General features: G+C 44.6%; 4 protein-coding genes across 6 annotated transcripts; 2 read left to right on the forward strand and 2 right to left on the reverse strand.

The window, feature by feature from the left end:
* Positions 1-916: 916 nt before the first annotated feature.
* nr0b2 (nuclear receptor subfamily 0 group B member 2) lies at positions 917-2612 on the reverse strand (the record flags this gene model as incomplete). Its single annotated transcript, NM_001140650.2, is given in 2 exon segments — positions 917-1676; positions 2000-2612. Coding segments are annotated over 2 exon segments (771 nt in total). The 3' UTR covers positions 917-1434.
* Positions 2613-12510: 9898 nt separating this feature from the next.
* Positions 12511-187155, forward strand: LOC106583495 (zinc finger protein 407). Of its 2 annotated transcripts, none has more exons than XM_014167742.2 (9): positions 12511-12605; positions 15329-18962; positions 28528-28642; positions 95094-95168; positions 120396-120562; positions 126485-126568; positions 127939-128059; positions 133080-133258; positions 184824-187155. In XM_014167742.2, exons 2-9 carry the CDS (start codon positions 15410-15412, stop codon positions 185690-185692), a joined length of 5163 nt encoding a protein of 1720 aa, XP_014023217.2. In that variant the 5' UTR covers positions 12511-12605; positions 15329-15409; the 3' UTR covers positions 185693-187155. The 2 variants fall into 2 exon arrangements, with proteins under 2 accessions (XP_014023217.2, XP_014023225.2); XM_014167750.2 differs by having other exon boundaries at positions 12518-12601.
* A 34229-nt stretch (positions 187156-221384) lies between these two features.
* Positions 221385-225809, reverse strand: LOC106583516 (prostaglandin reductase 3). The gene is made up of 2 exons (XM_014167796.2): positions 225228-225809; positions 221385-222584 (listed from the first exon to the last, which is right to left on the reverse strand). The coding sequence occupies exons 1-2, from the start codon at positions 225509-225511 to the stop codon at positions 221657-221659; spliced, it is 1212 nt and encodes a 403-aa protein (XP_014023271.1). The 5' UTR covers positions 225512-225809; the 3' UTR covers positions 221385-221656.
* Positions 224921-262570, forward strand: LOC106583507 (teashirt homolog 1). 2 transcript variants are annotated; one of them, XM_014167782.2, is made up of 3 exons: positions 224921-225072; positions 226849-227403; positions 257791-262570. In XM_014167782.2, exons 2-3 carry the CDS (start codon positions 227364-227366, stop codon positions 261270-261272), a joined length of 3522 nt encoding a protein of 1173 aa, XP_014023257.2. In that variant the 5' UTR covers positions 224921-225072; positions 226849-227363; the 3' UTR covers positions 261273-262570. The 2 variants fall into 2 exon arrangements, with proteins under 2 accessions (XP_014023257.2, XP_014023248.2); XM_014167773.2 differs by lacking the exon at positions 224921-225072 and adding an exon at positions 226287-226696.
* The last annotated feature ends 25788 nt before the right edge of the window (positions 262571-288358 follow it).

Raw genomic sequence — 288358 nt, forward strand, 5'->3', positions numbered from 1 at the left:
GCATAAATAAACACTCTGTACTGTTTATTCAAAGAGCAGTAAGAGACTTATTTTTCGGTAACACTGTACTTAAATACAAAAAAGGTCAGAATAATTTTTTAAATATTTTATCACACATTTTCACCTTTATTTTTGTTGTTGTTGTGAAAAGTTGTTCACGTGTCCAGTCTACGGAAACTAAATTACAACCTAATGTTAGACGGTGACGCTCTACATATGTAGAGATTGTATTCTTTATTTAGATATATAGAACACTGTGACATTTCGTTCAAGCCCGACCTTGGCTTCATTAGACTGAAAATATTATTCCTCATATCTTATTGGTATGATAAGGGGAGCTTAGTGACTGTTATTGACTGTTGAGACAGTCTCTATGCAGTTCCGTTGAGGCTGTCTCTCGTTGCTTCGGTGAGCCACTCGTGAGAGGAGGGAGGCAGCAAGATGACGGTACAGGGCACCCAGCTGGTAAACCACCTTCCAAACTGCCCTCTGTACCGGTGAGGTAATACAGATAAAGCTTACTGTTCAAACACAATACGAATCAACAGGAACTGGAGCAGGAAGTTGTAAACTTGAGGAGTACTCTCACACTACTGTGATAACCTTGTCTATGTACATCACTGATGCTCCACTCATTCCCAATTCCCAACACAGATTCACTCTAACCTAATGGTTAGGGGGAAGAATGTGGGCTGTTGAATTCTACACATTTTTCCAGTGCTCTGCATATTAGTAGTTACTTTAGAAGAGATATGTTTAAATTGAGCTTGAAGAGCTCCTTGAATGGCAATGCCTGCTGTAATATAGACCTCTTGAACAAGGACGTTTAATCTACTTTGGCTTGGCTAATGCTGTTAGTATTCTTGCCTCACAAACCATATTCCAAATTGTAAAGACATAACACAGTAATTGTATAAAAATATATTTATAAAAAAATATTCTGGAGGCAGTCCCAGAAATGATTTACATTACTCATGCAAACGTTACACAAAACAAACAATGTATCTCAACAGTATTCTGCACAATATCCATGGTTTTAAGGAATGTGTATTGTAGACCATAGTGTAGCCTGTCTGATATAACCAGTAAAATGTCTGTTATAACTACCAGCCATTGTGACCTCAATTTTCTACCAAAAATGTTGCTAATATACAGTAAATGTTGCTCATTCATAGTTGGATGTAAACAATAGCAAACTGTTCTCATATTTTCGATAAAAAAAAATATTTTCCAATTTGGTCAGACATGAAAACCTAACAGGGATAGTGTTACTGTGAATAAAGAATATACATGTATTTTGTTTCCCCTTATGACGAGCACTTATTTGTCAATCTCTTCACCACATGACCAGACACTTCAACTAAGTCCTGGGGACTCAATATCCCTCACAGCGGGAAATGATATCAGGTCTCTGTACATCAGCTCTACAGTAAGCTACCTACTGAAGAGCATATCGACCAGGAAGTCCAGTAGATCTGCTTGGCCAATGACAGGACGGAAGAAGAGCTCGGTGATGAGGTTGGGTGTGATGGTCTTGAGCGTGGAGGCCGCGAGCAGGATGCCAGCGAAGCGGCCTAGGTCCGCGGGGTGGAGCGGTTGGACCACCTCCCTCAGAGCATGCTGAGCCTCCTGCTGTAAGTCCTCCACGAATTGAGCTGCCTTCAGGTCTTTCACATCTGTTGAGGAGGACAGAAATGTATCATGAGTGGACAAGCTATATTTTATGCAGTTGTTCAGTGCAGTACTTTTCAGTTGTATATGACATTGCAATTGATTTTTTGTAACCCTACTGATCAGCTGGATTCACTGAAGTTATTTTATGTTTTGTTGCGTTGAGTCGACATTGTGGACAAGCCCTTAACAAGTCTTATTTAAGGTTTGAATTCTGTATGTAGGGAGGTTTATTCGATTATCAAGCAGCGGTGGGGAGGTAAAATCCCTACCGAACAAGCACTTCCATTGACTGGTTGATATATTGAAGCTTTAAGGCAAACCTTACCTGGGTTAAATATCATGGTGCCCTTGAGGTATGCGTACTCCTTTGGACTTAAATCCAGACTCCAGAACTTTTTGAGGCATGACTTGAGTTTGTTCACACCAGTCAAGGTGGGCTGCTCTCTTTCCATCTCTGAGCTCTCTTGAGAATTCAAGAGGATTCTTTTCAGCATGCTATCGGCAGGGGTGTCGATGATGTCAAAGTTCATGCCTTCCTGGGCCAGACCCAAAATAAAGAGTGGCACCCAGCAACTTTGGAGGAGCGATAGTTGATCGTTCAGTGGGAGTTGGTTGAAAGCAGGTAAGTTCTTCATAAAGTGAATTGTTTTCACCAGTACTCCCGATGCCCCTTGGCAAATGTCTGCTGGACTTTTCAAGCACACTGTCCGTCGCATCTCACAGTTGCATCTACGAGGCATTAAGTTGTAGTTCAGGTTGTTGTGGCTTGACTTGTAATTTTCTCGATTGAGGATGTTGTAAAGGATAGCATTTGACTGCCTATCATAATCTGTACATTGACATACGTTATCCATTTTGATGAGATACAGAACAAACTCTCAAAAATAAAATGAAAAGCTGAAATACATTCAAATGCTCTTGTCCTACCAAGACAGGCTCTTGTTGAGGTTGTGTGTGGTGGTGCAGATGCCTTGCACCATGCTTCTATTTATAAGGCCAACCCACTGAGCTAAACTTGTGCACCTTGACCTGTCAATACTCCCTCGGTGAAAAACAAAGTGCCTCTAAAGAGCAGACAACTCGACTGACGGCGTCCCCTAAAGAGCAGATAAGGTTTTCTCAATGAAAACCAATGGAAAGACCATATCCATATTGGGCGGGGTGAGCCTAATCTGTGTGACTGTCATTACCCCAGGCTGTACCAAGCTACCAAGGACTGTGGGAGTACTCAACTGTATATAGCTCCGCTCATTGCCAGCTCACACCTACGTTGAACACGGGCCAATGTAAACAGGTAAGGGAGCACTGACCTGTCAGCTAAGTCCTTGAGCAATGTACCCAACCTTAACTTTTTATTTTACTAAGTTTAGTTCAGACTTACAAAGAGCTAAATATTCCTAAACCAATAGGCCTGCATAACCGAATGGATTTCTAGGATAAAAATGATGTTACATTACATCTTACATTGAACAAAAGCTTAAAATGTTGTTTTGTACAATGCCAGACGGAATTAGTGAAGGAAAATAATAGTGAAACATGTTGTAATTCAGTGTGGATTTGGTAGCTACAGCCCTTCTGCCCTAAACTCTGATCCCAGACATGTGTCCCCACCATATATTCCACACTGACTCAGAAGCCTGTCTCATCAATAATGTGTTTTCTGGGCAAATCTGGCCAGCAGACTTCTCGATACCCAGACCCAAATTAATACCAGACCCCGACCAAACCAATACACAACCTTTGGCGACACACACCAGGAACCAAACTCTCGAGACTGAAACCCAGACCAAGTGTATCGAGAACCTGACAAGCCCAAGACCAGTTCAAATGTGGAAAAACAAGATCCAGAACGAGACGCAGAGCAAGACCAATCTGAAGGCATCCCATCCAGCTTCCACAAAAAGCACGGTGCCCTGACTGTAACGGTTGTCGTCTGGAATGGAGGACCAAAACGCAGCAGGAATGTGGATGCTCGTCTTGTATTTATTTGAAAATAAAGTGAACACCAAAATAACAAAAAAAACGAAGAACTCACGAACAACAAAACAGTCTTGTCAGGCTCACACACGCAAAACAAGAAACAACCTCCCACAAATCACAAACAAACACACCCTAATATATAGGACTCTCAATCAAAGGCAACTAGACAACCCCTGCCTCCAATTGAGAGTCCACACCCCAATTAACTAAACATAGAAACAGACTAACTAGAAAGAACATAGAAAAAGACTAACATAGAGCAGTGACCAAAAAACCCGGAAATAATAAATCAAACACCCTACTACATAAACCATCACCTCGAAACACATAAACAAAATACCCTCTGCCACGTCCTGACCAAACTACAATAGCAAATAATCTTTATACTGGTCAGGACGTGACAGTACCCCCCTAAAGGTGCAGACCCCGGATGCACCTCATAAATAAAAAATAAAAAAATAAAAAAAAATCCCCCTAAACTAAAGGGAGGGAAGGGAGGGTGGCTGTGCTACCCCCCCCCGGATACTCTGGACCGCACACTCAAGACTGCACACTATTGCCGAACTCTCGAGGCTGGGCTGACGCACTGGAAGCCTGATGCGTGGTACTGGATGTGCCAGTCTGGGATCACGCACCTCAGGGCTAGTGCAGGGAGCGGGAACAGGCCCGAGTCGGACTGGGTTGATGCACTAGAAGCCTGATGCGTGGTGCTGGTACTGGAGGTATCAGCCTGGGAACACGCACCTCAGGGCTAGTGCAGGGAGCGGGAACAGGCCGAGTCGGACTGGGTTGACGCACTAGAAGCCTGATGCGTGGTGCTGGTACTGGAGGTATCAGCCTGGGAACACGCACCTCAGGGCTAGTGCGGGGAGCGGGAACAGGACGAGTCGGACTGGGCTGACGCACTGGACCGTAGAGGCGTACTGGCGGTCTCGAGCGCAGAACTGGCATCGCTCTAACTGGCTGGATGCCCACTTCCTCCTGGCAAAATGCAGGGCGCTGGTATTGCGCGTACCGGCCTAAAAATACTTGGCCTCGCCACAGTACACATTACCCTGAAGCACGGGACCTGTCCATTCACTGGTTGCCCAGAAAAGGTACGGGGATTTGGCCTGGGGCTCAAACCTCGCCCAGCCAAACTACCCATGTGCCCCCGCCAATTTTTTTTTTATTGGGGCTGCCTCTCGGGCTTAAACGCCAGTCGTGTTCCCCGGTAGCGTTCCCGGTCCTCACCAGACTTCCTCCATGGGCCCTCTCCGGCCAGAATCTGCTCCCACGTCCATTTCTCCCGCCAGTCCATATTGAATTCCCCTTGCTCCTTACTCCGCTGCTTTGTCCATTTGTGGTGGGAGGTTCTGTCACGGTTGGCGTCTGGAATGGAGGACCAAAACGCAGCAGGAATGTGGATGCTCATCTTGTATTTATTTGAAAATAAAGTGAACACCAAAATAACAAAAAAAAAACTAAGAACTCACGAACAACAAAACAGTCTTGTCATGCTCACACACGCAAAACAAGAAACAACCTCCCACAAATCACAAACAAACACACCCTAATATATAGGACTCTCAATCAAAGGCAACTAGACAACCCCTGCCTCCAATTGAGAGTCCACACCCCAATTAACTAAACATAGAAACAGACTAACTAGAAAGAACATAGAAATAGACTAACATAGAGCAGTGACCAAAAAACCCGGAAATAATAAATCAAACACCCTACTACATAAACCATCACCCCGAAACACATAAACAAAATACCCTCTGCCACGTCCTGACCAAACTACAATAGCAAATAATCTTTATACTGGTCAGGACATGACACTGACACGTTTGTGTCGCGTCACTACTTTTAGTCACATAACTCTGACAAGAGATATCTTGACCACATGAGTTGAGAGACAAACTATGATCTGGGACCATGAACTGAGATCCCGATCTAGACCTGAACATTGATGCTGGGACCCAGACCCAGTGAAAAGACCACAACCACACTTATCGTACGTGGCATTGTGTGATCTCAAGACCAAGACAACAAGATCCCGTCTCTGGTTTCAACTAACTCAACCACTTAAGGTATGTAAATATATTTAAAGAGCTTTGCAAAATAAAAAACAGAATTATTTGACTCTCTGAACTTAAATAATCAAGTGATCGATTTTATACATGTCATTGAAAAACTCCATGCCATGATTTAATTAATTAGTGAAAAAACACAAATGTGAAAAATTGGTGAATATGGTTTGTTATCTTTGTCGTGCCTAGCACAGAGGTCTGAACCAGATAAGCTGATTACTTTATTAGTCTGATAAATTAACAGTATGTGAGCATGTGTCATACAGTCCATTTGGAAATTATTCAGACCCCTTGAATATTTCCAAATTTTGTTACGTTACAGCCTTATTCTAAAATTGATTAAATTGTTTTTTCCTCATCAATCTACACACAATACCCCATAATGACAAAGCAAAAACAGATTTTTAGAAATGTTTGCATATGTATTAAAAATTCAAAACCCTTTACTCAGTACTTTGTTGAAGAATCTTTGGTAGCGATTACAGCCACAAGTTTTATTGGGTATGACACTACAAGCTTGGCACACCTGTATTTGGGGAGTTTCTCCTATTCTTCTCTGCAGATCCTCTCAAGCTCTGTCAGGTTGGACGGGGAGCGTCGCTGCACATCTATTTTCAGGTCTCTCCAGAGATGTTCGATCGGGTTGAAGTCCGGGCTTTGGCTGACCACTCAAGGACATTCAGAGACTTGTCCCAAAGCCACTCCTGCATTGTCTTGGCTATGTGCTTAGGGTTGTTGTCCTGTTGGAAGGTGAACCATTGCCCCAGTCTCAGGTCTTGAGCGCTCTGGAACAGGTTTCATAAAGGATCTCTCTGTACATTGCTCTGTTCATCTTTCCCTCGATCCTGACTAGTCTCCTTTTCCCTGCCGCTGAAAAACATTCCCACAACATGATGTTGCCACCACCGTGATTCACCGTAGGGATGGTGCCAGATTTCCACCCGACATGATGCAGTGCTTTAGTTCCAAACTTCTTCCATTTAAGAATGATGTCGGACACTGTGTTTTGTGGACCTTCAATGCTGACATTTTTTTGGTACCCTTCCCCAGATCTGTGCCTTGACACAATCCTGTCTCGGAGCTCATCGGACAATTCCTTCGACCTCATGGCTTGGTTTTTGCTCAGACATGCACTGTCAACTGTGGGACCTTATATAGACAGGTGTGTGCCTTTACAAATCATGTTCAATCAATTGAATTTACCACAGGTGGACTCCAATCAAGTTGTAGAAACAACTCAAGTAATATAAACGAAAAAGATGATGCACATGAGCTCAAATTTTGAGTCTCATAGAAAAGGGTCTGAACACTTATGTAAATAAGGTATTTCTGTTTTTTATTTTGAATAAATAAGCAACCATTTCTAAGAACCTTTTTTTCACTTTGTCATTATGGGGTATTGTGTGTAGGTAAAAAATGTAATCCATTTTAGAATAAGGCTGTAATGTAAAAAAAAAAAAATTAGGAAAAAGACAAGGGTTCTGAATACTTTCCAAATACACTGCATGTGTTTGGGTAAGGAGGCGTAGTAGGGGAACACTATTGCTTCAACCACAACACTATTGCTTCAATATCTTTTATACTTTTTATAATATTTTATCAAGCTAGAGTCTCTGATACATTGTTTCAACTGTCAAATACTGTTTCATAGCTATCAAAATATCTAAATCAGAGATTTCCTGCTGAAAGGAGTCAAGGTCAAGGTCATGAGCTGAACGACTGCAATAAAGAGATTGCAGGTACAGGTCGCCGATGGCATCACCAGTCCCCTGAATGCTTGCATGACTTCCACTTTTAGTCACATCATTCTGACATGAGATGGTACCCATTGGTGTATTTTGAGTAGTTTATCCTAACAGATGAAAAAACATCACCATGCTACGTCTGTGGGATATGAGGGTTATGAAGAACTATTCTACCGGTGTACTGTCGTCTCCTAGGGCTCTTTTGTAATGTATCTGTATTCTCACGGGCCTAACTAGCTAGTTTAACAAAAACATGGGGATATTTTACCAGATACATTCTCTACAGGGAAATAGTCAGACATGCAGGTCTCCACTTCCCAGGGCAAGCATCCAGGTATTGTAACTTGTGAGGCATGCTGGCAGTTGTAAATGCCTTTGATAAGGCTTGTTTTTTTATTGAGGTGAGGAGCAGTCTGAGACGGGCACGGAGGACAGACGCTTATCACCGCAGAGATAGTAAAAAATAAAAATAAATCAAACACTGTCCTTCATTCTGGAAGAATGTCGTAAGGGCTGCATTCTTCGATCTTTGGAGAACAAGACCCCTAAAGTGCTACATTTGCTCTGAGGCATATGACACAATGGCCATCGCTGTCACCTGCGGAATGTCCTTGCAACAAGTTGTTGACATGCTTCATTGCTCTCACACTGCTTTTAATACACCCCAGCCAATGTCTAACGCCTCTACTTTCAGCGTGTTACACTGTTTATACTGTGTTGGAAAAACAAACATCTGATAGTAACAGCAATCATTACTGGAACGTTTTCTAGTGAGGAAGTTTATTGCGCAGTTCAACCAAGAATTCAATTATGAACTTACTATACAACTGTAATTATCGTGGTATATTTCTTTGTCATATTCAATTTCCCCTGAACAATATCCCTTATTAAGCAAAGGGATAGATAGGAGAGATGCTGCAGGTTACTCTCTGCTACCAGGGTCATTGAGTTCTAGAGCGGGAAATACCATCCTGTCTGACTCTGTGTGTGATGGGCACAACTCTTATTGGCCTTGATCTACTGTGCATGTCACAAAGGTTCACATGAGTCAACGTTCGTATGGGCACCAGACCCGGTCGGTGACATCGCCTCCTCGTGACAGCATGTCGAACTCCCAACACGGCACGCTCTCTAGTTATCTGAAGGATCTTGTCCATGGACTTGGTGCGCCCTCAAACGTGTACAGTAGGCCAATATCAAATCAAATCACATTTTATTTGTCACATGCGCCAAATACAACAGGTGTAGACCTTACCAACAATACAGTTTTAAGACAATAGAGTTACTAAATAAAAATAAAAAAAGGAACACAATAAAATAACAATAATTAGGATATATACAGGGGGCACTGGTACCATATCAATGTAAACAGGAATCAACAGCAGTGTAAAAACAAAGGGGGGGGGGGGTTGGGCCTAGACTTGTCGCTCTGGTACCGCTTGCCGTGCCGTAGCAGAGAGAACTGTCTATGACTTGGGTAACTGGAGTCTTTTGGGCCTCCCTCTGACACCGCCTAGTGTCAGTATGTCTATTCGTAGATCATGACGCTTGCCAAAAGGATGTGATTTTCATTGCTTTACTGATTGGATGTCTACTCTTTTTTTTAGCTTTTTCTTATTTTCACTATTAATTCAGTTTTATGGGAAAATACAAATATTTGTTTTAATTCCTTAAGAGTTTGCTGTAGTTTTGGAGACTTATATGTTGCCACCATTTTATTTCTCCAACTCTATTTAAATTTGATCTGTATTCTAAACTCTTACTGAAGGGTTCTGAATTCAAAGTTGAGTGACCCTTGTGAAGAGCACATTTCATCAGCCCAATGATCTATACTTTTCAGGCTGAAGTGGATTTGTGTCACTTGGTGTCAGCACCCAGAAGCCACCTATATTTCTCATTTTATTGTCTCCAATTCCAAAATACTGCCATAAAAGCAGAGTTCAAGGCCAAGGAGAGGCCTTCCTCTTTGTCGTCTCCAGGTTGCTGAACTGTGATAACCTACAGGTATTCTACGATAGTTGTGTCTACAGCAAGACAGTAGTAACAAGGAACTCAGAAAGAGATTGATTTTCACTGCATTGCATGACATATGTTGTTACGTTTTATACAGAGCCTCCTTAAGGAAAATAAGGTTATGATTCATGGATTCAAATAACCTTATGGATTATTAGAAATATGCCAATCTGTAATAGTTGTTATTATTATACAGTAAGCAACCTGTTGTTTTAAAGTCTACGTTGGAGGGACAAAACCTGTAAAATATGACCATCTCATCAAGACTGCTCAGGGTTCTGGGTAGGGAATTTGGGTGCAGCATAAAAGCCTAAGTGGGGTCCTCTTCTCATCTCAATTTCTGCACTGATCTAAAACACCTGGACATTTGATCGCAAATCAGCTGGTGGCCCCTTCAGTATAAAGGAATGAGAAATGACGAGACGACACAACCCTGGTAGCAGTACTGCACACCATCCATACTGTATCTAATCCAGGCAAATACCTAAATGCAGATATTATGGGTTCTGTTATATTACATGTATTACTAACCATGGGAACATTTTAGCGCCCTCTAGTGTTATTCTAGGAGAAGCATGGTCAGCCTTTCAAGCAGTGTTTTTTAAAATTATTATTTGCAATGGGTTTACATCAAAATGTATATCAAGACGTCGTTGTTAAAAATCCATAACCATTTGCTACTTTCTACTTGCAATTATATCATGCTTCTTTGAGATAACTAATCAAAAGGACCAAAGAGCAAATGCTAGTTTGTTGCGTGAAATCTATTTATTGATGATGACCAGGCATCCTGCAAGGAAGACGGGCAGAGTTTCAGTCAGTGTCCAGCATAGCCAACCCTTCCTCTCTTAGTAAAGACAGCTAGGTACAAATGACTAATGAGCGTAATGAAAAAATGGAGATGGGGGCTGCGTTTCTAACCATCCATGTCATATAATGTTGACTGTGATGAATTAAGCAAAATTACTGGGAAAGTAAACGGTGTACTCAATGCACGGGCATCATTTATCATCTCCTGACCTGATAGACTACCGTATCAATTAAGGCACATGCATTAATCAATTTTCAAACTTCACCAACGAACAGGGATGTCACATGGCTACGGTGATTAATCACTGACCAATGTTAATTGATACATTGTGTGTCTGTCTGGAGTGATGCTCCCACTTGTGGGCTGTATACAATTGCCAATGAAACAGAGCAGTGGAATACAGGGACAGTGCAAAAGAAGTCTAGGGTCGAAGGTGAGTTACAGTGAGAAATAGTGCATGTTTGAGATCAACAACATTGCAGTCAGACCGTCCAGAATCACTGATCTACAAATCACCTTGCGTCCCAAATCTACTCACTATGAGATTGGGATTCTGCCTTCCTTGCCTTGCTGGAACTGAGCCCCTGATCACAGGTGTGATCATTTGATACCTGTTGTTGAGCATCTCAATTGTCTAAAAAGTAGGCTAGTTTCCTGTCTGCCATCTAATTTCTTTCATCTGCAATTATGTGTAAGAATGTAGGCCTACAAGTGAAAGCCTGGTTATCAGCCTCCATATTTCACCCAGGCTATCATGTCTTTGAGGGCCGATTTTCGAGCTCCCAGTTGTTTTGAATCTTGGTCAGTGCTATCTGTTATCCTTGGGATGTTCCCACCATAATGCCGCGTTCAAGTCCTAGTCGGAACTAGGAAACTCTGAAAAAGTTATACACGTGCTGCGTTCAACGAATCAGCAAGTCAGACATTTCTGAATTTCCTAGTTCCGACTAGCTTATGAACGCGGCATTAAACCCCAATCCATCATCTTTCCTTTTTTTTAATCGCAAAAAAACTCCAGGATAAATACAAGAGGTATACAAACAGACAATGATAACACATGCTAGGCTAGGGGGTACAACAAACTACAGATTATACAAAGATGAAAATATACAAACCTATTGATTGTTTTAACAGCTTTCTTATTAGAATAATGTAGAATGTTCTTACTGTACTGCTTGAATTCCTTATAGAAAAGAAGGAAGAGTGTTTTTTTATTCGTGAATTTACATTTATGAATATGACATTTTGCCATTAGCACAATTAGATTTGAGGTAAAATTGTTTTTCTTTATCCTTATTATAGTTAAGGAAACCGAGCAGCACATTCTCCCATAAAAAAAGAATATTAACAATTATAAAACTATCAATATCTTGCCATAATTTCTTTACATGTAGACAATGCCAAAATAAATGCTAAACTCTTTCTGGATGCTCAACACAAAAAGTACAGTGAATGTTAATGTATTATTTGAGTTTCTTCAGGTAATCATTTTCAGGGTAATACTTATGGATCATTCTGAAAGAGACCTCATTGACCTTGTTAACGAGCAGGTATTTGTGCGGTAATAACCATACTTTCCCCCAATATATATTATTGACAAATGTATTCCAGTAACTTGTGACATAAGGAATGGATACAATATCCCTTTGAAATAAAGCAGGTATAGATCTGTTGTTCTGAGTAAGCAAGGAGAAACATATTTTCCCTATTGGAGAGTCAACAGGATCAAGCGAGGGTAGGTCAAGAAGGTGAGGTCTGGTTACACCTCTAAACAACATGAGAGTTCCAGATGGAATAGCATCAAAGACTATGGCGAACTCTGTAGGTGTAGCCGGGATATTGTAAGGAGATAAAACAAATTACTCATAATTGAGTAACAATCCTTCAGCATTAAAAAGTTGACTCACAAGCAGGATATGATTATTAAACCAGTTCTTAAAAAATAAAGACTGGGTTCTGTACAAAATATCCTTATTGTTCCAAATTAAATACATATGCGGGAAAAATGGTTTATATATTAATGACCACGCTAAGAAGTATTGTCTATGAACAGCAGATACTTTTGTAGGAATCTTATCAATGTTATTGTTACAAAGTAACTTAAAATTGAAGCCACCAAACGGGAGAAGATATAATGACGGATGAAATTCCAAAATGAAGCGTCCATCATCTTTCTAAAGCGGAACTTTCCGAGTTGTCCTGAACACGGCATCAGCTTGCTAGAGTGACGTATGGTACGTGCTACGGTACGCCACTTGTGACCAAGGGGGAAAAGCGCGGACATTGAGAATACTGGGGAAATTGTAGGTAAGCTGTTAAAACTACCATCATATGGATTACTTAAATACGGTTCTGTAATTCCTAAAGCATTATGGATATTTACAATTTATGTACGGCAACTGTTTAGCTTACAAACACCTGTATTTCAAAGGTCGACATTAGCTTCCTTTTTGGGCCTCTGTGCTGCCGTCGTTTTTAGAGCATAAGAGCAAACAAGTCCCACCTCTATGCCGTTATCTGATAGGACTGGCTTCACGTAACTTAAATTACTGGCTCTTCTGTATTTTCATGAATATTTTGAACATATCGGAATTGGATTGATGGTTGACACAAATAGGAACCAGTCGAAATCAAAAAGCTACATCCAAACCGAGTTTGACGCTAATTTCCCAAAAGTCGATTATTACTTGATACCCTTGTTCTTAAATGATTAGAAATACGTTTGGAAGGATGACCCATAAATTGAGAAGTTTTGCCGCACCTAAGGTTACTTTAGCTAATTTTGGCAGCACTCTGGCATTGGTAGCAACTAGCCAGTGTGATAGCCGACCAGGAGTGTCGTCAAGTTAGCTGACGTTAGTCATTTTGCTGCCAATTTAGATGCAGACCGTCGACATTAACTATCTCGTACATGCATAACCACCAGACCAACCATGCTAGCTAGTTAGACCCGCGTGGCTGTAACTGGCTAACGCAAGCTAATGCTAAGCTAGTTAACTAAGGAGCTACTAGGTAGGAAAGCTGGACTCCCAGTTGCAAGAGCCTAGCTCTGCTTAACATTCCGCTGTCCAGGGTAACGTGGAGAAAGGGACTGAAAAACGAGTCTTCAGCAGGAAAATAAAGTTTGAATTCGTGTAGTAATATGTGAAATGTACCTGGTTGGCTGTCAAGTGATAAACACAGTTCGTCAGATAAATGTACTCCCTGACTGATTAAACATGCCCTTAATGATTCTACTTTAGTACGGTATTTACGGTATTTTCTCACTCCAGTAACCACCTGACTTTCGTCAAGTCTTTAAATTACACTGAACAAAAATATAAACACAATGTTAATTGCTGGTCCCATGTTTCATGAGTTGAAATAAAACATCCCAGAAATGTTCCATATGCACAAAAAGCTTATTTCTCTGAAATGTTGTGGACAGATATGTTTGTGTCCCTGTTGGTGAGCATTTTATCCTTAGTCAAGATAATCCATCCATTTGACAGGTGTGGCATATCACAAGCTGATTAAACAGCATGATCATTACATAGGCGCACCATGTGAAGGGGACAATAACAGGCCACTCTAAATTGAGCAGTTTTGTCACAAAACAATGCCACAGATGTCTCAAGTTGAGAGAGTGCAATTGGCATACTGACTTCAGGAATGTCCACCAGAGCTGTTGCCAAATAATTACATGTTAATTTCTCTACCATAAGCCACCTCCAACATTGTTTTAGAGAATTTGGTAGTATGTCCAACCGACGTCAACCGCAGACCATGTGTAACCACGCCAGCCCAGGTCCTCCACATCTGGTTTCTTCACCTGTGGAATTGGTGGGTGCAGAGGAGTATTTATGTCTGTAATATAGCTCTTTTTTGGGGAAAAACTAATTCTGATTGTCTGGGTCTGGCGCCCAGTGGGTGGGCCTATGCCCAACCATGGCTGCGGCTCTGCCCAGTCATGTGAAATCCATAGATTAGGGCCTAATTTATTTATTTCTATTCACTTATTTCCTTATATGAATTGTAACTCGGCAAAATCTTAGAAATTGTTGCATGTTGTGTTTATATTTTTGTTTAGTATTCATACCATGTAATCTCTCATCAATTTGGACACTATCTTGAGATAAATCAATACTTTGAAGACGTGTCCTGGCAAGGCATGCGAGAGGGTGGCTAGACTGGCTACTGGAACAGGTGAGAAGAGGTGCAGGTCAGGTTTAGTTAATTTCGATTTTTTTTTAAATAAATCATTGCCTACTTTTAAACCAAACTTGACCACGCATATAATTCATTTGACGTAGTATCTAAAATTTTGAGGAGAGTAGTCATACAATTTGATGGGGAACAAAAATGAGTTAATGTAATGTCAAGGTGGGGCGAAGTCCCATGTAATTGGGAATTATATTTTTGGCATCAGGTTGAAAAAGATATTGCATAGCAATGAGATTTTGATCAAAATTCACACAAGTGATTGGCACCACATCCAGAGAGATGGTGCCTAAATGTAGACTACAGTAGATATTTCACTCTCCCTTCTAGTGACCTATCTTAGCCGGCTAAGTTATTTTTAGGAGACTCGTCTGTGTCAACCATCAGCTGTACAAAGTCTATTGTAGAATGTTTATAAATTAGGTATCTTTTGAAGTTAAATAGATTTAAAAGGGAGAGGTAAATAGAATCTAGGCCTAATTAATTGTAACCTATTTCAATCTATGCTACTGACCACTCACTGTCTTTCCCTGGGGTTTAGCTTCTTTTTTTATCTAGATTTAGTTATTTGATCACATGCAAATATCCAACATCAACCACCTTATCATTGAACAGTTTCATTCTTAAAGCACTAGATGGCGACCGATAGCTACATTTGGCCTACTTCATTTTTATACATGCAGAATGATCTCTGAGTAGCCTACTCCAGCTATACAATTTGAAACACCGTTTTGTTATATGAAACAGTATTGTTATGTGATTATTATTTTGTTCAGCTAATTTCACAGTCAATTATATGAGGCTTGCCCATCTTAAATGTTACTTTACAGGAACAGGATCATAACTTCATTGATTGCTGGACCTGAGTCCAATTTCCTCTTCTCATGTAAAGGCATCAGGAGGTGTCTAACATGGACAGAGAATTAAGGTCAGGGAAGGAAATTAATGAGGACAAGGTGCCTCATCATGGTGACACAGGAAGTGTCTCCACAGAGGAAATGGAGAGTGGAGGAATTCCTTCCCTAGCAAAGAGGCCCAGACTTGATGATGTCACAGCTGACAGCACAGGAGAGATTGAGGAGGACACCGGCAGTGAGGTGGCTGATGGGAAGGAGTCAGACCAGCCCCCTCGAGCTGAGGTGAACATTACCCCGGAGACATGTTACGGCTGTGCCTGTCCCATCTGTGGCTTTGTGGCCAAAACTCCAACTTCCTTGAAGATTCACTCCAAGAGGAAGCACACCGGTAGAGGAAAGACCAGGGGTGTGAGCTCAGCTGAGGTACTTGTTGAAATAGATGGCGCCACAACCGGAGCAACAGCACGGAGTTCAAATTACAAGACAGGTGGAGACACTGAGGGGAAAGTGAGCAGCAGTGAGAGACAGCAGGATGCCACAGAGAGTCAAGGCACAGAGGCAGGAGGTTCTGAGGGGGAGGTGACTACAATAATAGCCAAAGAGGAAATTGCTGAGAAACAAGGGACAGGGAGAGATACTTTTGACAGGAAGGTGACTCCAATAGCTACGGAGGAGATTGCAGAGGAGGAGCAAGAAAAGAACCCCGGTAAGAAGATGGTAGGTAAACGGGGCCCCAAGCCAAAGACTATACATGCTTGCAGCTACTGTGGTCACGAGTTTAAGGACAAGCCGAGCCTAGATACACACATCAAGAGACGCCACACCAAGGAGATGAATCACTTCTGTGAATTCTGCTTGTACGCCTGTGTGGCAAAGTGCGACTACGAAAAGCACTGTCTTAGTAACAAGCACAACAAACGAGTCGCGGAAAGCAGGGAATCCTCTGGCCTCTCGTCACCCATGGACAAGAAGACAGCCGAACAGGCTCAAATCTTTGCCTCCACGACGACTCAGACCCGGGCGTCCAAGCGTGCGCTCGGTGCCAGGTTCCAGCTGCAGTGCGGGAGTTGCGAATTCAGGGTCAGCAACTCTGCTTTGCTGGAGAGCCACGCTCGGCTAAAGCACCATGGCGAGCATCGCTTCCTCTGTAACGTCTGCCACTACTACACCGCTACATCCGAGTGGATGGACACACATGTGTCCTCGGAGAGCCACCAGCGTGTGGCTGAGGAGAAAAACGCAGGGTCCTCCTTTGAGGACTGCGTTGAGAAGGTGAGCATAGATGCGGTCGGTGACGACATGCTAACAGATGACGTGGCAGTAGGGGTCATCGGACATGATGGAGAGCTGCACCCTGATGTTAATGAGGAAGCTGTTGAGGCTGCGAAAGCTGTGTTGGAGAACATGGAAGAGCACATGGATGAGAGAATCCCTCCCAAGAGGAGGAGAGGCAGACCAAAGGGGCCCGCTGCAACTACATGTGAATACTGTGGACTTCTCGCCTCCAATAGTACCAATCTAAACGTGCATATTCGTCGTAAGCACAGCCGGCAGTACAGCTACACGTGCAGGCTTTGTTCTTACAACTGTGTGACGAAAGGCGACATGGACCGCCACTGTGTCACAAAGAAGCACCTTAAACGCATGGATGATGCTAGCAGCGATGGCCAAGTGGACCTGGATACATCAGTGCAGCTTGTGAGTACAGAGTCAGCCTCTCAGGCCAGCGAGGGTGAGGCTTTACATCAGAATAGTCCAGTCAGTGGAGGGTCCAAAGGAGAGGGGGGGGCCACAGACAAAGAAGGGGAGCTGTCGCAAGACGACGACAAAGCACAAGTGAGCAGCCCGAAAAAGAGCAAGTACGACTTGGTCAACTCCTGCAGCCACTGCAAGTTCGTAGCTCATTCGATTCCCTCCCTTGACCTCCACGTGAAGAGGAGACACACCCGGGACTTTGAGTTTGTGTGCCTGGCGTGCAGCTACTATGCCGTCACGCGTCGAGAGATGTCTCGCCACGCCTCCACGGACAAGCATAAGCAGAAGAGTGAGGTCTACCTAGAGAACCTGGAGAGCTTTGTGGAGAAAGACCTGGCGCAGCCGGAGGAGGAGGCCACGGAGCTGGGTAACAGAGCTGACCCTGATGCTGACAACAATGCTCGCACTGAGGATCCTTCCCCCTCAGTGCCCCCTGACACAGACATGGAGCAGCCCACTAACACAGACACAACTACAGACCAGCCTAACATTATAGACACAGACCAACCCACAGACACAGATACAGACCAACCCACAGACCAGCCCAACAACATAGACACAGACCAGCCCAACAACACAGACACAGACCAGCCCCATATCATCGATGCAGAGCAACCCACAGACACAGATGCAGACCAACCTACAGACACAGACCAGCCCAACGACACAGACAAGGACCAGCCCCCTTGCACTGATACAGACCAACCCACTAACACAGATACAGACCAATCCAAAGACATAGACCAGCCCAACATCACTGACATAGACCAGCCCAACATCACAGACACAGACCAGACCCCTATCACCGATACAGAGCAACCCACAGACACAGCTACAGACCAGCCCACAGACACCGAGCATGTTACCACTAACCCCACACAGACTTCTGATGTTTTGAGCAACGAGCATGCAGCCCCAATAGTGGAAGGTAGTGGCACTGTTGTTGAGGAAATCACGGAGATCCAGGTGGCTGGTGAGGCGTCCGGTGGTGGCTCGGAACAAACCAGCAACGAAGCCCCAGGTACAATTGAGCCTCAGGAAGCACCAGCAGAAATCACCATAACACCACCAGAGGAAGGCCAGAAGGAAGGGGCTGAGCCCGAGGCGGAGCCAGAGCCAGTCTGTTCCGACGACGACATTGAGATGGCAGATGAGGAACCTGACATCTCTTCCCCAGAGAAACAGCTCACCAGGGCGCTGCCGTTCGACGCTTGCATCGTACCTCTCAAGTCCTTGACTGAAGCCGAGCTGGCTCTGCATGAAGAACGGATGGCTCACTCTGTTGAGGGCCACTCTGGCCCGGCTGTAAGTGGCCTGGCCGGGGCGGGCAGTTTTCAGAAGATCAAAAGAACCAAACATGTAGGGGTCTCAGGTCTGTCCAAGGGGTTAACTCCCAACCCCCGCATACGCTGCGAGGACTGTGGCTTCATGGCGGACGGCATGAGCGGCCTCAATGTGCACATCTCCATGAAGCACCCGTCCAAGGAGAAGCACTTCCACTGCATGCTGTGCGGCAAGTCCTTCTACACGGAGAGCAACCTGCACCAGCACCTGACCAGCGCCGCTCACCTGCGCAACGAGCAGGCCAGCATCGAGGAGCTTCCAGAGGGCGGTGCCACCTTCAAGTGCGTGAAGTGCACGGACCCGTTCGAGACGGAGCAGGAGCTGTTCGTGCACATCAAGGAGAAGCACGAGGAGCTGTTGCGCGAGGTCAACAAGTACGTCCTGGAGGACACGGAGCAGATCAACCGCGAACGCGAGGAGAACCAGGGCAGCGTGTGCAAGCACTGCGGCAAGGTGTGCAAGAGCAGCAACTCCATGGCCTTCCTGGCGCACATCCGCACACACACAGGTACGTTGTCTCCCAAAACACATATTTGAAAACCTTCACTGCTATTGTTTTTTTGAATGATACATACTTAGGTTTTTTTAATGAGTTATTATGTTGTCATTGATAACTGCATCGCTCATATTCATAGGTGTTATTATACAGTGTATACCCTACTTAGAATTTATCAGCAGTGTCAATCATTGCATGCGTTGGACATCAGGTTTTGAGATACTGGGGTCTAGCCTATATAGCGGTATCAGGGCCAGGCCAGGTATCAGAGGAGAGGCATGGTTCATGTAGTGGTGTGAGCTTAGGCAACGCGTTGGAGAAAAGGAGAAGGTAAAGACTGAGCTGCAGGAGGAGAGATGCTAATGGACCACGGATTAGGATTCCCTGTGCACCGCCTGGTCAAAGACATTTGCGACTCATAATTGATGTGTCCATTACCAAGACTCAGTTGTAATTATAGTCAATAAGTCTCTGTAAATGTGTTAAAGCTTAGGCTAAAAGCATTGGAGACCCAAAGAGAGGTGGGCTAATAATTTAAAATAATCAATGCAGGCGTATTCAAAGCCCTTAATTTCCCTTGTGTGTGTTTGTATGTGTAACTTTGTGTGTGTGTGTGTGTGTGTGTGTGTGTGTGTGTGTGTCAGCCTACATGGTGAGCTGATTATCCTCAATCCATTAAGATTTATCTTGTCATTTATAATGCAAATCAGGGTTCGGCTGGTCGGGTCTATGACTGGGGAATGTCCGGCGGGTTAAGAATAGAGGGCTCTCCATTACTCTTCCTTGACCATGTGTATTAATTGCTTTTAAAATCAACTTAATGTAGGAATGAGAAGTGAGGGCGCCATCAATAAATGCCCTTCTCTGCTTCCTCCGGTCCGGCCCCCTTTCAGCCCAAACTTTAATGGGATTTTAATTGGAGTACAGGCAGAGCTCTATGGTCGTTCTGGGTGGATTATGTGTCTGAGGTTGTGTGTGTGTGTGTCTGTGTCTCTCTCTGTGTGTGTGGAGTGACTGACTAATGGCCGAGGAGTGTTAAGATGTGTGGACCGTCTCGGAGAGTTGACGGAGAGGTTGCCAGTAGCAAAGTCAATGAGAGTGCTGCCACGACGCACTATGGTAGCCTGGTCATGTGGGTCAGAATACTCACATACTCAGGCTGCTGCTGCATTCTCTTAGTGTGTGCCCTCACCCATCACTGAGACGACATGATTAGGCCTACTTCTGTTTGTGATGACCTCTCAACTTCTAATATAGGGGAAGAGTCACCGTGGTCTCACCATTGCAAACTGGTTCAGGTTGGCAAATGGTTTGTTTTGCTGGGGTACGTCCTACTATTGATTGATTCCGCAAAATAAAAGCATACGAGCAGAGCAACTAACTGTCTTTACTTTGGCATTCCCCTCATGTCTCTATGGCTCAACAAAACCACACTTTGTGGTTACGTGGTATGGGGAGACATACTGTACAGTAAGACTGAATTGAAATTCTGTTTGTTGTACAGTCGAGTAGTCTCAAAGGACAGACAACGTGAATAAGAGAAGGATTATGAGGCCCAATGATCAACATTTTGATGTATCCTTTGTGTGGTATTTGTTGAATCTGTAATATCCGTTTATGAGCCTACTACAGCATTTCATGTTGCCATGTGAACAACGCCATTACCCTGGGTCCAGCTGAGGTAAAGTGTTACTTAAGCAAATGAAAACGGTGACACTTTAATCAAAGTCAAGGGCACATTTGGAGGTCTCGATCGAGGATTGTTGTTATTTTTTTAGGTGGCTTTTTCAATTGAATTATCTCTTTTATTTATGAGTTTGCACATTTTTTTTTGTTGCCTATTTGTAGAATGCACCTATTTCTTAGCATTTTGACAGCTTATGCTAGTTATTATTATTGCTAAGTTCCCTCATAACATTGAGTTATTCTCTATTTGTATGTGGTCATTTATCGTGTACACTTCTTCCAGTGCTGTGGAGCAGGACTGTGGGGTCCGCCAGTGTTTGGACTGGGAGCACGTCCAGATCGTTTTAATTAAACCAAGATTTTATTTACTTGATTAATCAGTGAAATCAGGAGATGGTGGGAGGCTGCACGCATATTTGTCAATTTGTCCCCTGAAAAAAAAGACTTCCATTTTGCCAATGAGGATGCAACTGGATTTGCATTTTGAGCTAAATTGGTCACTTTTTCACTTGAGAGAGCTGTCTGACCATCTGAGGCCTGTGGTGGGTTGAAGTAATGGGCACACACACATAATCACCCCCCCCCCACACACACACACACACACATAATCACCACACACACACACACACACACACATAATCACCACACACATACACACACACACATAAAAAAGTTTATCCTGGGGTGGTAGACACATATGGATATTATGTTCCCACGATATTTCATTGAATATTCAACACTGGAAAAATAAGATGTCCCTTTAAATATGTTTTAAAGCGGGGTTTGCCGTTTTCAAAGCGGTATTTCTGGATTTTGGCAACGATGCCCTTTATCTACTTCCCCAGAGTCTGATGAACTCGTGGATACCATGTTTATGTCTCAGTGTCCAGTATGAAGGAAGTTAGAGGTAGTTGTGCAAGCTAATGCTAACTAGCGTTAACGCAATGACTGGAAGTCTATGGGTATCTGCTAGCATTGCCAAAATCCTGAAGTATCCCTTTAACATTCTGAAAATAAGGCTAACAAGTAAGGCTTTAGATATGGAAGAGGTGAGGATGAGGGTGGATAGAGTGAGAGAGGGTTAAACATTGCGGGAGGGTTCTCAAGGAAATGAATTAGTCATTACCCATCTTATCTGGGATGTGAGGGAGCCACATTGTGGTTGGCAATATTAATTTAACATGACACTGCATTGATGGTCAATTTCAGTTTCATGGAGGCTGTTTAAGTGGAGTGGTGGTGTATTAATATGATGAGATGTGGGAAGGGAGGAATACTACATCTCTCTCCTCCTGCCATACTCACACAGCCATCTGGCCAGATCCTCTCCCTCTGCGCCTGTCTCTTGCTTCACCTCGGCTTGGGCGCGTGTCTGTGTGTGTATTTGTATGTTTGTTTTGGGTGCGCATCATAGGGGTGTGTGTGTCGAGGCTAAATGAAGAGGCCCGATTCACCGGCGCTCATGTGTTAACGCCCCTCCCTCGTCTGTTTGCAGGCCTTGTTAGCACGCGCTTGCCTTTCAATCTTCGTTACAAGCTTAAAATTCAACGTGTCGTACTTCCAGCTCGCGGCAAGTGAACCGTGTATGAACGAATTAGTAATCTACACAAAGTGCTTAATCAAATCAGCGGCTCCCCCTGAAATAAATATTGCAATGCGTCTTGGGATATTCACTGAGAGAGCGGATTGTAAAAAAAAAAAAATGCATAGCGATTATTTTATAGGAGGTTCCCAGTCAGATTGGTTTGTCATACTGGAGAACTGCTGCTCTAGTCTGTCTGCATGGGACCTGGCCCTAGTCTGTCTGCATGGGACCTGGCCCTAGTCTGTCTGCATGGGACCTGGCCCTAGTCTGTCTGCATGGGACCTGGCCCTAGTCTGTCTGCATGGGACCTGGCCCTAGTCTGTCTGCATGGGACCTGGCACTAGTCTGTGCGGCACCATCCACATGAATGGCCCTTACTTGTAGTTGCATACACATCTTGTGTATATTGTATCTACACAAAGAAATAACAATGGCTGGGGTTCAATTCATTTAGGAAAAATAGCACTGTTGTTGCAATCATGAATTGACTTATGCATAAATGTTATCACTAGTCAAACTGAAACAGCATTGGATTGTTATTTTGGGGCATATTTACAATGCTACAGTACTATTCGCGGCATGCTGCAGCGCTTGTTTGATTGAATAGGCCTTCCCCAGTCAGTGTGTTCTATTAGCCTAGGGTGTGGTGTCCCTTCTAGCCATCATGGGCGCTGACGATCCATAGCAGCCCCCTCTCTCGCTCTGCTGCTCTTAAATGACAAATGGCGGGCAGAGACTGTGCCCCTCTCTCAAATGCCAGCGCCACCCCACCCTCCCCATTTATTAATGACAATGATTAGAAGGAAACCTCCCTGCAAAGCCAGGCAGAGTGATTAGCGCTTTTAATGATGGAACGTGGTAGTGAGTGCACACAAAATTGATTTACGTATTCTGCCTGACCTTTGGTATCCAATTTATGCATCCAGAAGCAAAAGAAGGAAGAGTAGGTAAGAGAGATATGGAGAGAGTGACGGAAAAAGATAGAGAGGAGATTGAAGGAGAGAAAAGTCCATAATCCAAGATGGCGTAGCAGTCAGACGTCTTTGTCCTGTCGTGTCCCTTGTATATATCTTTTTACATTTTTTTAATCTCATATCTTTTTAACATATTTTCCTAAACCTCAACTTCTAAATACTCTCCTGCAACTCGCCTCACCCAATGTGGCGTGGATCTGTTATTTTTTTCTAAAGTATTTCTATTTACTTCGGATCTGGAATCCCTCAACTGAAGCTAGCCATCTAACTACCTACCAGCTATCAGTCAGCAAACTATTGCTAGCGGTCATCAGCTAACCTTTAGCTCGGAAAGCTCTTGCCAGTTCGAACAACGTGACTCAAACCAGAGCATAATGGACCTATTATTATTATTATTATTATTATTATTATTATTATTCATTTTTTTCCCCATATCCCCGGATTCCTACCGCAAACTCTGAACATTTTCATCTGGATCTTCGCAACTAGCTAACCGCAATCCCGGGTGACTACTCCTGGCTAGCATTTCCATCCCGAAGCAAGCACCAATTAGCCTGAAGCTAAACCGGCCAGGGCTCCTGTGCTACCACCGAAGCCCACTCCTGGGCTACAATATCCAGACCCCTTCTACTGCCGGTACGGGGCACGGAACCCCGCCGATCCTCTACGACTGGAATACCGACATAATCTGCCCGAGGATTCCAACAGGCCCCTCAGGCGCGACGTCCGCTGAAGGCCCATTCTGCTAACCGCGGCCTACTAGCTACCTAGAGCTACTTGGAACCCTACTAATTCCACGACTGGTCTATCGACGTCACCGCACGAAGAGGCAAAAACAGACTTACCCCCATCGCGACGTCCCCCAAAGGCTAACTTGCTAGCACCGGTCTGCTAACTGCTAGCTTGCTTGCCCCGGTCTGCTAACTGCTAGCTTGTTTAGCCCCGGCCTATTAACTGTTAGCTTGTAGCATCGGCCTGCTAACTGTCTGAATCGCCGTGTCCCCAGTCAGCCCAACCACTCACTGAACCCATATGTTCACTTGGCTACTCATGCCTCTCTCTAATATCAGTATGCCTCGTCCATTACTGTCCTGGTTAGTGATTACTGTCTTATTTCACTGTAGAGCCTCTAGCCCTGCTCAATATGCCTTAACCAACCATGTTGTTCCACCTCCTACATATGCGATGACATCACCTGGTTTAAACGTATCTAGAGACTATATCTCTCTCATCATTACTCAATGCCTAGGTTTACCTCCAATGTACTCACATCCTACCTTACCTTTGTCTGTACACTATGCCTTGAATCTATGCTATCGTGCCCAGAAACCTGCTCCTTTTACTCTCTGTTCCGAACGTGCTAGACGGCCAGTTGGTATAGCCTTTAGCCTTACCCTTATCCTACTTCTCCTCTGTTCCTCTGGTGATGTGGAGGTTAATCCAGGTCCTGCAGTGCCTAGCTCCACTCCCACTCCCCAGGGGCTCTCATTTGTTGACTTCTGTAACCATAAAAGCCTTGGTTTCATGCATGTTAACATTAGAAGCCTACTCCCTAAGTTTGTTTTACTCACAGTTTTAGCACACTCTGCCAACCTGGATGTCTTAGCCATGTCTGAATCCTGGCTTAGGAAAACCACCAAAAACCCTGAAATCTCCATCGCTAACTATAACATTTTCCGCCAAGATAGAACTGCCAAAGGGGTCGGAGTTGCAATCTACAGCAAAGATAGCCTGCAGAGTTCTGTATTACTATTCAAGTCTGTACCCAAACAATTTGAGCTTCTACTTCAAAAATTCACCTTTCCAGAAACAAGTCTCTCACTGTTGCCGCTTGCTATAGACCTCCCTCAGCCCCCAGCTGTGCCCTCGATACCATATGTGAATCGATTGCCCCCCCATCTATCTTCTGAGCTCGTGCTACTCTGTGACCTAAACTGGGACATGCTTAACACCCCGGCCATCCTACAATCTAAGCTAGATGCCCTCAATCTCACACAAATTATCAATGAACCTACCAGGTTTAACCCCAAATCCATAAACACGGGCACCCTCATAGATGTCATCCTAACTAACTCGCCCTCCAAATACACCTCTGCTGTTTTCAATCAAGATCTCAGCGATCACTGCCTCATTACCTGCATCCGTAATGGGTCTGTGACCAAACGACCACCCCTCATCACTGTCAAACGCTCCCTAAAACACTTCTGCGAGCAGGCCTTTCTAATCGACCTGGCCGGTGTATCCTGGAATGACATTGACCTCATCCCGTCAGTAGATGATGCCTGGCTATTCTTTAAAAGTGCCTTCCTCACCATCTTAAATAAGCATGCCCCACTCAAAAAAATAGAACTAGGAATAGATATAGTCCTTGGTTCACTCCAGACCTGTCTGCCCTTGACCAGCACAAAAACATCCTGTGGCGTTCTGCATTAGCATCAAATAGCCCCCGTGATATGCAACTTTTCAGGGAAGTTAGGAACAAATATACACTGGTAGTTAGAAAAGCTAAGGCTAGCTTTTTCAAACAGAAATTTGCATCCTGTAGTACTAACTCAAAAAAGTTCTGGGACACTGTAAAGTTCATGGAGAATAAGAGCACCTCCTCACAGCTGCCCACTGCTCTGAGGCTAGGAAACACTGTTACCACCGATAAATCCACTATAATTGAGAATTTCAATAAGCATTTCTCTACGGCTGGCCACGCTTTCCACCTGGCTACCCCTACCCCGGTCAACTGCCCGGCACCCTCCACAGCAACCCGCCAATGCCCCCACCATTTCACCTTCACCCAAATCCAGATAGCTGATGTTCTGAAAGAGCTGCAAAATCTGGACCCATACAAATCAGCCGGGCTAGACAATCTGGACCCTCTCTTTCGAAAATTATCTGCCGAAATTGTTGCAACCCCTATTACTAACCTGTTCAATCTGTCTTTCGTATCGTCTGAGCTTCCCAAAGATTGGAAAGCTGCCACAGTCATCCCCCTCTTCAAAGGGGGTGACACTCTAGACCCAAACTGCTACAGACCTATATCTATCCTACCCTGTCTTTCTAAGGTCTTCAAAAGCCAAGTTAACAAACAGATTACCGACCATTTCGAATCCCACCGTACCTTCTCCGCTATGCAATCTAGTTTCAGAGCTGGTCATGGGTGCACCTCAGCCATGCTCAACATCCTAAATGACATCATAATCGCCATCAATAAGAGACATTACTGTGCAGCCGTATTCATCGACCTGGCCAATGCTTTCGACTCTGTCAATCACCACATTCTTATTGGCAGACTCGACAGCCTTGGTTTCTCAAATGATCGCCTCGCCTGGTTTACCAACTACTTCTTTGATAGAGTTCAGTGTGTCAAATCGTAGGGCCTGTTGTCCGGACCTCTGGCAGTCTCTATGGGTGTGCCACAAAGTTCAATTCTCGGGCCGACTCTCTTCTTTGTATACATCAATGATGTTGCTCTTGCTGCTGGTGATTTTCTGATCCACCTCTACGCAGACGACACCATTCTGTATACTTCTGGCCCCTCTTTGGACACTGTGTTAACTAACCTCCAGACAAGCTTCAATGCCATACAACTCTCCTTCCGTGGCCTCCAACTGCTCTTAAACTCAAGTAAAACTAAATGCATGCTATTCAATCGATCACTGCCCGCACCTGCTCGCCTGTCCAGCATCACTACTCTGAACGGCTCTGACTTAGAATACGTGGACAACTACAAATACCTGGGTGTTTGGTTAGACTGTAAACTCTCCTTTCAGACTCACATTAAGCATCTCCAATCCAAAATTAAATCTAGAATCGGCTTCCTATATCGCAACAAAGCATCCTTCACGCATGCTGCCAAACATACCCTCATAAAACTGACCATCCTACTGATCCTCGACTTCGGTGATGTCATCTATAAAATAGCCTCCAACACTCTACTCAACAAACTGGATGCAGTCTATCACAGTGCCATCCGTTTTGTCACCAAAGCCCCATACACTACCCACCATTGCGACCTGTACGCTCTCGTTGGTTGGCCCTCGCTTCATACTCATCGCCAAACCCACTGGCTACAGGTTATCTACAAGTCTCTGCTAGGTAAAGCCCCGCCTTATCTCAGCTCACTGGTCACCATAGCAGCACCCACTCGTAGCACACGCTCCAGCAGGTATATCTCACTGGTCACCCCCAAAGCCAATTCCTCCTTTGGTCGTCTTTCCTTCCAGTTCTCTGCTGCCAATGACTGGAACAAACTGCAAAAATCACTAAAGCTGGAGACTCATATCTCCCTCACTAGCTTTAAGCACCAGCTGTCAGAGCAGCTCACAGATCACTGCACCTGTACATAGCCCATCTGTAAACAGCCCATCTATCTACCTACCTCATCCCCATACTGTATTTATATATTTATCTTGCTCCTTTGCACCCCAGTATCTCTACTTGCACATTCATCTTCTGCACATCTACCATTCCAGTGTGTAATTGCTATATTGTAATTACTTTGCCACCATGGCCTATTTGTTGCCTTAACTTACCTAATTTGCACTCACTGTATATAGACTTTTTGTTTTCTTTTCTTCTACTGTATTATTGACTGTATGTTTTGTTTATTCCATGTGTAACTCTGTGTTGTTGTATGTGTCGAACTGCTTTGCTTTATCTTGGCCAGGTCGCAGTTGCAAATGAGAACTTGTTCTCAACTAGCCTACCTGGTTAAATAAAGGTGAAAAAAATATATATATTTTCTCACTGTAGGAGCTTATGTTTTTTATACAGTATTAGTCAAAAGTTTGGACACACCTACTCATTCAAGGGTTTTTCTTTATTTTTTACTATTTTCTACATTGTGGAATAATAGTGAAAACATAAAAACTATGAAATAGCACATATGGAATCATGTAGTAACCCAAAAAAATGTTTTAGATTTTAGATTCTTCAAAGTAGCCACCCTTTGCCTTGATGACAGCTTTGCACACTTTTTGGCATTCTCTCAACCATCTTATTTCATAGTTTTAATGTATGTCTTGGACTCAGGCCGTCTGGTTGTTTTACAGTCAATCTTGGGCAGTAAAGTATTACAGTAGCTGTTAACAATATTCCAGATTTCAACAACCTGACTAACAACAAGAATTCACCACGTCGTCATTCACAGTGTCACCATCTCTGCAATTGTGCAAAGATCTTTCTGTTTGAATGTTATTAAAGAATGTCCCCCCCTGGCGTTATAGCTCATCTCTGTCTACAACCACTCCTTTATCTTTATTATACTGTTTTATAATCATTTATGTATTTTTTCCAATACATAAAGTAGGATAAATTGACTTCGTTTATTGTTCTGCAGGATCGAAGCCGTTCAAGTGCAAAATCTGCAGCTTTGCCACCGCCCAGCTGGGTGACGCCAGGAACCACGTGAAGAGACATCTGGGCATGAGAGAGTACAAGTGCCACATCTGTGGGTGAGTACCACAGTCAGAGACTAGTCACTGCCTTTTTAACTGGGGATGCCCGGGTTGTGTTCGTTAAGTTCCAAACGGAAGAAAAAAGGTCCGAAACGGCAAGGTACTATCTGAACTTAAGAAAGAAACGCTTGTTTTCCTTTTACGTTGCCACGGTCTTATTGGGTTTTTAAAACATTTTTTGCCATTTAGATTGGATCACAAGAAAAAGATCCTCTTGCTCGGCAAACCATTATTTCTTCTCTTATTGTGAGATGTTTCAATATAATCTGTCATATCTCACCATAGTCAACATTATAGCGCAACAGCTTAGGGCTAAGCCCATAAACTCAACGTAAAATGCTTCTGCATCTCTTTCCTACGGCCGCAGAAGCACTGCATTTAGGCCAAGTTCAGTTCAGTTCAGTTTCGTTCCTATGCTTGATCTTTCTACCATCTTACTGTGTTCAAATGGACACGTAGGAGTGTTTCTGTGTCACTTGGAAATGGACTAAATAGCAGGATCCTCGGCTTGTACCACGTTCTCTGCGGCTATGCGATACATAGACGAAGACGTGTAGTTATTCCGTCTCCCTCGACGCTTCGGTGTAAACGGTTTGTTTCAACGTGTTCCGTTTAGTTCGGTTGCTATGTTTTTTTTCTTTCTGCCACGGTCGAGTGGAATGAACGTTGTTTATTTGTCGCCGCCGTTCACAAACGTTTTACAGAAAGGCAAACAGATTTTGTTAAACACAGCTACCTCTAATGAGGGAAAAAGGCTCATGTTTCACAAGCCCTCCAGCTAAAGCCTTATCCCCAAGTGCTATGAATGTGTTTGGGCTTTGACCAAGAGAATATGGACACACACACACACACACACACACACACACACACACACACACACACACACACACACACAGACACAGAGAGAGAGAGAGAACGCAGTTCTCCAATGTGCCTGACTGCCTGTAAATGAGTGTACTAAATACAGCTTCTGGTTTCACAAATCATGCGGATGGAGGAGCTATCTCCTGCCTGAGCCAGACACTGGTGACAAATCGGCCCTGTGTGTGTGTGTGTGTGTGTGTGTGTGTGTGTGTGTGTGTGTGTGTGTGTGTGTGTGTGTGTGTGTGTGTGTGTGTGTGTGTGTGTGTGTGTGTGTGTGTGTGTGTGTGTGTGTGTGTGTGTGTGTGTGTGTGTGTGTGTGTGTGTGTGTGTGTGTGTGTGTGTGTGTGTGTGTGTGCGCGCGCGCGTACGCTACTGACTGATCACTGGGGCAACTTTCCTCTTGACTAAAGAGCAGCAAACAAAGAACAGACCAGAAACACCCTCATTAAGGCCAAAGTAACCACACTCTCTCTTCCTAAAGTATTCAGACGAGATAATATAGGCCTACGTATTGGTGGTTAGTCTGAATGCAGAGCTGTTGCTAATGGTTGTTCATGTCTCAGTTAATGCAATTTCCCTTTTTGGGGTTTGGGCTGACCTAGAAAGTGAGATTACAATGTAGGCTTGCCATTAGGCATTCTGTTACACACACTGGGTGAGGTGATATTTTGCGAAAACAAAACCCTCTTTATCTAATGAAATCGTTTCTCGTTATTACGATTTATCATCTTGATTACAATAGCTGAAGCGTTCGTTTAAGTTCACTCGACCGACGTTTCTGGCACTACAAAATTGAAATTCATACGTTTAGCAAAATGGGGGGGTTTTACACACAGAGATACAATTACTGGAACGTACAAAGCCCCTCAGACCATGGCAATTTGACTGGAACATTTATCAGTAATTCTATTTCTATGGTTTTACATGACTTCCCTGCTTTGCGAGACAAGCCAATGTAACGTTAACCAGTAGTCTGTTCATTCATTTCCCATTGCTGTCACAGAGCGAGCTCATCCTGCTCTCGTTAGAATGTTGAGGAGGAGCAGCAGCGTTGTTTAACTCAATCTAAACACGTGTGTGGTCTTTCTCCCTGCGCCATCGATTGGTGCTCCCGCCCGGTGAACTCTGTGGCTGCGAATATTACCCGCTTTTGACACTGTGCGCTAACGATTGAGACGCCCCCAAATGGATGTGGTGCCCCTCTACTGTCCACCTCACTTTAGCTGAGCCGAGAGCCGCGGAGGGCTGCTCGTCTCCGCAGAGGACTCTGGGAAGTTGTTCATAGTTAAAGATCATATTGTTGTGGCATTTAATTAACAAATGCAAATCAAGGCCAGGACAGATAGGCACCTCTGACCCAGCTGCCAATCAAATGTGAGAAGGCTGTGAGAGGGCTGTTCAGTATAGGTAGGCTGTGTTGTGTGTACACCATGCCTTTACACTCTCTCTCTCTCTCTCTCTCTCCCTTCTTTTAGCTAACAGTTACTCTGTCTTTTTTCTGTTTCGGTTCCTCTCTCTTTCGTTGTGTCTTTCTTGTCCTTCAGAGTGACACGTCTCTTAGCTGATATCCTCTGCTTTTTACAGCAAGCTTTTTAAAATTGTATTTATTTTGTACCCCCCTTTCTCCCCAATTTTGTGATATCCAATTGGTAGTTAGTCTTGTCCCATCGCTGCAACTCCCGTACGGACTCGGGAGAGGCGAAGGTCAAGAGTCATGCGTCCCCCGAAACACGACACTGCTTCTTGACACACTGCTCGCTTAACCCGGATGCCAGCCGCAACAATGTGTCGGAGGAAACACTGTACAACTGGCGACCAAGTCAGCGTGCACTGCGCCTAGCCCGCCATAAGGAGTCGCTAGAGCACGATGGTACAAGGACATCCCGGCCGGCCAAACCTTCCACTAACCCGGACGATGTTGGGCCAATTGTGCGCTGCCTCATGGGCCTCCCGGTCACGGCCGGCTGAGACACAGCCCGGGATCGAACTCGGGTCCGTAGTGACGCCTCAAACACTCTGATACAGTGCCTTAGACCGCTGCAACTTGCCATTTATGAAAGTGTTATTCAATGCATTTCTATGGGCTGTAGTAGTAAAGACCAAATTCAATATTTAAAAAAAAATAATTACATATATTTTTTGATACCTAAAGGCCCCCCCCCCCACACTGGCTTAGACTTTTAAGAATTAAAATACTGAATCTTGCAGCAATGACATCTCCTAACTGATTGATGTAGCCCGAAGCTGGCCATAAAAACATAACCTGCAAAACAGCAGAAAAACACAAATTGCCTCCCTAGCACATACAGTACGGCAAGATTCCTCATACTGTATTTAATTGGAAAAAAAGCCTTTAAAACACAAGGCTGTTTCTTGTCTTTTCTCTGTGTGTGGTGTGTGTCGGTCCACAGTGGGCCTAGGCCATTTAATGAGCACTCCCTTCCTCTCCTCCATCATGTTCTCTCCTCCCAAAAGACCCAGGTTTCAGCATTTCAGCATCCCTTACCCGTACCGCTTCCCCCCCATTGCCCCACCGCTCTCGCCTCACCCTCCCCAAAGATGCCGTGGCTGGCCAGTGCTGTTTGTACGTGTTAAATTATGCATCAGGAGTCTAAACGCTGTGAAGCATTGGTTTAATATCTGGGGGCCAAGTCGTTGGAAGTATTAACAACATCCTGGATGGTCCTCCCATTGGACCTGGTTCTATGATATCATATCGGCCAGACGGCCACTGTAGTTGGAACTATCTGTCAACTAGCTCTAGTTTAAACTTTAACGCTTTCTCTCTTCATCGCTCCAAAAAAGTTGTTCGTCTTTTCGGTATCTGAGAGGTCTTTTTCCCCCCTCTCCCTCTGTTGACTTAGTAGCCGAGTCTGGAGTGAGTATATTTAGTCATCGTTTCATGTTGGTGTCATGTGATTTGAATGGAACAGGATAGGGTTGGCTCGTGTCAGGCTTTTGTGTCTCCCCGTCTGTGAGTGTGTCTTCTGCTGGTCCCAGAATAGCCCCATCAGTTCAGATCCGCCTTCCCCTCCCTTCCCCAGCTCATCCTCTGTAATATGTCTTAATGCCCAGGCGTGTGTGTGTGTGTGTGTGTGTGTGTGTGTGTGTGTGTGTGTGTGTGTGTGTGTGTGTGTGTGTGTGTGTGTGTGTGTGTGTGTGTGTGTGTGTGTGTGTGTGTGTGTGCGCGCGCGCGAGTCCGGGCCTTGACAGGAGAGGAGCATCTTAGCGCTTTGCTTATCCAGAGAAAGCCGTCACTTAACTCAGCCCCTCCATTGTGTGTGTCCCCCCCCCGCACCACCACTCCCACCCCTCTTCCTCCCTGACGTGATACTCTTTAATCCTCAAACAGAATCTGGTTTTAACTCTGACTATTTTTCGGTGTTAATGGTTGGGATCCCGATGAGGAGGGTTACAATGTCACTCCCCCCTGATCTCTCCGCCGCCCCCCAAAATAATTGTACATCATCGCTTCATAACGTGTCAGAGGGGTGTTGGTGGCGTGCAATTAAAACCGGCGAATATAATACAGGAAATTACGGCCTGTCAGGTCGGTGAACAACACAGTCGGTATTTGAGTTACACTTAATCATCATGTGCATTAGCGACTTCATCGGATTTCCACTCTGGTGTGAAGCAGTCTCTCTCACTATTAAGGCTTTGAATTGTGTCTGAAAGTACAACACCCAGGCTATAGCTCTGTACTTATGTGAAGAGACGACATTTGAAAGCTCATTGCCTTAGTAAATTATATAGGTTCATGTGAACGAAAAGGATCACCCACCCATGTGCACGCGGAGCGAAATGGTATGCAAAAATACTGAATTAATTATCACACAACAGATGTAAACATTGAATATTTACTCCCAACAAGCCAGAAACCACGAGTTGCGGTATGTTTGCATAATTCATTTGCAACCGCTCTGAAAAAGTTCTAAATGAGCTTGTATCTTGATTGAATAGACATTTCTCCTCGCCTATACCAAACTCAGGATTTTTTGTGTGCTTTTTTAGGTCATGTTGTCCTTTTTTTATATGAGACATAATTCCTTCCCTCCCATCAGAAACACACATGGCATTTATCCACATTAAAAGAAGTATCACTGTTTACTGTTTTGCTACCCATCTTCCCTATCACGTCAGTTAGCGTGCACGATCCTTATCGACCAAAACAAACACATTTTGCTTTGATTCGCTTAACTTTATTTAGTGCGGCATTATCCGGAAATGAAATAAGTAGCGCTAAAGGTCATTTGGAAAAGAATGCAGAAAGGCTGGTCTAGAAAGGTTAAATATGTGACAGAGCTGTTTGGATGATAACGAGGAGGGGTCCGTCTGCTCGGCGAGCTCGGGGTTCTGTTTCTGACTTCACTGTGTGCGCCGCGATCGCTCTTTATGACCGGGACAGCTTTACAGCCCGTTAGCCCTCCATAACATGATAAAGCATGCCCTAATAGATTGGATGTGTTTAGTAGCCTTGGGCTGATGTTTGTAAAATTAATGTTTTCGCAGAAAGGAACACAAACACACAAACACACACACACACACACACACACACACACACACACACACACACACACACTAAAGCCACGACTGGGCAGTATCTTTAATAGTCGTATACAATATGCAACACAGTTTGTAAATATTTCACAGTCAGTTTGCGTTAGATTCTACAGTATATTCCACTGACCTATATGCTGGTATAAGGCATGCAGTTATTGAGGAAATATTCAATAATTTAATGAGCATCTTTTCCAATACTAGATGTATACTTCAAATTACACTTTGTGACAACTTTAGGTGTAAAGCGTTGTGTCAGACTCATATTTGTGAGTATGTTTTGGTATTGGCTGAATGGGCCCAACTGAGCATCTCTTTTGTATCCAGCAAACGTACCCTCTCTTTCTGAGCTTATCCATCCTATTAGGCCTACCTCTTAGTAAAATCCTCAGACACTTAACGGTCGAGGTCCTGCTTGCTCTTTAGTGGCCTCGAAATGTGGGCTGAGTGGCTTTAAAATCAAAACATTCCCCTTTAATCAAACAAAAACAAACAAACAAAGCCAGACGCGATAAATGGCAGGATCAGTGTTTTAGCTAAAGCAGCTAACTCAGCACATACACTCTGGAGGGCTGGCTTGGTCATCACATCAGCAAAAGAGGCTACATTGTCAGTTGCTGAGTTTGGATGGGCCTGTTGGAGTCAATTGGCCTTGCTACACTGTACCGTGTTGTACAATGAACACTTGCGTAGAAATCTCTAATGGGTTATGATTATGATAGAGATTTATGGAAGGGGTTTGTCTGATCGCAGCCTTGTTGTACGGTAAGCACAAAATGCTCCCCTCTGAAATGCCATGCTTTATTGGTTCACTTAGACATTTTGGAAAAGTCAGTTCAAGATATCCTTTAAATATCCAGACAATTCATGATTGTCGTTCTCTTCTGGCCTTCACTCTGAGTGAAAGGGAGACTTGGCTAGTTCCCAAAGGCTCAATGCCCTTGTGAGTATGTCGTCATCCCCCCCCGCGTGGTGCCTGTCTGGCACACGTCACTCCTAATCACGACACACAGGGACCTCCATCTCACCAGGAGAGACGAGTGGACGTGATGTCTCGATGTAGTTTTATACACAACAAAACACCTCCTATGGCGATGTCTGGGGTGAGAGAGAGAGAGAGAGAATGTAAGATAGATATCACCCGTGCATTGCTCTCTTTGTGTGTTGGTATCAGGGGATAGCAAATGGCACACAATAACACATGCCCTTAGGCATTATGGGGATGTCTGTAAGTTGAACGAAGGCGTGTTTAATTGCAACTCCATCAAAGATTTTAAATGCAGTTAATGCAAAGGAAGAACAAACATCTCTGCTGTGGCTCAGAATCAAATCTCCTAGTTTAAAAAGGAAGAAATCCCTTGTTCGAGAGATAAAAGCCAAGCAGTTGATTCCATTGAGCTAATCCTGTCGTAGGTAGATGTTGGAGTTGCACACCAACGGGGGGGAGAAGTTAATGAGTGATTAACAACAGCAATTAAAAGATGAGGAGGAGGGAGGGAGAGAGAGAGAGCGAGCGAGAGAGAGGGAGAGAGAACGGAGAGAGAAAAAAGTGTATAATTAAAATATCAGTCCCTCTCTTTGTCAAAAGTGCGTGTGTCATCCATTGTGCACTTATTAAAAGCCGGCAGGGGAAGGAGAGAACAGTGCTTAATTCCAGCACTCCTGAAGTGTCTGGTAATATGCCCGCGGATGGAAGCTGAGGAAGGCTGTAACTCATGTTTAAGTGTGCGGCCGTGTCATTGCAGGTTCACATTCATGCATTTCTATGTTGACACCCATTGGGGCAGGGGATATTTGGCAGTCAGGAGTAATTTAACTTAATTAATGGGATGCATATTTGATGGAGGAATAAAATATCCCGGCTCAGCAAAGTGGAAAAGGGGAAAGATTTAGTGGGAGTTAAAGGTGGAGGGGAGAGTAATTTGTGCATTCAGTTACTGCTGCTTGAGAGACGGAGAGACAGAGAGGGATTGGGGGGGGAGAATGAGGGCGGTGGGAGTGAGGGGAAAGAGGGCAAGAAGGAGATGGGTTGATAAAGATAGAGGGAGTGAGAGTCGGTAGGAGAGAGAGAGAGGAGGGGAGGATGAGCGGAAGTGTGAGAGATGGACGGCACTGTGTGGGTTGACACAAAGCTGAGTTGAAGTGTAGAGGGGAATGGGATGTCCCTCCATTGAGAGGGCAATCAGAGTGACAGCGTTTGAGTTAATTGATATCCGGAGCGAGCCCCCCTCTCAGTACAAGCAGGCACATTACGCTGGTTTGCAAACTTGTGTCGTAGCTGCTGGCTGCTGAGGGCCTTTTAAATATGCATGAGGGGGCTTTTAAAAGGGGGTTCAGTGATGCCGGAGAGCGGTTGGTCCCCCCACCATGCGCACGCACACATATATACCCACACACACACCATGGTGCCACCAGGTGAACCAGTGGCCCAGTGAAAAGCTTGTCATGCTGCTTTTAATCTCCCCTGACACTTTTTAATTGACTTCCTGTAGGTATAGATTATTTCATGGCGAGTTCACTGTGGAGATGTTTGATACCATCCAGGAGACATCTGGGATGCTGTTAGCTGGCTAGAGATGAGCCACCCATCCATTGCCTGTCTCTTCCTCTCCTCCCTATCTCTCTCTCTCTCCTTCTCACTGTCTCCCTATGTCTTTACCTTCTCTCTCCCTCTCGCGCTCTCTTTTTAAAATTATTTTTACAATTTATTTCACCTTTATTTAACCAGGTAGGCCAGTTGAGAACAAGTTCTCATTCACAACTGCGGCCTGGCAGTGCAACAAAAAGCAAAGCAGTGCAACAAAAACCAACACAGAGTTACACATGGGATAAACAAAAGTACAATAACACAATAGAAAAATCTATATACAGTGTGTGCAAATGGAGTAAGAAGGTAAGGCAATAAATTGGCCATAGTAGCGAAGTAACTACAATTTAGCAAATGAACACTGGAGTGATAGATGTGCAGATGATGATGTGCAAGTAGAAATACTGTTGTGCAAAAGAGCATAAAAGTAAATAAAAACAATATGGGGATGAGGTAGGTAGTTGGATGGGCTATGTACAGCTGCAGCGATCGGTAAACTGCTCAGATAGCTGATGCTTAAAGTTAGTGAGGGAGATATGTCTCCAACTTCAGCGATTTTTGCAATTCATTCCCAGTCATTGGCAGCAGAGAACTGTAATGAAAGGCGGGCAAAGGAGGTGTTGGCTTTGGGGATGACCAGTGAGATATACCTAGAGGAGCGAGTGCTACGGGTGGGTGTTATGGTGACCAGTGAACTGAGATAAGGCGGAGCTTTACCTAGCAAAGACTTATAGATGACCTGGAGCCAGTGGGTCTGGTGATGAATATGTAGCAAGGGCCAGCTGACGAGAGCATACAGGTCGCAGTGGTGGGTGGTACATGGGGCTTTGGTGACAACACGGATGGCACTGTGATAGATAGCATACAGTTTGCTGAGTAGAGTGTTGGAGGCTATTTTGTAAATGACATCGCCGAAGTCGAGGATCGGTAGGATAGTCAGTTTTACGAGGGTATGTTTGGCAGTGTGAGTGAAGGAGGCTTTGTTGCGAAATAGGAAGCCGATTCTAGATTTAATCTTGGATTGGAGATGCTTAATATGAGTCTGGAAGGAGAGTTTACAGTCTAGCCAGACACCTAGGTATTTGTAGTTGTCCACGTATTCTAAATCAGAACCGTCCAGAGTAGTGATGCTAGTCGGGTGGGCGGGTGCGGGCAGCTATTGGTTGAAGAGCATGCATTTCGTTTTACTAACGTTTAAGAGCAGTTGGAGGCCACGGAAGGAGTGTTGTATGGCATTGAAGTTTGTTTGGAGGTTTGTTAACACAGTGTCCAAAGAAGGACCAGATGTATACAGAATGGTGTCGTCTGCGTAGAGGTGGATCAAGGAATCACCCGCAGCAAGAGGGACATCATTGATAAATACAGAGAAAAGAGTCAGCTCGAGAATTGAACCCTGTGGTACCCCCACAGAGACTGCCAGAGGTCCGGACAACAGGCCCTCCGAGTTGACACACTGAACTCTGTCTGAGAAGTAGTTGGTTAACCAGGCGAGGCAGTCATTTGAGAAACCAAGGCAATTGAGTCTGCCAATGAGAATGCGGTGATTGACAGAGTCGAAAGCCTTGGCCAGGTCGATGACGACGGCTGCACAGTACTGTCTTTTATCGATGGTGGTTATGATGGCTTTTAGTACCTTGAGCGTGGCTGAGGTGCACCCGTGACCAGCTCGGAAACCGGATTGCACAGTGGAGAAGATAGGGTGGGATTCGAAATGGTCAGTGATCTGTTTGTTAACTTTGCTTTCGAAGTCTTTAGAAAGGCAGGTCAGGATGGATATAGGTCTGTAACAGTTTGGGTCTAGAGTGTCACCCCCTTAAAAGAGAGGGATGACCGGGACAGCTTTCCAATCTTTAGGGATCTCGGACGATATGAAAGAGAGGTTGAACAGACTAGTAATAGGGGTTGCAACAATGGCGGCGGATAATTTTAGAAAGAGAGGATCCAGATTGTCTAGCCCCGCTGATTTGTACGGGGTCCAGGTTTTGCAGCTCTTTCAGAACATCTGCTATCTGGATTTGGGTGAAGGAGAAGCTAGGGAGGCTTGGGCAAGTAGCTGCAGGGGGTGCGGAGCTGTTGGCCGGGGTTGGGGTAGCCAGGAGGAAGGCATGGCCAGCCGTAGAGAATTGCTCATTGAAATTCTCGATTATCGTGGATTTATCGGTGGTGACAGTGTTTCCTAGCCTCAGTGCAGTGGGCAGCTGGGAGGAGGTGCTCTTATTCTCCCTGGACTTTCATCATTCTCTCTCCTTTTCTCTCTCTCCTTCTCTCCCTCCATCTCTCCCTCCCTCTGTGATGGCCCAGACTTATTAAAATGGGTGAGAGACTAAATGCAATCACTCATTGCCGTCATCATAATTGAGCTGATGTACCTGCTCTGTGATGGCCCTATCCTGACAGGAGAGAGGAGTGGATGGGACGCGTGTGTGTGTGTGGAGCGCTTTGTGTCTGAGAGTAGTCCTGGTTAGGATGGGACAGAGTCTGATCCCCTCTCACTCTGTCACACACACTCTGGCCCCGCGTCTGTCACACTCGGGAACGGACCTCCGTTTTACTAAATCGACTCATCCTCCCTCACAGAAAGTACACTTGCAGTGTTTTTATTTGACTGGGGGAAGGTGAACTGTCTTGTCAGGAATCATAATGTCAGTTTGTTGTCTGTGAGGAGAGACCGACGTTCGGTGAGTCTGTCGTTATCGTGAGCCGGTCTGGTGCTTTGTTGACTAGCCATCTAATAGTCCCCACTGGGTACAAACTGGTTGCATCGTTGTTTTCACATCATTTCAACAACAAAAAATACATTTTGGGAATTTTTCAACTTAAATCCAATGACATGGTTCAAATGTATATCGATTTCACATTGAATTCACTTTATTGACAACTTCATCAAATGTAAATCAGAACTAGATGTTGAACTGACGTCTTTGCCCAGGTTTTGTGTCCTAACTTGAGGACCTTGCATGAAGTCAAGAGTTATGTGTGCTATTCTCAAGTTAGGATTCGGCTGGTATTGCTTAGGTGAGTGTGTGAATCAGGACTTAGCCTAGTTAGTTGGTCAGACAGTCCAGTAGACCACATTAGGCCCTAGTTCTCTTTAACATGAGCGTTTTCAGGAATTATTTAGGTCAGGAGTGTCAAACTCATTCCACGGAGGGCCGAGTGTCTGCGTTTAAAAAATGTTCCCTTTCAATTAAGACCTAGACAACCAGGTGAGGGGAGTTCCTAACTAATCGGTGACCGTAAATCATCAATCAAGTACAAGGGAGGAGCGAAAACCCGCAGAGGCTTGGCCCTCCGTGGAATGAGTTTGACACGTGCTTTAGGTCATATTTTACATTCAAGAAATCCAGCCGATCCTCAGTTTTGTTTGGCAATATCCACCATTTTCTTTGAAAAAGCCGTTAATATTCGATAATGATAAATGGGATCGATATTAGAAATGAGATTACACGCCAGCTCAAACAACCAATCAGAGATACATTTACTACACCAGCCAGGTCACCTGTGAAACAAGTCAGGATTGGACGTCTATCAATGTCTGAGGACGTTGAGATAGGACTTGGAAACTGGCCACTAGGGGCAGCTGTTACCTTCAGTAGGTTTCAGTTGTGGGTGGGCATAAGCATCTGCCTCTGATTCCAAAGGGTGCAAGTTCAAATCCAGTATTGGAAAGTTTTTTTAAATATATTTTTGTTTTAAGCCTATCCCAAACCTTAACCATTCAGAGTTAATGCCTAACCTTAACCATTCAGAGTTAATGCCTGAACTTAACCGTAAACACTTAGAAATTCGACGTTTGGAACAACTTTGAGACTGATGTTTGAGAAAAAGGAATTAACGTCTAATTCTGACCTGTGACTGTGAGAGCTGGTAGACTACACGACCATCTTAGCCCGGTGCTTTCTATTGTCCGCTTAATTGATTCATTAAAGTCTTAGATTTATTGTATTTCTACTGTACCTACAATAAATGATTGAAAGTCAATCGTAAACACGATCAGTAGACACCGTGGCCCTCGAGGCTAGTATCCCTGCCCCGCTCCTTATGGCGATTCCTTATCCATCTCTGACAGCAAAAATATTCTGCCATAAAACCTGGCAACGCCGTGCCTGACATAGAATGCCCTCCGTCACTTCCACCTCCCAGCTCTCCTTTAGCTCTCTCAACACACCCTCGGAGCCTGAAATCACCGGGCCTCCCTGCCAGCCTCGGCTCCCTGGACGGGTATATATGGCCCCCCAGGTAGCCTCACAGCCTCCGTCTTTTAAATACGAGGAAGTAATGGTGGGTGAGTGATGTTGTTTGTGTCCTTGACTGGGATCCTCTGTGAGCTATAGCTACAGCCCCCTCAATCCAGGTCCCTCAGAAGACCTAAGACCAGGAAAACTCCTCCAAGGCTTGTGGATGTGGATGCAGCAGTGCAATGTCTGTTTTTTTTCTACTGTGTGTGTATTTGTATAGCCTATGTGTCTGTGCTTGTATGCTTGTGTGCGTGATGTGTGTACTCTATGCACATCACTAATATCTCACACACATTGTTTTCCTATGTGCCTGTGTGTTTTGTGGTAAAGGCATCATCTAGTCCTATACATGCGCTTGCCTGCCTGTTGTCTGGCTTTATCCCCTCTAGCCTGAAGGCTGATGTGGGAGTTTAGCGGGTTGGAGGACCCTGGTCACTGAGAGGTTACAACAGGCTCTGTCTACAGCTCCCTCTAAAATCTCCCCATCATCACAACTGCCACCAGATTGCCCTCCGGCTCCTCACAAGGGGCGAGGGGGCTAAATTTGGGACATGGGGAAGTGTCAAGACTGTGAGGGTGCTGGTCAGCGACAGTGGCCGAGACGCACGTTCCCCCTCGGACATCCACAAGTGTCGGACCTGGTTGGCTTCTCCTAAGGGAGAGGCAGACACGGGTCAGTGGGAGGTGGCGCGTTCTGCCAGAGTTCCGCCACAGCGAGAGTCTGCTATACTGTCTTCCTCATTCCCTGCCGCGTTAACCCTTACCAAGCGGGCTACGGGCTGAACCCTGCAGCCGTCCGTGAAAACGCTGCCACATCGATTACCAGACCTGGAACGCAGCAGCACGGGGTTGGCGACGAGGGGGGATCACGCTCTCTGTGAAGAACTATTTATTTATTAATTCAGTTTATTCAGTCAACTAACATAGGTCAGTGTTACAGTGGAGCACTGATAACTATTTGTCTCATACGTTTACATTCCAAATGAAGTTCCACGTGGCCAAACTCCCTCATTTCACCAGCCCCCAATATTTATTTTCACCGACGATAAAAGACAGCATGTACAAAAACATTTCTTTGAGAGTTTTATGTTCTCAAATATCCTTTTCTTGGGAGTCAGTAGGAGAGAGAAAACTGTCGATGAGTTGTATGTAGTCTGTAATGGACAGTAGATGGCGCCATTTTACTTTTTAGAACGTCAAGAGAGCCTCTAATGTTATGTCTGAGTTGTGCTAAATGCATAATGTGTCATACGTGTAGGTTTTAAGGTATACATGTGATGTATCCTCTAACAGTTCAAGAAGTAGCCTATGTGTATCGGCTTGGTTTTGCTTCATTTTATGAATACTAAAATAGCGATCTATATTTGTTACATTTTAGCATTCAAGTGAAGTAAAATAGCTGTACAATTTAGCAGTACAATTAGTAGAAGTGTACAGTTGAATGGTTTACGTGCAAATGTATTTATATATATTTTATTTTTCACCAAAATTACGATACCATTTTATATCACGCCCACATGAAAATATCAGTATGCTTTCATACACAATTGAATTCAGCAAAAAAAACATCAACCAAGATAATGAAATGCAAATTGATATAAATAAATGCATTAAAAAACACGCATTAATACTTAACAGGGGGCCTAGTTTCAATATGGTACATTTTTCATGGACTCAATCCCTGGACTTTTCCGATCCACAGAAACAGAAGTGAGTGTAGGTGGAGAGAGCGGGAGAGAGGCTGGGCGCAGGCAGTGGTATCTGTCTCAGTCTGGGTGTCTCTCCTGGTACTGCTTTAAACTAGGACACGCTCCTCTACACTGGCGGACCTCAGGGGCCGATCAGCAGGTCTCAGGAGAGTCCCCCCACTAGAGCGCCGCGGCGGGCTGTCACGAGGGGGCTGACGTTGGGTGGGTGGTGGGGGGGTGGTGGGAGGCGACATACCGAGAGGGCAATTACAGCAAGGACAAAGACTACACAGTGATAAGTCCCCACAGGGGCACCCTAATGAAGAGAGCAGGTTAGCCAACTACAAGGAGTGGGGAAATGAGCATTGGTCAGTTGTGTGTGTGTGTGTGTGTGTGTGTGTGTGTGTGTGTGTAACCCTCCTGGGGATAATGTTTCTGAGGTCGTATTGTTACCATTCAGGCCTACCTCACTGACTGTTGCCTCCTTAACCTGATCAGTGCCCTATAATACAGGGAAGCCAAACACTGCCGGTGTTCAACTCAAAACCTGCTCATCGTTAGGGACTCATTTGACCATGACCGTAGCCAGGGGGAAAAAAAATCTCAATCCAAGATTTAAAAAAAACAGATACCATGGATTACATATGCCACTATATGTGGCTCATTGTCGCACCTTAAAATACATCCATTTTATGTGTGAACACATTTAATTAATGAGGATTTTATATTCATCTCTCCCTTAATAAAATCTAACAAGTCCTGTCTAAATGCTTGTGATCTAAATTATAAATGTAACACATTTTTTGTTGTTGTTGAATGCGATGAACAAATCAGTGGAAGAAAGTGAAGTGAATCATTTTCAGAGAGAGGCATTGCATCCTTTTCTTAGTTTCTTGGTCACTTTGCATTTCCAGCCTGTTTCTGATTTATGCTCCGATTCTGTTATCAGGGCAACAGATCCCAGATGCAGTAGAGAGAGATGCACTTGATACTGCTGTGTTTGCACACAGGTCTGTGATCAGATAAGCGAGCTGCTGGTGCAGTGCTTATTCAAATCAGTGCATGTTCAGAGTGAACAGGACCAGGTAAAAGAAGTAAGATACAATGTGATAACCTTTCCAGGAGAGGAGAAGAGAATAGTTTACAGTCTGATTCAGTGGGATTCACAGTGGGTGCATTGTGCAATACATGAACAGTTTTCACAGCCTCTAACAGATTTCTTCTCTTTAGATGTTTTAAAAACTTTTGCTGAGAAATACCACGTTGACCGTGGGGGGGGGGATGTCATGTTTTAGATGGTTGATATTGTTTGTTTTCCTGTATGGCATCACTGTCTGAGACATGCTGGGGATTTTTTATTATGCTTTGTAAATTGTTTATTCCTTACCATCCTTGTTAACCAGGTTTGGCTGGCTACTCCTTTCTCTCTTGTTGTGTGTGTGTGTGTGTGTGTGTGTGTGTGTGTGTGTGTGTGTGTGTGTGTGTGTGTGTGTGTGTGTGTGTGTGTGTGTGTGTGTGTGTGTGTGTGTGTGTGTGTGTGTGTGTGTGTGTTTGTATGTGGGCATGCATGTTGGCTTGCATCTGTATCACAACTGAAATTACACCTTAATACCTTAGCTAGGGTATTTTATCCATAATTGTTTTGCCATTTAGTTTTGTTATTGCCATTTAGTTTTGTTATTTTTTTACTGTGATGAAGACATGCATGATTTTGAAACATTGGTAAGTGTGAGCATGGAGAGCGGGAGAGAGTGGTAGGCCAGCATTCTCAGGGGCAGAGGGGGTTGAAACATATGTTGCGTGCACTCAGTGCAAGGCTCAGCAGTGATAGTTAAACATTAGGGTGAAGTGTACCCTCTAAGGGGCTGTGTGTTAATGTGTTGGGCTTGTTTTAAACTCAGCCACTGCGGTCCTCACCAGTTAAAACACAAATGCCCTATGTATAACACAGGGTCAAATGGTGCTGAATGGCACACATATTGTGGGTAGATTATACTAATACTACTAATGATGATGATAATAATAATAATTCATAATAGTGGTGGTGCAGTTTATGTTAATTTGTTTACCCATGCATTTTAATAACATAGTAATATTTATGCTGGCAGTATTAAATGTCAAATTATTGTAATTGGTTTAACACGTTAACAAATAAGGCTGTTTTGTCATGTTTTGTCTTAGGGGTATAAATACATAACTAGATGTACATAATGAATGTAAATATGTGTATATACACAGGACATCTTGACTACGAGAACGATGTGATATGGACATCCAGAAAGATGCCATATATTTTTTGTTTTATTTTAAAGGAATCGCTATAGATGCATATTGAAAATGCCAGCCAATACTGATATGTTCAAAATGTATCATCTATATACTGTATCATTTGGAGATGTATATTTATTCAATATCCTTTAATTAATGCAGAGGAGAGGAGCAATATGATATGTTGTTAATTCTATTGATAGCCTGTTTGCTGAAATATCTGACACCTCATAAATCTGCAATGTATAGTAGGCGATTGCAGTCTTTCGATAAATGATCTCTTCATTTATTTCTATGTCGACTGACACAGTATGCAGCCTCCAAACTGAAAATAATAAAATATACCCCCCTTTGCAACCGAACGCGACTCATCTAATATATTAGTCACCCGCGTTTGTACATGAGTGAGAAATGATTGTAAAAGGTTTCCACCGCGTAAAGGGGTGACAAAGGGCGGGGGCGTTGGACACGTTTAACGGCTGCTTCATGACGCTGATGGGCCAAAACTTTTACTAATCTGGACCATGATGGCTTTTTATAAGAGCACACAGCAACCATGAGAACTCTAATAAGCAGACGTGACGGAGAAAGTTGTATATTTACCGGTAAAAACAGAGGGGAAGGTGTTCTTGTTTTTTGAGCAGAGAGATGAATTTCAGGAATCTGAGATTGGATTTGTTCGTGAAAGAATGTCAGCATTAATCAAGGGGTTTCGGGACACGGTCGCACGGGTCCTTCTGCGGCAGACCATCCCTCGTCCTCTACCCGGTCTGTTTCTGGGTTTCTAGACTGGCAAACATGAGAAGTTGTCTTCATGCACATATGGTAACCGACTAGGCCTATATGTTTGGCCCATCAATGTCTGAGACCTCACTGCAATTAATATTATTTTTTGCCTTTTTCAGGACAATCCTGGTTTGAAAAAAATAAAAAGGAATGATGCTTTGAGGATATAATTAAAGATATCGTTCAAAGAACAACTTTTTGCATATTTGAATTATTACTGTCATTAAAACCACACAAAATATGGAAATATGATTGCCAGAAGCACATAAATCAATGATCAGCAAGGCCTCAGAGCCCAATAAATATGGGGAGTTAAATACTTTAAAATGCAAATCACGTCTCAAAATTTGCATATGGGTGAATTTAAAGGAAGTGTGCTTCCCAAGACCCTCTGAGGTAGAACAGGGTTGGTGGGAAATCAGGCAGTTATTTTTATTTTAAAGACTCATCCCTGGTCAAGTAGGATTGTTATAAATGATCGCTAGACGAAGTGGGTTGACAGACACGGCTGCATCCGCTTTTGTGGATCCAGAAAGTGCCTTAAGTGATCTGAATAATTAGCAGTTAATTATTCTTCATCCATCTAAATCAGAAAAGAACAGATTATGGGGGACAGAATTTATAATTTTTAGCCTGGCGTCCTGTCTTGTCCTAATGTGGTAAACTAAAGTGACTGTGAATAATACCTAGTGACCTTACAGTAATTACGCTTCGCCTAGCAATTTGGTTGCAGTTGCTAATTGAGGGTATTGATTCAGGGAGTTTCATATTAAAAATACATATGTTTTATGGCTGGGATTTTTTCCCCCACCTTGTCTTTAATGTATTATTCATTATTGTTATTTTTACAATAATTAGCACACAGGATGTGCAACACCAGAGGGTGAAGTGGTTTCTTTATCCTATCCCTCTGTTGTAGGCAGGTGCATTTGGCCAAACTTTGTGCTGAATCTCAAATATGGTTTGTTGTTAAACGTGTATGAGAGTCTCAAGGCAGATAAACATGGTAAATCATTTTTCATAAAGTTATAGTAAGATGATGATGATGATAATAGTAGTAATTGTAGATCAATTGATCAGATATAAATCTAATTTAACCGTATTTAATATGCAAGCGGGCTAATAGAAGTTTCCGTATCATGTACATGTATTTGTATCCACAGAGGCACCGACCAGTCCAGAAACATAAAAACCCCAGTGTTGTTGTCCCTAGGCCATTTAAAGACACACAGGCACCAGTGGATCAATGGACATGATGTCTCTTTGAGCATTAACACACGGGTTAGAGTGTTGGGTTAAAGACCTGCTGAGGAGCACCTCCGTGGGAAAAAATACAATGTTTTTTGTTTTTGTTTTATCTGTGGAGTCTGATGGGTAATTGGTTGGTCGTGAAGGCATCCCTTTACCCGTGCTCTGTGTGTGTGTGTGTGTGTGTGTGTGTGTGTGTGTGTGTGTGTGTGTGTGTGTGTGTGTGGGGGGTCTGTCACTGTGTGTTTGTTGGTGTCAGTGCTCTTCTTGTGGCGCCGCCAGGTATTGACCAGCAGTGAGGATGAAGTGGCTTACTCTGCTTTTGTATTTTTAGCATTTCTGTAGCAGAGATACACTAACAGCTTGCAGTTGCGTTGCATACTGCCCCGGATATCCCCGATTGAAACGGACAGTGCTTCTTGTCGTACAGACACTCGCCCTGCCTCGAATATGTAAACCCGATTTATCATTTATTCCCAGTTTAACTTCACACGTTGCTGAAGAGGACACTTACTTTGAGAAATGTTATAAGATAATGTGACTGTTCACTGATCTGATCTAGGCTCAGTTGAAAAGACACGGCTTTAGCTCTTTGCATGAGTTTTCCCTTCCATGTTTTGACGGAGTCCGACTCCTCTATTTTATTTCTGTCAGACCGATTTAGCTCGTAGTGGAATGCCAGGCTTGGCCCTACCCTTCCACAATGGACGGAGCCTGGTTGTGGGCATGTGTGTGTGATTGTGTTAAACATACCAGCACTCAATTAGACGTACCGGTTGTTGATGGGCCTCTCTGTTCTCTATGTTAAAGCCTGCTTGGATGCTTCAGAGCAAATCCATGGTGAAGGACTCAATGGCTGCCGTGTAATCCCATTTACTGTACAGCTAATGGCATAGGGCTGCACTGGAAGAGAACACTCCTTAGAGCGAAAAGGCTTCATTCGGGTTTAATTCAGACTGACCAGTTAGTCTGACCGCTTACACAGCACATATGCGTACTGTATGTGATGTCCAGCACCCCATGTGCAGACAGAGACGCACACATTGGCCAGAGTGGCCACACACAGGCCCGTGAAGCACTGTACGTTCAATCACCAAACCCACGTATCAGTGTAGGGTATATTTCTTTTCTTTTTTTATTTAACATTTATTTAACTGGGCAAGTCAGTTAAGAACCATTTCTTATTCACAATGACGGCCAACCAAAAGGCAGAAGGCCTCCTGCGGAGACGGGGGCCTGGGATTATAGATGTGCTTTGTCTAGGGAAACTTTGACGATGGCACATTAACGGAAACATTTTCTTTAGGATAAAAATGTATAGTAATTTTGACGAGGCAGGAAAAGCAATTTGGGAGTAAAAATTAAGTAACATTAAAACAGACCTCGCATTCTTGTCACCCACTCCAGCACACGTTTACCACGGTGTATGAAGTACAAAGGAGAGAGAGAGAGACCCATTTCAGACAGAATACGTGGTATATTTATTACCTGTAAAATAATATACGCCAATGTTTATATGAGCCCCTTTCAAACAGCCCCGTATTTACCACTTTATTGCTGGTATAACCCTTTTATAAATATCAGTGGGTAACTGGCAAATTGGTAGAGAATGGGTGGGGGGCATAGAGGTGTGGTCAAACCGTCGGGGCTGTTTGCATTTCAAATTAGAGAGGTGTTTAACAATGGTAGCAGAAAACCATTCACACAGACCTGTATTTTGGTTACAGGGTCTCATTTACAACTGCGACCTGGCCAAGATGAAGCAAAGCAGTGCGACAAAAACAACAACACAGAGTAACACATAAACAAACGTACGGTCAATAACACAATAGAAAAATCTATGTACAGTGTGTGCAAATGAGAAGAGTAGGGAGGTAGGCAATAAATAGGCCACAGAGACTAAATAATTACAATTAACATTAACACTGGAGTGATAGATGTGCAGATGATGATGTGCAGGTAGAGATACTGGGGTGCAAAAGAGCAAGAGGTAAGTAATACTATGGGGTAGTTGGGTGTGCTATTTACAGATTGGCTGTGTACAGGTACAGTGCTCTGACAGCTGATTCTTAAAGTTAGAGAGGGAGATATACGACTTCAGCTTCAGTGATTTTTGCAATTCGTTCCAGTCATTGGCAGCAGAGAACTGGAAGGAAAGGCAGTCAAAGGAAGTGTTGGCTTTGGGGATGACCAGTGCAATATACCTGCTGGAGCGCATGCTACAGGTGGGTGTTGCTGTGGTGACCAGTGAGCTGAGATAAGGCGGGGCTTTACCTAGCAGAGACTTATAGATGAGCTGGAGCCACACTTGGGCAAGTTGCTGCAGGGAGTGCTGAGATGTTGGCCTGGGTTATTGAAATGATCGTAGATTTATCGGTGGTGACAGTGTTTCCTTTCCTCAGTGCAGTGGGCAGCTGGGAGGAGGTGCTCTTATTCTCCATGGACTTTACAGTGTCCCAAAACTACAGGAAGAAAAATCTGCCTGAGTATTTCACGGGGGCTATTCGATGCTAATGCAGAACGCCACAGGATGTTTTTGTGCCAGTCAAGTCTGGGGTGAATCAAGGGCTGTATCTGTTCTTAGTTCTACATTTTCTGAATGGGGCATGCTTATTTAAGATGGTGAGGAAAGCCCTTTTGAAGAGTAACCAGGCATCCTCTACTGACGGGATGAGGTCAATATCCTTCCAGGATACCCGGGCCAGGTCCATTAGAAATGCCTGCTCGCTGAAGTGTTTTAGGGAGCGTTTGACAGTGATGAGGGGTGGTCGTTTGACTGCGGACCCATTACGCACGCAGGTAATGAGGCAGTGATCGCTGAGATCCTGGTTGAAGACAGCAGAGGTGTATTTAGAGGGAAGCTGGTCAGGATGATATCTAAGAGGGTGCCCATGGTTACGGATTTAGGGTTGTACCTGGTAGGTTCGTTGATAGGGTGGGACGCTTGCGTCCCACTAGTCAACAGCCAGTGGAATTGCGTGGCGCGAAATACAAATACCTCAAAAATGCTATAACTTCAATTTCTCAAACATATGACTATTTTACACCATTTTAACGACAAGACTCTCGTTAATCTAACCACATTGTCCAATTTCAAAAAGGCTTTACAGCGAAAGCAAAACATTAGATTATGTCAGGAGAGTACCCTGTCAAAAATAATCACACAGCCATTTTCAAAGCAAGCATATATGTCACAAAAACCAAAACCACAGCTAAATGCAGCACTAACGTTTGATCTTCATCAGATGACACTCCTAGGACATTATGTTATACAATACATGCATGTTTTGTTCAATCAAGTTCATATTTATATCAAAAACCAGCTTTTTACATTAGCATGTGATGTTCAGAACTAGCATACCCACCGAAAACTTCCGGTGAATTTACTAAATTACTCATGATAAACGTTCACAAAATACATAACAATTATTTTAAGAATTATAGATACAGAACTCCTTTTATGCAATCGCAGTGTCAGATTTTAAAATAGCTTTTCGGGGGAAAGCACATTTTGCAATATTCTGAGTACATAGCTCGGCCATCACGGCTAGCTATTTTGACACCCACCAAGTTTGGGGCTCACTAAACTCAGAATTACTATTAGAAAAATTGGATTACCTTTGCTGTTCTTCGTCAGAATGCACTCCCATGACTTCTACTTCAACAACAAATGTTGTTTTGGTTCCAAATAATCCATAGTTATATTCAAATAGCTCCGTTTTGTTCGTGCGTTCAGGTCACTATCCGAAGGGTGACGCGCGAGCGCATTTCGTGCCAAAAGCTTCAAAATATTCCATTACCGTACTTAGAAGCATGTCAAACGGTGTTTTAAATCAATTTTTATGCTATTTTTCTCGTAAAATAGCGATAATATTCCAACCGGCCAACGTTGTATTCATTCAAAGGCTGAAAGAAAAAAATTGAGTAGTCTCGTGAACACGCATCTCAGTCTCACTGTCCCCAGGCTGACCACTCACAAACTCTGCTGCTGTTCTTTGCCCAGAGACAGCAGACACCCCATTCCACTTTCTGGCGGCTTTAGAGAGCCAATGGAAGCCTTAGAAAATGTCACGTTACAGCAGAGATGCTGTATTTTCGATAGAGATGCAACAGAAGGAGAACAAATTGTCAGACAGGGCACTTCCTGTATGGAATCTTCTCAGGTTTTGGCCTGCCATATGAGTTCTGTTATATTCACAGACACAATTCAAACAGTTTTAGAAACGTTTGAGTGTTTTCTATCCAAATCGACTAATTATATGCATATTCTCGTTTCTGGGCAAGAGTAGAAACCAGTTTAAATCGGGTACGTTTTTTATCCGGCCGTGCAAATACTGCCCCCTAGCCCCAACAGGTTTTAACAGTAGAAGCTCGAATTGCTTGGGCACAGACCTGGATAGTATGACAGAACTCTGCAGGCTGTATCTGCAGTAGATTGCAACTCCGCCCCCTTTGGCAGTTCTATCTTGTCGAAAATGTTATAGTTAGGGATGGAAATGTCAGGATATTTGGTGGCTTTCCTAAGCCAGGATTCAGACACGGCTAGGACATCCGGGTTGGTGGAGTGTGCTAAAGCAGTGAATAATACAAACTTAGGGAGGAGGCTTCTAATGTTAACATCCATGAAACCAAGGCTTTTACGGTTACAGAAGTCAACAAATGAGAGAGTCTGGGAATGGGAGTGATGCTGCAGGCCTGGGTTAACCTCTACATCACCAGAGGAACAGAGGAGGAGTAGGATAAGGATACGGCTAAAGGCTATAAGAACTGGTTGTCTAATGCATTCGGAACAGAGAGTAAAAGGAGCAGGTTTCTAGGAGCGGAAGAATAGATTCAAGGCATAATGTACAGACAAGGGTATGGTCATACAGTGGAGGTAAGCCTAGGAGTTGAGTGACAATGAGAGAGGTTTTGTCTCTGGAGGCACCATTTAAGCCAGGTGAAGTCACAGCATGAGTGGGCGGTGGAACAAAAGGGCTAGCTAAGGCATGTTGAGCGGGGTTGGAGGCTCTACATTGAAATAAGACAATAATCACTAACCAAAACAGCAATAGACAAGGCATATTGACACTAGGGAGAGGCATGTTTAGCCGAATGATCATAGGGTCCAGTGAGTAGCTAGGTGAGCTGGAGACACGGTGATTCAGACAGCTAGCAGGCCGGGGCTAGCAAGCTAGCAGATGGGCCTCAGGGGGACGTCGCAACGGGAGAGCCTGTTGAAACCCCCTCGAACGGCTACGTCGGCAGACCAGTCGTGATGGATCGACGGGGCTCCGTGTCGGCAGCAAAGGGTCCTGGCCAATTGGCAAGAGGTATTGAAGCCCAGGAAATGTCTGATGGGTGGGTTTTATGTCTCCATGTTTTTGTTTTTTTTACCACCTACCCCTTTCAGATATACAACAAAGCAGGCAAAAAGAAGCAAGCATGGTACATGAGAGAGAGAGAGAGAGAGTTCCTAACCTCCTGCCAAATGTATGACCACATTAGAGACACATATTTCCCTCAGATCACACAGACCCACAAAGAATTTGAAAACAAATCAAACATTGATTAAATCAATCAGTGTGCCGTCACAGCAGCAAGATTTGCCATGAGAAAAGGGCAACCAGTGGAACAAAAACAACATTGTAAATACAACATATATTTACTCTTGTTTATTTCTATTCCCTTTACATACTTCAACTATTTGCACATTGTTACAACACCCTACATAGCCAATAATATAGCATTTGAAATGTCTATATTCTTATAAGACTTTTGTGAGCATAATGTTTACTAATGTTTCCCTTGTTTATTTCATTTTGTTTATTTCATTTTGTTTATTGTCTATTCCATTTGTTTTGGCAATGTAAACATATGTTTCCCATGCCAATAAAGCCCTTTTGAATTGAATTGAGTTGAGAGATAAAGACAGAGAGGGAGAGAGAGAGAGAGCAGGAGGACAAGAGAGAGAGAGCTGTGCTTTCGTCACTGGGTGATGTTTGGTGGTGGGCTGGTAATTAGGCGTCAGAACACTTAGGCCTAGAGTCTCGCGCAGCGCCCAATTCTCCCTGACGCCACCCGAGACGTGTGAGCTATTTTGCTCTGCAGTTCCTTCTGCTCGGCTGGTCATCTGTCTGCTCCAGGCCCCTTCAGCCAGTAGTGCAGCCTCTCGTCTGACCCAAGCCCTGGGGGGGGGGTCAATACTCAGACCCCTGCTTACTAACTGGACAGACAATAAAGATTAATAGATGTAAAGGAACATATATTTTACTAATTACTCCAATAATTAAAACTGTCTTTTGCGAGTGAAAAAAATCAGTACATGGTAAATTTTCCCAAATGGGTTTGGACACAGTGGACTAATCCTGTTTAGGCCTTGTTGCTCCCTTGTCATAAAATCATTTAAGAAAACAACATTAGCAAATGTTTTTTTTTTTTTTGGGGGTGCAGTTTGATCATATAGGCTCACTTAGTGCCAATGTGATCCATTGGAGTGCCCTATTCTGATTATTGGGCTAATAGCCTTCAAAATGATCATTAACTGGGGCTAAAGAGACATTTTGGTGAGATTTCACTTTATAACCAATTGTGAACTGAAGGGAAACAAATACATTGAAAGGCCGAATGAAGAAGTTTGAGTATAAAAAAAAATATTCAGAAGAACTAGGCCTAGTCGTTAATGTAATTGCACAAAGTGACAATTGGTCAAGGGAGGATGTGCGTGTGTGTATTATGTGTGGCTGCCTTATGAACAAATACAATAATCCTATACAACAAAAGGCTTTGGGAGTATGAGAGAGAGAGAGAGAGTGAGAGAGAGAGAGAGAGAGAGAGAGAGAGAGAGAGAGAGAGAGAGAGAGAGAGAGAGAGAGAGAGGAGTGAGAGAGTGAGAGAGGAGAGAGAGAGAGAGAGAGAGAGAGAGAGAGAGAGAGAGAGAGAGAGAGAGAGAGAGAGAGAGAGAGAGAGAGAGAGAGAGAGAGAGAGAGAGAGAGAGAGAGAGAGAGAGAGAGAGAGAGAGAGAGAGAGAGAGAGAGAGAGAGAGAGAGAGAGAGAGAGAGAGAGAGAGAGAGAGAGAGAGAGAGACTCTTTTATGTCCGAAGGCATGTTCACGTTCCACTAAAGAGTATTCTTCTTTTTCACAGGTAGGCAGTTTGGGGACTAGGCTCTGTACGGAAACAAGGCATAAGAAGAATCAAAGGATGCTCCCCCCCGTTAATAATGTAACAAATATTCTAATTTCTAAAAATATAACAACTTCATCCTTCCTGCTAATCTGAGCTATAATTTATTCCCACCCAGGGCCATATTAGTATGCTCGCCGGGGGCAAAGTGATTATGACAAGACCAAGTTCCCTCAAAACTTAGACACAACTCAAAAGAAAGAACGAGAAATAACGCGGTTAGTATTTGGTGAGAAGTATTTAGCGTTATTTTGTTTTGCACAGATGCGCGCACACACACAAGCATACAAGCATACACACACACTTGCACGTATGCTCACACATACGCGCACACACACACATGCACACACACACACACACACACACAGTACGCACAGTTGAAGTCGGAAGTTTACATACACCTCAGCCAAATACATTTAAACTCAGTTTTTCACAATACCTGACTTTTAATCCTAGTAAAAATTCCCTGTTTTAGGTCAGTTAGGATCACCACTTTATTTTAAGAATGTGAAATGTCAGAATAATAGTAGAGAGAATGATTTATTTCAGCTTTGATTTCTTTCATCACATTCCCAGTGGGTCAGAAGTTTACATACACTCAATTGGTATTTGGTAGCACTGCCTTTACATTTTTTAACTTGGGTCAAACGTTTCGAGTAGCCTTCCACAAGTTTCCCACAATAAGTTGGGTGAATTTTGGCCCATTCCTCCTGACAGAGCTGGTGTAACTGAGTCAGGTTTGTAGGCCTCCTTGCTTGCACACACTTTTTCAGTTCTGCCCACAAATTTTCTATAGGATTGAGGTCAGGGCTTTGTGATGGCCACTCGAATACCTTGACTTTGTTGGCCTTAAGCCATTTTGCCACAACTTTGGATGTATGCTTGGGGTCATTGTCCATTTGAAAGACCCATTTGCGACCAAGCTTTAACTTCCTGACTGATGTCTTGAGATGTTGCTTCAATATATACACATAATTTTCCTCCCTCATGAAGCAATCTATTTTGTGAAGTGCACCAGTCCCTCCTGCAGCAAAGCACCCCCACAACATGATGCTGCCACCCCCGTGCTTCACGGTTGGGATGGTGTTCTTCGGCTTGCAAGCGTTCCCCTTTTTCCTCCAAACATAACGATGGTCATTATGGCCAAACAGTTCTATTTTTGTTTCATCAGACCAGAGGACATGTCTCCAAAAAGTACAATCTTTGTCCCCATGTGCAGTTGCAAACCGTAGTCTGGCCTTTTTATGGTGGGTTTTGGAGCAGTGGCTTCTTCCTTGCTGAGCGGCCTTTCAGGTTATGTCGATATAGGACTCGTTTTACTGTGGATATAGATATTTTTGCACCTGTTTCCTCCAGCATCTTCACAAGGTCCTTTGCTGTTGTTCTGGGATGATTTGCACTTTTCGCACCAAAGTACGTTCATCTCTAGGAGACAGAACGCGTCTCCTTCCTGAGCGGTATGACGGCTGCGGGGTCCCATGGTGTTTATACTTGCGTACTATTGTTTGTACAGATGAACGTGGTACCTTCAGGCGTTTGGAAATTGCTCCCAAGGATGAACCAGACTTGTGTAGATCAACACATTTTTTTCTGAGGTCTTGGTTGATTTCTTTTGATTTTCCCATGATGTCAAGCAAAGAGGCACTCAGTTTGAAGATAGGCCTTGAAATACATCCACAGGTACACCTCCAATTGACTCAAATGATGTCAATTAGCCTATCGGAAGCTTCTAAAGCCATGACATCATTTTCTGGAATTTTCCATGCTGTTTAAAGGCACAGTCAATTTAGTGTATGTAAACTTCTGTCCCACTGGAATTGTGATACAGCGAATTATGCTAAGTGAAATAATCTGTCTGTAAAGAATTGTTGTAAAAATGACTTGTGTCATGCACAAAGTAGATGTCTTAACCGACTTGCCAGAACTATAGTTTGTTAACAAGAAATTTGTGGAGTGGTTGAAAAACGAGTTTTAATGACTCCAACCTAAGTGTATGCAAACACACTCACAAACACGCACACACTCATTAATAATTTGGTTAAATTGCAACTAGATTACTGTTTGTGTGTGTGTATGCATGTCCTGTCTCTGTGTGTTTCATTTCATAAAGGCACTTCTGTAAAAAGACTGTACCAACCATCTAATAGACACTTCATTATCGGCGCCGAGATAAGAAATACATTGTGTAGGATAATGATTGCAGTCATTGGTTCATTATATATCTGTCTGTTGTCAGAGAGCAGCTTGAATAAGTGTGTGTGCGCGCCCCTGTGTTTGTTTGTCATTTTACAAATGTATTTCCGCAAATTAATGTCTGTACCATCCGAGAAATCACACTCGATCATTTTCTAACCGTGACAAACGCTACATTTTGGATAATGACTACAATTTCATATATTGTTCCTTTATTCATGAACATGGGGTACGGATTCCCACGTAACAAGCCACAACGAACAGTGATCGTTACAGCAGTCACTTTGAATACCTGAGTATGGAATTTGTCTCACATGACAGTGACACATTTAACACATAGAAGACAGACAGTGGCTCACTCAAAGTGTATATTTACGTACAATATACGCATAGTCTTTACTTCAAGGCTTCGATGAATATTGGGACACCTTAATTATATCAGTCCGATGACATATAGGGATGTATGATGTGTGCTGCTGTGTGAATGTGGGAGACCTGCAGCATTAAGAGGGAGGGAGGACCCCTGTCTGAGTATTTTGGGCACTGGACTGAGTCGCAGCCTGTCACAGCCCATGTCACGCTCTCTCCTGATGAGCCCTCTAGTTTTGCAATCAACACTATTATTCCTATTCTCCGAATACCCGAAATGTACAGTATATATTTAATTTGTGGAAACATTGACAGTTTCGCTTGATTTACGGTGCGAGCCCAACTTTAATTAGTTGAAGAATGCATATTACCCCGTGTGCGACTTAATTAATAGCTAATTAATCAATTGTTTCAGTGTTTTCTTTGGAGGCACATTTCTGGTTGTCTGACACCCTCACTTGGATTTACTCCCGCGGTTATTTCAGTGTGAGGTCATGCTTTTCTTCCTGAGTGGCTGTGGAGTAGATCTGGGTTCAAATGGTATTTGAAACCATTTCAAATACTCTAGCTGGACTTGATTTAGCTTGCCTGGTGCAAAGGAAATCAGAAAATAGTTGCAAATGTGCACATTTTGCCCATCTGGCACTCCAGGTAGGCTAAAGCCAATGCCAAAATAGTTTGAAAGATTTACAATAGTATTTGAACCCTGCTGTAGAGATGAAGGTAGCCCGTATAGGGCCTCTGGTAAAGTAGGACTGTGATGCAAGCATCTCAGGTGAAAAAGACAAAGAAAGTCAAATTTTGTGTTTTTTTTTTAAATAACTTGGCATCATTATATGGAGCTGAAAATGTGTCAAAATTGGCACACTGATTTAATTGCAGACAGAGCAGTAGGTTTCAGTGCAGTACGTACTGGGTGTCTCGAGTTTGGATTTGGTGGGAAATATCGTTGAGGGATATTCGATATTAGCTGCTGGTGTAAATTATCGCAGCAGTAAAGGTACTATAAAATCCCCACTCTCTGTCAGGTCAAGTCATTACACTCTTTAACAGGCAGGCTGGTTGGACTGTATAGTGTGTGAGTGTGGGTGGATTTGGTTTCTGCACTGGGGCCGGCCTCTCCAGTTCTTCGACTGGGACCGTGTCTAAACACTGTCCAAACACACTGAGAGAGATCCCCACACTGCTTCCACACCCACCAGCCTCTCTCTCTCTCACACACACACACACACACACACAGACACACACACACAGACACACACACACAGACACACACACACACACACACACACACACACACACGCACAACATGGAGGCGAGAGGGTGAGAAACAAAACATGTAACCTATACCCCCCCAGCGTGGCATTAGACCGGGGTAAATGACGTGGGCTTACCGTATGCACTGACATAGTAAAGGGAAGTATTCATATCACCCCATGCAGCCATGGGAGAGGCAATTTGACAAGGTGGAACCTGATACTATGGTCATGGTCAGAAACGGTGAATAAATGTTTCAGTGTTGGACATTAGCTACTTTACCTCACGCCAGACTAAAGGTTTTTTTGTTCGCTAATGGACTATACACTATAGAGGGAAGACAAACTGTATCTTATAGGATTTTCCCATATGTTGTAAGAGCAGGTCCTTGAGGTCTGCTATGGAAATGATAGGGGATGGGTGCTGCTATAGAAATGATAAGGGAGGGCTGCTGCTATAGAAATGATAGGGGAGGGCTGCTGCTATAGAAATGATAGGGGAGGGCTGCTGCTATAGAAATGATAGGGGAGGGCTGCCGCTATAGACATGATAGGGGAGGGCTGCTGCTATGGAAATGATAGGGGAGGGCTGCCGCTGTAGAAATGATAGGGGAGGGCTGCTGCTATAGAAATGATAGGGTATGGGTGCTGCTATAGAAATGATAAGGGAGGGCTGCTGCTATAGAAATGATAGGGGAGGGCTGCCGCTGTAGAAATGATAGGGGAGGGCTGCTGCTATGGAAATGATAGGGGAGGGCTGCTGCTATAGAAATGATAGGGGAGGGCTGCCGCTATAGAAATGATAGGGTATGGGTGCTGCTATAGAAATGATAAGGGAGGGCTGCTGCTATAGAAATGATAGGGGAGGGCTGCTGCTATACAAATGATAGGGGAGGGCTGCTGCTATAGAAATGATAGGGGAGGGCTGCTGCTATAGAAATGATAGGGGAGGGCTGCCGCTATAGAAATGATAGGGGAGGGCTGCCGCTATAGACATGATAGGGGAGGGCTGTAGAAATGATAGGGGAGGGCTGCTGCTATAGAAATGATAGGGGAGGGCTGCTGCTGTAGAAATGATAGGGGAGGGCTGCTGCTGTAGAAATGATAGGGGAGGGCTGCTGCTGTAGAAATGATAAGGGAGGGCTGCTGCTATAGAAATGATAAGGGAGGGCTGTAGAAATGATAGGGGAGGGCTGCCGCTGTAGAAATGATAGGGGAGGGCTGCCGCTGTAGAAATGATAGGGGAGGGCTGCCGCTGTAGAAATGATAGGGGAGGGCTGCAGCTGTAGAAATGATAGGGGAGGGCTGCCGCTGTAGAAATGATAGGGGAGGGCTGCCGCTGTAGAAATGATAGGGGAGGGCTGCCGCTGTAGAAATGATAGGGGAGGGCTGCCGCTGTAGAAATGATAGGGGAGGGCTGCTGCTGTAGAAATGATAGGGGAGGGGTGCCGCTATAGAAATGATAAGGGATGGGTGCTGCTATAGAAATGATAGGGGAGGGCTGCTGCTATAGAAATGATAGGGGATGGGTGCTGCTATAGAAATGATAGGGGATGGGTGCTGCTATAGAAATGATAGGGGAGGGCTGCTGCTATAGAAATGATAGGGGAGGGCTGCTGCTATAGAAATGATAGGGGAGGGCTGCCGCTATAGAAATGATAGGGGATGGGTGCTGCTATAGAAATGATAGGGGATGGGTGCTGCTATAGAAATGATAAGGGAGGGCTGCTGCTATAGAAATGATAGGGGAGGGCTGCTGCTATAGTAATGATAGGGGAGGGCTGCCGCTATAGAAATGATAGGGGAGGGCTGCCGCTGTAGAAATGATAGGGGATGGGTGCTGCTATGGAAATGATAGGGGAGGGCTGCTGCTATGGAAATGATAGGGGAGGGCTGCTGCTGTAGAAATGATAGGGGATGGGTGCCGTTATAGAAATGATAGGGGAGGGCTGCTGCTATAGAAATGATAGGGGAGGGCTGCTGCTATAGTAATGATAGGGGAGGGCTGCTGCTATAGTAATGATAGGGGATGGGTGCCGCTATGGAAATGATAGGGGAGGGCTGCCGCTATAGAAATGATAGGGGAGGGCTGCTGCTATAGTAATGATAGGGGAGGGCTGCCGCTATAGTAATGATAGGGGATGGGTGCCGCTATGGAAATGATAGGGGAGGGCTGCCGCTATAGAAATGATAGGGGAGGGCTGCTGCTATAGTAATGATAGGGGAGGGCTGCCGCTATAGAAATGATAAGGGAGGGCTGCTGCTATAGTAATGATAGGGGATGGGTGCTGCTATAGAAATGATAGGGGATGGGTGCTGCTGTAGAAATGATAGGGGAGGGCTGCTGCTATAGTAATGATAGGGGATGGCTGCTGCTGTAGAAATGATAGGGGAGGGCTGCCGCTATAGAAATGATAAGGTATGGCTTAAATGATAGGTGCTATTGAGACAACAGTTATGGCTGTACTAGCCAGGAAGATGGCTACATTATGGATGACTGAAGGCCCCACATCACCAGCCCACCTCCATAACTAGCTCTCCTGACCATCTGCCTCTGACACCGGTAATGGTAAGCGTTTGAATCCATTAGAGGTGCTGTGAAAAAGGCCTGTTTGAGCGTGGTGCTGTCAGTCAGAGACGGGAAGGCGGGAGGAGGAAGCGGTGGGCAGGGGGGGGGAGAGAAGCGATGCGGGCCTGTCACAGCTGTCACTCAATGTGGATGAGAACTGTTTGCCTTAATGGATTCCTTCAGGCGGAAGGGCTTACGCGGCGGGCAGAAGTAAAATCGATGCGTTGTCATGAGCGAGTGAGGCATCATCAAACGGCCAGGTGGATAGGCAGGCAGGAAGCAGCGAGGCCCCACTCGGGTAGTTACGTCTATATCGCTCCACCACCACAACCGTGTGTGTGTGTGTGTGTGTGTGTGTGTGTGTGTGTGTGTGTGTGTGTGTGTGTGTGTGTGTGTGTGTGTGTGTGAGAAAGAGACAGACAGATGCTCTGCTCAGTTTTACACGCCCAGTGGGGCCTCTGCTGTGATTGTAAGCATGAAAGAGGGCTCTGAACCCCATCATCTCTGTTGCTTTTATTTGGCGGTCCTTTTGGAATCGGATAAATACAGTAGTACACGTACATGTGTTGGTACGCACGCTGGACGCAGGCACACACGCACACACACACACACACACAGACGCGCACATTTTGAACTGGTATTGGCGGACAAAATGAAAGACAAACGTCCTGTCACATCTGCCGAATTCTAGATTTCTAGGAATGCCTTTGCTTTCAATGTTGACACGGCAAGAAGACGAGATGATTCAGGCTTATACCTTAGGCCCCCCCATACCTGACTGAGATTACTTGGTCAACTTCACCCCTCTCACCTTCTCAGAACCACAGACAGGCAGGCAGACAGACAGACAAGTGGTATCATTAGCCTAGTTTTGCTGCCTTTTCATATCCCCGTTTAACACCGTTGGGGGCGGGCCTCCTTGGATACCAGGGGCACCCTCTGGACCCCTGACTGGCCCTGGAGGAGAGGGCAGGGGGATGAGTGACAGGTAGAGGTGCTGGAGATTGCTCCAAGCTGGGCTTCTGATACTGAGCAGGGCTGTAGTTGTCCAGCTCCCTCACTTTGCCCCTCTCTCTCTCTGGGCTCATTCAGCCAGAGGTTGCCCCTGTCACCGCTCCTGTCCTGGTTACTCTCTCCTCCCGTTGGAACTTTCCATTCATGGGATAATGATGTAGGTCTAGCTGGATCGAGGGAATTATTGACTTATGCTGGTTGTGTGTTAGATGTTTGTTCGTGTTAGATTATTATTCTTTAAAATCACTTTTTCATCCCAACGTTGGGTGAAATGTTGAAGCGATAGGCCCAAACCCGTTTAAATTCTTTTTGTCACAGCAGCAAGGGATGTCTTTCTTCTGACTGAAACATGAAAGAGTTTATGTTGATTAAATAGCGCTGTTTAAAGCTGGGAGGGACCCAAAATAGGTTTTGTCCTTTGGAAGATGGAAAGGAGTTTAAATAAATGCACCTGCCTTGGCTCCTCTTAATGGTGTGACCTCTGGGAGAGAGACTCACTGAAGCCCTCATTTTCTATGTAAATGTCTCCGCTTTTTGCTTGTAATTGTGCCCCAGTATCCTCTATGTCTGTCTCTGTCTCTGTCTGTCTCTCTTGCTCTCTCTCTCTCTCTCTCTCTCTCTCTCTCTCTTTCTTGCTCTCTCTCTCGTTCTTGCTTCCTCTTTCTCTTGCTTCCCCCTTTCTCCCTATCTGACCCCCTTCCTTCTTCTTCTTTCCCTTTTTCCTCTCTCTCGTCCATTGCTGATGGAACAGTTTGCACGTAAGCTTCTCTGTTACACGTTGTCATTTTAGAGTATGATCTGTACAACATGTGCAGGTATCTTTTGTATATCAAATTAAATTGTCTATATTTCATCCTTATCCTACAACTTGAAATTAAACCAAAAACATCTAGTTTTTACACCAACTACAGACCCTATTAGACTGCACACATACAACAATACAACAACCTGGGCCTATAGATATTAGATCCATAGGTCTAGTTTGTTGTTGGAGTGTGTGTCACGACGACCACACACACACACACGACGCGTCATCGGCAGTATTTATTTTATCTCGCTAATGTGGGTCACCCTGTATGGCGGCCATCAGCCAAGGCAACACTCAAATAACTCTGTCTGAGGCGTACCTTTGGCAATGATCTATGGGCCGCGGCGCTCGTCTGGGCTCCTAGTCTGAGAACGATCGCCATTGTCCCACTAGCAACCCTCTAACTCAACGCAGGAGAGCTTTGTCTGTGTTGAGCCAAACCAGACCCCCGTCTTAAAAAGAATCAAATGATTTCATCATGTTGGAAATGAAAAGACGTAATTACTTCTAATTACACCCCGTTTTTTTTCTCCCTCTCTCTCTCTCTTTTTGTATTCCCGAACTGGGGGGAGAATTCTTTTCCAGAGGTTTCGGAGATTGCTTCGAATCAGTACTTTTTGGAAAGTAGGAAACAATTTTCTGTTCAATTTGAAATTGAATAATTTGGGCTCTTGACAGCTTCTTGGGCTTTGATGTTTTCAGAGGAGTAGATATTGAAGTGGTGTGATGATACTGTAATGTTTTCTTAAACGTTCTACCTATCAGGGGCTGGGGACCGGTATGTCAGGAGATTTCACGTTGCATCGGAAAAATAAGGCACAACACATACCATTTGTTTGAGCGTGCATGTGTTTGTGTGTGGGCATGTATATGTATGTATAGCCTAAGTGTGTGTGTGTGTGTGTGTGTGTGTGTGTGTGTGTGTGTGTGTGTGTGTGTGTGTGTGTGTGTGTGTGTGTGTGTGTGTGTGTGTGTGTGTGTGTGTGTGTGTGTGTGTGTGTGTGTGCGTGCGTGCGTGTGTGCGTGTGTGTGTGTGCGAGCGTGTGTATGTCTCCACATCACACACGTGTGAGGCCTAAACCTAGCCACTCATTTTAATGACAAGCAACCACAGTGTGTTGTGTAGCCTCTCTTTGGGGATACGGGCCGTGTAGGATTACTCCCCCAATAACACGCCTCTGTGTCGGAGTGCTCCTGCTAATGGCCCACTATCACGGAAAAAATCATTAACTCCCTGTCAACTATTTACATGTACCTTTACCACACAAGTCTTGTCGTTTTAGGCGGCGTAACAATTTGCTAAACAAATCCACTCGCCATGTATCTATCAAGGGAAGACTGTGTGTGTGGGGAAAGAGGAGGTGGGAGGGTAGGGTGGCAGGAGGGTGGAGGGGGAGGAAAAAAAGTGAATATTTTCTCTGGCCCGGCGACAGAGCAGGGAAAACACGCTGGGGGTGCTGATGTGTAATAGAAGTGAGGCGGGTAAATATTAGTGGTGTCTTAGTGCTGGAGTGGCAGGGTTGGGGATGTGTCACGTTGGTAACAATGATTCGGGAGACAGGCGCAGGAATGCGTAATCGTTTTTTTAAATGATTCCCCAAATTATGGCGTGTCGTGTAAAGGCACGGGGACGAAGACCAAACAAACGTGTATCAAAAACACAGGGTTGAAACCCAAACAAAAGAGCGAGGACTACCTGTAATAAATACACACGCGCACAATGATTAACACACGGGACGAGACCCGTAATCATCTGGCAATCCACAAGGGCACGAAAGCCAACACACACAGTACAGGTACTCACACGCACCAACGGACATTGGAACAATAATGGTCAGCCCAATGTAAACCAAAGGGCACATATATACAAATACTAATCAGTGGGAATAGGGGCCAGGTGTGCGCAATGAAAGTTCCAGAGGGATCCAAGATCCGGGTGGGGGGGGTTGACATGCTGCGATGCCACACGAGACTGGCACTTGGGTGCTTCTTGCTCAAGACATACTGTATGAACCTCGTCATAATATAGTAGATGCTTAAACATACGCGTATGACTCTTGCTGTTCCGTCGGAGAAGAAGAGAGAAACAGGTTGAATAGAATTTCCATCACAGATTGCCACACTGTGTGAGAAAGAAGGTGGGTAGAGGTTGCTCCCCTTTAAATGTAAGACTGGCATGCTTACTGTTCACATTCCAGGCTGGCACCCCTCTGCTACACTGCCAACGTGGCAAACACAGAGTCCCACTACTAACAAACAAACTTACAAACACACCGTTAACACACGGGTGCGTTTATTCAGCGGGGTTATGTGCTGTTCAGGTTGATTGCCTTATTCAAGGGCACAGCAACACTGCACAGTGCGGCCCCACCCACACACACTTCCTCAGTCGTCCTAGCTACACTTGTATCATAGCACCTCCTCTTTATAAATATCTAATTTAACTGTACTGTATACAAGAATATGAATATGTACTGTATATATGAATAGTGGGTAAATAGTATTTTTTATTTTTCTTGGTTTCTCGCTTTCCTATATACTTTCCTATATACTCTCCAATATACTTTCCTATATACTCTCCAATATACTTTCCTATATACTCTCCAATATACTTTCATATATACTCTCCAATATACTTTCCTATATACTATTTTTTCATTAATTTTTTAATTTTTTATTTAATGTAATATCTTATGTTGTTCTTGTCTATTACTGTTCTGTACTTTGTCACGTATGTGTGTGTTTTATGTGGAGCCCAGGAAGAGTAGCTGCTGCACGTGCAGTAGCTAATGGGGATACTAATAAACTAAACTAGCTTGGCATGAGAACCTGTGGTTGTTTACTGAGCGTACGGTCATCTGCCAACATGAGAGAGAGAGAGAGAGAGAGAGAGAGAGAGAGAGAGAGAGAGAGAGAGAGAGAGAGAGAGAGAGAGAGAGAGAGAGAGAGAGAGAGAGAGAGAGAGAGAGAGAGAGAGAGAGAGAGAGAGAGAGAGAGAGAGAGAGAGAGAGAGAGAGAGAGAGAGAGAGAGAGAGAGAGAGAGAGAGAGAGAGAGAGAGAGAGAGAGAGAGAGAGAGAGAGAGAGAGAGAGAGAGAGAGAGAGAGAGAGAGAGAGAGAGAGAGAGAGAGAGAGAGAGAGAGAGAGAGAGAGAGAGAGAGAGAGAGAGAGAGAGAGAGAGAGAGAGAGAGAGAGAGAGAGAGAGAGAGAGAGGAAGGACCGACCGGCTGCCTGGCTGTTTGTCAGAGTGCACATCCTCTATGAGAGAAAGGAATGTGACATAGCGCTGGAGGAGGTTTCCAATTCCATTTCCTCCTCTTGTCTGTCCACATCAGACCCTGATGGATCTGCTGGTTCTTATTGTGCTTCGTTTTTGGTGCTGGGAGGGGGGCGACTGGTTCTGCGACACACGCACAAAATGATGCATCTGCCTTGATCATCTCCACTTTAAGCCACATGAACAGTTCCCGCCGGCGAGCGCATGCAGCAATCCCACAATTCGGCGGAATGCACTTCTTATATCCCGGGTTGTGTGTGCGCTGATGCCTTGTGCTGGCGTGTGTGTTTGTGTGTGTGTCTTTTTCTGTGGCAGCTTTTTTTAATAATGTTTTCTTGTGTCGAAAATATTTGGAATCATTCGATAATGGGGGGAACTGGCCCTTATTAGTTCCTTATCTGTCGCTAATTACCCATTTAAATCATCACACACTCATATATTAGCTGCTGATTAGTAATCAGCTAATATCATGAATATGCAATTTTTTAAGACTACTTGAAATGCTGAAATATGAATTCATTCATTATCGCCGTCTTGTATCCTGCAGTTAGTCTGCTCCTGATGATGTCGAGGTACACTACCAGTCAAAAGTTTCAGAACACCTACTCATTCAAGGGTTTTTCTTTATATTTACATTGTTAAATAATCGTGAAGACATCAAAACTATGAAATAACACATATGAAGTCATGTAGTAACCAAAAACATGTTAAACAAATCAAAATATATTTTAGATTTGAGATTTTTCAAATAGCCACACTTTGACTTGATAACAGCTCTGCACACTCTTGGCATTCTCTCAACCAGCTTCACCTGGAATACTTTTCCAACAGTCTTGAAGGAGTTCCCACATATGCTGAGGACTTGTTGGCTGCTTTTCCTTCACTCTGCGGTCCGACTCATCCCAAACCATCTCAATTTGGTTGAGGTCGGGGTGATTGTGGAGGCCAGGTCATCTGATGCAGCACTACATCACTCTCCTTCTTGGTAAAATAGCCCTTACACAGCCTAGAGGTGTGTTGGGTCATTGTCCTATTGAAAACAAATGATAGTCCCACTAAGCCCAAACTAGATGTGATGGCATATCGCTGCAGAATGCTGTGGTAGCCATGCTGGTTAAGTGTTCCTTGAATTCTAAATAAATCACAGACCGTGTCACCAGCAAAGCACCCCCCACATCATCCTCCATGCTTTACAGTGGAAAATGCACATGTGGAGATCATCCATTCACCCACACCGCGTCTCACAAAGACACGGCGGTTGGAACCAAAAATATCCAATTTGGACTCCAGACCAAAGGACAAATTTCCACCTGTCTAATGTCCGTTGCTTGTGTTTCTTGGCCCAAGCAAGTCTCTTCTTCTTATTGGTGTCCTTTAGTAGTGGTTTCTTTGCAGCAATTCAACCATGAAGCCCTGATTCACACTGTCTCCTTTGAACAGTTGATGTTGAGATGTGTCTGTTACTTGAACTCTGCGAAGCATTTATTTGGGCTGCAATTTCTGAGACTGGTAACTCTAATGAACTTATCCTCTGCAGCAGAGGTAACTCTGGGTCTTCCTTTACTGTGGAGGTCCTCACGAGAGCCAGTTTCATCATAGCGCTTGATGCTTTTTGTGACTGCACTTGAAGAAACTTTCAAAGTTCTTGGATGTTCCGTATTGACTGACCTTCACAACTTAAAGTAATGATGGACTGTCATTTCTCTTTGCTTATTTTAGCTGTTCTTGCCATAATATGGACTTGGTCTATTACAAAATAGGGCTATCTTCTGTATACCACCCCAACCTTGTCACAACACAACTGATTGGCTCAAACACATTAAGAAGGAAAGAAATGCCACAAATGTACTTTTAAGAAGGCACACCTGTTAATCGAAATGCATTCCAGGTGACTACCTCATGAAGCTGGTTGAGAGAATGCCAAGAGTGTGCAAAGCTGTCATCAAGGCAAAGGGTGGCTACTTTGAAGAATCTCAAATATAACATTTGTTTAACACCTTTTTGTTTACTACCTGGTTCCATATGTGTTACTTCATAGTTTTGATGTCTTCACTATTATTCTACATAGTAGAAAATAGTAAAAATAAAAAATAAACCTTGAATGAGAAGGTGTTCTAAAACTTTTGACCGGTAGTTAATGTGTGAGAGAGGATGTGCAGTGTGGCCTTGAACATTCAGCATGATATTCTGGAGCATCTACGGTACAGTGCAGTTGTTTGTGTTGGTTGCAGTGGGCCCAAGTTCAGAGAGCCTTGGCTCCACCCCTCCTTCATCCCTCTTTCATCCATCCCTCCATCCCCTTTGTTTTCCTTGCTGCTGTGTGTTTGTTCTGTTTTCCCCTCTCCTCAGTGTTGGTGGTGCCGGTGGGCAGCTGCCCTGTTGTGTACCGGCTGCTGGGAGCAGAGCATGTCACATCAGGTGTGTCAGCCGGCCTGTTAGCGAGGGGAGGAGGACCGGACCCCACCTCGGCCAATCAGCTGTCGGCACGCTGACCTTTCTCCGGTGCGCTGACCCTGATGGAGGTGAAGTGTGTGGCTGGTAGCAGTCAGGACTGGCACAGCGCGGGGAAAGGGGCGAGGTGGGCTCCACTGACCAGGGCTGGGGGGGGGTAGATTTCTCATCCAGGCACCAGTCACGCCCCCCCCCCCCCTTCTCCCCTCCGCTCACTCCAACCCCGACACCTCCCCAACCAACCACCAACCCTCACGAGCTGGAGAGTCATGACAGCTCTCTCAACCAGTTTGCGCCATGCTTGCTCCCTATCTCTCTCTCGTTCTCTCTCTCTCTCTCTCTCTCTCTCTCTGTGTCTCTCCAGCTTTCTCTGTCTGTCTCTCCCTGGGTCTCCTATTACAGAGACGGAGGCAGACTAATCACATGAAATCTTCCCAGACTGCGTGTGTTTAGATAGGAGCTACCTTTCACAGAGTGACCCGGCTCGTCTTCTTTTCTCGCTCGCCCGTTCTCCCTCCCGCCTCGAAGGTGCCTAGCAACAATCTATCCCCTCGGAAAGAAAACAAAAATCAGAGGACGCTCATTTCAGAAAATGTCTGAAATGCATTAATGAATATTTTAGCCATAAAAAGGGGCCACTCTCGGAGCCTCCATGAGACTCCATTTGCAAGGCTCAGTCCTCCAAAGCACTTTAAAGTCAAGTGATGGGGGTTAAGTTAATTATGCATATTTAGGAGAGCCTGTGTGTTTCGTGGCAGTGGCTGGGTTTGAGCAACTCTGGCTTTAATTAAACACAGGCTGCATGGAAGGAGAGACTGTCACACACACTTCAACAGCCACAGTCTCCCCACACATCCCATTGAAGGAGATGAAAGATCCTTAACACACTCCGTGTGTTTGTGGATAGCAAATAGCATTTTTTGGGATCGGAGAATGGGTGTGTGGATGCGTGCGTGTGTGTGTGTGTGTGTGTGTGTGTGTGTGTGTGTGTGTGTGTGTGTGTGTGTGTGTGTGTGTGTGTGTGTGTTTGGATAGGAATTAATAACAATCAAAATTAGAGAATGAAGCCCTATGTTGAATTTTAAGATGGAAATGACGTTTGAAAAGCCAACATATCTGGCTGCTAGAAAGGACCATGACACTAACTTCCCTGTTGCACAAGAGGAGAATGTTGGAGAACATCTTGGCAATAACATTGAGATGGCAAGACACCATATCTCATTGCCTAATTTAATGTAGATTTACTATTTCAAGACTCACTTTATGTTTCCCAATGTCCACAAATGCATCCAGATAATTTATCAGTCTACTTGATGTCCGTGCCCTTTCCATGGTACAGTAACATATTATTTTCTGTCCTCTACTACTCATTCAGCTGGTTCTAGACTTTTAAGCTTAAAATGCACACAACACGTACAACTATATTGCAAATGTTGGATTAAACAACTTTACTGTCCTCCTTAGCTTCGAAATACTTTTTCTTTTGTCTTGCCAGCTTAACTGACTCTCCCATGCCGCGGCTCCAAACCTAATTTTTCATTAGGCCATCATCCCATTATTTCATTTCCTGTGATAAAATGACAAAAGATTACTCACCAGAAAATACTAAATACAGAGCCGGCGCGATGGGATCTCCTCTCATATGTGATGTTGTGGGTACGGGCCGACGGCGTCATATTTCCTATTTTTCTTTCTGTTAAATACGGCTGTAATGTTGGAGTCAGATAGAGGCTGTACAGTATTACATCTAGAATGAGTCTGGGTGTCACAATCGGATATGACGCAGCCCACTGGTCAACAACCCTTCATTTTAGTTTGGGAAACCCTATTTTAAAAGGATGTGTGTGAAAAATGACTTTTCTGGTGACAGGAGTGTCAGGGAGGGTGGAAAGAAGAAGTTATTTGAGGTCTTAAAAGAGAGAGAGGCGAAGGAAGGAAAGCCTGAGAGGCGATGGCTAACTGTACAAATCTCTAGCGAGAGGAGAATTAAAAGAGCCGCTCGATATCTTTATCTAAGATGATTCATATTTTATATCCACACAACGCCTCCATTGGTCACATTTTTCACAACAGGATAATAGAAAATATAAAGATATGGCGATGAAATATGAGTTGGTTTTGGGAGGTAAGAAAGTAGAAAAGATGAGTTTGAGATTAGACTAGAGATATTGTATGAGTCCAACGGAGTCTTGGCATGATGTGAATGTTGTTTGGGAAAAGCTAGTTTGTTCTGCTTCTTTCCAGCGTGCGAAAGTGTAATTGCACACTCTCCCGTCCTGCTGTTCTCTCTCCCCTATCTCTCCTCCTGTGCCAGCGTGCATGGTGGCGGCTTTGACCAACCCACACAGCTACACTTACACCTGCCCACTCAAACCTTTGATTTGGATCGACCTGCCACAGCCTACACACTTTCACAAACATATGAAGAAGTGCCATCGCCATTGGAATATTCATGAATCCATTTTTTTGAAACGGAATATGATTTTTTAAATTTTATTAGTCAGGACCGAAAAGATTCTCTGAGTGGATGCTTGAGCGGACATGTTGTTTTTAGGATTTGTTCTCCAAACAATGTTGAAACAAAGTATTCTTTAGCATTTTAAGAGTTTTTCTCCTTCTCTCTTTGTTGAAGGCCACTATACCTGTAAATGCCAGTTCTGAGGAGGGAAGAAGAGAGTGCGAGAGAGAGAAAGTGTGAGAGAGACAGGGAGCAAGATAGTGAGAGAGAGACAGGGAGCAAGACAGAGAGATAGAAAGTGAGAGAGAGACAGGGAGCAAGAGAGAGAGAACAAGAGCGATAGAGAGAAAGTGAGAGAGAGACAGGGAGCAAGACAGAGAGAGAGAGCGAGAAAGTAAGACAGAACGAGAGAGACAGAAAGAGAGCGAGACAGAAAGAGCTCTTGCCAGGCATTAGCATGAACAGGTCCTGGGAGAACTGGTGGGTCAGTGGAAAGTATAGATGAAACCGTCTCCAGTTACCACTGGGCTTCCACTCTGTTTATCACCAGTAGCTCAGGGAATGTGTTAACTGGCTAAACTAACACAGCCATCACCATCACTGCAAGGCTATTTTTTTTTAATGAAAGCCTCTAAATGCTGTTTTTAAGACATTTTCCCTCCTCTCCTTTGAAAGTCTCTCTTCCACCTCTTAATTCTTTCTATTCCCTCTCCCTACCCTCTCTCTTCCTCAACCTCCTCCTCGTTTTCTTATTTAGTTAGCAACTCGAATCCCCTCTTATTATTATACCATTCTCTCTGGTGCAGAAGTGACATGGTTATTAGCGCCAGTCTTCAAGACTGTTTTTTTTTGCCCTGGACTGAGATACGTTGTGCAACTTTAACTGACGTCCCTGAAAGAAAATAAAAGTGCTTTGGAAGCCCAGGCTGAAACGGGCGTCTCCCTTTTCAAAGAATGACCATTTTGAAAACGGATTCCTGCAAACATGATTGTCACGACGCATTACGCATCAGCAGTTTATGTTCAAACGAAACCACTTTTTCCCCCTCTGCTTTTAGCATTGATTTCTTGTTCTGGTAGTGTGTGTGTGTGTGTGTGTGTGTGTGTGTGTGTCTGTGTGTGTGTGTGTGTGTTTTGGCCAGGCTAGTCTCTGAGGGCCTCTGTGAAGGTAGTTGAAAGACGTGCTGGTCTGTAAACCATCACCAAAGTGGATGAAAAAATTATCCATGAACCGATGATGATCAGGAGTAGTAATGGAGTTTGTTATCAGCTAATTGAAGTAATAATCCTAGATTTATTAGCAGAAGCAGTGAAATTAGCAGTACTTAGTAGTGGTGTCAGAATTAATGTCCCATTCTCCTGGTCGGGGACCGATGAAACCCGAGAGCAACTGTCTAGAATCAGAACGTAAACCATGGTTACCGAAAACACTGACACAATGAACGATCATCAAAAGAATCGTCTCAATCTCGTCCTTTCTGACAGAGCGTAATCTGTTCAAACAATAATCAGGGTTCAGCCACAGAATGCTAGACGCTTGCCCATGTGAAAACCCCTCTATTGTTTTTGTCATCACCGTGCGACGTTTCCCCCTCTCTCCACTCTACCCTCGGATGGCATCTGCTTTGCTTTAGACAGGCACCGAGTGATTCAGAGAGACTGACGCGGTCTACTTATCAGGCTTAATTTGCGTAAATGTTTCAGCCGCGTTTGTGTTCCTTCAGATCTGTCTCCGGGATCAAATTGGCGTTGCTATGTATTCAGTGGTTTTGTTTGGAAATAACAAAGCAAAATACGACGGGTTTGGACCAGTTGCGGAGGGCGAATGGTTTGTGACAGACATACGGCCTGTTGGTCGGACAGGTTTGGCAGAGGGAAAGGAGCGCGGTGCGTGTGTTGAATTTTTTGGACCGTACATTGTCATGATATAAAGAGGAAGTCGGTTTTTGCAATTTGAGTTCCCCTCTAAATATAGTCTCTTCTCTTTACTGTCTCTACTAGTCCTATTGTTTTCAACGACTCATTAAAGCCCAAGACAAGGCTGAGCTGTAGTGAAGGGTTGCGTGTTCTTACGATCTGTTAGTACTGCATAGCCCAAACATGATGTTCGACATGACAATGACCATTGTTGGCAATTTGGCAAGACAACACTTAACAGATCTGGGATCTGGCTTGTGTAGTCTGGCTTTAACTTTGGAATATTTTGTTAGTAAGTCTGGCTGGATGTTCCAATGTAAATCTACAAGGGATTTAAATCAACCAAGTGTTTCTACTGTGTAACTCTACAGTAGAGTAAAACCTAGGTTAGGTCCAGTGGCGTGTATTCATGAGTGCCAAGGGAAGCCAGACTTTCCATAAATAAATATATTTTTTACATTAAAATAATAATAATTTATCTTTCGTCTCTCTGTGTTTAATAATTTTCCTTCAATTCACAAGAGGCTGAATTGAATGTATCTCACAGGATAAAGCATCCGAGCGAGCGAAACAGCGCCCCTCTGTCTCTCTACGTGTAGACCATCTATCTGATGCTGTCTGGCCCAAACGACAAGTATGACATTGTAGCCAAACGACACGTAGGAAATTGTAGCCAAACGACACGTATGAAATTGTAGCCAAACGACAAGTATCTACGTGTAGGCCAGCAAGCATTTGGCCTTCCTTGATTAAAAAAAAGTATTAAAGAAAATGTGCCAATCAGCATGGAGCTAAACTGAGCGAGCTCAACTGTGAATGGTCCTGGCACACCAAAGAAAAGTGTTAAGGGAAGCCAGCTTGGATGTTGGCGTCACTCCTATTTGAGAGCATACGTCATTGACAGAAACAACTTGAATTGTTGCGTCTCGTTGGGATGTTGTTGTCCTCTGGTGGATAGCTAGCTAGCTAAAATTGGACCTTTCCTAAATTAGCCATGGAAAGAGAGAGCGATTTGGACTTGTTGTTTTACTTAATTCTCCGTACCGGCGTTTCTGATCCAACCGTTAATTCAGACATTGTTGTGCCCCTGACCTGAGAGGATGGAAGTTCAATATGTAGCTGGATGTAGAAGGCTAATGTTAACTAGCTAACGTTGCCCATGAATGGAAGTTAGGCTAGCGAGCAAGCATTTTAGCCAGGTAGCCTAGGACAACAAAACACACACACACACAGGCACACAAATCAGAACCATGGACAGCCACATCGTATTTAGCTTACGTTGGACTAAATAGTTTTTGGTATCTTTTAGTTGTCACTGTACTAGACTAAGCAGAGGTAATTTGATGATGTTGATGTTGAAATGGTGCTGGAATAGTGGAGGCAGCTCCTGTTTTCTTTGAGACTTGCGGTAACTCTCCGTGGTTCTAAATCAATAGTTGTTTAGTGATCCGAAAATGTGGGAAACATAAACTTGCTTGACTATGCTGTAGGTCATGTAATTGTCTGTTACATGCAATATGCTTTGTGGACTTCACCGGACAGACGTTGCTATTCCGGTTTTGTGCTATAACAAACTTGCGGTTGAATTTATTCTGCTACTGTGTCTTCTTATTGTCTCGGCCTTTATATCACGGTCACAAGGCATATGAACTAACAGGTTAAAGAGCAAACAACGCAATTATCACAACACATAGGTTGTAATATGGCTTAACATGAATGGATTATGAATGTCCTAATGTAGGTAGGCTAAGTCCTAATGTAGGTAGGCTAAGTCCTAATGTAGGTAGGCTAAGTCCTAATGTAGGTAGGCTAAGTCCTAATGTAGGTAGGCTATGTCCTAATGTAGGTAGGCTATGTCCTAATGTATGTAGGCTACCGTTCAAATAAGAGTTATCTGTTTTCTTCACATACAGTATTTTACCTACAGTCACTTTTTCTCCTGTCAGGCATTCGATGGATGTAAATTATATTTATTCTCGCTGCCTAAGTCTTTCACTCGTCTAATTACATGTGTTGTGTCATTATCGTCCGTCTTCATCAGTAATCACAGGGATGTGATTATTCCCTCACCGTCGCCATTTGATATCTCTCTGTTGACGAATGAAACGCGATAGCAGCTTTCCACATTGTGGCACGTAAACTGGGGCACGTTGTTTTGTTTTCAGGTGCTGTCAATTACCCAACAGCCACCGCTGTAGCGCTGCCTACCTGCCTGGTTGACTCGTCTCCGGGAGGTTGTACAATTTACATTCTGACCACGTTGTAGCAACTCCAGCCCACGGTTCTGCATATCCTCCAGTGTTTGTGATGGTTGGTTGTACCTGTGCCAGCGGGAGCATGGAGTAGGCATCAGAATTTTTGCATTTCCGTGGCTGAGCCCAGGGTCAGGTGCAACATCTGGTTGAGCGAGTGGTGTGTCTGTTTGCCTCCGATGCGGTCCTCTGTGTATACATGCATGCACGGACGCACACACACACACACAAAGGCCCACCTGTTGCTGTGTGCAAACGTGTGTGCATAAGCATAAACCACCACACACTCACACAAAAGCACTCCTCCTACACAGACAAACACACCTGCTGCTACTCCCGGCGAGTAGCTCTGACAATCAGGAGTGAAGGAAGCAAACGAAACAAACACTTTAATTTACATGAGGGTAGATCCCATTAGCCTTACTGTGTCAATGATAGAGTGAGGTGAGGTTTCACCGCAACAGCCGGTAATGAAAAGTGATAGAGAAGTGAAGAGATTGTCAGCCGAACCAGTCACAACTAATGGCAAGAGAGCTGTGCTGCGTGGCGGAGACCGTTCTTTGGCGTGTTAAAGACGCCTCTGGATTCCGGGTGCAAATACCACATATTTCAGTGTTGGAGACTATTCTGTTCTGTTGTGGTGATATAATGTGAAAAGGAGGACTGTGAGTTGTTTTAATGCGTGTTTTTAGACATAATGTTCTATTCCTCTCAAAGCGTTCTCTTAGACGAGACATGACAGGTCGACGTTTTTGTGGAAGAATGGGCATGCGTTTTCTTTTTGTGAGCAAGTAAAATAAATAAGTAAACAGTGTATGTTGGTTTATGTGTTTGTTGTTATGTGTTTGTTTGTCTGTGCATATTTGTGTAGTTTTGTACAAAGGTTTCTGTAGATGCTGTACACTGTACAGTATGCATGTGTGTGTGTGTGGGGGGGTGTTGCACTTCAAGCGTTGAGATTTCCTGGGGTGTGGTTCTGCGATTAACACTATCACACTCTTTAAATAGGGATCATGCTCCTTTAATTGGAATCAACCTCAGCCATGACATGCAGACATATTTCTGTATGTACATGTGTTTGTGTTTTTTTGATGTAGCCTAGCGTATTTGAGTGTGTGAGTGTGCGGTTTCTGTGCCCTGGCTCCAGGGGTCTGCTCCCTGTGTAAAGAGAGAGCGTCTCTCCACAACAGATCAATAAGGGAGAATGGTATTACTCCCACCCCTCCTCTCCACAGTGAGGGATTGTGGGTGATGACCGGCAGGCCTCACCAGCTCTGACACCAAGCCCTCGGAGACCCCTGTGGCCCGGGGAGTTTTGGTCGGGGGGGGGGGGCGGCTGAGGTGGGGGTCCGGTGACTGTCTTTCTCTCTTTCTGCTTCACCTCACTGGTGTGTGGTGTAACTGTAACTGTGTGTGCTGAGGGGTTGAGGTTAGTGTGTGTGTGGTGGGGGGGGGGGGTGAAGTTAGCAGCCCGTAGTTATTGGCATATTGTCAGACTCAGTGGAACCATAGACCACATTTAGTGTTTGGTCTGTTTCTGTGCTGCACAGTGCTCCCAGCATTGATTGAGTGTAATAAAGAGTACAGCCTTTGTGTTTGGCTTTGACCTTTTGTTGCATTTCCCCCCCCAGTGACCCAGGTGACCACCGTCCATCGACACCCTCACCACAAACGCGTCGTGGAATTATTATCGAAATATTAGGACCGTAGTGGTTACTTCCCTCCACTATAGGGGCACACGCAGTCCCTTCCTCAACTCTCTCCCCTTCTGCCTCATGTTCTGCTCTGCAGTAAATTGTCCGTAAGGGATCATGAGGATTTATGGTGCCAGATATGGTTATTTGATATGTATTTTTATACAATGGACACATTTTGCAGGCAGAGCCCTAAGTGGGAGCCTGTAGTCATTAGTGACTGTAAAAACATGGCAGTATTAGAATAGGGCTTCATGTTTCCTCACGACGACCAACGGAGCACCTTGGCAATTAAGGCGCCCACTCAGCAAAATATTTATATAAGATTTTATAGAATGTCTGTTCATCTGTTTCATTTAAAGGGCTGTGTGTTAAAAGACAGTGGAGGATTTCAGGCATTATTTCAGTAAACCTAGTTCCGAGTGACCGGTCTTCTCCCTGCGAGGGGATTGAAAGTGAAGTTGATTGAAGCTGTCATTCATTGCACATGTCGTTACTGGGTTGTTATAGTAGAGTTATTATGTTTTTCGGTGTATTTTCTCAGTCAAGTATAGTAGTATCTAATTACTTGGCACTCCCCAAGGTTCAGTTTTGAGGCCATTGGTTTTCACTGTTAAAGAGACACGGAGATTCGGGTTTGACATGCACACTGTGGGCTTTGCCATTTGTCCCAGTGTCTTCTATGGAGGAAAGTTGATTTAGTTTGTTGTTCGGATTGTGGTTGTGAAGAACTTCATAAATGTTGACTGATAGGTAAGAGTTAGGGCTATGTACATGTGGCCCACACTTCTGATTTGATGATATTTTCAGGCCATCTGAAGCCCAGGTTTTTCAGTCATACTTTGAGTCCCCAGACATGTTTTGCTCAATTTGTATTCATGTTGTTATTCATTTGTTAATAATAATTTGTTAGTAACACTCCCCTGTATATGTGTACACACACACACACACACACACACACATTTACGCTCAAAGTAGGCTAGAGGGTGAACACACACACATTTCAAGGTTGTTCTTTCAGACAGAGACAGGTCCAACTCCTTTTCAAATGACTAACATAATTGTCAATAAAATTGATATTTTTTTCCTCCCTCTCATATTTTCCATCCTTCCCTTTCCCCCCACCCCCCCCCCTCTTCCGCTCTCCCTCTGTCCTTCTCTTTTCATCTTAGCCTGATAAGTCTGCCCTCACTGCCAAGAGCGCCGAGTATCACTGCTCGCTACTTTTTTCTTCTTCTTCATGTTCTTCTCACAGTGCACTGAAGCCATGTCACAATTTCTCAGGGAGTTTTGATGCCTAGATGTCTCCTGTCCGGGGCAATCTCGTCTGGGCCCGAGTGCCGGCCCTATCCGATCTGAACTCTGCTGCCTAGCTGCGGGTCAGCCTTCACGGCCGATTAGTGTTGGAGCGCCACTTTGGTCACAAGTTGTCCGGAACGCTTATCGTGAAGATCAACAGCGATCAGTCTTGCCGCTCGCTCTGCTCCTCTCTCCTCCCCCCCTCCCTCTCCTGCTCTTTCTCTCTCTGAACCCTCTCTATCTCCTCCCACGTTCTCTAGTGCTGTCTCTCTCCCTTCGCCTCCTCTGTCTCCCCTCCTCCTCACCCTCTCCCTTTTTCCTATTTTTCCCTATTTTTCTCACATTCGACTATCTCTCCATCCTTCTCTCTCTCCATCCTTCTCGCTCTCCCCATCCTCTTTCTCCCTCTCTATCCCCTCTCCCCCCCTTTCCCTCTCCTCTCTCTCTCCTCCACCCTCTCCCTCTCTCTCCGTCTCTGTCTGTGTGTGCCGTCAGGGCTTGTCTGAGGTTTGTCGTGTTTGGCCTGTCAGAGGGGGTAGTGTCAGTAACGGGAGCGGCTGGTTCCTGTGACAGCGCCGGAGGGGCGACTAGTCCTAGCAGAGTGCAGCCGTCACCCCGTGACACGCTCAGTGTCACCGATCCCCCAGCCTGGTGACATGGCATCCCCCTAGTCCTCTGCTGGCCTTTTCTCCGTCTCCGGGTAGTCAGTCACTCGCCCATGCAGTCATTCAGTCCTTCACTAGCTTACACAGTCACTAACTCAGTCTCTGAGTCATTCACGAGTTCACACGCTAAGTCCGTCACTGAGTCACTCACTAAGTCACTCACTCGCTTTTGAGTGAACGTGGAGGGAGAGGAAGATGTGTTTTTTGCAGGATCAGAGCCATTGTTATGTGATGTAATCAGAATGGTTATTGAGTTAGCTATTAATGGAGAGGAGACAATCAAAGGTTTACAGACAGGAAACCAAAAACATGTTATTAAGTGGATCTAATGTCAAACTGAGCGACATGACTGAACGGATAGATATGTAGATATCTAGATAGATCGTAGATGAAAGCTGGCGTACTCTGCGGGACTAAATATGTGTGTAATTCAATCTGGCCTTGGCGAGTGCGCAGCAGTGACAAATAGATGCGGCGTCTGAAATCCCCCATCCAAGAGACGGTATCAGTTTTTGCTTTAATTACCAGCCCCAGTAATGTTTCCTATCCATAACTGTCAGCCCAGTAGAATGCTTCCTGGCAGAGGGGTGAGGGCCTTGTCTCCTCTCTCAGTGGGCCTCCTGTCTCCTCTTCCTCCCATCCGTCTATCCACCCTCCTTCCCTCCTCCCCTCTGCGCCGAGCGCATCTTTCATTTCAGTATTTCTGCATCAACTGGGAAAGTTCAAAGTCATGGTATGGTGGCATAACTTTCTTCCCTCCCTGCCGGTTCGCTCCTCCTGCCTCCCCGTCGACAGTGTTGGACCCCGCTGCCCTGACTGCCTGCTTCCTTGGTGATAGGGATGGTCTCTCTGTCTCTATGCCCCGGGTAGGGCCTCTCTGCAGCAGGGGAGATGGGGGGGACAGAGAGGGGACCTCAGTTGGAGAGTCACGCTAGGGTGCGGCGGCAGTGGCAGGACTCCCACCCAGCCACCCATCAGACCAACCCCAGCAGGGGGATTCAATCGTGGGCCAGGGGGGTGAGGTTGGGGGGGACAGGAGGAAATGTCTAGTCTGGATCTAAATCCCACCGACCGACTATCCGACCATCTATCCGTTCCTCAGAACGAGCGCAAATAAATAAAGTGTCCGACAAGTGTGTCCTACGCCATAAAGAGAAGGTGTGACAGGCAGCGTACGGTAATAGATTAGCCTAATTACAGTGTCTCAGAGTTCCAGGTGCCCACAGCGCGACGTCACGTACGCTAGCCACCCTCTCCACTCGCTGGTATATAAATGTAAAAGTCGCAGGAAAGCAAACGAAAAGGTCGTCCTCATTTGCATGTCAGCGGCTTCATTAGAATATGTGAATATGCTAAGGACGGGAGCGGACGCTTTGCATGTGCCGGTTGATTAATGGCTGGCGCATCACCGAACGGGCTGAGACCGCGCCTCCGTCACCCTCATTTGCATGTCATCCTTTATTTACTTATTTATTTATTTATTCATTTACTTCTGAGGACCCGGTGTAACATATTGCATTCTGTATGCCGGTGACTGAGGAGGACCTTTGCAATTTAAATGGGGCCCACTTCTTCTTAAGACCCCAACGCTGGGATTGGCTTTTTAAATGGCCATGGTGGCAGAGCTCACTGTTCCTCTCAAGGTTTTCTTCATCTCTTCAACTCAGTCAGAAATGTAAACAGGCTACTGTTGTTGTGCGGTGGTTAAAACAGACTTCTTTCTATCCATGTTGGACTTTATTAAGTAAGGTGACATTTAAACTACCCCAAGAGAATAGTGTTGTTTATTGTGCGCTGAGTCAAAGCTTAGACCTAGACTGCTAGCTAGCGAGATAGTAGCTACACCGCATCAGTGCTGTGAGTAGTGTGACGTGTAAATGTGCCTGAGACCGTTCAATTTAATGAGGGTGTTTTAGGCTGAGGGCACATTTCTAAACAGACACTTCACTCTGTTCTCTCTTGCGACTGTTAGGACGACACCAACAATAACCTAACAAAGCCTGTGTGTTTGTAAGGTGTGTTGGTTTGTGACTGAGTGAGTGGAGTGAGTGAGTGAGTGAGTGAGTGAGTGAGTGAGTGAGTGAGTGAGTGAGTGAGTGAGTGAGTGAGTGAGAGAGATAATGGGTACATGAATGTGTTTGGAAGTGTGAGGGTTCAAGCCTTGAGTGGGAGGCAGCATCCACTTCATAATATTGATGTATCGATATATTGTGCAGAATCATAAGCGATACTTCAACCTATAGAATCCCACTATTCTGTGAAAGAGAGGAGACATCTTTATACTTCTATAACTTGCGGTTAAAGATCGGAGAGTCATAATAGGAACACAACTTTCACCTTACAAATCTACACAAACTGTATGACCTCCATTGACTTTGCTATACAGACTTGACTTTCAATATGTGATAAGACTTTCTCTCACGGAATAAGTGCATATTTGATGAGTGCAATAGTTTATTTTCCTCTTCCAGGGAGTGACCTTAGCTGCCCTACAGCGCAGCGGTAATGAGAGTGGTAGCTAGCGTTACACACACACACACACACACACACACACACACACACACAGAGACACACAGAGACAGGCAGGCAGCTCAGCCAGCTCTGACATCAGTGCATTACCCTTCACTCAGGCCGGGGTAAACGTCAATATGGCCTTATGTTTTATGGATTATCTGCTTTAGGAAAGCTATTGTGAGAGAAACACAACTCTCTCTGTCATGTTCTTTCCATTCGTTTTAATGTGCAAGATCACTCTGAAACAACAAGGTTGACATTAGAGGGGCTTTTCTCTCTTTCAAGATCTCTTGACTCGTCCAAATTGAGTGTGGCGTGTTCATATCCTTTGATTCACCGAGAACTCTGATGGATTATTCCGTTGTAGAGCACTGTTTCGGTTTGGAACCTTTATTTGATTTGATATATTGTAGTAAATCTGCTCAGTGAAATCCACACGCCTCTGTTCTGTTCTTAAGGTGTGGTAAGAACAAAGCCTTCTGTGAAAATATATTTTTTTTTCCTCACTCACCGGGCTTCAGGAATTCTTCCATACCATCGGGGTTTAATTATTTATTTACCTCTCTCTGTTTTCTACGTTTAATTTGTTCTCTGAGGACTGGCAGATAGAGTGTACAACAGTAAACAGACTAAATAAGTCCATGTTTCTTGGTCTCATCAAGGGTTGTGTTTGTTTAAATCCCCGGGAGGGGGAGAGGGAGGTCTGGGTAAACGGATCTGAGTGCCAGACCCAGCCCTTGTTAGCCCCAGGCAGCCCTGGGTCATGTTCATCAGGCACCAAACGGGGGGGGGAGGAGAAGAGAACAGGGAGGAATTACATGGAATGAATGGTCCAATAAGAAACACTCATTTTTGTGTTGTTTTGCAAAGTGTTGTAAGTAGTTTCCCTAATGAACATGACCCTGTTATTCCCTCGCATCCCTGTTAACCCTGGTTTTGTAATCTGCTCACTGGGGCTAGGGAGGTGGTGTTCTCTCTCTCTCTCTCTCTCTCTCTCTCCCTCTTTCTCTCTCTCAAACTTTAACAAAGATTACCCCCATTCACTGCTCCTTATGGGACAGAGATTTAGAACTGCCTGCCTGACACTGAGCCAGTGTTCATAGGTGAATGGTCAGCACACATGGAAGTAAAATTCATCCACTCCAATCCATCTTTACATTTGAGAGCAGATGGATGGACGAGGAAAAGCAAGAGACACACACAAAATGTTGCAGTGGTATGAAATTCAGCTACACTAGCCTACGTGGACACACATGTTGATATAGCAATCCTATGTGTAGGTTTATGCACACCCTTGCGTCATAAAAAAAACAACAACACAAAACGTGGCTTTAAATAACATTCACAGGCTAACTCTCGAACGCTGAAAAAACACGCAATGCAAAATAGCGTTGTTGTTTTTCCTTCACCACCCTTCACCCCTTATACTGCACAGATACCTGCAGAGAGGCCAACGCAACATAAACCAACCAGCGTTACAAATGACGCTACATCATAGAAATTGTGCAGCAAGCTTTTTAAAAGGCCGACACGACCAGCGAGGCGTGGCGTAATTTATCCCTTCACGGCTGTTAGTGGCGCTGCTCGTGATTTATTTGGTATAAGAGAAGTTTTGTTTCGAAATATAATGAGCAGGACTCCTGCTTAACGATTTAACACGGACGGAGGAGAGGAAGGAAAGCCCATGTGTTTTTCATATCTCTAACGGCGCCGCGGTGAGGAAGAGAGAGACAATAAGGACGTGATGAAATGAGTAAGGGACGACTAACTGCCTTTAACAACCAGCCGTTTTGATACGTTTCTGCTTCTTGAAAATGGGGCTTGTATGTATTCTCATACGAGGGCGGAACTTTAGTGTGTTACTTATTATTAGGAAGTGGAGAGGCCGGTTCTCTCCTCTTATTATTAGGAAGTGGAGAGGCCTGTTCTCTCCTCTTATTATTAGGAAGTGGAGAGGCCTGTTCTCTCCTCTTATTATTAGGAAGTGGAGAGGCCTGTTCTCTTCTCTTATTATTAGGAAGTGGAGAGGCCTGTTCTCTCCTCTTATTATTAGGAAGTGGAGAGGCCTGTTCTCTCCTCTTATTATTAGGAAGTGGAGAGGCCTGTTCTCTTCTCTTATTATTAGGAAGTGGAGAGGCCTGTTCTCTTCTCTTATTCTTAGGAAGTGGAGAGGCCTGTTCTCTTCTCTTATTATTAGGAAGTGGAGAGGCCTGTTCTCTCCTCTTATTATTAGGAAGTGGAGAGGCCTGTTCTCTTCTCTTATTATTAGGAAGTGGAGAGGCCTGTTCTCTTCTCTTATTCTTAGGAAGTGGAGAGGCCTGTTCTCTCCTCTTATTCTTAGGAAGTAGAGAGGCCTGTTCTCTTCTCTTATTATTAGGAAGTGGAGAGGCCTGTTCTCTCGTCTTATTCTTAGGAAGTGGAGAGGCCTGTTCTCTCCTCTTATTATTAGGAAGTGGAGAGGCCTGTTCTCTCGTCTTATTCTTAGGAAGTGGAGAGGCCTGTTCTCTCCTCTTATTCTTAGGAAGTGGAGAGGCCTGTTCTCTCCTCTTATTATTAGGAAGTGGAGAGGCCTGTTCTCTCCTCTTATTATTAGGAAGTGGAGAGGCCTGTTCTCTCCTCTTATTATTAGGAAGTGGAGAGGCCTGTTCTCTCCTCTTATTATTAGGAAGTGGAGAGGCCTGTTCTCTCCTCTTATTATTAGGAAGTGGAGAGGCCTGTTCTCTCGTCTTATTATTAGGAAGTGGAGAGGCCTGTTCTCTTCTCTTATTATTAGGAAGTGGAGAGGCCTGTTCTCTTCTCTTATTATTAGGAAGTGGAGAGGCCTGTTCTCTCCTCTTATTATTAGGAAGTGGAGAGGCCTGTTCTCTCGTCTTATTCTTAGGAAGTGGAGAGGCCTGTTCTCTCCTCTTATTCTTAGGAAGTGGAGAGGCCTGTTCTCTCGTCTTATTATTAGGAAGTGGAGAGGCCTGTTCTCTCCTCTTATTATTAGGAAGTGGAGAGGCCTGTTCTCTCCTCTTATTCTTAGGAAGTGGAGAGGCCTGTTCTCTCCTCTTATTCTTAGGAAGTGGAGAGGCCTGTTCTCTCCTCTTATTATTAGGAAGTGGAGAGGCCTGTTCTCTCGTCTTATTATTAGGAAGTGGAGAGGCCTGTTCTCTCCTCTTATTATTAGGAAGTGGAGAGGCCTGTTCTCTTCTCTTATTATTAGGAAGTGGAGAGGCCTGTTCTCTCCTCTTATTATTAGGAAGTGGAGAGGCCTGTTCTCTTCTCTTATTATTAGGAAGTGGAGAGGCCTGTTCTCTCCTCTTATTATTAGGAAGTGGAGAGGCCTGTTCTCTCCTCTTATTATTAGGAAGTGGAGAGGCCTGTTCTCTTCTCTTATTATTAGGAAGTGGAGAGGCCTGTTCTCTCGTCTTATTCTTAGGAAGTGGAGAGGCCTGTTCTCTCGTCTTATTCTTAGGAAGTGGAGAGGCCTGTTCTCTCCTCTTATTCTTAGGAAGTGGAGAGGCCTGTTCTCTCCTCTTATTATTAGGAAGTAGAGAGGCCTGTTCTCTTCTCTTATTATTAGGAAGTGGAGAGGCCTGTTCTCTCCTCTTATTATTAGGAAGTGGAGAGGCCTGTTCTCTCCTCTTATTATTAGGAAGTGGAGAGGCCTGTTCTCTCCTCTTATTATTAGGAAGTGGAGAGGCCTGTTCTCTTCTCTTATTATTAGGAAGTGGAGAGGCCTGTTCTCTTCTCTTATTATTAGGAAGTGGAGAGGCCTGTTCTCTCCTCTTATTCTTAGGAAGTGGAGAGGCCTGTTCTCTTCTAGTATCAAACCCTAGCTTTTCTTTATTTTTCTTTTTGTAACGTATATTGTTCCTTCTGAATATAGGGAGTTTTAAAGGGACAATACCAGATCATTCAAACGTGAAACTGCCCTCGCAAGTTTTATAAGCTGCTCTTCAGATACCATGTATGAATAATGATCTTTTTATTTATTTATCTTGGAACCAAATACAATATATTCTCTTTCTTCCTCCTTGTTCAGCATTTTCAAGTTTCTCTTTCTTTTTCCTACTTACACATTAAATCGGTTAATTAGAATACATAATGATGTCGAATCGCATATTATGCAAACAGCGCTCCTACGACGCTCAGAGCCAGGGGCTCTTTAACGTTTAAACTGCCACTGGCAACATAACGAGGATATCAATAATAGATGATTTTATATCATATTGGCATTCTCTTAAAAAAGAAGCCAGATCAGAAAATCTGCTGTTGGCGGAAGAAGACAGGATTTTTTATTTTTTTTCTGTCGCCGAAATAGTTTCATCTCGCATTAGTGAGCTGTAGGGTCGTCTGCAGGTGGAACGTTTCTCCCCCTAAATGTTTCTTTAATGGAACGGTGTGCCGCGGAGCTGTGAGCTCTGTGGGGCGCTGCCACTGTCGATGAGGACGGCTGCTCAATCAATCCGTCAGGGCCCAATACCTGTCTCGGCAGCTGATCCGAAATGCAACACACACACACAGAGACACAGACAGACAAAGAGAGAGAGAGGGAGAGCTCTTTATGTAGGTTACCACAGAGACACACGCAAGTGCACTCGCGCTCTCTCTCTCTCGCACGCACGTAAGTATGCGCGCACACAAACACACACACACGCATTGTGCCATTTTAAATGAGAGGTGTCTGTTTTAGTGAACGTCTTGACGGGGATTGACCATCAAAGAATCATTTTAGTTCTTATTTGAAGTGTATTAAAATCATCTCGGAATAGATCAAGTACACCAGCAGTGGTGTAAAAAAAATCAATTCAGACATTTTATTTATTTATTTAATGGCTGATACATTATGGCATATTTCCATAGACGGATCTTTAAGAAGCCAGAGCAATATTGATGTGAAGTCACCCTTCCTCCCGTCAAACGAAGTGACAGCACTGCACTTCTTTTTCTCTCGCTCTCTCTCTCTTTATCTCTTTCACTCTCTTCCTCTTATTCCCTAGTTCCTTCTCTTCCTCCATCTCTCTCCCTCTCTCTCCGCAGAGGTATCCCACTGCCTTAAGATTTTCCTCCGTACTCTCCCGCTCTCCCTCCTATTTTTTTTGTCGATTTTGAGGGGCCTTTTCTCCCCATCAAGCGTACGGCTTCCATTAAACACCTAGACGAGCTATAGATCCCCAGTCACTAATCTGGGCTCATTCTTTGCAGAATGCCCCTTCTCCATCCTCCGTCTGTCTGTCTCCTGTGATTGCTCTCATGTCTCCTCACGTCTCGACACTCCACACTCCTGTCAGGGGATGTGTGGCAGGATCCTTTGTCAGTTTACCGGCCCGTCAAGCCGTCAGAGTTTAAACATGTCAACTTACCTGTGAGATGCGCTACAGGCCTTTTGCTATTTCCCCCCATCACTCTGTATTTATATGAAAAGGAAAAGATTATGTTTCCCCAGTAGGGTATAATTATAGAGTGAATGAGATATGCTGTGTAATGTGTGTGTGGCTATGGCTTTTGTTTATTTATTTTTGTATTGGTCATATAATGGAAGTCTCTTTGACCCATTGTTTCTGTGCAGAGATTAGCCTGGACAGGTGTTAGTGAGCTTTATGAATCTCCAATTTTTTCTGGTAATACACTTGTAATACACTTGACCCCAGTAACCGGTTTGTACTTAAAACGTTCTCCTTTCAGGCTGCAAAGTCTTTGATTAACTCCTTCACTTTATTTAATGGCGCAAAGGCAGATTTTTTGGGGGGGGGAGGGGGGGTGGAAATATGCGTACTTTCTTTATGAACCCCCTAACCTAATGTAGCAGGCGTAAAAAGAAAAGGAAACCCTAGTTAGGGTGTGGAAAGGGGAGTTGGAGAAAATGTGAAAGGAGGGAAAAGGGACGTGGAGAGGGGAGATAGAGGGAGGGAGATTAAAATAAAAAAAATGTATATATTTCACCTTTATTTAACCAGGTAGGCCAGTTGAGAACAAGTTCTCATTTACAACTGCGACCTGGCCAAGATAAAGCAAAGCAGTGCGACACAAACAACAACACAGAGTAACACATAAACAAACGTACGGTCAATAACACAATAAAAATCTATGTACAGTGTGTGCAAATGTAGAAGAGTAGGGAGGTAGACAATAAATAGGCCACAGAGACTAAATAATTACAATTAACATTAACACTGGAGTGATAGATGTGCAGATGATGATGTGCAAGTAGAGATACTGGGGTGCAAAAGAGCAAGAGGTAAGTAATACTATGGGGTAGTTGGGTGTGCTATTTACAGATTGGCTGTGTACAGGTACAGTGCTCTGACAGCTGATTCTTAAAGTTAGAGAGGGAGATATACGACTCCAGCTTCAGTGATTTTTGCAATTCGTTCCATTCATTGGTAGCAGAGAACTGGAAGGAAAGGCGGCCAAAGGAAGTGTTGGCTTTGGGGATGACCAGTGAAATATACCTGCTGGAGCGCGTGCTACGGATGGGTGTTGCTGTGGTGACCAGTGAGCTGAGATAAGGTGGGGCTTTACCTAGCGAAGACTTATAGATTACTTGGAGCCAGTGGGTTTGGCAACTAATATGTAGTGAGGGCCAGCCAATGAGAGCATTCAGGGCGCAGTGGTGGGTAGTATATGGGGCTTTGGTGACAAAACGGATGGCACTGTGATAGACTATATCCAGTTTGCTGATTAGAGTGTTGGAGGCTATTTTGTAAATGACATCGCCGAAGTCGAGGATCGGTAGGATAGTCAGTTTTACGAGGGTATGTTTGGCAGCATGAGTGAAGGAGGGTTTGTTGTGAAATAGGAAGCCGATTCTAGATCTAATTTTGGATTGGAGATGCTTAATGTGAGTCTGGAAGGAGAGTTTACAGTCTAACCAGACACCTAGGTATTTGTAGTTGTCCACATATTCTAAGTCAGAACTGTCCAGAGTAGTGATGCTAGTCGGGCGGGAGGGTGCGGGCAGCAATTGGATGACTTAGTTTTACTAGCATTTAAAGCAGTTGGAGGCCACAGAAGGAGTATTGTATGACGTTGAAGCTCGTTTGGAGGTTAGCACAGTGTCCAAAGAAGAGCCAGATGTATACAGAATGGTGTCGTCTGCGTAGAGGTGGATCAAGGAATCACAAGAGCGACATCATTGATATATACAGAGAAAAGAGTCAGCCCGAGAATTGAACCCTGTGGCACCCCCATAGAGACTGCCAGAGGTCTGGACAACAGGCCCACCGATTTGACACACTGAACTCTGAGAAGTAGTTGGTGAACCAGGCGAGGCAGTCATTTGAGAAACCAAGGCTATTGAGTCTGCCGATAAGAATGCGGTGATTGACAGAGTCGAAAGCCTTGGCCAGGTCGATGAAAACGGCTGCACAGTACTGTCTTTTATCAATGGCGGTTATGATATCGTTTAGGACCTTGAGCGTGGCTGAGGTGCACCCATGACGAGCTGGGAAACCAGATTGCATAGTGGAGAAAGTACGAAATGGTCGGTGATCTGTTTGTTAACTTGGCTTTCGAAGACCTTAGAAAGGCAGGGCAGGATGGATATAGGTCTATAACAGTTTGGCTCTAGATTGTCTCCCCCTTTGAAGAGGGGGATGACCGCGGCAGCTTTGCAATCTTTGGGGATCTCATACGATACGAAGGAGAGGTTGAATAGGCTAGTAATAGGGGTTGCAACAATTTTGGCGGATACTTTTAGAAAGAGAGGGTCCAGATTGTCTAGCCCAGCTGATTTGTAGGGATCCAGATTTTGCAGCTCTTTCAGAACATCAGCTGTCTGGATTTGGGTGAAGGAGGGGGTGCTGAGATGTTGAGAAATTCTCGATTATTGTAGATTTATCGGTGGTGACAGTGTTTTCTATCCTCAGTGCAATGAGCAGCTGGGAGGAGGTGCTCTTATTCTCCATGGACTTTACAGTGTCCCAAAACTTTTTGGAATTAGTGCTACAGGAAGCAAGTTTCTCTATGAAAAAGCTAGCCTTAGCTTTCCTAATGGACTAGGTATATTGGTTCCTGACTTCCCTGAAAAGTTGCATTTCACGGGGGCTATTCGATGCTAATGCAGAACGCCACAGGATGTTTTTGTGCTGGTCAAGGGCAGTCAAGTCTGGGATGAACCAAGGGTTATATCTGTTCTTAGTTCTACATTTTATGAATGGGGCATGCTTATTTAAGATGGTGAAGAAAGCACTTTTCAAGAGCAACCAGGCCTCCTATTCTGACAGGATGAGGTCAATATCCTTCCAGGATACCCAGACCAGGTCGATTAGAAAGGCCTGCTCGCTGAAATGTTTTAGGGAGCGTTTGACAGTGATGAGGGGTGGTCGTTTGACCACGGACCCATTACGCACGCAGGCAATGAGGCAGTGATCACTGAGATCCTGGTTGAAGACAGCAGAGGTGTATTTAGAGGGAAAGTTGGTCAGGATGATATCTAAGAGGGTACCCGTGGTTACAGATTTAGGGTTGTACCGGGTAGGTTCCTTGATAATTTGTGTGAGATTGAGGGCATCTAGCTTAGATTGTAGGATGGCCAGGGTATTAAGCATGTCCCAGTTTACGTCACTTAACAGTACAAACTCTGAAGATAGATGGGTGGCGATCAATTCACATATGGTGTCCAGGGCACAGCTGGGGGCTGAAGGGGGTCTATAACAAGTGGGAACAGTGAGAGACTTGTGTCTGGAAAGGTGGATTTTTAAAAGTAGAAGCTCAAATTGTTTTAGAACCGACCTGGATAGTATGACAGAACTCTGCAGGCTATCTCTGCAGTAGATTGCAACTCCGACCCCTTTGGCAGTTCTATCTTGTCAAAAAGTTTTATAGTTAGGGATGGAAATTTCAGGATTTTTGGTTGCCTTCCTAAGCCAGGATTCAGACACGGCTAGGACATCCGGGTTGGCGGAGTGTGCTAAAGCAGTGAATAAAACAAACTTATGGAGGCTTGTAATGTTGACATGCATGTAACCAAGGCTTTTATGGTTACAGAAGTCAACAAATGAGAGCGCCTGGGGAATGGGAGTGATACTGGGGGCTGCAGGGCCTGGGTTAACCTCCACATCACCAGAGGCACAGAGGAGGAGTAGGATAAGGTACGGCTAAAGGCTATAAAAACTGGTTGTCTAATGCATTCGGAACAGAGAGTAAAAGGAGCAGATTTCTGGGCACGGAAGAATAGATTCAAGGCGTAATGTACAGACAAGGATATGGTAGGATGTGAGTACAGTGGAGGTAAACCTAGGCATTGAGTGACGATGACAGAGGTTTTGTCTCTGGAGGCACCATTTAAGCCAGGTGAGGTCACCGCCTGTGTGGGGGGTGGAACAAAAGGGCTAGCTAAGGCATGTTGAGCAGGGCTGGAGGCTCTACAGTGAAATAAGACAATAATCACTAATCAAAACAGCAATAGACAAGGCATATTGACACTAGGGAGAGGCATGTGTAGCTGAGTGATCATAGGGTCCAGTGAGTAGCTAGGTGAGCTGGAGACACGGCGATTCAGACAGCTAGCGGGCCGGGTCTAGCCGATGGGCCTCTGGGGGACGTCGCAACTGGAAGAGCCTATTGAAGCCCCCTCGGACGGTTACGTAGGCCGACCAGTTGTGATGGATCGGCGGGGCTCCGTGTCATCAGTAAAGGGTCCAGGCCAATTGGCGAAAGAGGTATTGAAGCCCAGGAATTGCCTGATGGATCTCTTCGGCTAGCTGGGAGATGGGCCTAGCTCGAGGCTAGCTCCAGGCTAACTGCTGCTTGCTTCGGGACAGAGACGTTAGCCAGGAGTAGCCACTCGGATAACAGCTAGCTAGCTACGATGATCCGGTGTAAAGGTTCAGTAGGAATCCGGAGATGTGGCAGAGAAAAAGCAGTCCGATATGCCTTGGGTTGATATCGCGCTGTGCAGACTGACAGGAATTGACCGGGCTGAGGCTGGCTGATGTCCGAGTTAACGGTGATGTCCGCTAGCAGTGGCTAACTGACTACTAGCTAGTAGCTAGTTAGCTGGCTAGCTTCTGATGGGGGTTCCGGTTCTGAAGTAAAGAAAATAGCAGATCCATACCACATTGGGTGAGGCGGGTTGCAGGAGAGTATGTTCAGTCCGTAGATGGAAATTGAGATTAAACATTTAAAAAATACTGTATATACGAAATATATACGAAAGAAAACGATATATACACGGGACGGGACAAGACAAAACAGACGTCCGACTGCTCCGCCATCTTGGAACAGATGAAGAGAAGGTGGAAGGGGGAGATGGAGGGGAGGTAGAGGTAGAGGTCCTCAATCTGTCTGTCTCCTGTGATTGCTGTCACGTGTTGTCGCTCCACACTCCTGTCAGGGAATGTGTGGCAGGATCCTTTGACAGTTTACCCGACCGTCATGCCGTCAGAGTTTAAACATGTCAACTCACATTCCTATTTACCCCCATCACACTGTATTTGTATGAAAAAGGAAAGATCATGTTTACCCAAGTAGGGTATAATTATGGAAACAGAGTGAATGAGATATAATGTATGTGTGGCTATAGCTTTAGTGTAGCATTTGCATGGTTTATTTTGTATTGGCCATATAGTGGAAGTTTGTTTGACCCATTGTTTCTCGCTCTCTCTCTCTTTCTCTCCCTCGCTCTCTCTCTCTCTCTCTCTCACTCCCTCTCGCTCTCTCCTGGCACAGGGGCCTACTGTGAGGTTCTGGCTTCCTGGTACAGAGGACCTCACAGTTCATCTGAGTAATGGGGTGTGAAGAGGAGCTGAGGGGGAGATGGAGCGGGAAAGTAGGGTGTGGCAAGGGGGAGTTGGAGAGAAGGTGGAAGGGGGTAAAAGGATGTGGAGAGGGGAGATGGAGAGGGGAGATGGAGAGGGGAGATGGAGAGGGGAGGTGGAGAGGTCTAAGAAGTGAGGGTTAGGTGGGAGGGCGAAAAGGAGGCGTTATGTAGAGGTACCTGCCGCTAATGCTGGAGTCAGTGAGGGATGGCGGGCACTCCAGCTGTGACATTAAAACAGCAGGTGGACGGCATCGTTAGGACTGGCACACGAGGCAGGATGAGGCCCAGCGGCCCACTGTAGTAGCTCTGTCTCAGGCGGCTTCACCCCACCGTGAGAAATGATCCGTAGCTCCATATAGCTCCATAAGGAAACGCAGACCCCTCTAGAGCTCTCTCTCCTGGGCACGCTGCTTGGTTTGGTGAGGGTTGAGCGACTCACACACCTGGCACCTCTCTCATTCTGCCTAATGACTCCTTGGTCACCCTTACCATTTAGGAGAAAGACTTTAGTTTGACTCGAGTAACAAACAAAAAAATCCTCTCCGTTTTTATCGTGGTTCACCTTCCTGTACGTACCGTTGTCAAGGCCATCACACAGGTGACATTGATACTTATAATACAGTCAAATGACATGATTTCTGTTTCTGACACAGATGGCAGCAAAGTGGTATTATTTTTTGATGAATAGGCCCATGGCCCATATTCATAAAGCATCTCAGAGTGCTGATCTAGGATCAGTTTGGCCTTTTATATACAGTAATAATGAATGCGTTTATGGACACAGGACCTGATCCCAGATCACACTCCTACTATGAGACTCTTTATGAATACAGGCCTAGGTCTAACTCTACTAAGTAAAGCATGCCATGTGTGATGTGATAGACCTCTCGCTCTCTCTGTCTTTCTCTTTCTTTCTCCGTATCCCAGAATGCTTTGTATGTTCTGCACAGGATGTAGCCATTTTGCGCCTCACTGATGCCAGAGGCTTCTCCTTAGATCTCCCAACATCCCTTCCGGAATTGTAGATTGAGATTCCCGACCTGAACCATCCAGGAATACTGTTCGGCAAATGAAGTTGTTTGGATCCCATATTGACATGTTATCTCTTCATCTGGTGATGGAGGCAGGAGGAGGGAAGAGAAAGAAGTGTAACTTGGGTAATTGAGCCGTGTCAACGCCGCTTATCGGTAAAGCTGCGGCGCGTCACGGAGCTAACGAGGTGTGGCGCGGCGATTAGTCTAACGGGAGTGGAACGTGAAACTCCTCAATTTAAAAAAATTTATTTCTTATTTTTTAAATTGTATTATCTCCCTTTAAATTAAGAGCCTCCCTCGAGGCTAAAATAAGGCTTTAATAGTTAAATTAATCTGGGGAAATATTGATATGGATGAATGGCATGGTGGAATGTCCCCTTTGTTGCAAGAATGACGAAGGCAACAGTCGTTTGAGTAAAGGATGCACCCTCAAAGCTGTCGGAGGTAGATCCTAACCTGAGATGACCTATGGAGAACAGTGGATTAGAAACCTGTTTCAACAAATGGTTTTACTGTTTTACCACTTAGCCTTGCCCTTCATTTGAACCTGCCATTTGTGCGGCGCGTATACGCAAGCTTGTCTGTGACTTTCTATGTGTGTGTGTGTGTGTTCGTGTGTGTGTGCATGCGCGTTTGTGTCTGTCGTCTCACTTTAGCAGGCCATTGCCAGGTGCCTCCATCAGGCCTTGCCAGTCATGCCATCAGTGTTCGCTGCCATGCTCAGAATAAGCCAGTGGAAGAGATAATCATCAGAGTGAGCGATGCAAATCTCACAACATGCCAGTTTGATTTGTAACCCTCGCTATCAAAGAATGCTAATTAAAATCATATTTTTGCATGTCTTCATGTCTTTCATCCACATATGCAAATCGCCCCCATTGCCTTTCAGCACTCTGTAATTAGGTTTATGAAGGACAGCTGTAATCCATAATTAACAGAAATGTTTGCAAGCTCTCCCCCCCCATGCGGCAGTGACTTAAACAACCTAGAAAAAGCTAGAAAATGCTAACTTAATTAGCGTGTTTGTTTATTTATAGCTAGTTGAAGCAGTCAGTCAGTCAGTGAGTGCTGTGCCACTGCCACTGCCTCCAGTCACCCAGAGTGTCTCCCTCCCCTGTGTTTGATCTTGTCATTCTCCTTCGGTGGAGAGGAGGGTGGTTTAGTCACTCCCAGGCACCATTCTGGATGGATGGATGGAGAGATGGAGCTAGAGAGGAAAAAAAGAGGAGGGAGAGAATGATGATAACAAAACAAAACAGCGGAGCCTGTTTGAATATTTATATGGGGTGTTAGTTAGCATGGGCTGCCCTCGGGGGGGGGTGATGATGGATGTGGCTCTGGGGCGATGGTAGGAGAGCAGAAGGACGCGTGTGTGCGCGTGCGTGTGTGTGTCCAGTAGTGGGGGGAAGATGCCATTGTGATATGAATGAACGGTGAAATGATTAGGCTATACGCTCTTTACAACAAAATTACCAATAAAGAGAGTGGAAGTCAGAGAGGCAGATGGAGAGAGACTTTTTGAGAGAACGAGAAACAAACAAGCCGGGGGGGGGACCGAAAGTGAGAGAGCGAGAGAGATAAAAAGAGAGAAAGTCCAGGAGTCCACAGTGAAGACCGGTGTCTGCAGTAACACTCCAAACCACACAGCCGCTGGCTCAACTCTTTCTTTTTCTTTCTTTCATTCTCTCTCTCTCTTTACTTCTTTCTTGTTCCTCAGTAATGTCGTCTTAGATGTGGTCGTTGTCTGTCAGCAAGAACACTGTAATAGGATCTGATTACTGGTGAATTCAATGGCCAGAGGATGAAACGAGGCTGATCCCTGACTAGTTAGGCCTGTCATCCCACCATTAGGGCTTCACAAACTGTTTAGGGAATGGAACAAACTCAGGGCTTTGAACATGGTCAGGACATTGTGGCGGAGTCTTGAAATGACGTCCCAAATATTTCCCTGTGTGTGATATTGTGCGTTTCTGTCTGTGTGAGTGTGCGTTCGAGGGGGTATGAGTCCGTGTCACTGTAGATACACTCTCTACACACTCTATTTGATGTTGAACCACTGTAATGACAGGATATCCAAGGTCCTGTTCAGTAGGCACTCAACGGGAACAAAACAGGGAGTTACTACCAGACCAATAAGAAAGCACATTTTCTTTTTCCATTGCGAAGCGTTTGAATATATATATTTTTTTTACAGTGTGGCCTTATGAACACGGGTTAAACCCATTGCCTTAGTTAACCTGCTGCATCCTAGTGGCTTTGTCCTGACTACAGTTGCAAACTTTTCCCGAAATCCCAGTTGGACGATTCCCAGAATCAGGAAGGAATAAACAGGAAATATGGAATCCTCCAACCAGGATTTCTGGAAAGGCAGGGAATTTCTGGAAAGATTTACAACCCTAATCCTGGCCATTTATTGTAAAAAAATAAAATCTCTGTCCGCTCTGTCCGCTCCCCGGTTCACCCTTTCATTGACTGTGGTAAAGAGGCCCTCTTTGTTAACCCTTTGCCCCCTGTGTTCTCTCTCTGACCAGGTGGGCCTTTGTGATGAAGAAGCACCTGAGCACTCACCTGTTAGGGAAACATGGACTGGGCCAGCCCAAAGAGAGGTAAGACTGATTACTTTTGCCTCGCTTTGTCTCTCTCTGTATTTTCTCTCTCTCTCTCTCTCTCTCTCTCTCTCTCTCTCTCTCTCTCTCGCTCTCCCTCCCTTGCTCTCTCTCTGTCCCTCCCCCCTTGAACCCCTCTTTCTCTCTCCAGTATTTCTATCACACCCTCTTTGTCAATCTGTTCCTCCCTCTCTCTCCTCCCTCTTTCTTCTCTCCCTCTCTCTGTATGATTGGGAAGATGTGATGTCTCCATCTCTCTCCATGATGTTGCGTGTAAAACTTTCCCGGTGTGCCCCTGTCTGTCAGCGACGCGGCCCGGCTGTCAGTCCTCGTTGTGTGATGAAGACGAAGTTGCGAAGTCCCGGTGGCATGCGAGAATGAGACGTTAAACACCCCTCAACCTGTCAAACAGACCCGCTAAGAGAAACCAGACGTCTTCTTAAAAAAATAAATAAATTGGGCGTCATTTGAAAACCGCCTTTCAAATTGATACTTTTGACAATATGTCGTATTAGATATGACAAGTGGCTTGAGATATTAGCAAAGTAGGCGCGCCGTATGCTGCCCTGTAAATACACACTCATTATTGACTGGATTCAGACTGGCAGCTGCTCGTTGGGATTAGTTGGGAGAGTTGGAAGAGAGAGTCTCATATCCCACAACTATTTCACTTGTCTGCCTTATTCTCGTAAAGAGCACGTGACAAACTAAGGCGAAACAAAACTGTCCAGGGCGGAAATGTTTGTACCACATAGATGTTATATCAAGATGAATTGCCACATATTTTTGTCCGCTTGGCTTTTTCTTTGTTTTACGTAGTTTGAGGATGCTGGTTGGTAACGTGAGTGAAATCACAGTGGGGCTGGTCCGTGTATTGTGTCTGAATGACAGACCTCTGTGCCCTTGGCTCGGTATTAGAGGGCGACATTACAGCAAAGGTCGGCGAGAGCACGCCCGCAAATGCGCGCGCATGTGCGCAAACGCACCCGCTCACACGCCAGCGGCAGGCATGAATGGAGTGGCCTTGTGGTCTGTGTGTTATCTGACAGCGTTTACCTCAGAGTGTGTCTCTACCGAAAGCAACTAGAGTCACACTGCTGCCCCATAAAACATACCGCAGTGCCATACAACACCATTACATCACACGCAAACATACACACACAAACGTATGCACGTATGTGCACGTGAGCGAGGCAAGTGCATGTATGCATACAGATATTGGTGTTGTACCATTATTTTCTCTTGCTTTTCTCTATTAAACACACACACAGCGAGAGGCCATGAGGTTTGTTCTATTTAAACCTGTAAAACACTGTGTCATCATTTTTCTGACAGTCCTGGAGACAGAATTTATCTCATCATTAATTAACCATCATATTTCCAACACAGCAGTGCTTAATTAGCACAAGGTCATTGGGGAGGGCTTATTAAGTGGAACAAATTTGGGCGAGTAGAGAGAGAGAGAGAGAGAGAGAGAGAGAGAGAGAGATGAAAAGGGGAAAATATGGCGAACGTATGATGACAGTGCTGCCCAATGATTGATAACTGCACCGGTTTGAAAAGCCCAGACTTGGAGACTGGAGGGGTAGCTGGTGACGTGAGGGAGGGGACTGGAGTGGTAACTGGGGACCAGGAGGGAGGTAGGGGAAGGGACCGGGGGCTGGCGGGAGTGGGGGAGCCAATTGCAAACATATGCTGCCTGGCAGGCAGGGGGAGGCAGGGGAGAGATGGATTGCAGCAGGACAGTGTCAGAGAGGCTGTTTCATCACCATCTCCACAGCCCTATTCACCTGGTATTTTTAGAACACTGGGGAGATCTGTTAGTCAAAGGAAGAGAAGAGGAGGAGGAGGAGGGGTGAGACCTGACTAGCCGTAGTGCCCAGCTCCAGTTTGCTTGGTTTGTCTGGGCTCTGGAAAAACAGGTTATTTTGGGTGGGAGAAATGGGATGGGCAGTGGATCTGTGTGTGTGTGTGTGTGTGAGAGTGAGAACATCTGGGTCACGGTTTCATTCACCACTATTCTTCACTGTAAGGCACTGTGGGTAGTTTGGAGGTCTGCGTACTTCTGGCTGTGCATGTGTCTATTTACGTGTGAATATACAGTGGGTCTATAATTATTGGCACCCTTGATAAAGATGAGCAAAAAAGACTATTAAATAGATAATGCAAATACTGAGCTATAGGTAACTGCCAAAATAATGGAAACACTTGAGTAACTGAGGGTTACTGTGGTTCCTGAGTTAATTAAGCAATTAACATCCCATCATGCTCAGGGTCATGTATAAAAATGGCTAGAAGATGAGATCTCAGTGACTTTGAAAAAGGGGTCTGAAAGGAGCATTGGGGGTTTAAAGTGTGTGTCTCAGTCGCCAGATCTCAACCCAATTGAACACTTATGGTAGATTCTGGAGCGGCGCCTGAGACCAGTTTTTCACCACCATCAACAAAACACCAAATGGTGGAATTTCTGGTGGAAGAATGGTGTAGCATTCCTCTAATAGAGTTCCAGACACTTGTAGAATCAATGCCAAGGTGCACTGACACTGTTATGGCAGCGCAACCCCCATTAAGTCACTTGATATTAGTGTTTCCTTTATTTTGTCAGTTACCTATATATATTTTATACACAGCATTTTGGGGAACAATTCTATTATCTTGTAAATATAGTTTAACAAGTACAACAACAAAAAAAGCCTAAAAAAGAAAGTGGTCAAAATACCTGACACCCGTGTTTACTCCGCCACCCTCCCCTTGAGAGGATATTGGCACCGAACCTTTTTCTAGAATGTTTTATGAGATTGGAGAACACAGACCATTAGACCATTCCTCCATACAGAATCTTTCCAGGTCCTTGCTATCCTTCATCTGCTCTTCAATTCAAACTACAAAGTCCAGAGACTTTTTGTGGTGGATTTGTCCTTTTGACAGTCATACAGTGAGCTCCAAAAGTATTGGAACAGTGACACATTTAGTTGTTTTGGCTCTGTACTTCAGAACTTTGGATTTGAAATGATAAACTGACTATGAGGTTAAAGTGCAGACTGTCAGCTTTAATTTGAGGGTATTTTCATCCATATCGGGTCTGTTTAGAAATTACAGCACTTTTTGTACATTGTCCCCCCATTTTAGTGGACCAAAAGTCTTATGTCTGTTAAAGTAGTCAAAAGTTTAGTATTTGGTCCTATATTCCCAGTACGTAATGATGACATCAAGCTTGTGACTACAAACTTGTTGGCACCATTTGCTGTTTGGTGTGCAGATCTGGAATATATCATGTATATGTCACAGCGACACACACCGCCCTGTATCTCGGGAGTACTTGAGGAAGACCAAGAGGTACACCACCGCCAGGTAATATATAAATTACATGAGATGGTTGCAGGTCCCTGAGGAGAGATTTAATAAGCTCTGAACTATTTGTTAATATACTAAACCAAGGTTGGGTGTGTGGGGTTCTGTGCAATTGTCATTTTATACGTTACGCTAACTTTTGTGTAGCATTTGTGGCTCCAAACCAATACAAGATGTGTATTTTGTGTCCATATCATCATCAAGTGTCTAAAAGAATGTGTGTAGCTCGCTGAAGTGCGAAAAATGCTAATATCAGGAATATTGACTTGCATTGATTTTTGCCCACAAATGCGACAACATTAGCATTTGAAGACAGTGGCCAGCGATACAAAACCAAGGCATGGTTTGTTTTCTTACCTTCCCCATAGGCTGCTTACAGGGTAAGGAAACCAATAAGTCATTTTATCATTTGGGTGAACTATCCCTTCAATTTGACAAAGTGAAATTTGTGAGATAAATGAAGAAATAATAAAATATATTCCTACAATTCAATAGCTTGATGGAATAGGCCTAGGTCTATGTGCGTGTCAAATCAAATTTCATTGGTGATATACACATGTTTAGTAGATGTTAGTGCGGGTGTAGAGAAATGCTGGTGTGTGTGTGTGTGTGTGTGTGTGTGTGTTGCTGGTTTGAAAGATGTAAATGCACCTAAACCAACAATTTAATGAGGCAGACTTCTGCTGTAGTGATTGACGGCTGTGACCTCGCCTTCATTTAACGTAATTTTGAGCCATTTAAAAACAAAGTGTTCAAAGATGGCTGCCCTGTCTCAGGTATCCATGTTTTTTAGGCAATTGTAAAACTACCCCCCATTTTCACATTTACAATAATAAACAGTTTGAACTAATACACTCTTCACTCATTAAATGGGCGTGTTGACAGCCAAATGAGTCCAATTTATTTAACTGATAAAGTCGGTGAAAAGGTTTTCATAAGAACTATCAATGTGGGTCAATAACATTGTGAACAAAAAACTGACCATGACAGAGAACAACCATTACTTTTGCTGAGTAGGGCATCATCTCCACTTACTGTATTTTGCCAATAGGGCTGTCCCCGAATCACAATTTAAAAACATATATTTTTTTAATTATACTTTGTTTTTATCAATTTTTTTATTTTAATCAGATTTGTCCTTTAGATTCAACTAATCTGCAAATATGTAAAAAAAATAAAAATAAAAAATAACACTATGACTGATCAAAACTCTTATGGCTTTGTCCTGTCCCTCTGCAGCAGACACATTTGGGGGCTTTCTTGGCACTCTGGTATGTTGATAGACTTGTGCCCGTGGCTCGTGCTCCATGATAAAACGGGACAGTAGGGTAAGTTAAGCCAAAGGGGTACGTTGAGCCACCCTTGTTTCTAGGAAACCATACACAAAATGTATAATTTTACCAAATATTTAGGAAGAGGTCATCATTTCATGGAGTCTGTGAAGGAAGCAACCACAATGAAAAAGTGGTAAGCAAGTTAGGTCCAAAAAACACATTTATTGTGTTACAGGTTTCATGATGCTTGTATCTAAACCAAAGTAGATCATCTTAACATCAGTTGGGGTATCTAGAAGCTTCAATATGAGGTCCTAAACCTAGCATGAAAGTGCATCCTTGTAGCTGTGTGGGCCAATATAGACAAAATGTTTGCCTTGGGGTAAGTTGAGCCAAAGTCCATGGGGTAAATTGAGCCAACGGTTGAGCCAATGGCAAATCAAAGCGTTTTCTTCCCAGGTGTAATACAAGGCATTATCGCTGGGATATGAGGTAACAGAGTACAACGTTTTTTTAGGCGTTAAGCCTGTGTTTATAGATGCTTAAAATGAATAAAAGACAGAAAAGTGATTTTGTTTCATTGTGTTTGGGAAATAACATGGACATGGTTTTAAATAGAGGTAATATTTCATTCAGTACAGAAATTTGTAGGCAGCTTGATTTTACCCTGTCCAGTGGCTTAATTTACAACGGGGTAAGTTGTGCCAATAGATTGTTTGGGACAAGCTTTGTTTTCAAAACTGTAGTGTTTGCCTGAATTCTGATTTATTTTCAGGGCCTCTTGCCTCTGGCATAACAGCCTGAAATATATCTCGATATCTTTCTTAGAAAGAATACTATATTTCCCTTGACGGAGTGATGCTGAATGTAAAAAATGGCTCAACTTACCCCACTCTAATCAGCTACATGTGAGTAGAATCAGAGTAAAACTGATCAAATCCTAACTATTCAAATCTTTGGGGTCAGCCCTAGTAGCCAAGCCAATATCACATACAATACACACAACGCCAAGGAGAGAGGGAACAAATAATGAATTAGCCTAGCTAACATGAGGTATTAATACTGCATGATGGTTCAACAAAGACATGTATGTGCGTGTGTCCACAACCACACTCTACTATAGTGCTGCTCAGGTACAAGCAGCTTGTCTGTGCCAGAGGCCGTGGGTGGCAGAGCGGGCATCTGGCTTGGCAGCACCAGGTTCTGGGCTCACAGCCGTTTCCCAGTGTGCCGTACGGTGCGGCCATATTGCCCGGTCGCTGTGGACTGGGACGGGGCAGGCTGGACAGGGGCAGAGGGGGCGGAAGAGTCCTGCAGGGTACCAGCATGGTGGCAATGTGGACCACACAGTCCAAAGCCCTGCCACACTCACAGGGGTCCAATTACACTAGAGCGTGTGCGTGTGTGTGTGTGTGTGTGTGTGTGTGTGTGTTTACTCTGCAGAACGGTGCTGTAGAGAGAGGACGAGGTTAAGAGGGAAATATTGTGGCCCTTAATTATTTGGAATAAATCCATCCTATTAATAATGAATCCATCTCCCCCTCTCTCCCTTACCTTTCGGTATCAGCTCTGAGTTGTTGTTACCACCTAAGACTAATGGTGTCATGGTTAGGCCTGCACTGCTTACTGTACACAGACAATGGCCTGTCATATCAGAACAAGTATGATATGACAGTCACAGCAGGGCCATGTTCATTAGGCACCAAACGGAGGAAAGAAGACTGAAACAGGGAGGGACTACCTGGATTTGTCTAATACAAACACTAATTTTAGTTTTTTTGTAGTAACACTTTTCTACAACGTTTTCAGTTGAGCGCCCTAATGAACACAACCCAATCATATCCTATATTACGGCCATAGAGGCTGAATGCACAATGCAGATATTTGTGCATTTTAAAAGGCTTTGAACTGCAGCAACAGTCACTGCCACTGTGGTAGTCAGAGTCTCCTGTGGCTGGTGTGTAGTAGAGACCTTAGTGGCCCATTGCTCACCTTTGTGTTGCTGTGTGTTTGTTTGAACAGGCGCCAGTGGACACGGCCTCTGTTTACCCTACTCAATATTTCATGAGGGATGAATGGTCGGCGGCGAATGAGGGATCGCGTTAATATTGCTGTTGAAATTAAACGATAATTAGAAATGTGTTAGTCTAAAAGCCATTGCAGTCTATAAAAGTTTGATTACTGGAAAATTAGGTGCATTAAGTTTTTATGGGTTGGCCTGTGCGATCGCTGGAGAATGGTTTTATGCACTTGTCATGGGCATATGATGCAGGCTGGCGACGTGTGTCCCGTGTGGCTCAGTTGGTAGAGCATGGTGTTTGCAACGCCAGAGTTGTGGGTTCGATTCCCACGGGGGACCAGTACGGGGGGAAAAAATGTATGAAATGTATGCATTCACTACTGTAAGTCGCTCTGGATAAGAGCGTCTGCTAAATTACTAAAATGTAAAATGTGTGTGTGTGTGTGTGTGTGTGTGTGTGTGTGTGTGTGTGCACGCAGGGGTGAAAAGTACTTAAGTAAAAATACTTTCAAGTACTACTTAATTAAGTAGTTTTTTGGGGTATCTGTACTTTACTTTACTATTTATATTTTTGATTACTTTTACTTTTACTTCACTACATTCCTGAAGGAAATAATGTACTTTTTACTCCATACATTTTCCCTGACACCCAAAAGTACTCGTTACATTTTGAATGCTTAGCAGGAGAGGAAAACGTTCTAATTCACACACTTAAAGAGAAAATCCCTGGTCATCCCTACTGCATCTGATCTGGCAGACTCACTAAACACAAATGCTTTCTTTGTAAATTATTGTTCCCGTGGTTATACGTAAATTAAAAAAACAAGAAAATCGTGCTGACCGGTTTGCTTAATATAAGGAATTTGAAATGATTTACACTTTTACTTTTGACAATTAAGTATATTTTAACAATGACATTTACTTTGGACACTTAAGTATATTTAAAACCAAATATGTTTTTTACTTTTACTCAAGTAGTATTTTACTGGGTGACTTTCACTTTTACTTGAGTCATTTTCTATTAAGGTATCTTTACTTTTACTCAAGTATGACAATTGGGTACTTTTCCCACCACTGTGTACACGGCTGTGTTCTGAAAAGCTGAGGTCCTCATATGCAACAACTCTTCCGGTGACGTACTCATCTGAATATTGTTATCAGCCAGACAGACTAGTTGGCCTAACTACCAGCAGCAGTTTAGTCTAGGTATAAACTAGCTGTATTGGTGATGGTCTTCAGCTAGTACCCAGTCACAACAGCATGTCTTTGTGGAATGAGACCGCTGGTCTCAGAGTAGGAGTGTGGATCTAGGATCAGTTTACCTTTTAAATCCTAATGAATAAGACTACATGGACAAGGGGGACCTGATCCTAGATCAGCACTCATGATCTGAGAGACTTTATGAATATGGGCCTTGTTCCAATATCCACACTAGCACTTTGTATGAAGCAATGTAGAGCGTTGGGCCAGTAACACAAAGGTCGCTGTTTCTATTCCCCGGGCCGGTAAGGTGGAAAAATCTGCCGTTCTGCCCTTGAGCAAGGCAGTTAACCCCCAACAACAACTGCTCCCCGGGCGCCAATGACGTGGACATCGAACAAGGCATCCCCCCCCGCATCTCTCTGATTCAGAGGTGTTGGGTTAAATGCAGAAGACACATTTCGGTTGAATGCATTCAGTTGTACAACTGACTAGGTATTCCCCCTTCCCCCTAGTATAGACATTTGAACAGACCAGTAGTCGAGCTACTCTCTGCCAGACCTCCAGATCCATCCCCCAAGCCTCTAACTTTCAGTCTAGGAATGATGTCATCAACTAGCATTGGAACACAAGTCACATTACTCAAACCACGAGAGAAGAGAATGTGCTCAGCTCAGCCTCCATCTAATTTATGACAAGAGCACAAGTGGAAGAGCTAGCATTGTGTGGCTAATTGACGACAGGTCAGAGTTCCCTCCCTCACTGCGACTCCCTGCAACTCTATGTGGGCTACTTGTTTCTGCCTTTCTCAATTGAAACATCAGACTGTCACTGCAAGGAAGGGATGTTGCCAGGCCTCACTAATGAACCAATGAATCAATGAATTAGCTAAGCAGCGATTGAATTAATGCGAGCTGAACGGAGGAGCAGGAGCCGTGGACATATCCCGGAGAAGGTGATTAGCGTTGAAACAGATACAGACCCACACGAACCAGTCACGGCTGCCAATATCAGTTATTACAAGTTTCTCCAACTTTGGACGTTTTCCTCGTTTATTAGCGCAGTAATGGATTTCTCATCACTTTCTGATGTTGTATTGATGTTAAGATGTTTGTTTTTTTAATGCCAGTGTTGTGCCGAAAATCTCCCCCTGCCTGAATCCCCCCCTTCTAATTTCCTTCATTTTGTGGCTAGAGTCAAATACTTTCTGTGGCACACATCAGAGTCAAATACTTTCTAAATAACAAACTTCAAGTCAGGATAGGCAACCAAAATTAATAATTAATGTATGTGTGTTATATTAAACATATTGGCAACCAATAAACATTTCAGAACAACTATGGCTGAATTATTATCCTTACACTTTCTAAAATACTAGTCGAATAAGACATGGGAGAGATGACGAATTTTGGCAAAGAGATGTATTTATAGACTAATACAAATCAGTAGCAGATTTAGGTACGGGAGCCGCCCAGGGCGGCATCTTCCCGGGGGCGGCACGGAGTGCCCCCGGGTGCAGGCGGGCGCTGAAGGGGTGTTCGCCCAGGGCGCCATATTGAAAAAAATAACCAAACCGAAAACTGCAGACCAAAATTATTAATCAGTGAAATGTAGGCTAAACTGACAATGGAGTGAAGAGCAGAAATCTCAACTAGCAAGCAAGTCGCAGCAATGAAGACCGCGAAGGGGGGGGATTCTGGCAGGGGGGAGATTTTCGGCACAACACCGGTCCGCCCACACGGGCACATAGGAGGTACATATGAGCATGTGACACCTGTGTTCAGGCTGGTTAACCTTTAGTGAGAGACGGTGGTTAAGATCTTTCACCCAACGTTCATCATGCATGTGACTCTTCACTTTACAGTACCGTACATGGTGGGCGGATCGATTCAGCACGGTGGTCAGGTTTGCGTTGCCGGGTGTGCGTGTGTAGTGAGCTCAATACCGAGTGTGTGTAGGGTTGCGAGAGAGAGCATAATGTGTGGGTTGAGGAGGTCCAAGAATAGACATGTCATAATCAACTTTGCGGCGTACAGCGGGTGGTTTGTTCCGCCCGAGTATCAAATCATCTCCCCAAGTTTCGTTTTCCGAATCCCAAAACCCCATGAGCCGAAATGGTTCGAGAGAGAAAAAAGAACGAGAGGGTCTCCTTGATTATGTGACATCCTCCGGATTGCAGTTGTTTCCTCCATTACTTAGGGGGGGGGCTTCTCACTATTGAGATTGTCACTCTCAATTTGGGCTAACGGTAAGCATGCACGGGCCTCCTGGATATTCTCCCCCACACCCACCCAGAGTCCCCGCCTCCCCCACTCTGCCCTTCCCGCCACCGATCGCCGTGGTGACAGTTTGATTACATCATCAATCGTGGCTGTTAACAGTGGTTTTCCTGAGCACCTGGGCAGGCAGGATCACAGCTGGCTCTGGGCTACCGCTGTCCCCCTGACCCAACACTCTGTGAGTGTGCGTGCGCTAGTGCACCTCTCTCTTTCTGTGTGCGTGTGTGTTTCTCATTTCCATTGGCACAGGGGGATTTGAAATGACCCACAAGGTGCACTGCAGGATTTTATTGAGTGAACGCATATCTGACTGTGTTTGCTGCTGTTTCAGCTCAATACAAATGAGAAGTTATTAGACTTTGCTAGTTATTTTCTCCTGATATTGTTTAGTTGGGCTCTGCAGGTCAAGGTAGTAATCAATTCTATAATTGTATTACACTGGGTTTGAGAGAGTGTTTATTTTTGGGGCAGGGGGGTGGAGTTTGTGTATGTATGTGTTGTGTCTTTGTATTCATGTGTAAATGAGTGTAGAATTGTTATTGTGTGTGTGTGTGTGTGTGTGTGTGTGTGTGTGTGTCTCTCTCTCTGTGTGCCTGCCCAGAGTCTCGCTCACAACAGTGCATCGTTCACTGTCCTACAGATACATAGAGATACTGTATGTGACAGCAGGCTGTTGCTCTATGCCGAACAACACACCCTCACAGATACTTAGAGCGATGCATTACACACACACACACACACACACACACACACACACACACTATAAATCCAGGTACTTCCTCCCTCTATTTTCTTTTGCTGTGAAGTCAAATCCCTCATCTTCCCGCTAAAGCGCTGTAAATTTATAATGGGACAAAGTGAATGTCTCATTCCAATTCCTCAGCTATTACATGATTAAATAAATGTCCCGGGTCTTTTCACAAAGATTTTTTTTTTATGGCTAGGTGGCCACTCCCCCTCACACACCACTCCCTCCACGCCACACACACACACACACACACACACACACTGCCTACCTCTCACAGATGCAGAGGGTGCTCGTAATTGCGTTTAGGAGTCGTGGGTGAGGAACTAAAGTTCTGAATTAACGTGTAGCATCCGTTACTCTGTCTCACTTAGTGTACAGTCTCTGTCGTACTGCTAGAACAGTAACACTATGATTAGCGGTTAGGGAACTAGCTTGTGTGTCATATGATGTAAAGTCTTTAGCTGTAAGCTAGATGCACCGAGTGTTGAAATGATCATGTATCATTACAACAAGAAACTGGTTGAAATGCCACCATCACATAAAACTGGTTGAAATGCCACCATCACATAAAACTGGGTGAAATGCCACCATCACATAAAACTGGTTGAAATGACGTCATTATAAAAGACTGGTTGAAAATACGTCATTACAACTAGAAACCGGTCAAAATGATGTCATTACGAGGTCATTTTAATTAAGTATTTGCCCTTTGGGAAAACCTAGGGATTATGGTCCAGTGTTCTATCATTATGAAAGGTCATTGATCATTCTCAGAGAAGTGGTTTTGGATGTATGAAAAGTAGCACAAGAAAAGTAGAATGAGAATTATTGGTTATAGCTGATGCTGTTTTCTCTCTCTCTCTCTCTCTCTCTCTCTCTCTCTCTCTCTCTCGTGTCTCTCTCTCTCGTCTCTCTCTCTCTGTCTCTCTCTCTCTCTTGTCTCTCTCTGTCTCTCTCTCTCTCTCTCTCTCTCTCTGTGTCTCTCTCTGTCTGTCTCACTGTCACTCTCTCTCTCTCTGTCTTTCTCTGTCTCTCTCGCTGTCTCTGTCTCTCTCTGTCTCTGTCACTCTGTCTCTCTGTCTCTGTCACTTTGTCTCTCTCTCTCTGTCACTGTCTCTCTGCCTCTGTCACTCTGTCTCTGTCTCTCTGTCGCTCTCTCTGTCTCTCTGTCACCGTCTCTGTCTCTGTCTCTGTCACCGTCTCTGTCTCTGTCTCTCTCTCTCTCTCTCTCTGTCTCTGTCTCTGTCTCTCTCTCTCTGTCCCTCTCTGTCTCTCTGTCTCTCTGTCTCTCTCTGTCTCTCTGTCTCTCTCTCTCTGTCTCTCTCTCTCTCTCTCTCTCTGTCTCTCTCTGTCTCTCTGTCTCTCTCTCTCTCTCTCTCTCTCTCTCTCTCTCTCTCTCTCTCTGTCTCTGTCTCTGTCTCTGTCTCTCTGTCTCTGTCTCTGCGAAGAAAAAGGACCAACAAAAACAAGACGGAAAATAGCAATTATCTCCCTATTCCTGGACATTGCAGTAAACATGGATAATTGTGGATAGGCCTGGCCCCGGTAACGGTAACCGTTACAGCCACCGTACCACCACCACCTCACCCTCCCTCCTCAACAAGATTAATGAAACTTCCATTGCTTTTAATTAGCACAGCTGTGGTCATCAATTATAACCCCTTCTACCCCCCCACTCTCCCCAAATACAAATATTGTTATATTTGGCGGAAATTCTTGATTTATATTATTGTGGTAGCCGGCGGAGTGAGATGAATGGGCCCGCATCATGGCCGTTGGCAGGGAGATGAAGAGGGGGAGGAGATGGGGGGAGAGGAGGGAGGGTAATAAGATCAGCTGCAGGAGGAGAGTGTTGTATCGTGTGAGATGGAGGGAGAGTGAGAGCCGACTGATGCAGCGGAGTACATACACTGAATGGACAACACATTAGGAACACCTGCTCTTTCCATTTATTTATTTTATTTAACTGGGCAAGTCAGTTAAGAACAAATTATTATTTACAATGACGGCCTGCCAAAAGGTCTCCTGTGGGGATGGGGCCTGGGATTAAAAATACAAATCAATTAAATAAAAATATAGAACAAAACACACACGACAAAAGAGACAACACAACACTACATAAAGAGAGATCTAAGACGACAACACAGCATGGCAGCAACACATGACAACAACATGGTAGCAGCACAACATGGTACAAAAATTGCTGGGCACAAACAGCACAAAGGGCAAGAAGGTAGAGACCATGATACATCACGCAAAGCAGCCACAACTGTCAGTAAGAGTGTCCATGACAGACTGACCAGGTGAATCCAGGTGAACGCGATGATCCTTTATTGATGTCACCTGTTAAATCCACTTCAATCAGTGTAAATGAAGGGGAAGAGACAGGTTAAAGAAGGATTTTATAGCCTTGACACTTGAGACATGGATTTGTGTGACTAAATATTTAAGTGCCTTTGAACGGGGTATGGTAGTAGGTGCCAGGTGCACTGGCTTGACTGTGTCAAGAACTGCAACGCTGCTGGGTTTTTCACGCTCAACAGTTTCCGTATCAAGAGTGGTCAGCAGCCAAAGGACATCCAGACTAGAGGTCGACCGATTAATCGGAATGGCCGATTTCAAGTTTTCATAACAATCGGTAATCGGTATTTTTGGCCACCGATTTGCCGATTTAAAATAAAAAAAATAAAAAATATAAAATAAAATAAAATAAAATTTTTAAATGTACGTTTTGAATTTTTTATTATTTATTTATTTTATTATTTTATTATTGTATTTTTTAAATTATAAAAAAAAAATTATAACTATTTTTAACTAGGCAAGTCAGTTAATGACGCCCTACGAATGGTGGGTTAACTGCCTTGTTCAGGGGCAGAACGACAGATTTGTACCTTGTCAGCTTGGGGATTCAATCTTGCAACCTTACGGTTAACTAGTCCAACGCTCTAACCACCTGCTTTACATTGCACTCCACGAGGAGCCTGCCTGTTACGTGAATGCAGTAAGAAGCCAAGGTAAGTTGCTAGCTAGCATTAAACTTATCTTATAAAAAACAATCAATCAATCATAATCGCTAGTTAACTACACATGGTTGATGATATTACTAGTTTATCTAGCCTGTCCTGCGTTGCATATAATCGATGCGGTGCGCATTCGCGAAAAAGGACTGTCATTGCTCCAACTTGTACCTAACCATAAACATCAATGTCTTTCTTAAAATCAATACACAAGTATATATTTTTAAACCTCCATATTTAGTTAATATTGCCTGCTAACATGAATTTCTTTTAACTAGGGAAAATGTGTCACCTCTGCAACAGAGTCAGGGTATATGCAGCAGTTTAGGCCGCCTGGCTCGTTGCGAACTGTGTGAATACTATTTCTTCCTAACAAAGACAGCCAACTTCGCCTAACGGGGGATGATTTAACAAAAGCGCAATTGCGAAGAAAGCACAATCGTTGCACGACTGTACCTAACCATAAACATCAATGCCTTTCTTAAAATCAGTACACAGAAGTATATATTTTTAAACCTGCATATTTAGCTAAAAGAAATCCAGGTTAGCAGGCAATACTAACCAGGTGAAATTGTGTCACTTCTCTTCTGTTCATTGCACGCAGAGTCAGGGTATATGCAACAGTTTGGGCCGCCTGGCTCGTTGCGAACTAATTAGCCTGAATTTTACGTACTTATGACATAACATTGAAGGTTGTGCAATGTAACAGGAATATTTAGACTTATGGATGACACCCGTTAGATAAAATACGGAACGGTTCCGTATTTCACTGAAAGAATAAACGTGATAGTTTCCGGATTCGACCATATTAATGACCTAAGGCTCGTGTTTCTGTGTGTTATTATGTTATAATTAAGTCTATGATTTGATAGAGCAGTCTGACTGCGCGATGGTAGGCACCAGCAGGCTCGTAAGCATTCATTCAAACAGCACTTTCGTGCGTTTTGCCAGCAGCCCTCCGCAATGCATTGCGCTGTTTATGACTTCAAGCCTGTCAACTCCCAAGATTAGGCTGGTGTAACCGATGTGAAATGGCTAGCTAGTTAGAGGGTGCGCGCTAATAGCGTTTCAAACGTCATTCGCTCTGAGACTTGGGAGTGGTTGTTCCCCTTGCTCTACATGGGTAACGCTGCTTCGAGGGTGGCTGTTGTCGATGTGTTCCTGGTTTGAGCCCAGGTAGGAGCGAGGAGAGGGACGGAAGCTATACTGTTACACTGGCAATACTAAAGTGCCTATAAGAACATCCAATAGTCAAAGGTATATGAAATACAAATCGTATAGAGAGAAATAGTCCTATAATTCCTATAATAACTACAACCTAAAACTTCTTACCTGGAAATATTGAAGACTCATGTTAAAAGGAACCACCAGCTTTCATATGTTCTGAGCAAGGAACTTAAATGTTAGCTTTCTTACATGGCACATAATGCACTTTTACTTTCTTCTCCAACACTTTGTTTTTGCATTATTTAAACCAAATTGAACATGTTTCATTATTTATTTGAGGCTAAATTGATTTTATTGATGTATTATATTAAGTTAAAATAAGTGTTCATTCAGTATTGTTGTAATTGTCATTATTACAAATACATTGCTTAAAAAAACGGCCGATTAATATGCATCGGCTTTTTTGGCCCTCCAATAATCGGTATCGGCGTTGAAAAATCATAATCGTTCGACCTCTAAACCAGAGAACTTGACACAACTGTGGGAAGCATTGTAATGAACATGGGTCAGCATCTCTGTGGAACGCTTTTGACACCTTGTAGAGTGCATGCTCCGACGAATTGAGGCTGTTCTGAGGCCAAAAGGGGGTGCAGCTCAATATTAGGAAGGTGTTCCTAAAGTTTTGTCCACTCAGCGTAGAAGTGTGTATGTGTTTCGTCAGTGTCTTACATCAAGAGTGGCTTGAGTGTACACTACTTTTGAGTGTCAGCCATAATACAAACGATTTGTGTAAATCATTTACCCAAATCATCAACTACGATTGCCAACTGAAATTGTCAGTAACATATGCGAAAGATCCACCGCAAATAAAGCAACGCATTTGGATCATATCTAAGCCCTCATTGGGCTAGTTAGCTGAATGATTAATTGACGTATACGGACTTCCTTATCTGCTCAGCATCAACTTATGCGTTCCCCATCTCTCTGTACAGTGTGCTGTACATTCTCCTCAGTCCTATCCATCCCTTGCCGACTTAGTTTTCCCTTGCCAGTTCAGTAAAACCCTAAATACAGTCCCTTACCATGGGAACGACTGAAGCTGGGGCTCCCTGGCTTTCTGTCTCTCAGGCTGCGTCACAAAACCGTATCCCGTTCCTATAGCACTGCTTTTGACCAGAGCTGTGTGGGCCCTGGTCAAAATTAGTGCACTAATGTGGGGAATAGGGTGCGGTTTGGGACACGAGCCTTTGTCTCTGTGCTGTGCTGCCCTGGTGTGTGGCGTTCAGCTTAGCACAGCTGGCCCGTCCCTGTGTTAACGAATGGAGAAACGGGCCAGTGGAGCCGCGGCTTTGCTAACCCGGGCCAGCTACAGGCAGAAAGAAAAACACGCGTCACCGTGTATCTATCCACCGCTCTCCCAGTTTCCATTTCAAATGGAACTTTATGACTCTGGCATTTTTCCTTCTTCTCTCCTCTTCCCCAGGCTTGCTCTTTCCCCCCGCCGTGTCCGTTGCATCCGATTGGAGTCAGCAAGCGTGATGTGTTAGCACAGGGAGTTTCTGTGCACGTTGAGCTGTAGACAGAGATAGAATCTCTCCAACGTCATACTGGTTCTCTCGCTCTCTGACAACGGTGCTATGGAATGGTGGTATCTCTGTATTTCTGACGCTCTCTTCTTCAGAGTATTGGTGAAATGTGTTCTAGTGATTGATGGGGAGGCAGGGAGATGGGCTCTGTTCTTCAACCTGGCTGTTTGTGGTGGAAGTGTGTGTGTTGGGTTTGTCCACCAGCCACCAGCCACCATTTGCCCTCTTGACTCCAGTGTGAGATCTGGGATGGGAAGATATTTCATGAGCGCACGCACGCACACACACACACGCACGCCCCACACACGCTCCACACACACGCCCCACGCCCCTACATCCACCAACCCACAGAATGCAGTGCAGAAATAATGTTTTAAATGCAATCATTGTCAGGCCCAAACAATGTCATTTATCAAGGGAGCGTTTTGGACTGTATAATAAGTTTCACATTATTAATACCATTTTTCATCCTCTGTCAGGCCTGTCTGATTTATGGCGTGCGTGTGATCTAAGGTGATCATTGAATTAGAATTCCAGTAATAAGAGCGGGAGGAGAGAGAGAGAGAGAGAGAGAGAGAGAGAGAGAAAGAAGACCAGGTCTTTACTTCTGCACACACACACACACACACACACACACACACACAGCCAACCCTCCCAACCTGTTATGCTTTTGCTGTTTTGCCACGAAGCAAATTTGCTAAACAACTGTTGGGGGGGGGGGCCCTTGTTAATTAGATAAGGGATAAAGCTCATTATTTAAAATGATATTGAGCCAAAAGTAAATATGGGTGGCCCCGTTAGAGGGCTCATAATGAGCCAGGATGGGGATGGGCCTTCGGTACAGCAGAACACAATGATTTACAGCTGGATGCTCTTTGATGTATAGACTTTACCTTTTTATTAAGTGAGTGTCGTCACGGTCCCCGGCTCACTCATTTCCCTCTGTGTGTAATCAAAATCCATAGCCAGACCCCCCCCCCCACCACCACCCCCCACCAACCTCCCGGCTCCTACAGCCTTCCCAGATTCCATATCCAGGAAATCTCGTCTTTTTATGCAAAACAAGGGTCTAGGTTATATGTTCAGTTGACGAAAAAAAAAAAAAAAAAATAGAAACACAAATTCCTTTCAGATAATTCGAGGGGCAATAAAGAAAGTAGTCGATCATTTCTTTAATATTGGATCGAGGGTCTAACGGTAACAAGTCAATCTTTGTGCGTTATTAGCCGCTCTCTCTCTCTCTCGTTCTATTGCATTAGCTTGTCTGTCTGGGGTGTGTGATCTCTGTCATACATCATCCTCTTTGATTTCTGTCAGAGAGTGACTTTCTCTTCAGGCTGTAATCAGGTTGTGGAGTCTACCTCTGGTTAAAGACTCGAACACTTCAAACAGGAAGGGAGCAGGCAGCGGCATTCCTAAATGGCAGCCTAATCCCCATGTAGTGCACTACTTTTGACCAAGGGCCAATATGGATCTGGTCAAAAGTGGTGCACTGTGTAGGGTTTAGGGTGCCGTTCTGGGACACACCCAGTGTTGCCGTGTTGCTACCGTTGTTGACTCCAGCCCACGGGATGCTCTTTAACGCTACCTCTCTCCCTCTCTCCGTAGCATTACCAGGGGGATTTACGACGGAGTTTCACTGTTTTCCTTAAAAGATAATTACATTCATCGTCCCGTTTCTCTTGCTTTCCTTCCTCCTTCTGTGTACCTGAGAGCCGGCACAATCGCGGCGGGAAAACATCAATATTTTGCCGGCACTACTGCTGGCAGGTGAGCTTAATGAAATTCTAGGAGTGTAATTTTGATTTACGAGCCGCTAATGTGGCCTGATATTAGAGAGAAACAGCACGGATACGGCTGCCTTGTGCTGTATTGAAGGGCTATCTGACGCCCCTATAAAGAGCATTGTGTCTTTAAGGCTTTTGGCTGAGTTATTGTCGCCGATATTCATATCCATAGTAATTCTTCGCCGCGACGCAATTTAGTACCGGCAATATATAAATACGGAGATAATAGTTCATTTGGGTGGGGATCCTCAGATTGCAGAGGCTTTAAATAGCAAAAAGTTTGGACTAGGAAGCATCTGGAGGCTTTTTTAAGTGCTGCTGATGGGTACTGAGGGAGGCCTCTGACCTCATGTCGTCACACAAATCAGGAGTAGGGTGGCTTTTCTGTCTTGTTGGTTACCGGCCAAGGATGCCAGTGGGTTGCATTTTCGGCGCTTGATTTGTGATTTTGTGATGAAATGTTTTGAGTTATGGTCCGGTTTTCATTAAAGTCATCACAGCCATAAATGTATTGAATCTGGAAAGACCCCCCCCCACACACACGCGCGTACGTACGCATTTATCTTTCAAACATCTCTTTTCAATCCTTTCTTTGTTCTTTGCTGGATCTCAAGTTGTATGGTCAGCTGTGTGTGAGTGTGTGTGTGTGTGTGTGTGTGTGCGCACTGAGCTATGGCTCATAATAAAAACAGGCAATAACAGGGACACCTCACTGGGACTTAGCCTTTTCTCTCCCCCCCCCCCACCCACACAGCCCTCCTTCCCCCTAAGTTATGGGCTGAATAACCACGGAACAATATTAAGATAACATTTCCTGATTGTTTGCCGGGCAACGAGGCTCCTTCACCTCGCTTTCATCACGTCCACCATGTTCATTAAATTGACAATTTGTATTTGCCCCATAGCGGGAGAAACAGGAGCTGAACTGATGCCTCTTTCATTCATTATTTCATTATCTTTTCTTCCCCCTTTCGGGATTGAAGGTAAATATAAATCCGCAGTAGCATCTCTGTGGTGCTGGGGTCTTGTTTGTATTGCAGCCATACTGTGTGTGTGTGTTGTGTGTGTACGTATGTATGCACTAGCCCTCTCTCTCTCTCTCTCTCTCTCTCTCTCTCTCTCTCTCTCTCTCTCTCTCTCTCTCTCTCAGAGGAGGCCTTATGACGTTAACATGTGGAATACAAAAGAAATCGTTCCTGTGGACTTTTCACACATCGTTATGGTACTCAAGACTCCTGCCCCCCCCCCCCCCCCGATATCAAGCTGCCTCACGCTACGGAAACAGGAGATAGACTCCTGCTCCTATGAGTCAAACCAGCTCGTACAAGCCAAGGGTCACGCCGGGCTACTTACTTAACACCGCTGTGGTACGAGGTGTGTCCACTGAAGGCGTTGCAGTGGTCGACATGCAGAACACCCACCTAGCCACAGTGTTGGGAGGTAGATGACTGCTCATTTGAATGGGAAACAAGCTCCGTCCAGCCAGCTGATTTGATTACCTTCAAAGCCCATTGGACCATAGACTGCTACAGTCTTGGAAAGCATGTGCAGGGCACGAGAGTGATGGTGTCTAGTCTTGCTATCGTTCAACCTGGGAACGAGCTTGTCGTCAGTTGACTTTGTGTACACTAATGGAAAATAACGGAACCAGGGCTCTGTACTCAGGAAAGTCACCTAAAGGAATCTAATATCTTCCTTTTTTCTTTTTTTTCTTTTTTTTTTAAACAAACACTCCCTTTAATTTGGTTTCAATCGACTCCCGCAGAAGAAATCTTCTGGCCTCATGCATGCACACACACACACACACGTTTTGACCCCAGTCGGCTGAGTTTAAAGTTATCCTCTGTCTTCGACTCGTAATGTCTGGGACAGCTCAAGGCCAAATTACTTAATCTTCATTTTGCTAATTTAGTCTGGATTTAAGCTGCCGGGCTGACGAAGTGCAGAGTGATTTAGTCTGTAAACAGAGAGAGAGAGAGAGAGACTGAAAGACAGAGAGAAAGCTAGAGAGAAAAAGACAGGGAGAGAAATAGAGAGAGAACGAGACAAACTGAGAAAGAGAGAGAAAAAGAGAGAGCGAAGGAGAGAGGCCTGCCAGTTGATGATCCACACTGAGCGCTGTCATGTTTCTCCCTCTAGGTTATCTTTCGCCGCCACACACACACTTATTTTCCACGTGAAAATCCTCTCCTGACAGTTGCATATCAGATGGACTCTCTCTCTCTTCCCTCCCCATCCCCCCTTCACTAAATAAACCACAGTCTTCATTTTGAAGTTGTCTGTTTGTGTCAGTTTGGCTGGAAGGGAGAGTTGGCCTCTCTCTCCCTCTGAAGTGTGAGAATATGGCAGAGAGTTTTTTGGTCAACCTAACGTGAGGGAAAGGGAGGGACCTCTGGAGCGGTCTCCACAGTACTTCACAGCATCTTGACTTATTTAGGAAAGATATGACTGGTCAGTTTTGTGCCACACGTGTCCTGTTGTGTCTAATAAGTCAAATAGGGTTAGTGGAAGTAAGTTACTGAACACACACACACACACACACACACACACACACACACACACACACACACACACACTCCTATCCCAGTGACCACCTTGCCACATGGGGGCGGTAGTGCAGAGAGGCTTCACATGGGCTTCCTTTGCCATCAGTGGAAGTGTATCCTGCAAGATCCGCACAATGTATGTGTGAGAAGTATGGTGATGAATGACAGTATAGGAATGAAGACGGGAGCTTACAGGGAAGAGGCCCACCTGGCTATTTGAATAAATCTGCATGGGATGCCAATCATTTAGCTGCTTCAGGATCAGAGGAAAGGGAGGGAGGGAGGGAGGGATTGTGTGTGTGTGTGTGTGTGTGTGTGTGTGTGTGTGTGTGTGTGTGTGTGTGTGTGTGTGTGTGTGTGTGTGTGTGTGTGGACAAGAATAGTAAACCAAAAAAATGTTGACCAGCTATTGTTAAGTGTTAAGGTTAGGAGCTAGGGTTAGTTTTAGGGTTAGAAGCTAGGGTTAGTTTTAGGGTTAGGAGATAGGGTTAATTTTAGGGTTAGGAGCTAGGGTTCATTTTAGGGTTAGGAGCTAGGGTTAATTTTAGGGTTTGAATGAGTGTTAAGGTTAGAATTTAGGGTTAGGAGCTAGGTTTAGTTTTAGGGTTAGGAGCTAGGGTTAGTTTTAGGGTTAGGAGCTAGGTTTAGTTTTAGGGTTAGGAGCTAGGGTTAGTTTTAGGGTTAGGAGCTAGGGTTAGTTTTAGGGTTAGGAGCTAGGGTTAGTTTTAGGGTTAGTTTTAGGGTTTGAATGAGTGTTAAGGTTAGAATTTAGGGTTAGGAGCTAGGGTTAGTTTTAGGGTTAGGAGCTAGGGTTAGTTTTAGGGTTAGGAGCTAGGGTTAGTTTTAGGGTTTGAATGAGTATTAAGGTTAGAATTTAGGGTTAGTTTTAGGGTTAGGAGCTAGGGTTAGGAGCTAGGGTTAGTTTTAGGGTTAGGAGCTAGGGTTAGTTTTAGGGTTAGGAGCTAGGGTTAGGGTTAGGGTTAGGAGCTAGGGTTAGTTTTAGGGTTTGGGCTCCTGAGTGGCGGAAGCGGTCTAAGGCACTGCATCTCAGTGCAAGAGGCATCACTACAGTCCCCGGTTCGAATCCAGGCTGCATCACATCTGGCTGTGATTGGGAGTCCCGTAGGGCGGCGCACAATTAACCCAGCGTCATCCAGGTTTGGCCGGAGTAGGCCGTCATTGTAAATAAGAATTTGTTCTTAACTGACTTGCCTAGTTAAATAAATACAATAAAATAGGGTTAAGGGCTAGGGTTAAGGTTAGGTTTTCGGGTTAAGATTAGGGGTTAAAGAAAATAGTATTTTGAATGGGACTGACTTGTGTGTCCCCACAAAGTTAGTTGTACAATACTGTGTGTGTGTGTGTGTGTGTGTGTGTGTGTGTGTGTGTGTGTGTGTGTGTGTGTGTGTGTGTGTGTGTGAATACCAACACACTCCTTGTCATCGTGTGTGTGTGAATACCAACACACTCCTTGTCATCATGTGTAATTGAGATCTAGAGTGCCTGTTAACTTCCTACAAGTGGAAACCTGATGAACAGCAACCACAACAAAAATAAATACAACTCTAATTATATCTAACAAATAGGAGAAAGGTCTCCTGTTTCTTACCCCTCTCTCGTCCTCTTTTCCTCTTCATCTCTCCCTCTCATCCTCTTTTCATCTCTCTCTCTCTCTCTCTCTCTCTCTCTCTCTCTCTCTCTCTCTCTCTCTCTCTCTCTCTCTCTCTCTCTCTCTCTCTCTCTCTCTCTCGCTCTCTCTCTCCCTCTCTCGCTCTCTCTCTCCCTCTCTCTCTCTCTCTCTCTCTCTCTCTCTCTCTCTCTCTCTCTCTCTCTCTCTCTCTCTCTCTCTCCCTCTGTCTCTCCCTCTGTCTCTGGCCTGCTTTGCCTCGCTCTTGACTGTTTAGAGGTGGTAGGCTCTATGCATATGCATAGGGGCTAGACTGTGGATCGTGATGACAAGATCAAAGAGCTCCATCTGATCTGGTGAAAACAGACGCAATACCTCCTCTCATCCATACAAAACCCCCACTGATCAGTCTACTGCAAACACCATTCCTCCTCAACTCAGCCTCGCACACGTACGCACTCACACACACAGAGAGAAAGAGGCAGGCAGAAAAAGAGGCCCATGTTAAGGCCTAGCGCTGAAACTGCGCCCCGCGGTAAACAACGGCCCCGTTGAGCTCATAAAACGGGAGTATTGTGCATAATGTTACACAGTAAAAGACAGCATTTCTTCACTCATCTTTTTTTACCTCTCCCACGGCGGGGGACTGGCTGTTCCAGGAATACTAGAGAGAGAGAGGGAAGGAGAAACAGACATGGACATATATTTATCGCCAGGATAAGGTCTTTGGCAAATCACGGCATGGAGCGAATGAATGGGAGGATTTTGAAGATGCCTGCGAGATTAGGCCAAGGTGATATAGCCACTTTTTTTAGAATATGTGTTTGAGTGCTCGTGGTAAAGGATGTTGAAGCTGCCGTTTCCTAAGACTGGGATGATAGTGGGACGTGACAAGCGTATCTGTGTGCGAGATAGATTCATCACCCTTTGAATGTAGAATGATATACACTACCGTTCAAACGTTTGGGGTCACTTAGAAATGTCCGTTTTTGTAAGAAAAGCAAATGTTTTTGTCCATTAAAATAACAGCAAATTCATCAGAAATACAGTGTAAACATTGTTAATGTTGTAAATTGCTATTGTAGCTGGAAACGTCTGATTTTTAATGGAATATCTACATAGGCGTACAGAGGCCCATTATCAGCAACCATCACTCCTGTGTTCCATCCAATGGCACGTTGTGTTAGCTAATCCAAGTGTATCATTTTAAAAGGCTAATTGATCATTAGAAAACCCATTTCTAAGTGACCCCAAACTTTTGAACGGTAGTGTATAAGTCAAGCATGTGTGTGTCCCTGTCTCTCTCTCTTCTCTCTCTCTTACTCCCCACTCTCTTTCTGTCTCCACCTCTCTGTCCATCTCCCTCTCTCTCTCTCCCTCACTCCTGACACTCTCTGTCACACTCTCCATTCTCTCTCCCTCTCCTTCTCCCCCTTTCTATCATTCTACCCCTCCTTCTCCCCCCCCCTCTCTCCACAAGGAAAACATATGAGTTTGAATTATTGATTTGGACACATGCTCCACGTTGCTAGAAGTCATTATTTGTTCAGGTGAGTGTCAACATGGCGTGCTATGAAACAGATACCAGAGGCATTAAACAACACAATCAAACCTTAAAGACGCCCTCCTCGCTAAAATAACACGCTCTCACGAGTCTCGGCACAAGACAAATGCTCCTGAAAATCTGACTTCGCTTGTTTGTGGCGCACACATTTTTCATTCTCCAGCTAGGGAAAATTCTAGTGGCGGCCTGAAGATGAATTTGTCCGGGTGGGGTTCTATTGTCTTAACTAATGCGTGTTGCTTGTAGCTTAATTAAACAGCTATGAATCTGGGACTGAGCACCCTCGCTCTAACCTGGAAGTATCTAGGCCTGTATAATGCGCCGTTGGCCTCTGTGGAGAAGAGCTCTTTCCCATCGACTGTGTTTCATGTCATCGCACAAAGACTGGCACAAAGGGAGGAGGAACAGAGGGAAAGAGAGATGCAAGGGAGAGATGGTTAGTGAGAAAGGGAAACAGGGTTTTAAGAGATGGACATGAAGAAAGATGAGGAATAACGGAGAAGAGGAGCTAGAGGGATAATGCCAGGTAGGAGGTAAAGTCTGATCTAGCTTTTCATTTAGCCTACAGTATTCCTGTTGGCCCTGACTAAGTGGTGGGAGACCCCTGTACAGGGCAACTCTATTCTCCCCACTTGCCCGTTTTGTGTGTGTGTGTGTGTGAGCGCTGTGTGTGTGTGTGTGTGTGTGTGTGTGTGAGTGCGCGCTGTATGCATGCGCGTGTGTGTGTTTGGACTGTAACAGAATTTCTCCAGTCCTCTGGGCCCTGGCGCAAAGCAGAGAATAAATGGTGGAGGTGGCAGGCCTGGACAGAAAAATCAATGCCTGCTTATACAGACATGACACGCCAGGAGCCCCAGCAATCTCTGTGTGTGTGTGTGTGTGTGTGTGTGTGTGTGTGTGTGTGTGTGTGTGTGTGTGTGTGTGTGTGTGTGTGTGTGTGTTCTCCTACTTCCTCCCTTCCCTACCTTACAGACTTGGGTTTCTACCTTTTACCTCAGCTTTGGGACTAAATAACACTCTCTTCTTTTTTTTCCCTCCCTCCCTCCCTCCCTCCTTCGCAGGAAGTTTGAGTGTGATCTGTGCGACCGGTCGTTCAGTGAGAAGTGGGCTCTGAATAACCACATGAAGCTGCATACGGGGGACAAGCCCCATAAGTGTGCCTGGCCATCCTGCCACTACGCCTTCCTCACCCTGTCTGCCATGAAAGACCACTACAGGACACACACAGGTGAGATGCAACACCCACACACACACACACACATTGTCTACTGTACTGTACTGTACTGTAAACACACACACCTCATGTCACCTATACACAAACCAATACCAATATTTACAGTGAATTACTTCATGTCCATACAGGTGAGACACACCTTCAGGATGTCTACCTACAGTACGTACATATACTGAGAGTAGGAATCAGTCAGAAATTAACAAAGTGCCTGTTTGGTGTGTCCAGACTGTTTGCCTTAGGTGTCAGTCAGTCCGTCAGTCAACCTACTTCTTGACTCCCTTTTAAAGTCAATGCCTAAAGCTAGTGGAAGGCAGGACGGCAGGCACGGGGGCTGGTCTCGGTATGACAGGCTGAGTGAGCGCCAGCAGGAGAACAGTCCATCCGTCACGCGGGCCCCTCTCACGGTGGCAAGGCGCCGCCGACATAATTAGACCTTTTTATTTTCATTTGTTTCCCCGAGAACCGTCGCTCGCCGTCAGCCGGGGCCCGACTGTCACTCTGCTCCAAGCGCCTAGGTGTCACTTGCTGCGACAAGGAGGGTAGGGAGAGAGGGAGAGAGAGAGAGGGGTAGAGAGAGAGGGGTAGAGAGAGAGGGGTAGGGAGAGAGGGGTAGAGAGCGAGGGGTAGGGAGAGAGAGAGCGAGGGGTAGGGAGAGAGAGAGCGAGGGGTAGGGAGAGAGGGGTAGGGAGAGAGAGAGGGGTAGGGAGAGGGAGCGAGGGGTAGGGGGGAGAGAGCGAGGGGTAGGGGGGAGAGAGCGAGGGGTAGGAGGAGAGAGCGAGGGGTAGGAGGAGAGAGCGAGGGGTAGGGAGAGAGAGCGAGGGGTAGGGAGAGGGAGCGAGGGGTAGGGAGAGGGAGCGAGGGGTAGGGGGAGAGAGCGAGGGGCAGGGGGAGAGAGCGAGGGGTAGGGAGAGAGAGCGAGGGAGGGGTAGGGAGAGAGAGAGGGGGAGAGGGACGACAGAGAGAGACTCATGACCCTGATTAGTGACACCCAGAAAGCTAACTCAATTTACAGCTCCATGATGCAACACTTCTATTAATGGGCAGATGGGGACGGGGTGACAGAGGTAGACATTGGCGTTTCATTGCAATCCCATTCCAGCACACTGGCGGGCTGACGTACTCTAAAATATGATCGGCGTGTGTGATCTGTTTGAACGTTGTAAATGGGCTCCTTCACAAGGGTAAGCTGCAATACTAATAAAATAAGTAGGAAACTAAAAGTTGAACCAATCATTCTCGGTGACATGTAGCTGGAGATCTCTGTTACGTGTCTGGGGTGGGTTGTGTGTATAGCAGGCAGGATGAGGACAGATCACTGGTGAGGGGTGTTGAGGAACATAGCGCGTGTCAACATCGATACCCAAGATAATGTCGCACCCAAGATCATGTCGCGCAGCAAGATAATGTAGCGCAACAATTAAGGTGTGTAAATAGTTGGTAGCCGCACTATTATGTGGTGCAAATAGTGTTTGAGATATGCGACAGCCCTAATCATGAAATGGAATTCTGTCTTTTAAATAGTGTATGTTCTCAGTCCTGTTGCATTTGAATATTTTCCGTTGTGACGAGAGACCATGAGTGCTACCTTTTCTCTGACTGGGACTGTGACGTGAGCAGCCGCCGTGAGGGACTTCCTGCTTTTCCTCTGTGTGTGAACACCTCCCGCTCCTGGGCCTGCAATCATGTCCCCAACTGGATTCATTGTTCTGGGCCTGATTTGTGTGTTTTCTATGTTAATCACTCTCCTCACACCCCCAGTGTCTGAGCTGAGGAGGAAGAGGAGGAGGAGGAGGAGGAGGGGGTTAGGAGGAGGGGAGGTAGCGTCAGCCGCCAGGGTCATTTGTAACGGCTGATGAATGAGCGACTCAAATAAATAAATAAATCAAACATGTCCCAACCTGCCCCAGCCCTTTCCCCCGCCCCTCCGCAGAGGGACCGGCAGTGCCGTTTGCCGCGACAGGGCCACAATTGATTTCCTCATTGCCTCAGTTTGTCGCTTAATCTGGCGATATGCTGATAAATCTTCGCACTTTGTCAATTAATTTCCCTGAGAAATGAGGCCCAAAATGGCGTGCACATCAATACGGCGGGCGGATTCTGTGTCAAAAATTAAGCGGTAGAATTAATTGCCCTCCCAACCGCAACCCTGCTAAAACATAACTAATGAGGGAGGCAATTATAGCTGCATGCAGACTCCTCCGGGGTTATTTAAAACACAGATATTGGCGTCGGGCACCCAGACACGCATATATCAAATCAAATCAAATGTTATTTGTCAAACGCTTCGTAAACAACAGGTGTAGACTAAAAAATGAAATGCTTACTTACGGGCCCTTCCCAACAACGTAGAGCGAGAGAGAAAATGGAGAAATGAGTAATAACACATAATAAGAAAAGTATTAATAAATACACAATGAGTAACGATAACTTGGCTATATACACGGGGCACCAGTATCGGGTCGGTGTGCAGGGGTCCGAGGTAATATGTACAGTACATGTAACTAGGAATAAACTGACCAGGCAACAGGATAGATAATAAACAGTAGCAGTGTATGTGATTCAAACACACACACACACACACACACACACACACACACACACACACACACACACACACGCAGGTGCAAATAGAGGTGGTATATTTTTATTTCAAAGTACTTTTTAGTAAGCCTTGCAATAAGTGGATTTATTTTGTTAGGGTTAGAGGAAGTACCAGAAGAGAAAGACCAAAGAATAGTATTGAACTGATGAAATGACGCAAAGTTATGTGAGAGATTTAACTGGCCACTGTGTGTGTGTGTGTGTGTGTGTGTGTGTGTGTGTGTGTGTGTGTGTGTGTGTGTGTGTGTGTGTGTGTGTGTGTGTGTGCGTCTGGGTGTAATCTGGGTTGCGTTTTGTGTATGAATGTGTGTTTGTCTGATCTGTGCGTCTCCGTGAGCGAGTTGTGATTGTGTGTGTGTACGGGCCCTGTGCTCAGTATCTTTAGCCTGCTGGATCCCCTGGTGTTGACAGGGCCCCGTCACTGCCCGGTCCCCCACCAACGCCATCCTCCCCTCGGCCCTCACAGGGCTCACCGCCATCGAACGGCAGATGAAAAGCACACGTAATATATCGCCGGCGTTTCCACTAAAATAATAATTGTGGCGGCTGGGCGCGGGAATCGATGGCTATGGATTTTTTCGTAGTGGGGTCTTGTAGCATGGGGCATAATGAGAGATGGAAGGGCGACGGGTGGAATACGGGGGATGATGGGAAAGAGGGGGCTGTTTTTCTGATAGGAACTGAGGAGGAGGCAGACCTAACGCTCCCCTAACACTCTGCTAACGTTCCCCTAACGTTGCCCTGAAGATTTCAATGCTGACAAGGAGAAAGAGAGGAAGAAGGGCAATTTTAAAAGCCCAAAGATTTTATCATTCCAGAATGAACAAATAGGAATCCTCTATAGCTAAGGAAAGAGCACCTGTTTAAGACTGGTGGTTTTCTCATCTTAAGTGGCACTGCGTTAGAACACTCCACACAGTCGAGTGGCTTTAAATGGGTGTAATACGAGGCTCCTCTCTCTCTGTGGATTCAATAAAAGCTGTTATACGAAGTGAAAAACACTACTTTCCCTCTGCATGAAGTTATCGCCTCGATGCATTATCAATGCACAGTGAAAGTTAAAACTTTGGGATTGAGACGAGCAGTTACGTGACAGTGATTTTGTGTGTGTGTGTGTGTGTGTGCTTGCGTGTGCTCTTGTGTGCATGGGTTCGCGCTAGCGTGCATGTCCTGCAAGTGTCCGTGTGTGTGTCTGCGTGTGTGCATGCATGCCTGTGTGTGTGCTACTGTACCCACATGAAAAATGTATATTTTGCGGATAATACTGCAGAATTTACTATAGTATTCTGCAGTATACGGCAACATTATATAGTAAGTACTACACATGATCGAGGGATACTACAGTGTGTAGTATAGTATTCTACAGTATATAGTTTACTACAGAACTCTATAGTAAGTACTGTAGTATTCTATAGTAAACTGTGGTATTTTTTTCATGTGGGTAACTACAGCATGTGCCTTCTGTCCTGCAGGCAGACAGGCCAGAGCTCTGCAGACTAATCAGAGGTCTTCCCTGCTGAGTGGAGCTGGTGTAATTAACAACAGGCAACAACAGACACAGCACCATACTAAGCCTCTGTCATATATCACTGTATTAACACCTGTAGGTCTAAGCTAAAAAATCAGCTGTTTTATCACATACACCAGATAGGTGTATACACCAGATAGCCGTAGTAGTACGGCGCCCCTGGAGCAAATTAGGGTTTAAGTGCCTTGCTCAAGGACACGTCGACAGATTTTTTTTTAGTTTGACGGCTCGGGTATTTGAACCAGCAAACTTTTGGTTACTGGCCCAACTCTCTAACCGCTAGGCTACCTGTCGCCTAACATAAGGAATTGTTTTACGATGGTCATAAAATGTATAATTTTGCCAGTTGATTTTTAATATTAGGATCCCTGTAGGTCTAAAATATATATATATATATATATATATATATATATATATATATATACAAAAATGATTTGATAAAACATTGAATTAGGCATTTACTGTGAAAGCCCATAGAAATGAATTGAATAACACATTTATTAGTACATGGCAAAACAGGTGGTCAAAACATGTATCATAAGGAATAAGGTTTTGAAGTGTCTGTCCTATATCTGAGAGATATAAGAAAACTCAACTTTTGTTTGACCCATGTTTGGTCACATTATTAGTGGCACATTTTTACCCCCTATGCACTTTTTTGCATTTTTACAGCCCGATACTGGGTTACCTTCAGATGACTCCCCTGGAGCTTGTGTGCGTCGTAGAGCAGAACAACCAACACCTTTGAAAGGAAAGTCTCCCCTTTCCATATTCGTGACATATTAGGTTCGGTCTGGACAGTCGGTTTTGTGAGAAGACCTCTTTGAAATGAGGACGTCCGTGACAGGGAGTTCAGACAACTGCCGTAAAGCTTGTTGATGTCGCAGAGCCAAACAACCAACACCGTTTTAAACATCTGTTATACTGGGTATGGACCATCACCTGGGTCCTGTTCAGTAGAGAGGAAACATTTTGAAGTATAAAAGAGGATGTACATTCTGAACTGGACAAAATGTTTTGTTGTCTGTTGCGAAACGTTTTGCATGTCTTGCAAATAAATACTCATACTGATGATCCAGTGTCCTGTCATGTTTGTGTTGCGATCAGTCTGCCTACACCTCTTTCTCCTCCTGCTGTGTTTGTGCTGGGAGAGAGAGGGAGGGAGAGACAGACAGAGAGACAGACAGAGAGACAGACAGAGAGACAGACAGAGAGACAGACAGAGAGACAGACAGAGAGACAGACAGAGAGAGAGACAGAGACCAGGCTGTTAATGACAGAGAGCCAGATGCAGGAAGAGAGAAGAAGCACACTGTGTAGTAAAAAACCCGCTGGAGTGATCAGCTCAGCCCCATCTGGAAGGCATCGGACAGAAATGAAGTTGTACAAAACCATCCCATTGATAATAAAGCTAATTTTTATGGCTCTGACAAGTATGTAATTATGTTCAGCGGTGCTTTTCAGATTTGATCACAGTCAATAAACCACACTGGCAATTTCCGTCCCATTTCCGTCCCATTTGACATATTTACACGGATACATATGATTGGAGGAATTAGTTAACTGTGAGAGCCTTGATGGTTATACACTAGTGATCTGTGACTTTTCCCTCCGCTTTCATCTGTTAATGAACTGTCTGTCTGTCTGTCTGTCTGTCTGTCTGTCTGTCTGTCTGTCTGTCTGTCTGTCTGTCTGTCTGTCTGTCTGTCGAGTGATGTTGTCCCTACTCCTTCTTCCTCTGTTGACGCCGTAATGTTTTCTGACCCCCTCATTCCTGCCCCCTACAGGAGAGAAGTCCTTCCTGTGCGATCTCTGTGGTTTTGCGGGTGGCACGCGACACGCCCTCACCAAACATCGCCGCCAACACACAGGTGAGCCGCACGACCCTAGAGCTGCACACATCCAGCGTCTGACACACACACACACACAGTCTGACATGTTTGCTGTCGGTGATAGACATGTGTAGCAGTATGGATTACTGAATCTGCGATTTTTTTAATTTAGGTTATCATTTCACCATGTCATTCTATCGCTTAGGAAAATTGCATTTTTCAGATATGCCGTCAATAACAAGTGCTTTTTGGAAATTGGGAAAGTGAAACAAATCCTGTTAACCGTTCGTCTGGCAGGCGCCCAAGGATCAAGCATCCCGTTATAAATATTCATTTAGATATTCATAATTTGGATTTTTTTTTTGCTGTCGCATTTTGACAGTCATTTACATTTACCCAACACTCTTACTTTTTGTCCTCTCTTGTCAAGTGTCAATTCCAATAAATACATCTCAACAATCTATTGTCGGACACACGGTCCAGACTACAGGTGTCTACAGGTGTCATCAGTGAGTGTCTCTTTTTCAGATCAGACCTGGGTTCAAATAGGATTTGAAGTCCTTTCAAATGCTTTAGAAGACTGGGTCTCAACTGGTTTTGCCTCGCGACCAAAATTGAACCAGGTTGTCTCAGTTGCGACCCAATATTCGCATCGCGGAAAAGAATCGGCATAATACAATATCTGTAAAAAAAAAAAAATTATGCTATGTTAGTAAATGTAGCAAATATATGACAAGGGAACAACATTCCCAGTTCTTTCATTGACAATAATAACAATTCTCCCATATTTTTGATGAAGAATGTTAATAAATTCACTGGTTTGAGACCACAAAATCAACCAAAAATAAAGCTGCTAATGGCTCTATGTTGAAAATACTGTGATTGAAGAAAAACGTTTGAGATTCAATTATATCAACAAAGCAAATGGTTCATTAGAAGTTCTACACACTTTCTACCTGGTTTAAGTTCAGAGTGGTGTTTTTTTTCCACGTAAAAAGTTATGTATTTTTTCACTCAGACACCCTTGACCCGCTGACAATCGCTGCTTTAGGTGGCCTTGATTGAGCTTTCCTGGCACAATTGAATTACTGGAATAGTTGCAAAATTGCGACTGCTCAACAGTATTTGAAAGATTTCAACTACTTTCCTACTAGCACTGACTTTGCTAATAACTATTTTGTTTAGGGACTATGATTGTGATATGTTGTTGTCTCATCTAGCTATGTTAAGATGAATGGACTAATGTAAGTCGCTCTGGATAAGAGCGTCTGCTAAATGATTCATATGTTAAATGTAAAGGCCTGTGTTAGTGAGCTTCCACTTGAGACGGACAGTGATTCTGTATTTCTCTCTGTCCGTCTTCCTGTCCGCCCGTCCTTATCTTCCCTGTCTGTCTGTCTGTCCCCAAGGAGAACGGCCCTTCAAGTGTAAGCTGTGCGGCTTCGCCTCCACCACCCAGTCCCACTTGACCCGCCACAAGCGCGTGCACACAGGGGAGAAGCCCTACCGATGCCCCTGGTGCGACTACAGGTACCGGCTCATTGGGCTCGCCAACGCATGGAAGGACAGATGGCAGGGGTTGATGGGCAGGAGGACTGTGGGTTTAATCACACACGCGCGCACGCACACACACTCTGATCTCCCATCAGACCTGTGTCATCAGTAGGCTCCAGCATCCAGCCGCTGGCAGGTCTCTGTCATTAAAACACCATCACAGACCATCAGTAATTACACAGGAAATTGTCGGTGAAATTGGAAAAACTTTTGGCAACGTTGCACTTCTCCATCTCGCAACTCTTCATCTTCTTCATCCTCTTCCTCCCCCCTCTCAGGTGTGGTGGAAGTGCGAAAGGAATTTTCCCGGCGTCGGTTTTAGAGAAACTAAAATGACATGGACAGGCTGTTTGTTGTGGCTTGCTCTATAAGGATATGTTAGGCTGTTGGAATTGGAATTTACTGTTCAGATACTTGTCTGAAAAACAGAAGAAATACTCAAAAAAACTGAGATGTTCCAATCTAGGTTAATATCTTTAGGAACTTCAGAGGGAGAAATACCCCCCAAAAGCTCAATATTCCTAAACATTAATGGGACCACAATACCAATTGCCATTCTTTGTTCTTTACCATAGTTTAGAAACACTTTGGCTACAAGTTACTCTACCATGGTGAAGCTTGTCTTCTGCAGAAAGGCAATGGTTTAGCATGTGAGGTGTCATATTTCACTTATTTATACGCATTTTGCACTCAATTCACATCCTATTTATCCAGGAAGAGTAGTATTTGACGTTTAAAAGCACCGTGGGGAGGCAACAGAGGGAACCGGACCAACTGTTCTTCTAGCTGATTCCAAATGATCGTTACAGATTGTGGCAAATTAAACAGCAAATTAGAAGACCAATTAACATTTTTGTTTTGGCCCCCGTGGGTACGGAGGGCCGAGGGAGGGGCTGGAGAGGTTAGCAGCTCGCAACCCCTGCTGGGTTCCTAATGTGTGTAGGAGGAATAGAACACGGCCAGGCAGTCATGAGGGGCCTTACTCTGTGCTCCGCTCTTCCACCCTGAATACATTTGTAAACCTCCAATGGCTCAGTGCCTCAATTGTTCAATGACTTCACACAAATAAGGATGTGCTAGTCAAGGCACTGTCAACATTTGACCGTGAACAGGATATCTCATGATATATAGAATTTGATATACCATTATAATGCATGCGACTTATAAATTATATTATATTTCTAATTATATCGTAATACATTTACTATACTGAACAAAAATATAAACGCAAAATGCAACAATTTCAAAAATGTTACCGAGTGACAGTTCATAAAAGGAAATCAGTCATTTGAAATAAATTCATTAGGCCCTAATGTATGGATTTTACATGACTAGGCAGGGGCACAGCGATGGATGGGCCTCGGAGGGCAAAGGCCCACCGACTGGGGAGCCAGGCCCAGCCAATCAGAGTGAGTTTTTCCCCCAAAAATACCTTTATTACAGACATAAATACTCCTCAGTTGTGTGAGAAAACTGCACAGTGGCCTTTTATTGTCCCCAGCACAAGGTGCACCTATGTAATAATCATGCTGTTCAATCAGCTTCTTGATATGCCACTCCTGTCAGGGCAAAGGAGAAATGCTCACTAACAGGGATGTAAAGAAATTTGTGCACAACATTTGAGAGAAATAAGCTTTTTGTGCGTATGGAAAATTTCAGAGATCTTTTATTTCCGCTCATGAAACCAACACTTTACATGTTGTGTTTATATTTTTGTTTCGTATATATTGTGTAATATCATATTGGTATAAAATAGTAGATGTGTCGCTGACATCTATGAAATCTTCAATGCAACTTCTTTACCTTATCCTCAAATTAATGTGAAATAGAACTTTTTGTGTTGTATTATTTAAAGTTCAAACAATTATGGTTGGAAGATGCAGGTAATTACTGTCAGACATTATTAATAGTCATATTTCAAAGGGATAACTGGCATATACATTCTCAAAGGCTATCTTACAATGATATATACCTATTTTTGCAGTCCAAAACCTCAGGCTATACCTCATTATGACTATTGTTCTCAATGAATAGACACTCATTATAGCTACCAAGGCATCATGATTGGCATAATTGATATCCTCCCTTTAATACTTTATATCAACATCCTCTGTATGCATATTTTCAATCTGCCTGCCTGCGAAAATAGCTACTTTGTGCTAATTCGCGCTAACTTTTGACGACGCGGGGCCGGTGACCCTGTGAAGTGTTGGGAGAAGCGGGAGAGCAAGGCGTGGATGAGCGTTAATGATGTCTAGGCCGTCTCTCTTTGCCGTCGCAGATGCCTACCTCCATTCTTAAAACACAAAGACGCACATTTAAATCCACCGCTAACGAAAAGCCTCAATTACCAGCCTCATTACCGATGCAGTCGCCGACGAAGAAAATATGGAAATGTTTTAGAAAAAAAAAAAAAAAGACGGAGCGAATTGCGACGATATCTCGGCAGCGGGGTTGATTCCCATGTCGCTGCTCACGGACGTGGATAAAGTTGAAAGGCGGCCGTTGGTCTAATTAATATTGGCTATCGTAGGAGGACTATGTGGGCCTTTCTCTTAGCCTGACACCTGCTGACTCCTAAATGCACATGATGCTGTTTTAATATGACAATTACGCCATTACCATATCTGAGAGATAGAAGCGCTCCCCCGGGATCCCACCCTCACACTGTTCTTTAGAACCGTTTCATATCGGACTCTGAATGGATGCATTTATTCCACTGGCCTGGAATAAGAAATCAGTTAATTTGTCTTGAATTAAAATGAAATGTTTTTTTGATTTTTTTATATTTTTTTAACGATTTATGATTATTCTTATTATTTTCCTGACAGTGACCGAGGACTTCTCTATCTGAAGGAAAGTTTTGAAATAACTTTTAAGTGGTCGAGGAAAATTCTGAATTGAATTTATCGGATAGGTACTTGCTGGATAGTATTTATTGCTACTGTTTGTGTGCTTTACTCACTGTAGGCGGCCTTACACCATGATTTGTCAAGTTATTGAAAAGGTTATTTACTTTATTTGTGATGTTGATATTATTAGGCTTAGGTTGTGGAGTCTTGGTCTGTAAAAAGGAGGAGGCGCATCCTGTATGGCTTTTAGCATTAGGTGGAGGGTAGTTACATGCCTGTGTGCAATCCCTATCCACTTACCCAGGGTCTTAATGGAGCTGTTACTGTACTGAGTACAGATAGACATGACATGGTAAAAAAAAAAAGAGTTGTCCCATTCCTGGAGCTCTAAGGAGAACACCTCACATTTTACCCTACCCAACGCAAATGGCTTCATGGAGGGCCATTTCACCATTCACCAGCAGGTGTTTTGATGTATTTATGTGTAAAACACAAAAGGGGCGGGTCCTCTGCATAGTTCTGAGGACATCTTTATATTATGAAGTCCTGTAAAGCAAATGGAGCGGGGGGGCAGGACTGCTAAGACCCTTGATGGAGAGAGGTGTCTCGGCAAAAAGTGAAAACAAATTCTACCCTTGCCTGGCGAGAGCCATGGTACCCGTGAGCCTTTATTGTCCCAGCCAAGGTGATAAGGGAGAAGGGATTGCATATTATACTGTCCGAGAATGTCAGCCCGAGACCAAGCACGAGTGCCTCATCCATCACGCATGATGCTGTGTGTGTGTGTGTGCGTGCGTGCGTATGAAAGTGCCGCGGCTCCTGCACTGCACGTGCTTGCGTGATGTGGTAGCCGTTGTATCTATTGGTGGGGGTTGTGCGTGTGTGTGTGTGTGTGTGTGTGTGTGTGTGTGTGTGTGTGTGTGTGTGTGTGTGTGTGTGTGTGTGTGTGTGTGTGTCCCCTCAGCCCCAGTCCAGGCCTGTGTGCGTGGTGTCCCAGGGCAGGTTTAGATAGGGCCTGAGACCTGAGGCCTGAGACCTGAGACCTGCACACTTAAATCAGAGGGACTCTGTGACTCCCTGAGCTGACATCATTACAGCCAGCGCCCAGCATTAGCTTACTGCATGACTACTGCCTACAGCCCTGCATGTCTACACACACGTCAATACTACACACCTACACTGGTCCTGTATGGCTCAGCTGGTGTTAGCAACACCAAGTCGTAAGTTCAATTCCCACACGGATCATACACACAGTTCAAAATGTATTTACTGCACTGCAAGTCACTTGGGATAAAATGCTAAGTGGTATAATATACCACTTTTACACCTATTTATTTTATTTAACCTTTATTTAACTAGGTAAGTCAGTTAAGAACAAATTCTTATTTTCAATGACGGCCTAGGAACAGTGGGTTAACTGCCTTGTTCAGGGGCAGAACGACAGATTTTTACCTTGTCAGATCGTGGATTTGATCTTACAGCCTTTCGGTTACTAGTCCAACGCTCTAACCACTAGGCTACCTGCCACCCCACTGTAGCACAGCCACAGGAGCCACATGGGCATCCACAGGCAGAGGCATAGAGAGGGGTAGTATTTTCTGTTACTTTTACTTGAGCTCCGTTTTGAAAATCCTCAGCCCCCAGAATCACGTCTAGTAGCTGGCCAGTGGATACCAGATTTGGTTCAGCGTTCCGAGATTACAAACCCGGTGGACCTCATCAAAATGTTGTTTTTAACTTTCACCCTGTTGCAGGAGTTTCATACTCCTAGAGTGAAACGTCTGTAACACGCAAGAGAAACCAAGGGCTGTGTGAAAACGACAACAGTGCATCTACAGCTTGTAAATTGTAGAATTATCTATCATTGTTTACCCCCCCCCCCCTTAAACATGCTCCCTCAGCCCCACCACTAAATTGTTTGCGTTCAATCCACTTGATTCATTTTGTTAGTGTCAATAGAACAAAACCAAACCGTCAGTACAGTAAACCTTCCAAGGGGAGCATCCTCGATTGTTTGGGGATTTTCTTCTTCTCCCTTTTCCTTCCTTCCTGTCTTTTTTTTTAAACTCTTTGTTTGATCTTTTTATCTTTTAATTGAATAAACTGTTCCTCCTTTTAATCGTTGTCTGTTCATCTCCCAACAGATCCAACTGTGCGGAGAACATCCGAAAGCACATCCTGCACACGGGGAAGCACGAGGGAGTGAAGATGTACAACTGCCCCAAGTGTGACTACGGCACCAACGGCCCCATGGACTTCAGGAACCATCTGAAGGAGCATCACCCCGACATCGAGAACCCTGACCTGGCCTACCTGCATGCAGGTAGGATTACCCCTATCTACACACACCTGCGAGTGAACATACAAACAAACACACACACACACACACACACACACTGATCTTCACTCTGACTCTCTCCTCTGGGTAACAGCTCCCCTGACACCTCTCTCTCTCTCTCTCTCTCTCTCTCTCTCTCTCTCTCAGGGGAGTGGTATCATGTGTGTGTGTGTGTGTAGATGGTAGGTAGAGAAAGCTGCTGTATTTGGTGATGCCTGTAAAGCCACTGACAGGAAGTGCTGGATGTAATAATCCAGTGCCCTGCCAATCACTCCTCCTCCTTCTTCCCTCCACCTCCTCCTTCTCCTCCTGTTCCTCCTCCTCCACCCTTCCGCCACCCTCCTCCTCTACCCCTTCCCCCTCCTCCCCCCTCCTCATCCTCCTCCTTCCCTCCTCTACTCCCTTCTCCTCCTCCTCCAGAGCAAATCTGTTTGTCCTCTATTGGATCTATCTTTTGTGTTGAGTGTTCTTCCTGTGTCCTTGAAGGCCCCAAATCCAATCTAGAGAGGGAATGTCCTTCTCTGGAACCCGAAAGGACACCTTTTATCCTGTTATCCCTCTGACCCGGTGCCCTCTGGATAGTAAAGCATGTGGTAGCTAGCCGCTCCAGTCCAAGGTTACGTCCCAAATGGTGCCCGTTTCCCTATTTCCTGCACTCCTTTTGACCAGGGTCCATAAAGGCTCTGTTCAAAAATAGTGCCTGGGACACAGACCAGGACAGACGTTGGCCAGGAGAGGATACCATTACTAGGGTGCGGAACATGGCCATAGAGCATGGAGAAGGAAACACTGTGGCTTTATTTCTTTAGTTTCTATGGAGACAGGATGGGTCTGTGTTTTGTCTCTGTGTACTGAATCTGCTGACTGTTCACCGGCCTCTGCCTTCCACAGAGTTATGGTTGGCAAAATACCTGCTTCTTATTCCCTTACACTCTGGCTCACCCCCCTAGACACCCTTAACCCCCACCCCCACCCTCACCCCCCCACCCTCACACACAGAAGGCTGAAAGAAGGTCTGTTTGTGTTTTAAAGTGCTCTTGCGGGGCTCTCTGAAAAAGGGAAGCAATGCTTCATCCGAGTCGACAGAACGAGACCAAAAGAAAGGAGAGAGGGAAAAAAAAGATGAAGAAGGTAGATGTTGAATTAACCTGCTTGTGATTGCTCTCTGTCAGGATGGAGCTGGAGCTGGCAGGGAGAGGCAAATCGTCTGTGAAGGCCCTTCCTGCTGTTTTCCCTTTGAAAGACACAGATCAAACACAGACTCTCTCTCTCTCTCTTTCCTCTCCTCTCTTTCTCCTCCATAGCCCAGTCATGGGCCCCTCACAGCCGCAATTGATTGACACTCGGGCGTCTGCGGCGCTCCTCTCGGTGCCGTCTCTGCCTCTTTTTTATTTTTCACCCTTTCTTTTCACCCTTTCTTTATTCAACGCCGTCGCACTTCGAATTAAAGCCCTTCTCAAGGATGAAAAGAGAGGTCCTCTGTAAACGGAGGAGGGAGAGAGGGAGGAAGAGAGGAGGGAATTAGAGCCAGCCAGAGATGACGGAGGGAAATTATGATTAGAACAAAAATATGAAAGAAACCAGGAGAATATGGTTAGGGCAATTTTTGAAATAAAATGGTAATGACAATTGTCTTCCTCGTGAGATGGACACAGAGATAGGGCGCAGGGAAGTGGCAGTGCTTCTGAGATGTGCGCTGCGACGTCACAAGGCTAGCGGTGATGGTAGAGCTACAGGAAAGGCACCATACCTTATAGTTAAACGGAGGATCTCCACTGTTGTTCTTGTTAACGTGTTAAGCTAGCTTCCTCTGGGGCCTTGTTTCACCACAGAAGGTCTAGTACAGAGTTGTTGCTGACTGGGCTGGCTAAATGTTTGTCCAAAATGGTGCACTATTCCCTATACAGTGCACTTCTTTTCACCAGAGCCTCGCGGCTCTGGTTTAAGGTAGTGCGCTAAATAGAGAATAGGTTGCCATTTCAGATGCACCCTCAGTTAGAGGGCACTGAGGGTATACAAACACCGACTCATTCCGTCCCATATACCTAGCAGTGGTGTAACATAATGCCCTTTCATACCCACACAGGTCATAAGTCATCATTAGCATTGTTAGAGGGTCTTCATCCCACTCTTTAATTGTAAAAAATCTCCCCAATTTTGGACTTCTAATTGCGCATCTTGAGGGCACGGCAATCAAATGGCTCGTAATGATGTGTCTGGATGTGGTACTTAGTGGCCGGCTCCAGCGCGTCTTCAAGGCATCGTTCCTAGTTAGTTCAGTTTCTGTTTGCCCTAATAATACAAGACCGATGACTACCGTAGAGGGTTGCAAAAAGGGCCCCTTCTTAAATGATGATCTTAATACCGTATCTAAACCGTCAGGCAAATTCATTTGTATGCTTGTTTGTTACTATGCGATATTGCCAGCAAAAAAAAACAGTTTTTCAAATGGTTTTACTTTAGTTGTGTCTTTCTTCCTTTCTTCTTGCTTTCTACCTTCCCCATATCTCTCTCTCTCTCTTGCGCTCTCGCTCCCCCTCTATCGCTATCTCTCTCGCGCTCTGTGTATTGTTCCCCCATTGCTCTCTCTTTCTGTCTCTCTCTTTCTGTTTCTCTCTCGCGCTCTCTCTCGCTCTCTGTCCCTTCAGCATCTAATGAAATATCCCACCCCTGTTGTGTGACAGCGGCGTGGGTGGGTGTGTGTGTGTGTGTGTGTGTGTGTGTGTGTGGGTTATGTGTTTATTCTAGGAATAAAGTGGGTCTGCTCAGTTTGGCGTGGAACTGTGTCAATTTGAAGCGTAGACAATAAACCCAACATCTCAGGACTTGGCGTAACCCTGAGAGAGAGTTTGTGACATTAACAATGGACTTGTTGCAGCGAGACGTTTGGGAAAAAAATCTACGTTTTAAGGCTCAGAAATGTATATCTTGGTCTTTCAATGTATCTTTGTCTCCGTTTGTCCCTTAGTTCATCTGTTTCCCGTCTGCCTTTCTGTCTGTAGTCGTTGGCACGAACACACCTGCGTTTACAGTGTGAAGACAATATCAGGAGCATGTTAATACAATGTGTAGTCTGAACAGATGGAAGAAAACCCAATAAACTCTGAAGACAGTGTGTCTTTTTGTCTCTCTGTCCCTTGCCGTCACGTTCACACAAACACACGGCGAGTGCAGCACACCTGCATGCAAGGGCTTGAAGCTGATTGCAGTGCCGCGTGTTAATTGGAGAATTCCCCCGTGGTGAACACCTTTTTGGTTCCCAGCTGGCTTTCTTTGGGCCTGTATTTTTTCTTTTTTTTTCTTCCTTGAAACACATCCCAGTTTTTTGCAACCCAAGACGTGAGCTGTGGAAAGAGAGTCTCCCCTCCGACAGAGCACGGTAGAGACCAGTCAACTATCAGGGGACTCGCTTGTTTGTCTTTGTCTCTCCCTTCTCTGCCTCTCTCTCTCTCTCTCTATTGTTTTCTCTCTCCCTCTCTCTCTCTCTCCCCCCCTCTCTCAGTCCCTCTCTGAGATGTCACGGCAGAGACGCAGAGAGTGCCGCTCAGTGTGAGTGTGCCCCAGGGGACGGCTAAGGAGGGAGTGAAAAGCCAAACGGTTTGGGAAGAGAGACGGTGCATGCAGTGGCGCGCGGCCCAGTAAACGGATGCGGGCACGGGGGCCACTCGGCTCGGGCTAGGCAAAGCCTGCGTTTCCAGCATAATGACCTGCTCCGACGAGCATGAACGGACACATTCATCACACATCAGCCGCGACAAACAGGCCTTTGTTTGTTCCACTTCGCTCCACTCTGAGAGTCACTCTCTCGTGGTATTTAGTGGCCATTCAGGGGACAGACTGACACCCAGTCTATGGGTCTATGTATGTATGTAAGAGAAACTGTGGGACTAGTGGCTCTTGGTTGGTTCTATCTCTGTTTTTCAGTGACTTCTTCTGAAATGACCCCCTTTTTTAGTATGTAGTGCACTACTTTTGACTAGAGCCCTATTTAGGGAATATAGGGAATAGTCAGTGGCTCCTGGTTCCCTCTTTTTTTCCATGTCTACTTCTGAAATTATACTATTCCTTATATAGTGCACTGTTACAACCCCCCCCCCCGACCTTGGCTCTGAGTGATGATTGGATGATGAAAAGGTCACAGTGTGTACTATAGGGGTCAGTGGATTTCCATGGCTACTTCGGAAAATACACCATATTCCTTATATAGTCCACTATTACAAAAGCCCCTCCCCCCCTCGTGCCCCTGACTTTGGCTCTGAGTGATGATTGGATGATGAAAAGGTCACAGTGTGTACTATAGGGGTCAGAGGATGAGGTCAGAGCAGTGTGTGTTCTGCCTTTCTCTGGTGTGTGTCTGGGGATGACGGGGCCTTGTCTGAAAACACGCACGCACACACACAGACACACACACTCAAACACACACAGGCACCCTCCTCTGTGTGGTGTGAGTGACAGCTACAGGGGTGTTTCCCGAGAGGCACTTCTCTCCCGGCGCGGGATGTTGGATATGGGACCAGCCGGCTCCTATAAGACCTCCTCCATTATTCAGTCGTCCATCTCCCCTCGCTACAGACACTGCAATAGACAGTAGACAGAGCTACCTTTACCACTGGGCCTCAGTCTGCCTGCCTACCAACAGAGATGGACAGAAAAAGATGAGAGGGTGGGGGCTAATGAGAGAGAGGGAGGGAGGGAGGGACAGGGACACAGAGAGAGAGGGATTGTGGTAGAGAGGAGTATTGGTTTGCGATTGTGTCTGTCTCACACCGGTCCCCCTTTTTGACTCAGTCAACACAAGCCTTATAAAACCACCGTGTTGCTCCTCTGCCTGGGGGAATGAGTGGAGTGAAACATACTTCCTCTATCTCTCCTCAGACCATTAACCCCTGTCAGTACTGGAACCCTTGACCTTCAGCTCGAGAGAATCTACATGGGGTGTCAGGTAGCCTAGAGGTTAGATCGTTGGGGCAGTAACCGAAAGGTCACTAGTTCGAATACCCGAGGCAACAAATTGAAAAATCTGTCTGTGCCCTTGAGCAAGGGCCTTAACCGTAATTTTCCCCAGGGGCGGCGTATTGTTATTACTGACCCTGTAAAACAACACATTTCACTGCACCTATCCGATCTATGTAACGATAAAACATCTTCGTTTTTAAAAACTTTTTTACATGGGCCGCTCTCAGAAGACAAACATTCTAGAATGTTGCAGATAGAAATGTAATCAATACAGTTTACACAATCCGCCTATTCTACCGGTGAGTGCTACCCGGGATCCTTGGGGCGTCCCTACCTTAACCCTAACCTTAACCCTAACCTTAACCCTTACTTTAACCGTTTAAAATATCGACTTCTGTCAACAATTGCCATTTTTTAAAACCAGAGTCCCATGTTTCTTGTTACGGTGCCCCTGTTAGGAGCTTTCACTACGTTATTTCTGTTCTCCCAACATAATTGAATCCCCTGGCTGCTCATCACTGGGCTAATTTGACCCAATGTGCAGCACTTGGTAATCAGAGTGCTGCCTATTAGGCTATCAGACCCCAATTAAGTGTCCTCTTATTCCCACATAACGAGCGCCTCTGTATTTTCCTTTATAGTGCTCAGGCTTTGTTTGGCTAATTTGAGAGAGAAGGGAGAGAAGAGAGAGAGAGAGAGAGAGAGAGGGAGGGAGAGAGGGAGAGAGAGGGAGAGAGAGAGAGAGAGAGAGAGAGAGAGAGAGAGAGAGAGAGGGAGAGAGAGGGAGGGAGAGAGAGAGAGAGAGATTATCTCTGTCTTTCACACACGCCCACACATGCACTCTCTCTCCCTCCCTCTCCCCACTGACTGTCTCTATGGCACTGTCTTGTTCTCTCTTTCTGTCTCAGTCCTCTGTAAGTGACTAGAGCTGTGTGTGAAAGGAACCCATGGAGAACAATAGCAGAGTGTCTTGTGTGTGCGCATACATGCCTCTGTGTCTCTCTGTATGTGTGTTTGGTGTTGGTTTCGGTTCCCCGTAGCCTAATTAAAGGGTGAGGAAAGCCACTCACAGAGAGATTAAACCTAAAAGGGCAAATTAGCACTAAAAAGGGGTGTGACAAATCCACACATAGGCACAGGCCATGAAATCTCTCTTGACACCTGTGAAAAGAAGGGATGAATAAAACAAAATGTGTTTCTGGAGTCTGTGCATTTTTAATGAGAGATTTTAGTGTGGTTCGCTAGTTGGCCTATATGCCTCAGACTGTGTGTCTATCAGGGCAGACCCCAGAGTATTAGGGCTGGACTCCATAACCTGAACAGACCCCAGAGTATTAGGGCTGGACTCAATAACCTGAACAGACCCCAGAGTATTAGGGCTGGACTCCATAACCTGAACAGACCCCAGAGTATTAGGGCTGGACTCCATAACCTGAACAGACCCCAGAGTATTAGGGCTGGACTCCATAACCTGAACAGACTCCATAGTATTAGGGCTGGACTCCATAACCTGAACAGACTACAGAGTATTAGGGCTGGACTCCATAACCTGAACAGACTCCATAGTATTAGGGCTGGACTCCATAACCTGAACAGACTCCAGAGTATTAGGGCTGGACTCCATAACCTGAACAAACTCCAGAGTATTAGGGCTGGACTCCATAACCTGAACAGACTCCAGAGTATTAGGGCTGGACTCCATAACCTGAACAGACTCCAGAGTATTAGGGTTGGATAAAGAGTAGGGATAGGGTTTGGGGCAAGGTAGGTGTGTGTGTGTGTGTGTGTGTGTGTGTGTGTGTGTGTGTGTGTGTGTGTGTGTGTGTGTGTGTGTGTGTGTGTGTGTGTGTGTGTGTGTGTGTGTGTGTGTGTGTGTGTGTGTGTGTGTGTGTGTGTGTGTGTGTGTGTGTGTGTGTGTTTAAAATAAACATCCGCTAAGCATATATTTCCCTGTGGCTGAAAATTCGAACTCATGCACAGACAGACAGACAGACAGACAGCTATAAGCCGAAGCCATACCACTCACACAGAGATACACGTTGTATGACCTGCTTAAAACGATAGTCAGAGAGAGAGACAGAAAGAGGGAGAGAAAGGGGGAATGAGATAGGGGCATAACTAGTCCAAGGAGGCGAGCCCCAGTCACTGCTTGGTGGGACATTATGTTAAGCAGGGTGACTATTGATGTGACACTCTTCTGTCTCATCTGTGTCCACAAGGTTCAGAGAATCTATCCCTCATACATACACCCTCCTGTCTTCCACACACGCACCCTCCTATCCCCCATACACACGCACCCTCCTATCCCCCATAAACACACACCCTCCTATCCCCCATACACACACACCCTCCTATCCCCCATACACACACACACCCTCCTATCCCCCATACACACACCCCTCCCATCCCCCATACACACACCCCCTCCTATCCCCCATACACACACCCCTCCTATCCCCCATACACACACCCTCCTATCCCCATACACACATTATCCTATCCCCATACACACATTATCCTATCACCATACACACACCCTCCTATCCCCCATACACGCATACCCTCCTATCCCCCATACACACACACCCTCCTATCCCCCATACACACATACCCTCCTATCCCCCATACACACACACACCCTCCTATCCCCCATACACACACACACCCTCCAATCCCCCATACACATACACCCTCCTATCCCCCATACACACACACACCCTCCTATCACCCATACACACATTATCCTATCCTCCATACACACACCCTCCTATCCCCCATACACTACATTATCCTATCCTCATACACACCTCCTCCGATCCCCCATACACACACGCTCCTATCACCCATACACACATTATCCTATCCCCCATACACACACCCTCCTATCCCCCATACACACACATTATCCTATCCCCCACACACACACCCTCCTATCGCCCATACACACACACCCTCCTATCCCTCATACACACATTATCCTATCCCCATACACATACCCTCCTGTCCCCCATACACACACACACCCTCCTAACCCACATACACACACACCCTCCTATCCCACATACACACGCACCCTCCTATCCCCCATACACACACCCTCCTATCCCCCATACACACACCCTCCTATCCCCCATACACACACCCTCCTATCCCCCATACACACACCCTCCTGTCCCCCATACACACACACACACACCCTCCTGTCCCCCATACACACACACCCTCCTATCCCACATACACACACACCCTCCTATCCCCCATACACACACCCTCCTATCCCCATACACACACACACCCTCCTATCCCCCATACACACACACCCTCCTATCCCACATACACACACACCCTCCTATCCCCCATACACACACCCTCCTATCCCCCATACACACACACCCTCCTATCCCACATACACACACACCCTCCTATCCACCATACACACACCCTCCTATCCCACATACACACACACACACACCCTCCTATCCCACATACACACACACACACCCTCCTATCCCCCATACACACACCCCTCCTATCCCCCATACACACACCCTCCTATCACCCATACACACATTATCCTATCCCCCATACACACACCCTCCTATCCCCCATACACACGCACCCTCCTATCCCCCATACACACACCCTCCTATCCCACATACACACACACCCTTCTATCCACCATACACACACCCTCCTATCCCACATACACACACACACACACTCCTATCCCCCATACACACACACCCTCCTATCCCCCATACACACACACACCCTCCTATCACCCATACACACATTATCCTATCCCCCATACACACACCCTCCTATCCCCCATACACACGCACCCTCCTATCCCCCATACACACACCCTCCTATCCCCCATACACACACACCCTTCTATCCCCCATACACACACACCCTCCTATCCAACATACACACACACCCTCCTATCCCCCATACACACACACACCCTCCTATCCCTCATACACACATTATCCTATCCCCATACACACACCCTCCTGTCCCCCATACACACACACCCTCCTATCCCACATACACACACACCCTCCTATCCCACATACACACGCACCCTCCTATCCCTCATACACACATTATCCTATCCCCATACACACACCTTCCTGTCCCCCATACACACACACCCTCCTATCCCACATACACACGCACCCTCCTATCCCCCATACACACACACCCTCCTATGCACCATACACACACCCTCCTATCCCCCATACACACGCACCCTCCTATCCCCCATACACACACCCTCCTATCCCCCATACACACACACACACCCTCCTATCCCCCATACACACACCCCTCCTATCCCCCATACACACACCCTCCTATCCCCCATACACACACCCTCCTATCCCCCATACACACGCACCCTCCTATGCCCCATACACACACCCTCCTATCCCCCATACACACACACCCTTCTATCCCCCATACACACACACCCTCCTATCCAACATACACACACACCCTCCTATCCCCCATACACACACACACCCTCCTATCCCTCATACACACATTATCCTATCCCCATACACACACCCTCCTGTCCCCCATACACACACACACACACACACACCCTCCTATCCCACATACACACACACCCTCCTATCCCACATACACACGCACCCTCCTATCCCTCATACACACATTATCCTATCCCCATACACACACCTTCCTGTCCCCCATACACACACACCCTCCTATCCCACATACACACTCACCCTCCTATCCCCCATACACACACACCCTCCTATGCACCATACACACACCCTCCTATCCCCCATACACACGCACCCTCCTATCCCCCATACACACACCCTCCTATCCTCCATACACACACCCTCCTATCCCCCATACACACATTATCCTATCCCCCATACACATACACCCTACTATCCCCCATACACACACACCCTTCTATCCCCCATACACACACACCCTTCTATCCCCCATACACATACACCCTACTATCCCCCATACACACACACCCTTCTATCCCCCATACACACACACCCTTCTATCCCCCATACACACACACCCTTCTATCCCCCATACACACACACCCTCCTATCCCCCATACACACACCCTCCTATCCTCCATATACACATTATCCTATCCCCCATACACATACATCCTACTATCCCCCATACACACACACCCTTCTATCCCCCATACACACACACCCTCCTATCCCCCATACACACACACCCTCCTATCCCCCATACACACACACCCTCCTATCCCCCATACACACACACCCTCCTGTCCCCCATACACACATTATCCTATCCCCATACACACCCCCTCCTATCCCCCATACACACACCCTCTCCTATCCCCCATTCGCACACCCTCCTATCCCCCATAGACACACCCCTTCCTATCCCCCAGACACACATTATCCTTTCCCCATACACACACACCCTCCTGTCCCCATACACACACACCCTCCTATCCCCCATACACACACACACACCATCCTATCCCCCATACACACATACTCTCCTATCCCCCATACACACACACACCCTACTATATCCCATACACACACACCCTACTATATCCCATACACACACACCCTACTATCCCCCCATTCACACATTATCCTATCCCCATACACACCCCCTCCTATCCCCCATACACACACCCTCTCCTATCCCCCATTCGCACACCCTCCTATCCCCCATACACACACCCCTTCCTATCCCCCAGACACACATTATCCTTTCCCCATACACACACACACCCTCCTGTCCCCATACACACACACAACCTCCTATCCCCCATACACACAACCTCCTATACCCCATACACACACCCTCCTATCCCCTATACACACACACCCTCCTATCCCCCATACACACACGCCCTACTATCCCCCATACACACACGCCCTACTATCCCCCATACACATACACCCTACTATCCCCCATACACACACACCCTTCTATCCCCCATACACACACACCCTTCTATCCCCCATACACACACACCCTTCTATCCCCCATACACACACACCCTTCTATCCCCCATACACACACACCCTCCTATCCCCCATACACACACCCTCCTATCCTCCATATACACATTATCCTATCCCCCATACACATACATCCTACTATCCCCCCATACACACACACCCTTCTATCCCCCATACACACACACCCTCCTATCCCCCATACACACACACCCTCCTATCCCCCATACACACACACCCTCCTATCCCCCATACACACACACCCTCCTGTCCCCCATACACACATTATCCTATCCCCATACACACCCCCTCCTATCCCCCATACACACACCCTCTCCTATCCCCCATTCGCACACCCTCCTATCCCCCATAGACACACCCCTTCCTATCCCCCAGACACACATTATCCTTTCCCCATACACACACACCCTCCTGTCCCCATACACACACACCCTCCTATCCCCCATACACACACACACACCATCCTATCCCCCATACACACATACTCTCCTATCCCCCATACACACACACACCCTACTATATCCCATACACACACACCCTACTATATCCCATACACACACACCCTACTATCCCCCATTCACACATTATCCTATCCCCATACACACCCCTCCTATCCCCCATACACACACCCTCTCCTATCCCCCATTCGCACACCCTCCTATCCCCCATACACACACCCCTTCCTATCCCCCAGACACACATTATCCTTTCCCCATACACACACACACCCTCCTGTCCCCATACACACACACAACCTCCTATCCCCCATACACACAACCTCCTATACCCCATACACACACCCTCCTATCCCCTATACACACACACCCTCCTATCCCCCATACACACACGCCCTACTATCCCCCATACACACACGCCCTACTATCCCCCATACACACACCCCTCCTATCCCCCATACACACACCCTCCTATCCCCCATACACACACCCTCCTATCCCCATACACACATTATCCTATCCCCATACACACATTATCCTATCACCATACACACACCCTCCTATCCCCCATACACACACCCTCCTATCCCCCATACACACACCCTCCTATCCCCCATACACACACCATCCTATCCCCCATACACACATTATTTTATCCCCCATACACATACACCCTACTATCCCCCATACACACACACCCTTATATCCCCATACACACACATACACACGCACCCTCCTATCCCCCATACACACACCCTCCTGTCCCCCATACACACACCTTCCTATCCCCCATACACACATTATCCTATCCCCCATACACACACCCTCCTATCCCCCATACACACAACCTCCTATCCCCCATACACACAACCTCCTATCCCCCATACACACACCCTCCTATCCCCCATACACACATTATCCTATCCCCATACACACAACCTCCTATACCCCATACACACATTATCCTATCCCCCATACACACACCCTCCTATCCCCTATACACACACACCCGCCTATCCCCCATACACACACACCCTCCTATCCCCCATACACACACGCCCTACTATCCCCCATACACACATTATCCTATCCCCCATACACACACCCTCCTATCCCCCATACACACATTATCCTATCCCCCATACACACACCCTCCTATCCCCCATACACACACCCTCCTATCCCCCATACACACACCCTCCTATCCCCCATACACACATTATCCTATCCCCATACACACACCCTCCTATCCCCATACACACACCCTCCTATCCCCCATACACACATTATCCTATCCCCATACACACACCCTCCTATCCCCATACACACACCCTCCTATTCCCCATACACACATTATCCTATCCCCCATACACACACCCTCCTATCCCCCATACACACACCCTCCTATCCCCCATACACACACCCTCCTATACCCCATACACACATTATCCTATCCCCATACACACACCCTTTTATCCCCATACACTATACCCTCCTATCCCCCATACACACATTATCCTTTCCCCCATACACACACCCTCCTTTCCCCCATACACACACCTTCCTATCCCCCATACACACATTATCCTATCCCCATACACACACCCTCCTATCCCTCATACACACATTATCCTGTCCCCCATACACACACCCTCCTATCCCCCATACACACATTATCCTATCCCCATACACACACCCTCTTATCCCCTACACACATACACACGCGCACACACGCGCACACACACACACACACACACACACACACACACACAGGTCAAACACCCTCCCTTCTTTGACGGTGACGAATTCCGATGTTGGCTTCCCTCCTGATAGCGATCCCCTCTCTTTCTCTGTGGCTTCAGAAATACTATCTTCGCTGAACTGGTGAATTGATAATTTTCTCCTGACACATTTTATCACAAAGGCCCAGTTTGTAAAAAGGTAATCATTTACTGTTGCTGCCTCTCCTGGACCGTACATCTAGTGTCTTCACAGGCCAGTTATCCTGTGGTTCCATGAGCTATTGTTTTTGTGTGTGGTGCGTTGTTGTTGTTTTTTTAAGGGTTGTCAGTGCCCAAGAGATTTTGGCAAAGTATAGGACTAGTTAAAAAGGCAATATATACTTGAGTTTGTGTGTGAATGTGTGTGTGTGTGTGTGTGTTTGTCTGCGTGTGTTGTTGAAGCACAGCAATGAAAATGACAGTGAATGGGGCCTAATCCCTCTGGGTAGCAGAATCCAAAACACCAAGTACCACAATCTCATCATTTCAATTATCATATTTATCATATTTATTCATTTTCCTCTAGCTCCAGCTTAATGTTCTCTCTCTCTCCCTTCCTCTCTCCCTCCTCTGTAATCAGTTTTTTCTTCTATACGTCTCTCCACTGGCGACGTGTGAACCTGGCAGTCACGCTGATTGACAGCACTCAAGTAGCCTACGGAAAAGCAGCTCATTTCTTTGTCAGGCATGGCACTGGTGTTGCAGGCCTTATCTGGAACACCAATGTGTTGCCTTTCCTCTGGGCAAAAGGGGTTGCCACTCATCCAGATTGACAGCTCTCAGATTTGGAGGCTGCAGTGCAGGGATTTCCTTTCTGTTATTCTTCTCCTTCTCTATTTCCTCCACTGTTTGCCACTCGTTCTAGTAAACACGCATGTATGTGCATGTACACACACGCACACACTCCCGTGCTCACTCGGCTTTGACCGTTTGTTTGTTTGGCTATGACCTTACCTGCCGTTTGATTGGCAGACGTATATATACACGTCTGTCCTCTCTCCAAAATGGGTCAGGTTCATTTTTTAACATGTATCTTTGTTTTGGTAATTGTTGTTTTAGTCGGGGGGGGGGAATTATGGTAGAAACTATACGGATAATTAAAGTTGTATGCCTGTGAGCTTCCGTGCGCGTGTGTGTGAGCGCGTGTGTGTTTCAGCCTAGCTCTTTCTGCTGTTCAGTCTGTAACCGCCTACAGGACTAGTGAAGTATGAGTGTCTGTGTGTGTCCCTCTATGCGTGCTCGCGACCAGCTGGAATGACCTCCGAATCCTGGTGGCTTATCGCAGCGGTGTTCCACATTATTGATAGCAGCAGAGATATCGACAGGCGGGCGCCGGGAGGGCGGAGGATGGGAGTTTGATATGACATATTGGGCGTCTCAGCACAAGCCATAAATAATTGTGACACGTTTTTGTATGCATGGGAAAGTCCTTGATTCAGGCCCCCATAAAAAATAAACTTCTATTATAGAAGGTATTTGTCAAGTGGGCGCGTGATGGATGGCGCAGCGTTTATCCCGTGGCAGGACGACGGGTTATGGATGCCGGGGAGGAGTCGCCGCGGAAGCGCTGACACCAGAGTAATTACAGCCCCTCCTGCGTTCTACGCACCTGCACATGCCTCGATCCCTCTAACGCCACTATCTTAGACAATAACGACGTGGCCAAAGGCCTGAAGATAAGACTGAGATATATATATATATATATATAGGGGTTGTAGTACACTGACTGTACAGGGAGCCACTGTATTGTCACCTTAGCTACATTATATAATATGCTGTATATAGCATTTAGCAGATGCTTTTATCCAAAGCGACTTGCAGTCATGCGTGCATACATTTTACATACAGGTGGCCCCAGCGGGAATCCAACCCCACGAGCCTTTGCTTTGCAAGCACTGTGTACTACTGACTGAGCCACTACGTACAAACACATGTTACAAGCCTTTATGAGTATGTACCATCAACTCTTTCATACTCTTACCTGCCCACACATACTGTATAATTAATTCTACGTCTTTTGACTCAATCATAATTGTAATTTATACTTCTTGTGTTATGTTATTGGCGTAATTTGATACATCCACAGGGTTTAACTTTGCCTAATGTCTCGGTATGTGATTGAGTGGCGGCGGTTTGACAGGGTGGGGTGGGGTGGGGGGGGGGTTGTGTCTTCTAGAAGCAGTCTGCCAGGCGAGGCAGAGGAGAGGTGTGGGGGTGGGGGTGAGGGAGCTGTGGGTGGATGTTTGGGTGGGGGGGGGGGGCAAAGGGCACGGGGTGAAGCCAGACGCAGACCGTCAGTGGGAGTGACACCTGTTCACCGCTGCCGCACCCTCATCGGCAACAGCTGGTCCGGTCCCCCACGCTCTCTCGTTTTCTCTCCTCCTCCTCATCCCCTGCTTCCCTAGAAGACAATAGGCATGTGGGCCCAGCTGTTTCCATGTTCATGGTGGTAATGAGGACATAAACAGAGCGGAGCAAAGCGCAGCAGATTGGGTTATGTGTTTATCTTCGGTAGTTTGCATTTTTTTGTTGCAGGTGTTGTTGCTGGTATTAAACCCAAGTCCTTTATGTCAATTGTTGTTACTGCTTGGCAAAAAATTCTAGCCTGGTCAGTGGGCGATGGTTGACTTTTTGGTCTCAGACATGATTGTACAACATGGTGCACTACCTAGGCTTTCCTCCGGTAGAGTGTGCATATCTGTTTTTTTTAGGTTTTATTTATTTGCACCGAAGAAAAGAAGTGAAAGACAAAACAGTACAGATTTTTTTTAAAACGGGTAAAAATGGTGTGCAGTTGAGGTTGGAAGCCCAAAAGGGCTTATATGAAAACCACGCCACGAATATAAGTACAAAAATAAGAAATAAAATATAAATCGGTTACACAAAGCATATTCATTTTAATTGGACATGAGATACTCAGTATACAAGAAAAAGCGTGTGCGTGCGAGAGGCAGGCTACATGGAGGGGAATATTGGGTAGTTTGATTCATCAGGCTGACCCCCAGTCTCCACTTAAAGTTATTGAGGGATGGCGAGGTTTTGGCAATGTGAAGATAAGAATTCCAGAGTATGGTACCTCTGTATCTGATAGAGAAACTGACCATGGGAGGTGCGGCAGTGGGGAGGGTGAAGGTTATCACAGTGTCTTGTGTTATATAGATGGATTTCAGAAATAACCTGGAAGAGACCGTTTGAAGTGTTTTGGTAAACTGTCTGGGAGATATGAGTATTTGTAGATGAAAGTACATAGTTAATGTTCTAAATAGACAAGATATAGAGCTTCTTAAACAAAGGTGCAGCTGGAGCCAGGTAATTAGACATTTTTGCAAATGTATTTTGTATGATGAGTAATTTGTGTAGGTAGGAGGCATATTTACGGGCCCAGACTATATTACAGTAAATGAGATATGCGTAAATGAAGCTCTAGTATAGAGTTAGGTAGCAAGCCTGATGGACCAAACCACTAATCTTTCTGATGACACCAACCGATTTCATCACTTTGCTACAGACAAATTGAATATGATCTTTCCAGGATGACTTTTCATCAATTAGAGCTCCGAGGAATCTAGTGGATGTGACTTGTTCCATTTCATTCCACCAATTGAGATTCTGGCTCTTTTAAAATATATATTTTTAATTTTTAAATATTTCTTATTCTTACTAGTGAATACAATAGTTCGATTTTTTTAAACATTTGAAGATTATTTGTTTATCTGGAATCATTCAGAAAATGTTGCCATACATGAGTTGGCTTCATTAACTTCTATGGGCTACGTGGGACAGCCAGTGAAATATCAGGGCGGCAAATTCAAAAACAACAAAATGTCATAATTCAACTTTCTCAAACATACAACTATTTTACACCATTTTAAACATACACGTCTCCTTGATGTAACCACATTGTCCAATTTCAAAAAGGCTTTACAGCGAAAGCAAAACATTAGATTATGTTAGGAAAGTACATAGACAAAAATAATCACACAGCCATTTTCCAAGCAAGGACATGTGTCAATAAAACCCAAAACACAGCTAAATGAAGCACTAACCTTTGATGGTCTTCATCAGATGACACTCCTAGGACATTATGTTACACAATACATGTATGTTTTGTTCGATAAAGTTCATATTTATATCCAAAAACAGCATTTTACATTGGCGTGTGATGTTCAGAAAATGTATTCCCACCAAAACGTCCGGTGAATGTGCACATCAATTTACAACAATACTCATCATAAACGTTGACAAAATATATAACAATTATTTAAAGAATTATAGATGGACTACTCCTTGATGAAACCGCTGTGTCAGATTTTAAAATAGCTTTACGGAGAAAGCACATTTTTCAATATTCTGAGTACATAGCTCAGCCATCACGGCGAGCTATACAGACACCCGCCAAGTTCGGGGAAACCTAAACTCAGAATTAGTATTAGAAATATTCTCTTACCTTTGCTGATCTTCATCAGAATGCACTCCCAGGACTGCTACTTCCAAGAATAAATGTTTTTTTTTTGTTGCAAATAATCCATATTTATGTCCAAATACCTCCGTTTTGTTCGTGCGTTCAGAGCACTATCCAAAGGCATAACGCGCGAGCGCGGTACCAGAGACGAAAAGTCAAAATGTTCCATTACCGTACTTAGAAGCATGTCAAACGCTGTTTAAAATCAATCTTTATGGTATTTTTTACGTAAAATTGCGATAATATTCAAACCGGACAATAGCGTATTCATTCAAGGAGAAAAAGAAGGAACGGTGCGCTCGCGTGACTGCGCATATCCAATCCCTTTGTTGCCAGGCAGTCCACTCAGAAACTGAGCTCCTATTATCTGCCCAGTGACAGGAGAATGCTCAAACCACTTTCTGAAGGCTTTAGACAGCCAATGGAAGCCTTAGGAAGTGCAACGTAACCCCACAGATACTGTAGTTTCGAAAGGGACTAGAAAGAAGAACTACAATTCTCAGATACTCCACTTCCTGGTTGACTTTTTCTCAGGTTTTTACCTGCCATATGAGTTCTGTTATACTCACAGACACCATTCAAACAGTTTTAGAATCTTCAGAGTGTTTTCTATCCAAATCTACTAATAATATGCATATTCTAGTTTCTGGGCCAGAATAGTAACCTGTTTAAATTGGGTACGTTTTTTCATCCGGCCGTGAAAATACTGCCCCCTAGCCTAGACAGGTTAATTAGTGAATCAAAATTCTTGTGTGATATAATCTAATTGGTATCATCAAGCAAAGACGATGGGAAGTACGGTAGAAGAACCAGCAGCAAGGTCATTGATATAGATTAGGAATAACAAAAGTCCAATTATCAAATGCTGTGACACACCACAGGATATCTTGGCCCTGTTAGATGCACAGGCATTTGCATAAACACATTTTTCTCTATGATAAACATAACTATATAACCAATTATATGTATAACCATGAAAACCTTAATAATGAAATTTAGAAAGTAACATTTCATGATCTACCGTTTCAAACGCTTTGGATAAATCTAAAAAGGTGCCAAGAGCGTATTCATTGTTGTTTACATTTTTACCTTTTAGTCATTTAGCAGATGCTCTTATCCAGAGCGACTTACAGTAGTGAATGCATACATTTCATTTCATGCATTTTTATTTTATTATTTTTATTTTTTTTGTACTAGCCCCCCGTGGGAATCGAACCAACAACCTTGGCGTTGCACACACCATGCTGGCGTTGCACACACCATGCTCTGCCAACTGAGCCACAGTTTATCCAAGAGTTTTTTACGAAAAAAACATATAGGTGCTTGATATCCTTACATCACTCTTGGATTTGAGTAAGAATTAATTAATTAATTAAGGTAACACTTGTTTTCCATTGGGTGATTACAACATACATTTATTATAAGTGAGAACCACTCACTGACATCGGAATTTTTTTGAATACTTTACACTCCAGCTATCTGGAGTCTGCGAACGTTCAAATGACTGCGGACGTTCAAATGACTGCGGACGTTCAAATGACTGCGAACGTTCAAATGACTGCGAACGTTCAAATGACTGCGAACGTTCAAAGGAAAAGGTAGAAAATAAGATTGTCTTGGAATTAGATAAACTGCTTTACAGGTTGTTAAATTGCTTAACATTATAGTAATCACAAGTGATAGACTTATTTCTGGTCAATTTCAGGAAATTTGAATCACCACGGTCATTATATTTATAATTCGCTTCATTAATATCTAATGTGTTGAAGACCATGTTATCAGGGTTGATATCCTTGGCTTCATTAATATCTAATGTGTTAAAGACCATGTTATCAGAGTTGATATCCTTGGCTTCATTAATATCTAATGTGTTAAAGACCATGTTATCAGGGTTGATATCCTTGGCTTCATTAATATCTAATGTGTTAAAGACCATGTTATCAGGGTTGATATCCTTGGCTTCATTAATATCTAATGTGTTAAAGACCATGTTATCAGGGTTGATATCCTTGGCTTCATTAATATCTAATGTGTTAAAGACCATGTTATCAGGGTTGATATCCTTGGCTTCATTAATATCTAATGTGTTAAAGACCATGTTATCAGAGTTGATATCCTTGGCTTCATTAATATCTAATGTGTTAAAGACCATGTTATCAGGGTTGATATCCTTGGCTTCATTAATATCTAATGTGTTAAAGACCATGTTATCAGGGTTGATATCCTTGGCTTCATTAATATCTAATGTGTTAAAGACCATGTTATCAGGGTTGATATCCTTGGCTTCATTAATATCTAATGTGTTAAAGACCATGTTATCAGGGTTGATATCCTTGGCTTCATTAATATCTAATGTGTTAAAGACCATGTTATCAGGGTTGATATCCTTGGCTTCATTAATATCTAATGTGTTAAAGACCATGTTATCAGGGTTGATATCCTTGGCTTCATTAATATCTAATGTGTTAAAGACCATGTTATCAGGGTTGATATCCTTGGCTTCATTAATATCTAATGTGTTAAAGACCATGTTATCAGGGTTGATATCCTTGGCTTCATTAATATCTAATGTGTTAAAGACCATGTTATCAGGGTTGATATCCTTGGCTTCATTAATATCTAATGTGTTAAAGACCATGTTATCAGGGTTGATATCCTTGGCTTCATTAATATCTAATGTGTTAAAGACCATGTTATCAGGGTTGATATCCTTGGCTTCATTAATATCTAATGTGTTAAAGACCATGTTATCAGAGTTGATATCCTTGGCTTCATTAATATCTAATGTGTTAAAGACCATGTTATCAGGCATGATATCCTTGGCTTCATTAATATCTAATGTGTTGAAGATCATGTTTTCAGGATGATATCCTGCCCAGCTAAGAGCGATAGACAGTGGGAATCATCCAGAGAGTGGAACAGAAACATAGAAGTGTATGCTTCACATGTCCAGTACAACCATACATTAGTGTTAGTTTTATCAATAGGGGGGCACTTCCTATGGAATGCACATTGACACAGTCCACCTAACACCACTGAACACTTCAGAGGGTTATGACAGTTACAGCAATGTGTGTTTTTGGTGTTGAGGTTAGGTGAAACACATGAACAAAGTAGAGTAAAGATATGTGTGTGGGTGTGTGTCCGTGTGTGTCAAATCAGTGGACTATTGCGGAGTCACTTGCCATATGCCTACGAGAGGGTGGGTGAACGACCAGCTGATCATACTTCAGGTATGCGATGTTGCCTTTTTTTTGTTTGTTCTTCAATTAGCCGTGGCAGCAGTTCCTTTATTTTGAGGCATTTCATTTCGGAGAAGTCTACATCCATGAAGGTTTTGCTTCTTGTCCTCATCTTTGAGCTTGAGCAGTTTCACCACTATAGATCTGGGCCGACCATCGGGGAGGGAAAGTGCTGTTCCTACGGGCCCTCTCCATCTCCATGAGTTTAGGGTCCAGTTTGAGTTGATCTGCCAGGAGTTTCTTGGCCTTGACTTCTGTGTCAAGCCAAGTTTCAGTCTTTACGTCCTCATTTCCATCGATTTTGAAATGTTACTGCGCCTCGATTGGTTGTTGAGGTAACCTCCGTTGGAAGAGTGCTTGTCCAAGTGTTTGGAAGATTGCGAAATCCTCCGACGTGGTTTTGAATGCGGTCTGACTTGGGACATTCGCACCCTTCAATTCCTCCACCTCAGACTCCAAACTGTGTTTAAATTCTATTACATCCTTAAACGGACCATCAACCCTTTTGTTGGTACAATCCACAGAGAGTTGCAGGAGGGACTTCAAGTTATTTTCCTGCAGATCTGTTAGAGCTTTGTAGAACTCTTTTTGTTGATTGTGTAGTTCATGGAGTGTAGTGCTTGATCTGTATTCCTCGTACGCATTGAGCTTTGAGGCGTTTTTTTCTGTCTAGTATTAGCCATGCTACAGGCTTGTTGTGCGCTAACATGAGTTCGCAAACACAACCCACACCCCGCCTCCCGAAAACAAGCTCCTTCAGTGAAATGGCAAACGTGCGCACACAAGCAACACCGACTTGATCACACATGCACAGGTACGATTAAACAGAGAGAAGGCGGAGGACTTACACACTACACTGTATGGATCCTGGATGAACTTTTACTAAAGGAGCTGGAGATCACCGACTCACAAGTTAGTGCTGTGGATACAAGCAGTATGCGGGGCGGTAAGCCAAAACACCGGTCGAAGTTGCTTGGGAGAGACGATGGTAGGAGCATTCACTTACCCATGGAATGAGCAGCGTGAACGAACGAGCGAACGAACGTGTACAAACTTAACCACTCGGATACAAGGAAAGCGCACCTACGTGCAGAAATCCATCCGCGTACATACATTGTGTAAGCACACGTGCACCCGCACACAAACACACACAGACACACACACACAGCCTGCCTCCCTCCCCCTCCCCCTCCCCACACATACACCTCTCCATCCATAGATCCATGTTCTGAGGGTCCTTCCCCACACTAGGTAATATGCCCAGCCTCTGTCTCCATCTCTGATTGTGTCAGGGCTTACAGAGCTGAGTCTTAATCCAGGAGGAGGGTCTCTCTCTCTCTCTCTCTCTCTCTCTCTCTCTCTCTCTCTCTCTCTCTCTCTCTCTCTCTCTCTCTGTGTGTGTGTCTGCTAGAGATGGAGTTGAGCGAGAACCGCTTCACTCGGTCAATAGGTTTATAAGACTATCAGGGACTATTGATCGTGCAGGAGAATGGGGCCAAAGCTACCCTAATTGTTTTTTACTAGCCTGTAGGTAAAGACAACAGTCACTGGCCCACACCACTCATGAATCTTACATCTGTTTTGTTGTGAAAGCACTGGGAGTTAATAGCCTTTGATTACTGGGGAGGGGTGTGTGTGTGTTTGCTAGGAGGGGTAGGGTGTGTGTGATGCTATGTGCAGCCTCAATTGGTATCGAATGGTCATATGTGGACTGGCCTCACTAGGCCAATATTGGCACCACTGGTTCTAACAAACAGATTTGACCATCTTTCTCCTTCCCCTCCTCTTTGCCGTAGCGTAGGTCCCTCTCACTCTGGGTCACTCAGTCACTCACCAGTCCTATTTTATTCTCATCAACATCACACACACTGCGTCGGAAAGGAATCCTTCAGCTTTGCGGACATCGTTATCCAATCCAACGTAGCCTCTCTGCTTCTGTACATTCGCAGTGTTGTTAGGTCAACACATGCTGAGTGAAGTTCAAAACATCTCTCCGTCCAGCCTGTGCGTGTGTGTGTGTGTGTGTGTGTGTGTGTGTGTGTGTGTGTGTGTGTGTGTGTGTGTGTGTGTGTGTGTGTGTGTGTGTGTGTGTGTGTGTGTGAAGTCCTATCTGTATGTGCAGCCTCCCCAGTGTCCGTTGCGTGTGGATTTATTCCCCATGTTTGTTTATTGTGGAGAGCAGCGAGTTTGTTTGTGCCTGGCTGTCAGAGAGACCGGCCTGGTGTGATGAAAGACACTTGGACCTTCCCATCCATTTCACATTTGCTCCAATCAATTATTCAACAGGACAGCCAATTAAAAATGAGGGAGAGCGGTCAGGGCCTCGCCCCCCCCGAAGGCCGCCACTAGACAACTCTCTCCGTGAATAATTGGTGCAATTAATTTAGCATTGAGCAATACAGTCGTTCTCACTCTCTCTCTCTCACTCGGTTACTATACCGCTGAGCCACACAACACAGCAAAACACACACACGTACAGCTAGGCACCCAATCGCCATTACACACACATATCACACATACTGTGTATACATACACACACGTTTGTTTTCTTATCCTTGTGGGGACCAAACAGTTGATTCAATTGGTCTATGGCAGTCTATTACAAATCAATCTGACAGTACCTTTGACAGTATTTCAATCTGAAGGAATTATGGTTTGATATGACTGAGAGACATCAGAAAGGTGTTGGGAAGTTCAGAAGAGCATCGGGAAATGATCTTCTGTGTAGAAAAGAACATGACCATGACTGATGTTCTGTATCCCTCTGTCTGATTTAGTGGCAGGTATTGTCCACTCGTTTCTAATGAGTCCTGTGCGGCTTGTGGGCATTGTAGAGGGAAACAAGACAAATCGAGTCCCTTCAGAAAGTATGTACAACCCTTGCCTTTTTCCACATTTTGTTGCGTTACATCCTGAATTTAAATGGATTGGTGGTCACTGGCTGACACACAATATCCCATAATGTCAAAGTGGAATTGTGTTTTTTAAATATTTTTTACTTAATTAATAAAAAATGAAAAGCTGAAATGTATTCAACCCCTTTGTTATGGTAAGCCTAAATAAGTTCAGGAGTAAACATTTGCTTAACAAGTCGCATATTAAGTTGCATGGACCTACTCTGTGTGCAATAATAGTGTTTAACATGATTTTTGAATGGCTACCTCATATATTTACTCCACACACACAATTACAGTGCCTTCGGAAAGTATTCAGACCCCTTGATTTTTCCACATTTTGTTACGTTACAGCCTTATTCTAAAATAGATTAAAGAAAACAATTTCCTCATCAATCTACACACAATACCCAATAATGAAAAAGCGAAAACAGGTTTTTAGAATTTTTTGCAAATGTATTAAAAACAAAAAACATAAATACCTTATTCAGACCCTTTGCTATTAGACTCAAAATTGTGCTCAGGTGCATTCTGTTTCCATTGATCATATTTGAGATGTTTCTACAACTTGATTGAATCCTCACGGGAATTCCACTAAGTAGCCAAACATAGCTGCTGCTCATTCCGTTTGCTCGAAAATGGATAAATGGCGCCCATAGAGACATATACCAGCTCTACTGGTAGTACTGCTACTACCAGCAGTACTACACCTGCACCTGTCGACGACACAAGTTGTTCTGCTTCCACGAGCACATCCAATGCTAGCATCAGTAATTCTACATTTGTTGTTAGCCCAGCTAGCATGGACACTGACAGTTGTGAATCTGATGCAGCCGAAGAGCTACTGCCCCCTTACCCGGGAAAGCACCGAACAACAGACAGGGATGTTGGACCATCGAAGAGGCGCAAATATGATGAGAACTACATTGGTTTGGGGTTCACTTATATTGGGAGTAGTGCCTTTCCTCAGCCACAGTGTGTTATATGTGCAAAAGTACTATCTCACAACTCGATGAAACCTTCACTCTTGCGCAGACATTTAGAAACAAAACATGCCAATTTGAAAAATAAGCCGCCAGAGTTTTTTGAGCGAGGATGGGGAGTATTAAGACATGTATAAAAGCAACAGATACCATTAATAAGAAGGGGCTAGAAGTGTCTTATATGGTGAGCTACCGAGTGGCTAGGACAGGCAAGCCCCATACTATTGTGGAGGACTTAATTCTTCCTGCTGCCATGGATGTAGTTGGGAAAATGCTGGGGGAAAAGGCCAAAAAAACTATACAGACAATGCCTTCATCAAACAACACTGTTTCACGACGCATCAGTGACATGGTAGGGGATGTTTTGAAGTCAGTGAATTCTATGCGTTACAGCTGGATGAGTCAACAAACGTGGCGGACCTGGCACAGCTCCTGGTATGTCCGTTACGTTTATGGGGGGTCAATTAAGGAAGACATCCTCTTCTGCAAACCAGGACAACAGGAGAGGATATTTTTAAGTACTGGACAGCCTTGTGACATCAAATGGACTTTTGTGGTCAAGATGTGTTGGTATCTGTACTAATGGTACAAAAGCCATGACCGGGAGACATAGTGGAGTGGTAAACGCACGTGCAAGCAGTTGCTCCCAACGCCACTTGGGTACACAGCAGCATCCACCAAGAGGCTCTTGCTGCCAAGGGAATGCCTGACAGCTTGAAAGACGTTTTGAACACTACAGTGAAAATGGTTAACTTAAAGCTAGGCCCCTGAACTCTCGTGTATGTTCTGCACTATGCAATGATATGGGCAGCGACCATGTAACACTTTTATAACATACGGAAGTGCGCTGGTTATCAAGGGGCAAAGTATTGACAATTTTTTTATAATTGAGACGAGCTTAAAGTTTTCTTTACTGACCATAATTTTCACTTGTCTGACGGCTTGCATGATGACGAGTTTCTCACACGACTGGCCTAGCTGGGTGATGTTTTTTCTCGCCTGAATGATCTGAATCAAGGATTACAGGGACTCTGCAACTATATTCAATGTGCGGGACAAAATTGAGGCTATGATTAAGAAGTTGGAGCTCTTCTCTGTCTGCATTAACAAGGACAACACACAGGTCTTTCCATCATTGTATGATTTTGTGTGTGCAAATGAACTCAAGCTTACGGACAATGTCAAATGTGATATAGCGAAGCACCTGAGTGAGATGGGTGCGCAATTACACAGATACTTTCCCGAAACGGATGACACAAACAACTGGATTCGTTATCCTTTTCATGCCCTGCCTCCAGTCCACTTACCGATATCTGAACAAGAGAGCCTCATCGAAATTACAACAAGCGGTTTTGTGAAAATTGAATTTAATCAGAAGCCACTGCTAGATTTCTGGAATGGGCTACGCTCAGAGTATCCTGCCTTGGCAAATTGCGCTGTTAAGACACTGATGATCTTTGCAACCACGTACTTACAGTTGAAGTCGGAAGATTACATACACCTTAGCCAAATACATTTAAACTCAGTTTTTCACAATTCCTGACATTTAATCCCAGTAAAAACTTTAGGTCAGTTAGGATCAACACTTCATTTTAAGAATGTGAAATGTCAGAATAATAGTAGAGAGAATGATTTATTTCAGCTTTTATTTCTTTCATCACATTCCCAGTGGGTCAGAAGTTTACATACACTCAATTAGTATTTGGTAGCATTGCCTTTAAATTGTTTAACTTGGGTCAAACGTTTCGGGTAGCCTTCCACAAGCTTCCCACAATAAGTTGAGTGAATTTTGGCCCATTCCTCCTGACAGAGCTGGTGTAACTCAGTCAGGTTTTTAGGCCTCCTTGCTTGCAAACGCTTTTTCATTTCTGCCCACAAATGTTCTATAGGATTGAGGTCAGGGCTTATGATGGCCACTCCAATACCTTGACTTTGTTGTCCTTAAGCCATTTTGCCACAACTTGGAAGTATGCTTGGGGTCAACGTCCATTTGGAAGACCCATTTGCGACCAAGCTTTAACTTCCTGACTGATGTCTTGAGATGTTGCTTCAATATATCCACATCATTTTCCCTCCTCATGGTGCCATCTATTTTGTGAAGTGCACCAGTCCCTCCTGCAGCAAAGCACCCCATAACATGATGCTGCCACCCCCGTGCTTCATGGTTGGGATGGTGTTCTTCGGCTTGCAACCCTCCCCCTTTTTCCTCCAAACATAAGCGTGGTCATTATGGCCAAACAGTTCTATTTTTGTTTCATCAGACCAGAGGACATTTCTCCAAAAAGTACGATCTTTGTCCCCATGTGCAGTTGCAAACCGTAGGCTGTCTTTTTTATTGCGGTTTTGGGGCAGTGACTTCTTCCTTGCTGAGCTGCCTTTCAGGTTATGTCGATATAGGACTCGCTTTACTGTGGATATAGATACTTTTGTACCTGTTTCCTCCAGCATCTTCACAAGGTCCTTTGCTGTTGTTCTGGGATTGATTTGCACTTTTCGCACCAAAGTACGTTCATCTCTAGGAGACAGAACACGTCTCCTTCCTGAGCGGTATGACGGCTGCAGGGTCCCATGGTGTTTATACTTGCGTGCTATTGTTTGTACAGATGAACGTGGTACCTTCAGGCATTTGGAAATTGCTCCCAAGGATGAACCAGACTTGTGGAGGTCTACAATTTATATTCTGAGGTCTTGGCTGATTTCTTTTGATTTTCCCATGATGTCAAGCAAAGAGGCACTGAGTTTGAAGATAGGCCTTGAAACAGATCCACAGGTGCACCTCCAATTGACTCAAATGATGTCAATTAGCCTATCAGAAGCTTCTAAAGCCATTACATTATTTTCTGGAATTTTCCAAGCTGTTTAAAGGCACTGTCAACTTAGTGTATGCAAACTTCTGACCCACTGGAATTGTGATACAGTGAATTATAAGTGAAATCTGTAAACAATCGTTGGAAAAATAACTTGTGTCATGCACAAAGTAGATGTCCTAACCGACTTGCCAAACTTATAGTTTGTTAACAAGAAATTTGTGGAGCGGTTGAAAAACGAGTTTTAATGACTCTAACCTAAGTGTATGTAAACTTCTGACTTCAGCTGTATGTGAGAGTGGATTCTCGGCTCTCACTAGCATGAAAATTAAATACAGGCACAGACTGTGTGGATAATGATATCAGACTGAGACTCTCTCCAATATAACACAACATTGCAGAGTTATGTGCATCCTTTCAAGCTCACCCTTCTCATTAATCTGTGGTGAGTTATTCACAATTTTCGATGAACAAATAAGGTTTTATATGTAAGATGGTTAAATAAAGAGCAAAATGTATTGATTATATTATTATCTGTGCCCTGGTCCTATAAGAGCTCTTTGTCACTTCCCACGAGCCGGGTTGTGACAAAAACTCACACTCATTCTTATGTTTAATAAATGTATCGTATGGTGTGTGTGTGGCAGGCTTAAGGAGAGTGCGCTGACCCTGGTGCTAGAGGGGGTACGCAGCTGGAGGTTGAATGTTTGAAAGGGTACGGGACTATAAAAAGTTTGGGAACCACTGGTCTATCGCATTAGATGTTCTAATTTTGGATTTACCTTTTGCCTGAGAAATATAGATTGGTAAAGAGTTCCATTCAGCTATGGCTCTAAATAAAACTGTAGATTTAAGGCGATTTGGCCTTGGCTTAGGGTTAGGGTGTTTTAGCTGCCCTGAATTTACCTGTCTGGTTTGCTGGTTATGCGTGTTGCTAGTGTGTACTAACTGGCCTGAAAAATACTGTGGTCTTTTGAAAAATATAGCATTTCTAAAGATAATCTGTAGACTGGATTTGTTTTCAACGTGAAGCCGTGAGAGATTCTGATGCATTTGTATAATATTCATACAGATAGAGCAATGAAGAGGTAATCTGGCAGCCCTGTTTTGAGCAACCTTTTTTATATATTTATTTGCCGCAGATGACCATATAGCTGGACAGTACTCTGTGATGGGACCAGAGATTGAAACACCTGATTCAGAGTGCTAGATGTTAAATACTCTGAACATTTTCTAGTAATAGCAATTCCCTTACCCATCTTAATACCAATATTATCTATGTGTTCTGACCATGATAAAGCTGCGTCCAACATGATGTAGTAGTTTCCTTTGACTCCTTTGACTCTTTCCAGACGTCTGAGAACACCCCATACATCAAGCACTTATTAAAAATACGAGAGGTTGGGGTAGATATTTGGTTAGCTGTAACTCTAAGCAATTTGGCGTCAAGATTATCTGTACCAGGTGACTTGTCATCCAAAAAAGACAACAGCATCCTTTCTACCGCTTCCCTTTCTACTTGGTGAAATTCGAACATGCATTGCCTCTCCTTCGCGATACAATCTTTTATAAGAGTATATTTATTTATTTTATTTATTTATTTCACCTTTATTTAACCAGGTAGGCAAGTTGAGAACAAGTTCTCATTTACAATTGCGACCTGGCCAAGATAAAGCAAAGCAGTTCGACACATACAACAACACAGAGTTACACATGGAGTAAAACAAACATACAGTCAATAATACAGTCTATATACAATGTGAGCAAATGAGGTGAGATAAGGGATGTAAAGGCAAAAAAGGCCATGGTGGCAAGGTAAATACAATATAGCAAGTAAAACACTGGAATGGTAGATTTGTAGTGGAAGAAAGTGCAAAGTAGAAATAGAAATAGTGGGGTGCAAAGGAGCAAAATAAATAAATAAATAAATACAGTAGGGGAAGGGGTAGTTGTTTGGGCTAAATTATAGATGGGCTATGTACAGGTGCAGTGATCTGTGAGCTGCTCTGACAGCTGGTGCATAAAGCTAGTGAGGGAGATAAGTGTTTCCAGTTTCAGAGATTTTTGTAGTTCGTTCCAGTCATTGGCAGCAGAGAACTGGAAGGAGAGACGGCCAAAAAAGGATATATATGTATATGACATGGAGCCATCAGTTGGAATCATAGCATTCCTCAACTTGTCCACTTTGCCTGTAAAATATTAATTGAAGTAGTTTGCGATGTCATGTGGTTTTGTAATACATATACCCTCTGATTCAACAAAAGAGGTGGACATGTTCGAATTCTTACCCATAGTAGCGTTCAACATTCTCCACCGTTTTTTCCCCATCACCTTTCACTTCATCAATTTTGTGCTGATAGAATCCCTTCTTCTTTCCTTTGTTAAGCTTGGTCACAAGATTTCTTCATTTACAATAACTTTGCTTATCAAACAGAGTGACAGATTTATATGCTGCTTTTTTGACATCATAACGTTGAATCATGACATTTCTCAGCTCATCATCAATCGATGGGGCACCGTTTGACCTCACAGTGCATTTTCTTAAAGGGGCGTGCTTGTCAGCTATACTCATGAATAATTTCATAAATGAACTTAGTGACATTTCAGGATCATCCTTACTACACACTTCTAACCATTGCAGATTCTTAATCTCATCCACAAATGAGTCCTGATTGAACCCTCTGCAAGACCTTACATAGATTACCTAGTGAGTGCAACCAAGTTACGGTCACTGCAACCTAGTGCCACTGATACAGCTTTAGAACAATGTTCAGCCATGTTAGTAAAAATGTCATCGATACAAGTTGATGATGTGACACCAGACCTGAACAGAGCAAAGTACAGAGAGATCCTTGATGAAAACGTGCTCCAGAGTACTCAGGACCTCAGACTGGGGCGAAGGTTCACCTTCCAACAGGACAACGACCCTGAGCACACAGCCAAGACAACGCATGAATGGCTTCGGGACAAATCCGTTTTTGCTTTGTCATTATGGGGTAATGTGTGTAGATTGATGAGAATTTTTTTTTTTTAAATACATTTTAGAATAAGACTGTAACCTAACAAAATGTGGAAAAAGTCAAGGGGTCTGAATACTTTCCGAAGGCATTGTATCTGTAAGGTCCCTCAGTCAAGCAGTACATTTCAAACACAGATTCAACCACATAGACCAGGGAGGTTTTCCAAAAGTAATTCACTTGTTTACCTGAATACAAAGTGTTATATTTGGGGCAAATCCAATACAACACATTACTGATTACCACTCTCCGTATTTTCAGAATGTAAAACCAAAAACACACACACAAACATTCATGCAGATTACATACATAGGCTACTCATTTGTACATTCTTTATGTGGTGCGTACTGTGCAGAACAACGGAAGTATCATTGTAAGAATCATGGTAATGTTTGTTTGTGTCAACTAATCCTGTAAGGCAGGGTTCCCCAACTGGCGGACCGCGGGTGATTTTATTTGGCCCCCCAAGTTCGTATGTATGTATGTATGTAATGTATGTATGTATGTATGTATGTATGTATGTATGTATGTATGTATGTATGTATGTATGTATGTATGTATGTATGTATGTATGTATGTATTCTTAATGTTTTGTTCACTCAGTGTATATACACTACCGTTCAAAAGTTTGGGGTCACTTAGAAATGTCCTTGTTTTTGAAAGAAAAGCAACATCACATTGATCAGAAATACAGTGTAGACATTGTTAATGTTGTAAATGACTATTGTAGCTGGAAACGGTTGATTTTTTTTTAATGGAATATCTATATAGGCGTACAGAGGCCCATTATCAGCAACCATCACTCCTGTGTTCCAATGGAACGTTGTGTTAGCTAATCCAAATTTACCATTTTAAAAGGCTAATTGATCATTAGAAAACCCTTTTGCAATTATGTTAGCACAGCTGAAAACTGTTGTTCTGATTAAAGAAGCAATAAAACTGGCCTTCTTTAGACTAGTTGAGTATCTGGAGCATCAGCATTTGTGGGTTTGATTACAGGCTCAAAATGGCCAGAAACAAAGACTTTCTAATGAAACTCGTCAGTCTATTTTTGTTCTGAGAAATGAAGGCTATTCCATGCGAGAAATTGCCAAGAAACTGAAGATCTGGTACAACGCTGTGTACTACTCCCTTCACGGAACTGTACACCTATATAGATATTCCATTAAAAAAATCTGCCGTTTTCAGCAACAATAGTCATTTACAACATTAACAATGTCTACACTGTATTTCTGATCAATTTGATGTTATTTTAAATGGACAAAAAATGTACTTTTCTTTTAAAAACAAGGACATTTCTAAGTGACCCAAACTTTTGAACGGTAGTGTTTATATACTGTGTATATACACCAGAAAATCAGCTCCAATGTATTTTAATTTTGGAAATCTGTTCCCAAGTATTCCCACGCATAGTGGGGAGATACAGTATTTGTGATCGTATACAAATGTAAGCAAAGTTTAAAATTATTATGTTTTATTCAAATATTATATCTGTTTGCGATCAATTTGCAGTCTACAAATTATTTGTAATTCTGTTCCAGCACACTGAAAATACTCTCTAGGAAAATGCCTGATCCCTGCCATAAGGGCATCCTTTGTAACATACACTCATTCTGATGCACAAATGTACACTTTCAGTTTGGTTTCAAGCCCAATAGTTTAGGCCTTCAATTATAGCCATACAAAGGTACTATGTATGATTCTGTGCATTTCTCCCTCTTACTTTCCCTCATCTTCAATTATGTCTAATTTGCTGCTACCCTCGCAAGATGGTGCCTGTGAGGAGGATAATACACACACACACACACACACACACACACACACACACACACACACACACATTCACACAGGGTAATAATAAGAATGCTAGTGACAGCTAAATTCCACTACAGCTTTTATTTATTCAATCACAACAGAAGCATTATGATGGTCCCCACCTCCACCCCTCCCTTCATCCCCTCCCTTCCTCCCTCTCTTTATTGATCAATCTCACCATCCCCCCTCCCTCCCGCCACCTCTTTTCATAGCCAGATTGACAGTTGAGTAATTTCTCTGTTGGCGCTGACTGACGGATGGTAATGGGAAGACGTTTCAGCGTTGCATTACAACACAAAATAATTTCCAATTTACGGCTCATCAAAAGTACTCTCACAAAAAAAAGAGATAGAAAGACAGAGAGAGGGAGCGAGGGTTAGGGAAGGAAAGAGAGGAAAGGGGTAGACGAGAAGAAAAAAAACAACAGCCGATTTATTGCTTCAATTACTGATATTTTACATTTAGTTTAAAGCGACATGTTTTTGTGATGTGACAGGCTTCACTGGGTTTGAAAACCTCTTCAGACCTCTCCAGTCTTGGCTCGGGAGATAATGATGGGGGAGGGGGAGAAGAGAAGAGGGGGGGAGAGTGATAGCTGTGAATCCAGAGCCTCTTCAGAGAGCTCTGTCTGCCCGTCTGTCTTGGGGTTAGGGAGATCATGCCAGAGCCTTGACGTGGAGTTTGTTTTATTTTATTGTACCTCGCCTGTCACTGGGTGGGGGGCGGGGGTATGGGTGGGGGTGGCACTTTTGAGGGCCTCTATAAAGCTATTTTACTACTCCCCTGGCTCTACCTCTCTGTGAATATGCTCTTTACCTACAGTATTTTGCCAGCTGTATCCTACTGAGACACCTACCCTGACCTAGGCAATTCCACGGTAAAATAATTATGCTTTGACTCCATTTTTTACTTTTAAATGTATGCCAAACAAAAAACGTTGATTTCAAAGTTTAACAAACCATAGAACTCGATGCGCAAAGACTAATTTTGTGGAAGAACTGTGCAGATGCAAAATTTCGTAACGCAATTACGGTAAAATCTCTATCAGGTTTTTATGCAACCACAATTTCCTAAAACCACTGTTAAATATCTGCTCCAAATTAAGATTCAAAGATGTCTGCAGAAAGAATGGGGTGTCAGCTATGACATGGCACCTTGAGTTTGAAAACATCTCTTTTGGTTGTTGAACTACAGTAAGTAAAGTGGATTTACACCCGGTAACAGAATTACAGTAAAGGAATTACATCATGGGCATAATTATGTATATGAATGTCATTCCCCTCATGTTTCACACGTTTGGACATCACAGCAGAGCACGGTAGAGTACAGTACAGCAGAGTAGAGTGAGTAGGGTAGATTAGGGTAGAGTAGATTAGGGTAGAGTATAGTTCAGTACAGTAGAGCACAGTACATTGTACAACGGGTAGGTCTAAGACAGGCAATTTATACATTTCTAAAAAAGCATGTAGACATTATCTCCCATTTATTTTAGTCTAACATTTAGTTTTCAACAGGGGAGATTTGTATGAACCTTGCTGTCTGTCTCTTCAACATGTGCAACATTGTTTTAATATTGAAATTCCATCTCCAGCTGTCCCAGAGTAATGAACGGGTCGGGACGAGCCATACAGGCAGCGTTTCTCAGCCAGTCGAAATCATGAATCAGCTGGCATCATTTTTATGGATATATACAAAGAAATGTCACTAGAAAACAGGTCACACTAAACGAAATGCAGCTTGGTTTGCAGTCTTTACAGATTCAGTTTGAAGTGATTGTGTTAGCTGCGTTGCTGGCTAGCTCCTCTGAACAACAGTGTCCTGATGAGAGAGAGAACATTTTCTATGCCAGGTATAATCACGCATCATTAGCTCATTGTTATCGATGTATCCAAATAAATGTCACTAGAAAACAGCTTAAACAAATGCAAATACAGCTACTTTGCTGTTATTTTATTCTAGCTATTAGTATGCAAGGGACAAGAACGTTGCCAGCCAGTATGGCAATGGAACATTTAGAACGAACGACTGGGTCACGTCCATTGATACAGAACAAAAATACTTAATGACTGGGTTGTGTCTCTTGCAACAGGAATGATAGAACGAACGACCAGCCGGGTTGGGTAGAAACCTTAGATTTGTGTCGGGAACTATAACTCGTGGAAGTTTTATTCACTTAATAATTCATAAACAAATGTGATATTTGTAAATCACTATAACTAATTGGTAGGTCTACCATTACTTGTCACTTCTGTGAACTTTCATTATCCTCCCCCCTCATGAAGGAGAGAAATGATAAATATACAGTGAATTCGGAAGTATTCAGACCCCTTCACTTTTTCCACATTTTGTAACTTTACAGCCTTATTCTGAAATGGATTCAATTTAAACATTTTCCTGATCAATCTACACACTATACACCATAATGACAAAGCAAAAACAGGTTTTTAGACATTTTTTGAAATTGAAATATCACATTTACATAAGTATTCAGACCCTTTACTCAGTACTTTGTTGAAGCACCTTTGGCAGTGATTACAGCCTGGAGTCTTCTTGGGTATAACACTACAAGCTTGGCACACCTGTATATGGGGAGTTTCTCCCATTCTTCTCTGCAGATCCTCTCAAGCTCTGTCAGGTTGGATGGGGAGCGTTGCTGCACAGCTATTTTCAGGACTGTCCAGAGATGTATGATCAGGTTGAAGTCTGGGCTCTGGCTGGGTCATTCAAGGACATTCAGAGACTTGTCACGAAGCCAGTCCTGTGTTGTCTTGGCTGTGTGCTCAAGGTTGTTGTGTTGTTGGAAGGTGACCTTCGCGCTCTGGAGCAGGTTTTCATCAAGGATCTCTCTGTACTTTGCTTTGTTCATCTTTCCCTCGATCCTGACTAGTCTCCCTGTCCCTGCCACTGAAAAACATCCCCACAGCATGATGCTGCCACCACCATGCTTCACCTTAGGGATGGTGCCAGGTTTCCTCCAGACGTGATGCTTGGCATTCAGGCCAAAGAGTTCAATCTTAGTTTCATCAGACCAGAGAATCCTGTTTTTCATGGTCTGACAGTCTTTTCGGTGACTTTTGGCAAACTCCAAGAGGGCTGTCATGTGCCTTTTACTGAGGGGTTGCTTCCGTCTGGCCACTCTACCATAAAGGCCTGATTGGTGTTGCAGAGATGGTTGTCCTTCTGGAAGGTCCTTCTGGGAGGTTCTCCCATTTCCACAGAGGAACTCTGGAGCTCTATCAGTCACCATCGGGTTCTCCCTAACCAAGGCCTTCTCCCCCGATTGCTCAGGTTGGCCGGATGGCCAGGTCTAGGAAGAGTCTTGGTGGTTCCAAACTTCTTCCATTTAAGAATGATGGATGCCACTGTGTTCTTGGGGACCTTCAATGCTGCAAAAATATTTTGGTACCCTTCCCCAGATCTGTGCCTCGACACAATCCTGTCTCGGTGTGCTACGGACAATTCCTTCGACCTCATGGCTTGGTTTTTGCGCTGACATGCACTGCCAACCTTATATAGACAGGTGTGTGCCTTTCCAAATCATGTCCAATCAATTGAATTTACCACAGGTGGACTCCAATCAAGTTGTAGAAACATCTGAAGGGTGATAAATGGAAACAGCATGCACCTGAGCTCAATTTCGAGTCTCATAGCAAAGGGTCTGAATACTTATTTAAATAAGGTATTTCTGTTTTTTTATTTGCCAACATTTCTAAAAACCTGTTTTCGCATTATGTGTAGATTGACGAGGATAATGTTTTATCTAATACATTTTAGAATAAGGCTGTAGCGTAACAAAATGTGGAAAACGTCAAGGGGTCTGAATACTTTACCGAATGCACTGTATTGATATTAGCTGGCATGGGTCTTTACGTCAACATTATTGTGTCTGATGTACTGTATTTCTGATACCTTTTAAGACTTTTCTGGTCAATGTTCTCTAAGACTCATTTTCCATCTGTTTATCCAGACATCAAAGCATAATGCCTCATTTTTAAGATGGAAAGATATTGAAAAATGTATCTATGCCTTCATTTCCCAACAAATGTAGACTCTTAGATTTCATTTCACACCCAGTTTGACATGCTCCTATGAACTTCACATGTTGGTGCTCATGGGTCCTTTTACATGGAAATGCCCACCTCTAAATCCTGACCTCTGATCAGACACTTTACCTGCAATTCTATCTGAAACTCCCTCCCTCCCTCACTGTCTCAGCAGTGCTGCCCAGGTACCATGGAAGGACAAGTTGGGGAACCATCCACACCCTCCTCACCCACCTGCAGCCTCATGAAATCCTCATTACAGACACGCAGACCAAAACGAGTCATTACCGTTATGTCGGTCAGCACCGTAACGGACTAATTCACTTAGTGCCATATTCTCTGCATCCACTTCAGACCTTATCCTAGACAGTATGAGTACAACCGTACCGTCTCCTTTCCCCTCTCCGTGCCCTCCCGTCCCCCAGCTGTTCAAAGTGTCACCGGAGAGATTGATAAGTTCATCCTGTAAGCACTTTGTTTGGAGAGCCTCCCAGAGTGAGAGAAAAACACCACCTGCTTGGCGAAGGAGCGGGGGGAGTTAGTCTAGCAGGTCTGTGTGTGTCAGGCTGGGTGGGCGGCGTTGAGGGAAGGTTGGGGGGAGACGGTAGGCGTTCTCCCGGGTGGGCCGCCACAACGCACCGTGGGCCCTTGACATCTGAGAGCGAGCACTGCCCCGTGCCGTGTTGGCCCCCAGTGTAGCGCCGTCAAGCAGGCCGTCGCAGATACCTCTGCATGCCCCCCCCACCACGCACACACACACACTCACGCACACATCTGACGGCGGGAACAGCTGTTCTGTTAAACATGCTGTATGGCACCATATGCTTCATCTACCAGATATGGCTTCATATCATATCAGCTCCAACAACATGGAAGGTCGGAGTCAGCCCAGTGACAGTCACCCACATGGAGGATCGGAGTCAGCCCAGTGACAGTCACCCACATGGAGGATCGGAGTCAGCCCAGTGACAGTCACCCACATGGAGGATCGGAGTCAGCCCAGTGACAGTCACCCACATGGAGGATCGGAGTCAGCCCAGTGACAGTCACCCACATGGAGGATCGGAGTCAGCCCAGTGACAGTCACCCACATGGAGGATCGGTGTCAGCCCAGTGACAGTCACCCACATGGAGGATCGGAGTCAGTCCAGTGACAGTCACCCACATGGAGGATCGGAGTCAGCCCAGTGACAGTCACCCACATGGAGGATCGGAGTCAGCCCAGTGACAGTCACCCACATGGAGGATCGGTGTCAGCCCAGTGACAGTCACCCACATGCAGTTACACTATACATGCCATTTAGCCAAACACTCACATAACAAGATATAGCCAATATGAAGAATGATAAATATATTTTTCTTTAAAAAGCATAACGTTTTTTTATGCACGCTTGTACGAACGCGTCTAGTTTTTTGGTTCAGGACCGTGACACTTTATCCGTCCTCGCCATTAGAATCCCCGAATCCAAACTTACGGTATTCAATCATTTTGATTAAAAGCCAAGATCTCGAACAGTACTGTTGGGAGTGGAGAGGCCTAAGCAGCCCGCCACGTTTGAGAATTCATATATTTTCATAAACTTTTAACAATGTCAATGAGACACGTCTTCAATCTTTGGTCCACGCGATAGCGGGGCATTCAATCTTTCTTTAGCTTTTCGACAGAAAATTTGAATACGAGCACAGTGTTATTAATGTGATGGTTGTTATGGGGGGGGGGGGGCTTCAGGGGGGGATTCGCAGAGGGGGTTTTATTAGTTTTGGAGACACTTGAAGCTGAGGAATAAGAGGGAACGGGAGGAAGCAGGGAGGGCGAACACAGAAAGCAACGCTCGGCTAGGTCAAACACCAGGGCTTGTTTGGACCTAGCGCGTACAGTATGTTAAGATTCTAATTCGGCACGCCCAATTCACAACACTAACAAACCAAGAGGCTTCATTCCTACAATTTCCTACCAGCTACAGTTTTCAATGTTAGACAGGTTAAGATTGTGGCTTCTATATTTGTTTTGTTTAGATTTTTGGGGGTCCTATACACAATCTTCCTTGTGTCTCTGTATTATGGTCAAAATGTTCCTCAGCTTTTGCTCTACTGTAAATGTATCTGTTTAAGACAGGCACATTTGAGGCATACCTTCCTAAACTGAGGTTCAATCTTACATGGACAGTGTGTGCTTGACGTCAGTGTATTTGTTTATTGGTGTTAACTCTGACTAATTACACTATTAAAACCTGAAAGCAAAGTAGAAGAAGCCCAGTTTTGCACAAGAAAAAATGGCATCAATTTTTTCTGAAAAATACCCATAATGTATGAAGTGAAGTATAGATAGTGACTTATATGGATGATATTTGGAGTGATATACTACATTTGGAACACTGATAAATACCATGACTATGAAATACAATACAAAGTTCCCTGATTGACCTTGTCCTTGATGTTACGAAGACACTACCTTGGCTAACATCAAATAATTTGCCAATAGTACAATCGATCAATTTGTACATCTAAATTGAACACGTTACACAATCCATAACAATTGGGCAAGGTATAGATGTGGGACCATATTCTCTATACAGCGCGCTACTTTTGACCAGAGCCTTATGGAGCATGCCATGAAGGTAATCTGGTGCCATTTGGGATGTATCCCTTTGACACATCTTTGGTGTCATCGGAGGAGCCATAGAGGCGCCTGGGTAATAGACAGGAATTATTACGTGTCTGGTTACATGTATCTCTGGTGGCCATTTTATCTCCATCCTCTATGCCATTGTAGATATCCACCTGTCAATAGTCATACCCAGGTCAAACACGATGCTGACATTATTATTGTGTATGCGTGTGTGTGTGTGTGCATACCAGTGTCTATGTTTGTTGGTCTCCTTCAGGGCAATTTCTCTCTCTCAGCCCTGTCCCCTTTCCCCTCCCTGTATCAGTGCTGTCATCAGGATGGATTGAGCCAGTCCCCCCCCCCAGTGCAAACCAAACCACCGCGGACAGACAGAGTGGGCTAGTAACCCACTGGATAACAAGTAGACGCCCTCGTCCCTTTTGGGGATGTGAGGGGCTGTAGAGTTAGAGATATTGGCCTGGGTGCGTTGAGGTGTCTGATAGGGAGAGAGGAGAGATGGGAGGGGAGAGGGGCCGGAGTTCCAGAGAGGTTCCTGTGGTCGTTTGTAACGGGTACACTCTCTCATAGCACCTGCCCAAACCAGGCTCCCCTGTAATGACTCAGACTGATGGTGTTAATAAGACTGGCTGCCCCCCTTGGCTAGTAGTGGAACACCCCAGTAAAGGTAGAGCCCCACAAGATGCAATGCACACACACACACACACACACACACACACACACACACACACACACACACACACACACACACACACACACACACACGGACTCAAGCAGGCACACACACACTCATAGGCATGCATACACACACACACACACAAACACGGACGGTCGGTCGGGCGAACACACACACATCTCTAGCAAGCCTACCTTTCAGACGAGGGGGCGGGGGAAGAGAGAAACGGTCCTTTCCTATCTTTAGAAGAGATACAGGAATAATAATGGAAATGAAATGTGTTACGGTGAAAGTCTTTCTGCTGGAAGGAAGGAAAACCAGGAATTATTATGTCTTCATGCATGTACAGATAATCTGTTCCTTTTTTTATTTGATAGATAAACATCAGTAATTGTTGGTTGACTCGTTTGCACCCCGTATGGAAACGTATAGCCGTTTTCATTTTACCAACTGTTCATTTGATGTTCTCTCAGCTTTCTAATGCTTCTGTTTTTCCGACGTTTAATCTTTTCTTTCGGGGTACTGATCACCTCTGAGGGTTGTGTGACTAAACACTGCTACTGTATGACCAACACGAGGCGGATAGTAGTTTTTGTTTGCCTCTCTCTCTCACACTCTCTCTCTCACACTTTCTCTCTCTCTTTCTCTCCCTCTCTCTTTCCCGAACCGGAAAGAATTGGTGGAGTCGCAGTATTTATTCCTGTACTGTCAGCACAGTCTCCAATCTCTCTTTCTCTCGCTCTCTTTCTCCAGCTCTCCCACCTTTAAATCACTCTCATCTCTCTCTCCTCCCTCACCCCGTCTCTCCCTGTCTCTTACCTCTCTCTCCCTCTGTCTAACTCTCTTTCCCTACCTCTCTCTCTTTCTCTCCCTCTCTCTCTATCCGTCCCGGCCCGAGGTAAACATATTTTGCAGAAAAGCTGACGGAGAGCTTGTTTTAACAAGGTCAGCAAGTCAAAGCCTGCACTCGTCACGCCAGCCTGGCTGTGTGGTGGGCAGTCTGTGTCTAGCCGCAGACGACACTGTGGCATCTCCACGGAAGATTTATCCTCTACACCTTCAATAATTCAATAATGCCTCCTCTCCTTCTCCCCTACTCCTTTTCCTCTCCTCTTCTACTCTCCTCTCATCTTCTGCACTACTCCTCTTCCTCTCCTACTCGTCTCCTCACATCTCATCTCCTACTCTCCGCTTCTCCTCTTCCTCTCTGGCTGTGAGTGTTGGTAGAGAGCAGGCCTAAATGCCACCAGGCCTCAGACTGACCCGCTATTTCTCCTTGTTCTTAGTAAAGGCATGATGGACTGGCGCTGAGGACTGCAGGTTTTACGGGAGAACACGTAGTCCGTCATCCAACACTAGCCTGTGTGTGTGTGTGTGTGTGTGTGTGTGTGTGTGTGTGTGTGTGTGTGTGTGTGTGTGTGTGTGTGTGTCTGTGTGTGTCTGTGCTGTGGTTGACCTGAGTGATGGGTGGTGACCCCCTGCCTGGCGCCTGCACTCCTCTCTCCCACCTTATAGACTTAATAGGAGCTTTCATAGCCGTGTCATGTGGCTTGTGTTATTTACCGTCGCCGCCGTGTGTCTGTACTGTACCCCGGGTTACACATTCATAGTGAGCGAGCGGCGTTCACTTAGTAATTGTACGTGTAAGAAGTCACATGAGGTAGGGTTGCACTCATTGTCCGTTGATATGATCATCGGAGTGTTAAAAGCTCAAGGTTTGTATTTGTGGGAGCCATTTGACTAGGTTAGCCACTACTGTGTTCGTTAGCCACCAAACGGAATAGAATGGGCTGAAACAGCGATGGGACTACCTGAGCCTTTCTTTGTCCAAAGTTTTGAAACAGTGTCCCCTAATGAATACGACCCGGGCGTTTTGATGTGACGTGTAACAAATGAAGGAACCGGTTTTGCATCTGTTCCGTCAAAGTTTTACTGCCGGTCACTAAGGTGAAGGCTGAAATGGGAGGGTTATCGCTGTCAGTATTAATCGATTGGATTTGATTGAGTGCGATTTTGAACGTCCCTCATTTCTCTGAGTTGATGGGTTGTTTCCTTCCCTGTGGTAAACATTGTAATCAGTGTGGATCTCCCACTCGGTCTCTGCCATGCTAGGACCCAGGTTAAGTGCAGTTGCAGGCTATTATACATCATTAGGGTAAGTAAGACTCGGCCGCGGGGAGAAGAGAAATGGAGGGCTCGGATGGTTCATTCCTCATCGGCTGCATGGAGCTGAGGGAGGGACGGAGAGGCAGGAATAAGGCCTGATATCATGCACAATCGGACGCTCACACGCAAGCAAATACGTGTACGCATGCACACACACACAGCCACATAGTCACAAATCACTGTGCCAAAAAGACACTTTATAGGGGTTAAAATACCCTGATCACTCCCACACACCAGCCAGTCGACAACACTACCCTACACTCTACGTGGGAAGACCAGAGTTGAAACTGGGACTTCTGGGATTTCTCTGTCTTTCTGTGTCTTTTTAGAATTAGTCCCATATCAGAGCAGCAACCTCCAGTTGGGCTTGTAAAGTGTGGACTAGATTTGGGGGCCAATGGAACCTTCTCTCGTCTTGCAGAGGAGAAAGCAAAGTGAGAAGTGCTAGATAAAGGAGAGCAGGAGAAATAGTCATTGTTCTCATTACGGAGGAACAAATATAAATCAGTTTAGCTCAAACAGAGGAGAGAGCGGTGTTGAAAGACACTGTAGTTACTGCAACGAAGGCCACTTCCTCCCTCCGCCCGGAATTAAAACCCCAGGCCGGACGGCGCAGTGGAACCGATCACATTTGAATGCTAATTTCGAGAAAGGACAGTTGGATGAATAGATATGCTCTTCTCTCTGAAGAAAGGAATTGGCCGCATTAGAGATTGGAGTTTTAAATGCAATTTAAAGAAGAAAAAAACACAAAAAAAGAGGAGATACTTCCCCAATGTTTTTAAATTAAAGCCAGAAAGGGCATTACCAGGAGAGCATATTTTTCTACAGGCAATTTCAAGGTCAATGCACCCTGAACATCCTCCCTGAAAGTTCCCCTATGTATGTTCTGGAATTGTGTTCTTGTATTCAACTTCTTTAATTGGCTCTGTAGTGGCTGCGCAGACACGCACGCACGCACGTGCTTGTTCGTGCGCACACACATACATTTAATGTACACACACACACACACACACACACACATAGAGATCCACTAGCAGGGGAGAGAAGAGCTGGTCTGGTTTGTCTCTCTGGGCTGGTTGACAGCTGTGTGTGAAGTCCTCTGAATCTACCCACACTGTCATCTGTTCACATGAGATCTACACACACACACACACACACACACACACACACACACACACACACACGCGCACGCACACGCACACAGGCAAATACATGTTATTGACTGGAGTCCATATCCAAAACCTGCAGTACCTTGAAAGGACAGAGATTGAAATTCAGGTGGCAGCAAACTGCAAAAGCGACAAAGAGTGAAGAGGAGAGAGGGAGAAGAAGACGAGCTGCGGAAGAGGCAGAGAGGACAGGGCGAAGAGGAGCGATTTTGCGCGCGAGAAAGAAAGAGTGAGAACGAAGGAGAAAGAGAGAGAGAGAGAGCTGGTTTACATAACACCGGAGATCGTCTTCGGCATGCGTCAGCCGCCGAGAGGCATCAATCACTCCATCTGTGTAAAATCACAAGCTGACTCCGATATTGCTAAATATTTATACTGTCAGATACACACAGGCAGTGCAGCTGAATGAGGGGCATTAATTAGGCCTGTCAGCCTGCAGATGGAGATTAGAGGGAAACCTCCCACCATGGTCGACTCGCACCGTCTCCCTAGCTCTATATTTAGCCCCTTCACCATGATAAATATCTCCGTAATGCCTCTGTTAGGTAAATACTGGGTAAATACGACCAGGGATGATCTGGAGGTAACGTAAACAGAACGTTGTGTAGTCGAGAGGTGACAACAGGGATGTAACGCAGTAGGTTTGGGTTTGGTCAGGCCTGTTGCCTCGACTTTGCTAGGCCTTGCGCTACCAAATGTTTCTGTCTTTCGGTCTCTGTCTGTGTTTCTCTCTTTCTCTCTGTCTTTCTCTTTATTTATTTCTCTCTCTTTCTTTCGCTCCTCTCTTTCTCTTCGTCTATCTTCTTCGGGTTTAGACGTGAAGCAAGCGGCTCATATTTTTTGATTACTCACAGAGGGCGGAATATTTCATCTGTCTGACTATCTGACTTTCAGATTATAGTAGCCCCCACACTCACCCCCTCTCTCTCTCTCGCTCTCTCGCTCTCTCTGAAGCAACACAGCAAAGCAACAAAGAAATAGAACACTTTCCCGCTTAATTACAGTGGAAACCTCCATGTTGATTCGTCGACAAAAAATCTGCTTCAAATTCATAATGAATCGTTGAGTCGTGGGGGAGTGTGAGGGATAGAGAGGGGACAGGGATGGAGGGAGGAATGGCGAGAGGTCAGAGAAAGGGAAACGCATGTAATTATCTTCAGAACGTAGCCATCACCAGTAAATCTATGGAGCCGTCTGACATGGCTAATTAAGGAAGCAATCAAAGGTCCACCTCCCGAGAGTTGGATAGTGCGAGGTAGAGAGGTGTAATGGGGAGAGTGAGAGAAGGGCAGGAAGGAGAGTGGAGGAGTGACTGAGGCAGTCTGTTCTGTTGTGCTCTTTGTGATGATTCCGTGTGTCAGTCCTCTGAGCGGAGGCTCATGCAGGCCTAACTAACCCCAGCTCCTTTATCGAGCTTCGATCTGACGCTCACTAGCACACATATTGTAAATCAGTGTGCTATGCCCCATTGGAAGGGTGTGTGTGTGCGTGAGTGTGTGTATGTTCGTGTACAGTTGAAGTCGGAAGTTTACATACACTTATGTTGGAGTCATTAAAACTCGTTTTTCAACCACTCCACAAATGTCTTGTTAACAGACTATAGTTTTGGCAAGTTGGTTAGGACATCTACATTGTGCATGACACAAGTAATTTTTCCAACAATTGTTTACAGACAGATTATTTCACTTATAATTCAGTGTATCACAATTCCAGTGGGTCAGAAGTTTACATACACTAAGTTGACTGTGCCTTTAAACAGATTGGAAAATTCCAGAAAATGATGTCATGGCTTTAGAAGCTTCTGATAGGCTAATTGACATCATTTGAGTCAATTGGAGGTGTACATGTGGATGTATTTCAAGGCCTACCTTCAAACACAGTGCCTCTTTTGACATCATGGGAAAATCAAAAGAAATCAGCCAAGACCTCAGAAAAAGAATTGTAGACCTCCACAAGTCTGGTTCATCCTTGGGAGCAATCAAACGCCTGAAGGTACCACGTTCATCTGTACAAACAATAGTACACAAGTATAAACACCATGGGACCACGCAGCCGTCATACCGCTCAGGAAGGAGACGCATTCTGTCTCCTAGAGATGAACGTACTTTGGTGCGAAAAGTGCAAATCAATCCCAGAACAACACAAGGACCTTGTGAAGATGCTGGAGGAAACAGGTACAAAAGTATCTATATCCGCAGTAAAACGAGTCCTATATCGACATACCTGAAAGGCCGCTCAGCAAGGAAGAAGCTACCCGAAACGTTTGACCCAAGTTAAACAATTTAAAGGCAATGCTACTTATACTAATTGAGTGTATGTAAACTTCTGACCAAATGGGAATGTGATGAAAGAAATAAAAGCTGAAATAAATTCCTGTATCTTTGTAGTGACTAAGTGTATTACTACACTATCCAAGGTGTTATTAATAACTTTACCATGCTCAAAGGGATATTCAATGTCTGCTTTTAAAATGGTTACCCATCTACCAATAGGTGCTCTTCTTTGCAATGCATCGGAAAAGCTCCCTGGTCTTTGTGGTTGAATCTGGGTTTGAAATTAATGTAGGAGAATATAACACATTAGATCTGGTAAAAGAGCCTGAGATAGCAATGGGGTCAAACTGTAGAGCCCAGTTCCTACATTTTAATATAAAAATTGATTTTATCAAACAAAACTATGCTACATTTTATCTCTGGGACCCTCAGGATGACAAATCAGAGCAAGATTACTGAATGTAACTTCATTATTTACCTTCAGAGGTGAATGTATCAAACCAGTTACCGTGGTAAGTGTTTTGTTGTTGTGCACTATCCTCAAACCATAGCCTGGTATTTTTTCTATAATAGCTACTGTAAATTGGACACTGCAGTTAGATTAACAAGAATGTAAGCTTTCTGCCCATATAAGACATGTCTATGTCCCTGGAAAGTTGGCTGATGTTTACAATGTTTTCTAGTCACATTATTGCATATTGAGCAACAACCGTCCCGATTTGGGGACACCGATCCTGTAGAGGTTTTAAACACTGTTATTGCACACAGTCCATGCAACTTAATATGTGACATTATTACTCCTGAACTTATTTAGGCTTGCCATAACAAAGGGTTTGGATACTTATTTACTCAAGACATTTCAGCTTTTCATTTTTAATTAATTTGTACAACAAAAAAAATCTAAAAACATATGAAATTATGGAGTATTGTGTGCAGGACAGTGACACAAAATCCGAATTTTATCAATTTGAAATTCAGGATGTAACACAACAAAATGTGAAAGAAATTAATGGGGTGTGAATACTTTCTGAAGGCACTGTAAATGGCATGTTATAGTCACCAAATACTTTTGGTTTTTGCTACTGGCTATTTTCCTATTATTCTGACATTTCACATTCTTAAAAATAAAGTGGTGATCCTAACTGACCTAAGACAGGACATTTTTACTAGGATTAAATGTCAGGAATTGTGAAAAACTGAGTTTAAATGTATTTGGCTAAGGTGTATGTAAACTTCCGACTTCAACTGTATGTGTGCTTTCTCAGCGGTGCTCTGTAATAGAAACCATGATGACTTATGGGGTACATGTATAATGTAACGGCAACTCAGCTAGAAAGCAGCTTGGACCTTGGTTGTAATTCACCCAATAGTCAGTGCTCTGAGAAATATGTGTGTCTCTGTGTGTCTGGGATTCCTCTGGCTGACTCGTCCAGTCCTCGCCTAATTCCTGGGTGGTCAGATACGGAAGGTGAATGAGACAAAGGGTCGTACGCTTCCCCACAAAAAAAACTCACCTTTATGAAGGGTTAACCCCTCCCCTCCACCCTCCCTCCACATTCTCCCCACCCTCCGTAACCTGGTGGCAGAGGCGTGGGTGACCAGGGGGTCAGCCAGTCTTGGCCAGGGGAAAGTCAGCAGAAAAGGAGCTGAGTGCAGGGAGGAGAGAGGAGGACAGTGACCTGGCTGTATGCACTGTGAGTGACCAACACGGAACCAAAACCTGGTTGTATGCCTTCTTCCTTTAACTGGCAGCCCTATGCCCTATTTATACTGTACATCCTTAAAGGCCCACTCTGTGATTTTTATGATTATTTTTGATTATTTAAATGAATGATTGAAACCCATTGATTCTTGAAGAATGTAACATATGTGCCTCTCTTGAGCTACATGTTGACTATACGGTTGACCTAGAAAGATCAGCGCGCCCATGTATGGCTGTTTGTCCTTGAGGTGTGTACTGTGCTGTGTGTCTCCATCCTTCTCTCTCCTCCTTATCCTTCTCTCATCTTTCTCTCCTCCTCATCCCCCTAGTGTCAATCTCGCCCTGGTGTAATTGCTTGTTTTTTGGTCACCAGGCCAGTCCCCCTTCTCTCTCCCCTGGCGTTGATTCATAGAGCTTGTAAAGGTGACAGTGGTCCCTCTCAGTCCCTTTCAGCTCGAACAAAGCAGGTGACAAAAACACATCCCTAGACGGGCTGTGGGGGTCTTCCTTCTTCTAACCCTTCCCCATGTCCCCCTCCCCCCTCTAGTCCCCCAGCCCAGCCCCCACAGCCCATCCATGGTGACCTGGATACATGCTCTCTCTGACACTTGAACTACTTAGCTGTGTCACCTTCAAAAGCCCCGACAGCGCCACCGACACCCATCCTGATTGTGCGTCAGCTGTAAAACGGCCTCACAAATCAAATACCCACAGGTTCATATCTCGGATTTTACGGAATCGGCGCGTAAAAGGATTGTAAAGGATTCTGTTTGAAAGCAATTGATCTTGAAGCCCATGTGTTTGTCACAGTGTTGTCATTGTGCCATCATGTTTGATTCAGTATAATTGACTGGGCTGGCTTATGCTCATGTCCAATCCAGGTTCGACTGTCCACTGTGTCCAGGTTGATTCGTATTCACTCTAAATGCTTGTATGTTCAGTTCAGTGTTAAAGCAGTTCAGACAATGTTAAGGTTGACTTGTGTAATTGATTGGTGGGGGCTGCATGTCGGTGTTAAGGTTACTTCCTCTAACTGCTGGTAAGTGGCGTCTGACCGCTTCCCAGGCTTGACACTTAGAACCCCCCCTCCTCTACCCAACACCGCAGGCTGTGCTGGCTGGGGGCATTGATCCACTGATCAATATATAGCTGCATCTGTAGTGTACACTACACTGAAGACTCCAAGCTGTTGGTTGTATGGTAATAGGGTAGGCAAAAGGCATCCGCATGCTTCCCAGCCAAAACAGCTCGGAACAGTTTGGGCATATATTATGACAAAAAAAAGGTTAACGTTATTGGTCGTTTTGGATTTTTTTATTTTTTTTTCAGCGGTTCGGGCGCACACAATTTTTTTTTCCTCGAAGCAAGCTGAAGTCGGTGATTGGTCAACTTTAGAAATTCTTCACTGGTGCCTGTTGTCATTCGACGAGAGACCACTCGTCCTCATGCACATTTTGTTCACTCGAGAAATACTGCACCAAACAGTACCTAGTTAGACGAAAAATTGCCTGACTAAGATCTCTTCGGCAAAACATTTCAAAATGAATGACAGATTTCTTGAATGATCTTCGATTCATTCGGACTATTTTGAGGAAGTGTATACTGCCTACGGCATCTCGAAATGGACAAACCATACTACTTTCTCGTTTTCCAAGGTCTTTAATAAGTATGCGAGCACACTGTATGTGCATGTGTGTCTGTCTGACTGACTGTCTGTCGTTTTGTCCGTCTTGCATTCTCCTGCGTTGCTGACGCTATAATTCTCTTATTCTTTATTTTCTCCCCATTCCATCTCTGTTGTGGCTTTTCCCTCATTCTCTGTAGGGAGGCCAACTCTCGTCTGGAGAAATGACATCAGAGCCTCCCTTCCATCGCTCCCCTTCTTTCTTCTTTATCTTGTTCTCGCCGGAGCCTCCATCTTGTTTGGAATCACTGCAACTAATGCAGTGTGCCTCCCTCTGTCCTCACGACTCGCTGTTAAAGGAATCGGTCACTCAGAACACTCAAAACACATATTAAAACACGCATCAGCCTCTCGCCGGTGCCAAATCACGCTGTTCAAATGTTGTTCTTCCACCGGGAGCGCGGGGACAAGTGAAGAGATGGGATGTGCAACATTAACTTGATTCGCGGCGGCGGCGACTGAGCGACACCCCATAAACCTCAGCGGGCAGGCAGGCTGCTGCCTAGGCCCAGCAGACAGCACCCCACGGATAATGTGACACACGCTAGCGATGCCTCCTATAGCCCGCCACACACATAAGCGCAGACATACACACACACACACACACACACACTCGCGTACACATACACACTCGTTTTATGGTAATGTGTAAAAACATCACAGCAGTGAGTTATTGTCCCCTCCTGTCGGCCTCTCGGCTCTTAGCAGTTCAGCGTCGGCATAATCCGTTAGCAGTGGCCAGTGGGTCTCTGTAAACAGATAACCTCTGCTGTCCTAAATGTCAACCTCCCGTACAGAGGGACTGGCGCCCTAGCCTTCGCAGTGCTTGTTCAATAGACTGTCCATAGTGTTTCCGACTAAGGTTTTAAATGTGTTCACTCTGAATTGTGGAGATTTGCTATTTGCTATGTTTCCTATTGTGTCATCATACTTCTCATGAAAGGAGTTGAATATTTGTTCCTACTTGCTATATAGCCTACCTACCGTGTTCTTCAGGAGATTAGGGAGATTTTGTATTTCATTTTAGAAATGTATTGCTACAGGTTTGTGCTTAAATACATTATTCAATCCATCCAGAGAGTGAGGGAAATAGAAAGACAAAGAGAGAGGGGAAGAGAGAGATGAGAGAAAGACAGACCGAGAAAGACATGAAAGAGGGAAACAGTGGCAGGATATAGGCTTGACTCTGATAAACGAAGACGCCTTCTCAAGGAGTGGACGACTGATACATCTCTCTGTGATGGGGCTCTCCTCTTCTCTTCTCCTCTCCTCTTCTTCTCTCCTCTGTCTGGAATGAAACCGGCATCGCTTGGCCACAGTCATCTACACTTATATTTTACATGTCATCTGCGGGTAACGCACAAAGTATCACTCCCCCCCCCCCCAACAATTTCCCATGGGGGGGGTTGTGTAAAGATGGGGGCTATTTTGTTAAGGCATATCAGTGGAGGATGGAGATGGACTGTTGTTTGGCAGAGGGTGATGGGAGTAGTGATTATGAAGAACTGACCACTGGTCAGTTTGCTGACACACAGACACACTAGCGTTGGTTACACTAGTCACTGGGATTGTCCTCGATCTTGCTTAGGTGTAGTTGACGATGCTGTAGCTACAGTATGTTCACTGTTAGTACACTGGTCATCATAGGTCATTTTGTAGCTTTGCCATCAAATGGTCAACCTGCCTGGTAAAATAATAGTTAAATCAAATAAAAACCGAAATGACAATGAGAAATAAATGATTGATGAGTTTATTGTTGCGTGTGTGAAGCAAACCTGGGTCAGATTCTTTCAAATACCTTGTTCTCTGATTTACATTTAGTTCGGTACAATGGAACCAAGCACACCTGCCTAGAAAATATTTGACCCAGGTTTGGTGTGTGTGTGTGTGTGTGTGTGTGTGTGTGTGTGTGTGTGTGTGTGTGTGTGTGTGTGTGTGTGTGTGTGTGTGTGTGTGTGTGTGTGTGTGTGTGTGTGTGCCTGTTCCTCTCCAAATCCTTTTCTCTGGATAGATTATGCATGTCTGAATCCTCTGAGCTGCTCTCAGCCTTAAACAATGCCATTTCTAACACCATTCCCATTGCCTTGGCAACTCCATAGCAACCTGTGGTCTGCCAGGGCATGGTGTGGATCAATTAGCACCATCTGACGTCTCACCACTTCTTGTCGCCCATTTGAATATCTTGATATTCTGTCTTGTTTTTTTTTCTGAAGAAATGAATTTGTGTGTTTATTTTTTTAACAAATATGCGCGCTTGATTATTTTTCATATCAAGTTAATGGAGTATTTATATATCTATATTTTTTTTAATGTTATGCTCTGTCTGCTAGTACGTCAACTTTGCCAGTGCCCTGCAGAAGTTGATTTAAAAAGGAATAAAGAAAAAATAGAGCGACAACATGTCCCTGGCCAATAGAATGAATGGACATTAAAAAGAAAGGAGGACCGAGGCATAAAAATGCCTTTATTTGTATGACATGTTCAATGGAACAAACATTCTAAATCTGAAGTGTTTTGACTGCATGACTGTCAGGGAGTACAAAGACATGATAGTACAATGTTTTCTTTTGAACAAAACATTTTCCCATCAACCCTGATTGAAGACACCGAGGGCGGGGTTACAGAATAGTCAATAGTCATTGGACGACACCTAGTATCTTTTTTCTACAAGAATGAATGGTCATTGGTCCTAATAACTAAAATGTCCACTGACGTCATACAGCTTTGCCATTAACGCTGCTCCATATCTCTGTGTTTTTCCCAGGTATCGTGTCCAAGTCGTTCGAGTGTCGTCTGAAGGGCCAGGGAGCCACATTCGTGGAGGTTGACACAGGGTTTGACGGGGCCTTCCCGGTGAGGAGGGTGGGCTCTATGGAGGGGCTGGAGGGCCAGGAGGGTGTCCAGCAGGTGATCATCATCCAGGGTTACGGCGGTGGGGAGATGGCCTTCGACCAGGCCCTGGAAGAGTCAGCCGCTGCCACCCTGCGGGACCTGGCCATGGCGGGCCAGGTGGCTGAGGTGCTCCACATCACCGAGGACGGCCAGGTCATCTCCTCGGGGAGGGAGGTGTCTGCAGGCGGGGCCCATCACCTGGCCGGAGGCACCACCCAGTACGTCCTGCTGGAGTCCGGCGGGTCTGCAGCCGTAGGTGGAGGGGCGACGCACCACCACATGGTGTCGGAGTCATCCACGGCTCTGGATGCCCTCCTCAGTGCCGTCAGCGAGATGGGCCAGCAGGAAGAGGACAGCCAAGAGGTCATGACCCAGGAAGTTGTGTCAGAGGTCGTGGAGGAAGAGGAGGAGATGGAGGTGAAGATGGAGGAGGAGGTGTGGGAGGAGCAGCAGGTGCAGGATGAGCAGGTGGTCCAGGATGTTCTGCAGTTTGCAGCCAGCCATCTGATGAAGGAGGGGCTGACACAGGTGATCGTCAACGATGAAGGGACCCACTACATCGTGACGGAGCTGGATGACAACACCCTCCAGGTGGAGGGGACCATGTACACCCAGCACCAGGAAGGGGAGGACGACCAGCAGAGCGAGGGAGTTTCAGAGGGCCAGGCTGGGGAGAGGATGGTCTACTACCTGGATGGAGCTCCACACAATGTGGTTCTGGAGAAGGTGGAGGTGGACTAGTCAGTGACTGTGGCGAGAATCTCAATTGGATTTCCTTGATTTCTCGAGTCCTTGGATAAGGAGTAATAGGGGAGTGACCTCTGTCTGATCTTTTCATCCATTGGGTTGGAGAAGGAGGCGAGGGGAGAGGATGCAATAAATCAAGGAAATACAATTGAGACTTTCCCTGTGTGAAGACCAAATGTCCAGCTTAAAGCCCCTAAGAGTCTTCCTCTTTGTCTCTTTCATTGAAAATGTAATGTTTATTTTGTATTTTTTACATAGCTTTATCTCCATTTTGCAACGATGAACTCAGGATAACATTCACATCTATGGAGTTATAGTGAGGTTCAAAGGCTTTGGTGCTAACATTATTTAACATTTGCATAATTTTATGGCCAATGCCAGAATTACCACTTGTTTTTGGAGTCATGACTGGAAGACTGGAAATACATAGGCTATTTTCAAAAATAATACATTTAAGATTACATAATGGGAAATGTTCCCGTTACCTAGAAAGACTTACAATCTTTAAGTTACATGGTTTGGTTTTATTGAAAGTTGGAGAATAATAGCAGCTTTATTTTTCAGTTTGATATGGTTTTACTAAAAGGAAATTTGAACCCAAAAACAATATTTTGGTATTTGTTTAATTAGTCCATTGTTGGTTTTGCATGTCAGCAATCCATTTTCAACATATATAATTTTCTAAATACAGAAATACCAGCGGTATGATGCAAAAGGCAGCATCATTTTGCATCATACCAGCCCGTATTTCTATGTTTTGAAAGTTATATATCTTGAAAACTTGTTTGCTGATATGCAAAACATTTCTGTACTATATCAACAATGGACTACTGAAACAAATACCAAAATATTGTTTTTGGGTGGAGTTTTCCTTTAAGTAGTGAATTAGTTTGCAAATTGTAAGTTAAATAATTATTTTTTGTTTGTTTATTTAAAAAGGTACACTAAAAGGTCAGTTTTGATAACAGACCTATTAATACCTTGCTGAATCTAGGACCAATAGCATTTTTGACATCGAAAATATCCAGGCTGCTGATTGGTCTAAATCCAGGGACAGTCCACTGATTGGCTTTTTTTTCCAGCTATTGCTCAATATGGTCAGGATGCTGATTGGTCTGAATCCAGGGGCAGTCCACCTGTTTTTCAGGATGTTCTGAAAATGTCACAGCGCTGACATTGTTTTGCATCATTAATAAGTTCTCTCATAGTGAGTGTCCTTTGACCGACAAATAGACCAAATGAATTGGATTGTCACAGAAACATGCTTTGACAGAATAGCGTGAAGAGATGACACAACATTTAGTGAGTTTCTGATAATCATAATTCAATTAACGTTGATAAGTATTTTTCTCCATTGGTTTCACTGCTCTCGGTTATTGTAAATATATGTTTCTGTAAATGAAATTGTAATGAGACTTGCGTTTGACTAATGACAATAAAGCTCAGTCTTCATTTTGGAGGGTTGCTATTTCACCTCAAGTTTTCTATGACGGGGATACAATCTCCTATTCACATCAACCACATGAACCTACATGCATCAACTGACATAGGAGCTTTGACCAAGTGCGTTTCCAATCACCATCATCATGATCATCACCGTTGTCATTATCACCGTCATTACCGTCATCGTGATCACCATCATCCTAATCATAAATCCGCCTCTCCCTCGGTCAGCCCCCCTGTTCTCTCCCTCCATTGTGTTGAACGCACACATTCTTTTTCCCTACAGTATTCAAGAGCTGGGAGAGGGAATCAATATTCACTTAGGGCCGTAGTACAGCCTGGGTCTCTGATTGAGTGAGTGGGAGCCAAGAATGACGGCTATGAACACAATGACGAAGACTGGCTTTCACACAGGGGCCATCAGGAGATCATCCGTTTAATGTAACACAGCCAGGTGTGTGTGTGTGTGTGTGTGTGTGTGTGTGTCAGCGAGAGAGAGAGAGAGAGAGAGAGAGAGAGAGAGAGAGAGTTGTGGGCTGGCTGAGGGGAGTGGATTACAGCTGGATTGAGTGAGTGAGGTGAGCAGAAGAGCAGCAGCAGAGAACCCCCACCCCCCATAACCACTGTCGGAAGGTGAGCATGTCATTTCACATGGCATACTGTATCTCTCTGCTACACAGAACTATAGCAGCCCTGCCTCAGATAAAACGTGCAATCCTAGCTGTCTCCTTTCACGCTTTCTCCTCCCAGTTAACACACAGTTAACACAATGATATGGCGTGAATCGCCACGGTGTGTGGGTTTCTACGTGTGTATCGCTGTGCGCGCGTGGTGTGTACGTGTAATATGCTTGGGTATGTGCATGCGCGCGGCGTGTGTCTCGCTCTCTCCACCCTGTGCGGCTTCCTAATCAGAGACGGGTGGCTCATTATTAGCTACAGCAGGCCGTGCGTGTGACATGGAAGAGGGAGAAATTAGCAGCTGTCACCGGGTGATGAGTTCATTTCCTGACAGGCCCGGTTCGCCTGAGTCCGTCGGAGACGACAGGCAGACGGCTGATGGAAACCTGCCGCTGCAGCTTAATTGGCGAGCCAGAAAAGGGCAGAGGGCCGGTGGAGGGGAAGGGGGGTGGAGGGGCGACTCTGCTCCCTCTCCTTCCATCACTCTGTGGGGGCAGACGGGAGAGCGAGAGGAGAGGGACGGGGTTGGGATCTCTCTGAGTATGATAAATATGGCAATTCTGTTTAGTTCACCGTCTATAGAAAACATATCAGCCCGTGGATCATTTTCTTAATGTCTCTGCTATTCGTTTTGCCGCCCCTTTGGCAGTATCAGTATTCTCGCTGATACTGATACACTCTGTTTGTGTGTTGTGTCCTGGGGACAGCATGCAGGTACAATTCTATTAAAGGGACCTGTTTGTTTCGTGGTCTACTTTCTAGGTGATGTGGTCTTGTTCCTGGAACGTGAAGGCAGTTGAAGAGATGTATGGTCAATTCTATATTTTCTATTCATCGTTTGTGTCAATGCTCTAACAGAACTGTAGTGTCTTGACTATGTGAAAGCTTATGTAATGTGGCAGCAGCAGATCGGGAGTGGGTCATCTCTTTAAGGAATGATTGGGGCCTTCCATCTCTCTCTCTCTCTCCCCGTATCCCTGTCTTTGTTCACTCTAATCCAGCGCTAGCATCCCCCCCCTCCTGCCATAGACTCACTGCCACACCTACCTCAGCGCCTGACAAACATTGACAGCCCCACTCCATTCCCCCACAGAACCCCCCCCGAACACACACACACACACAAGCACACACGCACCCCTGAAAACACTTCAGGCCCACAGACATGTGGGCTCTCAACACTTCATTAAGAGAAGCAGTGATTGAAAAATGATCCGATTAGCTCACTATGAAGAGCGGGGTGACCGAAATAACTGTCATTTCATGAATGAGAAACAACTGTAAGTGCTTTTAATTAGACACACAACACAGAGGAATAGAGAGAGAGAGAGAGAGAGAGAGAGCATTTCCCCTCCTTCCCCAGCATGAGATGTTTAAAAAAGGGGGAAAAAATACAGCTTTATGAAAACTTTGTTGAAGTAAAAGAGTGGCAAAACCTCCTTTAAAAAAAATGTTTTTCCATTTAGATTTACAATATTTAATATAGATCTCTAGAGAGAGAATTTTTTTTACATGTTTTACATCTCTCCGCTTAAATTATGTAATTTCACATTCTCAGTTTTCATTTGCTGCTGCTGCCATTTAGAGAGAAAGATACACACTTAAAGACATCATGCTACCCCTGAAACAGAACACATTCACTGTCAGAGAGAGCTAACACTGTATTCTCTTTCAAAAGCTATTGGGATATTCTTTCACCATATGGAGGATAATTGAGGTTACTACTATTGTACTTTAAACTAACAAAAATGAATGGTTAGGACATTTCTCGTTCGTTCAAGGTTCTCTATGCATCCCTATTCCCTACACATTATAAGGCCCTACATAATCATAACGGGTATGTGGTCCTGTGTGGTTCAGTTGGTAGAGCGTAGGGCTTTCAACACTAGGATTATGGATTCGATTCCCAATATGTAAAATATGTAATCTTATGATTATAAATTGCTTTGGATGAAAACATCTCAATGGTATATAATAAATGTTTAGAGGGTTCACTCAAAGACATAACTCCCCTCGTGCTGAAAAAATAAATGTGTAGATTCATGAATACAACAGTACAATGTTGGGTGTATAAAACAAAAATATTGTCAGCTGTTTTTCAATTGAAATAAGCTTTCTCGCAACACAATAATTATTGATTTTCATTTTTTTTCTAGATGTCTAGTTTTTAAAATGTCTCTTGCTCTTCTTTCTAAATGTTTGCAGTACACTAGAATGGATGCTGCTCTTCCATGAGTGAACCGAGACTCATCAAACCCTACTACATTCCCCTCCCAATCGGTCCCTCTCACGTCTTCTGCACTCCCCTCCTTATGTGGGACATGAGACGGGGGGTGGGGAGAGGACATGAGACGGGGGGGTGGGGAGAGGACATGAGACGGGGGGTGGGGAGAGGACATGAGACGGGGGGTGGGGAGAGGACATGAGACGAGGGAGGTTGGGGAGAGGACATGAGACGGGGGCTGGGGAGAGGACATGAGACGGGGGCTGGGGAGAGGACATGAGACGAGGGGGGTTGGGGCGAGGACATGAGACGAGGGGGGGTTGGGGCGAGGACATGAGACGAGGGGGTGGGGAGAGGACATGAGACGGGGGTGGGGAGAGGACATGAGACGGGGGGTGGGGAGAGGACATGAGACGAGGGGGGTGGGGAGAGGACATGAGACGGGGGGGTGGGGAGAGGACATGAGACGAGAGGGGGTGGGGAGAGGACATGAGACGAGGGGGGGTGGGGAGAGGACATGAGACGGGGGGTGGGGAGAGGACATGAGACGAGAGGGGGTGGGGAGAGGACATGAGACGAGGGGGGTTGGGGAGAGGACATGAGACGAGGGGGGGTTGGGGAGAGGACATGAGACGGGGGGTGGGGAGAGGACATGAGATGAGGGGGGGTGGGGAGAGGACAAGAGACGGGGGGTGGGGAGAGGACATGAGACGAGGGGGGTGGGGAGAGGACATGAGACGGGGTGGGGAGAGGACATGAGACGAGGGGGGGTGGGGAGAGGACATGAGACGGGGGTGGGGAGAGGACATGAGACGGGGGTGGGGAGAGGACATGAGACGGGGGGGTGGGGAGAGGGCATGAGACGGGGGGTGGGGAGAGGACATGAGACGGGGGGGTGGGGAGAGGACATGAGACGGGGGTGGGGAGAGGACATGAGGCACACGAGGCTCCCAGTTCCACCCAGTGAGCAAAATTTGTTGTCTTTTCAACCAAAAAAAAAAAAACATATTTCAAAGTCTTGTGCTCCCAGTCCCCACATCTCCCTGAGTGAGCTCATTTAGAAGGTAGACTTTTAGTTTTGTTGACATTGGATTAGATCTGATATGACTGACTGTGACTTTATACCTGACCTGTGCCTAAACTGTTGACTCTCCAGCAATGGGTGGTGTTTGTGTCATTCAGATACACACTAGTTCCCTCATTCCCAAAGATTTGTTTTTTTTTATACCCTAAATCTGCCTGTTGGTTTGGCCTTTAAAATATAAATGTAATTAAAAAAGGAATATGTTATTATGTTTTTTTTAAAATTGATCTTAAACATATCTGATCTGGTTATAAATCCATTGGCTCTGTCTAAGGCTGAAGTTTTGTGTAAGACTTAAATAATTGCAGACGTTTCATCCCCAGCTGTCCTCTTTAAACGGCACAGTGAATTGAGCTCAGATTTGTGAAGTGTAGCCCTTAGTGGCCCCTGGTGGCCCCTGCCTTGCTGTAACAAGCGTGGGGGGCCCCTGTGGTAAGTGTTCTCAGGGGACCTCGTCTCTGATCTAGCTCTCCCTGGGGCCCAGTTAATTTCAGCTGCACTGAGAGTCTCTCGATATTCACCACTGCTCTCCTCCTCCTCCCCTCCTTCTTCCCACTCCTATTCATCCTCATAAAACTCTGCACTGTCCTCAAAAAGGTGTACTGCCATGTGGAATCAGCTGGTCTCATTACAGGCAGGTAGAGCGAGCGGTGATCGGAGTCAGTGACAGAGATGAGGCGCAGAGACGCCAAGCATGTATAGGCCCAGGGAAGGAGGGAGCTCCCGCCAACCTGCCTCTACCCCCACCTCCCTCTCACCCTTCCCCTCCAGCCCCCTCATTCCTGCCCTGCGGCTCAGCTGAGGGAGGGGGGGCACAGATCATGCCGGGCGGCTCCACAGGAGTGATAAGAGCGAATAAGCTGTCAGCGTCGGCGTTGGATGGGCCTTATTGTTCATATTTAGATGGAGGAACAATGGCGGTGTGTCAGGCGCCCATAGTTCATAATCTGCTGATGCTGACCAAGTGTCAGTGTGATCCATGAGCGTTGTGGCTCCTGAATCCTTAAGCAATCCCCCGTAGGAATGTCATGGGGGAGAGTACAAATGGGACAGCGTCTGCCGGACTATAGATGTAGAAGAAGGGAGGGAACGTGGGGTGAAAAGAAAAGAAAAAGAGACATATTTAAAAATGTAAAAAAAGAGAGAGAAAATAAAAGGGAGTGTAGGGATGAAAGGACCTTTCCTGATGATGGAGAGAAGTTTCCCATGTTTTTTCAAATTTAAAGCTTTTAATTGTGAGTGTGGGGGGGAGCGCGCGAGAGGGGGGGGGGGGTTGCTTCAGAGAAAGGCAAGAGCAGACACCTGCGTGGAGAGAGAGATGGATGGGAGAGATGGCGAGAGTGAGATGAAGAGGCAGGCAGAGAAAAGAGGAGAACGAGGGACAGATTGCGAGGGGCCCTTGGCTGTAGTGCTCACAGCTGCAGGTGAGGGAGAGGAGAATGGGTGTCAGATTAGAGAGGGGGCCCTCAAGAGATCCTCACCCCACAATGAGAGCCTGATTCAGGGCAGAGACACTCTGAGAGACAGGGAGACCACTGGAGCTCACGCAGCTATTAACCTGAAGAACCACACCACTCTCACTGCGAAGTAATTGCACCCTCTCTAAACTGTTTCAATACTAAACTGGCTGACAACACTCACGTGAGTGGATGCACACGCCCGTGTCACATGTTTGTTGGCGTTTTTAAATGTGTCACATGGAAAATGCCCCCTCCAGGCTCTCTTCATTTACTGTCAAAACCATTAGACATGCAGGGGCGAGGAAAAGAAGAGATGGTATCAGTTACGCATGAGCTACAATAATCAGCCCCTGTCCCTGTGTGTGTGTGTGTGTGTGTGTGTGTGTGTGTGTGTGTGTGTGTGTGTCAGTGTGTGTGTGTCAGTATGTGTGTGTATCTCAGTATGTGTGTGTATATACAGTATGAGGGAGAAAGATGTGTGTTTGCGTGTGTTTGAATGTAATATACACGATACATATAATAAAACCATAGGCAAACAGGAATAAACTTTGTCAGCTTTTTTGCAAATTCTTTAAACAATGAATGATCTCTTAGGAGTCATAATTGTAAAATGTGCTATGCTAGTGGCTCCATACATTTTTAGATGACATGGTTGTAAGAGAGGCCCCATGTCATGCCATCCTGATTACCCACATGGATCCTGAACTGCCCATCCACCACCCCTCTGTGTCCCATGTCAGTCCCCTCGCATTTCCCCCCTCTCCCCCCACCGAGGCCTGGTGGTGGTGTGTGTGGCAGGCCAGCTTAGGCACGTCATGTGATCTCATCCTTTTGTTGATACTTATTGAACTGATTAAAAACAAATCCCATGATAGCAACCACTTTTACTGTCATTAATATTTATTCAATTTCTTAAAGGGAAAGTGTTTCCTTACTAGGATATGAGCAATGGATCACCACCCCTTGTCTCACTAGGGCTGCGTCGCAAATGGCGCCTAATTCCCTTTATAGTGGTGTATTTTTGACCATGGCACAAAGTAGTGCACTATAAAGGGAATAGGGTTCCATTTGGGAATTGGCTTAGATCTTTACCCATCAGGCTCTGGGCTCGCAGTTGTTGCATTTGCCCTGTGTTCCGCGGGCCGCAGTGTTCCACGGCTCTGTTCAGTGTCAAGTGCAGTGGGTCGACGTCCAAGACAAACACAACAGTCTGCCAGAGTCTCCCTGCTCGCTGACAGCCACGGGAAAGGGGCATCGCTCCGAGTTAAGCCAGTCCTCCGCTCGCCGCTCCGCCTCGCTCCCCAAGGCCACGGCTCTGCCCTGTAATCAGTTTTTGTATCTCGTTACAACCCCCCTACACACAAACACACCCCACCTTCTACCCCGACGCGGACCCACCACCTAAGCACCGTCCACCCCCCCACGGCCCACTCCTACCCTTCAAGTTAGGGCTATTGACAAACATATAGACCCCGATAATACAGCTGGTGTTTTCCAGGCTTATGTGCCTGTCTTTGTATTTACTTCCTTTAGGATTCTGTCAAGTTCTTCAGCTACATCACAATGCTCTCCTTTGTCTCCATATTTCTAAAGAGAATCCACACCCCCACTGTGGCATCGCATCGGTAAATGGTAAATTTGTAAATATCGGCCTAGAAACACACAACCTGTTCAACCTTCACCAAATGACGTTACAAGAGTACATTTTCAACAATGATGTCAGTGTCACCTCGCACTTCGCGGGGGCCTTGATAACGGAAGTATGATTGAAGCAAGGCCGTGTGTTAAATGCGAAGACACGTCAAACGTAAAAGGGACACTTTATCTAACGCGCAGGCAAAAAATAGAAAGAAGAGAAAATGGAGAGGGACTCAAATCTGTCGCTGAATACGTCTGAGCTATACAACAGGAGACTTATGCAGAAGCCGCCACACACAGGAAACTGATGGAAGGACCAGATCCATTTCGGGGGATGTTACATTCTGGATCGTACTGTAACTGATCTTGCTCCGCTAACGTACAGCAATATAAAAATAAGTATTGGCACAGTCTTTATACTCCCTAATGGTGGATGATGGCAACACGTAGGAACCATTGCTTCAACCCTCAGAGACAGAGAGAAGGTCTTGCCTCAGCCGGGCGTGGCTGGTAGCTGAGTCCTCAGGCATCAGTGTGTGTGATTGTCATCAGTGTGTGGGCCCTGGAGAGATCCTAGTGGAAAAACATCCAGTGACCTTAGCCTTGTGTGGTAGGCAGCTGCTCTGGGGGTCAGGTGTACGGTGTACATTTTAGGACACCCTCAGGGCTGACAATTGACTCAAGAAAGGATGAGGCTTAAAGCTTACGTACATTTCAGTCCTGCATCCTAAAACGTACATCGTACACGTGGAGGGCTCTGACTCCAGGACATAGCAACGCATGCATCAGACTACAAACCCCTAGTCCTCCTCTTTCAGGTCACTATAGAGACCACACCAAGGAGATGAGCTAGGGCCTAGTTAAGTCATACGTTTAATTCAGTTATAAATGATGTTCGCTACACGCGTCTTCCACGTAAACATTTCTAGGGCTCTATGAAGAATTGAATTGTCAATCAAAAGTATTCTCCACACCGATAGGATTGGTCTGAGCAATGACCTGCACAGAATCACTGAGCTACAAATCACCTCATCAAAGTGCTGAAGCTCAGAGAATCTGACAGCGCCATGCTCAGGCCTATCCTTTCCGGACGTGAGGAGGGCCTTCTCTCTCCTTTTTAGAACACAAACAAACTCCTCCATACTCCTGCCAAGTCACCCAGAACAACGTCAGCAGAGAGATACAGTACTTTTAATTGACAATTCAATTATGTATAGAACCATCGAAATGTTTACTTGAAAGAAGCATGCAGCGAACATCATTTATTACTTAATTGAGTTGAGTGTGTGAATGAAGAGTGACAAGACGTGTATTTGCAGAGTGCTACAGGTACGTGCTACTACTAAGTTGGGCTCTGTCAAGGTGAGTCTCACAATGCTTATATATGCCAGAGCTGGGCCCCACATATCCAAGCTCTTTCTATTTGTGAGGAACGCACCTGTGAAGAATTTTTGGGGGAGAGATGTCATGGCTGGCTCGCAACGTGTAGCTTACATATGCAACACACAAAGGCACACCCACGCACGCACACACAAATAAAGACACACACAGTCGATTAGTGTGCTAAAAGCAACTTGTACTCAAGCTGAAAAACATGTCTGTTAGAAATCACTCAATCCTGACAAGAAGTATATTCACATTACCTGAGCAATTAGCGTGTTGTTGTGTCTACGCCCATGTAATATACCTGTAGGCTTTAGAACGACTTAACAATGTAATTGTTTATCTTGTGTAGGTTGCACATAGGAGGAATGATATTGCTGGATTGTGAACTATACATTACAGAGGACATTGGGGGTCACACCGAAGCATCATACATAGGCTGCACTGCTAACCCAACCATTTCCTCATTATAGGTTGTGCCCTGACCCTTGACCTTGGTCTAACCTTGTGAAACACAAAGGGGACTTCAGAACACAACACACTTTAATTAATAACACTTTAAAAAGTAGTATTTTATTATTTTATTTATTTTAGGGGGAAGATCAGCTTTAATATTACAGATAGATTGTGGCTTCCATCAATGTAATTGTCTGCAACATTCCCAATTCCCCATATATATACTGCTCAAAAAAATAAAGGGAACACTTAAACAACACATCCTAGATCTGAATGAAATAAATAATCTTATTAAATACTTTTTTCTTTACTTTTTTCTTTACAAAATCCCACAAAAATAATCAATGGAAATCCAATTTATCAACCCATGGAGGTCTGGATTTGGAGTCACACTCAAAATTAAAGTGGAAAACCACACTACAGGCTGATCCAACTTTGATGTAATGTCCTTAAAACAAGTCAAAATGAGGCTCAGTAGTGTGTGTTGCCTCCACGTGCCTGTATGACCTCCCTACAACGCCTGGGCATGCTCCTGATGAGGTGGTGGATGGTCTCCTGAGGGATCTCCTCCCAGACCTGGACTAAAGCATCCGCCAACTCCTGGACAGTCTGTGGTGCAACGTGGCGTTGGTGGATGGAGCGAGACATGATGTCCCAGATGTGCTCAATTGGATTCAGGTCTGGGGAACGGGCGGGCCAGTCCATAGCATCAATGCCTTCCTCTTGCAGGAACTGCTGACACACTCCAGCCACATGACGTCTAGCATTGTCTTGCATTAGGAGGAACCCAGGGCCAACCGCACCAGCATATGGTCTCACAAGGGGTCTGAGGATCTCATCTCGGTACCTAATGGCAGTCAGGCTACCTCTGGCGAGCACATGGAGGGCTGTGCGGCCCCCCAAAGAAATGTCACCCCACACCATGACTGACCCACTGCCAAACCGGTCATGCTGGAGGATGTTGCAGGCAGCAGAACGTTCTCCACGGCGTCTCCAGACTCTGTCACGTCTGTCACATGTGCTCAGTGTGAACCTGCTTTTATCTGTGAAGAGCACAGGGCGCCAGTGGCGAATTTGCCAGTCTTGGTGTTCTCTGGCAAATGCCAAACGTCCTGCACGGTGTTGGGCTGTAAGCACAACCCCCATCTGTGGACGTCGGGCCCTCATACCACCCTCATGGAGTCTGTTTCTGACCGTTTGAGCAGACACATGCACATTTGTGGCCTGCTGGAGGTCATTTTGCAGGGCTCTGGCAGAGCTCCTCCTGCTCCTCCTTGTACAAAGGCGGAGGTAGCGGTCCTGCTGCTGGGTTGTTGCCCTCCTACGGCCTCCTCCACATCTCCTGATGTACTGGCATGTCTCCTGGTAGCGCCTCCATGCTCTGGACACTACGCTGACAGACACAGCAAACCTTCTTGCCACAGCTCGCATTGATGTGCCATCCTGGATGAGCTGCACTACCTGAGCCACTTGTGTGGGTTGTAGACTCCGTCTCATGCTACCACTAGAATGAAAGCACCGCCAGCATTCAAAAGTGACCAAAACATCAGCCAGGAGGCATAGGAACTGAGAAGTGGTCTGTGGTCCCCACCTGCAGAACCACTCCTTTATTGGGGGTGTCTTGCTAATTGCCTATAATTTCCACCTGTTGTCTATTCCATTTGCACAACAGCATGTGAAATTTATTGTCAATCAGTGTTGCTTCCTAAGTGGACAGTTTGATTTCACAGAAGTGTGATTGACTTGGAGTTACATTGTGTTGTTTAAGTGTTCCCTTTATTTTTTTGAGCAGTGTATATATATTTAATATATTTTCCTGTATTATTTTCCCGTAACCCTACCACCCCTCCCGTAATTGGAGTAAACTAATGGACAGCCACACTTAGGCTTCTCCTTCCAGCTTATACATGCTATATACATTTTATGACAACAGTATATTTTACAACAGTTATCTTTTGTTTGTTTTTAGTCCCATCCTTCAGCTACTCTAAACCCCTCCCATCTATCTATGAAGACCATCCAGTTTTGATTTTTATTTGCCATATATTTTTAACTGTGCTGTTTCACAAAGGTTCTGAACCTATATACATTTTACGGACACAGTATATTTTACATTAGTTATCTAGTCCCACCCTTCAGCTCCACTCATCTACACTATATATACTAAATTTTGTGTGGACACCCTTTCAAATTAGTGGATTTGACTATTTCAGCCACACCCATTGCTGACAGGTGAATAAAATCGAGCACACAGCCATGCAATCTCCATAGACAAACATTGGCAGTAGAATGGCCTTACTGAAGAGCTCAGTGACTTTCAACGTGGCAGCTGCCCCGGCCAACTGTAAGTGCTGTTGTTGTAAAGTGGAAACGTCTAGGAGCAACAACGACTCAGCCGCACAAGCTCACTTAACAGGACCGCCGAGTGCTGAAGGGCATTGCGGGTAAAAACCGTCTGTCTTCGTTGCAGCACTCCAAACTGCCTCTGGAAGCACAAGAACTGTTCGTCGGGAGATTCATGAAATGGGTTTCCATGAATGCCAGAGTCTGGATTTAGTGAATGCCAGGAGAACGCTACCTGCCTGATTGCATAATACCAACAGTAGTTTGGAGGTGGAGGAATAATGGTCTGGGGCTGTTTTTCATGGTTCGGGCTAGGCCCCTTAGTTCCAGTGAAGGGAAATCTTAACGCTACAGCATACAATGACATTCTAGACAATTCTGTGCTTCCAACTTTGTGGCAACAGTTTGGGGAAGGCCCTTTCCTGTATTAGCATGGCAATGCCCCTGTGCACAAAGCGAGGTCCATACAGAAATGGTTTTCGAGATCGGTGCGGAAAAACTTGACTGGCTTGCACAGAGCCCTGACCTCAACCCATCGAACACCTTTGGGATGACTTGGAACGCTGACTGCGAGCCAGGCCTAATCGCCCAACATCAGTGCCCGACCTCACTAATGATCGTGGCTGAATGGAAGCAAGTCCCTGCAGCAATGCTCCAACATGTAGAGGAACGCCTTCCCAGAAGGGTGGAGGCTGTTATAGCAGCAAAGGTGGGACCCTCCATATTAAGGCCCATGATTTTGGAATACAATAAATGTATCGCTAGCCACTTTAAACAATGCCACTTTATATAATGTTTACATACCCTACATTACTCAACTCATATGTATATACTGTACTCTATACCATCTACTGCATCTTGCCTATGCCGTTCGGCCATCGCTCATCCATATATTTATATGTACATATTCTTATTCATTCCTTTACACTTGTGTGTATAAGGTAGTTGTTGTGAAATTGTTAGATTACTTGTTAGATATTACTGCATGGTCGGAACTAGAAGTACAAGCATTTTGCTACACTCGTATTAACATCTGCTAACCATGTGTATGTGACAAATACAATTTGATTTGATTGGAGCAGGTGTCCACATACTTTTGGTCATGTAGTGTATCTCTGAACACCATCCAGTTATGATTTCTATTTGCCTTATAGCTGTGATGTTTCACAAAAGTTCTGAAACGTTCTATTCTCATAGTTTCTACAGATTGTAAATGAAAGAAACATTTTTGCTAAGAGTATTATTATGTTATTGATCAATTGACTATGACTTTTTAAATCACCCAGCAGTGCTATTTGCAGAGTCAGCTCCAGGTAAATGTTGCAATTCTTCAGCCATTCCTGAACCTGCGTCCAAAATAGACAGTACCAAAACAAATGATCTAATGATTCTGTCTCTTCACAGCAAAATCTGCACAGCTGGGATGGTTGTATCCCCTATATATATAACTTTCTATTGGTTGCAAGAATTTATAATCATTTAAACTGAAAACTAAAATAATTTTAATCCAGCGTTGTTTTGTGTATCAGTTGTGCCATGGAATCGGTACATCGAAAATCTCCTCAACTATTTTGCAATCTATATGGCACAGCTGTACATTTTTTGGTCCTTAAATGAAACTGGTATTCTTCTTATTAAACACAATTTTCTCAAAAATGTTCTCAATTTCCATTGAGGCGGTGGGTCCTAGTAGGATGTCCACTGTGTGCAGCTCACCCTACACTAACATAAATAACATGTCTAGACGAGGAATTAAAAAACTGTATGGTTGAGAGGGATGAGGCAAAATTAATGGCAAATAAGTCTGGCTGCACAACCAATTGGCGAACGTACTGCAAATTGAGAAATCTGGTGACAAAACTGAATAAAAAGAAGACGAAACTATAATATGAAACATAGATAAATGACATAAAGAATGGTAGTAAAAAGCTTTGGAGCTACTTCAACGAAATCTGGGGCAAAAAGACAAACTCAGCACCATCATTCATTGAATCAGATGGCTCATTCATCACAAAAGCAACTGATATTGCCAGTACTTTAATGATTTTTTTAATCGACAAGATTAGCAAATTTAGGCATGACATGCAGGCAACAAATGCTGACACTGCACATCCAAGTATAACTGATCAAATTATGATAGACAAGCATTGTAATTTTGAATTCCGTAAAGTGAGTGTGGAAGAAGCAAAAATGTTTTTGCTGTCCATCAACAATGACAAGCTACCAGTCTGACAACTTGGATGGAAAATTATTGAGGATAGTAGCAGATGATATTGCCACTTCTATTTGCCATATCTTCAAGCTAAGCCTGCTAGAAAGTGTGTGCCCTCAGGCCTGGAGGGAAGCCAAAGTAATTCCACTACTCAAGAATAGTAAAGCCTCCTTTACTGGCTCAAATAGCTGACCAATCAGCCCGTTGCCAACCGTTAGTAAACTTTGGGGAAAAATGATGTTTGACCAGATACAATGCTATTTTACTGTAAACAAACTTTAGAACATTGGGCCAGTAACCGAAAGGTTGCTGGATCGAATCCCGGAGCTGACAAGGTAAAAATATGTCATTCTGCCCCGGGCGCCGAAGACGTGGATGTCGATTATGGCAGCCCCCCGCACCTCTCTGATCCAGAGGAGTTGGGTTAAATGCCGAAGACACATTTCAGTTGAATGCACTCAGTTGTACAACTGACTAGGTATCCCCCTTTCCCCAGAGGGTGTTCTTTAATGGAAGCCTCTCCAACATAATCCAGGTAGAATCAGGAATTCCCCAGGGCAGCTGTCTAGGCCCCTTACTTTTTTCAATCTTTACTGATGACATGCCACTGACCTTGAGTAAAGCCAGTGTGTCTATGCATGCGATGACTCAACACGTTACATGTCAGCTACTACAGCAAGTGAAATCACTGCAATACTTAATAAAGTGCTGCAGTTATTTCAGAATGGATGGCAAGGAATACATTTATCCTAAATATTTCTAAAGCTAAAAGCATTGTATTTGGAACAAATAATCCACTAAACCCTAAACCTCAAGTAAATCTTGTAATAAAGATGTGGAAATTGAGCAAGTTGAGGTGACTAAACTGCTAGGACTAACCCTGAATTGTAAATTGTCATGGTTAAAACATGTTGATACAACAGTAGCTAAGATGGGGAGAAGTCTGTCCACAATAAAAAGTGCTGTTCTACCTTCTTAACAGCACTATCAACAAGGCAGGTCCTACAGGCCCTAGTTTTGTCGTACCAGGACTACTATTCAGTCGTGTGGTCAGGTGCCACAAAGAGGGACCTCGGGAAATTACAATTGGCTTAAATGTACACGGAAAGCTAACATTCATTATATGCATGTAAATCTCTCATGGCTCAAAGTGGAGGAGAGATTGACTTCCTCACTACTTGTTTTTGTAAGAAGTGTTGACATGCGGAATACACCGAGCTGTCTGTTTAAACTACTAGCACACAGCTCAGACACCCATGCATACCCCACAAGACATGCCACCAGAGGTCTCTTCACAATCCTCACATCCAGAAAAGACTATGGGAGGCTGTTACGTTCCTCAGTTTCTGTGTTGTGGTTTTGTTTGTATGTGTGTGTTTCAGGATGGCTTCCTGGTTTCCCCCAAGCAGCTGATTGGTCGGCCATTGCAAATTGGAGCTGACCCCGCCCTCTCGTCAGAGGATGCAGCTGTCTTCAATTACAGACTCCTTCTGAGGCAATATAAGCCAGTGTTCTGTTGCTCAGAAGAGAGAGGATTGCTGAGAGAATAGAGCTGAGGGTGATAGCCTGTGTTGGTTGCATCTAAGAAAGAGCTTATTGTTATAGCCTGTATTGGTTGTTGCTCAGAGAGAGCTTCTTTGATATCTTGTGTTGGTTGTTGCTCAAATAGTTTGTGTATAGTGTTTTTGTAGCCGGTCCTGTAAAAGTATGTGTATGCCAAAATGACTGTGTTTGTGATTAGTAATGTAGTAACTTGACAAGGAATGCCCACACGCATTTCAATATTACTTTCCTTTACTTTCAACACGATAACTAAAAGGTGTACAGCCAGGTACAAACATTGCACAGATCTGACTCTAGGTGATGACATCCTCAAAGGGGAAAGGTCACGGTCAATGCCAATAATAAGCATGTAATTATTTATATAGTGTCCACACTATAACAAGTAATTATTCTGTTTTTGTTCCCAGGGGGGAAGGCACCTTGGGAGTGCTTAGGCAAGAGGGCTGCGGGCATACATATACCCGTAGTATGTACTCTGTCTATGCACTCTAGGTAAGACCTGGGTGGACCACCCCCTGTATTTTGGTTAGTGCGCCAGGTGGTGCTAGTTAGGCAAGTTGTGGGTAGGTAGTTAAGGTAGGAGAGGGGGCTTTGACATTTACTTTCTTTGCTTTGGTTCCGTTAAGCCCCTTTTCCCAAAATTGACCGTGTTAAGGAAGCAATAAATTCCTAGTAAACGGTAAATTCTCTGCCTTTTGTCATCCTTACTGGAACCTACAATCCCAATCATCTTTCGCTCCACGGGGAGTTGAGTTGTAGCAGGGTGTTACGTTCCCTCTTCATAGAGGCGTACGTAACAGAGGCGCACAGTCCTACACAGAGCCATGGCTACATGGAACTCTATTCCACATCAGGTAACTGATGCAAGCAGTAGAATCTGATTGAAAAAAAAACAAATAAAAATGCATGCTGTGGAACAGTGGGGACTGTGAAGAGACACACATACACATGATAAGACACGCACTCTACACACACGTACACATGGATGTTGTATTGTAAATATGTGACAGTGGAGTAGTGGCCTGAGGGAACACATTAAATGTATTGGGTAAAGTGTTATGAAATGTAATGTTGTAATATTTTTAATTATATATAACTTCCTTAATGTTGCTGGGGATCTAATGTAGATTCTTAATAAATACAAATGGCCTCTAAAGGCACATTTAAAAGTGTTCTATTCAATAAGGGGATCTGCTGTACCTATATTATGTCGTAAAAAGTCAGTTATAAATTCTTCTGTCCTGGTTAAAAACCAGTTGTCATCCAATAGGCTTTGATTACATTTCCAATATTCTCGCCCACGTGGAAACTCTGTAAGATGAATGTATATGCCAATTATTTGATGCTCCGACCGCATTCTGTCCCCTATCAACATTTGAAAACTTTTGGTGCCAGCGAGAATGACATAAGAAAGTAGTCAAGACGACTAGCTTGACTGAGCCTCTGCCATGGTCAGGATATTTAAGCCTCCATATATTCACTAGTTCCATTATATCCCTGATATTCTTGATTTCCTTAAGTGCATGAGGGTGATAGTTTGTAGTGTGATTTCCTATACGTTCCATGGAGGTGTTTAAAACCGTATTATAATCTTTAAAAGTATCTACCACTACTGCATCAATGGGCATGTAAAATGGACAAAGATCTTTAAAAAAGTTAACTGAAAAGATTTGATAAAAAAAGTACAAGTCTGAGCATTAACTAAAGTGCTACCATAAAAACACTGAAAGTATAATTAAAATAGCTGTAAACGGATAATAAAGCAACGTGATGAAGTAAAGCCCTTTTTTACACATTTTGTCTAGTAATATTTTAGTTGACTCTATAATATTACTAAATAAAATCTTAAATGTATTTTATTCAAACAAGTCTCATTACAAAGAACTTTGAATTGAAGAAAGCTCCACAACCGCAAGGGAACGTTTTGCCACTCGTTTTCAAGATCGAGGACTAAGCACAAAATCAACACAGCGACAGTATAGCTACTCTCCATAGACTAATTACTGCACCTCTCTCTGCGGCACTCTCACCGCTCTCCCTTTCTCTCGTTTAACACTAATCTAAAAAAGAAACTGCTTTCTTCTTCAGCACACATGTATTTTATATGAATATCTGCATCTCTGTAGCAGGTGAGAGGAGTGGGCCTGATTAAAGCGGTCACTGGTGGCAATGAAAAGTGCCTGTAGTGTGGTGGCACACCTTTGGGGCCCTCTTTTAAGTGTCCTTAAATAAGATGATAAGGGTGATGGGTGAAAACGAGAGGACTTTGTCTGCTGGTATTAGCGACGTGGCTGTGTGAGTGGCGATATATTTGAGGAGGGCTAGTGAGGCAGTAATGAGACAGGGTTGCCTTTCTCTAACCAGCCTAATTAATCCCACATTTTCAGAGCAGTATAATGACTGCTCACCAACCTACTTTTTTGTAGGGATAGAGAGATGTTGAGAGGGAGAGTCTCTCAACTCTATCCATCCCTCTCTGTCCCTTTCTGTCTCGTTCTGTTCCCTCTCTTACTCTATCTTCTCCTCTCTTTTCTCCTCCCGCCCTTCTCTCTTTCTATCTCTGTACACTCTCTTTTGCTCTCTCTCCTCCTCCCCTTTCTTCTCCCACCCCTCTCTTTTTCGCTTTCTCTCATTCTCTCTCTCTCTTTCCCACTCCTTTCTTTTTTCCCTCTGCCCCACTCTCTCTCCCTCCCTCTCGCTCTGCCCCACCTCACTCCTCAGTGCAATTTATTACATCTGTATCCAGAGTCAACCAAAACCTCCCAGTATGGAACTATCTGTCATCTCTACATTATCAGTAAAACACACTGCCTCCATGTTGTGCTACAGGGGCTCAGGCAAATTACTATTTTTATGGAACATGATAAAAGAAGTGCTGCCTTGTGTTCAAATATTTTACTGTCTAGATGAGGCGGATTGAGTACATTGCTTGTGCATGTGTACGTGTGTGTGTGTGTGTGTGTGCGTGTATGCGCGTGTGTGTTTTTTTTTACAGATATTCCCAGAAAGCTATCAGAATCAAAAACAACAACAAGTCAATCAACATCATCTCTGTTGTAATTTACGAATGAAGTGCTGTGTATTTATTTAGTTTGTTTGGATCTACAGTATCTCTGGGTCTCATTGTCACTGGCACGTTTGTAACAGTGCCCCGTTCTGAGGCAATGAATTCCGGTTACACAATGATCTGTGAGATAATGAAGTGCAAAGTGAAAAGTCACGTCCTGTCAACTCTGATGAACATACGGCTGAGATGTGAGGCCTGGCGGGCCTTCAGGGTGACAACCTCCGTATACCAACAACACACTGCGCAGCCAGCACACGATGAACGACTGAAAGAAGAGAGAAAGATAGAGAAAGGTAAAGGAAAACAGAGCAGAGGATATAATGGTAAATAAGCCAGTGAAGAATTCTGACTATGAGTGCATTCCAGTAATCTTGTCCCCCCTCTCTATCTCTCTGATTTCCCAGCATGCTCCTCTTTCTTTCTCTCCCTCAATCCTGTCTGCGTGACAGATACTCCAGCCCCAAAGTGACAGGCCCTCAAACGACTGGCGAGGGAACCAAGCATTAATTAAGTCATTGCCGGACTGTAATTTCCTTGAGAAGTGAAAAAAATGCACAAGAAAAGGTTACTGAGACCTTTTCTGTGTCAAAATTACCATTCGTCATGAATATTAATGCATCTAATGAAGACAACCTTTGCTTCATCAAGAATGTTCTGGAGCAGGTGCCATGCTGATAGACTCTCGCAGGCTGTTTTTCTCCTTCAGTCAAGAGAAACTGGCACACACGTGCACACACACACACACGTAGGTGCAAAAACCAGAGACTAGATTCGACCGCGCTATCTGTGCTCAATTAAGGTGGATAAGACAACCGTCAACAACATATTTAGGACAACCATTTAATCCCCACCACAGCCCACCTAAAGAAAAGAAAGACAGAAATGCAGGCACTATATTGTGGGTCTACTACTGGGCCGGCGCCTTTTCCCCACCTCTGCTTTTTAAAGGTAGTCTGGCCCAATCCTGGGCATCTTTACAAAAGCCCTCCTCCCCTCCATCTCTGCCCTCCTCCCTACTCCTCAATGTCTTTCTCTACCCCTGACACCCACCTCTCATTAATTCGGACCTGTCACGTTGAAACACTCGTACACACACACACACACACACACACACACTGTCCCTTGTATCTCAGCAGAGGGTGACAGCTCTGTGCTGACTGACAGGCCCTGTGTCTGTGGTACAGGAGATCCTTCACTGCCAACACTTTTGTAAAGTGCCCCTCAACTGTCACTTCCAGAACACACAGAGAGAGAGAGAGAGAGAGAGAGAGAGAGAGATGTCGTCTATTCACATGTCTGCCGCTCAAATCGTAAATAGATTTCTCTCACTAATGTCTTCCCTCATCCATTATTGATTTGAAGAATTATTGTATATATATATATAAAAAAAAGCCTCTTAGTTTGGGTGTAGGATTTGTAGGCACTGTCCTACCACCTTACCAGTCCTATTTACAGACATGGAGTAGTGCCAGAGTGTTGTTAGCACAGGATGGTGGTGTGTTGTACGTTATGCCACTGGCCATTATGACAACATGTGGTTGTCTTGATTATCTACTGTAGAGTGATGCTGTCCCTGAGGGGTTCTTCACCAACTGACACCCCTTCAATGAGTGACTCTGGGTTGAGTTCAGATCAACTCATCAGTCTGGTTTGGATCACCGAATACCGTAGGTTGTATCACGATACATAATGTGTCAATATATCACAGTATGAATATTATATCATGATATATCGATTTATTTTTACAGGCATGTGAAACTGGTTCCATTGGCTCCTGCTCCCCTTTCAATAAGATACTCAAAGACATAGAATACAAAACAAAATGTATACTTGCTATTCGTAGTGACACACCTGCATCTCTTGAAGCCGTGTGAAATCTCAACTTTTGTCAAAGTTAAACAAGATTAGGGTTTCTTACCGTTGGTTGTCTGGTAGAGTCATCCTGTGTAATCAAGCTCTTACAGTACAGACCACTGACAAAGCCAACATCAGTCTCCCAACATCAAACTCAGTTTTTATACTTTGACCACAACAGATCACTTGAAAGGAAAATAATTGGTCCAAGGAAAGTTTTGCCTTTGTTCTTGGTCTTTCTCCCCCTGAATCTGCATAAGTCGACGCCATACGTTAGTATGAATAATACATACATATCTCCTACACAGCCACAGGAGGGGAGATTAGATGGCGCTCCATAAATAAGCTTCAAAGCCTTGCTGTATGCATTTTGTTACACCTCGCGATAAAGGCCCCCTTTTCTTTAATCACAAACTTACCCTCGCTGGTGGGCCCTTTGTTGGCGATGGCGGCGGAGCGCGCTGGAACGGCAGGCCGGATTGCGACGTACATATAGCGTTTACCTAATTAACACAAGGCGCACACTGGGAGTCAAATGAAAGCCACCGTAGGGGAGTCACAGCTCAGACAAAGAACAAAGCCTGCTTCCTTTCCGAAGCGTCAAAAATATCGTTTTAAAAAAAAAACAAAGCAGATAGAACATAAAATAAGTTAACAACCACCCGGGCTGACTAGGCCCTTGGTTAGGATGGAAACACCTGGGGTTTATCGGTGGACACAGGATAAAGTGACACTGGTCTCTCTTGGTGGGGCCCACATATCTCTCTCTTTCTGTTTCTCTCTGTCTTTCTCTGTCTCTCTATGTCTCTCTGTCTTTTCCTCTGTCTGTTTGTCTCTCCCTCTCTGTACTTCGCTGTCTCTATCTCTCTTTCTCTCTGTCTCTCTATATGTCTGTCTCTCTCTTCCTTTCTCTCTCTCTCTCTCGCTCTCTGTCGTTGAGGTGTTAAGCAGCAGATTCACTGTCTTGTGTTAATTGAACACGGAGGACATGTTGTTAAATTAACACAATTTGAGGCCCGCTGTTTGTTGGGTTACTTATCGTGTCCCCAGCTGGGAGGGATTTTTCCAATTCCTTATCTAAGACAGAAATTAATAACAGAAATTATATCTCCAATGAATTCCGATATCTCCCAAAAGTTTTTGGAAAATGTGGTCTGGCTGGAATATAATGATATAATATCAAGTAAAATTGTATTCTAAAGCCTTGTTCATGTTAACAGTTTGAAGTGACTGAAATAAAAAAGAAATTGCATATCCGATTTGAATCTGTTATTTTTCCTGCAGTCTGAACAGCCAAAAAGCAGGATATTTCAAGCCACATTTTAAAGCACCTTCGTAGGGGGATTGAAATCAGATATAAGACTTGTGTCTGAATGGTCAAATCTGATTTATTTGCCCTCAAGTGGATTTTAGACTATCTTGTTGCTTGCTAGCTACTCTGTTGACAGTTTAACAAGAACAGGTGGTAGCTAAACTAGCTTGTTAATTGTTTACAAACAAATGAGGGAATGTGCTAGAAAGCTGAACAGCTGGCTAGCTAGTTGACTGCTGCGGCTAGCTAGTTGACTGCTGTGGCTAACCGAAAATAACTTGTTTTGAAATTTGGATCATCTTATCCTTTGAGGCTTTAAAAGTGTTCTTACACTATGATTTTGAACATTTAAAGCAACTGGGGAATGTCCATGGCAGGTTGTGTTATCACCTTAGCTTGCTACATAACTTCTGAGGGACAGTAGGCACTAGCACCACCACCAATCAGCCAACACACACTGCCATCACTAACAACTAGCGTAGCCATGTCAGCTACAAACACACAAATCCGATGTGGTCACTTGTAACTTGCTGCTTGGACAGTCAGTATTCCAAAACAGATTTGAAAAACATAAATGATTTGAGCATTAAGGCCTGCAGTGTGAACAAGGCTTACGTGTAATGAGCCAAGCCCTGCATAGTGGAGTCACATGCTTCATTCCCACTGTGTAGCTCCTAGTCTCTGATAGGATTGTAAACACAGTGTATTTCATCACACATCAGCAGGTGAACACTTGCAAGGTCTTATTGGTTCCACAACAAGCAGTGGAGAGACGGTGTCAGTGAGGGAGATTAATTGCACAAGGTGAGTATTGCATCAGAGGCCAATTATCACCTGAGGAGAGATGGGCTGCTACCAATTTCCACACACTTAGAATCATCCACTCATGAGCTCTGCAGCTTACAGTGCACAATGATAAGATGTGGAATAGTATTGCTTCCCAAAAAGGTGGAGGCAGTGCCTCTGGAAATGCTGTAATAAACTCTATCCATCAACAACAACACAGAGGAAAGAGAGCTCCAGTCCAGTTAGGGGCTAACCCAACACACAACGTACAGCACTCTCAAATATACTAGGATCAGAGAGAGAGAGAGAGAGGGTTTGGAGGGCAATTCATGTAATGTTGATTTCTCTAAACCAAGATTCCCCTCTGCTACGGCAACTGACCTCCCCTGACTCTGACGATCCCAGTTGCCATGGCGACTGGCAAAACAAGCGTGGCACTCCTGTTTTTTTGGGGGGTTCCGAGGGATAGAAACGAACGTCGCCTTGAGCTCCCGTATTGGCAAGAAATCAATAGACTTTTCCCCACATCGAATCGGTCCAGTAGGCTGTAACATATCAATCCATACGTGCACACGCATTTCAGCGTAATCCCCTTCTCTGTGCTGAGAGCGAGAAAATGGCATAAGAAATAAAAGGAGCCCAGTCTTTTTGAACTCCTCTTTTTAAACCAATCATTGTTTTTGATACTCCGAGCTGAACACAGAGCATGTGCCTGCCATTCTGGAATGGAGTATTTGTGTTCATTTTGTTTCAAATTCATTTTCTCATTACTCAGACAAGCCTTTAGCAGTGAGGGGAAGACTGAAGGAACGAAGCTCTGGTTCAGCCCAGGGGCCTCCAGAAGCCATAGGGGTCCCCACTTTGATGGAGGCCTCGGCATCATTAAAGCAGAGACAAGCAACGGGTCAGAAACAGCTACATCTCACTGCATTCACAGAGACGGACGGACGGACGGGCGGGTACCATTTTGTAAGCTTTCTCCAATATCTCATCAAAGACATGCCAAAAAGCCTGTGTTAAAATGAAGAGTAAGAGAGAAACAGACTGGAATATATAGCTGTGGGTTAACAGAAAGCATCAATTAATTATGTAACCCATTGCAGTTCGCTTCGAAAGTTCACTGTTCATGAAACAAATGATGTGAGCTAGCACTTCCTTTATGGGCATAATAAAAATTATACTGTTGTACTTAAGATTTTTAATAGAGTGACTATGAACATTTAGGGAGACTGGCATATGTTCATATCAGGGAGAAGAGCAGGCTGTCCAAACAGCTGTGTGAAAGACCACCTCTGATCTAAACTACCTCTGGTCCTCAAAGGTCAAACCATATTTTTATAATAGTAGCCTGATGGCTAACTCTAAATCTGGCCATGAAGAAGAGGGAAGATGAGAGGTGGAGAAGATCAAGTTTATAATACGGTATTGCACACTAATATTCATGGGCGGCACCTCCGTCACTCGGCCGTGTCGTCGCCATTGTTATCAGCGTTCCACAGACGCTGCAGCGTATTGATGTCAGACTGACGGTTAATGCTCGGTCTTTCTGAGCGGGAGCTAATGACAGTTCCGTCAACATTGCACCGTAGTGGCCTGGAAATACAATGACATTGCTAAAGTAGAAAAATAACGAGTAGAAAACCCCTTTGCCATCGGGATGATGTCGTCGAGTTACTTTAGAAAGATGGCAATGTTGCCCTGAGTTGGTCAGAAATAGCTAGCAATGCTAACGTTACCTAGCTAAAAGTTTGGCGGTCTCCCCTCAATCTTATCTAGCTAACGAAAGTTCGATTGCATCACAATGATGACAAAAGCTTGTCCTACTAACGATTTGCCTCCTTTGGAAATGTCATCGTGTTTCCAAGCCACAGTAATGCACTTTAGTCTTCATCAGCACTTAATGAGATGGCATTGATTAGAATGCTCAGATGGGCAAAACACTATTGTGATCGAAGCGCGCAACCCATGAATACGGTAGAATATGTGACTTATATTTCCAAAGGAAATAGGTGCATTTGTGTGTGTGTGCGCGTGTGTAAGACTGTGTGTATGTGTGTGTTTAATTGTGCGCGTGTGTGTGTGCTCGTGCATCCTGCATGTGTTTTCTGCGTGTGTGTATGTGTTTGAGTACGTGTGTGTGTGTGTGTGCCCCCTTGTGTGTGGGTGGGCAGTTCTGCGTGTTCGCGTGCGTGTGTGTCTTGAGTGCTCCTGTTGTCAGTAGTGATTTCTGAAGGGTTGTCTGTGTTCCTCGGCCATGATGAGACCGTCTCTCTCTGACATGATCTGTTCTGTTAAGGTCAAGCCCTACAGAATGTCAGAGATGATGACACGCACTCACAGCCTTTATCTAATCCTTCCATTTTCCTTCTCTGTCTCCCTCCCTCCCCTCAGTCACTCACATAAACCACATAAACACACACATCCCCCCTCCCCAAGTGTCATGGGTCTGTCTGTCTGTCTGTCTGTCTGTCTGTCTGTCTGTCTGTCTGTCTGTCTGTCTGTCTGTCTGTCTGTCTGTCTGTCTGTCTGTCTGTCTGTCTGTCTGTCTGTCTGTCTGTCTGTCTGTCTGTCTGTCTGTCTGTCTGTCTCTGTCTGTCTGTCTGTCTGTCTGTCTGTCTGTCTGTCTGTCTGTCTGTCTGTCTGTCTGTCTGTATTTCTGTCTTGTCTGTCGCTGCGTGAATAACCTATGTAGGGAATCATCCTCATTCAGGGTATCATTTTGTAAGGAATTTTCCTATTTGTAAAAAAAATAAAAAAAATAAAATGTTTGATGATAATATGTCTTTCAAGAGATAGTTCACCGAAATTACAAAATTACATATTGTTTTACTTACCCCGTAAGCAGTCTATGGACAAGGTGTGACAGCAATCCAAGCATTGGTTTAGTTTCCCTGGCACTTTCCTAGCAGTTTCCAAATGCTAACATTTTAGGATTTATGGCACAAATCACATAGAAATCCTGGTACCGATATTAGCATTTTTAGTACATCATGTTCAAATCATCTATATATCAATCTTTTGATCTTCACAATCAATTTTAGATACTTTTGGATTATTTGAATATGATGCACGAAAAATGCTACAGTAGTATCGGTACCAGGACTTGAATGGGATTTGTGCCACAAATGCTAAAATGTTAGCATTTGGAAACTAGTGCCAAAGCATGGATTACTGTCATACCTTGTCCATAGACTGCTTACAGGTTAAAGAAACCAATGTGTCATTTTGTAATTTGGGTAAACTATCCTTTTAAGAGACTGGGATATACGTTTTGGAGGGAAGTACTATAGTTTTTATTTATGTCAGTTAAGAACAAATTCTTATTTTCAATGACGGCCTAGGAACAGTGGGTTAACTGCCTTGTTCAGGGGCAGAACGAAAGATTTGTACCATGTCAGCTCGGGGATTCGAACTTGCAACCTTTCGGTTACTAGTTTAAATCATAGTCAATTTAATTTAGATGAATTCAGATTCATTGTGATCAATATCTTTGTCAATTAATTAATTGACAAAGAATCAGTGTATTTATGTTTCCGTTTCACCTTTTCACAAACGGTATAGGAGATATTTGAAAGAGAATGTAATTCTGTTATTTCTAAACGGAGTCAAATTTATTCAATTAAGCTGCCATGAGAAATAATGTTATTTACACTTCATGAGATTATCTGGATTTAATTTCCAGTTTTTTTTATTTTTTATAATTGACAAATAGCATGTTTTTAACTAAGCCTTTTATTATGCGCACAGTTGAACATGTCATCAGTTAATCTTTATGGTTTTTTTCTACCTATGTTTCCCTTTTTTTCCCTCACTGTCTCCATAGTCAACACTTATTGAATTAATAATTCTCTGTAGATCAAACAACAAACCTTTTCAATCAAGCCTTCTGGATGACGGCGAGGTCTCGTCGACATTTGTTGATGTCTTGATATGCACATTTCAGTCGGAATGAAGCGAAACTTGTCCAACAACATATCCTACACACTTCATGAAAGAAATCCTCTGTTTGGAATATTTTACATGTTTTTTTTTTGCTAATAAAGCTAAACAATGCTTGCCTTAGGATGCAAGAAGTCTTCCCTCGTATCTGTTCAAGCTGTCATTTTTCTCTCACCTCTGTGAATTGGGCACAGTATAGCGGGAAAATAACAAAGAAGATGGAGAGGGAGATGGAGAGATAGTAAGGAACGGAGGAAAATGGAGGATAATATAAAGAAGAGCAGCACTTGACGGTAACTGGTTGAGATTAACGCCTTAGGGGTACAGCAGTGGCTGTGATTCGGATACGGCGCCCCCAGCTAAACGCTGAAGGCCGCGTTGCCTAGAGGAACCCACGTTCACCCACAGGCAGTCAAAGATTGTTTTCTTTCTTACCAGCGCTTCCCACTTTCCTCTCTCCCCTTTCCCTCCCTCTCTCTCCTCCCCACAGACACCTGTCATATCCAATGTCAAAACTCCAGAGAAAGGAAAAGACAACGCAAAGAATAAACAAAGGAAACATGCTTTTTAAGATGGCACCCTGAATACAGATCTGTGATGGATCGGCTCTTGTAGAAGGCCTATATTTTATATCATCAGCTCTAACCCAATGCATACCCAATACAAACCCACTGCTCCAGTGCATGGCCCAGATTTCTCATTGTAGCCTTTGTCAATGGGGCTCCCGAGTTGCACAGCGGTCTAAAGCACTGTATCTCAGTGGTAGAGGTGTCACTACAGACCCTGGTTCGATTCCAGGCTGTATCACAACCGGCCGTGATTGGGAGTCCCCTATGGCAGCGCACAATTGGCCCAGCGTCGTCCGGGTTGGGGTTTGGCTGGGGTAGGCCGTCATTGTAAATTAGAATTTGTTCTTAACTGACTCTCTCTCTCCTCGTCTCTCTCTCTCTTGTCAGACCATCATTAACTGATATTGCAGTCGTACTTTGTCAGAAGTGAAATATGTGATGTTCTACTCAAACAATTGCAGGTACACAAACAAAAGTAATGATTTAAATGTATTCATGATTTTTAATAATGAATCTGTTCTCTAGTTGAAGTTGGATCGCTGGTTTTGACATGATTGGACGTTTGGACGACCCTTGTGTTAGCCCAGGAGGTGGTGTCGTAGCCAATGGGGGGCAGAGGACAGCACAGAGAGTAATGCCTGTTACATGCCATCATGTTCAAAATAAACATTTAATCCTTTTCCCCCTTGTTTCGCCTGTTATGTTTTTCTCCATTTTAATTCCTTTTATTTGTTTGTTTGTTTGTCGACCTTGCCATGTCAGGTGACCTTCCTGCATCCGCAACCGACAAAAAAGAAAACCCCGACGTTTCTGTTGGTCCTTGGGAAGAAAAAAAGAAGCTGAACAAATGCCCTCAGATACATTTACTCAGAAATAAGTGTGACTTGAACGCCCGTGCCTGTCCAGGTCCCCGGCCACTATTGCCAAAGAAGTGTCAGCAGTGTCCTGACAACTTCAGCGACTGCAGTGTTAGATGTGACCCCTGGCCGGAGGGGGGGGGGCTTTGTCCCCCCAACCACCCTGGATTCTGACAGATGTCATATACCTCCTCCATAGGCGCCTTCTGTTTCCTGCTCACCTTTCTCCATCCTGCAGCGTTAGGTCTCCTGTCATCGCCGCGTCAAAGCCTCTCCCAGCACTCGCGCACGCACACACACACACACACACACACACACACACATACACACACGTCCCTGCTCAGGTGCTGCAGACACTTAGAGCTACACAAATTAGGGATGGGACGGGAAAACAATAATGATGAATTCATTTGCCTTGGGTTACAATGACGAGGAAGTCCTTGGGAAGGGGAGTGAAGGCGGTCCTTCGCTGCAGTGCTAGTTCAATTGTTTGCTGTAATAGAGTCCATATTTGTGTCTCTTTTTGTCTCACGCTCTGTGTGAATCTCTCTAGAGGCAAGGCTGGCGCACCATGCTTGCTCAAATCTGTTATTCAAAACCACTGAGAGATGATTATGCTCTTATAGTATTAATTGAAGGATTCCATTCTGAGAGAGCTTGTCTGGTATTTAAGCATACCTCTCGTTCGATCCAAGTGTTGGCTCCGATATTGCTCAACATCCATGACAGTGACACCAGTCCCTGACAGACTTGAAGAACTCCCACCGAATGAGATTCTGTCGTGTTACATTGTGTTACGCTATTGCCTGAGAACGTCAACGGCCTACTACATGAATAACAGACCCAACAAACCGTAACGCCTAATGAAATTAGATTTCCATAAGCATTTCGCTTGGCCGGCCCCGTAGGTGATTGTGTATCACTGAACCAAATACACTCTCGGATGGAACCTGCACTTTAAATCTGATCATAGGCCGAGACGTTGTTCACTTCTCACTCCAGAACGACACACTTCTGTGAAAACAGAGGGACTCTGTGAGTAATCCATCAATCAAAGTGACGGCACGGCGCAGTGATGGATATTGGAATCTCCGCGTTATATACAGGTGCAAGGGATGGATGGGTGACGATTAGCGGACGAGACTGTTTCCACCAAACAATAAGGTCACATCTTTGTCCGCGCAGCTTGGCTCCGGCACGGCGAAGAAGACGACGAAGTAGAAGAACAAAAAAAAGAAGAACAAGAAGAAGAAGAAGACTGCTAGTAGCCTATAGAGCACTTTTTATTATTGGATGTAGCTGTGCTGTGCATGCTACTTTCTTTAATACCTCATATAAGAAAGTTGAGACAACATGTGAGTCCTGAGGTGATGTAGATGTTAGCACAACGATGTCTTCTCTCTTCTGGGACCTACAATCAGTAGTCATTTCTTGACAACCCTCAGCATCCCTGCCTCACCTCATTCTCACGCAACCTGTTTGTTTCTCACATTCTGTCGTTGCTATCACCTCCATAATTATCCCTTTGTTTTTACTTCACTTCAAACTTCTTTCACCACGATTTAGAACAAAACACCACCCTCTTCAGGCAAAGTCTTAGGGCCCAGTTTCCAGTAGCTGGATTAAACCAAAAACATCCAGATCATAATGACCATGTGTTGTCTCAATTCTGGTTGGTTTCTCATTTGTTTTCAAAGGATCAGGGAGGCAATATCTGAAGAACTTCTGAGCTAGCGTATGGTGCTAGCAGCTTTAGCTCCTGCAGTAGCAACCATGCCTGTTGGTCCCAGTTTTTGTCATAAAACCTGGTGGTTGTCCACGTGTTCTTAAATCAACATCTCTCTCCTTCCTCTCGCTGTGCCTTCACTCCCCGACATACCGTAGCTACAGTTAAACGGTTTCACTTCGCTAATTGGCCGATGTCAACGCTGACACGATGGTAAACAAACTGAAACAAACGCAAGCTCATTAGACTGATCAGAGGAGAGAGAGAGAAAAGGAAGAGATGTTAAGAGAAGAAAAAAAACGAAGCTTCTTTTCTAAATGTAGCTAGCCTATCTTGTTCATTGAGTAGGGGAGAGACAGAACTACTTCTGTAACTTCATCTTTGATGGGACCCGAGAGAAGGGGTTCCATTGCATATTTTTATATAGTTATCATCCGGGGGTTGAGGATTTGTTTTTCATAACACCGAACACTTTAGCATGAAATCTCTCTTCCTCTCTGTCCTTCTTGCTATCTCACTTTTATCTCGCTCTCTCTCTTTCTCCATCCCTCCCTCCCTGTCGGAGCTTGTCCCCCTGGCCATCTGTCATAACATGTTTATGGTCCCTTTTGCTTTTGTGTCCTGATGACCACTGTCACCGGGAGGTTCCCATTACCGATGCGCCCTGATGAACGATGTCGCCCAGATGCCTCGCTGCTGACACCCCAGTGTCCTTGGGTGCAGTGGCGTTTCGCGGGTAAAGAGTGGGGACAGGGGGGGATCTGGTGTTTGAGCTAACTGAGGACCTGTCCGTCATTCGCATGGGGTGGGATGGACTGGGTGTTTCGATCTTTACGTCCGCAGTGGAGAGACACCGACCGATGAAATTGGGATGCTGTCATCCGGCATGGTGTGCTGATAATATCATCCATCCACTGTATGAATATTTACTGCCCTTGACTTTCACCTGCACACATAACATCAGACTCAATGATCGTAGGCTAGCCTTTCCTGACTGTACAGGTTGCACTGCGTTGTTACGTGGCTCAGGTTCGCTACTTTGTATATTGCCACCAACATCAGATCCATTTGGATACATTTGTTTTCTCTACTACTCATATCGTATGACCAATATGCATTTGACTGGTGTGTGATATTGAAATGCAATCTGAACAGTATTTACCTGGATGTTTTTCATTCACATTTCAAATAAAACGGGAGGAATAAAGACAATGATTTGGAACATGTAAAATAACATGCGGGTTGAATCGATACATGAATTTATAGCATAATATTAAAGGAATATTCGGCCTGTACAAAATAAAACCTCATTTAATCAGTCAGGCTTCCCTTTCGGCACCCTCCCCTCCTCTCTCTCGGCTCTCTTTTTCTCTCCAACTCTGTGAATGCCTTCACTGGGCAGTGGAGCCGCTGATGAATTCTTAAGCAGATCACACTGATAATTGTATTTCCGTCAGCTGTGCGAAGGCTGTCCGTGGAGGGAGGGTGACTGCCAACGCACTGAAGAGCTATTTGTGTCATCACCGTGTCTCCCTCTTACATCCCCCCCACTGTAAAACCCCAATCACTAGGGATGTGCTTACTGTCTTCAGCCTCAAATTACTCAATCAGGAGGACACATTTATGGATGACACCTTTATTACAATTAATCAGGGGAACTTGATTAAGAAAGGTATTCCTCCTCCTCAGTGAGACTTGAGTGGCCCGGCTGCATATTCTAATTTATGTCCCACTGAGTCCTTGTGACTCTGACAGACAGACAGACAGATTGCCAGCAGTACTGACGCATGCACACACACACACTGCTAGCCTACACTCTTCGAAAACAAGGTGCTATCTAGAACCTAAAAGGGTTCTTCGGCTGTCCCAATAGGAGAACCCTTTGAAGAACCCTTTTTTGGTTCCAGGTAGAACCCTATTGGGCTCCATGTAAAACCCTTTCCCCAGAGGGTTCTTCATGGAACCCAAAATAGTTCTACCTGGAACCAGAAAAGGGTTCTCCTATTTTCTCCTATTCTCCTTTTTTTTTAAAAGTGAACCATAACAAAATGGAGAAATGCAAAATAATGTCATTAGTATGGAAAATGCTCGCAAGAGAAACCTTGAGGGTTCATATTTCTACGCAATACAAAATGAGCAAAAGTAACATATTATTATATATTTTGTTAAATAAAACCACCAGGAAAAAAATATTGGAAAGTCACCTGTTTTTACCTTAACGTACAGTGTTTGGGTGTGCATTGACTAATTAGTTCAGTGGGGTTTTGTAACGAGGGGAGGAGTGATGATGGTTGAGGGGTCTGAGTGACTCTTAGTGACTGAGAGTGGACCTGAGCCATGACAGAGTCAGCCACTAAGGCACCAGGTTATACCAGACCACACCTAATGATGTCTATGTTAGGTGTTCCAGTATGGGGAACAGGGATGGCAGAGTATAAAGTAACACTGTTGATTGAATACCCAGCTGATCAAATTGATTTGATGTATTACAACACTGGCATTTCACTAAACTGTTGACAGCATTTTCCATGTATTCTTATAATCAACAATTATATGGTTCAATTGAATTGAAAGCAAAGCTGTAAAAAGGTCACAGATCCCATTTTGGGTGTGTATCTGAAATGCACAAAACACAGACCTCTGCCAAACCAAGTATCACACCTATTCATGACATGCACTTTTGGACATTTATTTTAGATTTGAACATTTCTCACATAATTGTGGTTGTTTCACGTTTGCCATATTCTAATCTTTTCAATTTTATGTTTAGGGTTTAAGGACTATACTCAGGTTAAAGGTGGACGTAATATACTGTATGTCAAAACCCCTAATTATAGTCTGAGCAATACAAAAATAAAACAATAACTAATATTTTCAAACTACGTTGAGAAACGCTACACTTTCCAAAACATGTTTGTCACTCCACCAACAATAGTCATGTACCTCAGAAGGTGATTACAACGGCTATGTGTCTATATGGTTTGTTAAGAGCCTGCTAACAGCTACAAGCCAATTATATAAAATGGGTTGTTTTCTCCAGGTTGTCTTGTGCTTTAATTGGACCGTGAACGCGCACTAATCATGGCTGCTACAGGTGGGCCCCGGAGGACCAGTGAGGCCTCGGTTGGTAACTGAAGACAGATACACATTGACAGTCCGTACCTCTATCCAGAGCATGCACGCAACTGTACTCAAGCACGGTAAATTCAAGTGAACATTCATTCGTATCACCTCGCTCACCTTTGTGCGACTAGCGTGTGAGCGCATGCTCTTGCATTAGAATGACTGAGTGAACAATCCATTTTACGAGCGGTAAGAGCATCAGCCTTAACAATAGCTTTCAGGTTGCTCACCTTCATTCATGCTGTACAGTGACACTGTCGTCAAACACTTACAAGGACGGGTGCAGAGATGGATCACTTCATTCCTATATTTAACACAGGGGTAGAAATCAAAGAGGACCTAAAATACAAAAAAAAATACTAAAGATAGTAAGAACCAATCTACAACAATACACTGCATGCATTACACAGACCACTATTCTATTGGAACACATACGGGTGTGTGTATGTGTGTGTGAGACACACTGGTGCAGGTTCAAATGGCTTCAGGCTGGTGGGGTATGTTTCTGATTTCCTGAGCTGCCTGCCTGGCAAAGGTAGCAGATTTGCATGCTGTGGTCACACCTGTAACATATTTCACACTGAGATCTTTTTTGAGTGGCCACCTGGAGGAGGATATTGCATGTCCACAGTGTATGAACACACAGATGTCCCTCCCCGGTGGAAACAGGTGTTTGTTTTTGTGTTCCTAGGCTTGATACATAACGTATTGTCTTAGAATTTTTTTGGATGACCTTTTCTCACTTCCAAAACAAAAAGGCCACAGAGTAACACCCACATTAACTTGTAAATAGTTTTGAGAATTAATATGTAAGATAAGATATTTCTCCATGACAATTGTATCCCACCTATCTACCCTCACCTCTAATGTAGGCGATAACATGATACTTAGCTTAAAAGGATTCTATATTTAAATTAGAAGAAAAAAAATGAAATTTGTGAATTGGCTTAAGAGAATCCAAAACATAAAGTGGAACCTTATCCTCAAGGTAAAAAAAAAAGAAACGTAGGCCTACCTCAGAGGGCATTCCACAATACATTCAATATAAGTGGTTTTCTGCTTGTTGTGAGAAAAACGAGTGGTATTTTCAACCCCAAGTTCTGGTTAGCTGGACTAATTTTTTATTATGGGCAGCTTGGGGCATGTGAATGGAAAGATGGATTATATGAACGCTGTTTCTGTCAGCCACAAACATGCTATAAAATACCAAGCACACCTGATGCTGCATTCAGTTCTGACAAGTGTATATACAGATTTTACTACAACAAAACACATTTCATTTTAAAATCAAGAATGTAAGATAAATAATGTATTATAGATATTGAGTGTTAACTACACATGATACATTGCAAATACTTCTCAAAATGTGCTATTTTAAAACCTACTGTACATCGACAATACATTGAGAAATGTGCAATCTTTTCTGTTGATTTAAGTTAATTTATTAATTATATGAATGTGTAATCTGTTCATGTATACTTTATGAGTGTGTGTGTGTGTGTGTGTGTGTGTGTGTGTGTGTGTGTGTGTGTGTGTGTGTGTGTGTGTGAGGTACTAAACAGGTCAATTTCTCTGGGCATGCTTAGGCCTATATTCCAAAAGTATGACAGAGGTTTAAACTGGTAACACTAAATGCGATCATTATGCAATATTGTCCTCAGCTACTTTGTTTCCTGTTAAACAGAGGGACGAGTTCAGCTCATATGCTGCTGCATTGTCTGGTGTGCAGTAATCATGCATAAGCTGTGGACGGTCAATGCAGCCACTGGTCTAGTTACTGTAAATACACATTTTAATAGGATTACATTTTAGTTAGCTCTAGTCTTGAGCACAGAACAATTAAACAAGTGTGTGTGTGTGTGTGTGTGATAGCATGAGAATGAGGGAGGTATTTGATCTAGAGGGGTACAGTATTCTTTTCTTGAGATAACCTTCTGTTGTTACAACAGTAATCTTCACTCTACAAGTACTATCCCCGTTCATTGGGACTTTGGCTTTGCTTTATTCAATACGTTCATCAAAACATTAACAAGCAACTGTCTCGAACAGAACGACATTTGAGTAATATCAAAATATATTCAGGTGAAATAAACTGTTCAAAAAATATATTCAACTCAGAGTACTGTAGATTGTCACAGTTTGGGTAATTTGCCTTCAACATATGTACTTGCATAGTTCATTTCAATGTACATACACACATTTGATTTGTTCGAGGATTCCAGTGCATTCACATTAAGGCAAATCACAGTTTGCTGTCCAGTGAGGGTGGAGTCACCTCAACCACCACCTTTCCAACGTTTTTCCCAGCGTACATGTAGTCCACAGCCCTAAAGACGGACTCCAGCCCCACGAAACGGCCCTCGGGGGCCATGTCCCCACAGTCCACTTCACACACCAGCTTCCCTTTAGCAAACATCTGCATCATGCTTCCCATCGCCTCCTTGTAGTCAGCCAGGAAGTGAGGTAGGAAGAACCCCCTCACGCTGGCTGACTTCTGGAGCAGCTTCACGGGCAGAGTCCCTCCTTTAACAGTTGGGACCCCTGATGCCGTTTGGTACCCTGAGATGAACCCTATCACGATCAGCCTGCCCTTATTGGCCAGATTGTTGACCGCCATGTCAAAGATTCTGCCGCCTATGGACTCGTAGACTACGTCCAGGCCTTGTGGGTACTCTTTGCGCAGCGTGGCGCTCAGGTCCTCAGACGTGTAGTTGATGGGCCTGTCGCAGCCAATGGTCTTTAAGAAGCCAGCCTTCTCGTTGGAGGAGCAGGTGCCCACAACATGGCAGCCGGCCTGTTTGGCAAACTGCACGGCGAACTGTCCCGTGCCACCGGCAGCGGCCGTCACCAGCACTGTCTCGCCCTTCACCAGGTCGCCAAGCCGCTTCATGGCGATATAAGCGGTGGCACCGCTTAACAGCAGGGTGAGAAACTCTGGCTTCACCGCAGGTACGGGTACGGTCTTGATCATGGGTATCACCGTGTACTCTGCAAAGGCCCCATCGGCAAAGTAGGCCACGGTGTCGCCAACGGTGTAGCGGGCGCTGGCACTCAGGCCGAGTCCGACCACCTCACCAATGCCCTCGAACCCGGCGTCAAACGGTGGCTTGACCGTAGGGTCGTAGCGGCCTGCTGAGTAGTTGATGTCCGAGGCATTGATTCCAACAAATCTGCATGGAATGGAACAGAAAATAAAATATAAGTGAATGACAGTTCAGAATGATTAACAATTGTTACATAACATTAAAATCAATGAATGTCGGTATAGGATACTTTAGTGATTTGGATAATAACATGATAATAGTTTGTTATAATAACATAAAGAGGTGCACTTCAGAATGCCTACAGTAATGACTGCGAAGGTCAAGATTTCACTTCTATTCCCTAGAAAACATCTGGGACATCGTTCGGGAAGGAAACATCGGTTTGTTTTGGCAATTATTCCATTTCTCTTGAAAAAACACCCACCCAAAACACATTGCATGATGTTATGAGTCATTGTCTTGAGAGACACACAAGAACAAACTGCACTTTTAAATCTGGTATAGTTCTGTACCTCGACATGAAAAAATAAAACTGGTTTCATCTCAGTTGATGACATAGAGAGGAAAAAAAATCCTTGTGTGAAAGAAATGTATAAATAAATCATTTTCTATTCTCCAGAAGAACCCTTGTTGCGACTCATCATTGTGCATGTCACATTTGCATTTCTAGCACTTAAATGTACCAGCCTGGTTTAGTTACAAATAAATGGCTCCAATTACATATAGGAAAAGATCTAGGTTTGACTATACTTTCCAGATCGCTTTTTCTTTGCAGCCCTTCTGAATTTTTCCATACCAGTAAATATTTTAACCTGAATCTCTCATTATGGACCAACAGTACCGAAACGCCATGCATTAAAGAAGACCAAGTTCAAAAGTCAAAACTAAAGTGAACTGGGATCTCTAGTTCAGGATTGGGCCTGATATTCTTAAAGATGCTTGATTTAAAAAAATGTGCAACTTTGAATGCACAATCATCTCGGTCACTGAAGCACGATATTAATGCATATCTCAATTTAAACTCAACATTTGTCAAATTCTGGTTAAAAATAAAAACATTTCCTGATACGCATTGCATTGTGAACCAAAGCATTGAAGAGGCCAACAAGTGGTCCAGCCATGTCCTGTCCGTAGACGTGCCACACAACTACAATAACGTTCTAAAACCTTTATCTACATCAATACATTATCTGATATTACGATTAACTATCGCTCACGGTTCCTCTTTTGTGCAATTACCTTAGCAGTGGAGCTGACCCACTCAATTTTCTAAACAAAGCTTGTTTCACCTGTGGTTTGAAGCCGTGTGCGTTTTAAATGATAGCCTACACTATCTAATTCAGAAAGTCCAGCCTAATTCATGGGTAAATCACAGTTCGTAGGTCAAGGGTCATCAATAGCCTATGGAAATGATCATGGGCAATAGACTATATGTGCAATTAAATGACCGTGGACTACAGTAGGCTATGTTGTGCAGCTGTCTTCCCACCTCATATCATTTAACCAAGCAGACTTTATACAAGGCCTAAATGCCACATCACATACATTTCTTATTATTAACAATAAATAATAACCCATATCAAGAAATATGCCTTGATAACTAAGCCCTGTAACTTATTTTTGTCAGTTGAAGGTGCCTGTGAAGCCTAGTTGTTAGCTTATGGCTAAATGTTGTAATTTTCCAGGCCAACTCATATGATGGGGATTCATTACAGACAACACACAAAGAATTGCTAAAACGTACAAGGGCATAGGCCTACATTAAATTATAGAACAATACGTGATGCCATACTTTTCAATCTATTTCAATCTACAGTTCGAGGTTTCGGGCGTGGGGAGAGGGCAAAGCACCTAACCTATACCACTGCATCAACAGTTCTTTCCTTTCCCTGAGAGAGAGAGGCTACCTATCCATGGTAAATTGTATGTATAATTCAATGTTCCACATTTTCAAGTTATAAATGACATACGAGACATTTTTTTTGTATTCCCTAAATTACGCATACGCAATTAAGCACACAAAACAAACCTGTGAAAAAGGTTTAGGCTACATATAATTTATGCATTCTTTAGATGATGTTACTATGTCCTTGGTCTCTAAACCATAACGCAAGACCCTGCCTTCATTTCACTGATCAATTGCGCTCTAATAGGCTACACCAGCATTGACCCGCATTTTAATATCTCTTTGACTTAAATTGTAGTAAATAACCAGTTAGATTAAGGAGCCTACATTCCTGCTCTGTTACAGTACCCCGTTAACGTCATCAACGTTTGTAAATATCTTGCTTTGAACCGGACAGACATACAATTGAGTCTTATGCATTGGTTTTATGCAGCGGTAAATGATGATCCTGCCGCAGCCCCACATGCCATGCATAGCTGTTTCTCCATCTCCTCATCTATTCGTGCGAGTCTTTACACCCCCCCCCATGACTTTCTGTTTGCAGGTTCGTGACGTAAGGAGACAGGACAGAGCGAGATGCCGAGATGGATTGATAGACAAATGTAGGGGCGGAACTTGGAAATATTCCTCACGTATTTTGCTCGCTCCTGAAATGGTCGCAAGTAGGCTACTAATATCGATGGGGATGGATAGGCGAGTCTAACCGAGGTAAGAGACCCTTTCATAACTTGAAAACAATACCAAATAGTTTATCAAAGATATTGACTCCAAAATGCGCCCAATATTGGAATCGTCTATACATAGGCTATAGGCTACGCACCCGCGGAAAATGGGAACCTATCCAATTTCTAACCAAAACTTACCGATTTCTGACAAGCAAGTCCCCGTCGCCAGGTGTCGGGACTGGAACAGTTTGCAAGGCAACGGCGTCTCTGAAATTCTGGCTGAGCTTCGTTACGACCAGCTTTTTCATGGAGCTCGGTATCGAGGAACCTTTAAAATCCATGAAGTGTGTGGAGTATGACAGATCTATAATGAAGCGGCGCGCTATAAAATGAACTCCAGAAAGTGCGTCGGTTCCTCTGCACACTCCGCCGATTACTGAAAACACCCTCTTACCGTTTCTCAATAAGAAAGAGGTGGACATTGCACCAGGGAGGGTATATGTGACAAAGTTCACGGGCACTGGCTGTGCGTTGATATCAATATGCTTATCGTTAGCCTACGCTAGGCTTTCTTCACCTAGCAGGGTAGGCCACGCCGATGCAATGCGATGAAAACAATATCACCAGCGCGGTTTTTTTGTCGCATAAGATCGACACGCAATAACGTGCTTTTAGAATGTTTGCTTTGATGATAACTAGGCTACAACACGGCGCAACCTTGTAGCAGCAGCCAAACTCTTACTGTTAGCGGCGTGTCTTCTTCTGAGTCCCTCCTCTTCCGGGACATGACACACTTCCTAGTAAGGTGAAACATATCAATCGTAGTCTCAAACATCTCCTCAACGATTGTACACACAACAACAACAAAAAAGCCATAGAGTTGCCAACACAGCCAGTGCCGACCACAACCATTCGGGTCTTAACAAGCACCGTTAATAGGATATTATCTGCAGAAATATATTTTTCTCCTCAAGCATGTGTAAATGATGGTGCTCTCACATTAGGAAACTTCAGCCCGAATGTTCCAAAAAATATTGCACGTTCAAAACATTTCCATGTTGGGTTTGACATAGGATAGCATATGTCAGGCAAAATAAAGTTAGTGTAAGTGTATGTCGCATGATGATGATGATGATGATGATGAATGATTAGCCTAGTTGTAGTAATATAGCCTAACCTAGTAATAGCTTTGTAATAATTGACTAATTGCCATAATAACATTATGCAGGAAGTTTATGGATCAATATTTCAAAGCAACAATTTGATATTTAGCCTACTGATGGAAGCTTTCCTTTGTCAGTCATTTCAATTTTAAGCGAAGGAAAAACAAGACAATTAAAAAGATTGACAGGTGGGTTCTACTGTCAGGGTGACGCTCGTAGGGCGAGGGGAGGAGTGAACATGAAGCAGGAAAAGCCACTCGATGCGTCTGTCTATCAGTTGAGACTGTCTGAAACGCGTCTAGATTCCCTGCGTTTCATTTTCCCCCCCCGGAGGAGCAGACGAGACCTCGGTTCACTCCCTGGAGTTTACAGAAGAAAAATTCTCTCCGGCGAGGGTGGATGCCTGCATCATGTTTGTTTCTCTTTAGTCGCAGACACCCCACCACATCAACCTGCATATTCCTTGATCGGCGGCTGATAATAGTCATTTTAACGACTAGAAACGTAAGTAGAATCCCTACCTCCCCGACTCAAGCTAGAGAGGGGAGAAAAGTATCCGCTGACGGCGAGGCTTGATCGGAATAGGTGGCGTGGTGACGGATTGCCATTAACCATCTAATGCCTGTCTATTTTCTCTCAATTCTGTTTTGTTTCAGATCTGAGCTTGAAGAAGCGCAGCCTTCCACGGAAATACATTGTGTTCGCTCACACTGGACTTATTTGTTTACCATCAGAGTTTATTTATTTTGGAGTGAGGACGATACAAAGTAGCCCCAACACCGCTATATAGCCCCATATGGCAGTAGGGGAGTGACTGAAACTTGGCTTCGATGTCTGCCTCTTTTTTCTGACACACAGAGATGAGGGAAGATGATATTTGATAGACATGTTATGAGCTGGCGAAATTCGTGCATCGTTTTGATATGACAGAAACCCTTTTTTTTCGTTTGTCCTTTATCTTCTGTCATTTGTTTCTATTCGTAGGCCTAAAGGACATATTTAGTTATATTGTGGCCGTTTCAGGTTGTCTGGTATAAGCCCACAATTACAAAAGAAATAAACCATTCTAATAGAAAAACTGTTTACAGTTATTTCCGAGGGAAAAAAAAGCTACGGGATGGTTTTTCTCCACTGACAGACTTAAAAAGTACCGTGGAACGTGACGGTCACTATGCCGAGGAGAAAGCAGCAAGAACCTAGGCGATCAGCAGGTAAGCACAAGCGCACACATAAGTTCATTTTCACCGTCTCTTACTAAATGGAGATACAATGTTGGACTTAAAAATATATATATATTAATTCACTAAATGTTTTATTTTTCCATTTTCCATTTATCTTGTTATGCCTACGTAATAGACTAAAAATACGTTTTACTTTCGACACATCTTCGTTTGTTGACCATTATTATTTTCTATTTTGCCATGTGATTTCAGTAAACCAGGTGCATTTGTAACGACACGATAGGCCTGATGTGTTAACTTGCCAGAAAAGTCGACTACTTGGGTAGTTAGATAAACGAAACGTCAGAGACAGAGTTTCTATTGGGGTTCATTGCAGTGTTAAAGAGCGAGTAATAATGAATAATTGACTGTCCAAAGAGCCGGTTTTGTTTCTTTTCGGTTTTATTTGAGGATTGCCGTCATTGATTTGATGCGTGATTGATCGCCTGTCATGTGGCAGCCTTTGATCTAGTCATCCCTGATAAACATCAATACGTCTCTCCATGGAGACACGCATGCTCCTTACCGGATTTAGCCACTCAAGGACAACCCACCCTGTTGTCTAAAAAAAAAAAAAAAGGACGAAAAAAGTTTTTAAAAGGAGGGGAATCCTTATCTCGTTAATATTTTCAAAAGGAAATACAAGAGGGGAGAAAGAGGAAGAATGGAAATGAAAGAGGGAGGAGGTTTTGTTTTGAGGATCACAGAAAGAGCTAAATCCTAATTAATTCAGGCACCTGAGCTAGCCTACCACCAGTAGCCCCCCCCAGGTCTGGGTTAAAGACACAGAGGTTTGCTCTTCTTATCAAAATGCACACCCTCCTCTCATCCTACAGAACACTTTACCAATGCAGCCCATGTCTATATCCACAGGACTGCACTATTTATCTGACAACCACTGATAAACCAGATGTCGAGGTGGAGGTATAGTGGTTTGGATTTTGACTCTCTTCTCTCTTTCAAGCCGCTTTAAAACAAATGTAAATGAGTGACAGGGATTTCTACCTCTGTGCTAATGAGGCGCAGCCTTTGAAGACAGGCATTAACAAGTGGAGTGAACAAAAGACAGTCATGGAATTTTAAAGAGATTCTGAAATATGAGGTGTAAAGCGGACCGAACAGGAGGGCCGGGCAGCGAAGACTTTGAACTCGGCGGGTTTATCATTTTAAATAGGAGCCAAGTGATGGGGGAGTCAGTGTGGATTGACTGTGAAAAGTATTCAACTAGTGCTTCTCTCTGCAGCTCATACGCTTCTGACGCACAGTTGAATAGCCGTCTTATGCTTTATACTCGCTGTTTGAGTCGCATCTGATTCGTCTCTTGTCTTGTATCACATCAACAACAACAAAAAAGCTGGGTAGCAGGCTATAGGATCGCATATAGGATGGTTCCCAGCAGATCTTACACGAAAACATGCCTTCACCTTGACCCCTGCACATGGCCCTATTGATCCGCTTGACTGTCATTGACCGGCTTATACATCATGGCCTTTTAATGGTCAATCACAACATGGCAGACGGGAGTGTTACCTATCCGTCATGATCGTGACAGTTTGTTGGAAGTAACAGCACACTCCAACCCTCCCCTTTAACACAAATACAGACACACACTCAAACTAAAGCGTGATGGTCCAGTGTTTCAATGCTAGCTAGTAGCTACTGAACCATGCCAGGTACTCTGTAGCCTATAAGGAAAATAGAGAGGGAGAGTAGAGGGGGAAATCGGCATGGTAATACCATGGTAATAGAGGTTGAGAGAATGAGTACTCGAGCGACCATCGGGAAAAGAGGTTGTTGTGAGTTATATTTTCACTGAGAGGGTAAACCAGGTTCAACCAAAACAAATGTGGAACCCAAGGGGTACAGGACTGGAGCTTTAGAGGAGAATGGAACAGAGCACCACAAGGAGACATGTCTGTACAAATTTTATACACACAATATATAGTATTGGGGACCCTTATTTTTCACTAGTGTTGGGGGGGGTAGAATAGAGCGACATTTAATATAGGGCCTTTTACTTTCTGTGTGCGTGCGTGTTGTTTGTGTGTGTGTGTGTGTGTGTGTGTGTGTGTGTGTGTGTGTGTGTGTGTGTGTGTGTGTGTGTGTGTGTGTGTGTGTGTGTGTGTGTGTGTGTGTGTGTGTGTGTGTGAACGTTTTAACGGTTATAATGGGGCCAGAGCCATACAAAAGGCCTTTCCCATATATACAGCATACGTAGTGTCATGGGAAAACCATGATATCTACTCCTCTTACTTCAGATATCCTGTCATTTACGGTTAAGACGAGCTACGGTTTATCTCCTACAGTGGACTTAAGGCAGTTGGTAAGAGTGTATGTGTGCTACACATCACTGTGTGTCGCTTCATTTCAGGCCTCATTTTGTCTTTGAATATCAGTTTCAGTCGAGGGTGATGAGGACAGGAGCGATGTTAAAAAATTTAAAAAAAAAAAAAAGAGAGAGAAGAGGGACGTTGTCTTTCATTAAATTGGGGGCTGTGTGTCTCAGCCAGTCAGAGCTAGTAGTCTGGGGAGAAAAACATCTCTTTCTCAGGGATAGAGGCTTCTTCATTATCAGAGAGAAAAGGTAAGGTTGCTTCTCTGGGCTTCATTAGAGAAAGCCCCTAATTATCTGTAAACCTGATGGATTTGTGACAGGCCCTGACGATTAATGCTGACAAATTCAGTAGGGTGTCAAGTCCGCAGCTGCCTTGATGTAATCAAGTTGATATTATACAGTCCCCATAGCCCCTAGTGCAGTATCAACTCAATTTGCTCGTGCAGGTGACAAATGGACTTTGCTACCTGACTAATCATGTCGGAGGAGACAATGACTCTTAATGACCTCCCTAATCCTCTGCCTTTAACGACGTAATAAAGGCCAGACACACTGAACCAAAATCAGCTGCGTCGTAACATGTAGGCTACACTCCTGCATCAAAATGGCGAAGGAATGTTTATGTTTCCCTTTATATATTATAAGAACCGTAATTGTCTTTCTTAATATCCCATACGATCGTTACTGTGCGTAAGAAGAAAATGATACACCTCAAACTAGTTTTGAGGGTTTGTAGATGTTTTTAATGCGGGAATTGTAGCTACATTTTCCAGAACATTTTTTGGGGGGGCCTATTTTTTTAACAAAATTTGGTCAGTGTAAAATGAAATAATAATAATCAGATATGTTAATATGTTTATGCAACATAATTCTAGCATACAAAGTATAGCTTTTTTTTGCTAGGCATTTTCACTTGAAGGTACATTTTGTAAACGTTTTGAAGCAGCACATTGAGGGAGACACACACACACGTTTTCACATCTTCATGTCTAAACCACATATAGCCCTAGTCTTAATGTGTGGAAAATGTATCTCTCCCTCTCTTGTGTTTAGGGGGCATTCTAGAAACCTGGTATAAAAAAATCTCCCAGTGTATTTCTAGTGGGTTAAGAAGCCCAGTGCCCTGGGATTAATGGTTTAGCATGCCCGGGGTAGCTAAGATTACACAGCGACCTTTGTGCTCTAACTAGACGATGCTGTTACATGATATTCTGCGCTCGAAAGAATCAGCAATGCCGAGATTTATGTGGCCCACTCTTAAATCAACGGCCTGAGGAAGACAATCTTAAACAAGGTGTATTTTTCCCCATTTTATTTCCCTGTAGTTGTCTGCCTAAAATATCTTGGGGAGTAATCTGAAAAATGATACTAGCACCGGGAAAAATTATAATCTGGAAGCCCGGAGAACATAAAGATTTATTTTTGGAGGTGCGTGCAAATGTAGTGGACAATTTAGTCAAGGTCAAGGAAATGTTAAGCGATTCATGTTTCACGTGCTTTCTCTGAAGTCGACTGAGACATCAGCGCTTGTCGTCGTCAGAATTGTGTGTTTTTGTGTACATCTAACAATTCTAAGGAAATGTGAATATGACATTTGTGACTTGCAAAGATATGCCTAAGTGCCTCTGAATAGGAATATGTGTGTGTGTGTGTGTGTGTGTGTGTGTGTGTCTTTTGGTAGAATAAATGCTGATACCAAGTAGTCGTTATAGCACTCTAGTGTCTCCCTTCTGTTGGGCCCTGCGTTTAGAGTATGCGAGAGGGCAGTACATTGACACTCTGTTTACCATATTAGTAACACAAGGACTCCAAGCTAACTAGGACACACAAGCGTCAAAACACGTATCACTAATGTACAGTGATATACAGTAGGGTGTTTTTCTGTGCTGTGTGTGTGTGTGTGTAACAGTTCCCTGAGTGTGTGTTTGGCGGTCAGGCTCTCTTCTCTCTGCTTCACTAGAGGTTACTTTAATTGGAGCGCCTGTGTCGTTAGCAGGTGGCATCGATTTCTTTCGTCGATAGCCAGTTTTGCTCTTCTGCCACCCTCTGAGACTAATAGTTAAATTTGCATCTGGAATTGAGCCAGTTAGTCGCCCAACCTCTGCCTTAGCTGGAGTTGTGTGTGTGTGTGTGTGTGTGTGTTTAGTAGTGACACATATATTCCAGATATAAGGCATGAGAGTAGTAGACATTGGGAATATTTGTTTGTAAGTGTTTAAGCCGTATAACCGTACATATTTTCTGCGTTCAGTACTGTATGTGTGAAGCTAAGGATACATTTCATATAATGTTTAAGCTCATCTTGTCTTCCTCTATCTTTCTCATTCTTTCACTAAGCTGCCCTCAGGGCACGAAGCTACCATCAGAAGAGTGTCGCCCTCTCTGCACTGTAGACACACACACACAACACACACACACACACACACACACACACACACACACACACACACACACACACACACACACACACACACACACACACACACACACACACACACACACACGCGCACGGTGGGAGGTCATAATGGGGGTGGCTTAGTATGATGGGAAATCATATCATTAAAGCAGCCAGATGTGCTTTGTTGCTCGGGAGAAAAATGTCTCTCGGAGTGGGGCAGAAAAGAAAAGAAAACAACGACAAACATATAGAAGGCAACCCTGTGGGATTGGATTCACTAGCCCAGTTCTCTGTTTGATTTGTCACCGTTATTATAGTCTTAACTGTTTTTAAAAGTGTTTATTTTTTTAAAACATTTTTACGTGAAAGTATTTTAGTAATGTTATTTGTGTGGAATTTTAATTCCATTGAGAACAAGAGTACATGCAATACAATAACTGTGATATATATATTTCAATAAATGCGTTTGTTTGTGGTTAAAGTCACGTTTTGTTTCATATGTTATTCCGTAGATAACATTTAATGCTGAGTTAGCTTACTGTTTTCCGTTAAGTAGTTACAGATGGTCTAGGTGGTTTAACAGCAAATTACTGTAAAATTGTTGCCGCTTTATGTGGTTCATAATTTCAGTCCAGTAACAGGAAAATGTTTTTTTGATCTCCAAAATGTAGTTAAGTAAAGTATTCTATTTCCAGCGAGTTAGTTTGTTCTCTTGATCAGTGCTAGTGTTCCTCCTCGAGAGGCTTGGCAGTGCTATGGGAAGTCTGTACCAGCCAAATTGAACATGTTTCTGCCATCAATAAAAGATGAGCAATTACAGAATATTTTGTCTAATAAGTATTTGAATTCCTCGGCACAGAAAAACATGTAGCTTACCCACTCATTACATCAGTTAGCAGGGGACGAGCACGGAGAACGAGAGGCAAGCGCTTTGATGCCAACAAAACAAACAGACAAACCAGGTGGGCCTACTACAGAGGAGCCGAGCCCTACCCAGGGACACCCTCACACTCATCCTCCACCTTTCCCTCTCTCTCTTTCTGTTTTTCTCACGTCCATCTTATCTCTCTCCCCCTATCTTTGTTGCCCCTTCCCTCTTTCTAACATGCATCCCTCACACTCCCCCTCTCTTACTAGTGCAAAGACCTCTCAATTGTATCTTCTACTCTTTTCCCAACATTGCATTCAGGACAAGCTCTCCGTAACCAGCGCTTAAGATAGCCATTTTGTTTTTTTTACTTTTTCAAACAAAGCAGTATGTAGATTGGCGGCAAAATGCAGGCGAGCGAAAGAAAAGGGGGTGAGCAGGAGAGGAAAGCAGGAGAGGGGGTAGCTATTAGCTAGGCAGGCAGCAACAGGGCTGGAGGGGGGCAGTTCCACAGGACGGATGTTAAAGCTGACAGAGGAACGGGACGATGGACAAATTCTCCTGCAGCAGCTGTGACTGCCGCCATTATCCTGACAGGTGTCAATTAAGAATTACTGCCGGGTGGAGTGAGCCAGGGCGACCCCTCCTCTCTCACCCAGCTGTCGGCGTGTGAAAGAAATAACACTTTACTCGTGTCACTTTGGTTAGCCCCCCTAGTCGCCGGCCCCCAAAAACAAGGGGCGCCAGCGAGCGTGGCAATCGATAAAGTGCTGTATTAGTAATTATTGCGCCCTTCGGTCCGTGGAGGGCTGTGGCGTCCGATGGGTGTTGTTAGCCAGAGATAAGGACTTCCCATGATCCTCCTCTTCACCAGGCCTCGCTGAGGTAGCTGGAGAGGTGTGTGTTGAGGGATGTCTGTCGGGCCGATTGGACTCTATCCTGTGTGGAGTACCTGTGGGACCAAAGTCAGACTGGCAAACCTTCCCCCTGACAGAGAGACCAAACCTCACCATCTATTTCACTGACCCACTCTCCCACTCTACCCCTCTCTCTATTTCAGGACAGGCTAATCTCACAGGCGCACACATTGTAAAGTGGCTAGCTCTGTTCAGTGAGTGAGAAAATGAACACTTGTCATTGGCAGTCCTGAAGGCTTATTTCCTCCCTAAGTGTTGCTTTAACTCACATCTAACACACACACCACTGCTCGTCCCAATCCATTTCACTGTGGTTGGCACGTGTGTGTATATAGAAAGTAAAAGAAACAGATTTTTACCCAACTGTTGCCAGGGGTTTAGTTGAGTGTGAGTGTCGTTGGATGTTTGAAATACAGGGAGGGAGGAAGTCATTCTGAGGCCCATGCTGCTTCCACCTCATTATTACTGAGGAACGGCGTCCTCCTGAGCAGGGAACTACTGGGAAAGAGGGCGCTGCTGGGAGTTGTAGGAAATGATGTCATTGGCATGAATGGTAAAACGCTCTTTTCACTGACTATGCTCTGCTCTTGTAGCAGGGGGTGCAGAGAAGTGTGTTGGTTTGTCATTGGGATAGTTTAGCTAGAGGTGTGTGTGTGTGTGTGTGTGTGTGTGTGTGTGTGTGTGTGTGTGTGTGTGTGTGTGTGTGTGTGTGTGTGTGTGTGTGTGTGTGTGAGAGAGGAGAACATAGATACAAGTGGTAGCTGAGCAGTATGACTGTAGGTGTGTGAATATCTTGTTGTATTGTACCACGTCTTCTACATTCTGAATGATTGTTTTTCCAAAGCTAATATTTTTGATCACAACACAGTCTCATACACGGTTGTTGAGAGAGTGAGTACGTATCACATACATTTTGCATAGTATTATCAAACCAGTTAAACACCTAGTATGGGATATAGAATATGAATATTCTGAAACCGTTTTATAAACAGCCTTCATGGAATAGACAATCGGTGACAGAAGGAAAGTAGCCGAGGAGAACTGAGACAATTCTGGGAATATTCGGCTATGGAGATTTACGTACTCACGTGGGAGTTATTTCTTTGGAAATTCCTCCCTAGAAATCATTTGCCACACAAAATTACTGGGAAATAAAGATACCATCAGTGTTATTTTTCCATTCTGTTGTATTTGCATATCTCGTTTTTTTTTTTTTTAAATAAGGCATCCCTCCAAGCGAAATGCTAGCTTTTTATAGCCTCTGTGATTCACCTTTTCCTACTCAGGCCTTCCCCTTCTCTCTCTCTCTCTCTCTCTCTCTCTCTCTCTCTCTCTCTCTCTCTCTCTCTCTCTCTCTCTCTCTCTCTCTCTCTCCCCTCTCACTCTTTCTATCTCTCCCTCAATTTCTCAGACTAGCCCCTGACTGCTCCAAGCTATTATCAAACTTGCGTTTTTATTCCATCACACTCCATGTTCCATCCCCATGCAAATCGGATGTGCTCTCTCTTATCACTTTCTCCCCCCAAACGTTTGTGTGTAATCAAAGTAAACGGCAGAGCTAAAGCTAAAGGGAAGCAGAGCTTCGCGCCGAGATGGATGGAGGGATTAAATATTAACCGGATGCGGCTGACTTAAGGCAGTGTTTTACATAGCAGCTCCCGTCGCGGCGGTCCGCCATGCATTGATCCCCTCGCCCGGTGCCTTTACGCGTTTGGCAGCCGCGCTACATTTTTTTTCACCATCATCTTTTCCAACGGCCAGCCCTGGCCCAGTGGGGGGGGGGGGGGAAGGGGTGTACAACCCCCTGCTCTTAAAGGGGTAGATGAGATGGATGATAGCAATTTGAAATGTTGTTTGTGTGTGTGATCATGGAGATTGTTTTATTATTACCACAGTATAACCACTGGGATGATTCATTGAGGCAAACACACAGCGCACCGAGGCTCAGGGAGCACAGGTACCGGGAACCACAGAAATATAATTACTAGACGGGATGAAGCCCCTCAAACTAAGGCACTTTGACTCAAATCAGTCTATTTCTATGCCTAGAACTTTCAGCATCGCCGGCCCAATTATGTGAATTTAGGGTTCTGTTTAGCCTCCCATGATCAACCATGGAGTCCAACACTGTGGACTGTGTCGTTTAGCGACCTGCCCCTGTACGGTCGCTTATATACGCACTCTGAACTGTGCAACTACCATACACTGGCCTTTTTGTTTCATTTTTGCCCTATTTCCTTTCCCCACCACTTCCTCTTCAGTGATTAAACGTGAAAAATCCACCCCCCCCAAAACAAAAAACAAAATGTTAACAATGGCCTCAGTGTGTTTGTAAGCGCAACACACCGGGCATGTGAATGACGTTCTGCTAGCTAAAGGCAATGGCGTCTGTTGGGTCGGTCAGTGGTGATGCCTCATGAAAAACAGCCAATATGCAGCGGGTCACACAGGCATGCTATGCTGTTAGCAGGGCTGCGACGGGTGTGTGGGGTCAGTCTCAGTAGCGGGTTCCTCAGGAATTGTGTCTGTGTGTTTTATGTGTGCTTAGGCAGTTTGTTTCTCGCTCTCCCTCTATGTGTGTGTGTCTGTCTCTCTCGCTCTCTGTGTGCGTGCACGCGCCTGTGTGTGTGTGAAGGCCCTCTGTGTGTGAATGCAGTGTCGGTCTTGTGGTGGAGCGTTGTAGCCATGCAGTCACTGAAGGAGGAGGTCAAACATGGCAAGGGGCTCATCACTCAGCCCTAATGATTCCTTGTTTTCCCGCCCCTCTCCCTGCTAGCACCCAGCCAGTGTGCACATCTGACGGGGTCATCCGTGGGTCACGACCCCCAGGTGGCTGCCCAGGCCCTCTCACTAGACACTCTTGTTTTTGTTTGCTCTCTCTAGCTCTGTGTTCTCTCTCTCTCTCTCTCTCTTTCTCTCTCTCTCTCTCTCTGTGCTTTAACTATCTCTTGTCTCTCTTCTCTCTCTCTCCCTCCCTCCCTCAGTCAAAGTAGCTGGTCCCCATAGCAACACATTGTGAACTCTTTTAATGTTGTAGTCGTTCAGTGGACCAATAATGTGTGGAATCCGTGTTGATGAATACCCTGTGTTGGTGCCTGTATCTGGTCCTCTCCTATTCCTCATTCCTGAGATTTCTGACGGACCCGAACTGATCTCGTATCAGTCGCTTCTCACTCTCCCTCATCGTTCAGGAATGATATCAAGTGATCCCTCTGCAGTATCTGGCTGTCCTTTTTTTCCCCAGTCGACCACATGGTTGGATGATATGTACTGAACTACTGGTCCTTATTCCCACCCACTTTGTTGAAGGCCTCTTTGATTTTCGGGACTGGCTTTTGGTCGTATGACGATTGAGAGGTGACACTCAAACGTTTCCTCTGTCACAGCTGATTCACACTATGGGGTTTGTTGGCTGTCAAACCTCCAGAGAACTGATAACAGGTCAGCCGTTAGAGAGGGTGAGATAGAGAGGGAGGGAGGGAGAGCGTGAGAGTTGCCTCACATGCTGCTGTGTGGGCGGCGTGCGCAGTCGAAGGGTCAGTGGGGAGCTGCGATAGGCTAATCTGACAGGAAGGGGGGGGGGGTCGGCCGTGTCTCGCGGAGCTCTTTATTGGCTGTGCTCGATTTCTCTCTCATTTGTTCCGCCAAGCTACTTTGGAGTCTGATAGTCAAACAGATACACAGAGCTATTCGTTGGTTCATGCAGTGTATATTCATTCTGTGGGATCATGTTTATTACTGCATTGTCCTTTTCATAGACGGATGGATGACAGATGACCTAGTAGGGAGACAGTCATCCTGAATAACCGGAATGTGCTAAGGCCCCCGCTATGTTCATACTTTGTTTACTTCCCCACTGTGATAAATCTTCGATTTACCTCAGACGTTGCAGTGTCCTTCCTCGAGTTACTAGATTAGTACGTCATTTGAAGCTGTGTCATTGTGTGAGTGAGAACCAAACCAGGCCACAGCCTAGCTGTCTCTGAGCATGCCTGTGTCAGGGAAAGAGAGAAGGGAGAAGAGCGAGGTGGGGGGGGCTTACTGGGCTAAAGAAAACCTAAATCCTCATAAAAAAAGAACATGCACTCTGCCCAGGACAACAGAGAGGTGTAGAGAGAGAGAGAGAGAGAGAGAGAGAGAGAGAGGAGGGAAAAAAGCTGATTTCCTTTTTCAGCAGAGCTATACATCACAGGGCCTCCCAGCTGCAGTGTCACGGGCTGACAGAATGACATGTGTCATTTATCAAAGGGGCCAGGCCGGGGCCTTGGGAAACGTGCACCACAAAGCCTGAGAGAGTTCATTCCAACGCTCAACCCCCCCCCCCTCTACGTCTCCACTCCGCCCCCGCCGTTTTCTCTCTTTCCTCACCCCTTCGCTCTCCTCGCTTTGCCTGGTGCCAAAATAAGGCCCAGTAACGTTTTCTGTCTTCCCAACACACACACACACACACACACACACACACACACACACACACACACACACACACACACACACACACACACACACACACACACACACACACACACACACACACACACAGGGGCCCTGCCTGTACTCAGCTGTGGTGTGTTTGTGTGTGGCTCACTGTAACTCCTCCGGGGTATTGTTACTAGTGCTAAGCATGGTTTGGCCCTGCCTGCCCCCCTTCCTCCCACATCATTCTTCACTGTAGTCACTAACATACTAGTAGCTACTTATGTTACCTTTGTGTTTTTTGTCTCTTGCTATGGTCTACAACAAGGGTTTGTGTGTGCGCCCGTGCGTGTGTGTTTACGTCCATGTTTGTGTGCGTCCGTGCGTGTGTTTGTTTATGTCCGTGTGTGTGTGTGTGTGTGTGTTTACGTTCGTGTTTGTGTGTGTCCGTGTGTTTACGTCTGTGTGCGTGTTTGTGTGCGTCACTCGTTACCTGCTGTTGCCGGAGTTGTTTAACAGAGTGATTATCTCCTACCCAGGCTCCCCCAGTGAGGTCCTTGGAGTTAGCAGCACTACCAAACACCTCACACACTCCCTCCCCCCCCTACCCCCACCGGCCACGCCAACAGGGTTAGAACACCACATCACCAGACGCCTCCAGAATCAATAAACAAACTCACCTTGGCGTGGCAGGGAAGTAGGGACACGGAGCACCAGACAAGGCTTAGGTGTCTGCTCTCTCTCCTCTCTCTCTCTCTCGCTCTCTCTCATTTCCTCTATCGTAGAGATAGATTGGGGTGTGTGGGAGGGCCCCTGTCAAAACGCTGCACTATATCACAGCATTGTTAGTGCAACTTAAGCTACAGCAGATAGTGTTTACAGTAGGGCTAGTACTACGTCTGGCCTTGTTGAGTCACAACCCTCTGTTGTGAGTGATGCCATAGAAGTGTATGGCGACAGGAAGCATATGCTAGGCCAATTATGTGACAAACTCTTGGAGATCGCGTGAACGGACGTAAATGCCTTTCAACCGGCGACTGTTCCACATCTTCCAAGTTCTCACACTCGTTTTATGTAATTTTCAGAGTTTTGATAGTGCCCTTTTCTAATCTGTAAACCCTCCGAAATAATCCGAAAGCCTAGTTTATGATTTATTGAAGTGTTTGCTCTCACACCGCGGCCAAGCTCGATAAAAACCTCAGGTCGCCCACCTTATGACTTTGAGTAAATGTAACTTGTGTACCTTTTAATTTTTGTGGTAAGAAAGTGGAAGATATTTCGACTGGAGCAGCAGCAGAAGCAGCGGCTGGGTGGTAGGTGCATAATATTATCTGGTGCTGGAGGAGGATGGAGGAGAGCAGAGCAGATAAAAAGGCTGTGTGGACGTCTCTGTTTAATAATTAAGTTCAGACCCAGGGCAGCATTAGGTGGCTAACAGACAAGACAGACAGAGAGAGGGAGAAAATAATAGAGAGAGGGAGGGGGGCAGCTAGATAGAACGAAGAAGAAATGGTGGGAGGGGAGAGTTTTCGTTTGCTTTTGTCCATCTGATAAAAGACGTGGTTCATCATTAAGGGGGAACATGGCTGAGTGACGACCCCGCCGACAGGTCAGAGATAGTTCACTCTAGTGATGGGGCGAAATAATCGATACAGTTATATATCGGGAGATTATTTTTGACAATATATCGTAGCTTATCGTTTTGACAATATCGCAATATTATTTCTGCACTAGTTGGCTGTACCTGCACTGAAACGCCATCATTTTGTCCTTCATAGCTTGTTCTCCATCTTTTATTTCAATGACCGATCAGAACTTTCTCATGGCTCTCTCTTGTTCCTCTGCAGCAGACATATGTGAGCAATATGTTTGGAACATCCAGTTGCAATCAAATCTAATTATCGAATCGCAGTACATATACAACTGTGAGAATCGCTATACATACAGTTGAAGTCGGAAGTTTACATACATCTTAGCCAAATACATTTAAACTCAGTTTTTCACAATTCCTGACATTTAATCCTAGTAAAAATTCCCTGTCTTAAGTCAGTCTATTTTACACCACTTTATTTTAAGAATGTGAAATGTCAGAATAATAGTAGAGAGAATGATTTATTTCAGCTTTTATTTCTTTCATTACATTCCCAGTGGGTCAGAAGTTTACATACACTCAATTAGTATTTGGTAGCATTGCTTTTAAATTGTTTAACTTGGGTCAAACGTTTTGTGTAGCCTTCCACTAGCTTCCCACAATAATTTGGGTGAATTTTGGCCCATTCCTCCTGACAGAGCTGGTGTAATTGAGTCAGGTTTGTAGGCCTCCTTGCTCACAAACGCTTTTTCAGTTCTGCCCACAAATTTTCTATGGGATTGAGGTCAGGGCTTTGTGATGGCCACTCCAATACCTTAACTTTGCTGTCCTTAGGCCATTTTGCCACAACTTTGGAAGTATGCTTGGGGTCATTGTCCATTTGGAAGACCCATTTGCGACCAAGCTTGAACTTCCTGACTGATGTCTTGAGATGATGCTTTAATATATCCACATAATTTTCCTCCCTCATGATGCCATCTATTTTGTGAATTGCACCAGTCCCTCCTGCAGCAAAGCACCCCCACAACATGATGCTGCCACCCCCGTGCTTCACAGTTGGGATGGTGTTCTTCGGCTTGCAAGCATCCCTCTTTTTCCTCCAAACATAACGATGGTCATTATGGCCAAACAGTTCTATTTTTGTTTCATTAGACCAGAGGACATTTCTCCAAAAAGTACAATCTTTGTCCCCATGTTCAGTTGCAAACCGTAGTCTGGATTGATTTGCACTTTTCACACCAAAGTATGTTCATCTCTAGGAGACAGAATGTGTCTCCTTCCTAAGCGGTATGACGGCTGCGTGGTCCCACGGTGTTTATGGTACCTTCAGGCGTTTGGAAATTGCTCCCAAGGATGAACCAGACTTGTGGAGGTCTACAATTTATTTTCTGAGGTCTTGGCTGATTTCTTTTGATTTTCCCATGATGTCAAGCAAAGAGGTACTGAGTTTGAAGGTAGGCTTTGAAATACATCCACAGGTACACCTCCAATTGACTCAAATGATGTCAAGTAGCCTATCAGAAGCTTTTAAAGCCATGACATAATTTTCTGGAATTTTCCAAGCTGTTTAAAGGCACAGTCAACTTAGTGTATGTAAACTTCTGACCCACTGGAATTGTTATACAGTAAATTATAAGTGAAATAATCTGTCTGAAAACAATTGTTGGAAAAATTACTTGTGTCATGCACAAAGTAGATGTCCTAACCGACTTGCCAAAACTGTAGTTTGTTAACAAGAAATTTATGGAGTGGTTGAAAAACTAGTTTTAATGACTCCAACCTGAATTCATATTGGCACCTAGGTATCGTGATAATATTGTACCGCGAGGTCCCTGGCAATTCCCAGCCCTAGTTAATTCCCAGCCCCCCCCCAACCCCCTCCCTACTTGTACACTGCACAACCACTGAGGATGAAAAGAAGGAGACAGTGTCTTGTCTTTTGTCTTCCTCATACTGTGGCCATATTGCCATCTAGAATGTTCCTGGCGTGCCACTCAACGACTGATAGCAAGAGAGGAAAAAGAAGAGAGAGAGAGAGAGAAGGGAGAAGGACAAGGTTTTGACTAAGTGAGCTCTGCGTCTTTGCAGCGTGACTACGTTAATGGCTGCTTTGCTTCTCTCCCCCTCGCTCCCTTTTTTATTCAGTCTCTCTCTCTCTGCTTCTTTGTCTCCTCTCTCTCTCCCGCTCTCTCTCTCTCGCCGTGTCTCGGCGGTGTCGGCGGGAACAGCCCTTTTCATTTGTCTTCATAAGCCTAGTTTATTTTCCCAGCCAGATGTGAGCTGACAGACATCACTCAGTGGCCCGCCTCCACCGGGTCCCCCCGTCCCCCACCCTAGTCCCCCGCCAGGAGGTCAGGAAAACAGTCACTTCTTCCCTCGGCTCCCCCCTCCCCTCCACACCTCTCACACTCCCCTGGACCCCCCCCCACACCCCACCCCCATCAGAATTACTGAAGATGGATGTGTCTTTAAAGCAGAGATTGATTGTGGATATCAGAGTTATGGCGCCATTTATCACGGCCGGTATTATTTAGACGAGAGGGATTGAGCGTGGAGGTGTAACTCGGAGCTCTCCTGGGGGGTAGGGGGGGACAATGTGCGAGGAAGTTTAATAGATTGAAGACAAGCGCGTGTCTCAGTTACTCTGCGCCTTTGTGAGAGAGTATGTGTGTGTATGTTCAAGGGTGTATATGAGTGTGTTTATGAGGCTGTTGTTCAGCCTGTGTGTACTTGCATGCGCTTGTTTGTGTCCTTCTAGCTGTGTGTGTGTGTGTGTGTGTGTGTGTGTGTGTGTGTGTGTGTGTGTGTGTGTGTGTGTGTGTGTGTTCGCGGGCTGTTGTTGTCTCCTCCTTTAGATGTGCCTCCATTGATCCCCAGCGATGTGATCCTCCTTCGGAGTCTTTTCTCACCGGACGTTTGATTTATGGCTTCATTAGGATCCGTGTGCTGTCTCCCCTTTTTCCTTTGTCTGTTTCCTCTCTCCCAGGTCACTCCTCTATGGAAGAGCCAAACCAAAACCACTCTCTGTGGGGGAGACCGAGAGAAAGAGACTTATCAACTAAATCAAGCAACTCAACTATTTTTACGGAGTTAACTTTACCCCACTCCCAAATGTTTTTAAGAGGTATTTTCTTGTTGTGCCTAGGTTGGTTTTCTGCCTTGTTCCCTGAAAGTACCTACCCTGCCAGAGTTGCACCCCCCCCCCCCCCCTCTAAGCCCCTCTCGGGTAAAAGCCTTCATTGTGTGTGTCGTCTTTTATGGTTCTTGTCTTCTCTCTGGATGAAGAGGAGGGATGCACTCCAACCGACATTCAAATGCATGTGGTCATGTGGCCAACAGTGCAGGACAAACACCACAGGGTGTAAACCTTGGCACTGAATAGGAAGTGTGTGTGTGCATGTGTACGAGTGTGTTTGTTTGCTCTTGTGCACGGGAGTGTGTGTGTGTGTGTGTGTGTGTGTGTGTGTGTGTGTGTGTGTGTGTGTGTGTGTGTGTGTGTGTGTGTGTGTGTGTGTGTGTGTGTGTGTGTGTGTTAGTGTGTCTGTGTTAACCTCCACTTTTTGAGTACAAAACAATGGGAACACCTGCTCTTTCCATGAAATTGTGAACCTGGCGAACCCAGGTGAAAGTTATGATTCCTTATTGATGTCACTTGTTACGTCCACTTCAATCAGTGTAGATGAAGGGGAGGAGCCAGTTAAAGAAGTATTTTTAAAGCCTTGAGACGGATTGTGTGTGTGCCATTCAGAGGGTGAATTGGCAAGACAAAAATATTTAAGTGCCTTTGAACGCACCGGTTTGTGTGTGTCAAAAACTGCACGCTGCTGAGTTTTTTCACGCTCAATAGTTTCCCGTGTGTATCAAGAATGGTCCACCACCCAAAAGGACTTCCAGTCAACTTAACACAACTGTGGGAAGCATTGGAGTCAACATGGGCCAGCATCCCTGTGGAACACTTTCAACACCTTGTAGAGCCCATGCCCCGACGAATTGAGGCTGTTTTGAGGGCAAAAGGGGGTGCAGCTCAATATTAGAAAGGTGGTCCTAATGTTTTGTCCACTCAGTGTATAGCTCACATTTGAAACATTCCCTTTTTCACTCCTCTCCTATAGCCAGTCGCCTGCCATAACTTACCTGCTTTCCTTCACTAAGAAGGGAATCTAAGTGTATTCTTTCTTCTGTTTCAAATCCTCGCCATTATCAGAAGTCATGCAGAAATGTAAAAATAGGCAAGGTAATCACACTTTGTGCGGCTGCTTTTGTCGTCAGCGCGCGATGGAAACAGGTCCAAATATGAGATTAAAAGCTGCCGGTGACTGACGCTGTCAGACAGATATGCCATAAACTTGACTATCTCCTATTGCGGATTAGCTCAAATTATACAGGGAGACAGCCTTGATTCCTACCTCGCCTGTTCTTAGGTGGGCATTTGAGGCACTCTAAGTTGACAGTGTCTGTCTCTGCTTAGTTCACTGAGACAGGTCGTGTGACAGCAGATGCCCGGCACACTGCTTGAAAAGTGTGTGTGGTGTGTGTGTGTGTGTGTGCGAGCGAGCGAGCGAAAGAGCGAGTTATCAAATAACAGAAAGCATGTGTGTTTCAAAGTGATTGTTTGTTTCTAGATAACTGCCGAGGAGTGACCAGTTTGAACCTCTGTACCTTTCTGTCGGGGATACTGTTAACTTGTGCAAGTCTTATATGATGGGCAATAAGGAAATAAATACAGACTGATGTTGTTATCAAGTTTTCCTGTGAGTCAGTTCAGGCGAAGTCAGGTAGCAATGGTCTGCGTCCGAAATGGCACCCTATTCCCTATAAAGCAGTGCACTGTGTAGGGAATATAGTGCCATTTGGGACACAGACTTGGACAAGGTAGAACTGGAAGAGATAGAGAATTTGCATTAGCAGGGCCCTGTTCATTAGAGCACTCAACAGACATCGTTTTGCAACAGAAAGTGAAAATGAGCCTTCCTTATTGGAAAGGTCAAGGTGGCCCCTCCCTGTTTCAGTCCGTCGGCTTCCAGCTGATGCTTTATGAACAAGTGCTGAATTTGAATGTTACAATGCTGTTACAGTGGGATTCAAACGGTAGGATTTCTCTATTGCCTGTGTCCTCCCCTTTCTTTAAAAATACGAACGCCGCCAGCAAGTTGAGTGATTAAACTGAGGTCCAACACATTTACCTAATGATTATAATCTCTGGTTTAAAGAGTTTCTCAGGTACTTTTGTGTACTTTTTAGCCAGTAGTTCTGAAAGTAGCACTCACCAGTCAAAAGTGTCCCCCCCCAAAAGTTGTCTACTATGTCACGTACAATATGTGCAGATATGTGCAACACGTCATTGCTCTCTCACTCTGCTGTCTGTGCATCTTGCTAGCTGTCGCTCAAAGGGCGAGGGGCTGAAGCTCATTGGCTGGAACTCGAATTGCTAGGGGGCTGGTCCACATGGGGGAAAATGTATGGGAAATGGCCCTGTACAGCTTCCAGTGAATACTCACTTTCAAACTAGGGATTTCATGGCTAATTGAGGTAAGACAGTAATTCTGCTCATAGATTATGCATGTACTGCATGGACTACGCATTGAGAGATCCAGGCCAAAGCAGGAGGTTTAAAAAATATTTACTACTCGCCAAAATTCTGGAGCATGTCTTTAAGTGTTTGTACTTTCAAGTTAATACACCCCAGTCAGTGAGGGATTTTCTTATCCGATATCCACTCCTCCGGAATGTTGGAGCTCCAGCATGCAAATAGAGCCTGTTTTGAACTCCCTACTTCCATCTCCAAAGCAGAGCCGAAGTGATTTGCGACGGTGACATGTCCTTTAATGTTATGCAGTAAAAATTGGAGGGGATTTATCAGCGAGACCCCTGTTTCCCTCGCGCTGAACGCTCTCCTGGGGTCACATGATGGCAGGTAGTTACAGCCTCGCCGCAGTTATTTACCGTCACCACACTTTTGATTTATGGCCTGCATCCCCCCCTCCTTCTCTCTCTCTCTCTCTCTCTCTCTCTCTCTCTCTCTCTCTCCCTACTCATCACACTCCTCTTCATTTTTCTTTCCCTTTGGTCTTCACTCTCTTCTCTCCCCCTCCTCCTGTAATAATTGCAGTTTGCGATGTACACGTGACATGAAATTGCACGAGTTACTCAGTAATAACCTCTTTTGCTCAGTAGTGCTCAGTGTCACACAGTTACACAGTAGTTTTGTGGCTGGGACTCTGAGCTCTTATTGTGTTATTCCCCCCCACCCCCCCCCACCCCACTGCACATGTGTTTCCCCATGAACGACAGTAGGCCTACATGTCCAACCCTTTCACTATGCTGACGGATTACACCTCTCAAACAGAGACCGAAAGAGAGGGGGGAGAGAACAAGAGAGAGAGAGAGATTGAGCCATGGGGAGAGAGAAAGAGAGTGAGAAAGGCGGTGTAGATGTAGTGAAGGACAAGGCAGCTTCACGCCGGCCAGAAAGACTGTGCTGAACACCTGCTCCTGCCTCCATCGCCCCTTCAACTTCCCCCATTACCTGTCAATCTATCACACGCAGAACCAGATCAAACATCTGGAACGGGGAGGGGGGGAAAGGGAGGGAGGAGAGGAGAGGAGAGGAAGGGAGGTGTGTAGGCAGTGGGAGAGAGGAAGAGAGGGAGGGAGAGGAGTGGAGATGGAGGGAGGAGTGAAGTAGGAGGGAGAGAGAAGGGACAGTTTGTAAGACTAGTAGAAAAAGGCTGAACCTTTGCTATTGAGTAAACTGTGCTTTGGACAGTTCTACATGAAATCTTTAGGTTATTTAAACTTGTTTTGGACTTTTTGTCACCATTCCTCCTCAATCCAAGTGTGTGGCTTTGTTTTATACTGGTATGCTGTACAGTGCAGTGCACCCCCTCCCCTCTGGCTTTTGGACCGGTCTGCTCTCCCCGGCCTTCTCAATGTTTTGGGCTGCTCTGTCTGGCCTTTGATTGGCGCCTCTGTGTAAAGAGGTGAATCTCTGACAGACAAGCGCCTCTGCAGGGAGGCGGGGAATGGGGTGTCGGATTACAGCGACAAGGCTGCTGCCTCTGTGTTCCTGCCTGTGCGTTTGTGTGTTCCTGTGTTTTTGTGTGTGTGTTTGAGTCAAGGATGGAGGGGGGGGGAGAGAATCTGAGCTCATCAAGGTGCATTAGTGTATGCATGACCAGTTCCACCCCTCCTTTATTTTTGATCTCTCTCTCTCTCTCTCTCTCTCTCTCTCTCTCTCCACTGCTCAATCTCTCTCACCCTCTATTTTGCTCTCTCTCTTTTGTATTTTTTCTCTCTCTCTCTCCCTCTCTCCCCTGCTCTCCCCCTTAGTGTCTGAGCTCTTGTGATTTACGGTAATTATCCATCGTTGGGGTCATCTATCAGGCTCGCCGTTGCTAGGCGATGGAGACAGCTGCGGCTGGCCGGGCCGTTTTCTACGCTGCACTGTTGTCTTGTCGAGGTGGAGGGGAGGAGGGGTGGGTGTGGGTGCTCAGGTGAAGTTGGGCTTGCTGGATTGTCGGGCCTGGGCAGGGCCTGACACAGAGATTTAAAGTCACAGGTGCCTTTATAGCGAGAGAGAGGGAAGGAAGGAGAGAGGAAGGGGTATTGATGTTGAAAGGGGGCAGGTGGAATTCAAGGGAAGTGTTTGAGGGGGAGGGAGGGACGGGGGGACGGCGGCTTAAAAGGTACAGGTGACGTGTGTGTGTGTGTGTGTGTGTGTGTGTGTGTGTGTGTGTGTGTGTGTGTGTGTGTGTGTGTGTGTGTGTGTGTGTGTGTGTGTGTGTGTGTGTTGGTGGGGGGATACGTTTTAGAAAGGGATTTATATGGGCAGATGGACGTTTGGGGCCTTGCGAGAGAGTGGATGTTTTAGGGGCCGTGAAAATTAGGGTGGAGGTAGAGAGAAAGGATTTTATAACTGTTGGCAGGTGCGACTCGGAGCCTTATGGCCGTCTGGGCCTGTGAGTTGTGTTAGCCCTCAACCCCTATATTATTTTGATGACTCTCACTATGCTAATAGGAAGGTACAGAGACTGAGTTAACTGTGGCTGGACCGTTGAACTTTTCACAAAGTGGCAACTACATTGTGACAGTGTTGTTGTTAGTCTGACACATAGATGCGGTCCCTTTACTAAAACAGCACACACACACACACACACACACACACACACACACACACACACACACACACACACACACACACACACACACACACACACACACACACACACACACACACCTGCCCTCTCCACCCCTCCCTTTACCCAGAACTAATTACAAGCGGTTAGTGTTTGTCATCACGTTGTTTGGGTGGGAGATTAAGAACACCTCTCTGTTAATTTGTAATCAGCTGTTTGTTAATTAGCTAACCTATTGTAAGTGGCCTTAAGGGCTGTTGTGTAATTAGCTAAGCTGCTGGAAGCGACGAGTGTGTGTTGACATTGACCTGAAGCGTCCACTCGACCGTCCCAGCCACTGTCGTGTCTGTCCCCCTGTCGTCCGCTGTCACGGTCACCCTGGACAAGGAGGTGGCCCTCAATCAATTATTATACCCTCAGCCCATTGTGTTTGTTCAGGGAACACACACACATAATGCATACACTGCCGTGTAATCAACACACACACACACACACACACACATCGGGCATGTACGGGCACACACGCACACACACCCACACCCCTAGTACCTGTACCCACTACCTCACAAGCCTACTACTTTCTAAGCATTCCTGGAGAAGTACCAAAAAAATACAAAACACACACACACCCACACATACACACACACACATACACACACATACGCATTCTTTTGAACATTACATCTTCATATAAAACAACATCCCACCTAAATGAACAGCATCTGTGTTGGAGCGGATTTTAACTCCTCACTTCAAAGGCGCTTGTTTACTCTCCTGCCTCCCGACATTGTCTCTGGTAATTAAACGGACGTGTTGAAATTTATGGTTTAATTATACAGGGCTTGTTATGCAGAGGAGACGACGGGGGTGAGCTGATATGCCCAATAAATACATTCCATATTGTTTTATTGAACCTCGGACTGTGTGTGTCCGTATGTGTGTGGGTGTGTTTACATGCACGCCTATACGTGCGTGAACCTATTTTGTCCCTCTCCTAACCAGCTAGTAACATGCTCAGTGTGTGTGTGGGTGAGAATGAAAATAAAAAAGTGAGATGAACTGCGATCGATCCCTGCTGGTCGACTCTATTGATCACACAGCACGTTCAATCCAGCTGTACTCCACCAAGTGCGTTCATTCAACACCCTCTGAAAACAGCCGCTCGTTTTCACATCCCCCTCTTAACAATCAGACAGGAGAACCAACAATCATGTTGATAAGTAAATATGTGGGGTTATGGGTTAGTGTACAAGAATACGTGGTGCAGAAATGATGTCTCTGTGTGTGTGCGCGGGTGCGTGTGCATATGCGTGTGTGTGTGGTGCTTCTGTTTTATTTATAGAGCCAGGTCTATTAATGCGCACCCACACACACACGCGCGCACACACACACACATCTTGTATCTACACACACATACTGTACATGTACACCTCACACCTCCCCTCCCTCTCATTCAACATGTCCAAACGTACACACAGAACAGTACTACCTGTCTGCCAGGCAGTACTTTTCCTCTCTATGTTCTCTAGATGTGTCATGCTAGGAGCTGTTACCATACAACACTGCAGTGTCCAGTGTGTGTTTCCCATCATATAATCTCACATTTGAATCTCACAAATAATAATGGGATTTTGTGTCGTAGTGAAGTCACTAAGCTGAGGGACTACTGTATGAACACAGAAGGGAATAGAGCAATCTGGAAGGAATTCTGTTGACATGACTTCATCGCCTCACTCTTCACCCTTGGCTAACACTTAAGATGACAAAAATGTTCAAGGTTATGAGGCCACATTACAGCAACTGTAACTATGCCTTGCGAGTTGTGTATACATCAGCGTTCTACCCCCAACCTTGTGGGGACACATAATTGATACCCATTCAAAATCCTATTTTCATTAACCCCTAACCTTAACCTTAAACCTAACCTTTAACCCCTAACCCTAATTCGAACAACTGCTCTCCGCATCTCTCTGATTCAGAGGGGTTGGATTAAATGCAGAAGACCCTAATTCTAACCCAACCCTAAATCCCTTAGAAATAGCCTTTTTCCTTGTGGGGACTGGCAAAATGTCCCCAGTTGGTCAAATGTTGGTTTGTTTACTGTTCTTCTGGTCCCCACAAGTATTGTTAAACATGTCTACACACACACACACACGCTCCGGCTCTGTCTACAGGAATAGTGTGTGCGGCCACCGCTCCACTCTGCTCCGGCTGGCAGTTTCCTCAAATGAGTGGAGATGAATCGGTATGGTGAGGTGGAATGGCGCAGCAGTTATTTAAGGCTCTGTAGGTGCTTGGCCATATGCTCTATTCTGATACTCGGGAGGGGCTGACGTCGGGGGTTGGACCAGTGTGGAGGACGAGAGAGAGAGAGAGCGAAAAGCAGGGGAGGGAAAGGAAAGGAGGAGGAGGAGGAGGTGGAAAGAGGTGTGGGTGGCAGTAGAGGGGAATTATTTTAGGAGAACCTATATCACGCACATCTCCACTAGATATTAGGACTTAGGAAGACGATGCAAGGGAAACAAATAACGATTTGCAGAAATTGATCATTATCGTACATCTTTTGATTTCTCTGTATTTTACAAATACTTTTTACGTCTTAAGTTTTTAGGTAAGATGGTCCCTCCAGTGGTGCTAAACTCCAGACACTTACAGCAGATATCCGTTCTTTCGTACACATCTACATGTAGCCTACTCTATACGGTCCTGTATGCAACCCACTGTATCATGGAGGGTGCCAGGCCCAGAGTGGAGGGTGCCAGGCCCAGAGTGGAGGGTGCCAGGCCCAAATGCTGGCCCACTGTTGTGCCTACAATCTTAGAAAAAAAGGTGTTATCTAGAACCTAAAACGGTTATTCGGCAGTCCCCATAGGAGAACCCTTTGAAGAACCTTTTTGGTTCCAGGAAGAACCCTTTTGGTTCCATGTAGAACCCTAGAACCCTATCACAGTCAAACGCTCCCTAAAACACTTCAGCGAGCAGGCCTTTCTAATCGACCTGGCCCGGGTATCCTGGAAGGATATTGACCTCATTCCGTCAGTAGAAGATGCCTGGTTATTCTTTAAAAGTGAGTTCCTCACAATCTTAAATAAGCATGCTCCATTCAAAAAACGTAGAACCAGGAATAGATATAGCCCTTGGTTCACTCCAGACCTGACTGCCCTTGACCAGCACAAAAACATCCTGTGGCGTACGGCATTAGCTTCGAATAGCCCTCGCGATATGCAACTTTTCAGGGAAGTTAGGAACCAATATACACAGGCAGTTAGGAAAGCAAAGGCTAGCTTTTTCAAACAGAAATGTTCATCCTGCAGCACAAACTCCAAAATGTTCTGGGACACTGTAAAGTCCATGGAAAATAAGAGCACCTCCTCCCAGCTGCCCACTGCACTGACGCTAGGAAACACTGTCACCACCGATAAATCCACAATAATTGAGAATTTCAAGAAGAATTTTTCTACGGCTGGCCATGCTTTCCACCTGGCCACCCCTACCCTGGTCAACAGCCCTGCACCCCCCACAGCAACTTGCCCAGGCCTCCCCCATTTCTCCTTTACCCAAATCCAGATAGCTGATGCTCTGAAAGATCGCAAAATCTGGACTCCTACAAATCAGCAGGGCTAGACAATCTGGACCCTCTCTTTCTAAAATGAGCAGCTGAAATTGTTGCAACCCCTATTACTAGCCTGTTCAACCTCTCTTTTGTATCGTCTGAGATCCCCAAAGATTGGAAAGCTGCTGCGGTCATCCCCCTCTTCAAAGGGGGAGACACTCTAGACCCAAACTGCTACAGACCTATATCTATTCTACCCTGCCTTTCTAAGGTCTTCGAAAGCCAAGTTAACAAACAGATCACCGACCATTTCGAATCCCACCGTACCTTCTCATCTATGCAATCTGGTTTCCGAGCTGGTCATAGGTGCCCCTCAGCCACGCTCAAGGTCCTAAACTATATCATAACCGCCATTGATAAGAGACAGTACTGTGCAGCTGTATTCATCTAGCTGGCCAAGGCTTTCGACTCTGTCAATCACCACATTGTTATCGGCAGACTCAACAGCCTTGGTTTCACAAATGACTGCCTCGCCTGGTTCACCAACTACTTCTCAGATAGATTTCAGTGTGTCAAATCGGAGGGCCTGTTGTCCGGACCTCTGTCAGTCTCTACGGGGGTGCCACAGGGTTCAATTCTCGGGCCGACTCTTTTCTCTGTATACATCAACGATGTTGCTCTTGCTGCTGGTGATTCTCTGATCCACCTCTACGCAGACGACACCATTCTGTATACTTCTGGCCCTTCTGTGTTAACTAACCTCCAGACGAGCTTCAATGCCATACAACTCTCCTTCCGTGGCCTCCAACTGCTCTTAAATGCAAGTAAAACTAAATGCATGCTTTTCAACCGATCGCTGCCCGGACCTGCCTGCCCGCCCAGAATCACTACTCTGGACGGTTCTGACTTAGAATATGTGGACAACTTCAAATACCTAGGTGTCTGGTTAGACTGTAAACTCTCCTTCCAGACTCAGACTGGCTTTCTATTTCGCAACAAAGCATCCTTCACTCGTGCTGCCAAACATACCCTCATAAAACTGACTATCCTACCGATCCTTGACTTCGGCAGTGTCGTTTACAAAATAGCCTCCAACATTCTACTCAGCAGTCTATCACAGTCTATCACAGTGCCATCCGTTTTGTCACCAAAGCCCCATATACTACCCACCACTGTGACCTGTATGCTCTCGTTGGCTGGCCCTCGCTTCATATTCGTCGCCAAACCCACTGGCTCCAGGTCATCTATAAGTCTTTGCTAGGTAAAGCCCCGCCTTATCTCAGCTCACTGGTCACCATAGCAGCACCCACTCGTAGCATGCGCTCCAGCAGGTATATTTCACTGGTAACCCCCAAAGCCAATTCCTCCTTTGGCCGCCTTTCCTTCCAGTTCTCTGCTGCCAATGACTGGAACGAATTGCAAAAATCACTGAAGCTGGAGACTCATATCTCCCTCACTAACTTTAAGCACCAGCTGTCAGAGCAGCTCACAGATCACTGCACCTGTACATAGCCCATCTGTAAATAGCCCATCCAACTACCTCATCCCCATACTGTTATTCATGTTTTTGCTCCTTTGCACCCCAGTATCTCTACTTGCACATTCATCTTCTGCACATCTATCACTCCAGTGTTTAAATGGCTAAATTGTAGTTATTTCGCCACTATGACCTATTTATTGCCTTACCTTCCTTATCTTACCTCATTTGCACACACTGTACATAGACTTTAAAAAAAGATATATATATTGTGTTATTGACTGTATGTTTGTTTATTCCATCTCTGTGTTGTTGTTTGTGTCACACTGCTTTGCTTTATCTTGGCCAGGTCGCAGTTGTAAATGAGAACTTGTTCTCAACTAGCCTACCTGGTTAAATAAAGGTGAAATAAAAAAAATAAAAAACATATTGGCTTCCATATGGAACCCTTTCCCCAGAAAATTCTACACGGAACCCAAAATAGTTCTACCTTGAACCAAAAAGGGTTCTCCTATGGGGACAGCCAAAGAACCCATTTGGAACCCTTTTTTCTAAGTGTGTACTGTCAGGGGAGGGAGGGCAGGGCCTCGGTGGGCAGACCGACATGCAGGCAGACCACTGCTCTCTCACGTTAGCCGCTCCAGAGGAACCCACAACCCAGCATGCTCTCTGTCTGCTCTCCCTCTCTCTGACACGGCGGACCGGCAGCAGACATTACCATAATTGGGTTATCTACATGATGGGACAGAATAAATAATAATGTCATTTTATTTACAACCCCCTCCCCTCTTGTCCTGGTCCGAGGAGCTATCACCCCCCCACCCGTCCTCCTCATCCCCTTCACATACACTCATACTACCCCCCCCCCCCCCCTCTTCTCTATCTCATCCCTCTCTCTCTCTGGCTGGCGCGAGTCGTCTCGCCGGGCTGCCATGGAGCGTAGGTCAAGCGATGGCTTTTTGATCAGCTCCTGTCCAAAGCCATCAGGGCTGAGAGGACTGTAATGGAGGAGTGTGGTGACAAACAGAATGTAGGGGAAGGAATAAGACTGCCAGTTTCCCATTAGAGCGTGGGATAAATGGCCCTGGCCCCCACCTCCCTCCCAGCTCCCCATACCCCCACTAGCCCACTCCAACACCAGCCTAAATCGCATGAGTGAAGGGGGCCGGGATTGGACATTAGTGGCGCAAATGACTGCGGTGATTGCACCCCTCTTCCCAAAATCACATCAGATAAATAGAGAGATGTGTGTAAGGAAATAGGAGGGGTGTTGGGGACGGGAAATGGGATCGGATGGCGGAGTAACTGACTGGTCTCATTCCCCGTTCTCTCCCTCCCTCTCTCTCCCTCTCTCGTTTCATCACCTTTCTGCTGTTCTTATCTGTTTTGTTTGGGTTTGACTGCGGCCAAATGGTGAGGCACCGCCAGCCTGACAGAGAGATTTATTGATTTAACAACTAGCAGAATTCGGAAAGACAACAAAAACACAAAATGGAAAGGCCAGACCGAGATGCCAAAGTTTGAGAAGAAGTGATATGACGCCGAGCTACTCTCTGCTAAAACGCTGATGTGCATGTGATTACATTTCATTTGTCATCATTCCCCAAATTAAATGAAACAGACTAGTGTGTGTGTGTGTGTGTGTCACCTCCAGCCCTAGCATTATGTTGAGACAGTACAGAGTGAAAAGGAACACAGTCATCCTAGACTCATTAATCATAACACCGTCTAAACCCGTGTCTCTCTGTCTCTGTCGCTCTGTCTGTCTGTCCGTCTACTCTCCGACAAGACTACACACATCTGGAAACCCCCTAACGTGAGACGAAACTAGGGTTTACTTTGTTTGGTAACAGTTAAGGCTTCCCTGTTACATGTCCACAGACGTGCAGTAGGCATGTTACTGATAGTGGAGTTTGTTGCGCGTAATATAGATGGACTGTCCACTAACCACTTTTTTTCAAAACAATGTAGATCCTCCGTGATGTTGATGATGTTTATTATGTGTACGTGTGTGGTGCCCAGAAATGGCGTGACGTTTCGTGTGTGTGTTGGGGGTGACATGGCGTGGCTTGATCCCGGCCGTTTGTGACAGCACAGGCCTCGGACACATCCTGGCCGCGCCACCACCTGTCCCCTTGACGGCGAGGCGTCCCGGAGCAGAAGTGACAGGCGCCTTTACGCCCGTGCAGATGGCCCCGCTCACAGCCATCACCCGCTCGGCAAGCTAAACCACCGGAGACGGCACGCCCAACCCCTCCCCTCACGCCCGTCTCCCCTCATATGTGCGTTTAGGTGTAGGACACATTGAGGAGGCGGGATTCGGTCACCAGGATTTTGAGTCGTTGTGTTCGATCGGGTTTCATGAATGGCTGAACTGATAAAGCTGTCCTATTTTTGTTTATTTATTTTTTTTGGGGGGGGGGGTGTTGTCATCTGCTTGCAATTTAATCACAGCATCAAAATCTATAGATATTATGTTTCGCAATTCTCTTCCTAGGCCTAATTTTTTGATGGGTTTCATCATGAGATCCCATATTCATGGTTTCTGAAGCCTTCCACTTTCCAACCTGTGATTTTACAGATGTTTTAGGTCGTTATTTTGTCTGCAGGCTCTCTATGTTGTTTCCATGACAACATGAGGGGATAAGCATTGATTGACAGCTATCGTCAAAGGGTTTCCTTCACGTCCTGTCGTTCACCATTTCCTGCCCCTCCCCTCCCTGTCTGTATTTTGTCATTCACTCACAGATATTTTTCTTCCGTTCCATTCACCCTTTCATTCCGTAGATTTGTGGGGCTGCCAAAATGCAGTTTTTGGCACCGATGATGTGGACAGTTATTCACATGGGTAATTCACATGAGTTCACTGGAACTGATCAGAGGCTAGTGACGACTGAATAGCCATTTTACTGTATGATTTCATAGTCCTCTTTCTTTTCAAGCACAGGTTGGCTGTTGGTGAGGGGAAGGCTGGCATAATAACGGGGACATGTCTTACAGTTAGAGTTTGTACAGTATACAGCTAATGCTAATCTGCTGTGTTAGGGATTTTCAGAGTTTTAGGAACTGTCTCAGCTTCTGTCTGTCAGTGGGATTGAAACACAGCCAGGTTCTCCTGTGCTGCGCTCGTTTCCCTCCAGATCCTGTCAGGAATCAAGAGAATGAGGAGAATACAGTATGTGGCTCGTTTTGGAGAGAAGGGCCTATCAGTCATAGACAGAAAATACAAACCCATAGACAACGTTAGGGCCTTTATGTCGAAAGCTACCGTGTTAAAGCGTACATGTATGAGAACATGCGAATGGCACACACCAATGCAGGCACACACACACACGCAAACACACGCATGTGCACACACACACACACACTTCCGTATGCAGTTGCTAGCCTTTTTTCCCTCCCGTCTCCTCTCAGGCAGCAGTAAATGGTGCCAGTGTACATATAGCAGGTATTATGTCCACTTAGATTATGATATGACAGGTTAGCGTGCTGTTTGAAGCTGACAGCACATCTGTTTCATCAGGAGAGACTGATGCTGGCATCTGGGACACACATCTCACCATGGAGGAAGGAGATAAAGGGAGAACTGAGGGGGCCGTCTTTCCTGTCTCCCTCCCTTGCTCCGTCTCTCGCTCCCTCTCTCCACCTCTTTTTACTCTGTCCCCCCCCGACATTCTACTTGCTCGCAGACACCCTCACAATATTTTCCCATATTCTTGCCCTTACTCTCTCTCCCTTGCTCTCTCTCTCTCTCTCTCTCTCTCTCTCTCTCTCTCTCTCTCTCTCTCGTACCTGTTACGTTATGTTGTCTACCCTGTGAATTCTTTAGTTTCATCCCCTGTGTTTTTGACGATAAGTTGTTTACATGCTGTATGTGTCAAGGCAAATAATACAGAACGCCATGTATAGTATGACCCATACCCACGTCCGCCTCTCAATAACGCTGTCAAACATAACAGAGACAGTCAAGGGGTGTCACTCCCCTATTTGACATTGTAGAGGTGACTTGACAGTACTGTCTGGTATTTAATAGAGTTGTATTTGTTAACTCAGTGAGAGTGGCCTTTGGCACATGAGTGTGGGTGAAGGAGATTCTGCAACATCCCAGAATGAGTGTTTTGTTTCCCTCCCTCCTGATTGGTTGCGTAAGCTCACCATGTGAATGACTAAATAAAGTGAAATGCGTGTGTGTGTGTGTGTGTGTGTGTGTGTGTGTGTGTGTGTGTGTGTGTGTGTGTGTGTGTGTGTGTGTGTGTGTGTGTGTGTGTGAATGATTGGGTGTAGAGATAAGGCATGAGGGAGAAGGAAAGGAGGAGAGTCAAGCAGCTGGCTAACAAGGCCACGCAGTTAGCGATATCCTAGGGAACAGGAGGCATGGGCAATGAAATAGGGAGTAAAGAAAGAAAATGTCAACACTTTAGTGTCTTTTTTCTCTATGAAACTAGATTTCTTCACCACAGACACTCAAAGACATGCACACACGCACACGCACACACGCACACACACACACACACACACACACACACACACACACACACACACACACACACACACACAGATAAAAGCCCATATTTCCTGCCACAGATTATTCATCACTAGGTTTTGTCAGTGGTTGTGTTAGTGCATTGTAAATCTTTTATTTCACTTTGTTGACCTCCTTTTCCCCTTTTCTCTACCGCTCTCTCTTCCAGCTTACTCACCAGAGGACGAGTATAAGGCAGGAGCAGTCGATGAGGAACACCTGCAGGATGACGGGCTGTCACTGAACGGGGAGGACACTGCGTACCTTTGCAACGAGGAAGAGGATGGAGGGCAGCCGCCCAGCTACCGGGCTTCTCCACTCAGCAACGGCACCAACCCAGACGCTGGTTATGGCTCCCCGCTCAGCGATGCCAGCGACCGGCTCACAGACTTCAAGAGCACCTCCTCCAGGGATGGCCATGAGAGGGAGGAAGCCCCCCTCCCCTCTGGACTGAACAATGGCCTCTCCCTGAGGGACAGCCTGGCTCAGATGAAAGCTGTCTATGCAAACCTGATCTCAGATGCCTCCTGGTCCAGCATTGCCATGGACATCATGAAAGCCACGCCGGCTACTGCTGGCGCCATCCCCATCCCCATCCCCACCGCCACCAGCCCCACCACTACCACCACACACAACAACAACAATAGTGAGAACAGCAATGCTAGCAGCCACCACCACAATGGGAGAAGAAGTACCGCCACCGCCAACCACCACACAAGCAGTGGCAGCTCTAACGGCACCGCGGCTAACTCCATCAGTAGCAACAGTGGCACCAGCAGTGGCGGTGGTGGTGCTTGTAACGGTGGGGCTGTGGCCTATGACTGGCACCAGGCAGCCTTGGCTAAGACCCTCCAGCATACCCCTTACCAACTGCTGCCTGAGCCCAGCCTGTTCAGCACGGTGCAGCTCTACCGCCAGAACAACAAGCTCTACGGCTCAGTCTTCACCGGCGCCAGCAAGTTCCGGTGCAAAGACTGCAGCGGCGCCTACGACACGCTGGTGGGGCTCACGGTCCACATGAACGAGTCGGGCCACTACCGTGACGACAACAAGGACAAGGAGGAAGAGCGGGGCAAGCGCTGGTCCAAGCCCCGCAAGCGCTCCCTGATGGAGATGGAGGGCAAAGAGGACGCTCAGAAGGTGCTCAAGTGCATGTACTGCGGCCACTCCTTCGAGTCTCTGCAGGACCTGAGCGTCCACATGATCAAGACCAAGCATTACCAGAAAGTGCCTCTCAAAGAACCGGTGCCAGCCCTGGCCACTAAACTGATGCCCTCTGCCAAAAAAAGAGCCCTCCAGGACGCCCTGGTATCCCCATGCTCCCCAGACTCTGTACATGGTAGCGGTGGCCACATGCCCCAAGGGGACATTGGGAAAGACCCCAAGTCCACGACAAACCCCTATGTCACACCCAACAACCGCTACGGCTATCAGAACGGTGCCAGCTACACTTGGCAGTTCGAGGCTCGCAAGGCTCAGATCCTGAAGTGCATGGAGTGCGGGAGCTCCCACGATACACTGCAGCAGCTGACTGCCCACATGATGGTCACGGGCCACTTCCTCAAGGTCACCAACTCTGCCTCAAAAAAGGGCAAGCAGCTAGTGTTTGACCCAGTGGTGGAGGAGAAGATCCAATCCATCCCTCTGCCACCCACCACCAACAGGCTTCCCATCCCCAGTGTCAAATCTCAGCCTGTCTCCCCTGCACTCTCCTGCGGCTCTGACGAAAAGAGAGAACCGGGAGACGAGAGGATGGAGGCGAGCGAACCCAGGGAGAAAAAGATCAAAGAGGAGAAGGAAGAGCCAGGTGAGAAGACTGAGGTGAACGCTGGGTCGTATAAGTATCTGACAGAGGAGGACCTGGAGGAGGCTCCTAAAGGAGGTTTGGACATCCTCAAGTCCCTGGAGAACACTGTGTCCAGTGCCATCAGCAAGGCCCAGACGGGCACGCCTCAGTGGGGTGGTGGCTACCCCAGCATCCACGCTGCTTACCAGCTCCAGGGCCACATGAAGCATGCAGCACTGCACTCCTCGGTCCAGAGTGTGCAGATCCAGCCGGTGTTCAACAGCGGGCTCCGCGGGCTGGTGACCCAGGACTCCGGCTCAGTGATCCACTCCCCTAGGAGCCCTGCATCTCCGCCCTCTCTCAGGAGCAATGTTACTGCCATGGAAGAGCTGGTGGAGAAGGTCACAAGGAAAGCTGTTGCTGCTGCTGTGAAGAAAGAGGAGAAGATGGTCAGCTTGGACCGCCACAGGCATCCATCCTCCCTCAAGTCGCCGTCTCCTGTACTGAAAGAGCAGAGGGACCACCACTCAGCACCCAATGACCTCACCGTCGGGAAGCCCCTCGTGAGGAACAGCAGCCCTGGAAATGTAGAGTCAGAGCTGGTCTGCAAAAAGGAGCCCAAAGAGAGCCTGGTAGACAACCACCACAGCCATTCAAAGAACGGCCCAGAGACTCGCCCGTCACCCATCACCAATGGCACCAACAGCTTGGGCATCATCACTGATCACTCACCAGAGAGGCCTTTCATCAACCCCCTCAGCGCACTTCAGTCAATCATGAACAACCACCTGGGCAAGGCCTCCAAGTCCGTCAGCCCTGCGGGCGACCCGCTGGCCATGCTCTACAAGATCAGCAACAGCATGATGGAGAAACCGGCCTTCAACCAGACTCAAGCCAAGCAACCCGAGCCCATCAACTGCTACTATCAGTACGAGAGCAACGACCAGCCTATGGACCTGAGGAAGTCCAAAAACAGCAACAGCAACAACAACAACAGCAACAACAACAACAGCAACAGCAGCACTGTCATCAACAGCAACAGCAGCATAAATGGTAACAAACCCATAATGTCAAGCCTGTCTCTGTCTGACATTTCTTCTCCTCTGAGAGAGAATGCTTTGATGGACATCTCAGACATGGTGAAGAACCTTACAGGCAGGCTGACACCCAAGTCCTCCACCCCGTCATCCATCTCAGAGAAGTCAGACGCAGACGGCAGTGCGTTCGAGGATGCTCTGGATGACCTCTCCCCGGTCCAGAAGAGGAAAGGGCGGCAGTCCAACTGGAACCCCCAGCACCTCCTCATCCTCCAGGCTCAGTTCTGCTCTAGTCTGCGGGAGACCCCGGAGGGCCGCTACGCCATGACGGACCTTGGCCCCCAAGAGCGGGTCCACATCTGCAAGTTCACAGGCCTCTCCATGACCACCATCTCTCACTGGCTGGCCAACGTCAAGTACCAGCTCCGGCGGACTGGCGGGACCAAGTTCCTGAAGAACATGGACTCCTGCCAGCCTGTGTTCCTCTGCGGTGACTGTGCCTCGCAGTTCAGGACTGCGTCCGCCTACATCGGCCACCTGGAGTCTCACCTGGGCTTCAGCTTGAAGGACCTGTCCAAGCTGTCCAATGAGCACCTACGGGAGCAGCAGGCTGCCTCCAAGGTGATCACAGACAAAATGACTTTTGGCAGCACCCTGGCATCTCTGACCGCACCAGACGATGACACTGGCTCAGTTTACCAGTGCAGGCTTTGCAATCGGACATTCGTCAGCAAGCACGCGGTCAAACTGCACCTCAGCAAGACCCATGGCAAGTCACCAGAAGATCACCTGGTGTTCGTCACTGCTCTTGAGAAACTGGAGAAGTAGTAGAGGGGTCTGGAGCTGAGGGAAGAGACAGATAAAAACAGACAGAAAGACGGCTGTGTAACTGACCAGAATTTCATTGCACTAAAATAACATTGTTCACAGTTACTGCACTGGGCCGAACTGAGCTGCCAGAATCAGTCTTATTTTTTTGTTGTGATACTGCCTGACTGGACCATGTCTTATTAGATTTTTTTTGCCAAGCTTTTTTAACACTTATTTTGTAATGTATTTATATGCTATTTGTCTGATCTGTGCATGTATTTTAGTGAACCAACGTTAAACACACGTTTTTTTGTATCTTTTCATGACAAAAAAAACGACTACTGTTTCAATGGTGACTAAAGTGGTGAAAATGAATTAAGGGGAAAAGAAAACTGTACAATACTTGATATGAAGAAGGTGAACATTCATTGTACACACCAAAAGAATGGAAGAACCCCTTGAAAGACTGAAGTAGCACCTTATAGACGTTTAAGATTTTATTTGTAAAGAGAACATGTTTTAAGATATTCTGCATTTGTCAAAATCTGTTTTAATTTGAAAGATAAATTATTTTCTTCTCTCAGTTCTTGTCACACTGCAACATCTTTGATAATGAATGGCCTGCTCAGAAATCTGTCAGTGTATTACAAAAATAAACAGATAATGTAAACATTCAGAGTAATTGAAATGCTGCTTCCGGTTACATATCAGTCAGTGAAAATGAATGGCCGTACAGTATGCAAGTTTGCTAAAAAAAAAACATTTTTATGTGAAGTATCACTTACAGTAATTTTCCAATTATATGGTTTGTTACCAACTCCTCTTTTAAAATTTTACCGCTTTGAATTCAACCATAAAAAGAACAGTCCTTTACATGTAAATGACTCGCAGTGAAATGTCATACTCCATAAGACATATCTTGCCATTTGCAATAGCTCAACATTCTTTGTTCTTAAAGGTGTGTGCATTCTTTAACTTTTATATCATCATTTTATATTAAAAAAAATAATAAATAATGTTTAAAAAAATTGTGTATATAGATATATACTGTAGATCCACAAAAATGTCATTTTTTAAGAAATAAGAATTTAGCTTCTTTGGCTTGGTTTACAGAAATGATTTGAATTATACTTGCATCCAATTTGATGCATGATATGGTGTGAAAAAGAATTAAGCGATGCACAATGACTATACATTTCAATGTTTTATCAATGATATTGTAAAAAAAAAAAATATTTCTAGCACCGATTAGTTTGTTTCATTTTGTTTTTTCTCAATTGTAAAATAAATCTCAAAGCAGTTCTTGTTAACAGTCATGCATTTGTGATTGTGTGTTCATTTTGTATGGAAGTACATACAGTTGAAGTCGGAAGTTCACGTACACTTAGGTTGGCGTCATTAAAAGTCATTTTTCAACCACTCCACAAATTTCTTTTTAACGTACTATAGTTTTGGCAAGTCGGTTAGGACACCTACTTTGTGCATGACATAAGTAATTTTTCCAACAATTGTTTACAGACAGATTATTTCACTTATAATTCACTGAATCACAATTCCAGTGGGTCAGAAGTTTACATACACTAAGTTGACTGTGCCTTTAAACAGCTTGGAAAATTCCAGAAAATGATGTCATGGCTTTAGAAGCTTCTGATAGGCTAATTGACATCATTTAAGTCAATTGGAGGTGTACCTGTGGATGTATTTCAAGGCTTACCTTCAAACTCAGTGCCTCTTTGCTTGACATCATGGGAAAATCAAAAGAAATCAGCCAAGACCTCAGAAAAAAAATTGTAGACTTCCACAAGTCTGGTTCATCCTTGGGAGCAATTTCCAAACGCTTGGGGGTACCACGTTCATCAGTACAAACAATAGTACGCAAGTACAAACACCATGGGACCACACAGCCGTCATACCGCTCAGGAAGGAGACGCGTTCTGTCTCCTAGAGATGAACGTACTTTGGTGCGAAAAGTGCAAATCATCCCAGAACAACAGCAAAGGACCTTGTGAAGATGCTGGAGGAAACAGGTACAAAAGTATCTATATCCACAGTAAAACGAGTCCTATATCATCATAACCTGAAAAGCCGCTCAGCATGGAAGAAGCCACTGCTTCAAAACCGCCATAAAAAAGCCAGACTACGGTTTGCAACTGCACATGGGAACAAATATTGTACTTTTTGAAGACATCCTCTGGTCTGATGAAACAAAAATAGAAATGTTTGGCCATAATGACCATGGTTATGTTTGGAGGAAAAAGGGGGAGGCTTGCAAGCCGAAGAACACCATCCCAACTGTGAAGCACGGGGGTGGCAGTATCATGTTGTGGGGGGGCTTTGCTGCAGGAGGGACTGGTGCACTTCACAAAATAGATAGCATCATGAGGGAGGAAAATTATGTGTATATATTGAAGCAGCGTCTCAAGACGTCAGTCAGGAAGTTAAAGCTTGGTTTCAAATGGGTCTTCCAAATGGACAATGACCCCAACCATACTTCCAAAGTTGTGGCAAAATGGCTTAAGGACAACAAAGTCAAGGTATTGGAGTGGCCATCACAAAGCCCTGACCTCAATCCCATAGAAAATTTGTTGGAAAAACTGAAAAAGTGTGTGCGAGCAAAGAGGCCTACAAACCAGAGTCAGTTACACCAGGTCTGTCAGGAGGAATTGGCCAAAATTCACCCAACTTATTGTGGGAAGCTTGTGGAAGGCTACCTGAAATGTTTGACCCAAGTTAAACAATTTAAAGGCAATGCTACCAAATACTAATTGAGTGTATGTAAACTTCTGACCCACTGGGAATGTGATGAAAGAAATAAAAGTTGAAATAAATCATTCTCTCTACTATTATTCTGACATTTCACATTCTTAAAATAAAGTGGTGATCCTAACTGACCTAAGACAGGGAATTTTTACAAGGATTAAATGTCAGGAATTGTGAAACTGTGTTTAAATGCATTTTCCTAAGGTGTATGTAAACTTCCGACTTCAACTGTAGACAGTGAAAAGACTGGGGCTAACTTCGATAATTCTCTGGTTACTATTTTATGGTTAAGAAAATAAATAACACTCTCATAGTTGCTAGGATGAAATACTGTAAAGAAATACTCACCTTGCACAACATTCTGTTTTTTCAAGGTTATATAAGGTGCAACGTTATATGATATCAGATGACATCAAATGATATATTACGTTTACAGTACACACAAAGAACATTAGCTTTCCTTCATCATTGATAAAAATAATGATGTCTATAAAAAGTCTATAAAAAAACCTAGTGTCATACCACAGACTAATGACTGAGAATCATCATATAATGATGATGATGAGGGTGATGATAAGCTGTAAGGGTGTTTATTGTGCTGTGAGCCTCATGCTAGGCTTGTGACTGGCCTTTGGAGTTTTCTGCACTGAAAGAATCAGTGTTGTCTTCATGATGGGAATGAATGTGCTTGTGCCTGTCTTCCTGGAAACGAGTCAGATGGGTGTCTGTTCCATTTGATCCAGACTGCTGACTGTCGACACTGAGCAACTCAATAAATAACACAATTAAGATGTCACGCAAAGAGTATTTTGGACTGAGACAATACTTTTATATGAGTTTCTCTTAATAATGTCACACAGCCAACTCTTACAAGAGTTAATGCAATAGATCAGGAACAGAAAGATGAATCATAGTATTAACCCACTGGGCGCACACTGGTTGAATCAACATGGTTTCCGTATAATTTCAATGAAATGTGCCCAGTGGGAAGTGACCTTTGTTTGACCTTTGCTGTAGTTTAACAGTCTCACATAAGATACAGTGGGCTCCAAAATTACTGGCACCCCTGACTGGCAATGCACAAACATTGCTTAAACAAATATAAACAATATCATTCTAGAGATAAACTCAAAATACCAACATGTGAGAAATACTGTACTTTATTAATGTTTCAATGGAACCAACCAAAATAATTTCTTGATTTAATTAAAAATCAATGTCCTCCAAATCAAGGTTTCACATTTAATGGCACCCTTAAAGATTATTGTAAATAACATCTACCAAAATTAAACCACAAATTAAATTCCACTTATTTAAGTTTATCTAAGTCTTAAGGAAATATATTGAGCCATTACATCACTTCCTGTTTCACTATGGTATAAAAATTAGATAACACACATGCAATATCCCGCTGTCATCCAGCACCATGAAGAAAACAAAAGAACTGGCAGTTCAAAAGAGACAGATGGTCGTAGACCTTCATAAATCTGGTCATGGCTACAAGAAGATCCACAAACGATTGAATATACCACTGAGCACTGTCAGGGCAATTATTAAAACATTCAAAAGATATGGAACAGTTGAAAACCTCACGGATAGAGGACGCAAATGCATTTTGCCCCCCAGGATAGGGAGGAGGATGGTGAGAGAAGCAACAAAATCCCCAAGGATCACTGTAAAAGAATTGCAGGCCTTGGTGGCGTCTTGGGGTCACCAGGTTTCAAAAAGCACCATCAGATGCCACCTCCACAACCACAGCCTCTTTGGAAGGGTTGCCAGAAGAAAGCCCTTTCTGACCCCAAGACACAGACGAAAGCACTTGGAGTTTTCCAAATGTCATTTAAATTATGACTGGAAGAAGGTGCTCTGGTCAGATGAGACCAAAATTGAACGTTTTGGTCAGATACAGCATTGGCATGTTTGACGTCGAAACAGAGATGCATACAAGGAGAGGAACCTCATACCCACGGTGAAATATGGAGGGGGGTCAGTGATGTTTTGAGGCTGTTTTCATTCCAGAGGTCCAGGGGCACTGGTTAAGATTGATGGCATAATGAATTCCACCAAGTATCAGGCAATTTTGTCTGACAATCTGGTTTCCTCTGCCAGAAGGCTGGGACCTGGCCGTAGGTGGACTTTCCAACAAGACAATGACCTGAAACATACCTCAAGATCCACACAGAAATGGTTCTGTGTCAACAAAATCAATGTTCTGCCATGGCCATCTCAGTCACCGGACCTCAATCCAATCGAAAACCTGTGGGCTGAGTGGAAGAGGGCTGTTGATAAGCGCAAACCCAAGAATGTGAAGAATCTTGAAAGGATCTGCATAGAGGAATGGTCCAAAATCCCTCCAAATGTGTTCCTTAACCTTGTCTAACATTACAGGAAAAGACTCCATGCTTTTATCCCTGCCAGAGGTGGTTGCACTAAGTACTAAATGAGGAGTGCCAATAATTATGAAACCTTGATTTTGGTTAAATTTATTTTGTATTAAATAATTGTATGATTTTGGTTGGTTCCATTGAAACATTAATAAAGTACAGTATTTCTCACATGTTGGTATTTTGAGTTTATCTCAATAATTATGTTGTTTATATTTTTTTAAGTATTGTTTGTGCATTGCCAGTCAGGGGTGCCAGTAATTTTGGAGCCCACTGTATGTTCCTCGAGCAGCTGTAGAGAAATGACACCATCAAGAATTTGATCGCTCATCTCTCCCTCAGGTCTCAGATTTCAGACTGGGTACTAACTAGACTTTGTATCAGCAGAGGAGCACAACAGTGTGATGACTCACATTCCTCATTCTCAAAACGTGTTGTATTGGCAGAGTGTGCTGTGCCTATCACTGACACACACACACACACACACACACACAAACACATTAGTAAGTAGAGTCTTTGTGAAAAATTACAGACCTTTTTTGATCCAGCTGCACCTTAGCATGTGCTACATGGATTCGGTGACAAAGGAAACACAGAGAGTGAAGATTAACCTGGAATGAGGATGCAATTTTCCTGGAAGGGGTGTTAGGAAGTGGGGTTATAAAACAAACAGAGCAGATAAACAAGGAACACTTTGAGGAGATACTGTTCAATGCACACAAGAAATAAAAAGGGAAAAATCTTGTAGATTTGTCAGTTTAATACCCTACGGTTAAACCTGTAATTTTGCTCTGCTGTCAGATCGCTGTCTTTTGAGCAGATAGAGACTCTCTCCCTGCTTTGTTAGAGATCAGCACACTGTTTCCTGTGCGTATTCTATGTAAATTACATGTGATAATCGCAACGCAGGACACAATGCTGGTTCCTGTGGTGCAAACGGAAAACCGAGGGTAGATAAACACAGTCTGGGCAGATTTGCATAGCTTTTGTGTTTTGGGCGCGCAGAAACGTGCGCCTTGAGGATTCGTAGGGATTTCCTCGAGGTTTTGTATTAGTAAATGCCGACTTCCTCCCAGGGATCGGACCATTATGTACAGGAGCAGCAGACAGAGGTGGGTGTCGAGAAGGGCCACAGACAGAATAACTAAATATTACCTGGGCTTGTAACAGTGTGCGGAGGTGAACATATCAACTTCTCTGCCGCTCCTACTGTAACAAAATATGAAAGAAGAACAATCGCTACAAATAATAACCTACTGTAGCCTACAGTACAGGGAAATGTCCCCTAAATGGAAAGGTGTATGTAACATTAGTCACTCCTAAGCTCTATCAGATCTCAATAGTTTAAATGCTTGAGGAAGTGTGTGTGTTGCCATGTTTTCATTTCCTGTATGACTTTGCATCTGATCCCTCACAGGAGCATTAAATCCCCTTCAAGGTGTATTATAAAACTAAGCTCTGCCTCTGGGTTTGTATTCTGTACATTGCGTACACACACACACGCACGAACACACACGAACACACACACACACACACACACACACACACACACACGACACACACACACACACACACACACACACACACACACACACACACACACACACACACACACACACACACACACACACACACACACACACACACACACACACACACACACACACACACACACACACACACACACACACACACACACACACACACACAAGTACCTTTTAGGTCCATGTGTCTGTGGACTGTCTTACCTGTGAATATGTCGTGGTTACCGGCAGGCAGATAGATCAGAGTTACTCCCCCTTAAACAAAGACAAGCGGCAGCAGAGGATCCCACCACCAGGCGCTTAAAGCCTTGAACGTACGCATTAATACCCCCTCAAAATACCACACACCCAGCAAAACAATACCTGACAGTATCAGCACAACAAAACCAACACAGTCAAAAGGCAACTTTGTACCATAACTGAAACGAACACGGGGACAATCTGTTTGTCTCCTGATATGAGTAGCTATTGTCAACGTTGGAAGGTATCGATGTGTGTTTGCGTAACGTGAAAGGTGGCTAAACAACGCTGTTTCCTTTTCTCATTCCACAGTCAAATTTCATGTTGATCTGATGTTTGCTTCAGTTTGAATACAGCGCTCCACAGAAATAGTTTGCTCGAGATTAGGATATTAAATTTCACTCTCTAGTTAAGTTTCCATATTATCTATGCTGCTGATCAGTCTGCTGTAACATTGATTCACCCTGAACACTCTCCCTGGTGTTTCATGGTGTTGTAACTCAATGGAGTCCATCATGTTGCAGTCACACTGCTTCCTTCAGCTGGATGTAATTGATATCTGCTGGTTGCCACTGAGGCGCCCTTGTAAAATGCCATATTAGTGTCAGAAATAGTGCAGTTGTTTTAGATGGTCGGCCAGGGGCCTTTTTATCAAAGCAAGGTTATGTTGGCGTAGGAGGGAGATGTGACAAAGTTGTCTTGGCAGAATGATGGTGGCTGACACATGCGGCTATAACGAATGTTGTAGATAATCTTTGTCTGCCATGTCTTTAGTTATGATCTCTTAGCCTGCCTGGATGAGGACTGCAGGTGTATATCGCCAAGCACCTTCATCCATCACATGCCCAGACAAAATGCTGAAGATGAAATGTTTCTCCATCTTGGGGATTTATTTATTTATTTCACCTTTATTTAACCAGGTAGGCAAGTTGAGAACAAGTTCTTATTTACAATTGCGACCTGGCCAAGATAAAGCAAAGCAGTTTGACACATACAATAACACAGAGTTACACATGAAGTAAAACAAGCATACAGTCAATAATATAGTAGAAAAATAAGTCTATATACAATGTGAGCAAATGAGGTGAGATAAGGGAGGTAAAGGCAAAAAAAGGCCATGGTGGCGAAGTACATACAATATAGCAAGTAAAACACTGGAATGGTAGATTTGCAGTGGAAGAAAGTGCAAAGTAGAAATAGAAATAATGGGGTGCAAAGGAGCAAAATAAATAAATAAATAAATACAGTAGGGGAAGAGGTAGTTGTTTAGGCTAAATTATAGATGGGCTATGTACAGGTGCAGTAATCTGTGAGCTGCTCTGACAGCTGGTGCTTAAAGCTAGTGAGGGAGATAAGTGTTTCCAGTTTCAGAGATTTTTGTAGTTCGTTCCAGTCATTGGCAGCAGAGAACTGGAAGGAGAGGCGGCCGAAGGAGGAATTGGCTTTGGGGGTGACCAGTGAGATATACCTGCTGGAGCACGTGCTACAGGTGGGTGCTGCTATGGTGACCAGCGAGCTGAGATAAGGGGGACTTTACCTAGCAGGTTCTTGTAGATGACCCGGAGCCAGTGGGTTTGGCGACGAGTATGAAGCGAGGGCCAGCCAACGAGAGCGTACAGGTCGCAGTGGTGGGTAGTATATGGGGCTTTGGTGACAAAACGGATGGCACTGTGGTAGACTGCATCCAATTTATTGAGTAGGGTATTGGAGGCTATTTTGTAAATGACATCGCCGAAGTCGAGGATCGGTAGGATGGTCAGTTTTACGAGGGTATGTTTGGCAGCATGAGTGAAGGATGCTTTGTTGCGAATAGGAAGCCAATTCTAGATTTAACTTTGGATTGGAGATGTTTGATGTGAGTCTTGATGTGAGGGATGTGGTTTTATTGAACACCCTCCCCTCAGCTAAAATCTCTCCATACTGCCCGACTGCAGGTTACTTTCTCCTAAGAAGGGGAATTGTTGTGTTGTGTTTGTTGTGTTTTTTTCTCAATCGAGGAAAATACATTTTTGGATCTATGTTGAAACGTACAGTGTATCTATAGCAGAACAGTAAATGATCAAATGCTCAAATACATGCCTTAGACCACCTTTTGCAACACTTTAAACACAAATGTCGTCAGTGCATACAAAATTCACTGTTACGTGTCTGTTTCACAAAATATTTGCACATTGTTTCAAAGAGAAATGTGCGCAATTGCGCTAACTTATTCTGTCAATCAGTAAATACTACTGCACAAAATTCTAAATCACCCCATCACTGTCATACAGTGGTGGTCGGTGCGGTTTATTAAGATGAGGGAGGACATTTCTTTTTTTTATGAGCGTGGCCTTATTTCTAGTACAGCATATTGAATGACTGTCTTTCATATTCCATTCACCCAGTTCAATGTAACCCAGTTCAATGATTCTTCAAAGTAGCCACCTTTTGCCTTGATGACAGCTTTGCACACTCTTGGCATTCTCTCAACCAGCTTCGCCTGGAATGCTTTTCCAACAGTCTTGAAGGAGTTCCCACATATGCTGAGCACTTGGGTTGGCTGCTTTTCCTTCACTCTGCGGTCCAACTCATCCCAAACCATGTTAATTTGGTTGAGGTTGGGTGATTGTGGAGGCCAGGTCATCTTATGCAGCACTCCATCACTCTTCTTCTTGGTCAAATAGCCCTTACACAGCCTGGAGGTGTGTTGGGTCGTCCTGTAGTAAAACAGATAGTCCCACTAAGCGCAAACCAGATGGGATGGCGTATCTCCACAGAATGCTGTGGTAGCCATGCTGGTTAAGTGTGCCATGAATTCTAAATAAATCACAGACAGTGTCACTAGCAAAGCACCCCCACACCATCACATCTTCTCCTCCATGCTTCACGGTGGGAACCACAAATGCGGAGATCATCCGTTCATCTACTCTGCGTCTCACAAAGACATGGCAGTTGAAACCAAAAATCTCAAATTTGGACTCATCAGACCAAAGGACAGATTTCCACCGGTCTAATGTCCATTGCTCGTGTTTCTTGGCCCAAGCAAGTCTCTTCTTCTTATTGGTGTCCTTTAGTGGGGATTTCTTTGCAGCAATTTGACCATGAATGTCTGAGTCACACTGTCTCCTCTGAACAGTTTATGTTGAGATGTGTCTGTTGAACTCTGTGAAGCATTTATTTGGGCTGTAATTTCTGAGGCTGGTAACTCTAATGAACTTATCCTCTGCAGAAGCGGTAACGCTGGGTTTTCCTTTCCTGTGGTGGTCCTCGTGAGAGCCAGTTTCATCATAGCGCTTGATGGTTTTTGTGACTACACTTGAAGAAACTTTCAAAGTTATTAAAATGTTCCTAATTGGCTGACCTTCATGTCTTAAAGTAAAGATGGACTGTTGTTTCTCTTTGCTTATTTGAGCTGTTTTTGCCATAATATGGACTTGGTCTTTTACCAAATAGGGCTATCTTCTGTATACCACCCCTACCTTGTCACAACACAACTGATTGGCTCAAATTGTAATGATGTACGCAGAGAGTCGGGAAGGAAGTTCAGGGAGTGAATACATTTAATAAATGAACAAAACAAGAAACACAAACAGCGCACCGACATGAAACAGAAACAATGACTACTGAGGAAGAAACCAAAGGGAGTGACATATAAAGGGCAGGTAATCAAGGAGGTGATTGAGTCCAGGTGAGTGGCATTATGCGCAAATGCGTGTAGCGCTGGTGACAGGTGTGCGCCATAAACAAGCAGCCTGGTGACCTAGAGGCCGGAGAGAGAGCACACATGACACAAATGCATTAAGAAGGAAAGAAATTAGACAAATACATTTTTAACAAGGCACACCTGTTAATTGAAATGCATTCCAGGTGACTACCTCATAAAGCTAGTTGAGAGAATGCCAAGAGTGTGCAAAGCTGTCATCAAGGCAAAGGGTGGCTACTTTGAAGAATCTAAAATCTAAAATATTTTTTGATTTGTTTAACACTTTTTTGGTTACTACAGGATTCCATATGTGTTATTTCATAGTTTTGACGTTTTCACTATTATTCTACAATGTAGAAAATAGTCAAAATAAAGGAAAACCCTTGAATGAGTAGTTGTGTCCAAACTTTTGACTGGTACAAAAGTATGTTGTCACACCTTACAATTTGTGGATTCAGCTATTTCACCACACCCGTTGCTGACAGGTGTTTAAAATTGAGCACACAGCCATGCAATCCCCATATACAAACATTGAACGTAGAATGGCCTTACTGAAGAGCTCAGTGACTTTCAACATGGCACTGTCATAGGATGCCACCTTTCCAACAAGTAAGTTGGTTACATTTCTTCCCTGCTAGAGCTTCCCCGTCAACTGTAAATGCTGTTGTGAAGTAGAAAGTCTAGGAGCAACAATGGCTCAGCCACGAAGTGGTAGGCCACAGAAGCTCACAGAATGAGACCGGCAAGTGCTGAAGAGCGTAGCACGTAAAAATTGTCTGTCCTCGGTTGCAACATTCACTACCAAGTTCCTAACTGCCTCTGGAAGAAACGTCAACACAAGAACTGTTCGTCGGGAGCTTCATGGAATGGGTTGCCATGGCCGAGCAGCCACACATAAGCCTAAGATCACCATGTGCAATGCCAAGTGTCGGCTGGAGTAGTGGAAACGCGTTCTCTGGAGTGATGAATCATGCTTCACCATCTGGCAGTCCAACGGAAGAATCTGGGTTTGACGGATGCCAGGAGAATGCTTTCCTGCCCTAATGCATAGTGCCAATTGGAAAGTTTGGTGGAGGAGGAATAATGGTCTGGGTGTCACGTCCTGACCAGTAATAGGGGTTATTTGTTATTGTAGTTGGGTCAGGACGTGGCAGAGGGTATTTGTTTTATGTGGTTCGGGGTGGTGGTTTTGTAGAAGGGTATTTGATTTATGTATTCCGGCGTTTTTGGGCACTGTTCTATGTTAATGTATTTCTATGTTTAGTCTAGTTAGTTGTATTTCTATGTTTAGGTTAATGGGGGTTGGACTCTCAATTGGAGGCAGGTGCTTTCTCATTGCCTCTGATTGAGAGTCCTATATATGGGTAATTGTTTGGTTTAGTGTTTGTGGGAGATTGTTTCTTGTTTTGCCTGTGTGAGCCTTACAAGACTGTTTGTTGTTCGTGAGTTCTTTTTTTTTTTTTTTTTGTGTTCACTTTTATTTAAAATAAATACAAGATGAGCATCCACATTCCTGCTGCGTTGTGGTCCTCCATTCCAGACGACAACCGTGACACTGGGGCTGTTTTTCATGGTTCGGGCTGGGCCCTTTAGTTCCAGTGAATAGAAATATTAATGCTACAGCATACAATGACATTCTAGACGATTTTGTGCTTCCAACTTTGTGGCAACAGTTTCTGGAAGGCCCTTTCCTGTTTCAGTATGACAATGCCCCTGTGCACAAAGTGAGGTCCATACAGAAATGGTTTGTCGAGATCGGTGTGGAAGAACTTGACTGGCCGGCACAGAGCCCTGACCTCAACCCCATCAAACACCTAATCGCCCAACATCACTGCCAGACCTCACTAATGCTTTTGTGGCTGAATGGAAGCAAGTCCCCGCAGCAATGTTCCAACATCTAATGAAAAGCCTTCCCAGAAAGGAGGCTGTTATAGCAGCAAACGGGGGACCAACTCCATATTAATGCCCACGATTTTGGAATGAGTTGTTCGACGACTTTTGGTCATGTATTGTATGTTTATCCCCGTTTCGTTCCGTTTGCTTCCGTTTTAATAAATATTTTTCAACAGAATCGGCGGAAGGAAGAGACCCCTGATCACACGCAAACACAGTTACCTTTCATAGCAGCCACATACAAACAGCATGATCCCTTTGACCATTGTATAAGTCATTCCTGCATCTTCACGCTCTCCTCCTCTCACCTTTTCCCTTCGCTTGTGGACTTCAGTGCACAGTGCATCAGCATTCTGTGACCAGGCAACAAAAACTTTCCAAGCCAAACCATATCATAACCGCTAACCACTACACACAGCCTACATCATTGTTACCATATTAGCTAGCGTCTTAGTCAACATAGCTACTAGAACCAACGCATTTGTAAACCTGCTACAATCATGCACCACAGCCAATAAGCAGTTTAGCCGTTACACTGGCGGGCCCTGGTGGCAATAAATTAATAAAACCAAAAGCTTACCTTGACTTGGAAGAGTTAAAGTGTTGGATAGCCATAGCCAGCTAGCTAACATCCCTTTCTGTTTTACCCAGGTGTTTGAGTAGGTGGAAATAAAAATACTATGAAATATCTCTCTCTCGCTTCTCCTTCCTTTTTAAAAAAATATTTGTTTTCAAAACTTTCTCTTTGAGTCAACTACTCATCACATGGTATGCACTGCTAGATAGCGTAGCTCAGGCTTTCAGTACTAGATTCATTCCCTAATCCTTTGATTAGGTGGACAATATGTCAGTTCATGCTGCAAGAGCTCTGATAGGTTGGAGGACGTCCTCTGGAAGTTGTCATAATTACTGCGTAAGTCTGTGGAAGGGGGTGAGAACCACGAGCCTCCTAGGTTTTGTATTGAAGTCAATGTACCCGTCCTCCAGCTACACTATGTTGCTTCCCTACAGAGAGCTGTTGAGGCTACCGTAGACCTTTGCAAAACAGTGTTTTAATCAATTATTTGATGGCGTGAATACATTTAGTATAGTTTTATCTAAAAAGGCGAACTTTTTTAATGTTTAACTATTTTTATTTTTCGGAAATTCAATGAGGAGGATGGTCCTTTTCTGAGGAGCCTCCACTAGTGTCATACCATGTACAATATATGGAAAGATCTAGGCAATGGGGACTGTCTAATTGTTATGCTTTTTCACACTTTTGCAGAGATGCAGAGATGCAGTGTTAATTTCATCAACAAAAATAGTGACTCAAATATTCATCAAACATTTTTCAGTGGCAATTGAGGAGACTTAACTGACTAAACAATAGACCCAGAAAAAACTATAACTAAACGAAAAGGATTTTTAATTTCAGTTGACTAAAATGAGAAGAGACAAAATTATCTCACCAACCACATTTCCATCTACACTTTTTATGAGTAAATACCCTATATAAAAAAATGTAATAATGACAGCTATGATGGAAACAGGTAGCTTCTGTACAATTTTATAAATGCTGACAGATCATTTGTTCATTCAACATGGTGGGATCTTTTTCTGTGGGTAAAATTAATTGGTATGATAGCCTGTACTGTATCTGCGAACTGTTGGCTAGAGCGCACGTGCCAAGACCAGAGTAGGCACATTTGCTATTCATCCGGAGAGTTGAAAATGCGATGGAAACACATTGAACTTTAGATTTGTATTCAGCATATGAAAACTTAAGCGAAAAGTACATTTTGTGTGCACTATGTCATCACACAATTATTTTTTATCAGCAACAAGTCCGATGGGTGGAAACACACTGGTGGGAAAATATGCATATTTTCTTTATTCGGAAATGTAGAATATTCGCATGAAAATCTGTTGCCAATTGGATGGAAACCTAGCTTGTGACGAAAATCTGACTAGTAAATGGACTGGACAATAGTTTTTGGAGAGTGTAGAGATTGACAGATTTTCATTGATAAGTACAATTAATATGAGTAGTACAGATGTACAGTGCAGTTGTGTTCAGCAGTGGAAAAGACTCGCCACACCCGTCACATACAGCCTACATCAGCTGGTGAGGTTCGGGGAGCAAGAGATGAGTGTGGGCAGAAAGTCTCTGCTCCAGCTCAGCCTCCAATTATACACATTCTTCCCTGTACATAACCAGTTACCGCCTGCCTTCTAGTTAGCTACCCTTCTCGCAGGCAACTCTCTCGCTTAACTGTAGCTAACCAGTCATCACCAGCCTTCTACAGTAGTGAACTACCCATTGCCTGGATAAGAAACGTAATCTGCTTGACGAAATAAAAACAACAGGATTGAGTGTAATAGTAAAATAACAGTCGAGCTCTGTTTTTCTCTCCCTTGAGTATAAAAAGAAGGCTGTCTTTGAATTTGTAGTCTCCCTCCCACTTTCCCCAATGGATTTCATAGCCAGGTTGTAGCCAAATCAAGTCTCCCTCTTTTTCTCAGAAAAAAATGGCTTGATTTTAACCCTTAATTCAAATGATGTAACCCATAACAGCATCGCTACATTTATTTCTTTCTACGGCTAACAACCTGAGGTGCGTTCAGCAGGACGCAACGTTTTGGAATGTACAGATAGAAATATGCTAGGTAGAACAAACATGCCTCTCTGACATGTTGAATAAGGAATAACTTTGGAACTATTCATTGGAATTTCTATCAGCAACCATGTTAGTTTGTTGGTGATGTGGACGCCAAGGAACTTGAAGCTCCACTACAGCCCCGTCCATGAGAATGAGGGCGTGCTCGGTCCTCCTTTTCCTGAAGTCTACAATCATCTCCTTAGTCTTGATCACGTTGAGGGAGAGGTTGTTGTCCTTGCACCACACGGTCAGGTCTCTGACCTCCTCTCTATAGGCTGTCTCGTCATTGTCGGTGATCAGGCCTACCACTGTTGTGTCATTAGCAAACTTAATGATGGTGTTGGAGTCATGCCTGGCTGTGCAGTTATGAGTGAACATGGAGTACAGGAGGGGACTGAGCACGCACCCTCAAGGGGCCCCCGTGTTGAGGATCAGCGTGGCGGATGTGTTGTTACCTACTCTTACCACCTGGAGGTGGGCCCATCAGGAAGTCCAGGATCCAGTTGCAGAGGGAGGTGTTTAGTCCAAGGGTCCTTAGCTTAGTGATGAGCTTTGAGGGCACTATGGTGTTAAACGCTGAGCTGTAGTCAATGAATAGCATTCTCACATAGGTGTTCCTTTTGTCCAGGTGTGAAAGGGCAGTGTGGAGTGCAATAGAGATTGCATGCTCTCTGGATCTGTTGGGGCGGTATTCAAATTGGAGTGGGTCTAGGGTGTCTGGGATAATGGTGTTGATGTCAGCCATGACCAGCCTTTCAAAGCATGTCATGACTACAGACGTGAGTGCTATGGGTCACGTAGTCATTTAGGCATTTAGGCCTTAGTGTTCTTGGGCACAGGGACTATGGTGGTAGTCTGCTTGAAACATGTTGGTATTGCAGACTCAGACAGGGAGAGGTTGAAAATGTCAGTGAAGACACTTGCCAGTTGGTCAGCGCATGCATGGAGTACACGTCCTGATAATCCATCTGTCCCTGCAGCCTTATGAATGTTGACTTGTTTAAAGGTCTTACTCACGTCGGCTGCGCAGAGTGTGATCACACAGTCATCCGGAACAGCTGATGCTCTCATGCATCTTTCAGTGTTACTTGCCTCGAAGTGAGCATAGAAGTTATTTAGCTCATCTGGTGGGCTTGTGTCGCTGGGCAGCTCTCGGCTGTGCTTCCCTTTGTAGTCTGTCATAGTTTGCAAGCCCTGTCACATCCAATGAGCATCGGAACCGGTGTAGTCCTGTGTTGATGCTTTGCCTGTTTGATGGTTCGTCGGAGGGCATAGCTGGATTTCTTATAAGCTTCTGGGTTAGAGTCCCGCTCCTTGAAAGTGGCAGCTCTACCTTTTAGCTCAGTGCGGATGTTGCCTGTAATCCATGGCTTCTGGTTGGGGTATGTACGTACAGTCACTGTGGGGGAGACGTCATCGATGCACTTATTGATGAAGCCAGTGACTGATGTGGTGAACTCCTCAATGCCATCGGAAGAATTCCGGAACATATTCCGGTCTGTGCTAGCAAACAGACCTGTAGTTTAGCATCTACTTCATCTGACCACTTTTCTATTGACCGAGTCACTGATGCTTCCTGCTTTAATTATTGCTTGTAAGCAGGAATCAGGAGGAGAGAATTAGGGTCAGATTTGCCAATTGGAGGGCGAGGGAGAGCTTTGTACGCGTTTCTGCGTGTGGAGTAAAGGTGGTCTAGAGTTTTTTTAAATCTCTGGTTGCACATTTAACATGCTGATAGAAATGAGGTAAAAATGATTTAAGATTCCCTGCATTAAAGTCCCCGGCCAGGAGCGCCGCCTCTGGATGAGCGTTTTCCTGTTTGATTATGGCGGTATACAGCTCATTGAGTGCGGTCTTAGTGCCAGCATCGGTCTGTGGTGGTATGTAAACAGCTACGAAAAATACAGATGAAAACTCTAGGTAGATAGTGTGGTCTTCAGCTTATCATGAGATACTCTACCTCAGGCGAGCAAAACCTCGAGACTTTCTTAGATATTGTGCACCAGCTGTTGTTTACAAATATACATAGACCGTCACCCCTTGTCATACCAGAGGCTGCTGTTCTATCTTGCCAATACAGTTTATAACCCGCCAGCTGTATGTTATTAATGTCATCGTTCAGCCACAACTCGGTGAAACATAAGATATTACAATTTTTAATGTCCCGTTGGTAGGATATGCGTGCTTTTAGTTCGTCCCATTTATTTTCCAGTGATTGTACGTTGGCTAACAGTACGGATGGCAAAGGCAGATTAGCCACTCATCGCCTGATCCTCACAAGGCACCCCGATATCCTTCTGCGAAATTTCAGTCTCTTTCTCCTGCGAATGATGGGGATGAGGGCCTGTTCGGGTGTCTAGAGTAAATCCCTCTCGTCCGACTCATTAAAGAAAAATTGTTTGTCCAATTCAAGGTGAGCAATCGCTGTTCTGATGTCCAGAAGCTCTTTTCGGTCATAAGAGACGGTAGAAGCAACAGTATGTACAAAATAAGTTACAAACAATGCAAAAAAACTAATAAAATAGCATGGTTGGTTAAGAGCCAATAAATCGGCAGCCATCCCCTCCGGCACCATTATACACAAATCGACAACATTGTTCCAAAAAGTCCATGCACATGAATGAGAAACACTGTTCTATGTATTTCTTTCTTTCTTTAAATATAATTGCAATACAAGAAGATATGTGCTTTCTTTTCCTTTTCAAATAATTTTGACCGTTTGATTTAGTTAAATGTGACCTACCGCCGCAATTTGGTTTTATGTAGCAACATTTTAAAATTGTGATTTTTACATTGGATAAAAGTAGAGACTCAGAGCTACAAAATGGCATATCATACACTGCAGTTGATGAACAACGGGAAAGTAATTCTGCTTTGAATGTTGATAAATGCGTAACCCCACTTTTGAGAAAATGGCCATTGAATGTTTTGGTACAGCTACTGGAGAGCTCTTCTTTGTTTACACCTATTCCACATCATTCACATCCTCTTAAGCCTTAGCCCCACCCATCTCTTTAAGGATTCACATGAGGCCATGTGTTAAACACAATAAGTAAGGTAGTGTAGTAAACAACCAAAGATTGCAAGACCAAAAGTGGTAAAAGTAGTAGCCCACAATAAGGACTAACTCTAGGTAAAAATACACTTTATCTAGTCCTTGGCCTATATCAAATCAAATCAAATGTATTTATATAGCCTTTCTTACATCAGCTGATAGCTCAAAGTGCTGTACAGAAACTCAGCCTAAAACCCCAAACAGCAAGCAATGCAGGTGTAGAAGCACGGTGGCTAGGAAAAACTCCCTAGAAAGGCCAAAACCTAGGAAGAAACCTAGAGAGGAACCAGGCTATGAGGGGTGGCCAGTCCTCTTCTGGCTGTGCCGGGTGGAGATTATAACAGCACATGGCCTAGATGTTAAAATGTTCATAAATGACCAGCATTGTCAAATAATAATAATCATAGTAGTTGTCGAGGGTGCAACAAGTCAGTAACACAAGAGTAAGTGTCAGTTGGCTTTTTCATAGCCGATCTTTGAGAGTATCTCTACCGCTCCTGCTGTCTCTAGAGAGTTGAAAACAGCAGGTCTGGGACAGGTAGCACGTCCGGTGAATAGGTCAGGGTTCCAGCAGGTCTGGGACAACAGGTCTGGGACAGGTAGCACGTCCGGTGAACAGGTCAGGGTTCCATAGCTGCAGGCAGAACAGTTGGAACTGGAGCAGCAGCACGGCCAGGTGAACTGGGGACAGCAAGGAGTCATCAAGCCAGGTAGTCCTGAGGCATGGTCCTAGGGCTCAGGTCCTCCGAGAGAGAGAAAGAAAGAAAAAGAAAGAGAGAATTAGAGAGAGCAAATTTAAATTCACACAGGACACCGGAAAAGACAAGAGAAATACTCCAGATGTGACAGACTGACCCTAGCCCCCCGACACATAAACTACTGCAGCATAAATACTGGAGGCTGAGACAGGAGGGGTCAGGAGACACTGTGGCCCCATCCGATGAAACCCCGGACAGGGCCAAACAGGTAGGATATAACCCCACCCACTTTGCCAAAGCACAGCCTCCACACCACTAGAGGGATATCTCCAACCACCAACATACCATCCCAGGACAAGGCCGAGTATAGCCCACAAAGATCTCCACCATGGCACAGCCCAAGAGGGGGCACCAACCCAGACAGTAAGACCACGTCAGTGACTCAACCCACTCAAGTGACGCACCCCTCCCAGGGACGGCATGGAAGAACACCAGTAAGCCAGTGACTCAGCCCCCGTAAAAGGGGTAGAGGCAGAGAATCCCAGTGGAAAGAGGGGAAACCGGCCAGGCAGAGACAGCAAGGGCGGTTCGTTGCTCCAGCCTTTCCGTTCACCTTCACAACCCTGGGCCAGACTACACTTAATCATAGGACCTACTGAAGAGATGTGTCTTCAGTAAAGACTTAAAGGTTGAGACTGAGTCTGTGTCTCTCACATGGGTAGGCAGACTATTCCATAAAAATGGAGCTCTATAGGAGAAAGCCCTGCCTCCAGCTGTTTGCTTAGAAATTCTAGGAACAATTAGGAGGCCCGCGTCTTGTGACCGTAGCGTACGTGTAGGTATGTACGGCAGGACCAAATCGGAAAGATAGGTAGGAGCAAGCCCATGTAATGCTTTGTAGGTTAGCAGTAAAACCTTGAAATCAGCCCTTGCCTTAACAGGAAGCCAGTGTAGGGAGGCTAGCACTGGAGTAATATGATCACATTTTTTGGTTCTAGTCAGGATTCTAGCAGCCGTATTTAGAACTAACTGAAGTTTATTTAGTGCTTTATCCAGGTAGCCGGAAAGTAGAGCATTGCAGTAGTCCAACCTAGAAGTAACAAAGGCATGGATTAATTTTTCTGCGTCATTTTTAGACAGAAAGTTTCTGATTGTTTCAATGTTACGTAGATGGAAAAAAGCTGTCCTTGAAACAGTCTTGATATGTTCTTCAAAAGAGAGATCAGGGTCCAGAGTAACGCCGAGGTCCTTCACAGTTTTATTTGAGACGACTGTACAACCATCCAGATTAATTGTCAGATTCAACAGAAGATCTCTTTGTTTCTTGGGACCTAGAACAAGCATCTCTGTTTTGTCCGAGTTTAAGAGTAGAAAGTTTGCAGCCATCCACTTCCTTATGTCTGAGACACAGGCTTCTAGCTAGGGCAATTTTGGGGCTTCACCGTGTTTCATTGAAATGTACAGCTATGTGTCATCCGCATAGCAGTGAAATTTAACCTCTCTGGGTTAGGTGGCACCAAATCGTCCCACCTACGTAACAGCCAGTGCAATACCGTGGCGCGTTTTCAAATACCTTAGAAATGCTATTACTTCAATTTTTCAAACATATGACTATTTTACACAATTTTAAAGATAAGACTCTCGTTAATCTAACCAGACTGTCCGATTTCAAAAAGGCTTTACAACGAAAGCAAAACATTAGATTATGTCAGCAGAGTACCCAGCCAGAAATAATCAGACACCCATTTTTCAAGCTAGCATATAATGTCACATAAACCCAAACCACAGCTAAATGTAGCACTAACCTTTGATGATCTTCATCAGATGACAACCCTAGGACATTATGTTATACAATACATGCATGTTTTGTTCAATCAAGTTCATATTTATATCAAAAACCAGCTTTTTACATTAGCATGTGACTAGCATGTGACTAGCATTCCCACCGAACACTGCCGGTGAATTTACTAAATTACTCACGATAAACGTTCACAAAAAGCATAACAATTATTTTAAGAATTATAGATACAGAACTCCTCTATGCACTCCATATGTCCGATTTTAAAATAGCTTTTCGGTGAAAGCACATTTTGCAATATTCTCAGTAGATAGCCCGGCATCACAGGGCTAGCTATTTAGACACCCAGCAAGTTTAGCACTCATCAAAGTCAGATTTACTATAAGAAAAATGTTATTACCTTTGCTGTCTTCGTCAGAATGCACTCCCAGGACTTCTACTTCAATAACAAATGTTGGTTTGGTCCAAAATAATCCATCGTTATATCCAAACAGCGGCGTTTTGTTCGTGCATTCAAGACACTATCCGAAAGGGTAAATAAGGGTTACGAGCATGGCGCAATTCGTGACAAAAAAATTCTAAATATTCCATTACCGTACTTCGAAGCATGTCAACCGCTGTTTAAAATCCATTTTTATGCCATTTTTCTCGTAAAAAAGCGATAATATTCCGACCGGGAATCTGCATTTAGGTAAACAGACGAAAAAAAATAAAGCATTCGGGCTACTCGGGCACGCGCCTAAGCCCACAGTACTCTGAGCGGCCACTTGCCAAACGCGATAAAGTGTTTCAGCCAGAGCCTGCCTCGATATCGTTCAGCTTTTTCCCGGGCTCTGAGAGCCTATGGGAGCCGTAGGAAGTGTCACGTTAGAGCAAAGATCCTAAATCTTCAATAAAAACAGCCTAGATGAAAGACATCTTGTCAGACATGGAATCTTCTCAGGTTTTGGCCTGCCATATGAGTTCTGTTATACTCACAGACACCATTCAAACAGTTTTAGAAACTTTAGAGTGTTTTCTATCCAAAGCCAATAATTATATGCATATTCTAGTTACTGGGCAGGAGTAGTAACCAGATTAAATCGGGTACGTTTTTTATCCGGCTGTGTCAATACTGCCCCCTAGCCCTAACAGGTTAACATTATGTTTTCGAATGACATCCCCAAGAGGTAAAATATATAGTGAAAACAATAGTGGTCCTAAAACGGAACCTTGAGGAACACCGAAATTTACAGTTGATTTGTCAGAGGACAAACCATTCACAGAGACAAACTGATATCTTTCCGACAGATAAGAACTAAACCAGGCCAGAACTTGTCCATGTAGACCAATTTGGGTTTCCAATCTCTCCAAAAGAATATGGTGATCGATGGTATCAAAAGCAGCACTAAGATCTAGGAGCACGAGGACAGACGCAGAACCTCGGTCTGATGTCATTAAAAGGTCATTTACCACCTTCACAAGTGCAGTCTCAGTGCTATGATGGGGTCTAAAGCGTTTCGTGTACATTGTTTGTCTTCTGGAAGGCAGTGAGTTGCTGCGCAACAGCTTTTTCTAAAATCTTTGAGAGGAATGGAAGATTCGATATAGGCCGATAGTTTTTTATAATTTCTTGGTCAAGATTTGGCTTTTTCAAGAGAGGCTTTATTACTGCCACTTTTAGTGAGTTTGGTACACATCTGGTGGATAGAGAGCCGTTTATTATGTTCAACATAGGAGGGCCAAGCACAGAAAGCAGCTCTTTCAGTAGTTTAGTTGGAATAGGGTCCAGTATGCAGCTTGAAGGTTTAGAGGCCATGATTATTTTCATCATTGTGTCAAGAGATATAGTACTAAAGCACTTTAGTGTCTCCCTTGATCCTAGGTCCTGGCAGGGTTGTGCAGACTCAGGACAATGGAGCTTTGGAGGAATACGCAGAGGAGAGGAGTCCGTAATTTGCTTTCTAATGATCATGATCTTTTCCTCAAAGAAGTTCATGAATTCATCAGTGCTGAAGTGAGAGCCATCCTCTCTTTGGGAATGCTGCTTTTTAGTTAACTTTGCGACAGTATCAAAAAGACATTTTGGATTGTTCTTATTTTCCTCAATTAAGTTGGAAAAATAGGATGATCGAGCAGCAGTGAGGGCTCTTCGATACTGCACGGTACTGTCTTTCCAAGCTAGTCGGAAGACTTCCAGTTTGGTGTGGCGCCATATCCGTTCCAATTTTCTGGAAGCTTGCTTCAGAGCTCGTGTATTTTCTGTATACCAGGGAGCTAGTTTCTTATGACAAATGTTTTTAGTTTTTAGGGGTGCAACTGCATCTAGGGTATTGCGCAAGGTTAAATTGAGTTCCTCGGTTAGGTGGTTAACTGATTTTTGTCCTCTGACATCCTTGGGTAGGCAGAGGGAGTCTGGAAGGGCATCAAGGAATCTTTGGGTTGTCTGAGAATTTATAGCACGACTTTTAATGCTTCTTGGTTGGGGTCTGAGCAGATTATTTGTTGCGATTGCGAACGTAATAAAATGGTGGTCCGATAGTCCAGGGTTATGAGGAAAAACATTAAGATCCACAACATTTATTCCATGGGACAAAACTAGGTCCAGAGTATGACTGTGGCAGTGAGTAGGTCTAGAGACATGTTGGACAAAACCCACTGAGTCGATGATGGCTCCGAAAGCCTTTTGGAGTGGGTCTGTGGACTTTTCCATGTGAATATTAAAGTCACCAAAAATTTGAATATTATCTGCGATGACTACAAGGTCCGATAGGAATTCAGGGAACTCAGTGAGGAACGCTGCATATGGCCCAGGAGGCCTGTAAACAGTAGCTATAAAAAGTGATTGAGTAGGCTGCATAGATTTCATGACTAGAAGCTCAAAAGACGAAAACGTCGTTGTTGTTCTTTTTGGGGTAAATTTACATTTGCTATCATAAATGTTAGCAACACCTCCGCCTTTGCGGGATGCGCGGGGGATATGGTCACTAGTGTAACCAGGGGGTGAGGACTCATTTAACACAGTAAATTCATCAGGCTTAAACCATGTTTCAGTCAGGCCAATCACATCAAGATTATGATCCGTGATTAGTTCATTGACTATAACTGCCTTTGAAATGAGGGATCTAACATTAAGTAGTCCTATTTTGAGATGTGAGGTATCACAATCTCTTTCAATAATTGCAGGGATGGAGGAGGTCTTTATACTAGTGAGATTGCTAAAGCAAACACCGCCATCTTTAATTTTGCCCAACCTAGATCGAGGCACAGACACGGTCTCAATGGGGATAGCTGAGCTGACGACACTGACTGTGCTAGTGGCAGACTCCACTAAGCTGGCAAGCTGGCTAACAGCCTGCTGCCTGGCCTGCACCCTATTTCATTGTGGAGCTAGGGGAGTTAGAACCCTGTCTATGTTCGTAGATAAGATGAGAGCACCCCTCCAGCTAGGATGGAGTCCGTCACTCCTCAACAGGCCAGGCTTGGTCCTGTTTTTGGGTGTGTCCCAGAAAGAGGGCCAATTATCTACAAATTCTATCTTTTGGGAGGGGCAGAAAACAGCGATTGAGTTGTGAGACTCTGCTGTAAAGCTCATCACTCCCCCTAACTGGGAGGAGGCCAGAGACAATTAATCGATGCCGACACATCTTTCTAGCTGATTTACACGCTGAAGCTATGTTGCGCTTGGTGACCTCTGACTGTTTCATCCTAACATCGTTGGTGCCGACGTGGATAACAATATCTCTATACTCGCCAGTTTTAGCTTTAGCCAGCACCGTCTTTAGATTAGCCTTAACCTCGGTAGCCCTGCCCCCTGGTAAACAGTGTATGATCGCTGGATGATTCGTTTTTAGTCTAATACTGCGGGTAATGGAGTCGGCAATGACTAGGGTTTTCAATTTGTCAGAGCTAATGGTGAGAGGCTTCGGCGTCTCAGACCCCACAACGGGAGGAGCAGAGACCAGAGAAGTTTTGGCCTCCGACTCCGACTAGCTTAATGGGGAGAACCAGTTGAACATTTCTGTCGGCTGAATGAGCGACACCGGTTGAGCATTCCTACAGTGTTTCCCTCCAGAAGCCATGAGAATGTTGTCCGGCTAAGGGGACCGTGCGAGGGGGTTTATACTAACGTTACCATCTGTACTTACTGGTGCCACAGACGCTGTTTCATATCTTAATCTGACTTTGAAAGTGTGTAGATAAACATGTTGTATAAATATTTAACATTTATTAGATGATGCTTACCCAGACAATACTATAACCACCCCCAGCCAAATCTAGCTAAGTGGAGGGGTCACTATTGTCTAGACATGTTCACATGTTCATGAAATACAATAGATGGCCGTAATCATCCCCAGACACACCTAGCTAACTTGATGGGTCATGTAATCATTCTCTTGCAAGTGGAGTCTTTTGTTTAGACATGTAGCTAGCTAGCAATGAACCATAATCCCAACCCATAGCTACAGTACAAACAGATTGTCATAGCTAGCCACCATGCAGGAAATGCTGGAGTATGAATCTGCAGGTAACTAAAGCTAACCAACTAGGTTCAATGTTAGATAGGTAGCTAACATTACGCTATAGCTAGCAATGCAAATGGATTTTTGAGATACAAATAATATTACTACACAGATCATACACGTAATGTTCGCTAGCAAGCCAGCAACATTAGCTAGCGAGCCAGCAAGCTAAAGTTCGCTAGATAGCGAACTGTATGCTTTAACTTGCAAAGAAAACGACTTTCTGACAAAACGTATGATATCTGAAAATGTAGCTAGACTGTACCCGTATATATGGATGAACGCTTCACGGCAGCTTGTCTTTTCCGTTTGGTTTATAGCTAGCTACAGCTTGTTTGGCCCGTTGTTGTGTCAAGTCACTCCGGTTCACACTGACAGTGTGCAGAAAGTAGTTCATCGCATCACTTTTTCCCACTGCTAAATTCTGGGCAGCAATGTTGTTGAGAGCAGTAGCAGCATTTTTGCAGATCTCCATGGCTAATGGTATATCTTTCAAAAAAGCTGTGGTAGCAAGGATTACCTACACATACTGAGCAGCTCATGTTATAGACTGAAGTATGCTACATGGCAGACCAATCCATACTCATCTCTCGGCATTTCCAGCCCAGCCATTATCTCAGCCAATTAAGCCTGTAATTTAACAATTTTATTCGGATTTACAGATGGCATATACATTTGTTAATAAGGCACATGAAAGTTCACGTTCCAGAAGGTATTTCTGTCCCCCAAAAAATGCATTTTGATTTAAAAAAGCAGTGTTAAGTAGCGATGTGGGATATACACCTAGCTTCTTGAAATGGGTCACAAATATAGAATAAATAACAAAATATTTTATGATTAGAATAGACAGAGAAATATATCTAGAGGATCTCGTCAATAGTGTTGCCAGGGGACACATTGTCAAAACCCAAATGTATAAAACATATACAGTAAATCTTTAATGATGCATTTCCCATTATCTGTTGTGTGTGTATGATTTAGTCATTGACCTCTTGAGAGGTCTCTGAATATGAGATGCACCATGTCCCTGTCGCTTCCGATTTTATATCAAAGAGGTCAATGTAGAAAATGACTCGAAACCAATTTGTGTTACAAAAAAATACTCTTGAGAAAACACTGTGCTTGGTGTTATGTTTCATATGCACAGAGACACTTATCCATCCATTCACTCCGCCACCCCGCGAATAGAGAAGTGCTCCGGGAATCGCCGCTGCCGCCGCTGCATCAGTGAGATATGATGCTGGTTGATTTTGATCATTGACATTTGCTTTTTCGTGCATTCCCCGAAAACAACGGCCTCCCTTCCATTAAGGAATTATTCAAATGACCTTCAACGATGCATGTTTTCCTACAGTTTTGTTGTGGGAATATGAGAACGCATACTGACATCTCAATTACTTATGCAAGGCTCAGACTAGGCCCAGTGGAGGCAATCACCATGTGTGGAGTCCTCAGTCACTCCGAATCAAAGAGGAGCCCGGACAGACACACATAATTCAGACAAGTCAGACAGGATTTGCATACAAAGACAAAAAGCAAAAAACGAGAGACAGGGCATAAATAAAAAATGCATCTTGAGTGGGAAGTCAAGGTAGAGTGTGTGTCTGTGTTTGTGTGTGTGTGTGTGTGTGTGTGTGAGAGAGAAGGTTTGAATTGTTAAAAAAGGGCATAATATGTCATGTTGTATGTGTGGAGTTCCTCAGCCATCACTAGCCCCTAGCTCACAGTGGACCAGACAGCTGTAGTCCGTCTTTATCCCCCAAAACAGAGGGTCCTTCACCCCTGGAAGTGACACGTTGTCTAACGTGTGCTGATGGGGGTGGAGGGATCGGGTGGGGTGTGGGTGTGGGGGGGTTGGAAGAACGGCAGGCGGGGGTGGAGGAAGGCTACCCGGAGTCACGTCATT

Source organism: Salmo salar, chromosome ssa02, assembly GCF_905237065.1.
Source record: "Salmo salar chromosome ssa02, Ssal_v3.1, whole genome shotgun sequence".
Classification (NCBI taxonomy): Eukaryota; Metazoa; Chordata; class Actinopteri; order Salmoniformes; family Salmonidae; genus Salmo; species Salmo salar.

What these genes read in the sequence shown, in the direction of transcription:
- LOC106583516 (XM_014167796.2), bottom strand. Translation starts at nt 225,511, where the DNA reads ATGTCCACCTCTTTCTTATTGAGAAACGGTAAGAGGGTGTTTTCAGTA. An exon ending in GACTTGCTTGTCAGAAATCG is followed by an intron (nt 222,585 to 225,227) that starts GTAAGTTTTGGT and finishes CATTCCATGCAG; the next exon opens with ATTTGTTGGAATCAATGCCT.
- LOC106583495 (XM_014167742.2), top strand. Translation starts at nt 15,410, where the DNA reads ATGGACAGAGAATTAAGGTCAGGGAAGGAAATTAATGAGGACAAGGTG. An exon ending in CTGGGCCAGCCCAAAGAGAG is followed by an intron (nt 95,169 to 120,395) that starts GTAAGACTGATT and finishes CCTCCTTCGCAG; the next exon opens with GAAGTTTGAGTGTGATCTGT. An exon ending in CCACTACAGGACACACACAG is followed by an intron (nt 120,563 to 126,484) that starts GTGAGATGCAAC and finishes TGCCCCCTACAG; the next exon opens with GAGAGAAGTCCTTCCTGTGC.
- LOC106583507 (XM_014167782.2), top strand. Translation starts at nt 227,364, where the DNA reads ATGCCGAGGAGAAAGCAGCAAGAACCTAGGCGATCAGCAG. An exon ending in AGAACCTAGGCGATCAGCAG is followed by an intron (nt 227,404 to 257,790) that starts GTAAGCACAAGC and finishes TCTCTCTTCCAG; the next exon opens with CTTACTCACCAGAGGACGAG.